At 44.9% G+C, this 257,500-nt stretch overlaps 2 protein-coding genes across 2 annotated transcripts in view; both read left to right on the top strand.

The window, feature by feature from the left end:
• The first annotated feature begins 70,543 nt into the window (after positions 1-70,543).
• On the top strand, positions 70,544-201,050 carry LOC137570393 (cytosolic phospholipase A2 gamma-like). Its single transcript, XM_068279075.1, has 17 exons — positions 70,544-70,575; positions 70,673-70,720; positions 80,879-80,901; positions 82,468-82,552; positions 85,113-85,258; positions 88,475-88,670; positions 94,944-95,034; positions 97,484-97,624; positions 100,326-100,379; positions 103,811-103,855; positions 107,335-107,418; positions 114,824-114,919; positions 123,426-123,500; positions 137,173-137,268; positions 189,241-189,392; positions 195,361-195,535; positions 200,475-201,050. Exons 2-17 carry the CDS (start codon positions 70,706-70,708, stop codon positions 200,675-200,677), a joined length of 1,677 nt encoding a protein of 558 aa, XP_068135176.1. The 5' UTR covers positions 70,544-70,575; positions 70,673-70,705; the 3' UTR covers positions 200,678-201,050.
• Positions 201,051-232,958: 31,908 nt separating this feature from the next.
• The window catches only part of LOC137504677 (cytosolic phospholipase A2 gamma-like), a 63,813-nt gene continuing 39,271 nt past the window's right edge, over positions 232,959-257,500 (top strand). The window contains exons 1-8 of the mRNA XM_068233259.1: positions 232,959-232,980; positions 239,950-239,996; positions 242,177-242,199; positions 245,131-245,215; positions 245,826-245,971; positions 251,120-251,312; positions 253,340-253,430; positions 257,159-257,299. Of these exons, the coding sequence (XP_068089360.1) occupies positions 232,959-232,980; positions 239,950-239,996; positions 242,177-242,199; positions 245,131-245,215; positions 245,826-245,971; positions 251,120-251,312; positions 253,340-253,430; positions 257,159-257,299 (748 nt within the window). The remainder of the gene's footprint in view (positions 232,981-239,949; positions 239,997-242,176; positions 242,200-245,130; positions 245,216-245,825; positions 245,972-251,119; positions 251,313-253,339; positions 253,431-257,158; positions 257,300-257,500) is intronic.

Below are 257,500 nucleotides of genomic sequence, written 5' to 3'. Positions count from 1 at the left end.
GGCTCTTTTGATGGCTACATCTGGCTCACAGACAAATCAATAGGGGTTGATTCACTAAGCTACACTGCTCAAGCAGCGCAACTTAGTGTGGCAGCGCAAGTAACATTTTCAAAGTACACAGGACAAGAGGTAAAAATTGCCATGGAGTCCGGAGAGGTAAGTCACTTATGCTTTGCTGCTGTTACTCTGCCCCTCAGGAGGGCCTGCCGTGTGCCTCCATGAGGCCCGCAGTGGAGCCCCATATCGCCGCCAGGCACACATTGGTCCCCCACTGGCTATGAGCTCCATAGCATCCGCTATGGCTACTATTGTAATCCCTCTGGCACTGGTTTTGTTAAAAGGAAGACGTATACAGGATTGGCACAGCCATTTTCAGTTCTGTAAAGTACAAAAATAAATAAAATAACATAGACTGAATACAGAGTAGGCTGAATAAACATATTCAAAAACACTAGACAACGCGTTTCGCGGGCATCCACCGGCTTCTTCGGGTCAATAAAAGTTTTTCTAGGTAAGAGGGATTTGGCTCGGAATTCCTATCTATAAACATTAGTCGAGGACCTCTGTAAAAGTGAATTGGAAATTAGGTTTTATAACCATTTACTGTTTATAAAAAATCCATCCATGATGGACTAAAGACACTTTTCCAAAAGCCTAGAAGTGATCAGAAATCGCCTCTGCTCCGGCTGGTGTTCCGACTTCCTAGCACTGTAGACATTAGGGACACTCTGTGCCCTGACAACCAGAGCACTGTGGGCAGAGATTCAGGGACGTGCAGGGGCGTAGCAATAGGGGGTGCAGAGGTAGCGACCGCATCGGGCCCTTGGGCCAGAGGGGCCCTGAAGTGTCCACCCTCTATCACAGTATTAGCTCTCTGTTGGTCCTGTGCTGGTAATAATCACTTCTATAGATGCTTTGAATAGTATTAATCATTAACAAACTGTTCCCCATTCCCTTCTTGCAACTCTGACACTGTGGTTGTCCTTAGCAGGTTTTGGTGCGCCATATCAATTGTTATGTATAGAGTGCTTGGGGGGGCCCCATGTAAAACTTGCACCAGGGCCCACAGCTCCTTAGCTACGCCATTGGGGACGTGCCCTGAATCTCTTGTCCTAATGACTCGCCTGCTTCAAGATGCAGATAATGTCATATTGATTTGAAGCAATAAACAGATATAGACTGAAAGGAAAGCCTTTGTGTGAGATTTTATGGTATACAGTATGCGTGACAATGTAACTGAAACATCATTTTTAGGCCCCATTCACAGTTGGCAATGCAAAATGTGATCACAATCGCCTATAAATTGCAATTTTGTATTGCAGTATTCCGTGATTTTTCTGTGATTGCATTCTGCAATTCTAATTCCAGTAAATGAGAATCACAATGCAATTGCCAGGACAATTCTTCATGCAGCAGTACATTTGAAATAGTCAGAACGTGCTGCAATCATTGCAATGTGAGTAATCCCAAAGGATTGCTTGCCTAGCAGCAATTTACTGACTGCCGTGGATAAGCAGCAAAGTGCGGTATGCAGGCTGAAAGTGCCCCAGTGTGTCTGAGGCCTAAAACTCGCGTATATTGAAAAAGGGCGCATGGGAAAAAAGGGCACGGGATGTAGCCGAATTTATAAGTTATAATGTAAAACATGTTTTCCCTTAGTTGCATTGTAAACGAAAATATAGTGCTGTATCGCTGTAATGAACGTATATTAAACGGCAAAATACCGTCTATAACAACAACCGTATTCTGTGGTAAAACGTCAAATCGCATGTATAACATAAACGTATTGTTGAATGAAACGTGAAATGGCGTGTACAACAACAAACGGATAGTGTATTGAAACTTCAAATAGCGTCTTTAACCTCCTTGGCGGTAACCCCGAACGTAGTTCGGGGTAAGCCGCGCAGGAGGTTTTCTCCGGCCCTGCTGGGCCGATTTGTCTAATTTTTTTTTGCTGAACGCAGCTAGCACTTTGCTAGCTGCACCAGCACACCGATCGCCGCCGCCCCGCGCTCGATCGCCGCTATCCGTCGCGCCGTGCGCCCCCCCCCAGACCCCGTGCGCTGCCTGGCCAATCAGTGCCAGGCAGCGCCGAGGGTTGGCCCGGGACTCCCAATGACGTCCCGACGTCATCCCGCCCCGTCGCCATGGCAACGGGGGAAGCCCTCCAGGAAATCCCGTTCTTTGAACGGGATTTCCTGATCGGAGATCGCCGAAGGCGATCGAAACGGGCGGGGGGATGCCGCTGAGCAGCGGCTATCATGTAGCGAGCCCTGGGCTCGCTACATGATATAATAAAAAAAAAAAAAAAAAAAAGAAACTGCTGCGCTCCCTCCTGGCGGATTTTTTCATACCGCCAGGAGGGTTAATAAAAACGATATTTACACTGCTATTAAGCATAGTAATAGAATAGTATATTTTAAAGGTATTTCATAGCAATTATACCTAACTGTAAGCTCACACAGATCTCTCCTTCTCCCTATCCCTAACACCTAGACCCCCCCCCCCTTTGTATTAATACACATAATGTAATAAATTGTATATTACACATATTGTGCTGTAACTATATCTAACCTTACTCTCATACACAGCCCTCCCTGTACCCCCCTGGTGGTGCCTAAAGGTGGCCACACACCATAACATTTTTTAAATATCTGTTCAATTTAAGAATTGCAATCAATTTTTCTGACTGATTGTAACATTTCAAAAATCTGACCAATGTACCACACACCTATGTTCAATTTTTTCCTCAATTATGATAAAAATGATTGGAAACTCAGAGAAAATTGCTAGGGTGTGTATATTAATAAATTAGCAATCCAACACACACCATACAATCTTTAGTAGAAATTGAAGAGAAATATCTGGCATTCCGGATCGATTTAAATCGAAAAAAACGGGAAATTCGGATTTTTCAGTCGAATGAAAAAAAAGCTTTCGATTTTTTCGAGAGATACGATCGTTTTTATCGAATTACTGTAAAATCAGATCATTTTATTGTATCGCGTGTGGCCACCTTAACCCTAACCACTCCCCTGGTGGTGCCTAAACCTAAGATCCTCCTGGTGGTGCCTAAACCTAAGTCCCCCCTGGTGGTGCCTAAAACTAATCCCCCCTGCTGGTGCCTAAAACTAACCCCCCCTGCTGGTGCCTAAACCTAAGATCCCCCCTGGTGGTGCCTAAACCTAACCAATCCCCTGGTGGTGCCTAAACCTAACCAACCCCCTGGTGGTGCCTAAACCTAACCAACCCCCTGGTGGTGCTTAAACCTAAGACCCCCCTGGTGGTGCCTAAACCTAACCACCCCCCTGGTGGTGCCTAAACCTAAGACCCCCCTGATGGCGCCTAACCCTAATCACCCCATAGTGCTGTATATTGCACTGTAACTATACATAACCCTCCCTATACCTATCCCTAACCCCTAGACCCCCCTGGTAGCCCCTAACCAATAATTTGTATATTTGTAATACATTAAATAGTCTTAAAATGACGTATACAATAATAATATTATAAATACATAATATTATATATCGCGTAAGCATTAAAAAAAATCTTAAAATAACAGTAATATTAGAAACGATATTTTACTAACTATAATCAACGCATTATAAGTGTAAAAAACAAAGTTAATACCAAATATGATGTATTTCTAATACAATAATGTTCAAAACTGTATTTATACATTGGTATAAGATTCAAAACGGTATTTATACATTGGTATTTAAGCATTATACGTATGTAAACGACTTTTAAATGTTAAAAGTAGTGTAAACGAACATTTACTTGTTACAGTTCTGTAAGCGCTCATATAAACGAAATTTAAAAACAGAAAAATAAGTATAAAACAACATGAAAACGAACTTGTAAACGAACTTGTAAACGATATTTCTTATGAACCTTAATCTGTTAATAGTACTGTAAACGAACATTTACTTGTAACAGTCCTGTAAGCGAAATTTAAAACCGGAAAAATAAGTTATAGCTCCTATAAGCGAGACTTAAGAACGAAAAAATAAGTATATCACACAGTCAAAACGATCTTGTAAACGATGTTTGTTATAACCCTTTTTGTATAAACGAAAACTTTTGATAAAACGTTCCTTGTAACCGCTATTTCTCGGGCGCCCTTTTTTCCGTTTCGGGCGCCCAATAGCCGATATTTTGTATTGCAGTCTATGGCGGCGCCCTTTTAATCCACTAGAGCTGTGCACCCTTTTTTCCCTGCCCCCTAAAACTCTGCTGTAATTTCAGATTAGCACAGAACTGCTAAGAAGCATACCTAAAAATCAGAAAGGACACTAGAGGGAGCTGTGTAGCCCCATATAAGGTAGCAAACGGTCTCTGTAGGAAAACTCCATCTGAATGCAGTAGGACAGGAATCACTTAACAGCAATACATGTTATGAGACTTCCACAACCAGAGTAGTATTAATATGAAATAGAGCCCTTTGGTACGTAAAGAACCATTATTGCAAAAAACTGTAAAGTTTAAAATACACGAAAACACAAAAATAGTAAAATGTGCTATAAATTACTTTCCTCCTACCGTATGTTGCTGTCACACTAGGAATTAGAAATTTGACCGAACCAACAGATTTCGGTCTAGTCCATCTCCTCATGGGGTATTCTCAGGGTTTTCTTTCTTTTCAAAAGCACTTACTGAATGGCAGTTGCTTGGACCAACTGCCAGAATAGTGTGCAAACTGTAGGGGGGATGATCTGCAGCTTTGTATAGATCCTTTCCAGGGAGTGCTTTTGTAAAGAATAAATGAAATACTGAGAATCCCCCACAAGGAGATGGACTAGTTAAAAGCCTGTCAGTTCCATCACATTTCTTCTACCTACTTGTAATTGGCAGCAATATAGGAGAAAAATAATTTATAGTGCATTTTACATTTATAATATACACTTACATTTACATTAATAATAATAATATTTGTATAGCGCTTTTCTCCTGTTTGACTCAAAGCGCTCAAGAGCTGCAGCCACTGGGACGCACTGAAGAGGCCACCCTGCAGTGTTAGGAAGTCTTACCAAATGAATTCCTACTGAATAGGTACTGACCCTAGCCAGGATTCGATCCCTGGTCTCCCAAGGCAGCGCCCTTAACCCTTTTTATTTGTATGTTTTTATATGTATTTACATTTTTTTTTTATTTTTCGCGATAGTGGTCCTTTCGGTATTACACTTTTTAAAATCATTACCAAAATCGCCAGAAAATGCTCATGAAATCGATTACAAAACGCTAGCGATTGCAATTAGCATATAGCGTTTTGTAGTGAGTTCAAGGTTTATCGACTTAGTTCTGCAGATCAACCCGTTCTTTATCACGGTAGTTGACACAGAGCGCATTACATGCTTCGCCCTTTTCCTCTCTCCGATGTTTCTCATGTATAAAAAGCTCCCGGTTTAATTACAACTGTTGGAACAATTTTTGTTCACCAATCAGGAGGTAGCAGAAAATCTTCGAGGCATTTTCTATGGTTGCTTTGTCCATCCAAGGCTGTAGGAACATTCTGAAATGTTGTTCTATATAATATTCCATTGACCTCCTTCTGCTTTTTTTCCCCACTTCCCTCTGCCAAAGCAATCTTACAGCTTTTCAGACATTATAAGTGTCTTAGTTTATTTATTAACTAAATTGAGCACGGATTTCGATCGTAATACATAATTTTGAGAAAAAAATGTAATAAAGTTTGTTTGTAACTGTAATCAGAATCCATAATTTTGCAATTAGGTTTAACTTCACGTCAAATTTAGCAGAATAGCAAAGCCCCCAATACATGCTATCATCACCAATTGCTGCATATGTTAAGGGGAATAGGGGGAACAAGTTAAACAATATATTTTTTTTTTCAAAAAGACCCTGTAGTTTTTGAGAAAATAAATTGTAAAAATTCAAAGGAAAATGGTTTTAAAAGGGGTTTGTAGGGTACTTTAAAAACAAAAACTGACACTTACATGGGGCTTCTACCGGCCCCCTGCAGCTATCCTGTCCCGCGCCATCCTCTATGATTCCCCGTTCCCCTACCGACAGTTACCATCCAATTATTTGTCTAGATAGATGAATGCAACTGCACCTGCGCGGCCGCGCATGTCCTCGCTCCGACTTGTGTCTCCGGGAGCTTCCTGCGCAGGTGCAGTACAAAGCATTCTCGTACTGCACCTCAGTTGCATTCGTCTAGTTAGTTGAATAATTGGATGGTAACCAGTGACAGGGGAACAGAGGATCATAGAGGAGACAGGACAGCTGCAGGGGGCCGGTAGAGGCCCCAGTTAAATGTCAGTTTTTGTTTTTAAAATGCGTACATCAAAAAAGGGCGTCGGTAAAAAAGGGTGTGTGGTGTAAACGATAAGCAATATTATCGTTTATAGAAATATTGTGTAGAATTTCATTTACAAATAGTGTTTTAACAATTTATAAATCATTAAATAATGTGTATGAGATCGGCAATTCTTAAAACGTTGATCTTCCCTGTTTTTAAACTGAAACTTATATTTACGTTTGTTAAAAACCCTCCCTGTACCTATCCCTAACCCCTAGACCCCCTGGTGGTGCCTAAACCTAAGACCCCCCTGTTGGTGCCTAAACCTAGGACCCCCCTGTTGGTGCCTAAACCTAAGACCCCCCTGTTGGTGCCTAAACCTAAGACCCCCCTGGTGGTGCCTAAACCTAAGACCCCCCCTGTTGGTGCCTAAACCTAAGACACCCTGTTGGTGCCTAAACCTAAGACCCCCCTGGTGGTGCCTAAACCTAAGACCCCCCTGTTGGTGCCTAAACCTAAGACCCCCCTGGTGGTGCCTAAACCTAAGACCCCCTATGGATAATAATGTTTTACAAACATTAATAAATAAAAAATGTAAATAAAAAAATGTAAATAATTTGTTTGGGTGGATACTAATGTTTTAGAAATGTTTTAGAAATAGTGATTTAGTATCTTTATAAACGTTATTCGTCACGGGCTCATTTTGTAAAGTTAAATCATCACAAGCACAGTTATAAAAACTTAAAAATCTCCGGGCGCAGTTTGTAAAACGTTAATAATCTCCGGCGCCTTTTTTCCCCTGTTCGGCGCCCATTAAACGATATTTATAATGGGAGTGAATGGGGCGCCCTTTTTGTCCACTTGTCTCATGCACCCAAATCTCCTGCTTCCTTTAAAATACCCTACAGAACCCCTTTAAATTTGTTAAAATGACATTTGGCTTAGCTGTGGTACACTTTAAAGGAAACCTAAAGTGACACTAAGGTCCCCAGTTTAATTTAAGGGAGGAGAGCCTGCTTCTGAGTTTGGGCTTTAGCGCCCGATGTAAGAAAAGCGAAGTACACCGATCGGCAGTGGGTCAGAGCGGACAGAAGATGGGACCCCAACGCCTGGAACCTGCAGTAGGTGGGTGTTTGCATGGTGCTGCCTTTATTCCACCCCGCTGTGCTCCATAACCCTGGAAGGAGGGGGGAGGGGTGAGGCTTGCAAATGGGGGAAGGTAATACATCTGGGCACCCTACTTGGGTTGGAGGGGGAGGGGCTGGCTAACCTACTGGGGAGGGGGGAGTAAATCTGGCTATTATACTGGGGTAGGGGGGAGCACATGTGGCTACCCTTCTGGGGTGGGAGGGAGGAGGAGCACATCTGGTTACCATACTGGGGGACAGCATGCTAGGGGGCACATTTGGATACTATACTGGGGAAAATCTAGCTGGGGGGCGCAGTCCCAATTCTGCATCGTGGCCCGAGGTCTGCAGCTACGCCACTGTACAAGACTTGCATAAAGTCATGCCCAGCTGGATTATCCACTAGGCTTGGTGCATGTTTAAGGGCCTTGTTATTAACTCCCTAATGCCCTTGTTTACTGAACAAGTTAGCTGGTAAGTAGAAGGAGCCTATGCTAGTGCACTGCCTAGCACCCGGTTTCCTTAATAAGTGTCTGGGGAAATGCAGCTGGAAGAGAGAGACTTACCCTTGTTACTATGAACACAGGTGTCACGATTGTGGAACTTTCCCCGTGATCAGCGCACAACGCGTGCGCTGACACGGCGGAGATCCTCCACAAGCGTATAATTTGCAGGAACCCAGCAAAAGGTGCTACGCACCTGTAGAGGGAAATTCCTGTCGGCAGATGGCGCTGGGGAGTGCAGAGGAACCAATCCTCTGTACCTCCACAAGTGCCAGACAGGAATTGTACGAAGCGCAGAACGCAATCGCAAGAGAGGCGATTGCGAATGAGATTGAGCAAAAGGGATAGGTTGTATGTGTGTGCGCCAATCCAGTCGCCACTCCGCGACCGCGCACACACAACAGCAGAAACGAAATAGGAACGCGATCGCGAGAGGTGCGATCGCGAGACGTGACACAAGGCAGAACAGAAGAGAATACGAGGGTAGCAAAGGCACAGCAAATACAATAAGGAGATACGGAAAATAACAACCGCTAGCTAACCGCGAACACCGCACTCATTCGCAACAGTGCACGCGGTTATGCGCGATCTCCACGTGATAAGCACAATAGAGACAAGCACGCCTAACTAACCATAAACAGACAAACATGAAACAGGGGACGCGAGCGCTTGCTTAACGGTTACCTCACCGAGCCTGTAGCAAGCGCAGCGGACAAGACAGACACACGAAAAACAAGAACTAGGCAGGAAGGATCCACCGCTCTTCCGCCAGAGCAAGTGTGATCCAAGCAGGAACACAGATCAGAAAGATCCACAGCCGCTAACGCTAGCGGCTAGTGCGATCTCAGCAAGACAGAACGATTCGCTATCAACCGCCGCTGGTGACAGCGCAATCGCGACCGACAAGACAGAACAGAAGGATCCCCAGCGCTCGCACAAAGTAGCTAGCACGATCCCAGGAGACAGAACAGAAGGATCCCCAGCGCTAGCACAAAGTAGCTAGCGCGATCCCAGAAGACAGAACAGAAGAGATAGCTGGTAGCAACCGCTGCACCAGCTATACTCCAAGAACATAGATCAGAACCATTTACTGTCAACCACCATAGGGACAGGACAATGGCAAACAGGCAAGACAAGACAGAACAGGCAATACAGATAATACAACCTGACTGGGCTAGAAGGGGAGCCTAAAGCAACCCCCAGGAATTAACTATACTAGATAGCAATGGCTGACACTCCAGCAGTGTCCATCAGGAACTGAGCATGGAAGGGAAATGACCAGCGAAGCATTCTGGGAAACATAAAGCTCTTATAGTGCCAGTCATCAAAGAAGGCAGGTAGGGGATTTGCATAACGAATGTATGCAAATTCCCCAGCAAGAGAACAGAACAGAAACTTGCAATGGAAAGACAGGTCTCTGTTCCAGAGACCTGCAGCCCACAGACTAGAGGAATGGACAAACAGCTGTCTGCCTGTGCAGCCAGCTGAGCGGATCATCACAGTACCCCCCCTTCTAGGGATGGATTCCAGACATCCCTCAAGACTGGTAACATCACAAAACTCTAACTGAAGACTCATGAAGGTCAGGACAGCCCGACAAGGCCCAATTCCAGAGTCAGTCCATCCGAAACCGACCTCATCAGAAGCAGAAGCCACCGAAACATGCCCATCAGCACTGCAAGTCTCAGCGTAACACCCATCAGGACTGTGGACACCAGAGAAGAAGCCATCGACACCCTCCAGACAATACCCACCACCTTCCAAGGAGCGTCCAAGAATACCAAACCTGCCGCAATACCTGTTCGAAGTGTCCCTTACAACACCAAAGCCATTGCTGATCGCATTCAGGGCACCAAGCAAAACTTTTCCCGGAATCTCCCAGAACGCCTTGAAGCTCCGCAGAGATCCCAAGAAGCCAGAACGCTCACCAGGCTCACATGGAGAACCACCAAGAACCCCTATGGAACCTATGATCATTCCAGACTCAAAATTAGCAGGACACCCATCAAGATCAGGACTTTCAGGGACCACTTCTGGGCATGCAAGCAGGCAGGCTATATCAGAACATGTCTCCACAGAGGAAGCATCTGAGTACGCTGGTAACCGAGGCACACTTGGGCTTTCTGGGTCACAGAGCACATCGGGGTACACTAGTACAGGAGAAACCTCAGGACATGTCGGGGAACTGCCAACCTCAGAGTCCGACACGACAAGACCAAAACCAGTACCGGGCAGAAAATCATCACGAGTAAAGATCACAGGTACTGGTCTTTCAAAAGAAGACTCGGACTCAAATTCAGAATTTTCTGTAACTGTAATATCATCATTGACTACACATGAATGAAGCTCCACAAGAGCTGCAAAAGTAGTCAGCAAGGCAGCAATGCCTATTGAAGTGGGCAACACCTCAGAAGGACCTGGGGGGCAGGAGACATCTCCCACAAGTTCTGCACCCCTTGGGAGGAACTCGGAGACCTTTAGATCATCAAACAAGACCTCAGGAACATCATTTTTCAAGTTGTCTAAGAAGGATTCTGTACTATCCATGTTACAGGGCAAAACTGGAACTTTATTTTGAGAACAGGGCAGATGTCCCAGGGAAGGTTCCACCATAAACTGAGACTGAATTTCATCATCATGAGTGGAACGTACAGGAATATTCACTGGACCACACACTGACTCCCTAACTTTAATCTCGCTGCACCCAGAACTCTGCGTAGTAGTCAAACTAGCTTGCAATTCCAAAACTGCAGAAAGACAGGTAAAAATAGCAGCAATACCTAGACGAGCCTCTAGGGGCAGGGCAGGAGATATTGTACAAGGCAATATTGACTCATCCAGAGTACTGGGTGGAGAGTCAATACTTTCTTCAGAATCAGACTCGCAAATGTCAATGCAAGTGGACATCATGCCTTCATTCATGGTACACGGCAGGTTCAGAGAAAGCTTCTCTGGACAAGGCAAAGAAGCTTCAGCATCAGATTCGCAAAACCGAAGCGCTGTCTCATTCTTAGATTCGGCTAACAATGTCGAATCCGAGGAGTCAGAACGCAAAATTTGCGGATCCAAGATCGCTTTAAGTTGCGAAACTGACGCTTCCATATCGCAAACTTCCGCGATCTGTGGAGCAGACTGCAAGGCATCTAGGACAGAAACACTGGAGCAACTGTCATCAGGCAACAGGCCTGCACAGGTGTGAACAGGGTGAGACAGAAACTCATTTGCAGAAGAAATGGCGACATCAACAGGATAAACTTTATTAGGCATAATAATTTTACTTTTGACGCTGCATAGTCGAGAAATTTTCCCCATAGCAGGGTCACAGACGGAAGATCTCAAAGATCTGTTTCTAAATGACAAGGGATCCCACACATCCTTGAGGAAACCGGCAGACTCACGCCAATCACAATCTGCAGGAAAATTCGAGAAACAGGCATCAGATCGCACAGATTCAAACTGCACACTGTCAGAAGCGAATCCTTCAGGATTCACACAGGAATCAACCACAGCGGCACACTCATTCATTTCAGATTGCACAAAGTCAAGACTCACATGCTTTACCCCAGAAAGGCAGGAACAATCATCCGACAACGATGTCTCTTTATTGGAATCAATTGGTTGGTGTGTGTGCAACTCATCCAAAATCGTTTGCCATACATAGATCACCAGATCCACATCATCCTCGTCACATTCATCGGAATCAATCAGAAGGTACATAGAGTCAAGACAAGCATTCAAGACATCTTCGCTTTTTGCGATGTAAAAATCGCAAAAGGCTTTCCAATCAAAATCGAATTCTTCCAGCAAGGCCCCAATATCCCAGGAAGCAAATGGGGGTTCAAACAGGCCAGTATCCACATAATCTCCATAGGGTTGGAGTTCAGGAACAAGAACAGATTTTTTAACTGCTTTAATGTAGTGTGCGATCCTACCTATAGCAGGATCCACATAAGCTTTGGATTGGGGCAAAAAAGCCGGAGACGGAACAACATCATTACAAACATCAATAGGAAGTGTTTTATTCCGATGCTTGCATTTTTTAGTTTTTCTCTTTTTAGCCACTTTGCATGTCTGCTGTTTAAAACCTGAAGTGGCAACAGACACATTGAACTGATTGTCATACTGCAAGGTTTTGCATGGAGTAGGTGGAGCAGCTGAGTCATTAGCAACTACACACTCATACAGGGCAGGTGGCAAGCAAGGCAACTCAAACCAGTAGGAAAATGTAAATGTAAGAAACTGATATAGATTATCATTCCAAGAATTGTCTTGCAAAATTTCATGAGCCCATACAAACAGATCGTCTTTCAAAAGCACATAAGCTAATTGGAGAGCAGACGTGGACGGATCAGTAATCTGAAAAGTAGGATTCAGACAAAATTTTATGCATTCAGAGAGAAAATCCTCTTTCGTCTCTGAATTTAATATTTTGAAACTCTTAAAGACCCAGGAATCATACTCGACAAAATCGTACAAATCGGAAATTCCGTCTACACTGGGGTTTTGGGTTGGGCTGGTCATTCTGTCACGATTGTGGAACTTTCCCCGTGATCAGCGCACAACGCGTGCGCTGACACGGCGGAGATCCTCCACAAGCGTATAATTTGCAGGAACCCAGCAAAAGGTGCTACGCACCTGTAGAGGGAAATTCCTGTCGGCAGATGGCGCTGGGGAGTGCAGAGGAACCAATCCTCTGTACCTCCACAAGTGCCAGACAGGAATTGTACGAAGCGCAGAACGCAATCGCAAGAGAGGCGATTGCGAATAAGATTGAGCAAAAGGGATAGGTTGTATGTGTGTGCGCCAATCCAGTCGCCACTCCGCGACCGCGCACACACAACAGCAGAAACGAAATAGGAACGCGATCGCGAGAGGTGCGATCGCGAGACGTGACACAAGGCAGAACAGAAGGGAATACGAGGGTAGCAAAGGCACAGCAAATACAATAAGGAGATACGGAAAATAACAACCGCTAGCTAACCGCGAACACCGCACTCATTCGCAACAGTGCACGCGGTTATGCGCGATCTCCACGTGATAAGCACAATAGAGACAAGCACGCCTAACTAACCATAAACAGACAAACATGAAACAGGGGACGCGAGCGCTTGCTTAACGGTTACCTCACCGAGCCTGTAGCAAGCGCAGCGGACAAGACAGACACACGAAAAACAAGAACTAGGCAGGAAGGATCCACCGCTCTTCCGCCAGAGCAAGTGTGATCCAAGCAGGAACACAGATCAGAAAGATCCACAGCCGCTAACGCTAGCGGCTAGTGCGATCTCAGCAAGACAGAACGATTCGCTATCAACCGCCGCTGGTGACAGCGCAATCGCGACCGACAAGACAGAACAGAAGGATCCCCAGCGCTCGCACAAAGTAGCTAGCACGATCCCAGGAGACAGAACAGAAGGATCCCCAGCGCTAGCACAAAGTAGCTAGCGCGATCACAGAAGACAGAACAGAAGAGATAGCTGGTAGCAACCGCTGCACCAGCTATACTCCAAGAACAGAGATCAGAACCATTTCCTGTCAACCACCATAGGGACAGGACAATGGCAAACAGGCAAGACAAGACAGAACAGGCAATACAGATAATACAACCTGACTGGGCTAGAAGGGGAGCCTAAAGCAACCCCCAGGAATTAACTATACTAGATAGCAATGGCTGACACTCCAGCAGTGTCCATCAGGAACTGAGCATGGAAGGGAAATGACCAGCGAAGCATTCTGGGAAACATAAAGCTCTTATAGTGCCAGTCATCAAAGAAGGCAGGTAGGGGATTTGCATAACGAATGTATGCAAATTCCCCAGCAAGAGAACAGAACAGAAACTTGCAATGGAAAGACAGGTCTCTGTTCCAGAGACCTGCAGCCCACAGACTAGAGGAATGGACAAACAGCTGTCTGTCTGTGCAGCCAGCTGAGCGGATCATCACAACAGGCCACACTAAAAGTGATATTTTTTCATATTCTAGAGTGATCCTATAAATGAGGGGTAGCAGCATGACAAAACACTTCCTTGTTATTAAACTCCTCTTTTGCCATTAGGTGATCAGGGCGTGAAACGTGTGACAGGTCCTCTTAATGCCAATCTCTTTGCTCGTCACTTTAAATTATGCAGCCTGTTCTATCTTTATAGCTCTATGAAAATCTCATTACCTATAGCATGTTTTATATAGAACGCCGTCCAATAGGAAACTGTATTGATTGAACAATGCAGACTGTGGTCTTGGCCTCCAGAACATCAATTATCTGTTCACCTGCCATTCAGTATAAATCTGTATGAATAATGCATTTTCCATTATCGAGCTTTGCTCGCATAGAATGCACAGATTTATAGAGTCGTAAAATAAGATTCTTTAGGCAAAGCTTGTTAACCGTCAGTGCTGTTCTTGAATAACAAAGCGAGCAGGAAGAAGGAAATAAATTGTTATCCAAGAGGTGATTACCGCTTGTTGATTTCCACCGCAAACCTTCACTATTGTCCAAATTAAACATTCCCTTATGCATGTTGACTCTCCTCTGAAAAGGTTTACTTTGTAGTCGAAGAAAAAAGTAAAGCTTGCAGATGCCTACAACTAGTTCTGAATGCCCTGCTGACAACTTTATTATAGTCCTATGGCATCATCCCGACAGCAGGACTACTGGTTGGTATTGGGTGAGGTTGTTGCTGCCTCCTTATCAATATGTCGGTATAGGTTTATCAACAGCTAACATGTGACTGTTAGCTGTTGATGAACACCGCTAGCTGGTGCAGAGCCGGATCATCACTTAGGCAGGTGACTAGGGCCTGGAGAGCGTCAAAGAGCCCCCACCAAATCCTACCAAATAATCCAGGTGGCCATCAATGGTGGACGCAAAGTTGTTGCTTGCATAGGGCCCCAGTTTACCTTAATCTGTTTCTGGGCTGATGTTTAAAGGGGAACTTCAGCCTGAACAAACATTCTGTCATTAAGTTACATTAGTTATGTTAATTAGAATAGATAGGTAATATAGTTTTTTACCCATCCTGTTTTAAAAGAACAGGCAAATGTTTGTGATTCATGGGGGCTGCCATATTTGTCATGGGGGCAGCCATCTTTTTGGTTGAAAGGAAGTGACAGGGAGCATAAGACACAGTTCCAACTGTCCTCCCAGCTGCATGTGCTAGGCTTCAAATGTCAAATTCAAAATGTAAAAAAAAAAAATTGCACCAAAACAGCAGAACGAGAACAACAATATCAGAAATCCCATCATGCTTTGCACAGCATCAGGGGAAAAATGCCCGGGCAGTTTTCTTCTGTGCAGCTAAAAATGAGGCTTGTATAAAAGAAACAAAGTTCTGATGCTGTGAAACTGTTAAAGAAACACCAGGCCTTTTCAGTGCTGCTGAGTCGATTTTTAGTCTGGAGGTTCACTTTAATGATGCAGCAAACATCAAGTTTTTGGGTCGCAAACGCAAATTTTCCGGAAATGTTTGGGAATGGGCAAACTGTCATAGACTTCAATGGCCAGGCAAATTCTAACACCTATAGGAACAGATGTAAAAGTTGTTTAAAGGGCTCTAACATCTGGACTGTTGCATCTACAAGTTGCATTGCAATATGCATCCTCCCAGTGTACCTCACTCCATATTCATTTCATCTGCTCTGCTTTGCTCACCTTACTCAGCTTTTCATGAACTGTTAGCTCTCCTGAAATCTCTCTCTCCCTCCAGCAGCTCAAAAACCTCACAAACATTTAAATCCCATTCACATTTGCTTACTCTCTCCCTCCTACTCTTACTTGCTGCTGGTGATATATCGCCTAACCCTGGGCCACAGCCTGCTGCCAGACAAGCATCCCCTGCTGACCCGCTTCACAGCCCTTTGTCCACAAACAACTTCAACACCCATCCTCGCCCCAACCTCATTTCCATCCATCCCACTCACAAGCACATGCTCCCCCTACCCTGCGGTCTCTGGAATGCCAGATCCGTCCGCAATAAACTTACAGAGGTCCACAACCTCTTCCTCTCCAAATCCCTCACCATCCTCGCACTCACTGAGACATGGCTCACCCCCTCTGACTCTGCCGCAGAGGCTGCCCTCTCATACGGGGGGCTTCACCTCAGTCACACCCCCAGACCAGACAACAGGACCGGGGGAGGGGTGGGTCTGCTCCTCTCCCCATCCTGCACATTCCGTGTCCTCACTCCACCTTCCTCCCTACAATTCACATCATTTGAGGCCCACACTATCCGCCTCTACAATCCCCTCCCAGCCATTGTTGCAGTCTTATACCGCCCTCCGGGCTCCACACGACAATTTCTCGACAACCTTGCCTCCTGGCTCCCACACATCCTCTCCTCTGACCTCCCCACCATCATCCTCGGGGATTTCAATATACCCATCAATGAACCCAAGAACTCTGTTGCGACCCGGCTACTCACCATAGCCAACTCACATGGCCTAGTACAACACACCAACGCCCCCACTCACACTGCACGTCACACTCTCGACCTTATATTCACTAAATCCACCACCATTGCAGACCTCGACATCGCACCATTTCCACCCTCAGACCATTACCTTCTCGCCTTCAACCTCCTCACGGAAGGCACCTCCAAAATACCCACCCACCCACCTGGTCGATGGCAGCGAGACCTACGCAAGCTCAACCCTGGCGTCCTTGCTGACTCCCTCCATGGCCTATCCTCCACTCTCCCCACCCTAACCTGTCCTAATCTTGCTGCAGCTCAGTATCACCAAATTCTCTCATCAGCCCTAGAGAAAGCTGCTCCACCAATATTCCGCCGCAACCGACCCCCTAACCCCCAGCCCTGGCGCACTACCCATACTCGCAACCTCCAGAGGGAAACACGCGCCACTGAACGAAAATGGCGGAAAACTCGACTAAACCAGGATTTCCTACAGTACAAGACTAACCTGCAGCAGTTCCACACTGCCCTTGCTCATGCGAAGCAGGAATACTTTACCAAGCTCATCGGAGCACAAGCTTCCAATCCCCGGCGTCTTTTTAGCACCTTCAACTCCCTGCTTAAACCCACCCCCCCACCTTCTGTTTCCTCCCTCTCTGCCACAGATTTAGCCACCCACTTCACCAACAAAATAGTCTCCATCCGTCAGGAAATATCCAATCTTCAATCTTCACCTCCCACCTGCTCACAACCTACTCCTTCTCCACCCTATCCTCCCCTCACCTCCTTCACTCCTACTACCACTGAGGAGGTCAACCACCTACTGCAGACTTCCCATACCACTACCTCCCCCCTTGACCCTATCCCTTCTGATCTACTTCAGCCTCACTTCACGGATCTGGCCCCAGTCCTCACTACCATGTTTAACCTCTCCCTATCCACAGGCACCTTCCCCTCAGACTTCAAGCAGGCCACTGTACTGCCTCTGCTCAAGAAACCCTCCCTCGACCCCTCGCTACCCTCCAACTACCGCCCGATCTCCCTCCTCCCCTTCGCCTCAAAACTCCTTGAGCGTCTGGTTCACAAATGCCTGACCCAGTACCTCAATGCCAACTCACTACTAGACCCACTGCAATCTGGATTTCGGCCTGCCCACTCAACCGAAACGGCTCTCACCAAAGTGGTCAATGACCTTGCCTTAGCTAAAGCTGAAGGTAAATACACCATTCTCCTCCTCCTTGACCTTTCAGCAGCTTTTGATACAGTAGATCATCCCCTACTCCTCCAGTCCCTCCAATCCATGGGCATTCACAATCTCGCCCTGACCTGGCTTTCATCCTACCTCTCCAACCGCTCCTTCACGACCTCCTTCAATGAGTCCTCGTCCACCCCCAACCACCTCTCAGTGGGAGTCCCCCAAGGCTCGGTCCTTGGCCCCCTACTGTTCTCCCTATACACATCCTCCATTGGCAAGGTTATCTCCTCCATGGGTTTTAACTATCATCTGTATGCAGATGACACCCAAATCTATCTCCACACCCCTGACATCTCCACCACTACCATGGACAAGGTCTCCTCCTGCCTATCTGCCATCTCCTCCTGGATGTCCGCTAGGTTCCTAAAACTAAATCTAGACAAAACGGAATTTATGATCTTCCCACCCCGGTCATCCCTGGACCTCCCAGATGTGCAGGTCACTGTTAACCACACTACTATTCACCCTACCTCTCAAGCCCGCTGTCTGGGTGTCACCCTGGACTCCGCACTCTCCTTCACTCCCCACATCCAAAGCCTCACAAAGTCCTGCAACTTCCACCTTCGTAACATCTGTAAGATTCGCCCTTTCCTGACCCCTGCCACCACCAAACTCCTCATCCATGCCCTCATAATTTCCCGCCTCGACTACTGCAATGCCCTTCTGTCTGGACTCCCTAAGACCCGAATAGCCCCACTGCAGTCCATCATGAATGCGGCTGCCAGAATTATCCACTCCTCCCATCGCTCCACCAGGGCGGCTCCCCTCCGTGAATCCCTCCACTGGCTTCCTATCCAGTCCAGAATCAGATTCAAGATATTGTGTCTGACCTACAAATCCATCCACAAAACCTGTCCAACCTACATTTCTGATCTTACTCAGAGATACACACCAAGCCGCTCACTCCGCTCCTCCAATGAACTTCGCCTGACCGTCCCCCGCATCACCCAGTCCCATGCACGCCTCCAAGACTTCTCAAGAGCCGCTCCGACACTATGGAACTCCCTACCTCCACCCATTAGGGCAGCCCCCTCCTTCAACACCTTCAAGAAGGCCCTCAAAACTCACCTTTTCACTCTTGCCTACCACCCCTCACAATTGCTCTAAACCCAGCCGAACTCTGGTCCCCTACCTCTCGTGTCCCTACCTCTCCCTCTAGATTGTAAGCCTTTGGGCAGGGTCCTCACTCCTTTTGTGTCCTACCTGATCATGCACCTCTATTACTGTGCACCCATGCTATGCATTTGAGTGAACCTAACTTGCCTAATCTCCATGCTCCCCTCCAGTGACTAACTAAGCATTACCTGGTACTCATACTGTGCTGTGTGATCTCTTGTATTCCTGTATTGTCATATTGCTGTTTGTCACCCCTAAATATTGTCTGTAACCTAAATTAATGTTCAGCGCTGCGTAATATGTTGGCGCTTTATAAATACAATAAATAAATAAATAAATAATAAATAAATGCCGGAGGGGAATTCATGGCAAAAGTTCCACGAAAAATGACGTAGTTTGTGCAGAGTCGTGTTTTAATCTCTAAAGGGCAGAAATCACGTTACATTGCTAAAATTGTGGAATAAAGTGCTCTAAAACATCCGGCGTGTGTACAGGTCGATCAGGCAGTGTAAGGGTTAGGCACGGTGCACACTGACAGACGAAAACAACCACAAAGAGCTTTAGTGATAACATCAGGTGAGCGAATAATTGTTTTTACTAGTTGATACCTCACTGGCAATCTTTGTGTAGTGGTCGCTGTGCTTGTGCGCATGTACATGGGAGTGCACAAGATCGCGGTTTTCTACCCCCCGGCATTTACATGCTTGAAAAATGATGTGTTGTTGCAGCCGCTGTAGCAAAGGCCTGTGAGTGACAGGACCAATGCCCAATAAATCCTGCCAGTATGCTAGTACGGCACTACTATTGGCGCCGGTGGTGGTTCAGGTGGGCTTACAGAAAGGACTTACATTCTTCGCCTCCTCCTGGGCTGCTCCGTTATTCTACATTCTTCTCTGGTAATATGTCCAGTGACCATGAGTTGCTGGAGTGCAATGGCAACATGAGTGCGCAGTTCAGCTTGACTGGCAGCGACTGGACATATCGAATTGGATGACCAATCGTCTGGAGAATCTTATTGCTAATGGACACTTTTATGTCTGGAACACACCACGCAATTTCCTGTAAGATAGATGTGTCGAAATGTATAAATTGACAGGCCCAATCTGACTTCTGATCGTTTTTCCAATCACTTCTATACAAAAATGATCGGAAATCAGAACGGAACCTGTCGGAAATTAACTAATTGACCTGTCTATATGATGGAAAATTGCATGGTGTGTAGCAGGCATTAGAAAGGCCCTGAATATTTACTGCTGGGGTAGGCAGAGGTCTGTGGAAGTTGCAGCTCCACTTGACATCTGTCATATGCCTGGTACACACTGCAATTTTCCTGTCAGATCGATGGGAAATTTCCCATCTTTCGATAATTTCCAGCATGTCCAAACTGCTTCTGTTTGAGAAAGGAATTGATTTTGTGCAGTACTCATGTCAAAATCAATCCCTTCCTCTCTTCGGAAGATCAGACATGCTGGAAATTATAGATTGATGGGAAATTTCCCATTAATCTGATGAAAAAATTCCATGGTGTGTACCAGCCCTGTTGATTTATTAAGTCTGGGGGCCAAGAAATCTGTTACCTGGAGCAGCCATTGTCTCTCATGTTCATAGTGTATCTTGTCTGCCCACATGTTGGAGAAGATTTGTCATTAATAGAGCAAGGCGAATCGGAAATGTAGAGCAAAGCAGGTGCAAACATGGAGGAATTGCTCAGAGCGACCAGTCTTTCGTTTCACACTAAGTCTGTTCCTCAATACTTGCATTCCATAACTCTGCCTTGTAGCTTTTCGTAATCTTGCTCATGCTACACATGGCAGTTATGGGGGGCATAATGGTAAAATTGAGCATAAGCAGAGGGGGGGCACTTCAGAATCTCTGCCTCTGTTGCTGGAGAACCTTGTCCCGGCACTGCCTACGTCATATGCGCTGTGTGGCAGGCAGTATTTTGGGACAATAAAAATGTATTAAAGCCTCTTTACATCTCGCGCTAGAAGGTAGCGACCAGTTCTTTACAAGGAGCGCGCATAACCTAGGAGCGCACGCTACGCAGCACTACTGCGCATACCACGCTGCACAATTTAAGTTGCTCTGCTTTAGCACCACAGCTTAATGAATCAACCCCTCTGTCTTCTAAGCTGTAATACAAAGAAGAAATAATGACCCTTTGAACTTTCCTATAGTAAGACCTTATCTGAAGCCGTCTCCCACTGTTTCTTGGCTGTTTAAATGCTTCAGAAAACAGGACTGTATTCAATAAAAAAAAAAAAAACAGGACATATAACTGACTTTTTTTTTTAACTCTTTCTGTACTGGAAAACAATATGAGACTCTTTTCTTTTCTACTAATGTTCAACTTCTTAGCTGTACTACACATGCAATTCATTATATCATAAGTTTATTTTCGCTTCAGGTTTGCAGGACCACAGTGCTAATCCCCTCTAAAGACCAGGCCATTTTTTACTAAAAGGGCTACTGCAGCTTTAAAGGGACACTTAAGTCAAAAAAAAAAAAAAAGAGTCTTACTCAACTGGGGCTTCCAATAGCCCCCTGCAGCTGTCCGGTGCCCTCGCCGTCTCCCTCCGATCCTCCTGGCCCCGCCGGCAGCCACTTCCTGTTTCGGTGACAGGAGCTGACAGGCTGGGGACGCGAGTGATTATTCGCATTCCCAGCCACATTAGCACCCTCTATGCTGCTATATGGTATATGATATATGCTATAGTAGCATCAGGGCCGGGACAAGGTCCACCACCAACAGAGGCTGGGCTGCCCAAGTGCGCCCCCCCCCTCAAGTGCGCCCCCCCCTCATTTAATGTAACAATAAATAATGCACAAATACAGTATTTTTCCGCCAGTCGGTAGCTCCTGCACATGTGCATTAGCAATTTTTATAAACGGCAGATATGGCAAACGCCCCCGGGAGTGCGTTGAGGAGGCCCACTGCTGGCCAGAGAGTCTTGGGCCAGCGCCGCGGGCACAGCACAGGAGGTCTCCAGGGGGCTGCAAGAAGCCCCAGGTAAGTTCAGCTCAAATTTCCTTTAAAGTAGTTATCAGGCAAATATTACATGAAAAGCTTTACTCACCTGGGGCTTTCTCCAAACCCTAGCAGCCGACTGTCCCAAGCTGTCACCTCCACTCCCCGCCGCTGTCTCCATGCTCGGTGCGGAAGGTGCAAACTGCCACTGTCAATCAAGCCCACGTTGTATGCGGCTTACTGTAAGCCGCGTACAACGTGGGCTTGATTAACAGCGGTGGTTCACGCTTGCGCAGTGCGGATGACCTCGGGGTCGGCTTCCGCACCAAGCACAGAGACCGGGAGAGCGGAGGTGACAGTGTAGAACAGTCGGCTGCTGGGGGCTGGAAAAAGCCCCAGGTGAGTAAAGCTTTCTATAAATATTTGCCTGATAACTACTTTAAGGCATGCAGCATAATTCTGGCCACATGTGTTTATAGGTGTAGAATGAATGATATACTATATCCACAAACTCATTCTGCACCTATATACACAGGTGACAGACACTATGCTGCTTGCTCGCAGGCAGATCTCTTAGCAATAGCAAACAACTAGGCAGTCAGTCAGGATACTATTCTATTCCTCACTCAGACTCAGTCACTCACTATCTATCATCTATATGACACACTGAGGCTGACTCACTGTCTCTTCATTCACAGCACTGACTAACTAACTTACTTTATTATTATGGCTGCGGCAGGTGCAGTCCATTCCCCATTACGCAGCAGCAACCAGAAGCCAGCCCAGCCAGAGAAGAGAAGACGCCTGCAAGGGGCGTTACTGACGTCCCTGTCACATGACCGTCGTCATGATGACCGAGGAAAGGGGGTGGACGCGGACTCAGCAAGCAGAAACCGTCCGTGACTGACCACATCAATCAAGTGAAGGGGCGGGCCACCACGGGCGGGACTCACGCGAGAGCCACTAAGCATCAGCTACAGTGAGCATGGATTGGGCTTACCAGTGAGCTGCACGCTGGCTACAACATCGGCTCTTGAGAGCGGGGGGGCGGTGCAGGCAGCGTTGTGGCCATGGCAACTGTACATTCTCTCAGAGAGAGAAAGTGTACACAGAGACATTCTCGCCGCTGACACCCGCGGCCGGTACATTGTAGGGCGGGCGGGCAGGCAGGCACGGATCCGATCATCTGAAGTGCGCTCATGATTTATTTGATTGACAGGCGCCCAGAGGCTGTAGCCTCGCCAGCCTATGTGTCGGCCCGGCTCTGAGTAGCATAGATGGCGCTATTGTGGCCAGGAACGTGAAGAATCACTCGCGTCCCCAGCCTGTCAGCTCCTGTCACCGAAACAGGAAGTGGCTGCCGGCGGGGCCAGGAGGATCGGAGGGAGACGGCGAGGGCACCGGACAGCTGCAGGGGGCTATTGGAAGCCCTAGGTGACTTAAGTGTCCCTTTAAGGGCTCGCTGCAGGGTCACACAACACAGCGCACAAGTGATTCACCCCCCCCCCCTCTTTTCTCCCCACCAACAATGCTTTCTGTTAGTGGGGTCTGATCGCCCTCCAGATGTTTGTTTATTTTTTTACTAATATTTATCTTTTTTTTTTTTTATAAATATGTGTATGTTTTTATTTTGATCACCCTCCCTTCCCTGGGCAGCCTATCACAGCGACTGGCTGTGATAGGCTTCAGCTTATCACTGCCAATCGCTCTGTGTCCCCCAGGGTCCCCAGTACAGCGCTGCTGCTGATCGCAGCGCTGTACTATGTTTATAGACGGTGATTTTGCCGTCTAACAGTCTCCAATTGCGGCTGGGAGACTGAAGGCAGAGCTCCGTCTACCAAGCGAAGATCCACGCGCATCCGATCTCCTCCCATATCCGGCCCCAGTACTTGACGCCAATTGCCGTTAGGCGGTCCTGGGGCTGCCGCCGAGGTCACGCCCATTGGCGTGACACGGTCTTTAGGTAGTTAAATGTGGTTTTCTCAAGTTCCCTAAATGATAATGCGATGAATCTTCACAGGGCTACTCGCTGGTTCTGAATTTTTAGTCAGCTAGTCTGTACTACTTCATAATTCGGAAATATGAAAATCATATTTAAAACTAGCATAACTTTTATGGCTTATTTACAGTTCAGTCAGAGTGCATCTCTTAGCGGGAAATCGGGTTTCTGCCTTCTTTAGAACTCTAGAAGACCATATACTTAAGAGAATGAGTACTGAAGTTCTACTTTTATAATACTGCTGCACACTTCCGCTAAGGGATTGCTTTGTAGTAAGTTAGTAGGTACAATATTTTCACTCTGGTTTTCAGCTCTGAAGGTTTCAAAGGAATTCTATGTCAGTGCTTATTTCTGTTTCCAGTGAAGTCAATGGTATGTTAAACCAGTTATAAGCAGACACTGTAGCCTGCAGTTGAGTGTGAGTCAGTAACTGTGGAACTGATTAACAAAACATTTTTCATGGTTGGTATCACCTTACTCAGGGTAAGATTACCTGCAAGGCAACAGAGGCCTTGTAGCACTATGTGTTAAGAAGAGGGCACTCTGAAGGCGTCTATCAAATAAAGGCACACAACAATTTGGGCTCCCAGTAATGCTGAAAGTAAAATATTGGTATTTATTACCAATATTTTACTATAAAGTGTAAAATGTCAGTATTAAATACCAATATTTTACTATGGCTTAACCTGACCCTACTCTCGCACAGAACTCCCCCCCCTGATGCCTAACCTCTAAAACCTCCCCACCTGCAAGAAATACCTGCCTGACACCTAACCTTAAACCCCCCTCTCTCGCACAAACTACCTACCTGTCACCTACCCCTGACATTGCCCCCCCCCCCCCCACACACACACACACACAAAGTACCTTCCTGACGCCTAACTCTTAGACCCCCCCACCAACTACCTCTCTGACACCTTACCTAACGGAAAAACACACAAATTCTTGGGCACCGCCATCGGCTTTTGGGTGCCCAGTATATAGCAGGCACCCAAATGCTGCTGCAGCCCCCAAATACTGAAAAAAATGGTGCCGCCCAATCCGATCACTTTCTGACACAGGCGCCCAAAATTACTGCTTCACTCTGAAGACCTTGTGGTGACCCGCAGCAGGCCCCCTGAACTGCAGAGTGGCAAGCAGAGTGGAGTTTACAGACGGGTAACTTACCTATCTGCATTCCAGCGGATATTCCTATCCTCCTCCTCCGGCATCTATATCGCCATGGCTGTAGCAGCAACTCTCATCACATGACTTACATTCATGTATAGTCGGGTTACTTGATGAATGAGCCATGGAGACATGGAAACAGGGACTCTGGAGGAGGAAGAAAGGTAGATTTCGTGACTGGCACACAGACAAGTTAGTTAACTCTCTGAAGACTTTTATCCTTACAACACTTTGCAAAATGGTTACATCTGGCTACCCAATACGGGAAGGCATCTCTAATACTGTGGGGGAATACATTGGACCAGTGTCTACCTAAGACAGGAGGGCGCCTCTTGCCAGTGGCTACTTAAAGGGGCACTATGGCGAAAAACTGTAAAATTTAAAATATGTGCAAACATAGACAAATAAGAAGTACATTTTTTTCAGAGTAAAATAAGCCATGAATTACTTTTCTCCTATAATGGTGTCACTTACAGTAGGTTGTAGAAATCTGGCAGAAGTGACAGGTTTTGGACTAGTCCATCTCTTCATAGGGGATTCTCAGCAAGGCTTTTATTCTTTATAAAAAAAATATTCCCTAAAAAGGATTTAAACAATGATGCTGGTCAGCTTCCCTGCTCGCTACACAGTTTTTTGGCAGTTGGACAGAGCAACTGCCATTCACTAAGTGCTTTTGGAAATAAACAAATCCCTGAGAATCCCCCCATGAAGAGATGAACTAGTCCAAAACCTGTCACTTCTGTCAGATTTCTACTGCCCACTGTAAGTGACAGCATCATAGGAGAAAAGTAATTTATGGCTCATTTTACTCTAGAAAAAATTGTACTTCTTTTTTTGTTTATGTTTGCACATATTTTAAATATTACAATTTTTCGCCATAGTGCCCCTTTTTACTGGAGGGCACCTCTAGCCAGGGCCGCCATCAGAAATTTTGGGGCCCCTCACACAACATCAAGCCTGGGCCCCCCTACAGACTGCTGTGCACGCCCAGTACAGTGCCCCAGTATAGCCAGTATAGTGCCCCAGTATAGCCAGTACAGTGCCCCAGTATAGCCAGTACAGTGCCCCAGTATAGCCAGTACAGTGCCCCAGTATAGCCAGTATAGTGCCCCAGTATAGTGCCCCAGTATAGCCAGTACAGTGCCCCAGTATAGCCAGTACAGTGCCCCAGTATAGCCAGTATAGTGCCCCAGTATAGCCAGTATAGTGTCCCAGTATAGCCAGTATAGTGCCCCAGTATAGCCAGTATAGTGTCCCAGTATAGCTAGTATAGTGCCCAGTATAGCTAGTATAGTGCCCCAGTATAGCTAGTATAGTGCCCCAGTATAGCCAGTATAGTGCCCCAGTATAGTGCCCCAGTATAGCCAGTATAGTGCCCCAGTATAGCCAGTATAGTGCCCCATTATAGTTAGTATAGTGCTCCAGTATAGTTAGTATAGTGCCCCAGTATAGCTAGTATAGTGCCCCAGTATAGCTAGTATAGTGCCCCAGTATTGCCCCAGTATAGCTAGTATAGTGCCCCAGTATAGCCAGTATAGTGCCCCAGTATAGCCAGTATAGTGCCCCAGTATAGCTAGTATAGTTGCCCCCACTATTGTGCCCCAGTATAGCTAGTATAGTGCCCCAGTATAGCCAGTACAGTGCCTCAGTATAGCCAGTACAGTGCCCCAGTACAGCCAGTACAGTGCCCCAGTATAGCCAGTACAGTGCCCCAGGATAGCTAGTATAGTTGCCCCCACTATTGTGCCCCAGTGTAGCTAGTATAGTGCCCCAGTATAGCCAGTACAGTGCCCCAGTATAGACAGTACAGTGCCCCAGTATAGCCAGTATAGTGCCCCAGTATAGCCAGTATAGTGCCCCAGTATAGCCAGTACAGTGCCCCAGTATAGCCAGTATAGTGCCCCAGTATAGCCAGTATAGTGCCCCAGTATAGCCAGTATAGTGTCCCAGTATAGCTAGTATAGTGCCCAGTATAGCTAGTATAGTGCCCCAGTATAGCTAGTATAGTGCCCCAGTATAGCTAGTATAGTGCCCCAGTATAGCCAGTATAGTGCCCCAGTATAGACAGTATAGTGCCCCAGTATAGCCAGTACAGTGCCCCAGTATAGCCAGTACAGTGCCCCAGTATAGCCAGTATAGTGCCCCAGTATAGCCAGTATAGTGCCCCAGTATAGTTAGTATAGTGCCCCAGTATAGTTAGTATAGTGCCCCAGTATAGCCAGTATAGTGCCCCAGTATAGCCAGTACAGTGCCCCAGTATAGCCAGTATAGTGCCCCAGTATAGCCAGTACAGTGCCCCAGTATAGCCAGTACAGTGCCCCAGTATAGCCAGTATAGTGCCCCAGTTTAGCCAGCATAGTGTCCCAGTATAGCTAGTATAGTGCCCCAGTATAGCTAGTATAGTGCCCCAGTATAGCTAGTATAGTGCCCCAGTATAGCCAGTATAGTGCCCCAGTATAGTGCCCCAGTATAGCCAGTACAGTGCCCCAGTATAGCCAGTACAGTGCCCCAGTATAGCCAGTACAGTGCCCCAGTATAGCCAGTATAGTGCCCCAGTATAGCCAGTATAGTGCCCCAGTATAGTTAGTATAGTGCCCCAGTATAGCTAGTATAGTGCCCCAGTATAGCTAGTATAGTGCCCCAGTATAGCCAGTATAGTGCCCCAGTATAGCCAGTATAGTGCCCCAGTATAGCCAGTATAGTGCCCCAGTATAGTTAGTATAGTGCCCCAGTATAGCCAGTATAGTGCCCCAGTATAGCTAGTATAGTTGCCCCCACTATTGTGCCCCAGTATAGCTAGTATAGTGCTCCAGTATAGCCAGTACAGTGCCCCAGTATAGCCAGTACAGTGCCCCAGTATAGCCAGTACAGTGCCCCAGTATAGCCAGTACAGTGCCCCAGTATAGCTAGTATAGTTGCCCCCACTATTGTGCCCCAGTATAGCTAGTATAGTGCCCCAGTATAGCCAGTACAGTGCCCCAGTATAGCCAGTACAGTGCCCCAGTATAGCCAGTACAGTGCCCCAGTATAGCCAGTATAGCACCCCAGTATAGCTAGTATAGTGCCCCAGTATAGGTAGGTGGTGCCCCCCACCGCTGTTGCTACCTTAGCAGCGGCCGCTCTCCCCTCTCCAGCGCCTGCACTTTCCAGCAGCATCTCTCGGCTGCTGTGTGTGACGATGCGGCAGGAAGCAGGGCAGCGGCTTCCTGTAACGGTGATGTGTATCGCCGTTACTATGGGAACCGAGCCATGCTTCCTGCCGCATCATCACACACAGCAGCCGAGAGATGCTGCTGGAAAGTACAGGCGCCGGAGAGGGGAGAGCGGCCGCTGCTAAGGTATTAACAGCGGCGGCCGCTGGGGCAGGGGAGGCCGGAAGAGACAGCAGGTTAATGCCTGGGGGGGGGCCCGAGGCTGTGGGCCCTGGGCCCGGCCCGGGCCCGTGACGGAAGTCACAGTTGTACCCCCCTGATGGCGGGCCTGCCTCTGGCTAGTGGCTACCTAATACTGGAGGGCGCCTTTGGCTAGTGGCTACCTAATACTGGAGGGCTCCTCTGGCTACCTAATGTTTGAGGTACACCTGGCAATCTAATATTGTAGGGCACATCTAGCTACCTGATACTGGAGCGCATATCTGGTTACTTAGTACTCAGAGGCACCTCTGGCACGTTCATATAATTAAGCTGATGGGAAATTTGAGAGCAGGGTAAAGCCAAAAAACAGCTCACCCTACTCCTGCAAAAGTCCCGGCGGCGTTAATTTCTACTCCCTCTCCAGGATGGACTAAAGATGTAAGATGTAATTGTGCCGCCAACAATATGCTGGTTTTAAAGTAATTTGTGTTCCGTCTTTTGACAGTGCCCAAATTTCTGTCTGAGCGCTACTTTAACTGTAATTCCTATTGTGACCTATGGTGGCACCAGATGCGCCGAAATCTCTGGCGCTGTTTTTCTTTGCTTCAATCTCTAGCTACCTACAATTGAGAACACACCTACCTACCCAATGCTGAGGGCAACATTGGCTGCCTAGTATTGGACAACACGTTTACCTGATACTGGGGGTACCTCTGGCTACCTAAAAATGTGTTGTGTCTCGCTGCCAAATACTGGAAGAACAGGTATATAAATGTAATGGTTTGGGTGTTCAGATGCTGTAACTCCCTCAGTCAGTTGCTATGTTGTGGTGAATACCTCAGACAACTATGAAGCCCAAAGATTAGCTGTGTCCATATTCCCCTCACTTGAAGCTTTCTTTTGAAAAATGTGTCGCTAGAAACAGGAACTGAACTTGAAAGCTGAGGTAATTCATACGGAGACAAGTTAGAAATACATATAATCTCCTAACAGCTCCACTTTAAGTGCCCCAGATGGTGTAAGCAATCTAGGACTCCTGGCTTTTAGTGGTGTTATGTGGCCAGCCTGCTCAGTATATCCAAGGCAATAAATGGCACAACAAGAACTGACTCCTGGATGCTGGGCAGGCAATACATCTGTGCAGTGTCCGTAATACTGTGCAGATCTGCCGCATGCAGCAGAACACATGGAATTTATTGCTGGGTGTTCTCTGCACTTTCTTCCCTGTTGCTAGGAGACAGCAGGAAGAATAAAACCTAGAGAGCTGAGCGTAGCCGCAGCATCGCTATACTTTTCAGGAATTCACTTTCTCTGGAAATTAGAGACTGACCAACACAACAATGCATATACTGCCCTGGATTTTGCATACCTTTTTTTTTGTCTCCTTATAAGGTAGAGAGCACATTTGTCTGTCAGTTTTCTAGATGCGTTTTCTGCACTGCGTGTGTTTGTATTTTTATTTTTTTTGCCTGTGTTTTTCGCAGAAGCTAATGGAATTGATAGAGAAAATGCACACTGTGCTGCATTGTTGAGAGTTTTTTTTGCAAGCAAAAAATGCATTCAAGTGTGAACTAGCCCACTGATTAACAATGGTTCTCAGTTTGGGTACATTTAAAAGAGGCGCCGCAAACAAAGGGTGCAGGGTGATGCTGATAATGGCATCTTGCTACTAAAGTTATTTAATGTTTTAGAAATGTCCTGAAACATTAAATAGCTTTAGTAATAAGATGTCATTAGCGGCATCTCTCATACACAGAGGCGTATCTAAAGGGGTGCAGGTATGGCATGTGCCATGGGCGCCACTTACTGGGGGAGCTGCTCTGAAGTATCCCTGGTGTTCTCCATACAGATTCTTGTTTTTATCTGGGGGATATTCTGCTGCCTAGTTACATCTTTTGCGGGGACAAGCTGCCTAGCGCCTGCTATTTGGGGGATATGTATAGGTTGACCTATTGCGATACTTCATTCTTACAGGCCATGCCTTACCTCAAGTTGGACACAACCAATTCAACTGAGACTAAATATATGGAGGGTTCACCCCCTTCCCTGGGGGAAGATTCCAGTGTTTGCCATAGGCGCTGTTTTCCCTAGATACGCCTCTGCTCATACATTACCTGGTCCCACCGATCCCGTCTCCTCTCCACTTACTGTTTTGTTTGCAGTAGTCTTGCCGCCAGCCACTCACCATGTGGGGACTGAAGCCGCCTGGTGATTGGCTGGCTGCAGAACAGCTGCAAACCAACAAGGAAGTGTGGAGAGGAGACGCGATTTTTATAGGCACTCGTCCTGCGCCATTTTTATCTGCTTCGTCTCAGTTTTCCTGTGCAGAAAAAGCACACGAAAACAGACAAGTGTGCGCCTAGCCTTAAAAGAAACCTAACTGAAAATGAAGAGTCAAAATAAAATCACACATCATACTTACCTCCTGTGTAGTCTGCTCATCAATCTCTTTCTCCTCTCCTGCATCCTGCTTGTCCACTGTGATCAATGGATATCTCTGTCCTCCATTTTAAAAATGGCCATTACCCCATAACAGCTTCCTGGTCAGCACACTGTTAAACTGTAATATCGTCCACTTAAAGAGACACTGTAACAAGGAAAACTTCCCCTGGGGGGTACTCACCTCGGGAGGGGGAAGCGTCAGGATCCTAATGAGGCTTCCCCCGTCCTCCTCTGTCCCACGGGGGTCTTGCTGCAGCCCTTCAAAGCTGGCCCGACAAATTTGTCAGCCTGTTCAATATTTACCTTTCCTGGCTCCAGCGGGGGCGCTGTTTCGGATCCTACCGAGGCTTCCCCCATGCTCCTGCATCCCACGGGGGGTCCCGCTGTGCCCCTCCGAACGTTGGCGATGTAAATATTTACCTTCCTAGCTCCAGCGCAGGCGCAGTAGCGGCACTGCGTTCCGAAGTAGATGGAAATGCCCGATCTCAGTGCCGCTACTGGGCCTGCGCTGGAGCCAGGAAGGTCAATATTTACATCGCCAACGTTCGGAGGGGCACAGCAGGACCCCCGTGGGATGCAGGAGGACGGGGGAAGCCTCGATAGGATCCGGAGACTTCCCCCTCCCGGGGTGAGTACCCCCCAGGGGCCGTTTTTCTTAGTACAGATTTTCATACACACGCTCAACAAAAGTCTTTTAAATGCACAATTATCAAACAGCTTGAAGAAGTTGGACAACTTTTGTCAAGACAACAAGGCGTTATCACTGATAAAAGGCGACCAGCAACCGATAAGACGCAGCTCAAGTCAATCCAACTGTTGGACTGACTTGAGCTGTGTCTTATCAGTCGTTGGTCGCCTCTTATCAGTGATAACGCCTTGACAAAAGTTGTCCAACTTCTTCAAGTTGTTTGATAATTGGCATTTAAAAGACTTTTGTTGAGCGTCTGTATGAGCCTGACAGCAACTGATATATAACTCCGTTCTAACAAAATGTTGTCAGAATTGGAAGGAATTGTTGTAAGAAGAAAATGGTGAGCTTCTGAGAGAAACTGAGGCAAGGTAAGTATGTAATGTTCATTTGCAGGTACATCATGTGTGTTTAGTTTAAATAATTTTACTTGGTTCAGGTTCCCTTTGAGACTGGTACACACCCTCAATTTTGATTGGCCAATGAAAGGCCAATTTTACCACCTCCATGTAGTATGAGGGTCAACAGATGTTTAATACTATGAACAGATTGTGTAGTTAAGCTCACATAGGCCTAGTGCACACCGAGCGGTTTCGGTAGCGTTTTTAGAACCGCTTGCGGCTGAGGAAACGCTTGGGTAATGTATTTCAATGGGCTGGTGCACACCAGAGCGGGAGGCGTTTTGCAGAAACGCATACTCCCGGGCTGCAGCATTTTTTGGATTTCAGAGGCGTTTCTGCCTCCAATGTAAAGTATAGGAAAAACGCAAAATGCTTGATAAAACGCCAGATCAGAGCGGTTTTCCAGGTGTTTTTTTTACAGTAGCTGTTCAGTAACAGCTTTACTGTAACAATATCTGTAATCTGCTACACAAAAAAACGCTACACAAAACAGCAAAACGCTAGCAAAACACTTCATAATAATAAGAAAAAAAGCTTCAAAAACCGCTAGCGTTTTGCGGATCTGCTAGCGGTTTTTGGTGTGCACCAGGCCATGCTACATGGAGGAGGTAATAATGGCCAGTGACCGGCCTGTCAAAATTGAAGTTGTGTATCAGGCTTTAGACTTCTATATTTTAACAAGTAAAAATAATTTCATAGTACAGTCCAATTTCAGGCAATTAACACCCCCCCCCCCCCCCCCGCCTTCCAAAAGAAAAATTGAAGTTGCCTGTGCAGTAGAGCAGACCCGATCAGGCTCGGCTATTTCCGCCAGAGCCGAGGGGAAGCTGGAGTGCAGATTGCTGTGTTCTGCTAGGGGGCTGCCAGCACTGAATCCCAGAGGCTGAAGAGGATGAGGGAAGCCTCAGCGGGATCCAGAGGCTTTCCCCTTCCGAGGTAAGTACCCCCCAGGGGCGTTTCTCTTCCTTACAGGTGTTCTTTAAGCCGCACATAGTGTTGTGATCAGTAGTCACTAGAGATGTCGCAAATATCGAATTTCCCATTCGAGAACTTGAACTTCCAGGAAAGTTCAAGTTCACGCGAAGCAGGCGAACATCCATAGACTTCAATGGGCAGGCGAATTTCCAAACTTTCCACCAAAAATTACATAGTTGATGCAGAGTCGGGTTTTAACCCCTAAAGGACAGATATCACAGTACATTCCTACATTTGAGGTCTAAAGGGCTGCTTCAAAATGTCCAGAGTGGTAATGTAAGGGTTATTTCTCAATATAGCATCTGGCGCAACACAGTCCTTAATCAGCAAGGAATTCACTTCCTCTGTGTTACAGTTCAAGTTATGCAATACATCTGATCATCAATTCCTCATAAGTCTAAGCATGAATCTTCTCATATGTATCACCTCCACCACACCCGATGGGAATACAACTCACCCTCTACTAAGTATAGGATACTGGGAAAAAAACACAAAGAGAACGGGAGCCCAAATAGTGTATGTCACAAGTTCATGAGTATATAAAAAAAGAGTTCTACAAAGGAATACTCACAAAGGTGGGTTGCACAAGGGCCAACCGACCATTTTAAGCAGATGTAGTGTCTTAAACCTGACTCCACTCAGGTATACCAGCAATACTGGAGGCAGTCGCTCTCTAGCAAAACATCTCATGCACTTGAAACCCTGTAAGCTGGTGGAATTCCACCCTGGGTCAGGTGTAGACTCCCCTCACTGGGAAGTGAGGCACAGAAGAAGGTGAAGAGGCGACAATGTGTGTAAATTACTTTAAAAAACAATAAAAATAAGAAAATTGAGGTGGCTTACCTCACAGACGATAACTCACTTTAGGTAGAGAAATTTAATAACAAATTAAGTACAGGCAACACGTTTCGTGGGATCTAGCCCACTTCCTCAGGCCAAATAAAATGCCGCTGCAGTCAAATAGCCGCATTTGGGGCACCTTGAATGCAGCTATTTGACTGGTGCGGCACTTTATTTGACCTGGGGAAGTGGGCCAGATCCCAAGAAATGCGTTGCTTGTGCTTAATTTGATATTAAATTTCTCTACCTAAAGTGAGTTGTCGTCTGTGAGGTAAGCCACCTCAATTTTATTTTTATTGTTTTTAAAGTATTTTATACACATTGGGCACCTCTTCACCTTCTTCTCATCCTCTACTAAGACCACCAGTCTGGTGTTAGTTACGCCTTGGGGTTTTTCCCAGGTCACCCCCGAGCCTCCTCGGTCTGGGGGCTGTATGCCGATGGGAAGTTGCTTAATCACTCCAGCTTGCTTCAATATACCTCCAAATAAAAAGACTTGAACTTTAACATTTTATTGCACTAACATATTACTTCAGTTAAAATCCAGCACAAGTTTTTTGACGTGCTCTCCCCTGTATCGGTGGGCTATGGAGGGCTCTCTCGATATGGAAATGGCTGAAGTATGGCTGCCGCACGCACAGCCGCTTGCCCCTCACAAGCAAGGATCAAAATAAGCAAGCCTAGCTGATGCTTTCCCTATCTCCAGCAAGCTCTGTCCCTTCCTCTCTCTAATCTAGCTGAAGACAGACTGGAACATGGCGGGCGCTGCAGCGTTTTTGTAGGGGGCAGGTGGGTCTGTGAGGGAGTGCAGGCTGATTGGCTGCCATGTGCCTGCTTACTGTGATGTAAGGGGTCAAAGTTTAGCCCAATGATGATGTATGGGGCGTGTCGAATAGCGCCATGTGCTCGCCGGTCGCGGCGAGTGCGAATAGCCGATCTTTGCCGAATACTGCTCGCTGGCAAAGTGTTCGGGCCATCTCTAGTAGTCACAGAGACAGGATAATTGAAACTAGTTTTAATTACAGTACTAAACAGCTCTCTACATGAAGCAGCAATTTCCTCCATGTTTCTAGCTAGCAGAAAACAGGAACCAACGACCCACAACAGTACAGATAATCTTATCAATTTTACAAGAAGCACTGTGCCATCTTCAGGCCAAATGTATGAACACCACAAATACAGTGGCTTGCAAAAGTATTCGGCCCCCTTGAAGTTTTCCACATTTTGTCACATTACTGCCACAAATATGAATCAATTTTATTGGAATTCCACGTGAAAGACCAATACAAGGTGGTGTACACGTGAGAAGTGGAACAAAAATCATACACGATTCCAAACATTTTTTTTACAAATAAATAACTGCAAAGTGGGGTGTGCGTAATTATTCAGCCCCGTTTGGTCTGAGTGCAGTCAGTTGCCCATAGACATTGCCTGATGAGTGCTAATGACTAAATAGAGTGCACCTGTGTGTAATCTAAGGTCAGTACAAATACAGCTGCTCTGTGACGGCCTCAGAGGTTGTCTAAGAAAAATATTGGGAGCAACAACACCATGAAGTCCAAAGAACACACCAGGCAGGTCAAGGATAAAGTTATTGAGAAATTTAAAGCAGGCTTAGGCTACAAAAATATTTCCAAAGCCTTGAACATCCTACGGAGCACTGTTCAAGCGATCATTCAGAAATGGAAGGAGTATGGCACAACTGTAAACATAGCAAGACAAGGCTGTCCACCTAAACTCACAGTCCAAACAAGGAGAGCGCTGATCAAAAATGCAGTCAAGAGGCCCATGGTGACTCTGGACAAGCTGCAGAGATCTACAGCTCAGGTGGGGGAATCTGTTCATAGGACAACTATTAGTCGTGCACTGCACAAAGTCGGCCTTTATGGAAGAGTTGCAAGAAGAAAGCCATTGTTAACAGAAAAGCATAAGACGTCCCGTTTGCAGTTTGCCGCAAGCCAAGTGGGGGACACAGCAAACATGTCGAAGAAGGTGCTCTGGTCAGATGAGACCAAAATGAAACTTTTTGGCCAAAATGCAAAACGCTACGTGTGGTGGAAAACTAACAATGCACATCACTCTGAACACACCATCCCCACTGTCAAATACGGTGGTGGCAGCATCATGCTCTGGGGGTTCTTCTCTTCAGCAGGGACAGGGAATGGTCAGAGTTGATGGGAAGATGGATAGAGCCAAATACAGGGCAATCTTGGAAGAAAACCTCTTGGAGTCTGCAAAAGACTTGAGACTGAGGCGGAGGTTCACCTTCCAGCAGGACAACGACCCTAAACATAAAGCCTGGGCAACAATGGAATGGTTTAAAACAAAACATATCCATGTGTTAGAGTGGCCCAGTCAAAGTCCAGATCTAAATCCAATCGAGAATCTGTGGCAAGATCTGAAAACTGCTGTTCACAAACGCTGTCCATCTAATCTGTCTGAGCTGGAGCTGTCTTGAAAAGAAGAATGGGAAAGGATTTCAGTGTCTAGATGTGCAAAGCTGGTAGAGACATGCCCTAAAAGACTGGCAGCTGTAATTGCAGCAAAAGGTGGTTCTACAAAGTATTGGCTCAGGGGGCTGAATAATTATGCACACCCCTCTTTGCAGTTATTTATTTGTAAAAAAAATGTTTGGAATCATGTATGATTTTCATTCCACTTCTCATGTGTACACCACTTTGTATTGGCCTTTCACGTGTAATTCCAATAAAATTGATTCATATTTGTGGCAGTAATGTGACAAAATGTGGAAAACTTCAAGGGGGCCGCAATACATTTGCAAGCCACTGTAGGTGTTTTTCTTTGCTACCTCTATAACTCCTCCAACATCACTTGTTAGGGAATGTAAAGGCCTTCTGCCAAAGCCACCCTTCGCTGTCCACATTGACAACTACACAGAGCAAGGAAGGTGGAAGATGCCAGCTGCAGGAATTCAGCTCCATGCAATGTTTTTATACTGTATAATAACAGACAAACACAGGTGTCAAGATTTAACCTGTTCTGTTTGTTAATGTGTAGATGTCAGCAAAAAAATCTGCTCATTACTGTGTGAATAATGTCTTCCTGTCACTGCTGAGAAAGCGCTGTGAATTCATCTTACATTATTAATGTGTCTGGAATACGCAGAGATTCAGGGAGCTGACATGGGAGGCAGCGTGGGATTCAGTATTGAACCAACACTCATTCTTTACACCACAGGGATTGTTTAAAGGACAAACGTGTTGTAATGCATGGTGATAAATCAGACCTATTCCTTTGTTATTTTAGCGTACTAAGAAGCTAATTTATAGACAGGTGACCAGTGGCCACTGACCACTTCCACCAGGGCTGGTCTTGGTCAGTTCCAGGGTGATGTTTCAGTGTCTGCTTATCTTTATTCACAATTCCCCAATGTTTGTTGAGTACTTGCAATGCTCCTCCCCTATGCCCAGTTCTGGGTGAGGCTAACACTCTTCTCTTCTAGGAATGAGCTCACAGAATCGGAACAGTTCCGATTTTGGCATCGGAATTCATCTGTACCGAGTAAAATCACAAAAATCAGAAATGACACTGTTTCGAGTACCACGTTCCGTTCTGCCGATGTGTAAAGTGGAAACAAGAATTTTCAGCAAACACAGCGTTAACACAATGGCTAGGAAAATAAAAATTGGCCCATGGTGTTGTCAACAAAGTGGCCGCTGGGGATTCCCTGGTCCCTAGAGGCCACGCTAAAGTGTCAGAACGAGCACATTTTCAAAGGAATGGGGGGTCCAGGGAATGAGGGAATTCCCCGCCCTGGTCCCATGGACCCCTCATCCATGTAGACAACCGCTTGTTCTACCACTCTAACGTGGTCTCCAGGAACCGGGAATGCCTGGTCCCTGGAGGCGAGCCCAAGCAATCCAGCTCTCTGTGCCCCCTCAGTGAGGATGTCAGCAAGGTTCCAGGGCATGCCAGAGCAGAGAATAGTGGGAGCAAGTCAAAAATTTTAAAAACGACATTTATCGTTTTTGAGAAAATTGATCTTAAAAATTCAAAGGAAAAATGTTTTTTAACCTCAGCATAATGTAAATTTCCCAGTTAAAAACAATTTTTCCTTTGAGTTTTTAAAATTTATCTTCTCTAAAATTACAAAGTATTTTTGAAAAATGTCTTTTTTGACTTGTTCCCACTATTCCCCTTGTTAGGGAAATGTTGATGATAGCATGTTTGGGGGCTTTGCTATTAACTGCTATATTACGGTCCCTGATAATGGTTACAAATAAATTACCCTATTTTTCAGCATATAAGATGCTCTGGAATATGACGCACTTAGGTGTAGAGGGCAAAAACCACGGGAAAAAAATACTAAACCTGGTGCGTCCATGATCCCGGAGCGACTTTTGGATTTTCTCCCCCAATTATTGTGTCCTCTTGTGTCCCCCATGTGTCCCCTTCTGTCCCCGTGTGTCCTCTTCTGTACCCAGTGTGTCACCTTCTGTCCCCAGCATGTCCTCCTCTGCCCCCCGTTTATCCTCTGCTCCCCCCGTTTGTCTTCCGCTGCCCCCCCCGTGTTCCAACCCCATTTGTCTTCCGCTGCCTCCCATGTGTCCTCCTTTGCCCCCATGTATAACTATCAAAATGGGCACCTTGGCTCACCTAATCAATGGCTCCAGCAGCGATCACAGACCTCTCTGCCACTGCGCCTCTTGTGCCAGCTTCTGATGATCACCTCATCCCAGCACTAGAGGTGCAGTGAAGGAGAGGAGAGGTTTGTGATCGCCGCTAGAGCCGTTGATTAGGATAGCCAAGCTGCCGCTTCTCATAGTTATACACAGGGCTGAGGAGGATCCACGGAGGGAGAAGGAAACACATGGGGGGACAATGCAGCGAGTCCCCAACATTGCGTCAGATCGGCAGATTCATATTGGCCATCTTCATAAGTCGGGGACTCCCTCTATTCGGTATATAAGACACAGGGATTTTCCCCCCCATTTTTGGGGAGAAGAGGTGAGCATCTGATTTGCTAAAAAATATAGTAATTATGATTTTTTTTTTCTTATTACGATTAGGAATTGTAATTGCAAATTACGATGGAAAGTTACGATTATGCAAAATTTGTGTTCATCACTATTTGCCATTCATGAAACAGCTTGATAAAGGTTTTGTGTAGAAGTAGTGCAGTCATTGATTGTGTACAGCCTGAGCAGGCTCCTCTCACTCCTCTCAATGCTTTTCTTTACAGATTTGTAAAATTAAGACTGATGAGAGCATCGTTTCATCGGAACCGTCTACTATTTCCAATCCTCCCCAGCTTATATTTTGCTATACTTCATTTTTATGGTGTTGAGTGAAAAGACACAACCATTACGTTAGCAGGAACTCTAGGGATGCGGTAAAGCGGAATTCAAACACCCTGAGAGGGTTTGGGGCAACCTTAGCGATAATGAAAAAGCTCCTCGTAAATGTCAGTAGACACCTTACTTAGCGGCAGCTCTCTAATAACTGGTGTTCTGCACAGCTGGAAGCCCGGCAGTAACTGCACCACAGCTACAAAGGAAGCGTCAAGCAGATCTATTACCTGTGCGCAGAGGAACATTCAACCTCTGGCTGTCGGTAAAGGGGCCAATCTGTCTCTGAGGGGCAGTGAGGGATCTGCACAGCAGTCAGGATGTGGACAACACGGGACCTTTCCCAGAGTTCCAGAGATGGGAGATGTTCAACCAGGTTATGGTGGAAGTATTGATCTATTTTCACATATCTGTTATCAAACCTATATTGTTATTAATGATTTATGTATATAATGCCAGCATTTTTTGTGTCGTTGTACAGCAGATAGCAAGGCGATGGCGCTGTACGGTAGAATACGATATAATGTTACAATATAATGTCTCTCTTCTTCGCGCCCCACGTTGTAATAATAATCTTGAAGAGAAACTCCAACCTAGAATTGAACTTTATCCCAATCAGTAGCTGATACCCACTTTTACATGAGAAATATAATGATTTTCACAAACAGACCATCAGGGGGCACTGTATGACTGATTTTGTGCTGAAACCCCTCCCACAAGAAGCTCTGAGTACCGCGGTACTCTGGGCAAACTGCCACAATGTAACAATGTTCACAGACAGAAAATGGCTGTTTACAGCTGTCTGTAACAGCCAGAACAGATAGGAGCAGCTATATAACCTGCCCACAGTAAAAATGTCACCATGTAATAAATGTCAGAATGTAAATTGGAGAGAGGAAAGATTTTACAATGAGCAAACACTGACTAAATCATTTATACATAATTATTGTAAAAATGCACTTTTTTTTTTACTACATTATTTTCACTGGAGTTCCTCTTTAACATTTGAATAGGGCTTTTCTCCTGTTGGACTCAAGGGGCTTGATTCACTAAGCTGTGCTGCTACAGGCCCTGTAGCCTGACTGTCAAGTGACAGGCAGCAGGGGCGTTGCTAGGATCCTAAGAGATCCGGGGCACCATACACCGGAATGTGGGTGTGGTCATGGGTGGAGCCAACTTTACATGAATCTAACAGCAGTCTAAGTAGGCCTGCCCAACAAAATGTGGGATGAAGTCCTCTCTCCATTAATTTAACCACTTCGCCACCAAGGTATTGTATATCTACGCCCCTTTTAACTTAATTTCCCTACCCGGGGCATAGACATACGCACCCCCACCACTACTGCCGCTGACCGCGCTCCCGCTCGCATCTTGTGCGCGCTCCTGCGCTCGTGCACGCCGCCGGCCGCTCGCCTGGAGATCAATGAACAGGAAAACTGTTCCCGTTCGTTCGATCTAACTCCCCGCAGCAATGATCGGCATGCTTCCGTGAGAAGCTGCTCGATCATTGTGAAAATGTGCCAGCATGGGTGAGGATGACAGGTGGGGGGAGGCAGGGAGGGCAGCGGGAGCCAGTGGTAATGTGCCTGTATAGACGCACTCTCAGCTATACTAAGTATAGCTGAGAGCAAAAAGCATTTTTAAATTTTGGCTCCAAAGCTCCCCATTGGTTCCTTATCGACCAATGGGGATCCTCCTGATCCCCATTGGTCTGTTAAGGAACCAATGGGGACCATTGGAGCCAAAATTTAAAGATGCTTTTTGCTCTCAGCTATACTATATTGCTGAGAGCAGTTCGGCAGGGGCAGCGTGTGTGGTGTCGGGTGCACGCGGGGATCTTCAATCAACATGTAACAGAAGGTCACAAGACAGAGGATACTGTCATGAGAAAATTGCCGTGGGAATTTTTTCATAAAGGTACAGGTAAGTATTTCTGGTTAATTAAGAACATTAAAGGACTTTTCTCGTTTTTATTTCATTTAACCCTTTGTGGAAATGGGTAAGGGGTACTTTGTACCCCTATACTCATTTCTCCTGGGAGGGGGGTGGGCATCCGGGGGTCCCCTTCTTAAAGGGGACTCCCAGATGCCACCAGGAACCCCCCCCCCGGGAGTCGTCACCCCCGCCTCCATCTGGGGCAAGGGAGGCGGGGAAGAGCCCCTTGTCCATGGATTGGACAAGGGCTACGGGGGGGGAGGGGGAGGCTTGGCCGCCCCTCCCTCCCGAAGCCCCCCCATACCATGGACCATGCGGGCTGGTATACCTCAGGGTGCGAAGCCCCAGTCGGCCGGGGCTCCGCATTCTGGCTATCCCAGCCTGCATGGGGGACAAGGGGTTACAGAGACTCGGGAGGGGGGACCCCACATAATTTTTTTTCAAAAAATTTCCCACACTTAGAACATAAAACAAAAATAAAATTTTTTAAAAAAATAAATACAATTTTTTTAATTTTTTTTTAAACATTGTTTCCCAGTATCTTTTTAACATATCCTGCAAATTAGGTGTTGCTAGGATTTAAGGGGACTTTGCTATTAACTGCTAAAGTCGGCGGGAATTGTTTCCTGCAGAAATGTCATTATACCGGATTTAAAATGTATAGTTTTTTTCTTTGAACTTTTAAAATCGATTTTCTCAAAAAGTATAAGGTCTTTTTGAAAAAAAATGTCTTATTGTTCTTACTGTTCTTCTTAACATTCCCTACACATTTGGTGTTTCTGGCATTTAAAGGGGCTTTGCTATTAACCGCTAAAGTTGGCGGGCTTTAATTTTCCCACGGTCAGAAGGAAATTATTCAAAATCGATTTTCTCAAAAACTCGAAGGTTTTTTTGAAAAAAAAATTTTTCTTCTTGTTCACAATTTTCTTCTTAACATTCCCTGCAAATTTGGTGTTTATAGCTTTTAAGCGGGCTGTGCTATTAAACGTTAAAGTTGACGGGCAGATATTTTCCAAACGGCAGCAAAGCAGGGCTTAAAACAATAAATATCGTTCAGGCAGGACAAAAAAAACCCCCAAGTTTTAAAACGATAAATTTCGTTCAAAAGATCTGCACTATTTTAACCTTTAAAACGATAAATAACGTTTTAAACAAATATCGGGCAGAAGGGGTTGCCATTATTTAACCGGTGCCGTTTTTCACTGGTTGCCTGAGGATCTAGGTAAAGGTAAAGATTTCTCGTGGGAAAGAGTGTATCAGCTACTGATTGGAATGAAATCCTTGGTTAAAGTTCGGCCATTTTACCTCATGTGAGCAGCTGCGACATCAATACTAAAAATGGATCCATATCTGAGGGATGCTATTTGCGGGAATGCTATATGTATTTTTTGAAGATTGAATTCCAATAGAAGGAGTTTCAACTTCAGATTTAGCAAGAAGTTTTAAATCAGGATGATACCATTTATTGGCTAACTACAAATTAATAAGAATAAACAAGCTTTCGGCCTTGCAGCCTTCGTCAGGTTTACATCCTGTTAGTTTGCAAGCTGGTGGTACAGACAGCTTATATACATGCAACATCAAAAGGGAAAACAGATATTTTTTTCAAGCATAAATACGTCATTAAGATGCCTTAATACAAACAGACCATCTAAATGGGGTAAGATAAGGATCCTTGTTTACTCTATTGCTCACAGACCTGGTATTAGGACGTTTTGAAACCGCCCTTCAGGGCAGTGACACGAAGATCATCCATGCTGTGTCCGTTGGACCGAAAGTGTGTAGCAACTGGGAGTCCAGATTTGGTATCATTAATAGTGTGCCTGTGTCCATTCATACGTTTGCGCAGTGTTTGTCCAGTTTCTCCCACGTACATAACATTGGGGCATTTAGCACACATGATCAGATATACCAGATTGGTGGACCCACAGGAAAATTTACCTTGTACTCTGTACTCCTGTTGTGAGCCTGGTATCATTACCCTGTCAGTGAAGTAAATGTGTCTGCAGGTCCCACATATTTTTTGTCGGCAGGGTGATGTTCCGTTTTGTTGAGGCCTATTCAAAGAGCTCCTGACAATCATCTGTTTTAGATTGTGTGGTTGCCGATATGACAAGAGTGGAGGTTTAGGGAATATCGTTCTCAGTCTGTGATCCTTGTGTAAAATGGGAAGTTCCTTAGCAATCCTCCTTAAGATTTCCAGGTGTGGGTTGTAGGTGACAACCAAAGGGACACGTTCCTCTTTCTGGTTTTGCTTATATTTCAGGAGTTCAGTCCTGGGGATGTTGCTGGCTTTCCTGATTTGGGCCTCAGCCATGGGAGGACTGTAACCTTGTTTAATGAAAGTGTTCTTAAGGTGATCCAGGTGCTTGTCTCTGTCCATCCTGTCAGAACAAATCCGGTTGTACCTTATAGCTTGGCTGTAAATTATAGAGTTCTTAATGTGCTTGGGATGAAAACTGTCATATCTTAGGTATGTGAGACGGTCTGTAGGTTTGCGATACACAGAGGTTTGTATGTTGTTACCCCTGATGTATATGGTGGTGTCCAGAAAGTTAATCTCTGTGTGAGAGTAGGTAAGTTTCAATTTGATTGTAGGATGGAAGGCATTGAAGTTCCTGTGGAACTGGAGAAGATCATCCTCACTTGCGGACCAGATGATAAAAATATCATCAATGAAGCGGAAGTAGGCCAAGGGTTTTATGCCACATGCATTGAGGTATTCCTCTTCGATTTTGGCCATGAATAGATTTGCATACTGTGGAGCGAATCGCGAACCCATTGCCATGCCCATCTGCTGTAAATAGAGGTTCTGCCCAAAAGTCAAATAATTGTGAGTGAGAATGAATTTGATCAGTCCAGTAATAGGCTTTACAGGTATGCCCTGACCCTGAAGATATTTATGGCAGGCCGCAATACCATCATCATGGGGAATGTTCGTGTACAGGGACTCCACGTCCATCGTGGCCAGTATGGTTCCCTCAGGTACTGGGCCGATGACTGTCAGTTTGTTCAGGAGGTGGGTGGTATCCTGTAAGTAGCTGGGTCTTTTACAGACAAGAGGTTTCAAGATGTTTTCCAGCCACCCTGAGATGTTCTCTGTAAGAGTTCCGCTCCCTGAGATTATGGGCCTGCCTGGGTTTCCCTCTTTGTGGATCTTGGGAAGCATGTAAAAGCAGGCTGTTCTAGGCTCTTCAGGGATAAGGGTCCTTACATGTAGTTTGATGTTTGCAGGCAATCTGTTAACCATCCTATTAAGTGCCATCCTGTAGCCTTTTGTGGGGTCCCCCTGTAATTTGGCATAGTGAGCGGTGTTGGCCGACAAAAAATATGTGGGACCTGCAGACACATTTACTCCACTGACAGGGTAACGATACCAGGCTCACAACAGGAGTACAGAGTACAAGGTAAATTTTCCTGTGGGTCCACCAATCTGGTATATCTGATCATGTGTGCTAAATGCCCCAATGTTATGTACGTGGGAGAAACTGGACAAACACTGCGCAAACGTATGAATGGACACAGGCACACTATTAATGATACCAAATCTGGACTCCCAGTTGCTACACACTTTCGGTCCAACGGACACAGCATGGATGATCTTCGTGTCACTGCCCTGAAGGGCGGCTTCAAAACGTCAAATGACCGATTAATAGCAGAAACAAAATTTATAAATTGGTTCAAAGCTGTGCAGAAGGGTTTGAATAAGGACAACAATTTTCTATATTGGTATGAGATTGATGATAAATGAACTGTCTCAGCCACTCTAGCTGAACTGGTGAACTAAGAATTTACGATACCTCTGGGTCAATCCTAATACCAGGTCTGTGAGCAATAGAGTAAACAAGGATCCTTATCTTACCCCATTTAGATGGTCTGTTTGTATTAAGGCATCTTAACCTCCTTGGCGGTTAATTTTTTTTTGCAAATAAGCAAAAAAATCGTTTTTTTTTTTTTAAAAATTTTGTTTCATGTAAAGCTACCAGTGGTAGCTACATGAAACACCACTAGAGGGCGCATGTGGCCCTCTAGTGCGATCGTCGCCGGCATCAATAGCAAACAGGGGAGCGCGTATATAACGCGTTCCCCTGTTTGGCTTCTCCTGTCGCCATGGCGACGATCGGCATGACGTCATGGACGTCAGCCGACGTCCTGACGTCATGCGCACTCGATCCAGCCCATAGCGCTGCCCGGAACTCATTGGTCCGGACAGCGCAGGGCTCTGGCGGGGGGGCCCTCTTTCGCCGCTCCGTGCGGGCGATCGCCGCAGGGCGGCGGCGATCGAGCTGTGCGCGCGGCTAGCAAAGTGCTGGCTGCGCGCACAGCACTTTGAATGGGGCGAATCGGCCCAGCAGGCCCTGAGAAATCCTCCTGCGTGGCATAGCCCGAGCTCAGCCAGGGAGGTTAATGACGTATTTATGCTTGAAAAAAATATCTGTTTTCCCTTTTGATGTTGCATGTATATAAGCTGTCTGTACCACCAGCTTGCAAACTAACAGGATGTAATCCTGACGAAGGCTGCAACGCCGAAAGCTTGTTTATTCTTATTCATTTGTAGTTAGCCAATAAATGGTATCATCCTGATTTAAAACTTCTTGCTTTTACTGATGGCTAACACGGTACAATACCCTACTGCTACTACTATGCTTGAAGATACCGCAATGTACCGCACTTTCCTGGAACTAAAGAAAGACCTGAAGAAACTTGCACAACTGGACAGCGACATCTTTTTCTTGACTACATGCAAAAAGGAAAAACTTATACCTCAAGGACTAAGGATACAGAATCCCACCCTGCATACATACAATAGCAGGTTTGCAGAAGAAATCTGCAGGAGGAGCTCGGAGAGAATACGGAATAACCTTTTAAGAGTCTGCTATAACCGTAAGAGGATTACAAAGGATGAGATACAGAGCCTGAAACTGTCTCTGAATGATGACCCCACTGGATATACATGGGATAAACTACAAACCTTCTATGGGAAACTACAGAGATTCCTAATTAACAACAAAAAGAAAAAACTTCAGAGACTTAGAATTAAGAGTGGACGCCTGGATGCACAAGCAGCAGAAAAAGAGCAACCCACAGGTGTAATGAATCTTTCCTCTTATCGGGCTACTGAAGCTGAAATGTCAGTACTCTCCAAAGGCCTGTCATTCTGCCCTGCGAGACCCATAGACAGGATTGCACTCTGTGGAGATATGGAGGAATTTTTCAGAAAGCTGCGACTCAAGGAACACTACCATGATAAGGAAGCCTGTGATACAATGGATAATGGACCAAAACGCACCAGATCTAAAAAGAAAAAAAAGAAAAAAAGATGGACCCCCAAAGAAGGAAAAAACCCGGCCCTGGATAAATACATCAACAAATTCAGACGCAGAATCTCTGACAGGATCCTGAGTAAAAGAAAGACACTGGCCCAGAACGTAACACCACAGGAGCAACAGGCCATCAGATCCCTTAAGGAGAATAAGGACATTATTATTAAACCAGCGGATAAAGGTGGTGCCATAGTCATAATGAACACCAGTGACTACATCCAGGAGGCACAAAGACAATTATCCAACACCGCTCACTATGCCAAATTACAGGGGGACCCCACAAAAGGCTACAGGATGGCACTTAATAGGATGGTTAACAGATTGCCTGCAAACATCAGACTACATGTAAGGACCCTTATCCCTGAAGAGCCTAGAACAGCCTGCTTTTACATGCTTCCCAAGATCCACAAAGAGGGAAACCCAGGCAGGCCCATAATCTCAGGGAGCGGAACTCTTACAGAGAACATCTCAGGGTGGCTGGAAAACATCTTGAAACCTCTTGTCTGTAAAAGACCCAGCTACTTACAGGATACCACCCACCTCCTGAACAAACTGACAGCCATCGGCCCAGTACCTGAGGGAACCATACTGGCCACGATGGACGTGGAGTCCCTGTACACGAACATTCCCCATGATGATGGTATTGCGGCCTGCCGTAAATATCTTCAGGGTCAGGGCATACCTGTAAAGCCTATTACTGGACTAATCAAATTCATTCTCACTCACAATTATTTCACTTTTGGACAGGACCTCTATTTACAGCAGATGGGCGTGGCAATGGGTTCGCGATTCGCTCCACAGTATGCAAATCTATTCATGGCCAAAATCGAAGAGGAATACCTCAATGCATGTGGCATAAAACCCTTGGCCTACTTCCGCTTCATTGATGATATTTTTATCATCTGGTCCGCAAGTGAGGATGATCTTCTCCAGTTCCACAGGAACTTCAATGCCTTCCATCCTACAATCAAATTAAAACTTACCTACTCTCACACAGAGATTAACTTTCTGGACACCACCATATACATCAGGGGTAACAACATACAAACCTCTGTGTATCGCAAACCTACAGACCGTCTCACATACCTAAGATATGACAGTTTTCATCCAAAGCACATTAAGAACTCTATAATTTACAGCCAAGCTATAAGGTACAACCGGATTTGTTCTGACAGGATGGACAGAGACAAGCACCTCGATCACCTTAAGAACACTTTCATTAAACAAGGTTACAGTCCTCCCATGGCTGAGGCCCAAATCAGGAAAGCCACAACATCCCCAGGACTGAACTCCTGAAATATAAGCAAAACCAGAAAGAGGAACGTGTCCCTTTGGTTGTCACCTACAACCCACACCTGGAAATCTTAAGGAGGATTGCTAAGGAACTTCATGCCATTTTACACAAGGATCACAGACTGAGAACGATATTCCCTAAACCTCCACTCTTGTCATATCGGCAACCACACAATCTAAAACAGATGATTGTCAGGAGCTCTTTGAATAGGCCTCAACAAAACGGAACATCACCCTGCCGACAAAAAATATGTGGGACCTGCAGACACATTTACTCCACTGACAGGGTAACGATACCAGGCTCACAACAGGAGTACAGAGTACAAGGTAAATTTTCCTGTGGGTCCACCAATCTGGTATATCTGATCATGTGTGCTAAATGCCCCAATGTTATGTACGTGGGAGAAACTGGACAAACACTGCGCAAACGTATGAATGGACACAGGCACACTATTAATGATACCAAATCTGGACTCCCAGTTGCTACACACTTTCGGTCCAACGGACACAGCATAGATGATCTTTGTGTCACTGCTAGAGTTGGGCCGAACCTCCGATTTTAGGTTCGCGAACCTGGTTCGCAAACTTCCGCGGAAGGTTCGGTTCGCGTTAAAGTTCGCGAACCGCAATAGACTTCAATGGGGATGCGAACTTAAAAAAAAAAAATAATTATGCTGGCCACAAAAGTGATGGAAAAGATGTTTCAAGGGGTCTAACACCTGGAGGGGGGCATGGCGGAGTGGGATACATGCCAAAAGTCCCCGGGAAAAATCTGGATTTGACGCAAAGCAGCGTTTTAAGGGCAGAAATCACATTGGATGCTAAATGACAGGCCTAAAGTGCTTTAAAACATCTTGCATGTGTATACATCAATCAGGTAGTGTAATTAAGGTACTGCTTCACACTGACACACCAAACTCACCGTGTAACGCACCGCAAACAGCTGTTTGTGTGCTGGACTGGTGCGCACCATGGCGAGAACAGGTATGCAGTGGCAGGTTTACTGAACAGAACAGGTATGCAGTGGCGGGTTCTCTGAACAGAACAGGTATACAGTGGCGGGTTCACAGAACAGGTATGCAGTGGCAGGTTCACTGAACAGGTATGCAGTGGCAGGTTCACTGAACAGGTATACAGTGGTGGGTTCACTGAACAGAACAGGTATGCAGTGGTGGGTTCACTGAACAGGTATGCAGTGGTGGGTTCACTGAACAGGTATACAGTGGCGGGTCCACTGAACAGAACAGGTATGCAGTGGCGGGTTCACTGAACAGAACAGGTATACAGTGGCGGGTTCACAGAACAGGTATGCAGTGGCAGGTTCACTGAACACAACAGGTATGCAGTGGCGGGGTCACTAAACAAGTATACAGTGGCGGATCCACTGAACAGAACAGGTATGCAGTGGCGGGTTCACTGAACACAACAGGTATGCAGTGGCGGGTTCACTGAACAGGTATACAGTGGCGGGTTCACTGAACACAACAGGTATGCAGTGGCGGGTTCACAGAACAGGTATGCAGTGGTGGGTTCACAGAACAGGTATGCAGTGGTGGGTTCACAGCACAGGTATGCAGTGGTGGGTTCACTGAACAGGTATGCAGTGGTGGGTTCACAGCACAGGTATGCAGTGGTGGGTTCACAGCACAGGTATGCAGTGGTGGGTTCACTGAACAGGTATGCAGTGGTGGGTTCACAGAACAGGTATGCAGTGGCAGGTTCACTGAACAGGTATGCAGTGGTGGGTTCACTGAACAGGTATGCAGTGGTGGGTTCACTGAACAGGTATGCAGTGGTGGGTTCACAGAACAGGTATGCAGTGACAGGTTCACTGAACAGGTATGCAGTGGTGGGTTCACAGCACAGGTATGCAGTGGTGGGTTCACTGAACAGGTATGCAGTGGTGGGTTAACAGCACAGGTATGCAGTGGTGGGTTCACAGAACAGGTATGCAGGGGTGGGTTCACAGCACAGGTATGCAGTGGTGGGTTCACAGCACAGGTATGCAGTGGTGGGTTCACAGCACAGGTATGCAGTGGTGGGTTCACAGGACAGGTATGCAGCCAGACAGGAACAAGTTAAGCCTAACTAATCTTTCCCTGAGAGACAGTCTGCAGCAGCTCGCCCTACTCTCACTAACGCAGGCAGCACACGAGTGACCGTAATGGCCGCCGCTGCCTGCCTTATATAAGGGGGGGTGGGGCTCCAGGGGCTAGTGTAGCCTAATTGGCTACACTGGGCCTGCTGACTGTGATGTAGAGGGTCAAAGTTGACCCTCCATGTGCATTATGGGGCGAACCGAACTTCCGCAAAGGTTCGCCTGCGGGACGTGAACGCGAACCACTGAAGTTCGCATGGAACCGTTCGCAGGTGAACCGTTCGGCCCAACTCTAGTCACTGCCCTGAAGGGCGGCTTCAAAACGTCAAATGACCGATTAATAGCAGAAACAAAATTTATAAATTGGTTCAAAGCTGTGCAGAAGGGTTTGAATAAGGACAACAACTTTCTATATTGGTATGAGATTGATGATAAATGAACTGTCTCAGCCACTCTAGCTGAACTGGTGAACTAAGAATTTACGATACCTCTGGGTCAATACTAATACCAGGTCTGTGAGCAATAGAGTAAACAAGGATCCTTATCTTACCCCATTTAGATGGTCTGTTTGTATTAAGGCATCTTAATGACGTATTTATGCTTGAAAGAAATATCTGTTTTCCCTTTTGATGTTGCATGTATATAAGCTGTCTGTACCACCAGCTTGCAAACTAACAGGATGTAAACCTGACGAAGGCTGCAACGCCGAAAGCTTGTTTATTCTTATTCATTTGTAGTTAGCCAATAAATGGTATCATCCTGATTTAAAACTTCTTGCTTTTACTGATGGCTAACACGGTACAATACCCTACTGCTACAACTTCAGATTTATAATTTGTAACCTATCTAATCATCTGCTCATACGAATTGTATCACACGATACAAAAGATCAGAGCAAGATTGTCACAACACAGAGTAAACATCAAAAAGATCTACCAACTCCAGTCATTTTAGGGAACCCCTTCAGACCCCAGTTGTATGAATATTACATTTATTGAGAAGCTAGAAGTAGATGCATACCAGATGAAAGTAATACTTGAATGCAGAGAAGACAATTGGATTAACACACTGCATAGCCTCTGTCCAGAAGGCCTGAATGAAAATCTTGAACTTTCATGAACCATAGTTCTGAGGAATACAATCATATTTTCACTCACTGAGGTTTACTATGACTCACTGCCACCCCCACACACCAACAAAGACACACACCTTCGTCCCATTCCTTCCCAGCCTATCCCCTACCTACTCAACTTCCTTTCTCTTGCTCTCTCTCCATCCTGTCCTGATCACAGTCATTCTTTTCACTATTCTAGTTACATTTAATTTGCTTCACCATTCTGGGAATACTAGTAATTTAAAATATCTCATTACACTTGTGTACAGCAGCTTTATGGGGAGCTGAAGGTGGTGTATTCAACAATTGTCAGCTGCTCCCGTTCACCGGCCGGGCACTTGCTAGCATTCGGCATTGGCAGTGGACAGGTGGCACCCCCATGGAGTTACAGGCATAACATGATTGGGTGTGGATACTGGTTTGTGTTACCAGCACTAAGGGTTTTTCACACTATGAGTCACACTATGAGTGTTCAATTTTTTTAAAGCACTGGCGATTTTAGAAATACATACAATTTTACGCGCATAAATTTTGCGCGCGAAAAGCTCGTTTAGACGTGCTAAGGGGGTTTTCACAGGCGTGCTAACAGTTAGCACTGCTTTGTGAATCAAGCCCAATGTATCTAGTGATGTATAGGGGTTATACTATGCTGATGGGTATTGCGTGACTTCATGTAGTAGGGCTTTTGTATGGTTGTAGTGATATTGTACTCATTGGAATAATAATTATATATTTTATGACTGATCTAATAAAATTTGATTTTCAAAATATTGTGGTGAAACCCCTCCCACAGTGTCACGTCTTTGTCATGACCCATCAGTTTTATTTAAACAATTATTGCGCACTTTCTGTAAATCCAATAAACTTCCTTTCACTTCTTAAAAAAAAAAAAGAAATATTGCATCTGTTGAAAATATCGTACCGTTAATGGCCACCTTATAAATTGTAACTTTTTAACAGTTTCTTTAGTTTAGAGTTCCGCGTCCATGTGCCCCCAAGATATCGGAAAGGAAGAAGCCATGATCACTCAGATACATGAATTCAGTAGCTGTGTGCCCCCAAGATACCAAAATTAAGTAGCCATGTATTGTGCCCTGATCCGAGAAAGAAATTGCTTTGTGTAACGATTGGTGTCAGCACGCAGAGAGAATCTGATTATTGGCGATCTGCAGTATCACCAAGAATACAGATGTATACCTGATTATTGATGATCTGCAGAATCACTGATAATACAGATATATTACTAACCTCTGGACACCTATATATATTGGTGAGTGTTTGGTGTAACAGTAACTTTGAGTAACACACCTGATGAACAGGTGATTATAGGCAGTATGGGCAATACTGCTCTTAGAGAGTACAGAAACCTTCCAGCAGCCTGAGACTCACCAAGGGGTGGAGTCAGGCTGAAAGTAGGAAGTATCAGAGAGTGAGTGACACTTGAAGGTGGATGTCACTAACTGATCTGGAGACTATCTCTTGAGGAGGGAGATAGCTCTCGAGGTCGGGCAAGCCAGGTCGGCAACACACGGACAGACTAAGTACAAAGACAGAAGACTGATTCGGTATCCAAGACAGGCAGGGTTTGGCAACAGAATATCAGATATGCAAGGTACCGAATCAGAGATCAGAGGAGTAGTCAGGAAAGCAATAAGTCATAACAGATATCAAACAATGCCTAGTCTGGGTGTGAGGTCCGTGGTCTCTACACCCTGGAACTAGTCTGATGTATAACAGAATGATAACACAAGTTCCCTAGTCTGGGTGTGAGGTCCGTGGTCTCTACACCCTGGAACTAGTCTGATGTATAACAGAATGATAACACAAGTTCCCTAGTCTGGATGTGAGGTCCGTGGTCTCTACACCCTGGAACTAGTCTAATAAATAACAGAATGATAATACAGGTAAACTGGCTCAGTGTGAATTCCCAGGTCCTCCTGGTTCAAACACACTGTTGGATCTGACTAAGGTCTGAGTGCTTCCACGTAGTGTTCGCAACGGCAGACAACTTGTGACTGGCCAGCAGTAACTATATAAGGATTAGCGCTCTCTGGCGCCACCCCTAAGTGATCAACCAATAGTTACCAACTCTGGGGTCAGCTGATCGGCTTGGTCAGCTGATCCCCCCTTGCCCATCATAAAAGTTCTGCCTCTCAGCGCGCGCGTGCGTATTCCTAAGCCTGTGTGAACTAACAGACTCAGCCACACCAGACACGCGCTGCTGCGTGCAAACCGCCGCGCTGGAAGCGGAACCAGTCGCCTTGCTGTCAATACATGCGGCGGCTTTTCCGCGTTCTGCCATGTTACCAGGCGCACGCTTCCGCGTGCAAACCGCCGCATTGGACGTGGAATCAGCCGCCTTGCTGTCAGCGCACGCGGCGGCTTTTCCGCGTTCTCTCACACTTTGTACCGCTAATATACCATATTAACAGACTCAAGCATTTACAGTTAGAGATGACCTGAACATCAAATTTTGGGTTTGCAAACAGCGAACTTCCACAAATGTTCATGAGCATGCGAACCCAGCGAACCGCCATAAACTTCAAGGAGCAGGTGAATTTTAAAGCCTACAGGGACTCTTTCTAGTTTCACAAAAGTGATGGAAAATGTGTTTCAGGGGGTCTAAGACCTGGAGGGGGATCCATGCCAGAAGTCCAGCCAAAACTTACGTAGTTGACGCAGAGTCTGGTTTTAATCCCTAAAGGGCAGAAATCACATTGCATTCAGAACACAGCTATGGGTGCACACATCTGTGCACAGAGATGGGTGTCAGTGGGCTGTGGAGTGTCACACACAGAGAAATGCAATAGTACTATCTGAATACAGTCTAAACTAATGCACTGGAGTGGTACTGTGCCTGCAACTCAATGTAGCAACAGCACTAGTGTGCATACAGCTCTGGGTGTCAGTGGGATATGGAGTGTCACACACAAAATAAAAAACAGGAGACCAATGTACTAGCCCTCAAAAGGTAGTCAGTGAGGAACAAGAACACAGGCCTAGCTAATGCTTTCCCTACCTATCTGCAGCAAGTCTGACCCTGCTCTCACTAACAGTCAGCAGCCAGTAGAGAATGAATCCAATATGGCCACTGCAACTGATTTTTAATAGGGGGGTCCAGGAGGGGGTGCTAGCTGATTGGCTGCCATGTGTCTGCTGACTGTGAGGTAAGGGGTCAAAATTTATCTCCATGATGATGTATAGGGGCGGGTCGAACACCCCAAATGTTCACCGTTCGCCGCGGACGCCAACAGTGGAAATGTGCCCCAAATATCAGAATTAGGTGGCTGTCAGCTGCGTGCACTGAGACATCAGCATTAAGTGGACCAGTGTCCAGAGGCGAGTCTGGATAATATGGTGCCTATGGCAAAAACAGAAATTGCGCCCCCCCAGTCCCAGTCCTAAGAATTGGTTTACACACCAGCTTCTCAATGCTTCTCAATCAGCAAAAGTGTCGTTTATTTTTCCATGACGTGTCAAACACTATGCATGACAATTGTTTTCGGGGACACATAGGGTCCCCTTCCTCAGATAAGTGCAGACAAACATCTCAATACAAAGTGCACACCATATTAACCACTTCGCATCCAGACCTTGTTTTGTACTTATTGACCAGAGCAGTTTTGACAGTTTAGCTATGTCCCTATTTAATCAGAAATAACTTTATCCCTACTTATGACTAGAGATGGGCCGAACGGTTCGCCGGCGAACGGTTCCAGGCGAACTTTGGGGGTTCGCGTTCGCCTGCATCAGGCGAACTTTTGCGAAAGTTCGATTCGCCCCATAATGCTGTATTGAGCAAAATTTTTACCCTCCATTTCACTGTCAGCAGACATGTTATTGTCAAATACACTGCTTTGAGTGCTAGAGAATCCACCCACCCTCCCCTCAAGCTAGGTCCTTTATACCATTTGACTCAGTTGTCTGCCTACACTAATTAGTTATGGGACAGCTGCTACACACTCTTCTAGGGAGATTTTAATTGGCCTCCTCCCTCCTCCCACCTCCCTCCTCCCACCTCCCACCTCCCTCCTCCCACCTCCCTCCCACCTCCCTCCTCCCACCTCCCTCCTCCCTCCTCCCTCCTCCCTCCTCCCACCTCCCACCTCCCTCCTCCCACCTCCCTCCTCCCTCCTCCCACCTCCCTCCTCCCACCTCCCTCCTCCCACCTCCCTCCTCCCACTTCCCTCCTCCCACCTCCCTCCTCCCTGCTCCCACCTCCCTCCTCCCACCTCCCTCCTCCCTCCTCCCGCCACTGTAGTGTGAATCACACCAGAAACAAGCATGCAGCTAATCTTGTCAGATCTTACAAAAATGTCAAACACCAGATCTGCTGCATGCTTGTTCAGGGTCTAGGGCTAAAAGTATTGGAGGCAGATGATCTGCAGGATAGCCAGGTAACTATTATTGCTTAAAAGGAAATCAATATGGTAGCCTCCATATACCTTTCACTAGAGTTCTCCTTTAAAGGGAACCTTAACTGAGAATGATATGGATGTTTTCTGTAAACAATACCAGTTGCCTGGCAGTCCAGCTGATCTTTGTGACTGCAATAGTGGCTGAATGACACCCTGAAACAAGCATGCAGCTAATCCAGTCTGACTTCAGTCAGAGCACCTGATCTGCATGCTTGTTCAGGGGCTGTGGCTAAAAGTATTAGAGACACAGGATCAGCAGGCGATTCAGGCAATTGGTATTATTTTAAAAGGAAAAATCCATATCCTTCTCCGTTTAGGTTCCCTTTAAGGATTTGTAGCATAAAAGCCAACTCACATTGGCTGGGATTTGAACCTGGGTCTCACTGTATGGTGGACAAGCACACTAACCACTATACCAACTGAAGCTGGCCTGAAATTGCTGGCCTAAAATTTACTATTTATGCTTAATACAAGAGAAAAAGTAGACAAGACAAATAACACAAAAGAGAAGGCCATGTCTGGCTAAATATCTGTAAGCAGCAGCGTCGTACTGACCCAGCGAAGTGCCGATGTTTTGGTCGGTGGGCCCCGCCTCCACATCTCCAGTGGGCCCCAGGGCCAGTGGCGTAGGGATAACTATGGGGCCCATAGACGGGGCGCCTTTTCTGGCTACATGTGTTTTAATATCTTCTTTAATGCAGCCCTGCTGGGCCTTTCAATAAGTAAATCACCCCCCAGAAGATTGTTGCAGAGACGCAGGCAGGCAAAGGGACTATTTAACCTTCCGCCTCCCTGCGCTCTCTGTCTCCAGCCGTCAATTAGTTTATAGTTCCGGCTGAACAGAGAAAACACAGCAAGTGGGCGTGGCTCCACCTCTCGGCTCTACAGCAGACAGAGATGGGAATACAGCCAGAGACGAGAGTCACTCTGGTTACTGGAAGAGGCCCTGCCCCCCACGTGCACAGCAGTGAGGAGAAAGCTGCAACAGCGCGGCTAATTTGAATCAGCCAGCACAGACATGTCTTTGGTCCAGCTGATCTGCCTCCTCCACGGAATGCCATTGCCAGCGGGTATTCTTTTATCTCACCCTCTGGCTACCTCCTGCCTGTCAGTGCTGTAGACACTACCCTTCCCCCCTCCCCTCCTTGCACACACTCTCCAGTAACCTGAGAGCTGGGCGAAGCTAGGGCGAGAAGGGGCGTGACCGGGTGGGCTCTGAGCTGGACTGTCCAGAGTCAATAGGGTCGCCAGGTGTGAAGTAAAGGTGGAGTGTCCTGGCCTGAGGCCAGGACACTATAAGACCGGGGGGCTGGCCATTCAGCCTCCCTTCTTGGATCGTGTGGATACAGCAAACTTCGCTGGAGCTCAGGCTGGGGTAAGTGCAGTTTTTCTTACTAGGCCTTAGCCAGAGCCCTCCCCAGCCATCTCCCAGCATTAGGCCCAAACAGCAGCAGCCTTTTCCCCCGGGATAGCTTCAGCCCTGTGAGTCACATCCATCCATCCCATTCATCCCGGCTGCCCCAGCCCGGCCAAACCTCATCGCATCCCAGCGGCCCAGCTCACACAGCGCGCTGCAACAGATTCAGGCAGCCGACCGGCAGTCCCGGCATCGCCTTGCAACTCACCCCAAGGCGATTCTGGGCAATCCAGGCCCCCCTCCCAGCCAGCTTCAGGCGGCCCCTTAGTGTGCCATCCAGGTTCCCCTACCATCCGGCACAGTAACCCCCCCGGCTCCCCGCACACTTCGAGTGCCTCAGTGAACGGAGGGCTGCTGCATCCCACCCCACTCCCCCCGCCTGCCCAGCTACCACATTCCAGGGCCCTCATACAGGCCAGCCACCTCAACCCACGGGTACACCGCCTCCCTCCCCATCATTGAGCCGCTGCAGGAGCACACTAGCATGGATGCCCCCATGCAGCAGCTCTGGGACCGAGTGCGGGCCCTGCCAGGGGACCAAGGGATGCTGTGGCTGCAGGCCCAGCTCACCAACCTGTCGGGGGCTCCGCGCCCGGAGAGCACCAGAAGAAGGAGGCCTCCGGTTCGTTTCAGCCCCGCGGGATCCCCGGCCAGGAGCAGGAGAAGGGGGGAGGAAGGCCCCATCACAGCGGAGGTCCGGGCGGCGAACTTAGGGGCCCAGGCAGCGGCGGCGGTTTGCGGGGATCAGGATGGCCGGGCGGAGGGTGCGGGGGAAGGCCCGGCCGAGGAGACTTGCTCGCTCGGGCAGGAGCAAGCGGCAGGTCCACGCCCCCTCCCTCCTCCTCCCCGGGGTCCGGAGCTCCCGCAAGATGGCCGCCACCCGGGGCTACGGGAAAATGGCCGCCGGGCTAGATCCTCTAGCCCACGGCAAAATGGCCGCCGCCAGGTCAGGGCGAGCAAGAGCCCCCGGCGGCGCGGCCAGCGCGGCGGCGATCGGAGCGGTGCGACCAGTGGGGGCCCGGCATTAACCCCCGCAGCGCAGCGCACATGAACCCCATCCCCAACCAGCCACCAATCGGCCACCCCCACCCATAGGCCAAACAGACATGGCCACCGAGGGGGACCCAGCCCAGCCCTGAGCCTCCAGGCACCGGGTCAAGTGAAGGGCTCGCCACAGAGCCCCAGCATGGGACCGTGGGCTTGTGGGGGGAGGCAGGAACCACAGACAGAGGGGGCCCCAGGAGGACAGAGGGTCACAGGGCAGCGCAGGGGGGGGGCCGCAAGTCTGGGGGGAAGAGAGCAGCGGGCAAGGGGGCCACAAGAAGCCAGGGTGGGGGTCAGGGGTCAGCACAGAGGCCCAGCAGGTGGGAAGGGGGCAGAGGGCGGCAGCAACCACCGGAGCACGCCACGGAGGTGAGTTCGGCGGAGGAGGGGGGGGGAGAGCGAAGGGGACCAGGAGGAGGACCAGGGCCAATACGGGGGCCAGCAGGAGGGCGGATGGGGATATCAGGAAGGCGCGGGGGAAGAGAGGGGGGACCAGGCGCAAGGCCGGGGCAGCAGCAGCGGCGAAGGACGGCAGCAGCAGGGCGCGCGGCAGCGGTATAACTGGGCGGAAGGGGTCGCCTCTTTGTTATTGCCTCCGCAGGTCGCCCATCACGGCTCCGGGGAGCAGATAGCTCAGGGGCCACATGGACGGGATGGACCGGCGACACTCCACGAGGCGGAAAACCAAGCAGGTGAGACTAACAAAACGACTGCCAATGAAATGTATGCTTCTACAACTGCTAATGGGATTGCTCAGGAGGGGGACCAGCGGTCTTTACTGCTGGAAATTCTGAAGGCCATTATGGCAAATAATACAACTCAACAGGTGGGGGCCTTGGGAGGGGGTGAGGAAACAAGGCCCGCGAACCAGGCGGAGGTGCGCGGCTCGGTTCCAGAGGTTGGGAACGATCAACTGCAGGTCGCCGCAGCCCCGGAGGTAGCAACGACCGAGAAGCCCGAACGGGCTCCCCGTCTAGCCGATTCGGCTAAGAGCAGCACCTACATCTGTTTCGCGGGCCCCTTAGGTTTCCACGTGTCAGAGGAAACAAAGAAAAAAATTTGGAAGGGTCAGTACATTGACATATTCACAGTGCTCCCCCTGGATAACTTTAACATAGACAAATGGGAAAGGGGCAAGGAACACCGCAAAGAGGAGGACGACATAAGGAGAATGTATAGACTAATACCCAGGACATTCCCCAACTGGTCCAGGGCGTTCCACATATTCGCCAGCATAGTGGGGGAGAAGACCCCAGAACAATGCGCAGCAATGTTCTGCTACCTAGACGGCATCAGGGAAGCATACCACAAATACGGGGGGAAGGCCTGGCTGCTATACGATGAGCAGTTTCGCCAAAGGATGGCAGTCAGGTCATCTTTGACGTGGGAGCACAGGGACATCATGCTATGGATGTCACTGAGTAGCCCCGCCAAACCAGAATACGGGGGCGGGTACAAAGGGGGACAGAGCACCCCTTTTCAAGCGGGTGCCGGCGGGGCGGATGCCTCGCTGGCCCAGCAAAGAAAGGGTTTATGCTGGAACTACAACAACGATACCTGCAAGCGGGGAACCACATGCAGGTATAAGCACGATTGCGCAGTCTGTGGGGCCAGTGGGCACCCAGGGGCAAAATGTTACAAAAGGAACAGAAATGCGCAGGGGGTCAAGGCAGAGCAAGGAGCTGGAAAAGGGAGTCACGCCAGTTAAAGTTGGGGCGATGGCCCCATGGCTAGACAGGTACCCCAATAGGGAACAGGCCGACCTGCTAGCATATGGTTTTCGGGAGGGGTTTAGAATACCATGCGAAACGGCCTACCCAAATGACAGGTGCAAAAATTTAAAATCCGCTTATCAATTCCCAGAGGTGGTGGCGCAAAAATTGGATAAGGAGCTAGCCATGGAAAGGATGGCAGGTCCTTATCACCACCCACCCATTCCCAATCTACACATATCACCCCTAGGCGTGGTCCCCAAGAAAGAGGCAGGTAAATACCGCCTTATCCACCACCTATCGCACCCACGGGGCACGTCAGTAAACGACGGGATCGACCCAGACTTAGCGGCGGTACACTACGCATCCTTTGACAGGGCAATAGCCCTGGTGAGAGGAAAAGGCCAAGGGGCACTAATGGGCAAGGTAGATATAGAATCGGCTTTTCGCCTACTGCCGGTGCACAAGGATAGCCTGCACCTGTTGGGATGCAAGTTTGAGGGAAGATATTATGTCGACCGATGCTTGCCCATGGGTTGCTCAATATCATGCGCATATTTCGAAGCCTTTAGCACATTCCTAGAATGGGTAGTGAAGAACGAAAGCGGCTCCAAAGGCATAGTTCATTACTTGGACGACTTCCTTTGCGTGGGCCCGGCCGGGTCGGGCGAATGCGGGCAGCTGATGCGCACGCTGGTAGACACATTTGACCTATTTGGGGTACCATTAGCAGCTGAAAAAACTGAGGGACCAACGAGGCAGATCAAGTTTCTGGGGATAGAGATAGACTCGGAGGCGATGGAATTTAGACTACCTGAGGACAAGGTCTGTGACCTCAGGCTTGAAGTGGGAAAATCCCTGGCAGACAGGAAAAGGACACTGCGCGAAATACAGTCACTACTGGGTAAACTGAACTTTGCATGCAGGGTCATGCCAATGGGCAGGATCTTCTGCAGGCGCCTAGCCTTTCTGACGAAAGGAATACAGCAGCCCCACCACTTCATCAGGCTAAACCGGGAGACAAAAGATGACTTAAGGGTCTGGGAATCGTTCCTGGCAGATTATAATGGGAGAACGCTGTGGCCCCAAGAGTGGCGCACGAACGAGGAGCTGCAGCTCTTCACCGACGCTGCGGGGTCCACAGGCTTTGGAGCCTATTTCAAAGGACGGTGGGTGAGCGGCAGGTGGCCACACCCATGGCTCCGATCACCACTGGGGAAGAACCTGGCCTTTCTAGAATTCTTCCCGCTGGTAGTAGCACTGTTGGTCTGGGGCCACGAGCTAGCCAACAGAGCAGTCCGATTTCGCACGGACAACATGGCAGTAGTCGCAGCGGTAAATAGTCTGACTTCATCATCACCCCCAGTTGTGAGTCTCATCAGGCAGTTCGTACTAAAGTGTCTGCAGCATAACATTAGCTTTAGGGCAGTACACATCCCCGGTAAGGAGAACGGGATAGCTGACGCACTGTCTCGTTTTCAGCTGGACCGTTTTCGGAAGTTGGCCCCAGAGGCGGACGAGAGGCCCACACAGATACCATCAGGCCTATGGGACACAGTCTCGACAGACTGGCGAGTTGGGTAAAACAGTCCATCTCACCAACCACTTGGAGGGCTTACAGCAGAGTATGGAATAGGTGGGCGGACTTAGAAATCAGGCACCCAACGGGGAACCCCGAAGAAAAAAGGAGCCTTATGCTCCATTTCCTCGGCAACATATGTGCCACGGCTACGTCACCCTCCGCAGTGGACAAGGCCATGGCGGCACTGGCGTTCCTATTTAAGTTAAGGGGGGAGGAAGATTTAACCAAGGTCTTCATGATTCGCCAGGTGGTCAAGGGTTTTAGACGTAGGGGTAAGGAGGAGTTGGGAGGTGATTGCCGAAGGCCCATCACGCTGGCATTGCTGATCGAACTACTGAACGCACTGGAGGTACATTGCCGCAGTGCACACGAAATTCGGCTGTTCCAGCTGGCTTTTGCGTTAGCTTTCCATGGTGCTTTAAGGGTGGGGGAGCTGGTAGGCCCCAATAGAAATAGCGGGGGGGGGATACAGCGAAAGGATATCTCGATAGCCCAAGGCAGCTTATGGGTGCACATTCCCAGGTCAAAAACGGACCAGAGGGCCAAAGGAGTAACCCTTAGGCTCAGGGAGATGGCCGGGAGCAGGGCTTGCCCGGTACAACTGTACACAAGTTTTATGCAGGGGCAGTCTGACCGAACCGGTCCGTCCTGCGGCACGAAGACGGAACTACGCTGTCCAGATTTCAGTTCGTAGCCCTGCTAAAACGCACACTCACAGGGATCGGGTGTGTCACAGCCGAATACGGGTCACACTCATTTCGCATTGGGGCAGCTACCGAGGCAACCAGATGGGGCCTCGGCGCCGAAATGATTAAAAAGATCGGCAGATGGGAATCGCACCGTTTCAGGTCTTACATTCGCCCGCACCTGGCGGAGCGATAAGTGTAGGGCGCGAAGAAGTATCAAAAAAAAAAGTTTGTACTGTAGCATGTTATAATGACTATCATCCCTCACAGGCCGACGAAAATGTATAGTGTGGATAATGGGGCATTCATACATAGTGCGGGCCGAGCGACGAGCTGCAAAGGGAGACAGAGATCGACACCTCGGGCAGGTAAGCGACAACGTGGAGGTTCAATGGCTGGGCCAGGGAGGACTGACAGTCGAGAGGCTGGCCCAAAAATTTTTTAAGTTAGTGAAAGCAAGGCGGTCCCCCGACGTGCTAATGGTCCATATTGGGGGTAACGACGTCGGGCATATGCAGCAGCATCTACTGATGCAAGAACTAATATCACTATTCACGCGGATGTGGTCACTCTGCCCCCATATGACCGTAGTGTGGTCGGAAATCATCCCCAGGCTAACGTGGCGCCCGCGCAAGCCCGAGCAGGTCCTAAATCAGTCTCGGGCAAAAATCAATACAGCCATTTCGAAATTTATGTTCAGGGCTGGGGGGTTAGCAGTACGTCACACGCTGCTCGAAAGGCCGGCGGGGCACCTGGAGAGGGACGGCGTGCACCTAAATGATCTGGGCAACACCATCTTCTTATATGGCCTGAGAGAGGCTCTCGAGGCAGCGCTCTGCGTATGGGCGGGCATTCGCCCTTGAGAGGGCAAGGACGAATGCTGTGGCGGGTCCTTGGCAATGCCGTATCTTTGGACATCGAGAAAGTATTCACCACTGAGCTGGCATAACCAATGAATGAGTCGAAAGAGGATCCCATAATGAAATATCATGATAATGGATAATGCATAATGGAGTGAGGAGTGGTGGTGTAATGTGATAATGTAAGCTGAAGGCTAGTGGCCAGCACGCAAGGGCATTGTCAAGGGACCTGCAGAGCGCTCAAGCGCCCCGCCATCGGTTAATGGAAATATGATTGTTGTTGTAATATGTGTTTTTGTCCCTCCCCCTTTATACTCATCTTTTTATTTCAATGTTTCGCTGTCACAGCTCAACTAATGTTTAATGTTAACACTGTAATAAAGCTGTGGCCTTATAACTCCAATTGGGTGTCATAGCTTATGTTACGGTAATTAAGAAGGTCGGCTCAAATAGGGCCCTACCCTGGTCAAGTAACCTGAGAGCTGGGCGAAGCTAGGGCGAGAAGGGGAGTGACCGGGTGGGCTCTGAGCTGGACTGTCCAGAGTCAATAGGGTCGCCAGGTGTGAAGTAAAGGTGGAGTGTCCTGGCCTGAGGCCAGGACACTATAAGACCGGGGGGCTGGCCATTCAGCCTTCTTTCTTGGATCGTGTGGATACAGCAAACTTCTCCCACCCACCCTCCCAGTGCCGCTTGCTCGTCGGTAGCAAGTGGCAGGATGGGTGTTGGGAACACCCCATAACAATGCAAACTTGTTGTATCCCTACAGACTTCGTCACAGCCGAGGGCGGGTCCTTGGCAATGCCGTATCTTTGGACATCGAGAAAGTATTCACCACTGAGCTGGCATAACCAATGAATGAGTCGAAAGAGGATCCCATAATGAAATATCATGATAATGGATAATGCATAATGGAGTGAGGAGTGGTGGTGTAATGTGATAATGTAAGCCGAAGGCTAGTGGCCAGCACGCAAGGGCATTGTCAAGGGACCTGCAGAGCGCTCAAGCGCCCCGCCATCGGTTAATGGAAATATGATTGTTGTTGTAATATGTGTTTTTGTCCCTCCCCCTTTATACTCATCTTTTTATTTCAATGTTTCGCTGTCACAGCTCAACTAATGTTTAATGTTAACACTGTAATAAAGCTGTGGCCTTATAACTCCAATTGGGTGTCATAGCTTATGTTACGGTAATTAAGAAGGTCGGCTCAAATAGGGCCCTACCCTGGTCAAGTAACCTGAGAGCTGGGCGAAGCTAGGGCGAGAAGGGGCGTGACCGGGTGGGCTCTGAGCTGGACTGTCCAGAGTCAATAGGGTCGCCAGGTGTGAAGTAAAGGTGGAGTGTCCTGGCCTGAGGCCAGGACACTATAAGACCGGGGGGCTGGCCATTCAGCCTCCCTTCTTGGATCGTGTGGATACAGCAAACTTCTCCCACCCACCCTCCCAGTGCCGCTTGCTCGTCGGTAGCAAGTGGCAGGATGGGTGTTGGGAACACCCCATAACAATGCAAACTTGTTGTATCCCTACAGACTTCGTCACAGCCGAGGGCGGGTCCTTGGCAATGCCGTATCTTTGGACATCGAGAAAGTATTCACCACTGAGCTGGCATAACCAATGAATGAGTCGAAAGAGGATCCCATAATGAAATATCATGATAATGGATAATGCATAATGGAGTGAGGAGTGGTGGTGTAATGTGATAATGTAAGCCGAAGGCTAGTGGCCAGCACGCAAGGGCATTGTCAAGGGACCTGCAGAGCGCTCAAGCGCCCCGCCATCGGTTAATGGAAATATGATTGTTGTTGTAATATGTGTTTTTGTCCCTCCCCCTTTATACTCATCTTTTTATTTCAATGTTTCGCTGTCACAGCTCAACTAATGTTTAATGTTAACACTGTAATAAAGCTGTGGCCTTATAACTCCAATTGGGTGTCATAGCTTATGTTACGGTAATTAAGAAGGTCGGCTCAAATAGGGCCCTACCCTGGTCATGTCCCAGCACTGAGCTGAGCCTGAAATAGCTGTGAGCTCTTCTCTCTATTGTAGTTCACACAACTCCCTATCTCCACTCTTTCCTGTCTGGAGAATTCTCACACTATTCATCCCTCTTTTTGTATTTTCTTTTACTTTACAACAATGTATTGTTTGCACTTTCAGGTTATGCAGTTTATTGTATTCCTGGTGTATGATTATAGCATTTGCACTTTTTATTGATGATTATTTTGTGCAGTTTATTGTCACTGAATTGCAGTAAGTCCTATCCATTTAACACATCTATTTGTGTGGATTACCTACCTGCATTGCATTTATTTTTCTCTCCTCTGCTAATGATCATTAGCGATACAATTCTCCAGACGATCACCTAATCTCAATATCTTTTGGAGATAATCGTTCGGTCCCACTAGCGGAATGAAAGCTTCTATGCAATTTGATCAGATTAATGGAATAGATTCATTTTCTGGATCAATTTCATTGGTCTGATCAAATTGGTTAGCATCATTACTTCTGTTAGTGATCTTGAATGATTGTTTCCGATCGATATTACGATCGAATCAGATAGTCGATCATCTGGAGAATTGTATCATTAATGGCCACCTTGACACTAACCTTCCCTCTTTACTCTGCCTAATACTAACATACTAACCTCTTTTGCCTATGTACATAAGACGTTTCAAAGTGTAAGCTCACTTATTAGATCACCCACCCTGCCTTACTAGGCTTGTGTGAGCCCACCCTCCAGGTAATTGATATTAGCCCACCCTCCAGGTAATTGATATTAGCCCACCCACCTGGTAATTGATATTAGCCCACCCACCTGGTAATTGATATTAGCCCACCCTCCAGGTAATTGATATTAGCCCACCCTCCAGGTAATTGATATTAGCCCACCCTCCAGGTAATTGATATTAGCCCACCCACCCTCCAGGTAATTAATATTAGGCCACCCACCCTCCAGGTAATTGATATTAGCCCACCCTCCAGGTAATTGATATTAGCCCACCCTCCAGGTAATTGATATTAGCCCACCCACCCTCCAGGTAATTAATATTAGGCCACCCACCCTCCAGGTAATTGATATTAGCCCACCCTCCAGGTAATTGATATTAGCCTACCCACCGGGTTATTGATATTAGCCCACCCACCGGGTTATTGATATTAGCCCACCCTCCAGGTAATTGACATTAGGCCACCCACCCTCCAGGTAATTGATATTAGCCCACCCACCCTCCGGGTAATTGACATTAGCCCACCCACCGGGTTAATTGATATTAGCCCACCCACCGGGTTAATTGATATTAGCCCACCCACCGGGTTAATTGATATTAGCCCACCCACCGGGTTAATTGATATTATCCCACCCACCGGGTTATTGATATTAGCCCACCCCCCTGGTAATTGATATTAGCCCACCCTCCAGGTAATTGATATTAGCCCACCCTCCAGGTAATTGATATTAGCCCACCCTCCAGGTAATTGATATTAGCCCACCCTCCAGGTAATTGATATTAGCCCACCCTCCAGGTAATTGATATTAGCCCACCCACCTGGTAATTGATATTAGGCCACCCACCCTCCAGGTAATTGATATTAGGCCACCCACCCTCCAGGTAATTGATATTAGGCCACCCACCTGGTAATTGATATTAGGCCACCCACCCTCCAGGTAATTGATATTAGGCCACCCACCCTCCAGGTAATTGATATTAGCCCACCCTCCAGGTAATTGATATTAGCCCACCCTCCAGGTAATTGATATTAGCCCACCCTCCAGGTAATTGATATTAGCCCACCCACCTGGTAATTGATATTAGGCCACCCACCCTCCAGGTAATTGATATTAGCCCACCCTCCAGGTAATTGATATTAGCCCACCCACCTGGTAATTGATATTAGGCCACCCACCCTCCAGGTAATTGATATTAGGCCACCCACCCTCCAGGTAATTGATATTAGGCCACCCACCAGGTAATTGATTTTAGATTGACTGAGGCCTCCTTTCCACGAACTGTTGAGCTGTTTGCTCAGCAAGCAGTTACCAGGCAGAAGTAAGCAGTTATCATGCAGCAACAAGCAGTTACCAGGCAGCAGTAAGCAGTTGAGAAAGTTTGAGAGGCATTTCACTGCCTATCAGCAGTCCGTGGAAAGGAGGCCTTAGATTCTTAGATTTATTGACTTAGATTAATTGACATAGTCGTGTCACTGACTGTCCTCAGAGGAGCTCACAATCTAATCCATGTCATATGTATGGCAACTGGGACATTATATTAAAGGGGGACTCTATGCAAAGTTTTACTGGGTAGCAGTGTTTCTTAATTACAATGCTGCTAAGTTCATGTACATTTGGCCCTGTCCATGATACATCATGACCACGCCCACCTTCCGGTGCATGGTCATGTTCCTTTTTTCACCGCAGTAATGGGATGTGTGGGCCCCAGGTTGAAATTTCTCTGGTGGGCCCCCAGGGTCCCAGTCCGACCCTGGTAAGCAGTGGCTGCATGGTGTAATGGATAAGGGCGCTGCCTCTGACAAAGGAGACCAGAGTTCAAATTTCAGCTCTGTCTGTTCAGTAAGCCAGCACCTATTCAGTAGGAGACCTTAGGCAAGTCTTCCTAACACTGCTACTGCCTATAGAGCATGCCCTAGTGGCTGCAGCTCTGGTCCTTTGAGTCCGCCAGGAGAAAAGTGTGATATAAATGTTATTTGTCTTGTCTACTTTTTCTCTTGTATTGAGCATAAATAGTAAATTTTAGGCCAGCAATTTCAGGCCAGCAATTTCAGGCCAGCTTCAGTTGGTATAGTGGTTAGTGTGCTTGTCCACCATACAGTGAGACCCAGGTTCAAATCCCAGCCAATGTGAGTTGGCTTTTATGCTACAAATCCTTAAAGGGAACCTAAACAGAGAAGGATATGGATTTTTCCTTTTAAAATAATACCAGTTGCCTGAATCGCCTGCTGATCCGGTGTCTCTAATACTTTTAGCCACAGCCCCTGAACAAGCATGCAGATCAGGTGCTCTGACTGAAGTCAGACTGGATTCGCTGCATGCTTGTTTCAGGGTGTCATTCAGCCACTATTGCAGTCACAAAGATCAGCTGGACTGCCAGGCAACTGGTATTGTTTACAGGAAACATCCATATCACTCTCAGTTAAGGTTCCCTTTAAAGGAGAACTGTAGTGAAAGGTATATGGAGGCTACCATATTGATTTCCTTTTAAGCAATACCAGTTACCTGGCTATCCTGCAGATCCTCTGCCTCCAATACTTTTAGCCCTAGACCCTGAACAAGCATGCAGCAGATCTGGTGTTTGACATTTTTGTAAGATCTGACAAGATTAGCTGCATGCTTGTTTCTGGTGTGATTCACACTACTGCAGCCAAATAGATCAGCAGGGCTGCCAGGCAACTGGTATAGCTTAAAAGGAAATCAATATGGCAGCCTCCATATACCTCTCACTACAGTTCTCCTTTAAGCAACCTAATGGTTCTATTGCATTGAGCATAAATGTTAAATTTTAGGCTAGCTTCACTTTCTTCTGTAGTGGTACAGTGCTTAGGGTGACGTGCCCACCACACGGTGAGATCTGGGTTCGATTCCCAGCTATGGTATGATGTATACTAGTTTTTAAAATAGTATAATTCCCTGGCAGAAGAGACCCTCCTCCCTCCGGTAGGAGGGAGGAGGGAATAGGTAGAAAGGTAGAAGGGTAGGAGGGTTGGAGGGAGGAGGGAGGGTGTGTATAGCAGCTGTCCCATAACGAATTAGTGTAGGTAGGCAAATGGTATAAAGGACCTTGCTTGGAGAAGGAAGGAAGGGAGGGTGGGTGGGTCCTCTAGCAGTGATGTGTATTTCACTCAATTAGGTGTGGCTCCAGGTATTAGAGCTTTTGAAACATGTTTTCTATCATTTTTCCAGTTGATAGAATTTTTTTAAACTTTAAGGTTCGCCTCCCCATTGAAGTCTATTGCGGTTTGCGAACTTTTTCGCGAACCGAACCTTTCGCGGAAGTTCGCGAACCTAAAATCGGAGGTTCGGCCCATCTCTACTTATGACACAGAAATGAAATATATATTGTTTTTTTCAAGACAAACTAGGCTTTCATTGTATGCCATTTTTTCCCTCAAACTATTTTGTTTTCTATGAATTTTAATGGGAAAACAAAGAAAAAATTTTAAAAAACATGTATTTTTCAGTTTTACCAATTCCAGTTTAAAAATAAAAAGTGCTACTGTAGATAAAAAACACAAATTTTGTTTGGCTATTCTTACTGCTTATCACAAAACTTAGATTATGTTCCGGTCACAATTTATGGTGAAGATATTTGATTCTGAAATAATGCTACAGAGTGTGTTTTTCACTATGAAATGAGAAAATACAAGTATTTTTAATAGTAAAAATCAATCTCATTAGCTCAGGAAACTTATATTCCCATTCACCAATTAGTGCTGCATCAGATAGTGCCAGAAATGTGCACAGGAGCAAGCCCAATCCTGCACAGCACTGCTTCTGCTACAAGACGTATATCTACTGACCTGTGGCTTAGATGAAGTCCCAGAGGACGTATATCTACTGACCTGTGTACGAAGTGGTTAAAGAGAATCTGTACTCTAAAATTCTTACAATAAAAAGCATACCTTTCTATTCCTTATCTTCTCCTGGGCCCGTGTGTGCTGTTTCTGCCACTCCCTGCTGCGATCCTGGCTTGTAATTGTCAGTTTTAGGCAGTGTTTACAAACAAAAGACATGGCTGCTAAGCAGAGTGTGATAGGCTGAGAGGAGCTCAGTCTGTGACTCACACAGAGCCTGCAGGGGGCGTGGAGAGGGTGTGTATAGCTTCTATCCTATCACAAGGAGAGCAGCACATTCCTGCCTGAGTGCCTGAGCCCGAAAAAGCCGTCAGAGGAAAGAAGATTAGATTATATAACAGAGATAATACAGCCACTGTGCAACTAGGAAAGGCTGCAGTAAGACAGACCACATTAGAACAGGTATAGGAACTTATAGGAAAGAAGAAATAAGGCTGAACATGTTGTTACAGAATCTCTTTAAATACACTGTGTGACAATTAGATCCACCCATTGGAACAAGGAATCCCCCCCCCCCCCGCCTCAATTATAATATAATAACACAGGCAAAAAATGTCAAACAAAACCGAAATTACATGTTCCACATATATCTACATGAAATATAGATGTAATGTGTAATGCCCACTATAGGGTCTTATAGCAACTTTTGCTTATACACATGCAATAACCATAATCGTGGCAAAGAGGTGGACTGTCACTCACCCACATGTTTGAATTGATTGGGTGCTGATTTCCGCTGTGGGAGACTGCTTACTTGATTACAGTCAAGTTGCAGTACATTTGTACAAAATGTACTGCAACTGGTTTGGGTAGAGTTAAGAGATTTACCTTCCAATATTGCTTCTATTGCAACCCGAATATCACTCCTGTGATGCAGATTGTCATTTTTTGCCTAGGGGCTTGATCCACTAAGACAAATAGCATGCCTTATCAAAGATAGCACGCCTTATCAAAGTTAGCATGCCTTATTAAAGTTAACACGCCTTATCAGAGTAGCATAGTGAGCGCTACGAAGCCGCAGGGGCTCAGGGCAGAATGAGTGGAGCTCTCATCATTGCCAATTAGCAGGCATAAGTTCATAGCTCTCCCTATGCTACTCTGATAAGGCATGTTACCTTTTCATAAGGAGTGCTATCTCTGATAAGGCGTGTTATCTCTGATAAGGAGTGATAACTTGGATAAGGCGTGTTATCTCTGTTTGTCTCAGTGAATCAAGCCCATAGTTTTTGACACGTCATGGAAAAATAAAATACACTTTTGCTCATTGATAAGCTGGTGTGCAAACCAATCCTTTGGACTGTTTGGTTTTGCATTGAATGTTGCTTTGCCTCCTTGGTTCAGCACCCTGATACTTCCGGCAAGGTGTGCCGCTCCTAACCTTACTCTTTGTCTCACACAATTACTTCAGTAGAATACTAAATCTTTTGAACTTGAGATCTCTCAGTTTACTGGCGCATAATCAGAATCAATATATTTGGCCTTTGCACTTACAAGGAATTTGACTTGGCAGACAGTATATATGTTACAAGTCAAGGACAATAGGTAAGTCGTGTAAACTAAGATTTCTGATGAAAAGGAGTGGACGGTATGATGTAACAGTCGTCTGTGGAGGTTGGGGTTATAAAAACATCAGAGACACTAGTCATTTTCACTCTCCCTGCATGATCACACTGACTTTCTTCCGCTTATCAAAGCAGTCACTGTATGTATAGTTACTTACTTCTACATTAAATATAGAAGTCTCCCTGCTCTCGTTTGTTTTTGTTTTTTTTTATCACATTTTTATCCTTGTGTTTTAGAAACGTTTAGTGATAACAATTCATTGCTTTTCGATGGAGACGGCTGAGGTGAGTGACTTTATTTACATTTTCATAACAATGATGACATACTGCATATACTTCCCATTCTGAGTGTGAATCATAAACTACTACCCGTTCTGACTATATGTGCATGCATTCTCCCCTGCAGGGCCGGGTATAGGCTGGAGAGGCTCCAGCCTCAGGGCGCAGTGTAGGAGGGGGGCGCACAACTCACTCAGCTGTCATTCCCCTATTGTGTTTGAAGCAGAGAGAAATAAGAAAAGGGGATACATGGCAGTGACTGCAAGCCAGGGAACCAGAGATTAATGTGTTGGGGGCCCTGGGGCGCCTCTTAGTCTAATAGCAATCAGTGTGTGACGGCTGGGGTGGGAGGGATGGAGGGGCGCACTTTGGTGTCTCAGCCTTGGGTGCTGGAGGACCTGGTCCCGGCTCTGCTCTCATATACCTTGCATCCTCAGTTTCTGCACCAGACAACAATATCAAAAGCCTTTGCAAAGTATAAAGGTGGCCACTAACAGTCCAATTTCTAGCGAAAAATCTTTTGAGCGATCAGAAATTCTGATCGGATTGGTTGTAAATAATATCCATTGATGGGACCAATGGATTACAAACGATGATAAAAACAGTCGTCCGATTGGATTTTCGTCAAACCACAATTTGGATTTTCTTGTTGGTTGTGATAGATAGGAAGCAAAGATTGTTTTGTTGATGGTGTAGTGAACGATTTAACTTCCGATCAGAATATCTGATCGCTCGAACGATTTTTCGCTAGAAATTGGATCATTAGTGGCCACCTTTAATGTTACCATTAACTATCCAATTTCTAGCTAAAAATTGTTCAGTCGATCAGATAATTCTGATCGGAAGTGAAATATCGTAATACATCATTCACTACTCCATCAAAGAACCAGTAATGTCAGAAACACCTGATCTGCTGCCTGCTTGTTCAGGGTCTATGGCTAAAAGTATTAGAGGCAGGGGATCAGTGGCATAGCCAGGCAACTGGTATTGTAGAAAAGGAAATTAATATGGCAGCCTCCATATCCCTCTCGTCACAGGTGCCCTTTAGCTGTCTCAACCCCCCCAAAAAATGTATTTAGACTGTGGTAGGGACTGAGGCTCCCTATGCTAGATCTTTCATTTAGTCTGGCACTTTTTATTGGCCTGAAGAAGCGGGCTCAGACCTGCGAAATGCGTTGCCTGTGCTACTAGTAAAAACCTTTGTTAACACAAAGAGTTTTTCGTCATTGAGGTAAGCTACCTCAAAATCATTTTCTCATTGAAATTGTTTTTAGATGCTTTTATATTACACCAGGGCGCCTCTAATATCTGTATTGTGCAATCAAACCCCTATACCTCACCCGTTTGAGGGGTGGAGACAGAACACACGTGGCCTAGACCACGGTGGTTATCTGTCCTCTTTCTTTCACCAAGGAGAGCCAGGTCCCCAGTGACCACCCCAAGTGTAGTCGGGTATATTGTCTCCACCTGCTTCCTGTGGTCGGTTGCCCCCCTGCAACCCACCTTTGTCAGTAGTATTTCACTTTTACCATTGCCAATTGTTTTCACATACTACACCATTGGGTTCCCACTTTTGTCTCCTGTGCCTTTTTCTAGAGGGTGCCCCCACACCCACATCCCACAACAGCATGCAGTCAGAGTAGGAGGAGAAGTGAGAGGAGAGCGAGCAAAGAGGTCATCATTGGGGAAAAGCAACAGTGTACTCCCCTACTCAGGACCATTTCTATCCTTTTTGTCACCTCAGACAAGAAGTCCTGCGTCACATCCCCCTAGTGTTGGGCGAACAGTGTTCGCCACTGTTCGGGTTCTGCAGAACATCACCCTGTTCGGGTGATGTTCGAGTTCGGCCGAACACCTGACGGTGCTCGGCCAAACCGTTCGGCCACATGGCCGAACTAAGAGCGCATGGCCGAACGTTCCCCGAACGTTCGGCTAGCGCTGTGATTGGCCGAACGGGTCACGTGGTTCGGGCCCGAACGCGCTCTGATTGGCCGAACGGTCACGTGGTTCGGGTAAATAAATACCCGAACCACGTCATATCTCCGCCATTTGTCTGTGGGTTTAGCTTTGGGTAGGCAGGCAGGGTAGTTCGCTCTCCAGCCACGCTAGCCAGGGTCCCCCCCAGTCATTGTGTGTCGCTGCTGGGAACAGTAGTACACCGCTCGCTCAGCCACACTATATATAGCATTGTTTACTGCCACTGTGTACCTCGCTCAGCCACGCTATATATAGCATTGTGTTTTCTGACACTCTGTGTACACGGCTCAGCCTGACTATATAGCATTGTGTGTACTGCCACTGTGCACCTCGCTCAGCCACGCTATATATAGCATTGTGTTTACTGCCACTCTGTGTACACGGCTCAGCCAGACTATATAGCATTGTGTGTACTGCCACTGTGTACCTCGCTCAGCCACGCTATATATAGCATTGTGTTTACTGCCACTCTGTGTACACGGCTCAGCCAGACTATATAGCATTGTGTGTACTGCCACTGTGCACCTCGCTCAGCCACGCTATATATAGCATTGTGTTTACTGCCACTCTGTGTACACGGCTCAGCCAGACTATATAGCATTGTGTGTACTGCCACTCTGTGTACACGGCTCAGCCAGACTGTATAGCATTGTGTGTACTGCCACTCTGTGTACACCGCTCAGCCAGACTATATAGCATTGTGTGTACTGCCACTCTGTGTACACGGCTCAGCCTGACTATATAGCATTGTGTGTACTGCCACTGTGCACCTCGCTCAGCCACGCTATATATAGCATTGTGTTTACTGCCACTCTGTGTACACCGCTCAGCCAGACTATATAGCATTGTGTGTACTGCCACTCTGTGTACACGGCTCAGCCAGACTATATAGCATTGTGTGTACTGCCACTCTGTGTACACCGCTCAGCCAGACTATATAGCATTGTGTGTACTGCCACTCTGTGTACACGGCTCAGCCTGACTATATAGCATTGTGTGTACTGCCACTGTGCACCTCGCTCAGCCACGCTATATATAGCATTGTGTTTACTGCCACTCTGTGTACACCGCTCAGCCAGACTATATACCATTGTTTACTGACACTCTGTGTACACCGCTCAGCCAGACTATATACCATTGTTTACTGACACTCTGTGTACACGGCTCAGCCTGACTATATAGCATTGTGTGTACTGCCACTGTGCACCTCGCTCAGCCACGCTATATATAGCATTGTGTTTTCTGACACTCTGTGTACACGGCTTAGCCTGACTATATAGCATTGTGTGTACTGCCACTGTGCACCTCGCTCAGCCACGCTATATATAGCATTGTGTTTACTGCCACTCTGTGTACACGGCTCAGCCTGACTATATAGCATTGTGTGTACTGCCACTCTGTGTACACCGCTCAGCCAGACTATATAGCATTGTGTGTACTGCCACTCTGTGTACACGGCTCAGCCAGACTATATAGCATTGTGTTTACTTCCACTCTGTGTCTGCTGGGCCTGGGAACAGTAGTACACCGCTCACCCGCCACTGTATAGTATTGTGCTCTGTGTCGCTGCTGGGAATAGTGGTACACCGCTCACCCGCCACTGTATAGCATTGTGCTCTGTGTCGCTGCTGGGAATAGTGGTACTGTATAGCATTTCTGTACTGCCACTGTACTGCTGCCAGTCAGCGTGTACTGTAAGGATAAGTGAAATGAGGAAGAAATCCGGTGAAAGAGGAAGGGGCAAGGGAAGAGGTGTTTCCCCTGACGGTTCACGTACAGGCCACAGGGGAGCACCCAAGAAAACCCACTCAATACCGCCCATGTTGTCCAGGACAACAACCCTCACAGATCCAAAAGAACAGGACCAGATAATTACTTGGATGACCTCTCAAGCGTCCAGCAGTGGGTTAAGCAGCACCAGCACATCACGCACGAGGTCCGAGTCCTCAGCCAGTTACAAGGAGCCAGTGGGCACAAAGCTGACACAACCGGCAGCGACACCACGCACACAACTGCCAGATAACCAGTCCGATGAATTACCTCAGGACACAATGGGGTATTCGCAGGAGCTATTCCCAGCCCAACAAACTTCCACCTTTCAAAGGTCAATGGAGGAACAGCCAGAAATGTTGTGCCCGGATTCACAACCATTAACTGTGAGAAATGCACCGCGCACTGAAATACAAGGCGAGTCCGAGGAGGACTCGGAAACCCAAATCCCAGAGCAAGTTGGGCAGGAGGGGTTGCAATTGCAGGAGGTCGGCCGACAAGATCTGGAAGACGACGTTGGAGTGAGCTGCGCAGAGGTTGTTCTGGGGAGCTCTACTCCACGGCGGCGGCCCCCCACAATGACATATGACGAGTTTGAGGAGATGGAAGAGGAGGGTATGGACAATGTGGACAGAGACCCAGATTTTGTTTGTGAACGAGAACATCGCCGTCGTAGCAGCAGCACAGATGAGTCTGTTGAAGAACCCACTGCTGCACGAGTTCGCCTTGTACCACAAGGTAGGCGGCGCGCAATTTCAGGCACCACAAGCGTGGAAGTTCAAGTGAGAGGCAAAAGAGGAGCAAACAGAAATCGCCAGCAAGGCAGGTGCTCCAAAGTCTGGGCTTTCTTTGAAGACTGCACTGAGGATGTTACCATGGCGATTTGCAAGGTGTGCAAGACCCGCCTGAGCAGGGGGAAAAGTATTAACAACCTCTCCACCACCAGCATGAGCCGCCACATGCTATCCAAACATCCTACTCTGTGGGCAAACTCGGCAGGACAGGGTACCAGCAACACTGCCTCCCTTGGGTTCACCAGACTCACCACCAGACCCGCTTCAGCAGCAGCGGTAGCCCAGCCATTGCGTGGTTCACAACATTCACAAACATCAGACGACGCTGACACTGTCACTTTCCGGAGTAGTGCTCTTGAGGTCTCCCAGTGTTCATCAAACACAACAACCAACAGCCCTTCCGTGTGCAGCGCTACGGTTCAGTTGTCTGTGTCGGAGATGTTTGAGCGCAAGAGGAAATTGCCAGCAAATGACCCCCGGGCCGTGGCAGTAACAGCCAGCATAGCCAAGCTTCTGGCCTGCGAAATGCTGCCATATCGAGTGGTGGAGACAAACAGCTTCAAGGGCATGATGTCAGTGGCCATCCCATGTTACGTGCTTCCCAGCCGCTACCACTTTGCGCGCTCTGCAGTGCCTGAGTTGCATGAGCACGTGGTCAGCAAAATAACCCGAAGCTTGAAGAATGCCGTTGCCTGCAAGGTTCACCTCACCACTGACACCTGGACAAGTGCATTCAGCCAGGGTCGATACATCTCCCTTACCGCGCACTGGGTGAACCTTGTGGAGCCTGGCAGCGATTCCTCACCTGCTACGGCGCGGGTGTTGCCCACGCCGCAAACAGCTGCACCGCCATCCCTCCCACTGGATAACAACAGCAGCACCTACCTCTCTGACTCCTTCTCCTCCAACGCATCTCAAAGCTGTACCTCATCCGGAAACGCTAACCCAGCAGCAGTAGGATCGTGGAAGCAGTGCAGCACAGCTGTTGGCATGCGTCAGCAAGCGTTGCTGAAGCTGATCTGCCTTGGGGATAAGCAGCACACAGGGGAGGAAATTTGGAAGGGAATAAAGGAACAGACGGATTTGTGGCTGGCACCGCTGGACCTGAAACCGGGCATGGTTGTGTGTGATAATGGGAGTAATCTCATTCGCGCTTTAAAGAGACTCTGTAACAAATTGTTTATCTTTATTTCTTCTATGCTATAAGTTCCTATGCCTTTTCTAATGTGGTCTGGCTTACTGCAGCTTTTCCTAATTGCACAGTAGCTGTGTTATCTCTGTTATATGATCTAATCTTCTCTCTATAGTCGGCACAGTCAGGCTGAGGCAGTCAGACTGGAATGTGCAGGGCTGCTTGTGATTAGCTAGAAGCTGTACACACCCCCTGCAGGCTCTGTGTGACTAACACACTCTGCTTAGCTGAGCCTATTAGAAGCTGGTTAGTTTGTTTGTAAACACTGCCTAAAACTGGCAATTACAAGCCAGGTTTGCAGCAGAGAATGGCAGAAACAGCACAGAGGGGACCAGGAGCACATAATGAATAGAATGGTATGCTTTTTATTGTAAGAATTTCAGAGTACAGATTCTCTTTAAGGTTGGCTAAGCTGACACACATCCCTTGCCTGGCGCACGTGATGAACCTAGTAGTTCAGCGCTTCCTGAGGACATACCCAGGCGTGGCCGATCTTCTGTTGAAGGTGCGTCGAGTGGCCAAACATTGTAGAAATTCCAGTACTGCTTCGGGGGCACTCGCCAAGATGCAGGAGCGCTTCAATCTCCCCCACCATCGCTTGCTGTGTGATGTCCCTACGCGCTGGAATTCTACGCTGCACATGCTAGCACGCTTTTGCGAGCAGAAGAGTGCAGTGGTCCAGTACATGACGGCGCAGTACCGAGGCGCATCCGGACAGCTGCCAAGCTTCTGTGGATCCGATTGTGCCAACATGTTGGACCTCTGCCAAGTCCTCCAAAATTTTGAGCAATCCACGTTGCTTGTGAGCAGTGACAACTCTTCAGTCAGCATTACCATACCACTGCTGTGTTTACTGAAGAGGTCAATGTTGAAAATCAAGGAAACAGCTGTCATGATGCAACTGGGGGAATCTAAAGGAGAAAACGATCAGCGTGATGGTACCAACATCAGGCCATCCGCCTCAGGGAACGCTGGCCCCAGCAGCTATGACGAAGAAGAGGAGGAGGAACAGCTGGAGTTGGAGCAGGAATTTCCTGCCACCACTGACGAGGGCCAGAGCGGTGCACGTTGGACTTCCACAATTCAGCGCGAATGGTCAGCAGAAGCAGACCAGGAGGAAGGTGACGACTATGATGCATCACAACAACTATCACAACGCTCACAAGAGGATGATGAGGATTCTGGTAGGACTCTGGCACACATGGCTCAATTCATGCTAGACTGCATTGAACGCGACCCACGCATTGTGCGCATTCTGGACAACACCAATTACTGGGTTTATACCCTTCTGGATCCACGGTACAAACACAATGTTCCAAAACTGCTTGAAGAAAGAGTCAGACAGGTCAAAATGGAAGAATACCAGCAGGCCCTTGTGGAGACTTTAGAGAGGAGATTTACATCCTCCCCCTCCTCTAGCCAGTTGTACGCCGACAGACTGACTTCTGCAAACCCAGGACGACCAGGAGGGCAGCAAACAACGCAAGCCGCAGCTAGTGCCCAAAAGGGAATGGTATCGGCAGTGTCCTTGGAGTGGGAAAATTTTCTGACACCCATGCAGCAGCAGCCCACTGAACAGGAAGCGTGCAGATCCACCTCCAACACCGATCGCCTGGAGAAGATGGTCAAGGACTACATGTCAGATGACGTAGCTGTGTCGAACAATCCATCTGCACCCTTCAACTATTGGGTATCGAAGCTAGACACCTGGCACGAACTGGCAATGTACGCAATAGAGGTGCTGGCTTGCCCGGCAGCCAGCGTTATGTCGGAACGCTGTTTCAGTGCTGCCGGAGGCATCGTCACAGATCGGCGTATCCGCCTCTCCACAGAAAATGCAGACCGTCTGACTCAAATTAAAATGAATCAATCCTGGATTGGAAATGACTACGCAACACTCCAGGACCCCAACCAAGTAACATGACCAATGAACATCTGGGATGGTGTAGCGTTTCCGGTCCCTGTTTATTGAACCTCTCATCTGTATTACATTTATGACTGCATGGCGGCAAAAAGCATTGCTGCTATATCCGCACGCTTTTTGTCCTCATGCAAGGCCTGGGTTGTTGTGTCTCAAAAAGCATGGCCTTCTCCTCCTGCGCCTGCTCCTGTTTCATCACGTGTGCTGCTGCTGCTGCTGGGTTAGCGTTGCCGGTCCCTCCCTGTTTATGGAACCTCTTATCTTTATTACATTTATGACTGCATGGCGGTACAAAGCATGCTATCCGCATGCTTCTTGTCCTCATGCAAGGCCTGGGTTGTTGTGTCTCACAAAGCGTGGCCTTCTCCTCCTGCGCCTCCTCCTGTTCCATCACGTCTGCTGCTGCTGGGTTAGCGTTGCCGCGTGGTCCCTGTTTATTGAACCACTTATCTTTATTACATTTATGACTGCATGGCGGTACAAAGCATGCTATCCGCACGCTTCTTGTCCTCATGCAAGGCCTGGGTTGTTGTGTCTCACAAAGCGTGGCCTTCTCCTCCTGCGCCTCCTCCTGTTCCATCACGTCTGCTGCTGCTGGGTTAGCGTTGCCGCGTGGTCCCTGTTTATTGAACCACTTATCTTTATTACATTTATGACTGCATGGCGGTACAAAGCATGCTATCCGCACGCTTCTTGTCCTCATGCAAGGCCTGGGTTGTTGTGTCTCACAAAGCGTGGCCTTCTCCTCCTGCGCCTCCTCCTGTTCCATCACGTCTGCTGCTGCTGGGTTAGCGTTGCCGCGTGGTCCCTGTTTATTGAACCACTTATCTTTATTACATTTATGACTGCATGGCGGTACAAAGCATGCTATCCGCACGCTTCTTGTCCTCATGCAAGGCCTGGGTTGTTGTGTCTCACAAAGCGTGGCCTTCTCCTCCTACGCCTCCTCCTGTTCCATCACGTCTGCTGCTGCTGGGTTAGCGTTGCCGCGTGGTCCCTGTTTATTGAACCACTTATCTTTATTACATTTATGACTGCATGGCGGTACAAAGCATGCTATCCGCACGCTTCTTGTCCTCATGCAAGGCCTGGGTTGTTGTGTCTCACAAAGCGTGGCCTTCTCCTCCTGCGCCTCCTCCTGTTCCATCATGTCTGCTGCTGCTGGGTTAGCGTTGCCGCGTGGTCCCTGTTTATTGAACCACTTATCTTTATTACATTTATGACTGCATGGCGGTACAAAGCATGCTATCCGCACGCTTCTTGTCCTCATGCAAGGCCTGGGTTGTTGTGTCTCACAAAGCGTGGCCTTCTCCTCCTGCGCCTCCTCCTGTTCCATCACGTGTGCTGCTGCTGGTGCTGGGTTAGCGTTACCGGTCCCTTTTCGTGGAACCTCTTCTCTGTATTACATTTATGACTGCATGGCGAAAAAAAGCATGTTACCTGTGCAAAGAAACATGACATTTTCCACATTTAAAAGACAGTTTTTCCTTTGAAACTTTAGAATCAATTTTCTCAAAAACTATAAGCTCTTTTTCAAATATTTTTTTTTCCTCTTGTACCCACTCCCAAGGTGCACATACCCTGTTAATTTGGGGTATGTAGCATGTAAGGAAGCTTTACAAAGCACGAAAGTTCGGGTCCCCATTGACTTCCATTATGTTCGGAGTTCGGCGCGAACACCCGAACATCGCGGCGATGTTCGGCGAACGTTCTCGAACCCGAACATCTAGGTGTTCGCCCAACCCCCCTAAAAAAAAAAACCCACCAAAATCCACACACACACTAGAGAATATAATCCATGTGCCATATAAAGTGGATGCATAATACAGGGAGCCTCCGAGACACAAACCGATGCTGTTGCATTTCATTGCACACCCCCTTCCTGGACTCCCCCAGCCCAGTATGCAAATGCAGCAGAAGCTGTGCTCTCACTTCTCCACTGGAGTCCAGTGTTGTGCTTCCACTTGTTCCCAAGCAGGAAGCAGTAGACAGACAGTAGGGTTAGACAGGTACAGTGATGGACTACAGCGGGGAGCTGAGCGCACAGCTTCTGCTGCGCTATTCTCTGCATTTACACACTGAGCTGGGGGAGAGCAGGATGGGGACCGGGACAAATAGTGGCACAAGTAGACAGAAGGAGGCACAGGGGGACACACAAAGGGAGACAGAAGGGGGACAGAAGGAGGCACACACAGAGGGATGTGCAGGAGGGTAGAGGTAGCACAAGGTAACAGAAGGTGGCACATGGACACAGGAGGCACAGGGGGCCTGTTGGAGTTTAAGGGGGACAGAAGAAGGCACAGGGGGAGGCACAGAGGGACATGCAGGGGGCAGAGATGGCAAAGGGGGACTGAGGCACAAAAATGGGCAAAACCGCCTCTAGCCTCCTATAACAGAATTTTGAACCCTATATGCATGTCTGACCACAGCAATATTCTGTGAATGAAATGCAAACTATACCTTTTACCATCTGTATATGCATAAACAGTAAATTTGTCTTTTTCCTACAGAGTAAGGAGTACATTGTGAGTCGGTAAGTAACAGCCATTTCTATTTACTTAACATTAGATTGTACAACACACTCTAACACATGCGTTAAAATATTAAAGGGCAGTCAATATTACAAATGTGATCAGTCTTTGTAACATAGCCCTGTGGTTTGCCATTTTATGTAATGTGACCATGTAGCTTCCTCACCAAAATAGTAATCTCTTGTCTGGTATAATATAATAACAATAAGAGTCTACTTGCCCTAAATTTAACATAGCTACTCCCACCCTTGTTGAATTATACAACCCCCCCCCTGCCCTGGGCTGGATTTGTACTCTTTATCGCCCAAGGCCACTGTCACCAGCCGCCCCCCTTTAGTAAAGGTAGCAAGATGACCCCTCTCCCCTTCCCTCCAGTATAGGTAGCTAGATGTACCCCCCTCCCTTCCCTTTAGTATAGGTAGCCTGATGACCCTCCCCAGTATTGGTAGCCAGATGACCCGTCCCCCTTTCCCTCCAATATAGGTAGCCAGATGACTCCTCCCCCTTTCCCTCCAATATAGGTAGCCAGATGACTCCCCCCTTTCCCTCCAATATAGGTAGCCAGATGACTCCCTTAATCCCTCCTTTTCCCACCCACTTTCAGTATAGGTAGCCAGCTCGCCTTCACAATGCAGCAGCCATCAGTGTCACTAATTTCTCCACTCATCTCCAGTGCAGAAGCCCCTCTTCATTCTGTCTTCAATGCTGCCCAAGTCCATAGCCAAAGGTACTATGCAAATGTGCACAGAGAGCAAGGTTGCTGCTGCACAGGTGACTAGCAGCAGAGTACCGCTGTCAAGCGCTAGCCTGATCTCCCTGCATTGCAGCATTTGCAAGCTTACAAATGCTGCACCAGTTTAGCCTGCTGCTTTGGTGTCCTTGCTCCTGTTTTGTCCTAGGCCATGCCGTAAGAGGCCTTGGCCTAAATCCGGCCCTGCCTCCGCCCCAAGGTTCTCATACACTATCCTAGTGTATGTGGCTAACTGATTCTCATCACATTAGTAATATTATTTTGCATTTATATAGCACTGACATCTTCCGCAGCGCATTACCAAGTACATAGTCATGTCACTGACTGTCCTCAGAGGAGCTCACAATATAATCCCTACCACTGTCACAGTCTACTGTCTCTACCATAATTGACAGCCAACATTTCTGAAGGTGGGGGCAGGGGTGGGTTAGGGGAAGTGGAAGGCAGTTAGCATAGAAATATATTAAAATAGGGGAGGAGACTAGGGAGCACATAGGAAACCCATACAAACGCAGGGAGAACATATACTGTAAATGTTTTACCACACAAGAACATACAACAAGCCTCCAAAGTGGTGGAAACATAAATGTTAATCCTTTTGATTCCCATGAGTTGGCTATTATTGGTTTAGTGGCCATAAAGATGTGAGCTGAGATTTATGATCTTTGACTCACGTAATTATAAATAAATAAATGAATAAATAACTGCAATCAAGGTTTTAAAAAAAACACAAAAAAAACATAACTTAATGTCTTATGTACTTTAACATCTTTCAGCTGTTTTTTTTTTCTTACATCTGTTTTTCCTTTCCTAACAGGTCAGAAGGGGAAGAATTATCTATCAAGGCGAGGCATAAGAAAGTAACAGCGGCTCTTATAAAACAAGGCTACAATGTAGAAGAGGTAACCAAACTTCCATCACTAGCTTACTGTCCATGGAGAGCATGTGTGTGTGTTTGTGTGTGAAAAAAGATCTTATACTCACCTGGGGCTTCCTACAGCCCCATGAGTGGTGATGTATCCCTTGCCCCACCCCCGAGTGCCTCCATTCTCTGCCTATCGGTGCCGGTAATCTGGCTCAGTCGTGCCAGTCAGCAAGGAGGGCCACCCATGCGCATAAGAGCTGAATGGTGCGGCTGAGCCAGATTACCGACACTGATACGAGGAGAACGGCGGCACTCGGGAGCATGGCGAGGGGCACATTGCTGCTCATGGGACTGGCGCAGGTGAGTATTACATTTTTTTATTGCGACCTTTCTGGTATACTTTAGCCAGTTCAGGACTATAGGCTTACACTTACACTTAATAGTTACCAGGCTATGTTTTACAATTTAGTGCTCTGCAGCTTTAACCACCCTGGCGTTCTATTAGAACGGCCAGGGCGGCGGCGCAGCACATTTTTTAATTTATTTTTTTTTAATCATGTAGCTAGCCTAGCGCTAGCTACATGATAGCCGCTGTGCAGCAGCATCCCCCCACCCCTTCCGATCGCCTCCGCCGATCAGAGCAAACAGGTAATCCCGTTCAGAATCGGGATGACGTCATCGACATCATCCATGTCATGGTGTCGGAGGGAGTCCCGATCCACCCCTTAGCGCAGTCTGGCGCTGATAGGCCAGGCTGCGCAAAGGGGTCTCATGGGGGCCCTATTACGCGGTGGGTAGCAGCGCATTGGAGGCGAGTGGCGGCAATCGGTATAAACACGCAGCTAGCACTTTAGTTTAAGAAAAACAATTATGAAAATCGGCATACCAGGGCCAGAGCAATCCAGCGTGGCAGTCATGGACGTCCATACCGCTAAGCTGGTTATAGCTTGCTGCAGAGCCACACAACTTAGCACGCAGGTGAATCCCGCCCCCTTTTCTTTCTGTTGGTTGGCTCTGATCCATGGTGTAATGTTTATTTATTTTTTGATTTATCTATTGTATTATTATTTTTTTGTATTTTTTTAAATACATTTCTCTATTTTTTTTAACTCCTCTCCCTCCCTTCCCCCGACAGCCAATCAGGGTGATCCCCTCTCATAGGCCCCTCTCATAGGCATCAGCCTATGAGAGGGGAGAGCGATCTGAGCCTCTCTACGGGACAGTCAAGTGACCCCAGTACAGCACTACAATAGATTGCAACGCTGTACAATGTAAATAGCAGCCACTGGTAGACTGATGTCTGCTAGATCGCTGACGGTAGACTGATGATGGAGCGGAGCTCCGTCACTCAAGCGGGGATGCACGTGCATTGATCCCCTGTAAGACCTTGCCCCAGGACTTGATGCCTTTTGGCGTTAGGCAATCCTGGGGCTGCCACCTTCCCGACGCCTTTCGGCATTAGGTGGTTGGGAAGGGGTTAATGACGAATTTGTAGGAAGACAAAAGGGAAAATCAAGAGCTTGCGATAGTGTAGTATGTTAGGATTATGTAACGGAGTATTTTGTATGAAATTATACTCATAAATGAGGGTTGCCAGTAAGGCAACCACTGATTAGGCAGGTGGGGAGGGTAGAGCTGACCCCACTCAGGTTAAGAAGTCGCTCTCTGTAGATCAGAAGAAAAAGGGGGGACTACACCCTTCCAACCAAGGGTGGATGAAACGTGCAGATAATTGTAGAAAAGAGGCACCAAAACAGGATAATATACACTCAAATCAGTTTCAAATGAAGGTAGATTAAAAAAAAAAAAACTTAAAAACTTTATTAGATACTCCACAGTGCAATGCATTTTGCAGGCATGAGCCGCTTCATCAGGCAAAATAAGGAGTACCTTGCTGGTACAAGCTCAGATCAAACCAAGCGCATACTGTATATATATATATATATATATATATATATATACAATATTAAAACTGCAAAAAAGACTTGTGCAGCCGCCATTTATATTTATGACAATGTTATAATTAAACTGGGATTTACTGATATCCGCCTTTCATTATGACAAGTTTTGAAAATATCACCTAGGACTAGGAGAAAACTCAGGAGAAAAAGTGAATTGCATATGCGCCCTTGTCCCATATGCAATTCACCTTTTAACCTAAGTTTTCTGCTAGGAAATAATTTTTAACCTTTAAGTTAAAATAACTTTTCAGCACTTTACAATTGAAAACATTCCAAAAGTTGGTGGGAATGTACTGTCAAAATTATTCAGTGTATCTTCTTGCTTCCTGGTGGCTTAAAAAGCATTTTATTGACAAGGTGTAAAAATATCAACTTAGAAAAAACTAAGGATTACTGCCTTTTTACATACATTTTTTGATGCATTTTTTTATTACATAAATATGATACTGTATTTTATGCCACACCCAAAAATGTAGAAATGCAAAATGTAGCAAAAACATAGTTTTCTGCACTACCTAGTGTGCTACTAGCCTTAATATTTCTGCTAAGCCTCTGCTAACTGTGGCAAGTATTGTCAGTGTTGAACATGTGACCTTTGTCAACTGAGTTACTTTTCATTATACTCCCTTCCTGTAGCACTTTGTCCCTCCTGTAATTGCCATCTTGGGATCTGGTGGTGGACTCCGGGCCATGGTGGCATTTCTGGGCACCCTTTCCAAACTGGCTGAAAATAACTTTTTACACCTGGTTACCTATGTTGGCGGGACATCTGGCTCCACCTGGTACGTACATTCATCAGAACTTCTGAGCAGAGTGCTCATACAAAAAACTAGAGTTACATAGTTATTTGGATTGAAAAAAGACATGTCCATCGAGTTCAACCTGAAAATAAAGTACAACACCACCCTGCACCCCCACATATTCCTGTTGATCCAGAGGAAGGCAGGGTTAAAGTTACAAGGCAGGGTCCAGTTAGCCCCAAAAGGGGAAAAAAATCCTTCCCTACTCCAGATGGCAATAAGATAAAATCCATGGATCAACACGACTGAATGACTTAGTAATTATAGCCATGGATGTCTTTCAATGCAAGGAACGCATCTAAGTCCCCCCTTAAATGCAGATATAGGATTTGCCTCAAAGGAGTGATCCATGGTCCTAAAAAAAAAAGATCCATTTACCTGGCGCTTCCTCCAGCCCGTGGCAGCCGTCCTGTGCCCTCGCCGGAGCTCCGGTGGCTCCCGGCCTTCTACGCTGGCGCAGCGAGGTCGGGTTCCGGGTCGGGTTCTTCTGCTCTCCATCATGCGGGTCACGTGGTCTCTCCGACGAGGTCGGGATGGTACTGCGCAGTGCTTGGATGTATCCTTTAACCACTTAACCACTGCAGGTGCTTATATCTCCATCCCTTTGCACAACCTTTAACCACCAGGGACAGAAATATACGCACCTCCCGCTACGCGCGCTCCCGCTCTCTCGTGCGCGCGCTCCCGCGCTCGTGCACGCCGCCACCCGCTCGCCCGGAGATCAATGAACTTTGATCTAAGCCCCTTAGCAATGATCGGCTGCTTCTATGAGAAGCAGCGCGATCATTGTGAAAAAAAAAGTTTCCCAGCCTCCCTGAACTTCCTGCAAGCGTAGTTCCTACGCTTGCAGGACGCATTCACAAAAAGTTGCTGTGGCCATCTTTTGGACAAATAGTAAAACTACACCCAAAACATTTTTCATATACATATACATAGTTTTACATTATAAATTAACTCATTACTTCCCACACTCCCCAAATTTTTTTTTGGGGGGTAATAATAAAAAAAAAAAATTACAAAAAAACCCCCAAAAACATAAATAGTTACCTTAGGGACTGAACTCTTTACATATTTATGTAAAGAGGGTATAACACTGTTATTTTATAAACTATGGGCTTGTAATTAGGGATGAACGCAAAACTGAAAAAAATTCACCTTTATTTCCAAATAAAATATTGGCGCCAAACATTGTGATAGGGACTTAATTTAAATGGTGTAATAACCGGGACAAATGGGCAAATACATTTTATGGGTTTTAATTACAGTAGCATGCATTATTTAAAAACTATAGTGGCCGAAACCTGAAAAATAATGATTTTCTTCCCAAATTTTTACCTATTTTCCCATTAAAACACATTTAGAATAAAATAATTCTTGGCATAATGTCCCACCTAAAGAAAGCCTAATTGGTGGCGAAAAAAACAAGATATAGTTCATTTCATTACGATAAGTAATGATAAAGTTATAGACAAATGAATGGAAGGAGCGCTGAAAGGTGAAAATTGCTCTGGTGCTCCAGGGGAAAAACCCTCAGTGGTCAAGTGGTTAACTACTTCCTGTGGCCATACAGTCCACATTTTAATCACTCTTATGGTAAAGATTAGAACCCTTTCCTAATTAAATGGCTAAAACTTTTTTCCTCCATGCACAGATTACGTCCCCTAGTCCTTTGCAAAAAACCTAGGGGCAAATCGCTCATCTGCCAAGCTTTTATATTGCCCTCTGATGTATTTATACATGTTAATTAGATCTCCTTTAAGGCATTCTTTCTCCAGACTAAATAAACCCAGTTTATCTAACCTCTGCTCAGGGCCGAATTTACCATAAGGCACTATAGGCACGTGCCTACAGGCGCCTGATGATAGAATGTCGGCTCACTCCCCTCCCCGAGCGCCTCTCTCTTTCCCTATGCAGAGTCCTGATGAGAGTGTAAATGAGAGGTTACTCACCCTGCTCTCTGCATTCCTCTAACGAGATCTCCCTTCAGTCAGGGGGCACCTCTAGCTACTTAATACTGAGGTTCCTCTACCTACCTTATACTTGGTGGCACCTCTAGCTACTTAATGTTAGGTAGCCAGAGGTACCCTCAGTATTAAGGGACTCCTGTAGCTATGACAGGTAAGGGATAAGTGACAACAAGCACATTTGGGGTGCAGTTAGCAGAGGTTTGTAGGTTCATGGTGGGTGAACTCTAAAGTGCCAGGACATCTGTGCCTGAGGTAAATCCAGGCCTGCCTCTCCTGGTAAGTGAGACCTTCCATCCCTCTAATTAATTTTGTTGCTCAACTCTGCACCTGCTCTAAAACTGCAATATCTTTCCTGTAATGCGGTGCCCAGAACTAAATTCCATATTCCAGATGTAGCCTTATTAGAGAGATTAACAATCCTGAGTTTTTATTTCCCTTTTAATTCATTCCAAAATGTTATTTGCTTTAGCTGCAGCAGCTTGGCATTGAATCACTAGTGGTTTTTGGCATTGCATGCCGCACTGTCAGTGTGTTCCTACGGTCCGTTTGCAATTCAGCCATTTTTTGCATTTTCATTTTTGTGTTTGCTTTGTTGAAGTTGAAAGTAGTGTCTGCTATGCAAATTGCAGCTACAAATAGCAGGCTAAGGTTCATGCACCAGACGGGAGGGCTCTGTGTAGGGAGAGGTTAGGTCATAGTAAAATATTGGTAAATATTTCTGATATTTTACTGTAAGAATGTAGTAGAATATTGGAACATTTACTGATATTCTGCTACTGCTATCCTTTGCCATTTTAAATAGGCATCTTTTTCAAATGTACTCCACCTTATCCTCACATACAAAAAGTCAAGATTGGTGACAAGGCATTGTCGGCAATCATATCAAGGCCTCCTCTTCCATCAGCATGGCTCGTGCATGAGCGGCTCCATGCTACTGCACATACGTGGCTATGCTCACATGGCTACTGCACGGCAGTGCTTGTAACATGAGAGTAGCGCGGTTGGAGGCTACACCGAGTATGGGGGGACAGCAGAGCATTGAGGGAAGCTTCGATAGAATCCTGAGGATCCTGTCTTTAGGTAAGTATCTCTTTTTGAACCTGAGCTTCGGCTCGGGTTCCCTTTAACTCTAGTTGTGTCTCTGGGACAGGAAGGTATATGAAATCTCCCAGGTGAGGACAAATGATAACCTGTCAAACTAACTTTTTCCTCCTCGGTACAACTCTTCCAGGTGCATGTCATATTTGTATAATAATGAAAAAAACTGGACAGAAGCTGAATTTCTCAAAGAGAAGGAGAAACAGATATTGAAATCTAAATGTTCAAAGCAAAAAGCATGGGAGAAGATAAAAGCCGCGTATTTAAAAGAGCAATACTCGCTGACTGATTTTTGGGCTTATGCAGCTGTTTACTTTATGACTGGAGAAGTAAGTGTAAATCCACTTTTCTGTCTTGGAGTCTACTGTTTGGCTTCTAAGCCATTGATGTTTTTCTGTATAAGAATATTTTGTGGTTTTTTTGTCTTTTTCTTTCACTTTTTCAAGCATCCTCTGTCCTAAGAAAGGTTGGCTTAACCACTTCCCATCCACACCAGAGCAGTTTTGACATTTTAGCTATGTCCTTATTTAATCAGAAATAACTTTATCCCTACTTATGACATCTAAATGAAATATGTATCGTTTTCAAGACAATCTAAACTTTCATTGTATGGCATTTTTTCCCTCTGACAATTTTGTTTTCTATGCATTTTCATGGGAAAAAGAGGAAAAAAAAAATAGAAAAAACACATGATTTCTCAGTTTTACCAATTCCAGTTTAAATATAAAAAGCGCTACTGTAGATAAAAAACAAACATTTTATTTGGCTACTTCTACCATTTATCACAAAGCCTAGATTATGTTCCTGTCACAATCTATGGTGAGGATATTTGATTTTGAAATTCAGTGAGTATTTTTCACTATGAACTGAGAAAAAAAAAGTATTTTAAATTGTAAAAATCAATCTTATTGGCTCAGAGAACATATATTCCTTTTCACCAATTAAAGCTGCAGCATATAGTGCAAGAAGTTTGCACAGGAGAAAACTTGTAAACAAATGAAGTCTCATAGGATGTAGATATACTGTAGTGGTTGATAAAGTGGTTAAAGTACACCCTGCACCAGAAAAACATTTGCAGTCAAAAACTTGATACATAGAAGTCAAAAATTAGTGAAGATCCCGAGTAAAAGCGAATAGCCAAGGATTATTATTTTTTTATGGCCACTTGTTAATTTCTCTGATACTAGTAACTGCTTCCGTATTAGAGTTATTGCTTTCAATTATATCCCAATAATGATACCATTTTTATAAATGATTCTTAATTTCGATCAGACAATTTCAATTGAATCATTAAAAAAGCCCCAGCAGTTGGTACCGATCGATTTAAAAAAAATTCTTTAAAACACTCGTGAAGTTAGAGGGATATGGAGGCTGACATCTTTGTTTCCTTTTAAACAATGCAAATTGCTTGGCTGTCCCCCTGATTTTCTGCCTCTAATACATTTAGCCATAGACTCTGAACAAGCAGGCCAAGAGATCAATAGGACTGAAAGGCAACTAGTATTGTTTAAAAGGAAATAAATATGGCAGCCCCGGTATCCCTCTCACTTCAGGTGTACTATATAGACAATTGTAAATTTCTTTTTTGTTGAACTGCCCAGTGGGTCTTTCAGATCGTATACGATTGTACCTGAAACAGAGCTGTACCATTGATGGGTAGAACCTATTGAAAGTGTTTTTTCTTGAAAGATATATTTTAACAAAGCATCATTGATTAATCTAAAATATTAACAAGAACATAAGTTTTCTTTTTACACTTTTTTTTTTCTTCAGACAATTTCTTTATCTTTACTCAGTTCAGCTCAAACAAAGATATACAGTAATCATTTGTTGCCTTTTTGAACTACTCATGTGAATGGTAAGGAAAAAAAGTGATTCTTTACCTCACAGAAATTCTCCTCACAGATTCCTTTATTTACAGAAACTTTATGTCACTTACTATGGTTGATTTTATTTTTTTTCCAATTGATTGTATATAACCGTTTTCTTTAGAAAATGGGAAAAACCCTTCATTGTTGGATACAACCAATCATTTCCAATTGATTGTCTCCAATTTGCAAAAAAAATTGAAATTAAGAATCATTTGTAAAAGTTGTATCGTTAATAGGCATCAGCATGGTTGTGGAGTCGGTACAAAAATCATCCAACTCCGACTCTGATTCCACTGACTTTGATTCCTCAACTCTGATCTTGTTGATTAAAAGTATCTAACATAAAAGGCATTTCATCACTGCTAAAGCTTAGGAATTTTAAAGCTTTATGAAGATGGCATTTGGTTTTGGGAACAAAAAGCTCCTGGCCAGGAAGCTGATACTCTACCCATTTCAGCTATCTCAACTTGTCATTGCCAACATGAATGTCCCAGCAATTTATCTGTATGAGTTTCACCGAAGCCCCATATTAGTCGGGTTCCAGCAGGGAGTCCTGTACCCTTGCAGAAAAAGGCCTTTGCCTATTCTATATCCGATATAGAAAAATGCCCAGGGAAGGGTGCAGGAGCCGCATTTGCGATTGGAAAGAAAGCTCTTCGCTCATGAGAGAACCCTCACATAGAGCAACATTGCATGAGCACTTTTAAAGCGATTTTTTTTAAATTAACAGCATTAAAAAAACAAACAAAATTGCTCATAGTGTGAACAAGTCCTTAAATAGAATTTAAAAAAAAGTTTTTGGTAAGAGTACTTGTTGTAGTGAAGACAGGAATACAGAACATCGATCAGGCCCCTGGCAATGTAACTGTGGATACAGGTAAGAGTGATGTGCAAGTACTCTGCAGGAGAATGAGGGGGTTTTCCTCTATTACACATCCTCCATGCACGATCTGAACCAGGTTTAGGGGTGTTGGACTACAGCTCTGCGGGGAGTTGCATATGTAGAGTATAGTACTGCTGTATAACTCCAAATTTACCAACATATCAAATTCATTGATTTTATGAGCAAAAACAATACATTTGGAAACAAAATTTGCATCAATATAGAATTATTTGCATTTAATTCACAATCCCTACTAGTGACAGCTACACATCAGGCTTTATTCTTACATCAGAGATGGTATTTATTATATATAAAAGATTCCTGTAAACACATCAGATATACAATCACAATCAGATATCTATATCTGATTTTAAAAATACAGTGACTGCTTTATTGCTGCAGCACAAATATATTTTTGAGTTGTTTTTTTGTGTGTGTTTTTTTTCATTTTTTGTGAACTAAGCAGTGCTATTACTGTATACAGGTGAAACTAGTATAATAAGAACATAGTGCAAAAGTCAATTTATTTCAGTAATTCAAATGAAAAGGTGAAACTAATATGGTATATGAAACAGACTCATTACATGCAAAGCAAGATATTTTAAGCCTTTATTTGTTATAAGTTTGATGATTACGGCTTACAGCTTTTGAAAATCCCAAACTCAAAATCTCAGATCATTAGAATACTGTGGAAATGTTTAATATTCTAGGCTCCAAGTGTCACTCTAATCCGCTAATTAATCCAAAACATCCGCAAAGGGTTCCTACCTCATATATTAGTTTCACCTTTTAAGTTGAATTACTGAAATAAATTAACTTTTTCACAATATTCACATTTTTCAAGTTTCACCTGTATATACAAGTTATTTATGATAAAGATTAGCTGAGAAATAGAACATTTTATCATATGTTCTCTTTTACTTACATGGCAAGGAAATTAACAGCGCTACTTAAAAACAGATAAGTGCCTACCTGCAAGAGAGTGCAAGCCCCACTTGTGGGATAAAATACACACCTAGCATACATATAACCTGTCTACCACTGGAGGATGTTAGTTTCCTGTAATAGCTTGCATGCAACTTGTTAAGTACTCGTCCCTCCCACTGCGAAGAAGTCATCCTCGATGGGAGGGGACCTAAGACTAACTAAATCCTAAGCTATGCATATGCATAGCCTGGGTGCGCCACCAAGTAAAACTGAAAATTGAAAATTGTGCAAAAGGTGGATCAGCGCATCACCAGGCCGCCTCCGAATGGCCTCCAATCAGAGGTGCGCTGAGCCCCCCCAAAAACTGCAAACGCACCTTGAACCCAAACAGAAGCTCTGCATATACACCAAAAGCAAGGCTGCTAAGTGGGAGCAACTGACTAAAAATGAATTAAATTAGTAGATGGCAAGGAAATGAACAGCGCTACTTAAAAACAGATAAGTGCCTACCTGCAAGAGAGTGCAAGCCCCACTTATGGGATAAAATACACACCTAGCATACACATAACCTGTCTACCACTGAAGGATGTTGGTTTCCTGTAACAGCTTGCATGCAACTTGTTAAGTACTCGTCCCTCCCACTGCGGAGAAGTCATCCCCCTATGGGAGGGGACCTAACACTAACTAAATCCTAAGCTATGCATATGCATAGCCTGGGTGCGCCACCAAGTAAAAATGAAAATTGAAAATTGTGCAAAAGGTCGCCTCCGAATGGCCTCCAATCAGAGGTGCGCTGAGCCCCCCCAGGAACTACAAACGCACCTTGAACCCAAACAGAAGCTCTGTATATATGTTACGGCCAGAACCCGAAGTTTGGCCACTTCTAGTTCTGGCCGGGCACTTCGGGTTCTGGCCGGCCAATGCGCGAAGTGGCCGCTGCGCTGCGGCCAATGTTAGAAATGGAATGATTCCTCTGAGGTTAATGTATCTTCTGGCCGCAGCGCAGCGGCCAAACGTATAACAACGTAGTGAATTTATTGCAATTCAGCCGGCGGCAATGTAACAATTCAAGCCGCCGGCTTTTTCTCTGCCTCTCTCTCCTCCCCCCCCCCCCCCCCCCGCCTCTCTCGCTCTCCTATGGGCCGCCGGCGCCCGGAGTCGTTCGTCGCGGCAGGGGGATCCTGCTGTTCTTGCAGAGCGGGTGCTGGCAGAAGCAATGTCTGCAGCCTCCCCGCTCTGCTGCCCTGGCGCCACGAACGACTCCCGGGGACACGCATGTCCCCGCCGGCTGCCCATAAGAGGAGAGAGAGAGGCAGAAAAAAAAAAGCCGGCGGCTTGAATTGTTACATTGCCGCCAGCTGAATTGCAATAAATTCACTAAGTTGTTATACGTTTGGCCGCTGCGCTGCGGCCAGAAGATACATTAACCTCAGAGGAATCATTCCATTTCTAACATTGGCCGCAGCGCAGCGGCCACTTCGCGCATTGGCCGGCCAGAACCCGAAGTGGCCGGCCAGAACTAGAAGTGGCCAAACTTCGGGTTCTGGCCGTAACATATACACCAAAAGCAAGGCTGCTAAGTGGGAGCAGCTGACCAAAAATGAATTAAATTAGTACATGGAAAGGAAATGAACAGCGCTACTTAAAAACAGATAAGTGCCTACCTGCAAGAGAGTGCAAGCCCCACTTGTGGGATAATTACAGTTTAAATTTTTTAGGAGTCAGTGCATGTTGTTCCCGTCTCCGACTCCAGACACCCACAATTGCTCTGACTCCTCTACTCCACAGCCCTGGGCCCAGGTGTAACTACAGGGGACTCAGAGCTGTAAGGGGGCTCCAATTACCACCACTTCACTCCCTCTGATAAGGGGGTTCATCCTTCAGATCAGGTGTCTCTGTGACTACACTTGTTATGGGTGTGAAGGTCATGATGGCCACGCTTGTTTTACGACCCTTGTGAGATGGGCCCCAAGGCTGTGAGGGTCACCAGGGGTTGGCATGGGATAGGATGTGAACATTGGGAGGCCTATCAAAATGTTGCTGGGGAGCCCAATGATTTGTAGTTACACCCCTGATAGGCACCATTGAATGCTTCCCGGTCTATGCATAATGCTGACATTACCACTAGCAAGATGGCAGCATCCATGCATGTAGTAACAGTGAAGCCATACTGTAGTAAACAATCATGTTTGTTGCTTCAAACTGCAGATTATTTTGCATGTATTTGACATATGCCTTGAGCAAAGGTTTGACCAAAACAATTTTGGAACCTCAGCACTGTGTCAGTAAATACTTAAAGCAGGAGGATTAGCCATACTATGCCAGGGGAAAACACATATATAAGTAGATAAATACTTAATCTACTTACATAACACGTGTATTGTACTGTCCACGTTTTGATTTCAGTGAATATTATATAGTAAATGAAGAGAATTCTGTTCCTGGTGGGAACCATGTCTTTTGCTCACAGTTTGAGGCTAAATACTGATGTCATTTCTGCCCTTTACTTTTTTCTTTTCTCCTCCAATCGCTGAGTCGCCTCAGCCTTGCTTGTAAACACAAGTGAGCAGAGGATCATGTTTCATTTAGGCAGCTAGGCAGGGAAATAAATGGAAGAGGAGGAATATATTATAGATAAAAAGAACCCCCAGCATGCAACTGTTTGTCACTGACTATTAAAGGGCCAGTGCTCCTTAAGTATGTGATAACTCCAAACCATAACAACAGAAAAAGTTTTGAATGCAGGATGAGCATCTTTATCACTTATAACACTCAGACCAGTTGCTGTTGAAATTTGATTTTTATGGTGACAATCCTGCTTTAATGAAGATGAAATCTGTCCCTGATCAGGAACTTCCAATCTATTGGATGTATTTCCTCACCTGATCCATATTAGTATTTTTGTTTCTCTTCTTTTCCAGATGCCTGAAGAGAGATTATCTGATCACAAGAATAGGTGTGAGGGCGGGAACCTTCCGTATCCAGTCTACTCTGCTGTGGAAAAGAGCACAGGTTATTTGGACAATTATTAAATATTGATACTCGTATCTGGAAAGACAGGGGAAAACCCCTCTAATAATTCAGTGCAAAAACAAACAAAATAAAAATTGAGGGTTTCTCGGCTTAGTATTCTTATGCATAAAACATAACTTTCAACAGAAATGCCAATAAATAGTCATACAAGTGATACAGCATAAAGAAGTCCTTAATACACATTGGCCATAATGTCAATAGCCTACACATGTTTCGCAACTTATGACTAGGTCGCTTCTTCAAAGACAACCTTTTGTCTGAGTTCATGGCTTTTGAATATAGGGAAGATTATAAAAGCATCTATCTGCAGCATGACAGAACTGATATATATATATATATATATATATATATATATATATATATATATATATATATATATATATATATATATATATATATATATATAATATCAATCAAATATTCGAAACCAGCAAGTATCAAGTATCACTTGTATGACTATTGGCATTACTATTAAAAGGTATGTTTTATATATAAGAATACTAGGCAGAGAAACCCTCAATTTGTATTTTTGTTTGTTTTTGTACTGAATTATTGGGACAAAGCCATTTATTAACATATAAGGGGCGCCACTGAATTCTTTCCATCTCTCTTTCCAACACAGGCTGCCCCTTCAAAACAAGTGTGGAGGGTGGGTGGGGGGTCAATGTGTCCACATGCCCCATACTCCATCACTCAAAGCCACAACGATTCCCAAAAAATAAGCTTAACCGCTAAACCTCAGTGATTTTAGGCATGTATGACTCATAAATGTAGACCTTCACTTACTAAGCAAATATTCTAGCCAGTAGCATAGCTAGGGTATTTGACACTCAGTGCTGAATATGTACAGACAACCTGCCGCTACAAACCAATCACATTTTCTTGAGAGGGGGTTCCTTGAGTGGGCGGTGCACTAAGCACACCACGGCAAATGGGCATTGCCATGACAGTAGGTGGGCGTAGCAAACTGTATTGTAACAGAATAACCCAAAAACTCGAGTTTCCTCCCAAAACACAGTTAGGCTAAGTGACCCTAAAAGTAACCAGACAACTTCCCCCCCCCCACACAAAAAACCCCCACACACAATAAGGAGGTGTCGCCCCCCCCCCCCAAAAAAAAAAAAAAAAAAAAAACACACACACATAAGAAAGCAGCATGATAAATGTGCAGAGACTGTGTGATACTATCATGCCATCTTTAATCACTTTTTCCACCCATACAATGTAGCTAAATCATCTGTGACTTCATCCAAGCCACGAGGACGTAGATATACGATTCTCTGCTTGCAGCACTGCTGTGCATGATCGGCATGGAGCACGCCCCGTCACATTCAGCTGCAGCACTAATTGGTGAAAGGGAACATGTCCCTTACAGCCGATTAATGAACCCTTCCACGGATGAACGATCACTGCTTTAGCCAACTGCAGTGATCGTTCACCTCTCCCCTCCATGCCCACATCGCCTAACAAAAGCAGCTGCAAGAAGCCGGTCTCACCTCTCCTGGTTCCAGCGACCATCCTGCAGCCAGAGTCTCTGTTTTCTGCTGTTCACTCAGCCTGGTTCTGCCGAATATCCGGGACCCAGGTATTCGGCAGTGCGGGATGAGTACAGAGCTGTGCACAGAGGCTCTGGCTGCAGGATGGTCGCTGGAACCCGGAGAGGTGAGACAGGCTTCTTGCAGCTGCAGTTTTTTTAGGCGATCTGGGCATGGAGGGGGCTGCCTGGTTGGGGGGGGGGGGCACATAATTTCATCAACTGGGGGGTTGTCTAATAGTGGGGGCACATCTGGTGATCCTGGAGGGGAGAACCTAGTGCTGGGGGCACATCTAACTACAATGGGGGCGCATCTGGCTATAATAAAGGGCACTAATTCTGGGGGCACATCTCTCTATCGATATCGGGGGGTGCCAATTTCAGGGGACACATCTGCCTATACGGGGGGGGGGGTGTCTGATACTCAGGGACACTTTTGGCTATACTGAGGATTGCTGATACCGGGGACACACCTGGCTAGCTATACTTGGGGGACACAATACTGGTGGCGTGGTTTTTATCTACAGTAGCACTTTAATTTTAAACAGAGATTGGTAAAAACTGAACAATAATGCATTTTTTCCTCTTTTTCCCATTAAAAGGCATAAAAAAACAAATTTTTTCCTGGGGCAAAATACCCCCCAATGAAAGTCTAGTTTGTCTTGAAAAAAAAACGATATATAGATCATTTAGGTGTCGTGAATAGGCATAATTCTGGCTGCACCAACTTGAAATTATTTGCATCTCATTGACCCACCCCTATTTGAAACCTCTGGTGTGATATTTTCATTGCAGATAACCTCACATTATCTAATCGTTCGCCTTATCCTTTACTGAGCAGGATAAACAATGTATTTCTGAAGGTACAATAACTGGAAATGATTCTCTTTTCAGGAACCTGGTGTGATTTCACTCCGCATGTGTGTGGATTTCCAAAGTACAAGTCGTTTGTGGACACTGAGCTTCTGGGCAGTAAATTTGAAGGCGGGAGTTTATCTAAGAAGCAGCCTGAATGGGATTTGTGTTATCTTCGGGGTGAGTTAAATAAAATGTTGGATGAAGCATCTACAGCAATGTCCCCAGTATCCGGCATCGGTGAGGATTGCCTGATCCCGGATACATGTGGTTGCCGGTTGCTTAAAGGATATCTGAGGCAAGCAATGAAATCTATCTTTACCTACCTGGGGCTTCTTTTAGCCCTTAGAAGTCATTTGTGTCCCTTGCCGCAGCTCATTTATTCTTTAGAGTCTCGCTGGCATCTTCCAAGGGTCGCTGACCCCCAATAGGTCAGCATCTTCAGTGCATGCACCTGCCCTGTGTGAGAGCACACTCACATCATCAGGAGCGTACTGAACTGCACAGAAGCAGTATGCTCCTGATGACGTGGGCGCTTTTGGTTAGTCCACCCATGAGCAGAAGACAGCAAACCATCAAGGGTTGGTGATCCTTATGGTGCCCATACATGGTACAATAAAAACATTCAATTTTGCTGATTATTCAACCAAAATGATTGAATCAAATGACAAGTCAAAAATAATCTTTTTTTTTCGGGTAAGAAAAATGAATGATTATCCCGTTTTTTCAACAAAAATCCGATCGGAAAAATCTTTATATTCGATCTAACGGAATAATCGAATGATATTATCTAATTGAAAAAAATAAAAAATCGTACCATTTATGGGCACCTTTAGAGGCTGCCAGCAGGACCCCAGAAAAGACCGGAGCTGCGGCAAGGGACACAAATGACTTCAAAGAGGCTGGAAGAAGCCCTAGGTAAGTGAAGATAGATTTAATTGCTCGCCTTGCATATCCAGAGAAACTGTAACATCAAAAAGTTCCCCTGGGGGGCACTCACCTCGGGAGGGGCTTCCCACGCCGTCCTCTGTCCCACAGGGGTCTTGCTGCAGCCCTCCGAACAGCGGCCCGACAGAACCGACAGCCTGTTCAATATTTTGCTTTCCAAAGCTCCAGCAGGGGCGCTGTGGCGGCTTTCGGCTCCGAAGTAGACGGAAATACTCGATCTCAGTCGGGTCCGCTGTACTGCGCAGGCGCCGGAGACTTGTACCTGCGCAGTAGAGCAGACCCGACGGCGAACGGGTATTTCTGCCTATTTCAGAGCCGAGACCCGCCACAGCGCCTGCGCAGGAGCCGGGAAGGTAAATATTTACATCGCTGCTGTTCGGAGGGCTGCAGCAAAACCCCCGAGGGATGGATGGCGTGGGAAGCCTCATTGGGACCCTAAGGCTTCCCCCTCCCGAGGTGAGTACCCCCAGGGGAACTTTCTGATGTTACAGGTTTTCTTTAAAGGAATACGGTAGGGGGTGAGGTGAAAATGAGTAGAACTTACCCGGGGCTTCTAATGATCCCCCGCAGACATCCTGTGCCCGCGCTGCCACTCACCGGTGCTCCGGCCCCGCCTCCGGTTCACTTCTGGAATTTCAGACTTTAAAGTCTGAAAACCACTGCACCTGCGTTGCCGTGTCCTCGCTCCCACTGATGTCACCAGGAGCGTACTGCGCAGGCACAGACCATAGGATGTCTGCAGGGGACCATTAGAAGCCCTGGGTAAGTTATACTAATTTTCCCCCGACCCCCTACAGTATTCCTTTAAGCAACCGGACGAAAAAGCACAAACTTCCCCGTGCAGCATAAAATACTCACCAACTGTCCAGTGCCCTCTAATCTTCCTGTAGCTCCTAGTGACTTCCCACCATCCCGTTATCCACCTCAGGCATGCCAGTTCATTGACGTTTCCGGTTGCCAGAGTTCCGGATAACAGAGACTTTGCTGTAATCACTCTGCACGCAACATTTTCTGGACGCAAAAAAAAAAGCGTCATCCTCCCTTATAAGGAAAAACACTGTCAAAATTATTCTGAATATTTCTTTGTTTGCTGATGGCCTAAAAGGCATTTTATTTATAAGATGTGAAAATATCAAGGAGAAAAAGTGACTTGGATCAGGCCCTATGCCCTTTAATAGGTGTGATATCTCTCTGGCCCTTATTTTAGCTTTTCTTTTAGTAGATAAATATTCTTCTTTGTATTAAATAACGTTTTAGCATTAAAGGATACCAGAGCCCAACTGAATTTATGAAATAAAACCATATTGCGCTGGTGGGAGGGTGTGAGTGGTCACTTACCGCTACCTCTGTTTCCCCCTGCGTGCCGCCATTTAATCAGTTCCCGGCCCCGTTCTGGCTCCCATCCACTCCGACCAATATGGAAATACTGTGCCACGTAAGCGCAGTATTATGCAGGAGAACAGAGGCGCCAAAAGGATAAAAGGAAGCTAAATGAGCTTAAAAACCAAATTATTGGTAAATAGAGGAGGTAGTGGTGGACTTACCTCCTCCAAGTAGACACACAACGACTGTAGTAAACACAGTCAATATATTTTATTTATGAACTCCAAATATGCAATGCGTTTCGCAGGTTTGATCCCGCTTCATCAGGCAATAACAACGGAGCAATAGCATATGTGGTCAGTAGAAGAGCTAGGCACCTCTGTCAAGCGCAGTGTTCCCTTTCTGCTCCCCTGTGACCACGCCCTTGTTACTTCCGCTAGCATCCTCGCTCTCGTCTTGCTGGCGTCCAAACGTGCGCACTCCTCAGCCCTCTGCAGTTCAGAAGGCTAAAAAAAAACTTTTTAGCACGTAGCGAAAAAGTAGGTAAAAAAAAAAAGTAATAAACTTATTTTGCCTAATTTTCTCATTTCTTTCTCTTGTTTTAAACAAGGACTTTGGGGCAGCGCGCTTGCAAGTGATCATATCCTTAGTAATTTTATGAAAGGTAAGAATGCTCAACATTACATTCTTAATTGCTTAAAATAGCATGTTCGGTAAATAACATGACACATAAACTATACTTTTCAATTTTATGTATTATTGTTTTTTATAGACATATTTAAAGGACAACTGAAGAGAGAGATATATGGAGGCAGCTATGTTTATTTCCTTTTAAGCAATACCAGTTGCCTGGTGGCCCTGCTGACCCTCTGCTTCTAATACTTTCAGCCATAGACCCTGAACAAGCATGCAGCAGATCAGGTGTTTCTGACATTATTGTCAGATCTGACAGATTAGCCGCATGCTTGTTTCTGGTGTTATTTAGACACTTCTGCAGCCAAATAGTTCAGCAGGGCTGCCAGGCAACTGGTATTGTTTAAAAGGAAATAAACACGGCAGCCTCCATAGTCTCCTCACTTCAGTTGCCCTTTAACCCTTTTGGGACCGTCCGCCTAACCCCCCTTAAGGACCAGGAGTTTTTGCTGAAAGGTGGGGGGGGGGCACGTTTGGGGGGTTAGGGCAGACGGATCCCTGCAGGGTCTTGCTGGGCAGTGTCCTCCCATGGTGGCCAGGTGTCCCCCTTCATGCAGACCCCATCACTCACCTTCCAGGCTCCAGCGACGAGCCGCAGCGGACCCCCCTGCTCCGGCTGGCATCTCTGCTCCTACTGCCGCTCAGTTCCAGGTCGCGGCTTGATGACGTCATCAAGCCGGGACCCGGCGCTGACGTCAGAAAGAGCAGAGATGCCGGCAAGAGCGGTGGGGAGCGCCGATTGTCGCAGGAACGGCAGGGAGGTGAGTGGATCCTCTTCTTTCCCCCCTACCACCGCAGCTGTCAAATTGATCACTACGATCCGCCGGCGATCGTAGTGATCACGTGATCAGCAGCCATACGCGATGGCTGCTGATCACTGAAGGGAGATGTCAGCTGTCATATGACAGCTTAATCTTCCCTCTCCGGTGTGCACAATCGCGTCGGGACGATTTGTTAGCACGGATGTTGAATCAACGTCCAGTCAGGGTGGCAGCACCACCTGCTGGACGTAAATTCAACTTACGTCGGTCCCAAAAAGGTTAATGATAAGATTTTGGTAATTTTTTTGTGATTGCATGTATAAAGTCTGCAGACCCTCGGAGGCTACTCTGACTTCTTGGACCAGAAGCAGAATTCAGACCTGCCCCACCCTGGGGTAAAGTAGGTGGTGAGCAGTAGAGTGAGTGCACAGATTTTAAATCATTCCGAATTTTGCATTGTGATTTTGCAATTTCAAGTTCTAAATCGGAATTCATAGAATTCTGACAAGTAACTTCAGAAAGTTATGTGAAAGTACATTCAAATGTTTATTTGCATGCAGAAAAAGTGAAACATTAAAGTGAAGATTTGCAATAAATTCAAATTATTTCACGATGTTGTGGTTTCACAATACAAACTTGGACTTGTTACAAATTAGAGAATGCAAAATTACGATTATGCAACATTTTTGCTCATCGCTATCTGTTACAGAATTCTATATTCTTACTTTTAAGTGTAAAAAAAATGTAAAATGAACAAAATACCAAAGAGTTGTAACAGAGGAATTCTAGTGAAGTGTACTGGTTATGGTTCGCCAGCGGACAGTTCCCGGCAAACATCAGCTGTTCGAGTCCATGGCGAGTAGCAAACAGATAGGGCGGTTCGATCCGACCCCTATACCTAGTTATTGGGCTAAACTTTGACCCCCTACATCACAGTCAGCAGACAGATGGCAGCCAATCAGGCTGCACTCACCCACAGACCCCCGCCCCCCCCCCCCCCCATAAAAACGCAGCAGCGCCAGCCATGTTCTCAGTCTGTTACTGCTGCTGTAGTGAGTGGAAGGGAGAGACAGGTACAGTTAGCTAGGAGCTTCTGTTTGTTGCTGAAAGCACACCAAAACAAAAGCCCTTTTGAGGGTTCATATAGGTGTGTGTGTGTGTGTGTGTGTGTGTGTGTGTGTGTGTGTGTGTGTGTGTGTGTGTGTGTGTGTGTGTGTGTGTGTGTGTGTGTGTGTGTGTGTGTGTGTGTGTGTGTGTGTGTGTGTGTGTGTGTGTGTGTGTGTGTGTGTGTGAGAGAGAGACATTGGTCACACTGCATACAGGTCACAGTCATTGCTGGGCCGTGTGGTTCTACTATACTCTTCTATCTATATTGCAAGCAAGCCAGCACACTGTCTATCATAAGCTGTGCTTAGCTTGCTACTGTATCTGTTATTGATATCTGTTTGTGTGTGTTACACACTGCATACAGCCCACAGACAGTCATTGCTGGGCTGTGTAGTTCTACTGTACTCTTCTAACTATTGCAAGCAAGCCAGCACACTGTCTATCATAAGCTGTGCTTAGCTTCCAACTGTATCAGTTATTGTGTCTGTGTGGGTTACACACTAACACTGCATACAGGCCACAGTCGCTGGGCTTTGTAGTTTTACTATACTCTTTCTCTTTCTGTTTTACTTACTCTCTCTGTTTTAAAGCACTTTATGCCTCCAATTTAGTAATGCAATGTGATTTCTGCCCTTTAGAGATTGTAACCCTACTCTGCGTCAAATACGTAATTTTCCCATGGACTTTTGGCTTGTATCCCACTCCGTCATGCCCCCTCCAGGTGTTAAATCCCTTGAAACAACTTTTCCATCACTTTTGTGGCCAGAAATAGTCCCTGTATGTTTTAAAATTCGCCTGCCCATTGAAGTCTATGGTGGTTCGCCCAGTTCATACAAACAAGAACTTTTGAGGACGTTCGCTTTCGCACTCTGCGAACCCAAAATCTGAAGTTCGTGCCATTTCTAATGGCAGCATCCATGTTCTTCTCACTACAGTTGTCCTTTAAGGGCTAATTCACACTACAAAAGCTTTACAAAAGCTTTTCTAAGTGCTTTGTGATTTTAAAAGCTCTTGCTAATGTCATCCTATGTGTGTGTTCTCACTGGAGCTATGTGATTTTGTAAAAATCCCCCATAGCATTGCATTAGCAAGAGCTTTTCAAAATCAATAGCGCTTTAAAAGCTCTTGTAGTGTGAACAATCTCTAACAGTTTGGGTAACCCATCTGCAATTGTTGAAGAGTTGCTTATGATTTGTGTGCTGTGAGCATTTGTGGAGATCTCTATCAGGATCGGCAGAGGGTGCAGGAGGTCACAGCAGACATGGACCAATGAAGATAAGCTTCATATGCAGCATGTGCACATCTTCTTGCTTGTGATCATGTTTCGTATGAGAAAAATCAATAGTGTAGTATATTTTCCTTACTTCTATTCACTACCCTGCTCTGAAGAAAGTTTGAAGTATTGTGTATTTTTAGAAGTTACTATTACTGTTATTATGTCTACTATTGTTACTCATTAAATGATCTTGATATTCTGTATAATTGCATTTGTTTTTAATGAAAGATCAAATGAAAAAGATATTTTATTTTACAGAATTGCTAAAATGGCTAGTACCCTGGAGATGTCAAAAAGCCAAAGGTGAGACCTAAAACTCCTTAACTAATCCTAAATTACTGTACAGTGATCACTACAGACAGTGGCTTAGCAATAGGGGGTGCAGAGGTTGCAACCGCATCGGGGCCCTTGAGCCGGAGGGGCCCTGTAGGGCCCATACTCAACAACAGTATTAGCTCTTGATATGTCCTGTGCTGGTAATATTGACTTCTATAGATGCTTTGAATAGTGGTAGCCGTTAACAAACTGCTCCCCTTCCCCTGCTTGCACCTATGACACTGTGGTTGTCCTTGGCAGGTTTTGGTGCGCCGTATCAAGTGTTATGTACAGAATGCTTGGGGGGGGTGGAGGGGCAATGTAAAACTTGCACTAGGGCCCACAGCTTCTTAGCTACGCCACTGACTACAGGGATGTTTAATAATGCACACTAATGTAAAAAGGAACTCCAGTGAAAATAATGTAATAAAAAAGTGCTTCATTTTCATTTTTACAATTCACAATAATTATGTATAAATGATTTAGTCAGTGTTTGCCCATTGTAAAAACTTTCCCCACCCTCATTTATGTTTTGACATTTATAACATGGTGACATTTTTACTGCTGACAGGTGATATCACTGGAAGTAGCTGCTGCTTGCTTTTTTGGCAGTTGGAAATAGCTGTAAACAGTTATTTCCCACAATGCAACAAGGTTCACAGACAGGAAACTGCCAGGACCATGGTCCTCACTGTCTCCTGTGGGAGGGGTCTCACCACAATATCAGCCATACAGAGCCCCCTGATGATCCGTTTGTGAAAAGGATTAGATTTCTCATGGGAAAGGAGGTATCAGCTACTGATTGGGATGATGTTCAATTCTTAGTTACAGTCCTCTTTAACCACTTTGCCGCCAGGGTACAGTATATCTACGCTCCTTTGGACTTCACTTCCCCGCCCGGAGCGTAGATATACGCACCCCCCGCCGCTACCGCCGCTGTCCGCGCTCCCACTCGCACTCTCGCGATCGTGCACGCCGCTGCCCGCTCGCCCGGAGATCAATGAACGGGAAAATCCATTCCTGTTCGTTGATCTCTGCCCCTGCAATGATCGGCATGCTTCTACGAGAAGCAGCTGATCATTGTGAAAAAACTCAGTTTCCCAGCCTCCCTTCCTGCAAGCGTCCTTCCGACACTTGCAGGACGCCTAAAAAAAAAAATGTGGCCATCTTGTGGCCAAAAAGTAATACTACACCCAAACATTTTTTTCACATACAAATAAATTATTTTTACTATTAATTTTAACTCATTAACTCCCACACTCCCCAATTGTTATCAATATTTTTTTTTTGAAATATTAAAATAAATTAAAAAAAATTACAATAAAAAAAAAACTTAAATAGTTACCTTAGGGATTGAAATCTTTAAATATTTATATCAAGAGGGTATAACACTGTTACTTTATAAATTATGGGCTTGTAATTAGGGATAGATGCAAAACTGAAAAAAATGCACTTTTATTTGCAAATAAAATATTGGCGCCAAACATTGTGATACGGACATAATTTAAATGGTGTAATAACTGGGACAAATGGGCATATAAGTTATATGGATTTTAATTATAGTAGCATGCATTATTTAAAAGCTATAATGGCGGAAAACTGAAAAATAATGTTTTTTCTTCCAAATGTTTTCCTATTTTCCCATTAAAACACATTTAGAATAAAATAATTATTGGCATAATGTCCCACCTAAAGAAAGCCTAATTGGTGGTGAAAAAAACAAGATATAGTTCATTTCATTGTGATAAGTAATGATAAAGTTATAGGCGAATGAATGGATGGAGCGCTGAAAGGAGAAAATTGCTCTGGTGGTCAGGTGGTAAAACCCCTCAGTTGTGAAGTGGTTAGAGACACTGAAGCGAAAAAAAAATATATGATATAATGAATTGGTTGTGTACTATGAATAATTACTAGAAGATTAGCAGCAAAGAAAATATTCTCATATTTTTATTTTCAGGTATATAGTGTTTTTTCTAACATTGCATCACTCTATAATATGTGCAGATTACACAACACTCAGAATTCAAAATGAGTCTTTCAGAGCAGTCTGTGAAGTAATGAACTCTCCTCTAGCAGAGGAAAAGTAAACAGTTTAATTACAGTTGAGATAATAAAAGTCAGATAACAGCCCTCTCCATGACTAAGTTAGTTGGAGAGCTTAATAGCTTTTTTGCATAGAGATAACAACTGGAGTTTCTCAACTCTTCCTGCACTGGAAACAATTAGACTGATGTATCTGATCTTAATGTTTTTTTTCTTAGCTGTACTACACATACAAATCATAATCTCATCATTTTTTTTTCGCTTCAGTGTCTCTTTAAGTGAACCTAAGGGGAGAGTGATATGGAGACTGCCATAATTATTTCTTTTTAAACTACCCAGGGCTGGACCGCCCGTGACGTTGCCTGACCTGCATGGGTGAGGTAGCGTCTTGCAAGGGGTGGCATCCCACCCCCTTTCCTCAATCCCCCAGCCACTGCTCCTTCCCCTGCTCCGGCTAAGAGTCCGGATCCCCTCTGGCCTCGCTTGCTCAGCGGCAGTACTTCTGTCCTCAGATCTTAGATCAGCGGTCCCCCCAAGTGAAGTAAGACGTCACTTCTTGTGTACACGTGCTAGCAGGGACACTGCTGTGTCTTCACTGCGGGTCACTGCTGATCTGAAGTTTGAAGATGGAAGTGCTGCTGCCGCACCAGCTAAGCCTGAGGGGATCCGGACTCCGTGGGTCATGGCCGAAACAGATAAGAGCGGGGGGTTGGGGAAAAGGGGGGACAGGCTGGCTATCTATACTGGGGGCACCTATGTCTGGCTACCTATACAAGGGGCACCTATAAATGGCTACCTATATTGGAGGCACTTATGCCTAGCTACCTATACTGGAGGCACTTATGCCTGGCTACCTATACTGGGGGCACCTATACCTGGCTATAGTGAGAGCATCTATACCACGCTATCTATACTGCATGCTTGCTACCTATACAAGGGGCAACTATGCCTGGCTACGTATACTGGGGGAACCTATACCTGACTACCTATACTGGGGGCACCTATATCTGGCTACCTATACTGGGGGTACCTATATTATGCTAGGCTACCTATACTGGGGGAACCTATACTTGGCTAGGTATACTAGGGGCACCCATACTTGGCTACCTATACTGGGGACACCTATACTTGGCTTCCTATACAAGTGCCTATTGGCTACCTACCTATACTGAGGGTGTTTTTTTTCTTTTTTGTTGCACTGCGACTATAATGCATGGTGCAAATTGTTGAGTGCTGTGTGAACATTTCAAATGGAGGCAGTGCAAGCGCACAAATTTGCCTCAGGCAGCAAAAAAGTGGTTAGTTATGCCAAAATTGGGGTATGTAAAATGTGTGCATATTTGCTATTGAAATTTATAATGATTATGTTCTTACTTTGCTTTTTTTGTTCTGTATTATTATTCTTTTGTAATTCTCTTACCTAGAAATATCAATGAACTGTACAGTTGAAATAGAGGAAACAGAGGTTTACTTTTCTGCAAAGGAGGGCACAGAACTGCCTGAAGAAGGTGGGTATAAATTATCAGAATGGGTGGAAATGTTTCTGTTCATTTATGATGGAATTTCCATATTTGTATGCGTGGTTTACATTTGATGGCAGCACAGTTACCTAAAAATCTCCACGTTCATGGTCATCATAAAAGCAGCATGTTTGTGATCCCGTCCAATTCTTGTTTGGGCTGGAGTCTAAATAAGGCTGAAGAGCACAAACACAATATTAGCACTGGTGTACCCTTCTCATGTTCACCATGATGATGATCATAGTCTGCAAATTATGAATATGCAAGTTTTTGCACACATTTTCTCAATTACAGCCATAGGTAACTACAATTTGGACAGTCAATTGATAGTGTAATCCAGTCGTAATTTCTCATAATTTTGTGCAGAAGTTTGTGGTTGATAGAAAAGCCCCCATAGACGCTATTGTCACCAAAATTGCTAAGTATGTTAGATATGTAAAATAAAAAAAGTTTCACTTACCTGGGGTTTCTGCCAGCCCACTGCAGCCGTCAATTGCCCACGCCCTTTCCAAATGATCCTCTGTTCCCCCGCCATGGCTCACTTTCTCTTCTGGCAGTCGCCGTCCACTGCGCCTGGGCGGCCCTGGCCACGTGCGTCCTCATTCACGCTCCTGTCGCCGGGAGCGTTCTGTGCAGACGCAGTAGAGACTTTCTTTAACCACTTCAGCTCTCAATCGTTTTCACTTTATGCATCCGAGCAATTATCACCTTCCATTCATTTGTCTATAACTTTATCACTACTTATCACAATAAACTGATCTATATCTTGTTTTTTTTCTGCACCAATTAGGCTTTCTTTGGGTGGTACATTTTGCTAAGAGCGACCTCACTGTAAATGCATTTTAACAGTAAGAATAAGAAAAAAACAGAAACAAATTCACTATTTCTCAGTTTTCGGCCATTATAGTTTTAAAATAATACATGCCTCCATAATTAAAACCCATTTATTGCATTTGCCCATTTGTCCCGGTTATTACACCATTTAAATTATGTCCCTATCACAATGTATGGCGACAATATTTTATTTGGAAATAAAGGTGCATCCATCACTATTTACATGCTTATAAAAAAAAAAAGGAATATTTCATCTTTACATAGATATTTAAAAAGTTTAGACCCCTAGGTAAATATTTATGTTTTTTTTTATTGTAATGTTTTTTTTTTAATATTAAACATTTTATTTGGGTATTTTTGGGAGGGAGGGATGTAAATAGTAATTTTTGTAATGTAAATATATGCTTATTTTATTTAATTTTTTTAATGTAGATGTAGTTTTACTTTTTGGCCACAAGATGGCAACCTTAGGTTTGTTTACATGACGTCACTCTAAGCGTAACATGTACACTTAGAGGGACGTAGGGGGGACGTAGGAGGCAGAAAAAGCTAGGCTTCCGAGAGAAGCTGCCGCTTTTTCTGCGGGGGAGAGGAATCAGTGATCGGGCACCATGGCCTGATTCACTGATTCCCTAGCTAACGAAGCGCACGTGCATGCGTGTGATCGCCCATGGGAGCGCGCGGGAGTGTACATGGCCTCCTGGACGTAGCTTCTACGTCCAGGAGGCGAAAGTAGTTAAGGAGAATAGTGGAAACAAGTTAAATAAAAAAAAAAAAAACTTGTGGTTTTTTGAGAAAATCTATTTTAAAAATGAAAAGTAAATATAGTTTTAAATTTCAGAAAAATTACAGTTTAAAAAAAAAATGTTCCTTTGTAATTTTAAAACTGACTTTCTCAAATTAAAGATCAATTAAAAAAAGACTACAAGGTCTTTTTGAAAAAAAAGTTTTACTTGTTTCCACTATTCCCCTTAACATACAAAGCAATTTTAGTGATGATATCATGTATGGGGGGCTTTGTTATTAACTGCTAAAGTCAGCATAAAATGATGCAAAAATGCTAAATTACATTTTCTGATTATAGTTATAAACAAAATTAATTAGGATTTGTCCAGAAAGTTCACATTACAATTTTACATCGTAAGTGAGAATTACAATGCAAAATTACAATTTTGTGAGATCCGTGCTCATTACCGGGCCTATCTAGCCAGTCCAAAGTCACATGATCATGTATCTTGTACCGTTTGCCTTGTATAACTTTGTCCTATGTTGTATAACCTTGTTACATTACATCTGTTATCCTATGTATTTATTGTCCAGTGCTACATAATATGTTGGCGCTTTATAAATACAATAAATAACAATAATAATCACTATTATACATCCCTGATCTAAAGAAATGTTGAAAGCTTTATTCTGGGAACACTTTAGGACTTCTCTTGGTTCCCACATGAAAGCAGAAATGTTGGGCATCCCCATCGGACAGAGGCGGACACATGGGGGACACAGGAGGACACAAGGGGGACAGAGGAGGACACAGGGAGACACAAGAGATAGAAGAGGGCATGAGATACAAAGGGGGCATAATCCACAAGATGCCCCTTCACCATGGATGCACCAGGTTTAGTATATATTTTTTCCCCTAGTTTCTGTCCTCTAAACCTAGGTGCATCTTATGGTCAGGAGCATCTTATAGTCCAAATAATACAGTATTTTTAATGTAATTTTCACTTGAAAATCATAACAGTATTTCCGTGAAAAATAATGTGAAAAGAATATTGGCATTTTCGCTCATCACTGATGAGTAACTATGTTTTTGTGACATTTTGTGTGGATGTTCACAATTATGATTCTGACCTTAACTAAGATTTCAAGGGTAATCTTGATTTCAAGTAATTTTGCGTCATTTTGGTTCACCTGCATTCATATTTTTGAGGCATAAGAAAACTAATTTTCACATATGAGAAAACATACAGTATTTCAGAAAAGACTGGAAGGTAAAAGCGGGTTCTGCACAATGCCTTTCCTAAAATGCAAAACGCCTTGATTAAGTCAAGTAAAAAACACACAGCCAGGTTACTGACCTGTTTCTGACTCACAACTATGATTAAGGACCATTGTGAGTTTGAAACATGTCAGTAACCTGGCTGTGTGTTTTTTTTACTTGACTTAATAAAGGCGTTTTGCATTTTTGGAATGGCATTGTGCGGAATCCACGTTTTCCCTCCAGTCTTTTGGGTCTGAGTCGCCTGGTCTCCGCACTGCTAGAGATGGCCCAAACCTCTGATTTTAGGTTTGTGAACCGGGTTCGCGAACTTCCGCAAAAGGTTTGGTTCGCGCGAACTTTGGCGAACCGCAATAGACTTCAATGGGGATGCGAACTTTGAAAATGAGAAACATTTATGCTGTCCACAAAAGTGATGGAAAAGATGTTTCAAGGGGTCTAACACCTGGAGGGGGCATGGATGAGTGGGATAGACGCCAAAAGTCCCGGGGAAAAATCTGGATTTGACGCAAAGCAGCGTTTTAAGGGCAGAAATCACATTGAATGCTAAATTGCAGGCCTAAAGTGCTTTCAAACATCTTGCATGTGTATACATCAATCAGGGAGTGTAATTAGAGTACTGCTTCACACTGACACACCAAACTCACTGTGTAACGCACCGCAAACAGCTGTTTGTGTAGTGACGGCCGTGCTGGACTACTGCGCACCATGACGAGAGTGCAGGCTGTGGCGGTGTTCAAGCCCATATGGTCACCGGGCTGTGGTAGCTCAATGATAGAACAACAGTGACTGTCCAGCTGATCAAATTTGGTCGGTTCACAATGAAGCAACGACCTTATTATCTTCTTGTATGTAGGTAGGCATAGGTAGGTGCCCCAGTATAGGTAGGTAGGCATAGGTAGGTGTCCCAGTATAGGTAGATAGGCATAGGTAGGTGCCCCAGTAGTTAGGTAGGCATAGGTAGGAGTCCCGGTATATGTAGGTAGGCATAGGTAGGTGCCCCAGTATAGGTAGGTAGGCATAGGTAGGTGTCCCAGTATAGGTAGATAGGCATAGGTAGGTGCCTCAGTAGTTAGCTAGGCATAGGTAGGAGTCCCAGTATAGGTAGGTAGGCATAGGTAGGTGCCGCAGTACTTAGCTAGGCATAGGTAGGAGTCCCAGTATAGGTAGGTAGGCATAGGTAGGTGTCCCAGTATAGGTAGGTGGCCCAGTAGTTAGCTAGGCATAGGTAGGTGTCCCAGTATAGGTAGGTAGGCATAGGTAGGTGCCCCAGTAGTTAGCTAGGCATAGGTAGGAGTCCCAGTATAGGTAGGTAGGTGTCCGAGTATAGGTAGGTAGGCATAGGTAGGTGCTGTATAATGCAGTCAGTGGGCAACACACACACACAAAAAAAAAAACACATCAGGAGAACATTAACTCTCAAAAGAGCTGTTGAGGGGTGCTATTTTAGCAATAACAATCAGCCAGGAGCAAGCTAACAAGCCTACAAGAGCCTAACTAATCTTTCCCTATGAGAGTCTGCCAGCAGCTGTCCCTTCACTAATTAATGCAGGTACACGAGAGAGTGTAATAGCCAGCGCTGCCTGCCTTTTATAAGGGGGGGGAGTGGCTCCAGGAGAGATTGTAGCCTAATTGGCTACAATGTGCCTGCTGACTGATGTAGAGGGTCAAAGTTGACCCTAATGGTGCACTTTGGGAGCAAACTGAACTTCCGCAAAAGTTCGCCTTCGCTGGCGAACGCGAACCACCGGAAGTTCGCAGGCGAACCGTTCGGGCTATCTCTACGCACTGCCCGAGTTGCAGAGGTGGAGCAGATTTCACCTGCATTATTTCAGAAAAGACATGCAAGAATACAGTATTTCAGACACGTTACACATTACATACACAATACATTACATGCACAATACATTGAAGAATAAGAAGATACATTTTTGCATAGGAGAAAAACATTTTCCCATAAATACAATGGCCTTAATTCACTAAGCTTATCTCCTCCTGTCTTTAAAGGGACTCAGAGCTCAGGGTCCTAAACAGATTTATACATACCTGCGGCTTCCTCCAGCCCCATAAGCCCTGATCGCTACTACACCGCTGTCCTCATTCTTCTGCAGCACCTGTACCGGGTCCCCTCACTTCCATCAGTTGGCTCCAGTCTACGCAGCTGCTGGAGAGATACGTAGAGGGCGCACTTCTCTTACGCCAGACTGGAGCCAACTGACAGAGCTGTGGACAGCGGAGGACGGCGGCGTGGGAGCGATCAGAGCATATGGGTCTGGAGGAAGCCCCAGGTATGTATAAATCTTTTTATATGCCTGAGCTCTGGTACACTTTAATTACATTTCTAGAGTTATCACCATGGTAATAAGGCATGTAGTATTCAGGAAACAATTTACTTCAGGCAAACCTAAATTTAACTCTTATGTCTTTAAAGGAATCGTAAAGCAAAAAAAAAATTAGTGCAGGCCGTGGCGGTGTTCAAGCCCATATGGTCGTCGGGCTGTGGTAGCTCAATGATAGAACAACAGTGACTGTCGAGCTGATCAAATTTGGTCTGTCCACAATGAAGCAACAACCTTATTATCTTCTTGTATGTAGGTAGGCATAGGTAGGTGCCCCAGTATAGGTAGGTAGGCATAGGTAGGTGCCCCAAGAGTTCGCTAGGCATAGGTAGGAGTCCCAGTATAGGTAGGTAGGCATAGGTAGGTGCCCCAGTAGTTAGCTAGGCATAGGTAGGTGTCCCAGTATAGGTAGATAGGCATAAGTAAGTGCCCCAGTAGTTAGCTAGGCATAGGTAGAAGTCCCAGTACAGGTAGGTAGGCATAGGTAGGAGTCCCAGTATAGGTAGGTAGGCGTAGGTCGGTGCCCTAGTATAGGTAGGTAGACAAAGGTAGGTGCCCCAGTAGTTAGCTAGGAGTCCCAGTACAGGTAGGTAGGCATAGGTAGGAGTCCCAGTGTAGGTAGGTAGGTAGGCATAGGTAGGAGTCCCAGTATAGATAGGAAGGTATAGGTAGGTGCCCCAGTAGTTAGCTAGGCATAGGTAGGAGTCCCAGTATAGGTAGGTAGGCATAGGTAGAAGTCCCAGTATAGGTAGGTAGGCATAGATAGGTGTCCCAGTATAGGTAGATAGGCATAGGTAGGTGCCCCCGTAGTTAGCTAGGCATAGGTAGAAGTCCCAGTATTGGTAGGTAGGCATAGGTAGGTGTCCCAGTATAGGTAGATAGGCATAGGTAGGTGCCACAGTAGTTAGCTAGGCATAGGTAGGAGTCCCAGTATAGGTAGGTAGGCATAAGTAGAAGTCCCAGTATAGGTAGATAGGCATAGGTAGGTGCCCCAGTAGTTAGCTAGGCATAGGTAGGAGTCCCAGTATATGTAGGAAGGCATAGGTAGGTGCCCTAGTATACGTAGGTAGGCATAGGTAGGTGCCCTAGTATAGGTAGGTAGGTAGGCATAGGTAGGTGTCCCCGTATAGGTAAGTAGATGCCCCAGTAGTCAGGTAGGCATAGGTAGGTGTCCCCGTATAGGTAAGTAGGTGCCCCAGTAGTTAGGTAGGCATAGGTAGGTGTCCCAGTATAGATAATTAGGCAGGGCCTGGCTGGCACAGTAATAGCAATTACCAAGGTCCAGCTGCAACAGATAGGGCTGTATAATGCACTGTCAGTGGGCACACAAAAAAAACACATCAGGAGAACATTAGCTCTCAAAAGAGCTGTTGTGGGGTGCTATTTTAGCAATAACAATCAGCCAGGAGCAAGCTAACTAGCCTACAAGAGCCTAACTAATCTTTCCCTATGAGAGTCTGCCAGCTGTCCCTTCACTAAGTAATGCAGGCACATGAATGAGTGTAAATAGGGGGGCTGCCTGCCTTTTATAAGGGGGGGAGTGGCTCCAGGAGAGAGTGTAGCCTAATTGGCTACAATGTGCCTGCTGACTGTGATGTAGAGGGTCAAAGTTGACCCTAATGGCGCACTATGGGGGCGAATCGAACTTCCGCAAAAGGTCGCCCTCGCTGGCGAACACGAACCACCGAACGTTTGCCTGGAACCGTTCGGGCCATCTCTAGTGTTATGTATGTATATTAAGTATTTATCTACTTATATATGTGTTTTTTCCCTGGCATAGCATGGTTAATCCTCCTGCTTCAATAAGGCAAGCTTCTTTAGTGAATTAACAGTAATCACTGTGTTGTGGTAAGTTTTCTCTTGCCTTATTATCACCAGCATGACCTCCGTGAATTGAGGCCATTGTACTCAACAGGGCATAAGAAGATATTTGCAGATGAGAAAACACATTTTTACATTTTTCTATAAATACATTAAAGTCTGTGGACAAGAGAAAGTTATAGTGTCACGAAATGACACGCCATTGAAATGATTACGTATCATTATTACTTTTACATACAATTTTTTTTCCAATAGTCTAAAATTTTGCATTATTAATACCAAATTATTCCTGCGTGAATTTTGAGCTCAATGCTAGTCTTGATCCTTACTCTGATTTTGTCAAGGTGTATTATCTCATTCAGTTTGCCATTAATCTGTGATCTCTCCCCAGCAGAGTTCTGCACATGCAATGGATGTGAACTCATAGAAAAAATCATTTTGCACGATTCAACTGAGATGACAATTGAAGAAAGATTGACGATTTGGGAAGGTAATGCTCAAAAATGATATATCATGCATCTTGCTTGTATCAGATGGTTGGGGGGAGGGGGGTGAAGGGGAACAAAGGGATAAGTCTTTCCGCAATTGTGAGGAGCATTGTTTGCATTTTTAGACAGCTTTAGGGTTAGTGTGCATAGACATTCGTATTCTGTATTTGATCGTCATTCCTTGGACAGATCTTACAGAGTCTGAATTTTGAATGGAATCTTCTGGAGCAGTTCAACCTCACATAGCTGATTTCATGCACAGCACAGTCTGATATTCTGTATGTAGGTCAAAAGGCACACTGTCAGGTCCAGCTGGTATTATACTCTGATACACAATGTATGCGGATGCGGCCGACTAGCTAACACTTTCAAAGAGTGACCTAACCAGACACACAACTCTTTGTAAGCAGATTCCGCATACGAAGTGAAGCGCAGAGACTATACCAGCAGACTACTGCAAACAATGGGCAGGGAACAAGAAGTAACTAAGAACTGTTAATAGTCACCTGTGTTTCAGAGGCAGCGGTAATCCAGGTGAATGAGCAGAATGCACTATTAGCAGCGAAGTCCACAAATAACACCTTATGGATATGCAGGTTCCAGGGCCAGGAGTCCACAAGGTAATTGGTCCTTATGAAGATGAACTTATGGATATGCAGATTCCAGGGTGAGATGAGACGAGAAATCCAGGAGGCATATAAGTCACGGATGGTGTGCTTATGGGTATGCCGGTTCCTGTGCAGGAGAGTTTAACGAAGTCCAGTACAAGCCGAGTCATACACAAGAGACAAGTTCCAATCGTAATGCATATACGGATTAACTAGTGATGTAGTAGGTTAGCAAGCCAGGGTCATACACATAAATCCAGCAGGGTCAAAACGAGGTACAGATAAGGATGAGACAGAGCCGTGATTTTGAAAAGCCAAAATCAGCAGGAGCGGTCTAGCAGGATTCCAAGGCAAGGTACAGGAGAGGGCAAGGCAAAGCTTAGTTATTAGACAAGCAAATTCAGCAACAATGGTCATCCAAAACTTAGTCAAACAGATAGCGATAATGACGGAAACCCAGTAACAAGGTAACAGTTACTATTAAGGGCACAGACAGCAGGAGTAACTCACATTTAAACTGAAGATAGCCAATCAATGTGCAGCGCTGATCTCCGCTGCAGGGAACGGCTGTCAGTGCTTTCTCTTGCACAGGACGTACTGAGAGCGTGTCCTCCCTCCGGCCAATCCGCTCTCAGTCGCCTCCTGCGCTCCAGTGACGTCATTGGATTGCCGAGATGCGGAAGTCGGAACTTCAGCCCGCATCTCGGCAGCCCCCGAGTAGTGTTGGGCGAACAGTGTTCGCCACTGTTCGGGTTCTGCAGAACATCACCCTGTTCGGGTGATGTTCGCGTTCGGCCGAACACCTGATGGTGTTCGGCCTTTTAAGTTCGGGTTCGCCCCGAACTTCTAATGGCCGCCGAACAGGGCCGAACAGGGCCCCTGTTCGGCCGAACAGGGCCCTGTTCGGCCGAATACTGCCCCCCTATGGGGTCGCAGGCATAAGGGGGGAGCATGTCCCGATCGCGGGGGGGGTCGGAAATTCCCCCCACCCCCTCCGCTAGCGCTCCCCCCTCTGCCCGCTTCCCCATTCAAAAGTTTAAGCAAAGTACCTGTAGTGGATGGCCTGGCAGTGGGCGGCACTGTGGAGTGAGGAGGAGGAGTCCGGAGAGTGACGAGTTGAGGGAGGCCGGGCAGCGGGCGGTTCAGCGGAAGTACCCTTGTGGTACTTCCGCCCTTTCTCTGACCTCACGCCCGCTGCCCGGCCTCCCTCAACTCGTCACTCTCCGGACTCCTCCTCTTCACTCCACAGTGCCGCCCACTGCCAGGCCATCCACTACAGGTACTTTGCTTAAACTTTTGAATGGGGAAGCGGGCAGAGGGGGGAGCGCTAGCGGAGGGGGTGGGGGGAATTTCCGACCCCCCCCCGCGATCGGGGCATGCTCCCCCCTTATGCCTGCGACCCCATATGGCCCCCAAAAGCTGGATGTTCGGAAAGTTCGGGGTTCGGCCCGAACATGCCGAACATCTCGGCCATGTTCGGCGAACTTTCCCGAACCCGAACATCCAGGTGTTCGCCCATCACTACCCCCGAGCCCGCAGCCCTCACACATATATACTCGAGTATAAGTCTAGAAATGTAGGTCTGATTCATTTCATAAAAGTATAGGGGTCAACTTATACATGAGTCACCGGCAACACTGAGCACACTGAGCAATGTGTGTACTAATAGGGACATTCCTATTTTCAGCAATTTACCCAGTGGTAATTAATACTTTGAGGAAAGGAAATGCCAAGAAAACACAGGTCTGAAAGTCCTGGCCACAACAATTAACAAGGAAAGGGGCAGGGGGGAAATACTGTGCTGCATAAAAGGGAGTGAATAATTGCAGCACTTGGGGGCATGGAGGAGTTATTGGCTGCACTTAAGGGACAGGAGAGGTTAATGGCTGCAATACTGTATGCAGTGCAGTCAATAACCCCTCCTGGTCCCCAAGTGCAGCGATTAACTTTGCTGGGTAGCCTTATACTTGATGTGGCGCACACCGCCCCCCCCCCCTGGACTGAAATGTACGCCCGCATCCAAACAATGCAATACTGGTCTATGGAGAAATTTTAGCTTCCATCATAGTTTTGCATGCAAAAATATAGATATACTGGACATCTGCACCAACGTTGAGGTAAATCTCCAAGGCAGATGTCCTAACACTAAACTGACCTAAGTTAAAAGCAAATGTCTTTGCCCTGGCAGCAGCTAACGCTAAAATGTGTAACTTACATTCAATACAGACAGCAGAAAACAAAGCAAGCGCTCACCAACACGGGCCGCATCTGAATGACTCATCACCTCATATGCACCGCTTAAATAGCTCAAATACACACTCAGCAATCAGACAGATGCAAAACATATGCAAAACTAAATACTTACCATGCAAAACAGGATAGCACAATGGGTGCTGCTAGCCTGGTAGTTACAGAACTGTGGAAACAAAATATAGGTAAAAGGCTGCGCATCCCTGACCCAATACTGTACAATTGAATGGTTAATCGATGTGGCGCACACCGCCCCCCCTGGACTGAAATGTACGCCCGCATCCAAACAATGCAATACTGGTCTATGGAGAAATTTTAGCTTCCATCATAGTTTTGCATGCAAAAATATAGATATACTGGACATCTGCACCAACGTTGAGGTAAATCTCCAAGGCAGATGTCCTAACACTAAACTGACCTAAGTTAAAAGCAAATGTCTTTGCCCTGGCAGCAGCTAACGCTAAAATGTGTAACTTACATTCAATACAGACAGCAGAAAACAAAGCAAGCGCTCACCAACACGGGCCGCATCTGAATGACTCATCACCTCATATGCACCGCTTAAATAGCTCAAATACACACTCAGCAATCAGACAGATGCAAAACATATGCAAAACTAAATACTTACCATGCAAAACAGGATAGTTACAGTTCTGTAACTACCAGGCTAGCAGCACCCATTGTGCTATCCTGTTTTGCATGGTAAGTATTTAGTTTTGCATATGTTTTGCATCTGTCTGATTGCTGAGTGTGTATTTGAGCTATTTAAGCGGTGCATATGAGGTGATGAGTCATTCAGATGCGGCCCGTGTTGGTGAGCGCTTGCTTTGTTTTCTGCTGTCTGTATTGAATGTAAGTTACACATTTTAGCGTTAGCTGCTGCCAGGGCAAAGACATTTGCTTTTAACTTAGGTCAGTTTAGTGTTAGGACATCTGCCTTGGAGATTTACCTCAACGTTGGTGCAGATGTCCAGTATATCTATATTTTTGCATGCAAAACTATGATGGAAGCTAACATTTCTCCATAGACCAGTATTGCATTGTTTGGATGCGGGCGTACATTTCAGTCCAGGGGGGGCGGTGTGCGCCACATCGATTAACCATTCAATTGTACAGTATTGGGTCAGGGATGCGCAGCCTTTTACCTATATTTTGTTTCCACAGTTCTGTAACTACCAGGCTAGCAGCACCCATTGTGCTATCCTGTTTTGCATGGTAAGTATTTAGTTTTGCATATGTTTTGCATCTGTCTGATTGCTGAGTGTGTATTTGAGCTATTTAAGCGGTGCATATGAGGTGATGAGTCATTCAGATGCGGCCCGTGTTGGTGAGCGCTTGCTTTGTTTTCTGCTGTCTGTATTGAATGTAAGTTACACATTTTAGCGTTAGCTGCTGCCAGGGCAAAGACATTTGCTTTTAACTTAGGTCAGTTTAGTGTTAGGACATCTGCCTTGGAGATTTACCTCAACGTTGGTGCAGATGTCCAGTATATCTATATTTTTGCATGCAAAACTATGATGGAAGCTAAAATTTCTCCATAGACCAGTATTGCATTGTTTGGATGCGGGCGTACATTTCAGTCCAGGGGGGGCGGTGTGCGCCACATCGATTAACCATTCAATTGTACAGTATTGGGTCAGGGATGCGCAGCCTTTTACCTATATTTTGTTTCCACAGTTCTGTAACTACCAGGCTAGCAGCACCCATTGTGCTATCCTGTTTTGCATGGTAAGTATTTAGTTTTGCATATGTTTTGCATCTGTCTGATTGCTGAGTGTGTATTTGAGCTATTTAAGCGGTGCATATGAGGTGATGAGTCATTCAGATGCGGCCCGTGTTGGTGAGCGCTTGCTTTGTTTTCTGCTGTCTGTATTGAATGTAAGTTACACATTTTAGCGTTAGCTGCTGCCAGGGCAAAGACATTTGCTTTTAACTTAGGTCAGTTTAGTGTTAGGACATCTGCCTTGGAGATTTACCTCAACGTTGGTGCAGATGTCCAGTATATCTATATTTTTGCATGCAAAACTATGATGGAAGCTAAAATTTCTCCATAGACCAGTATTGCATTGTTTGGATGCGGGCGTACATTTCAGTCCAGGGGGGGCGGTGTGCGCCACATCGATTAACCATTCAATTGTACAGTATTGGGTCAGGGATGCGCAGCCTTTTACCTATATTTTGTTTCCACAGTTCTGTAACTACCAGGCTAGCAGCACCCATTGTGCTATCCTGTTTTGCATGGTAAGTATTTAGTTTTGCATATGTTTTGCATCTGTCTGATTGCTGAGTGTGTATTTGAGCTATTTAAGCGGTGCATATGAGGTGATGAGTCATTCAGATGCGGCCCGTGTTGGTGAGCGCTTGCTTTGTTTTCTGCAGCCTTATACTTGAGTCAATAAAAAATATTTCAGCTTAAGAGGGTCAAATATTGGAGTCAACTTATACATGGGGTCGACTTGTATTCGAGAATATATGGTATTTCCCTCATGGCTTTAAGGAGGTGTATGCTGCCTTTAGGTGCTATTAGGGGGTACATGTTGCCTAATTATGTTATTTGGGGAACATGCTGACTTAATTACTTTATGTGGAGGTACATGTTAGCTTATTGTGCTTGTAGGCACATGCTATCTCATGTTATTTGTTTTTATGGATACACCTTAATAAAATGGGAATGGTTGGTGATATTAACTTAGTGTTTGTGGCACATCAGTATATGTGAGGGGGGAAACTTTTCAAGATGGGTGGTGACCATGTTGGCCATTTTGAAGTCAACTTTTGTTTTTTCAATAGGAAGAGGGCCATGTGACACATCAAACTTATTGGGAATTTCACAAGAAAAACAATGTGCTTGGTTTTAATGTAACTATATTCTTTCATGAGTTATTTACAAGTTTCTGACCACTTATAAAATGTGTTCAATGTGCTGCCCATTGTGTTGGATTGTCAATGCAACCCTCTTCTCACACTCTTCACACACGGATAGCAACACCACAGGAGAAATGCTAGCACAGGCTTCCAGTATCCGTAGTTTCAGGTGCTGCACATCTCGTATGTTCACAGCATAGACAATTGTCTTCAGATGACCCCAAAGATAAAAGTCTAAGGGGGTCAGATCGGGAGACCTTGGGGGCCATTCAACTGGCCCACGACGATCCAATCCACTTTCCAGGAAACTGTTCAACTAGGAATGCTCGAACCTGACACCCATAATGTGGTGGTGCACCATCTTGCTGGGAAAACTCAGGGAACGTGCCAGCTTCAGTGCATAAAGAGGGAAAAATATCATCATATAGCAATTTAGCATATCCAGTGGCCTTGAGGTTTCCATTGATGAAGAATGGACCCACTATCTTTGTACCCCATATACCACACCATTGTTTTTTCAACAGGAATAGGGTACGAGATTTGCAGCACCTGAAACTACGGATACTGGAAGCCTGTGCTAGCATTTCTCCTGCGGTGTTGCTATCCGTGTGTGAAGAGTGGGAGAAAAGGGTTGCATTGACAATCCATCACAATGGGCAGCACATTGAACACATTTTATAAGTGGCCAGAAACTTGTAAATAATTCATGAAAGAATAAAGTTACGTTAAAACCAAGCACACCATTGTTTTCTTGTGAAATTCCCAATAAGTTTGATATGTCACATGGCCCTCTTCCTATTGAAAAGACAAAAGTTGGATTCAAAATGGCTGACTTAAAAATGGCAGCCATGGTCACCACCCATCTTGAAGTTTCCCCCCTTACATATACTAATGTGCCACAAACAGGAAGTTAATATCACCAACCATTCCCATTTTATTAAGGTGTATCCATATTAATGGCCCACCCTGTATTATGACATTGAAAGTAAAGTAAACCCTCTGCACTACACCATGTTATTGCTGACATACTGAAGCTTATCACTGCATAGAAACAGGGACAAAACGGGGACTATAAGACATGGACTGTCTACTCACTTCTACTCAAAAACAGGAACTAAATATTCCCAGTATAAGCTGAAGAGCTAACATCGGCACTGAAACAGAAAATCTGTACATAAATCAGAGACTGTAACACTTCTGCTACAAAAACCGGGATTTTAGTTGGAATTAGTACATAAGATCACCAACGTCAACAACCTATCCCTGGTTTGGTGAGTCCTACTCTACCGGGCACTATGCCGATGTAACTTTACAATGTAGTTTGCCCAGAGAGGATTGTCAATTCAGCAGGGGTCTGTCCAGATGTAGCTGCAAACTCAGGTCTGGTCACTGGACCTGCATGTTACAAACTGGAGACAAGATAGCCTGTGTTCACACCATTCAGCAACTATATACTGCACGTGCCAGTAAGTGCAAGTAGGGAGTGTGACCATATAATTCAGATAATGTTGATTGATTAAAATCAACTCTCCGCACTCCACCATGGGGTAAGCACAGATGGTCGGAAATGTGATTTTCGACTCTGTGGAAATTCCAATTTCCGCAAATGGCGATTTCTGTTACCGCAGAATACCGATAGTAATGCGTTTTTTGATTTTACGCATTTTCACAGAAAATTCGAAATGCTATAGTATTGGACCAACCGAATGCAGTTGATTTTCCGTTTTCCCGCAAACATTGGAAAATCAGAAATTGTAGTATTGGATCAAGCAGAGAATGTGGTGATTTACCATGAAAATTTAGTATTTCCAATTTTTTATTTCACCGCAAAAATTTTGAAAAATCTGAAATATTCGGTAGTATTGGACCAATCAGAGAATGCTGTAATTTACTGCAGAAATTGGAAACACGAAAATTTTAGGCCAATCATAAGACTCGGCAGTATCTGAGTCTTTTGATTGGCCTATAATTACCACAGCAATCCGATATCCATATTAAAAATTCTGCATTCCCCGATTGGTTGAATGTTTCTGAGGGCTGTAAATTGGCCTAAAATTATCGAGTTGCGGTAAATTGGATTTCTGCGGATATCTGATTTCCGATTTAGTATTCCAATTTTTTTTCGATCGGAAAGCTGATTTCCATTTGTTTTTTTTTAACCTTGTCTGTGCAATGCATTAAAGAGACTCTGTAACAAAATTTTAATCCTTATTTCTTCTATGCTATAAGTTCCTATGCCTGTTCTAATGTGGTCTGGCTTACTGCAGCCTTTCCTACTTGCACAGTGTCTGTATCATCTCTGTTATATGATCTAATCTTCTCTCCTCTGTCGGCTCTTGTCGGGCTGAGGCACTGAGACTGGAAAGGGCAGGGCTGCTTGTGATTGGATAGTAGCTATACACACCCCCTCCAGGCCCCCTGCAGGCTCTGTATGACTCACACACTCTGCTTATGTGAGCCTATCACAAGCTGGTTAGTTTGTTTGTAAACACTGCCTAAAACTGGCAATTACAAGCCAGGTTTACAGCAGAGAGTGGCAGAAACAGCACAGAGGGGCCCAGGAGAACATAATTAATAGAATGGTATGCCTTTTGTTGTAAGAATTTAAGAGTACAGATTCTCTTTAAGAATAAGATATAAATAAATCATTGAGAAAATCACTCAGTGAAATCATGATTTTTTTTCTACAGCCCAGCTTTAGCTATGCTTTGAAAGGCATGTATGAAAGTTTTATAGATTTATATGTGTGGCAGGTGTCACTCTTAATCTGTTTTATTTCATCTAGGATCTATGGAGAATGTGCCCCATGACAAACACTTTGAAATGAAGATAACCGAGTTCACTCTTTCAGACACACGAGGTATGCTGAACAATCTACGCTATGCAGACTCATAATCTTTCTGTGGTCGGTGGCAGAAACCAAGCAAAACTATGAGATATTTGGTTTTCCTTAGTGTGGGTCAGCTGGATGGTGTACTGGTTAGTCTTGTTCACATTATAAATAGAGTTGGTCCGAACGGTTCGCCTGCAAACGGTTCCATGCGAACTTCCGTGGTTCGCGTTCGCGTCCCGCAGGCGAACGTTTTCGGAAGTTCGGTTCGCCCCATAATGCACCATGGAGGGTCAACTTTGACCCTCTACATCACAGTCAGCAGGCCCAGTGTAGCCAATTAGGCTACACTAGCCCCTGGAGCCCCACCCCCCTTATATAAGGCAGGCAGCAGCGGCCATTACGGTCACTCGTGTGCCTGCCTGCATTAGTGAGAGTAGGGCGAGCTGCTGCACTGTCTCTCATAGGGAAAGATTAGTTAGGTTTAGCTTGTTCCTGGCTGCATACCTGTTCTGTGAATCCACCACTGCATACCTGTACTGTGTCTGTGAACCCACCACTGCATTCCTGTTCAGTGAACCCACCACTGCATACCTGTTCAGTGAACCCACCACTGCATACCTGTTCTGTGAACCCACCACTGCATACCTGTTCAGTGAACCCACCACTGCATACCTGTTCAGTGAACCTGCCACTGCATACCTGTACTGTGAACCCACCACTGCATACCTGTTCTGTGAACCCACCACTGCATACCTGTTCAGTGAACCCACCACTGCATACCTGTTCTGTGAACCCGCCACTGCATACCTGTTCTGTTCTGTGAACCCACCACTGCATACCTGTTCTGTGTACCCACCACTGCATACCTGTTCTGTTCAGTGAACCCACCACTGCATACCTGATCTGTTCAGTGAACCCACCACTGCATACCTGTTCTGTTCTGTGAACCCACCACTGCATACCTGTTCTGTTCAGTGAACCCGCCACTGCATACCTGTTCTGTGAACCCACCACTGCATACCTGTTCTGTTCAGTGAACCCGCCACTGCATACCTGTTCTGTTCAGTGAACAGTTTGGTGTGTCAGTGTGAAGCAGTACCTTAATTACACTACCTGATTGATGTATACACATGCAAGATGTTTTAAATCACTTTAGGCCTGTCATTTAGCATTCAATGTGATTTCTGCCCTTAAAACGCTGCTTTGCGTCAAATCCAGATTTTTCCCGGGGACTTTTGGCGTGTATCCCACTCCGCCATGCCCCCCTCCAGGTGTTAGACCCCTTGAAACATCTTTTCCATCACTTTTGTGGCCAGCATAATTTTTTTTTTCCAAAGTTCGCCTCCCCATTGAAGTCTATTGCGGTTCGCGAACTTTAACGCGAACCGAACCTTCCGCGAAAGTTTGCGAACCCGGTTCGCGAACCTAAAATCGGAGGTTCGGCCTAGTGTTGGGCGAACACCTAGATGTTCGGGTTCGCGAACGTTCGCCGAACATCGCCGCGATGTTCGGATGTTCGACCCGAACTCCGAACATAATGGAAGTCAATAAGGACCCGAACTTTCGTGCTTTGTAAAGCTTCCTTACATGCTACATACCCCAAATTTGCAGGGTATGTGCACCTTGGGAGTGGGTACAAGAGGAAAAAATTTTTAGCAAAAAGAGCTTATAGTTTTTGAGAAAATCGATTTTAAAGTTTCAAAGGGAAAACTGTCTTTTAAATGCGGTAAATGTCTGTTTTCTTTGCACAGGTAACATGCTTTTTGTCGGCATGCAGTCATAAATGTAATACATATAAGAGGTTCCAGGAAATTGACCGGTAACGCTAACCCAGCAGCAGCACACGTGATGGAACAGGAGGAGGGTGGCGCAGGAGGAGAAGGCCACGCTTTGAGACACAACAACCCAGGCCTTGCATGAGGACAAGAAGCGTGCGGATAGCAATTTGCATTTTGTCGCCATGCAGTCATAAATGTAATACAGATGAGAGGTTCAATAAACAGGGACCGGAAACGCTAACCCATCACAGATGTTCATTGTTCATGTTACTTGGTTGGGGTCCGGGAGTGTTGCGTAGTCGTTTCCAATCCAGGATTGATTCATTTTAATTTGAGTCAGACGGTCTGCATTTTCTGTGGAGAGGCGGATACGCCGATCTGTGACGATGCCTCCGGCAGCACTGAAACAGCGTTCCGACATAACGCTGGCTGCCGGGCAAGCCAGCACCTCTATTGCGTACATTGCCAGTTTGTGCCAGGTGTCTAGCTTCGATACCCAATAGTTGAAGGGTGCAGATGGATTGTTCAACACAGCTATGCCATCTGACATGTAGTCCTTGACCATCTTCTCCAGGCGATCGGTGTTGGAGGTGGATCTGCACGCTTGCTGTTCTGTGTGCTGCTGCATGGGTGTCAGAAAATTTTCCCACTCCAAGGACACTGCCGATACCATTCCCTTTTGGGCACTAGCTGCGGCTTGTGTTGTTTGCTGCCCTCCTGGTCGTCCTGGGTTTGCGGAAGTCAGTCTGTCGGCGTACAACTGGCTAGAGGAGGGGGAGGATGTCAATCTCCTCTCTAAAGTCTCCACAAGGGCCTGCTGGTATTCTTCCATTTTGACCTGTCTGACTCTTTCTTCAAGCAGTTTTGGAACATTGTGTTTGTACCGTGGATCCAGAAGGGTATAAACCCAGTAATTGGTGTTGTCCAGAATGCGCACAATGCGTGGGTCGCGTTCAATGCAGTCCTAGGCCGAAGAGGTCATAGCCTAGGGTCACAAAAACCTGTTTATTTGGGCAATTTCAATGGTGGCGAGTCTGACGTACATAAATCGCAGCAATGGCTGTTAGCAACGTCTGAATCTCACGAAATGTCTCATGCAGGTAGAAGACATATTGTTAGACTTGGGCTCCAAAGATGGGTTCCCTACATCTCTGCAAACCAGAGTTACAGGGCTCCAAATTTGGTAAAATCCCCCATAGGCTTTCATTGGGCCTCCTATTTACAGTTCCAAAATCTCACATCTTTTCAAAGGGCAATTGCTCAGCAGTAAAATAAAAAACAAGTGTCAGCGCCAAGGCAGAAGGCGACCGCAGCCGAGAAGGACAATGTCCAAAAGTCCACACAAGCAATGAATATATAAAGTCAGCGCAGGTCTATAGTAATACAGCTTTCATCATTTTTTGGTATACAGGATCTTCGAACAAAAGGGTAAAGAAGCAAGGCTTAACAGGTTCCAACAACCCACATTATAAGGTTGTAAACTAATTTGATAGGTGGTCCGCAGAACTTTCAAATGGTGTCGTTTCACCAGCGATGTTGCACACTACAGATTCCTCCGGAATATAGTAGATATCCTGAGATCGCAGAGACTCACCAAAGGGGAGTCCAGTAGGATAGTGACATGAAAGAGATATACGGCACATCTAAGTGTAAACCGTCTTTATTACATAACAAGTAAAACAATTAAAAACAAGGATAAAGGAAAACTCACATACGGGGCCCGTGCACTGGGAACCCCGAAAAAGTAGCGCGCATAAAATGGTCAATAGAAGACCTCAAATAAAATGGTGCCGCCTGTCGCCTTCCCAGGAAGGGGTCCCTACATCTCTGCAAACCAGAGTTACAGGGGTCCAAAATTGGTAAAATCCCCCATAGGCTTTCATTGCCTCCCTATTTCACTTTCCAAAATCTCACATCTTTTCAAAGGGCAATGGCTCAGCAGTGGCAAATTTTCTAGCATTGTAGGGACCCTTAGGGGGAACATGACTGGTGAGTTTCGGGCCCCTAGGCCGAAGAGGTCATAGCCTAGGGTCACAAAAACCTGTTTATTTGGGCTATTTCAATGGTATTGATGGTGACGTACATAAATCTCAGCCATGGCCGTTAGCAACGTCTGAATTTCACGAAATGTCTCATGCAGGTAGAAGACATATTGTTAGACTTGGATTCCAAAGATGGGGTCCCTACATCTCTGCAAACCAGAGTTACAGGGGTCCAAAATTGGTAAAATCCCTCATAGGCTTTCATTGCCTCCCTATTTCACTTTCCAAAATCTCACATCTTTTCAAAGGGCAATTGCTCAGCAGTGGCAAATTTTCTAGCATTGTAGGGACCCTTAGGGGGATCATGACTGGTGAGTTTTGCCACTGCTGAGCCATTGCCCTTTGAAATGGTGTGAGATTTTGGAACGGTAAATAGTAGGCCCAATGAAAGCCTATGGGGGATTTTACCAATTTTGGAGCCCTGTAACTCTGGTTTGCAGAGATGTAGGGACCCCATCTTTGGAATCCAAGTCTAACAATATGTCTTCTACCTGCATGAGACATTTCGTGAAATTCAGACGTTGCTAACGGCCATGGCTGAGATTTATGTACGTCACCATCACTACCATTGAAATAGCCCAAATAAACAGGTTTTTGTGACCCTAGGCTATGACCTCTTCGGCCTAGGGGCCAGAAACTCACCAGTCATGTTCCCCCTAAGGGTCCCTACAATGCTAGAAAATTTGCCACTGCTGAGCCATTGCCCTTTGAAAAGATGTGAGATTTTGGAAAGTGAAATAGGGAGGCAATGAAAGCCTATGGGGGATTTTACCAATTTTGGACCCCTGTAACTCTGGTTTGCAGAGATGTAGGGACCCCATCTTTGGAATCCAAGTCTAACAATATATCTTCTACCTGCATGAGACATTTCGTGAAATTCTGACGTTGCTAACGGCCATGGCTGAGATTTATGTACGTCGCCATCACTACCATTGAAATAGCCCAAATAAACAGGTTTTTGTGACCCTAGGCTATGACCTCTTCGGCCTAGGGGCCCGAAACTCACCAGTCATGTTCCCCCTAAGGGTCCCTACAATGCTAGAAAATTTGCCACTGCTGAGCAATTGCCCTTTGAAAAGATGTGAGATTTTGGAAAGTGAAATAGGGAGGCAAGGAAAGCCTATGGGGGATTTTACCAATTTTGGACCCCTGTAACTCTGGTTTGCAGAGATGTAGGGACCCCATCTTTGGAATCCAAGTCTAACAATATGTCTTCTACCGGCATGAGACATTTCGTGAGATTCAGACGTTGCTAACGGCCATGGCTGAGATTTATGTACGTCACCATCAATACCATTGAAATAGCCCAAATAAACAGGTTTTTGTGACCCTAGGCTATGACCTCTTCGGCCTAGGGGCCCGAAACTCACCAGTCATGTTCCCCCTAAGGGTCCCTACAATGATAGAAAATTTGCCACTGCTGAGCAATTGCCCTTTGAAAAGATGTGAGATTTTGGAACTGTAAATAGGAGGCCCAATGAAAGCCTATGGGGGATTTTACCAAATTTGGAGCCCTGTAACTCTGGTTTGCAGAGATGTAGGGAACCCATCTTTGGAGCCCAAGTCTAACAATATGTCTTCTACCTGCATGAGACATTTCGTGAGATTCAGACGTTGCTAACAGCCATTTCTGCGATTTATGTACGTCAGACTCGCCACCATTGAAATTGCCCAAATAAACAGGTTTTTGTGACCCTAGGCTATGACCTCTTCGGCCTAGGACTGCATTGAACGCGACCCACGCATTGTGCGCATTCTGGACAACACCAATTACTGGGTTTATACCCTTCTGGATCCACGGTACAAACACAATGTTCCAAAACTGCTTGAAGAAAGAGTCAGACAGGTCAAAATGGAAGAATACCAGCATCCTCCCCCTCCTCTAGCCAGTTGTACGCCGACAGACTGACTTCCGCAAACCCAGGACGACCAGGAGGGCAGCAAACAACACAAGCCGCAGCTAGTGCCCAAAAGGGAATGGTATCGGCAGTGTCCTTGGAGTGGGAAAATTTTCTGACACCCATGCAGCAGCACACAGAACAGCAAGCGTGCAGATCCACCTCCAACACCGATCGCCTGGAGAAGATGGTCAAGGACTACATGTCAGATGGCATAGCTGTGTTGAACAATCCATCTGCACCCTTCAACTATTGGGTATCGAAGCTAGACACCTGGCACAAACTGGCAATGTACGCAATAGAGGTGCTGGCTTGCCCGGCAGCCAGCGTTATGTCGGAATGCTGTTTCAGTGCTGCCGGAGGCATCGTCACAGATCGGCGTATCCGCCTCTCCACAGAAAATGCAGACCGTCTGACTCAAATTAAAATGAATCAATCCTGGATTGGAAACGACTACGCAACACTCCCGGACCCCAACCAAGTAACATGAACAATGAACATCTGTGATGGGTTAGCGTTTCCGGTCCCTGTTTATTGAACCTCTCATCTGTATTACATTTATGACTGCATGGCGACAAAATGCAAATTGCTATCCGCACGCTTCTTGTCCTCATGCAAGGCCTGGGTTGTTGTGTCTCAAAGCGTGGCCTTCTCCTCCTGCGCTACCCTCCTCCTGTTCCATCACGTGTGCTGCTGCTGAGTTAGCGTTACCGGTCCCTTTTCCTGGAACCTCTTATATGTATTACATTTATGACTGCATGCCGACAAAAAGCATGTTACCTGTGCAAAGAAAACAGACATTTCCCGCATTTAAAAGACAGTTTCCCTTTGAAACTTTAAAATCGATTTTCTCAAAAACTATAAGCTCTTTATGCTAAATTTTTTTTTCCTCTTGTACCCACTCCCAAGGTGCACATACCCTGTAAATTTGGGGTATGTAGCATATAAGGAGGCTTTACAAAGCACGAAAGTTCGGGTCCCCATTGACTTCCATTATGTTCGGAGTTCGGCTCGAACACCCGAACATCGCGGCCATGTTCGGCCCGAACCCGAACATCTAGATTTTCGCCCAACACTACACGTGACCCGTTCGGCCAATCACAGCGCTAGCCGAACGTTCGGGTAACGTTCGGCCATGCGCTCTTAGTTTGGCCATATGGCCGAACTCGAACATCACCCGAACAGGGTGATGTTCTGCAGAACCTGAACAGTGGCGAACACTGTTCGCCCAACACTAGTTCGGCCCAACTCTAATTATAAATTGCCAGCGCAATCGCTGAGCGCTTGTGTGAGCGCTTTTGAAAAGCACTTTTCCCTGCGCTTTCAGAGCGATTTGCACTTTGTTAAAGAGAACCCGAGGTGGGTTTGAAGAATATTATCTGCATACAGAGGCTGGATCTGCTTATACAGCCCAGCCTCTGTTGCTATCCCAAACTCCCCTAAGGTCCCCCTGCACTCTGCAATCCCTCATATATCACAGCCACGCTGCTGACAAACAGCTTGTCAGAGCTGGCTGTGTTTATCTCTATAGTGTCAGTCTGCTGCTCTCCCCGCCTCCTGCAGAACTCCAGTCCCGGCCTGCATCCCTTCCCTCCCTGCTGATTGGAGGGAAGGGACAGGGGCAGTGACCGGAGCTATGCAGGAGGCGGGGGAGCAGCTGAGACTGACACTACAGATGTAAACACAGCCTCATAGCACGGCTGTGGTTTATGAGGGATTGCAGAGTGCAGGGGGACCTTAGTGGGGTTTGGGATAGCAACAGAGGCTGGGCTGTATAGACAGATCCAGCCTCTGTATGCAGATAACATTCTTTAAACACACCTCGGGTTCTCTTTAAGCGTTTTTTTAAAACGCTTTTGTCTGGCGATTTGATTTTTTCCTCCTGAAGACAATCAGGAAGTTAACTCTTTGACCTGGAACAGAATAAATACAATGGGCTTGATTCACAAAACAGTGAAAACTGAGTTATCACGCCTAAAAGCTTTGCACGTGCAAATGTGCGTGCAAGCCATTTTTCGCACATGCCGCACGTGCAAAGTTTTAGCGCTCGCGTGTGCACTCTTTTGTGAATCAAGCCCCATGTATTTATTCTTAAAAGCGCTGGGGAAATCGCTTTTTTAAGCACTTTCCCTATACTTTGTATTGAAGCGCAAACGTTCAGGAAATGGTGCAGTGTGCTCACAGTGTGAACAAGCCCTAAGGCTGCTGCCTTTGATGTAGAATCTGTTACATAAAACAGTAAGGAGTCTTTGGGCAAGGCTCCCTAATGATCCTGATTGCCCACGGAGCACGCCCTAAGTGGTTGCAGCCCTGAAGCGTTTTGAGCCCGCCAGTCGAAAAGCACAATATAAATGTCACGTGTCTTGTCTTGTGAAGCAAAGCCTAATTTATGTGCTGTAATGCAATCCCATGAGGACATTACACACAGGCATACATGTAATCCCATGAGGACATTACACACAGGCATACATGCAATCCCATGAGGACATTACACACAGGCATACATGTAATCCCATGAGGACATTACACACAGGCATACATGTAATCCCATGAGGACATTACACACAGGCATACATGTAATTAAGGAACTGGAAAAACGGCTAACCCTTCTCCTGCAAAAGTCTCGGCGGCATTAACCATTTCAGCCCGCGGGGATTTTTCACCTTATAGAGAACCCGAGGTGGGTTTGAAGAATATTATCTGCATACAGATAATAGGATCTGCCTATACAGTCCAGCCTCTGTTGCTATCTCAAACCCCCCTAAGGTCCCCCTGCACTCTGCAATCCCTCATAAATCACAGCCACGCTGCTGACAAACAGCTTGTCAGAGCTGGCTGTGTTTATCTCTATAGTGCCAGTCTGCTGCTCTCCCCGCCTGCATCCCTTCCCTCCCTGCTGATTGGAGGGAAGGGACGGGGGCAGGGACCGGAGCTATGCAGGAGGCGGGGGAGCAGCTGAGACTGACATTACAGATGTAAATACAGCCTCACAGCACGGCTGTGATTTATGAGGGATTGCAGAGTGCAGGGGGACCTTAGTGGGTTATGGGATAGCAACAGAAGCTGGGCTGTATAGGCAGATCTAGCCTCTGTATGCAGATAACATTCTTTAAACACACCTCGGGTTCTCTTTAAGCATCAGAGCAATTTTCACCACCCATTCATTCGCTAATAACTTTATCACTACTTATCACAATTTATTGATCTATATCTTGTTTTTTCCGCCACTAATTAGGCTTTCTTTGGGTGGTACATTTTGCTAAGAATTATTTTTTTATAAATGCATTTTAACAGGATTAATAGGAAAAAAATTGAAAAAATTAATTATCTCTCAGTTTTCGGCCATCATAGCTTTAAAATAATCCACGCTACCATAATTAAAACCTATGTATTTTATTTGCCCGTTTTTCTCGGTTATGACACCATTTAAATTTTGTCCCTATCACAATGTATGGCGCCAATATTTTATTTGGAAATAAAGGTGCATTTTTTTCCATTTTGCATCCATCACTATTTACAAGCTTATAATTTAAAAAATGTTCATAGTATACCCCCTTCATAAGCATATTTAAAAAGTTCAGACCCATAGGTAACTTTTTTTTTTATTGTAATTTTTTCTCCATTAAAAATTATATTTGGGTAATATTTGGTGTGGGAAATAAACAGTTAATTTTTAATGTTATTATATGTGTAAATTGTAATTTAAAAAATATGTAGATGTAGTTTTACTATTTGGCCACAAGATGGCCACCTTGAGGTTTTTTTTTCTACTTGTGCTTCTCATTAACCGGAAGCACGAGGAGGACGCGGAAAATTTTATGTGCAGAAAGACTGAAGCCTCTTGTAAGAGCGCTTCGGTTTTTCTGCTGGGGACACGGATCGGTGATCGGGAACCATGTTCCCATTCACTGATCCCAGGGCTACCGGGGACAGCATGGGGGCACAGGGGCGCGCCCGCAATCATGCGCGGCACCGCGCCGAAGCGCGGCACCGCACCGAAGCACGGCACCGCAGTAGAGCAGCCGCCCGGACGTGAGCATCACGTCCGGGCGGCAGAAATGGTTAATTACTATTCCCCCTCCAGGCCTCCATGGACTCTGGGGAAATACATAATTACACTTCCAGCTATTGCTGGCAGCCGAATGAGCCATTTTTAAACACAATCTGAGCTCTGTCTTTTGGCGGCCATAGCTGTAAATCACATTATGGATTAATGGCAGATTATAGATTGCGGATTGTGTCCAGTTGCAAGAGTATGCAAACTGCATGACCTGGGAGCAACATCACCAGAGGAAGAGGAGGAAGTGCAGACAGCCTCCCCAGCTACTGCCACCAACTGGGGGGATCCACCCCCCCCTCCCCCCCCAAGAAGGAAGAAATCATTGAACTGTTGTATGGGGGGAAAAAGAGGTATGTGCTCAAACCAGGCAGCACCTGTTGTATAATGTATGCAGAAATGTCTCTCCACTAATTTGAAAGCACAGCACGTGCAAATTGCATCTGCTTGCAAGGATTTGGGGCTGCCTGAAGCTTCCCCCCCTTTTCTTGGTGTTGGTGCTCCCAAGCATGCATTATGCATGTTTGGGGGTGGGTGGATAATGTGGATAGTCCCCCCAGGCATTGACTACACCTGGAGTCGGGCTATCTGCATTCCTCTGTTCCCCAGGGTGCACTCGCTGCTCTCCTGAGCAGTGAGAATGCTTGGGGTGCTGTCAGCGCTGCTCCCCATTTGTTGGGGTCATAGGAGACCTACATGTTGCACCCCTGTTGAGATACAAGTATTTTGTATGGGCCAACTCCTGCAGGGCATAGCAGTGAGTTATTTTAAGACCCTTTCCAATCTGGCAAGCAGATGCATATTCTGTGCCCTTTAAATTGTCAATAGACATTTCGGCAGCTAGAATATAAATCAAGTGATGCCTGGTATGAGTAGATCTCTCTCTCTCTCTCTCTTTTTTTTTTTTTTTTTTTGCTGCATAACACTGGTAATGTTACCAATATTCAACAATTGCCTATTTTATGCTATCCTCCTCACACTAACCTCCTCATCTACAACTAACACTAATCTACCCTCTGTGGTATATACAACTATTGTAATATTATGTAACAGTGGATATAGTTGTCATGGTATATAAAACCGTTATAGTGGTATATTTAATATAAATGTGTATATTGTTACGGTATACATCACCAATTATGATATATAACCTTTAAATTATATTGGTGCACCCTAATTATTCAGGAGGCATCTACCATAATGTTTAACTGGTAGTAAGTTAACATTAAAAATAGAGCTGTGCCCAAATTTCCTTGTGCTATGATCTGCTTCATTGAAGAGCATATGGGAGTACAGAAAGTGGCTAAGTGTAGTGTATAGTGAATATAAGAAAAAAAAAAAAGACCTTTCTGACTCTGTTAACTGTTTAGCCTCCTTGGTGGTATTTCCAACCCAGGCTTGGCCCAAGCCGCTTGGGGTGAAAAAAACGATGCTGCTTGCAGTAATCCCAAGCTTGGGTTGGGGTAGCCACCCAGGAGGTATCTGCAGAAAGCGCAGCAGTCAGGGGTGTATCAATAGGGGCTGCAGCTCCTGCACCTGCAGGCGGGGGGGGGGGGGGTGTCCCTCTGGGGACCGCTCAGGGTCCTTTTGGGGGAAGGAGGGGCCGCAGCATGAGAGGAGAGCATGGCCATACAGTGGTGTGAAAAACTATTTGCCCCCTCTTATTCTTTTGCATGTTTGTCACACTTAAATGTTTCTGCTCATCAAAAACCGTTAACTATTAGTCAAAGATAACATAATTGAACAAAATGCAGTTTTAAATGATGGTTTTTATTATTTAGTGAGAAAAAAAACTCAAAACCTACATGGCCCTGTGTGAAAAAGTGATTGCCCCCCTTGTTAAAAAATAACTTAACTGTGGTTTATCGCACCTGAGTTCAATTTCTGTAGTCAGCCCTAGGCCTAATTACTGCCACACCTGTTTCAATCAAGAAATCACTTAAATAGGAGATATCTGACACAGAGAAGTAGACCAAAAGCACCTCAAAAGCTAGACATCATGCCAAGATCCAAAGAAATTCAGGAACAAATGAAAACAAAAGTACTGTAATTGAGATCTATCAGTCTGGTAAAGGTTATAAAGCCATTTCTAAAGCTTTGGGACTCCAGCGAACCACAGTGAGAGCCATTATCCACAAATGGCAAAAACATGGAACAGTGAAGAACCTTCCCAGGAGTGGCCAGCCGACCAAAATTACCCCAAGAGCGCGGAGAAAACTCATCCGGGAGGCCGCAAAAGACCCCAGGACAACATCTAAAGAGCTGCAGGCCTCACTTGCCTCAATTAAGGTCAGTGTTCATGACTCCACCATAAGAAAGAGACTGGGCAAAAACGGCCTGCATGGCAGATATCCAAGGCGCAAACCACTTTTAAGCAAAAAGAACATTAAGACTCGTCTCAATTTTGCTAAAAAAACATCTCAATGATTGCCAAGACTTTTTGGAAAATACCTTGTGGACCGACGAGACAAAAGTTGAACTTTTTGGAAGGTGCGTGTCCCATTACATCTGGTGTAGAAGTAACACAGCATTTCAGCAAAAGAACATCATACCAACAGTAAAACATGGTGGTGGTAGTGTGATGGTCTGGGGTTGTTTTGCTGCTTCAGGACCTGGAAGGCTTGCTGTGATAGATGGAACCATGAATTCTACTGTCTACCAAAAAATCCTGAAGGAGAATGTCCAGCCATCTGTTCGTCAACTCAAGCTGAAGCGATCTTGGGTGCTGCAGCAGGACAATGACCCAAAACACACCAGCAAATCCGCCTCTGAATGGCTGAAGAAAAACAAAATGAAGACTTTGGAGTGGCCTAGTCAAAGTCCTGACCTGAATCCTATTGAGATGTTGTGGCATGACCTTAAAAAGGCAGTTCATGCTAGAAAACCCTCAAATAGAGCTGAATTACAACAATTCTGCAAAGATGAGTGGGCCAAAATTCCTCCAGAGCGCTGTAAAAGACTTGTTGCAAGTTAACGCAAACGTTTGATTGCAGTTATTGCTGCTAAGGGTGGCCCAACCAGTTATTAGGTTTAGGGGGCAATTTCTTTTTCACACAGGGCCATGTAGGTTTTGAGGTTTTTTTTCTCACTAAATAATAAAAACCATCATTTAAAACTGCATTTTGTGTTCAATTATGTTATCTTTGACTAATAGTTAACGGTTTTTGATGAGCAGAAACATTTAAGATGACAAACATGCAAAAGAATAAGAAATCAGGAAGGGGGCAAATAGTTTTTCACACCACTGTACATTGGCGGGGAGGGGAAACGGTTCCCCCCTCTCTCCCTCACCTCGGGCTCTCCCGTCAGCGCTCCCTTCCAGCATCAATCAGTGTCTGCAGGCAGCAGGCAGGAACACATACTTTCCTGCGTTCCACCGCCGGAGCTTCCTGTAAGTGTCTGAAGCTACTTCCTGTTTACACAGGAAGTAGCGTGAGGCAATTAGAGATCGGACCTCCACGGTGGATGCAGGTATGTGTTGCTGCCCACTCTGCTGCCACTGATTGGTGCTGGAGGGGGCCCCATCCAAATATTTGCAAGGGGACCCTGCGATTTCTAGTTATGCCCCTGGCAGCAGTGTTTAGAGCTCACCTCCCCCAGGATCTGGACTCGCAACCCGTCTCCTTCGGGTCCTCTGAAGATTTCCATTTCTCTGGTGAGATTGCCATTTGTCAGTTGTCACATAACGACGGACGGCAATCTCCCCGTAAATATAGAGCGCCATCCAGGAAGAAGAATCCCGGGGAGGTGAGTTCTTTTCAGGTGCTGGAAAATCTCTCTGGGGTATGATCTGTTTCTGGATTTCAAAAGTATAAAAAAAAAATTGCACCGCTTTCAGACCCTAAAATCCAGAAAGAATCATACTGCCAAAGAGGTTAAGAAGGGTTAAGCTCCAGTAATTTATTTCTCCATTTTTTTGTGTAGGCTTCTGTGACGACACTAAAGTGTTATGGCATATCCTAGTTTGTCTCGCCAAAAAGAAATGGGGAACCACAAATGACTTCCTCTACAAGTGGAAAGGTATGTGCATTTATAAAAATCTACAGTTGTCTATAGACATTAGGATTTTTTTTAAACATATTGGGTGTGCAAAATGAAGTTGAAGTTCCGGTCTGATTACTTTGCACTGGCAGTCTTTTTAGATTACTATGTAGTCTTAACCACTTCACTACCCTGAGACATTTGAACAGAGCACACATTCAACTTTTTTACGTACTACAAAAACAATAAAAATGGTTTTGGGGGAGTGGGGGGAGCCTCAGATCACTCACTGCTGGCATGGTGGGGGTGCAGGCTGTGGAGTCAGCGGCAGAGCTCATCGCTGCCGCCGGCAAACTTTTCTCTCCAGCCTAAAATCCTCCTCTCCGTTATCTAAATCTTGGCAGAGAGGAGATGAGAAGTTCATGGCGAAGAGCAGAGTGAATCTTGATGGCTGGCTGCTGCGCTACTGCTGTGGTTGTGGTGGATTTGAATCATTGTTCTCCAAAATATTAAAAAAATGTGGAGTCCAAAGCCACCAGTAAGGTCACCCCATCATATTCACTTGCACCTTATAGATTGACTGTAAATTATAGAATGTTTGTGTATTTTTTATATGGAAACCGTCATACCAGAGGTGGGAGACAGCATGTACGTTTGTAGTATACAGAGGTAGGTTGGTTCCTCTGATGTATATGGTGATATCTAAAAAGTTAATCTCTGTTTTAAAGTGGCTTAATTTAAAGCAAACCTGTGTGAAAATAAACTTATGAGATGATTAAATGAATGCTTTTTACTAAAGTTAAATAAAACATAGGACTATCTTTTTCTGTTCGGTTTAAGCACTCCATTTTAAGACTGGATTCTAAACAGCAGCAGCTACGAATCTGCCTTGCTAAGCTGAAAAACAAACAGAAGTAATGACCATTTTAACTTTCCAGACTTAAACCTTATCAGAAGCCTTCTCTCACTCATATCACTCTTTTGGCTTCTATTTACTTTTCAGGAAATTAACTGAAATTGACAAGTTGTTAGACAGGTGCATTTGCATAGATACCATAATATTTTCAACACTTGCTGTACAAAGGTCATCTCTGCCACCAGATAACTTTCCTTTCCATCCTTTACACCTTGGCAAAGAGAAGTTGAAAAGTCGATTTGTGCTACTGCTGTGGTTGGGTAGGAGGATGTGAATCATGGATCGCAAAGATAGAAACAATTTTTTCAACTGGCTGCCTGTGTCATAAGCACATATTTTTGCAAAAAAAAGCTGGTTGCTGCTTTGCCTACAGGTGTGCAAAGCTTCTTGGAAATCTATTTTTTTTCTCAAAAAGTTCCTTATATTTTTAGATATGTAATTATTATGATATTTCAATAAAGATATTTGTCCTAGTAAAGGCAAACTTGAGTTTTAGGCTACTGCTTGAGTTTTAGGGCCCCAAAGCTCATAAACGTGGTCATTGAGTGACTGCGGAGCCAAAAACAACTCACTTTTTACATGGGAAAATATAAACTGCAGCCATTCTTACACTGTTCTTACAGGGTTCTCAAACTTGACACAGTTGATCACTGGGTGTCTAGGATTAATATTCAGAATAGTGGGTGGAGCCTACAACAGCCAATCAAAATTCACCTATTGATTTTCAAGGGGAATATTGAAACTTCTGCCATCCTTACACTGTTAATGGCAGAGGCCTCAAACCTTCTACAGTCGATCATTAAGTGACTGGGGTTCAAATTCACTAGGGGGCCGAGCCACAAACAGCCAATCAGATTTCTTTGCTGGATAAACTGTTTCCATTCACACAATTTTGATGCTAGGAACCCAAAAGCTCACAAACTTGGTCATTGAGTGACTGTGTGTAACGGTTACAAAAAGTGGGTGGAGTCAAAACCAGATTTCCCTGGGAAAATGTAAACTGCTGCCCTTCTTCACTGTTAATGGCAGGGTTCTCAAACCTTGCACAGTTGGTTACTGGGTGACTGGGATTAATATTCAGAAGTGGACAGACCCTAAAAAAAATTTTCCCAACATTTTGCAACCTTGACACACAATCACTCTATGACCAAGTTTGTTAGCTTTCAGGTTCATGGCATCAAAAATGTGTGAATGCAAGCAGTTTATCCACCAATGAAATCTGATTGGCTGTTTGTGGCCCCGCCCCTTTAGTGAATTTGGGGCCCAGTCGCAGAAAGACCGACTGTAGCAAGGAAGCATGTGGCCGGCTAGCTTTAGGGGGTTGGTGTTGCTTACTGGAGTGTCATGGAAGGACGGCATGGATAAATGGATGATTGCAGGGGACTGTTTTTTTTTAATTTTATTTCAGTTAAGATTTCCTTTAATCAGTTACATACTAAAAAGCAATGCTTTGAGCAATCTGACTGTATGTATTGTGTGTGTATTATTCTAGAGGAAGTCTGCCCCGAACTTGTCAATGAACAGGAGATCTCTTTAGTGGATGCCGGCTTATTTATTAATACTCCTTACCCATTGATGTTGCCTCCTCATCGCAAAGTAGATCTCATACTGTCATTTGACTTCAGTGAAGGAGATCCATTCGAGGTAAGTCTGCTTCTTCTTCTTCTTCATTGAATTCCAACTCAAATATGAAAGAAGAAAAAAGTTAAAGGCCAGGTTCACAGTGGGATGTTGCGTTGTGATGCAACGTTAAAATCACAACGTAGCATTACAACGCAACGCAAAAAAAGGTGGTAATGCACATTAATGCTGCATTACCGTTGCATATAGTAGGTACAGAAAAGCATACAGGCAGTGAAAAGGATGCTTTCCGGTACCTGGTAACGTGTACGTTTAGTGGTAACACAATGCAGCAGTGCGTTACCATGACACTAGATGTTACAATGCGATTCTAACGTCGCACTGTGAACATTCCATAGGCTTATCATTGCACTGCAGTAAGCTGCGTTATCAGTGGCGTAGCTAAGAAGCTATGGGCCCCAGTGCAAGTTTTACATGGGGCCCCCACCAAGCACTCTGTACATTGCAATTGATACGGCGTACCAAAACCTGCCAAGCACAAACACAGAGTCAGAGGTGCAAGAAGGGGATGGGGAACAGTGTGTTAAGGATTTCTACTATTCAAAGCATCTATAGAAGTGTTTATTACCAGCACAGGACCAATAGAGAGCGAATACTGTGATAGAGGGTGGACCTTTCGGGGCCCCTCTGGCCCAAGGGCCCCGATGCGGTCGCTACCTCTGCACCCCCTATTGCTACGCCACTGTGCGTTATAAGACTTTATAATGCAGCTCCGCAAACAGCCCCGTTTCTAAGAGAGGGCAGGGCGGGGCTCTGCCTAGGGTGCTATGATGGGGGGGGGGCACAATGATGGAGGGGGGAACCGCAGCCTCACTGGGACTCAGCCGCGGGGAGGGGGACCCGACTTCCCCCTCCCTCTCCCTGTGCCCCCCCTGCCCCCTCCGTGCCCTTCCCTCTTGGCAGAGTAAGTGCAGCGGAAGACCGTAAGAACAGTTCACCTTACTCCTCGTTCCAAGCGCTGATCACTTTCCGCTGGTCTCCTCTGTTTGCATAGCAGCTTATACTCTCACTACTTCCTGATTAGCAGGAAGTAGAGAGAGTAAGCGGCTATGCAGACAGAGGAGACCAGCGGCAAGTGATCTGCGGTTGGAGCGGGAAGGGAGGTGAGTTGCTCATACAAGTCTTCCGCTGGGCTTACTCTGCCGGGGGGGGCATGGAGGGGGGCCCTGGAAAGAGAGAGGGAGGGAGAATTCGGGCCCCCTCCCTGTGGCTGAGTGCCAGTGTGGCCGCGGGTCCCACTTCCATCACCTACGGGGGGCACCTATTCCTAGCTAACCAATACTGGCTGCACCTATACCTAGCTACCTATACTGATGGCACCTATACCTAGCTACCTATACTGAAGGCACCTATACCTAACTGCCAATACTGAAGTCACCTATACCAAGCTACCTATACTGAACGCACCTATACCTAGCTAACCTATACTGGGGGCACCTATACCTAGCTAACCTATAGCTATATATTTATACTGGGGACACCTACCTATACTGGGGGCACCTATACCTAGCTAACATATACTGGCTGCACCTATACCCAGCTAACCTATACTGGGAGCACCTATAGCTAGCTGAAGCACTTATGCCTGGCTAACCTATACTGGGGGTACCTATAACTAACTACCTATACTGGGGACACCTAAAGCTGGCTACCTATACTCTGGACATCTATGTCTGGCTACCTATTCTGGGGACTCCCATACCTGACTACCTATACTGGGGGCATTGTATGGGTTCACAAGTCCAGGGGAGGAGACTGATGATTTTTACACCCTCACCCTGGGTGCAATTTAACTTAAAAACTGCCCTGTCTGCAATATCCCACTGTGAACCTAGCCAAAGACAAAAGCAACACAATACGGTGTTCTACTTCTAACATAAGAGAGACAGGGCAGCTTCTAGGCTATAGAGCTCCCAGGGTCTAGGATCTATAAATTGCACCCGCAACTTCCTGTAGATGCAGGCACACTATTGCAATGCTGTAGGCAGAGGTGCCCCGGGTATAAGCTAACCCCCAATATAGTTAGCCAGAGGTTTCCCCCATTATTAGCCAGGTGCAGCCCCTCAAAGCATAAGTAGCCACAGGAGTCCACAATATTAGGTTATCATATGCAGCCCTCCCCCAGTATAGGTAGCCACAACAGCTCCCAGTATTAGCTAGCCTGCAGTATTAGCTAGCCTGATGCAGCCTTCCAAGTATAAGATGCCCCCCCCTCCCCCCAGTATAGGTAGGGAGCACCTCCCATGTAGGCCCCCTGTGTAGGTAGCCAGAGAGCCTTCTCCTTATGGACCCTTAGAGACCCCCATTTAGGCAGCCAGAGAGTCAGGGAGCCCCCCAGTTTAGGTTGCCAGAGAGCCACCCCTCCCCAAAGGTAGCCTCATAGACCCCCTATTTAGGTAGTCAGAGAGGCCCCCCACCCCCTACAGGGAGCATTAGAGAGCCCCATTTAGGGGAGCATTAGAGAGCCTCCTCATTTGAGGTAGCCACTAGCCAGAGAGCACCTCTCCTATAAGTATCCCTATAGACTCCTATTTAGGTAGCCAGAGGGACTCTGTCTAACTAGCCATATAGCCTCAATGTTTAGGTAGTCAGTGTGCTGAGATGGACATTGATATTAAAATCCTCCTGGAGACATGCACCTGGGCAGAGGATAAATCACTCACACCTGGAAGGGAGCCTTAGAGATTCCTGTTTAACTCGCCAGAGAGCCAGAGTGCCCCCCTGTTTAGGTAGCCAGAGTGCCCACCTGTTTAGGTAGCCAGAGTGCCCCCCATTTAGGTAGCCAGAGTACCCCCCTGTTTAGGTAGCCAGAGTGCCCCCCTGTTTAGGTAGCCAGAGTGCCCCCCTGTTTATGTAGCCAGAGTGCCCCCCATTTAGGTAGCCAGAGTGTTCCCTGTTTAGGTAGCCAGAGTGCCCCCCTGTTTAGGTAGCTAGAGTGCCCCCCTGTTTAGGTAGCCAGAGTGCCCACCTATTTAGGTAGCCAGAGAGCCCCCTTGTTTAGGTAGCCAGAGTGCCCCCGATTTAGGTAGCCAGAGTGCCCTCCTGTTTAGGTAGCCAGAGTGCCCCCCCCTGTTTAGGTAGCCAGAGTGCCCCCCCCCCTGTTTAGGTAGCCAGAGTGCCCCCCCTGTTTAGGTAGCCAGAGTGCCCCCCCCCCCCTGTTTAGGTAGCCAGAGAGCCCCCCCTGTTTAGGTAGCCAGAGTGCCCCCCCTGTTTAGGTAGCCAGAATGCCCCCCCCTGTTTAGGTAGCCAGAGTGCCCCCCCTGTTTAGGTAGCCAGAGTGCCCCCCCTGTTTAGGTAGCCAGAGTGCCCCCCCCCCTGTTTAGGTAGCCAGAGTGCCCCGCTGTTTAGGTAGCCATTTTAAAAATCTGACCATTGTACCACACACACATGTTAAAGTTTTCCTGAATTATGAAAAAAAAACAATAATTGAAAACTAAGCAATAAATAGGTTGGGTCTGTACATTAAGAAATTGAAAATCTACCCTACACCATTCAATTTTCATAAAAATTGATCAGAAACATCCAACACTCCCGATCTTCTTTTATAGACGAACAACAGGAAATTTCAGGTTTGTTGAAGAAATTAAAAAAAGCTTTTCATTTTTCTTTACAACTGATCGTTTTTTATCAAATTGCCATAACATTGGATCATTTTATTGTATTGTCTGTGGCCACCTTAGGACTATTAGGGATAGGGAAGAATTGGCAGTGCAGTCCTAAACCAGGCCGCATCTATATATATAAAATCGTGTGTGTGTGTGTGTGTGTGTGCGCGTGCGTGCGTGTGTGTTGCGATCGTTTGATAACGGCTTGACCGATTTGAACGAAACTTGGTATACAGATCCCTTACTTCCTGGGATGATATGTTCTGGGGGTCTCACGTCCCCCCTGCACACCTGGACGGAGCTATAAACAGCTAATCAGATTTCACCCATTCATGTCAATGGAAAAAATGGAAAAGGGGTCCCCACACTTGGCACAGTTGGTCACTTGGTGACAGAGGTTACAAATCCAGGAAAAGTGGGCGGAGCATTAAACAGCCAATCAAATTTCAGCCATTAACTTTAAATGGGAAAATGTAAACTGCAGCCATTCTTAGCCATGTTAATCTCAGGGTTTTTAAACTTGGCGCACTTGGTCACTGGGTGAATGAGATTAGGATTCAGGAAAGTGGGTGGAGTCTACAACAGCCAATCAAAATTCACCTATTGATTTTCAAAGGGAATATTTAAACTTCTGCCATTCTAACACTGTTATTGGCAGAGGCTTCAAACTTGCTACAGTCGGTCTTTCTGCGACTGGGCCCCAAATTCACTAAAGGGACGGTGCCACAAACAGCCGATCAGATTTCATTGGTGGATAAACTGCTTCCATTCACACATTTTTGATGCCAGGAACCTGAAAGCGCACAAACTTGGTCATATAGTGACTGCATGTCAAGGTTGCAAAATGTGGGCGGAGCCAAAACAGATTTCACTGGGAAAATATAAACTGCAGCCATTCTTGCACTGTTAATGGCACAAGCCTCAAACCTGGTACAGTTAGTCACTGGGTGACTGAGGTTCATTTTAAGAAAGGGGGCGGAGCCACAAACAGCCAATCAGATTTGTTTATTTCAATGCCAATATACAAATTATTGATACCAAGGACCCCAAAGCTCATAAACTTGGTAACTGAGTGACTGTATGTCAAGGTTAGAAAAAATGGGCAGCACCAACAACAACATTTTTTACATGGGAAAATATAAACTACAACCGTTCTTACAATGTTAATGGCAGGGTTCCAAACTTGACACAGATGGCCACTGGGTGACTGGTATTAATATTCAGAAATGTGGGTGGAGTCTACAACAGCTAATCAAAATTAATTTATTGATTGTCAAGGGGAATATTTACATTGTTACTATTCCTACACTATTAATGGCAGAGGCCTCAAACCTGCTACAGTCAGTCATTGGGTGACTGGGGTCCAAATTCACTAAAGGGGGTGGAGCCACAGACAGCCAATCAGATTTGTTAGATTGATTTCTGCCTTTCTGTTATTGGCAGGGTTCTCAAACTTGACATAGTTGGTCACTGTATGGCTGGGATTTATATTCAGGAAAGTGGGTGGAGCCTATAACAGCCAATCAAAAATCACCTAGGGGAATATTTACATTGCTGCCATTTTTCCAGAATCAGAATCAGAATCAGAATAATTTATTTCGCCCAGTACAACGTGAGTTGTACCCGGAATTGGTTTTGGCTCTTAATGGCAGAGGCCTCAAATCTGGTACAGTCAGTGACTGGGAGACAGAGGTTTGAATTCTGAAAAGGGGGCGGAACACAAACAGCCAATCAGATTTGTTTAATTTCAATGGGAAAATGCAATTATCAATGCCAAGCACCCCAAAGCTCATAAACTTGGTAATTAAATGACTGTATGTCAAGGCTAGAAATAGTGGGTGGTGCCAAAAACAACTCACTTTTTACATGGGAAAATATAAACTGCAGCCATTCTTACACTGTTAATGGCAGGGTTCTCAAACTTGACACAGTTGGTCACTGGGTGACTGGGATTAATATTCAGAATAGTGGGTGGAGCCTACAACAGCCAATTAAAATTCACCTATTGATTTTCAAGGGGAATATTGAAACTTCTGCCATCCTTACACTGTTAATGGCAGAGACCTCAAACCTGCTCTAGTCGGTCATTAAGTGACTGGGTTAAACAGACAAACCGAGAGCCCGATATAGTGTAGTAAGTATTGGACAAGGAGGAACAAATGACAAGTAAGTATTATACTTACAAACATGGGTTACCGCTCAGGCAACCACTGTATAGGCAGGTGGGGAGATTAGACCTGTCCCCACTCAGGATTAAGATGTCGCTCTCTGTGAAAGAAGAAAGGAGGGTGTATCACCCTTCCACCAAGGGTGGAACACTGGATATATCAATGTACAGAGGCGCCAACAGGATAAAATATACTAAAAAGTTTAAAATATTCAGGTGGTGGTGGTGCACCAACCAACCTAAAACAGACTCGATGAAACAACTTTCTGATATGGTCTTATCTCTGTCATTTGTAGTGTGGTATTCCTGTTGTTTAATGCCTGAAGAAGCGGGATTTTGCCCGTGAAACGCGTCACAGTTTGTCTCGGAGTATGTGAATAAATTATTTTTGACTTCAATCGACAGCATCGAGTCTGTTTTAGGTTGGTTGGTCCACCACCACCACCTGAATATTTTAAACTTTTTAGTATGTTTTATCCTGTTGGAGCCTCTGTACATCGATATATTAAGTGACTGGGGTTCAAATTCACTAAAGGGGCCGAGCCACAAACAGCCAATCAGATTTCTTTGCTGGATAAACTGCTTCTATTCACACAATTTTGATGCCAAAAACCCAAAAGCTCACAAACTTGGTAATTGAGTGACTGTGTGTAAAGGTTACAAAAAGTGGGTGGAGTCAAAAACAGATTTCCCGGGGAAAATGTAAACTGCAGCCCTTCTTCACTGTTAATGGCAGGGTTCTCAAACCTTGCACAGTTGGTTACTGGGTGACTGGGATTAATATTCAGAAAAGTGGACAAACCCTAAAAAAGGCAATCAAAATTCACCTATTGATTTTCAAGGGGAATATTAAAATTTCTGCCATTCTTGCACTGTTAATGGCACAAGCCTCAAACCTGGTATAGTTGGTCATTGGGTGACTGGGGTTCAAATTCATAAAAGGGGATGGGGCCACAAACAGCCAATCAGATTTGTTTCATTTCACTGGGAAAATACAAATTATAGATGCCAAGGGCCCCAAAGATCACAAACTTGGTCATTGAGTGATTGTGTGTCAAGGTTACAAAAAGTGGGCGGAGCCAAAAGCAAATTTCACTGGGAAAATATAAACTGCAGCCATTCTTAAATATTTAATGACAGGGTTTTCAAACTTTGCCCAGATGGTTACTGGGTGACTGAGATTATTTAGGGAAGTGGGTGGAGCCTATAATAGCCAATCAAAATTCACCAGTTGATTTTCAAGGAGAATATTTAAATTGCTGCCTCAAACCTGCTACAGTTGATCATTGGGTGACCAGGGCTCAAATGCTGGAGAAGGGCAGATCCACAAACAGCCATTCTGATTTGTTTAATTTCTATGGGAATATACAAATTATTGATGCCAAAGACCCCAAAGCTCACAAACTTGGTCACTGAGTGTTTTTATGTTGGGGTTAGAAAAAGTGGGCAGAGCCAACACCAGTGAAATAAATACCCAGGCAACACCGGGTTATCAGCTAGTCTGAAATAACTACCAACAGTGGCGTGCAGACCCCCCTAGAGGCAAATACACACCTTGTATTCAAAACAGATGCTGAACTATGCACTAAACCCCTAAACTCAGAATAAAAGCAGAACACGAACATGAAAAAACAAATGGGAGCAGGGCAGTGCTTCCCAAGACAGGCTGCCTCTGAATGACTAACATGACAAATGTGCAGAGCCTGAATGTAGGCAGGATACACGTCTTGCATTGAAAACAGTTGCACCAATTAAAGAGACACTGAAACTAAAAATAAATTATGATATAATGATTTGTATGTGTAGTACAGCTAAGAAATAAAACATTAGCAGCAGAGATATGAGTCTATGATGGTTTCCAGTACTGGAAGAGTTAAGAAACTCCAGTTATGTATGCAAAAAAGCCATTGAGCTCCATGACTTTCAAAGTCGCAGAGACCTCTGTCTCCTGAAGCTTGTTATCTCAACTGTCAGTCAATATTTTCTTTTTCTCTGCTGAGAAGGGATTCAAAAGTTCACTTGCCTGCTCTGAAAAATCATTTAGAATGCTGAGTAGTGTGTAAGCGGCAAATATTAGAGAATTATGCAATGTTATAAAAAAAAACAACAACTATATAACTTAAAATAAAAATATGAGAATATTTTCTTTGTTACTAATATTCTAGTAATTATCCGTACTACACAATTCATTATATCATTTTTTTTTCGCTTCAGTGTTTCTTTAACACTAATGAAAGATGATAAGACTTTTTGAAGACTTTTAGAAGCTTGCAACGTTATAGTTTTTGTCATATTATGTCGTTTGTATGTACAGATTTTATGTTATCAAAGATATTATCGTTTCTATGTGGAAAAGGGTGTTTCTGCAGAGAGAATGGTTAGTGTTAGGCAACACCCGGGGGGGGGGGGGGGTGGTTAGAGTTAGGCACCACCAGGAGGGTGGTTAGGGTAAGGGTGCATACAGACATGCGACTATAGTCGTTTAAAATGATCGTTACCGACGGCATTGCCCGACGATCGTTCGTAAAAAGTGCACGAACGATCATTAAAACGACCGACCAACGAGATATGTCGTTGGTAAAGAACGATCCATTCTGCCAGATCTTTTCCAACGACCATCGTTCAAAAAGTAATGTCTGTACAACGATCGGTCGTTCTCAAAGCTTTGCACATGCTCAAACAGTTTTTTTTTATACTTGTGTTTGAAATCAGTTTATACATCATGTTGCGCACGCAACGCTCGTTCCAAGATCGTTCGTACATGAACAATGTTCAAAGTAGCCTTTCTTCAAACGATCATTGGCCGATACCTCATTTAACATCGTTCGTCGTTCAGAACGAACAATCCTTATCATATGTCTGTACGTACCCTTAGGCTCCACCAGGGCGGTGGTTAGGGTTTGGCACCACCGGGGAGGTGGTGGTTAGGGTTAGGTGCCACCAGGGAAGTGGTTAGTTTTAGGCACCACCAGGGGAGGGTTCTGTGAGAGAGTAGGGTTGGGTTAAGCTGTATTGTTGAATTACGTAATAATTTTTAATGTTAATATCTTTTCGTTATTATTTCCCATCTGTTTTTACAATGGCATTTATCGCTAACTAAGTTTGACAACAATGTTTATCATTATCAGATTTCGTTATCCACTGGCACCATTTAGTTATCCAGCCGGGCCCTTTTATCACAGCACCCTTTTTTCATACACGCTATTTTTGTATTGAAAAATGTGTTTAATTGACTCCAAACTTTATTCCCATCCTTTAAATTTATATATTTGTTATCTCCAAATGTTAATAGGAAGAAAAAAACAGTGGCGATAGAAAGGACCAATGTGGTTTGAATTCTAAAATTACTCCTTTTGCTTATGAATTTTTAGTGTTATTCATGGCTGGGGGTGTGTGGTGGGGGCGTGGTTAAAGATGTGGCAGGGGTGTGTCTTAAAGTGTCCTTTTTTCTCATCTCAAAAAGTTGGGTGGTATGCTATATAAAGACACAATCATAATAAAAATAATGCTAATGATTCATTTGCCAATCAGACACTGAAAGAAACAGCCAAATACTGCAAAGAAAATCATATTTCCTTTCCAAATGTGGAGACCAAGGAAACCAGTGAGGACATCCCATCACAATGCTGCTACGTATTTGAAGGGGATGGTAAAGAGACCCCTGATGTGATGCACTTTCCTCTTTTCAACAACCAGACCTGTGAAGGTTAGTATCCTGCTAAGAAAGTTCTAAGATACAGTATATACTTAAAGAGACTCAGAGATGAGTCTTCATGCCTTTTTTTTTACTTACCCAGGGCCTCCTCCAGCCCCATAAGCATGGATGCCTCCCTCGCCATCCTCCTACGATCTCCCATTTAGCCGCAGTGAGCCATGGTAAGCGGCTCAGTGACGTCATCGGTGGACCTTCTGCGCAAGCGGAGAAGGCCCCGGTTGATGTCACTCAGTCAGACTGAGTCCGACTGAGCCGCTTACTGGGAGTTGACTGCGGCTGAACGGTGGCACTGAGGAGGATGGCGAGAGACACATCCATGTTAATAGGGCTGGAGGAAGCCCTGGGTGGTAAAAATACAGCAATTATCTCTTCTCTGGGTCTCTTTAAAGAGGAAATCCAGTGAAAATAATGTAATAAAAAAGTGCTTCATTTTTACAAAAATCTCTATATGTAATTTGCAAGTGTCCCTGCGTCCTGCTTTGTCCGTGTGTCAGTGCCTGTTTGCACTGGACCGGCAACATTGCACTCCACAGGTCAATGTTACCGGCCTGTACTGTACCTAGTAACACTTGTTGGGCCAATAGCGTTACCATAGCAACACGCGTAAACTGTGTACGCACGGTACGTATGTAGCATAGCATGTGCTACAGTACTGCCATACCGTGTGTACATTGTTTACACACGTTGCTATTGTAGCGCTCTTACGTTATTGGCACAACAACCTTTACTAGGTTCAGTACATAGGGGTAACATTGCCGTGAGGTGTGCAATGTTACCGACCTTTTCTGCATCACCTCCTATGTGTTTATAATCCTGAGGTTTTCCTCAGATTCACTTTGACAAGAGTACAAGATTTTGTCCCTAAAAAGTAATACTGCACAATAAACATGGTTAGTAGCCATTATCGAGACCTTGGGATTTCAGTTACTGAAAAAGAGCAATGTAGAAGAAACTGGTCACCCCAGACAGTAAATCTGCCACTCTGCAGGGTCCTGTAGTCCAATAGGTGAGCACAACAAAAAAGAGGGATTCACAACTCAGATGGGAGTAAATAAAATCCAATACTCTTTCTTGAATAACTCATAAGGTAAGCCAGGTAAAAGCAGGTATCATGTATACAGATGGAGTGGAGATGGAAAGGAGACAGATTATCTTTTGTGTTTCAGAGGATGCGGTCAGAAAACTGTTCTGCAGAAATCCGGACCCCGAAAATAGTTGCCAGTTGAATATTGTTAAAATGACAGACATTCTACTCTTGGGCAATGGTTATTCCGATAGTAAAATACCAATAAAATGTATGGATATTTTACTATCACTAAACCTAACCCTAAGAGCCCTCCCTCTACGGATGCCTAATTCTAACTGATTCCCCACCATAGATGGCTAAAATGGCTCAAAGGGAACCTGAACAGAGTAAAATTATTTAAAAAAAACAACATATGAGGTACCTGCAAATTAATATTACATACTTACTTCCCTGTCAGCACCTTTCAGACCCTGACCATTTTCCTCTTGCAATGATGCTTTCCAGTTCTGACAAGATTTTGGCAGAACTGAAATAAATCCGTTGCTATCAGTTATATATCAGTTGCTGTCAGTTAGAACTGAAAGGACAACTGATGTGCAAGGTAATGATCATGTTTACCTATGGGTCACATGGGTGATATTACAGTTTAGGTGTACTGACCAAGAAGCTGTCATTGCCATTTTTAAAATGGAGGATGGAGAATTCCAAATCTTCACAATGGACAAGCAGGACGCAAGAGAGGAGAAAGATATTGATGAGCAGACTACTTGGGAGGTAAGTATGACGTGTGTATGTCTATTTTGACTTTTATTTTTCAGTTCAGGTTTGCCGGAAGTCATGCAAGTCTATGGTAACGCGCATACTTTTAAAAAACCCGCTGCAATTATCTGCACAGCGCATGTGCGGAACCATATTTTAGAAATACGCTTCCGCGCACATCACCGATTGCTGAACAGGAAGTGAGCATCATGCCAAGCGGGGAATACCGCACAGTAACGCTGTTACCCCCCTTTTCCCCCATATAGCCATGTTTCCCACCAAAGTAGTTATTGCCTCCCAGTGTTACCTTGTGCCCTTAAAGTGAACCTAAAGTCTGCCCCAAAAAATGAGATGAACTCACCTGGGGCTTCCCTCAGACCCCTGCAGCCGATCGGTGCCCTCGCAGCTCCGCTCCGATGGTCCAGGACCCGCCGGCGAACACTTCCGGTTTGGCCATCACCGGCCGACAGGCATGGGAACGCGAAGCCGCAATAGCAGCATAGGGGGCGATATACAGGCTGGGAACGCGAAGAATCACTCGCGTTCCCATGCCTGTCGGCCGGTGACGGCCAAACCGGAAGTGTTCGCCGGCGAGTTCTGGACCATCGGAACGGAGCTGCGAGGGCACCGATCGGCTGCAGGGGGCTGAGGGAAGCCCCAGGTGAGTTCATCTCATTTTTTTGGGCAGACTTTAGGTTCACTTTAAGTAGTGTTGTGCTTCCCTCAGCATAGGATTGTCCTTCACCAGTTCAGCCACGTTCTCCATCTCATCATGACCCATGGCCTGTCCAGTGCTGCTGTGATGTCACAGCATGTCAGAGCAGCATTTATACCAACTGGAACATGGCTGGTTGGATACAAGGAGAGAAAAGTCAAGGCAGGCAGGGACAGAAGCGCAGTGTGCTATGATAGGTACATGTAAAACTGGTGCCAGTGCTTTTCTGCCTACTTTGCAATGGAAGCTTCCCGTGGAGTGCCAGAGGGGAAGTCCAAATAAGAACTGAGGTGTCCTTTGGCTGGCAGTTGCAGGGTTGGCACCCCTGGTAGTTAATCCTTAGCGGTAACCCCGAGTCAGGCTCGGGACTGAAATCTGTAGTCCAGAGCAGTAATCCCGAGTTGGATCCATTGGAGGTGTAGAATATGCAGGGCTGCCACAGCGCTATCAAGTGGTATGATTTTTGTGGTCTGAAAGCTTGTGAAAACATTGCACCACTTTTGTGAGAAAAATCTGGAAATAATCATACCGCCAGGGAGGTTAAAGGGAGGTTAAAGTAAATCTGAAGTGAAATTAAAAACAAAAAACAGACACTCACCTAAGGAGAGGGAAGGCTCTGGGTCCTATAGAGCCTTCCCATTATCCACACGGGCCCCTTGTTTCCCCGCATGCTTCTCCGTTTAAATTACCAACCCTGGAAGCCCGAGTCCTCCCGAATATGGGGGGCTCTGTACTGCGCACATGTGAGCGAGGGCACTCGCACATGCTCAGTACGGAGCAGCCCATCTTCGGGAGCTCGAGCGCTTCTGTAAACTTCTGAAGAGCACCCCAAGTGGAAGAGAGCAGTCTCTGAGCAATCGGTCAGAGACTGCTAATAGGTGCGTCTGCGGGGAAATGTGGGGACCATGAGGAGAACAAGAAAGCTCTATTGGACCCAGAGGCTTCCCTCTCCTTAGGTATGTTTTTTTTTTTTTGTATTCTGCTTCACACTCCCTTTAAAGAGGAACTCCACTGAAAATAATGTAATAAAAAAGTGCTTTATTTTTACAATATATATGTATAAATGATTTAGACAGTGTTTGCCCATTGAAAAAGCTTCCCTCTCCCTGATTTACATTTTGATATTTATCACATGGTGACATTTTTTACTGCTGGCAGGTGATGTCACTGGTAGTAGCTTTTTTGGCAGTTGGAAACAGCTGTAAACAGCTATTTCCCACAAGGCAACAAGGTTCACAGACAGGAAACTACCAGGACCGTAGTCCTCACAGCTTCCTGTGGGAGGGGTTTCACCACAATATCAGCCATGCAGAGGCCCCTGATGGTCCATTTGTGAAAAGGAATAGATTTCTCCTGTAAAAGAGGATATGAGCTACTGATTGGGATAAAGTTATATTCTTGGTCACGGTTTCTCTTTAAGTAACTGATATACATGCATGTTTTGAGACAAATATTTGTAATAAAGATGTTTCTTTAAAAAAAATACTTGCTTGCAGGTAAAGTAAAAAAAATGAGGTCTAAGTATCGCACTTTAAAAAGTTTCTATGGGGAATCTGATGTGGAAGAGATCCTGCAAGTGGCTAAGAAGAATGTGGAGGAGAGCTACAAGACGATTGAAAAGAAATTAAAGCAGTTTATTGAACCGCATAACAAAATGGAGGCATAAGTGGCAGCTGCCAGCGGTGTCAACAGCCTGTGCCGTTATTGTCTTTTAGCATGATCCCGAACTCGGTAAAGGAACCAGCCTTTAAAGCATTGCTATCATAAATCGGGCATAGTGGGATCTGAACCCTCTATAATCTTGATTACAGATTGACATCATACCTTGAAGTGTATCACAGCACTCAGTATATGGATTTTATGTAAAATAAAAATGTATTTGTTTATCATACAGCATACAGTATATACAATAAAAATGAACAGTTCCTTTTTTTATTTTGTTTATTTATTTAGTCTGCAATATTACAAAAACCCCAATATAATCTATTCACAAAGACAAGCAATTTTCTAAATACAATGGCTTAGCCTGGCTTGTTTATGTATGAATTTCACCTGTCTAATCAGCCCGTAGTATATTACCCTATACTGCACATTGGGTAAACCTGCTGACCACTGTAGCAAGCCTCCACTGCGTGGCTCTGCATTGGAGTTGGTGACACCACCACCACGAATGGCAGGCCTGCTGTAATTTTGCTATTGTTACTTAAAAAAATTGTTTTTAAATTCAAATAACTTTGAAATTTTTTTTTTTTTTTTTTTAAATAACTTTGTATTTGTGTTGTTTTTATTAATAATTTTTTTCAAAAATAACTTTAAGAGTAGCAGTTTGAACACAGGCGCGCGATCCAAGGACACCATGGTGGTGTGTCAGGTAGCCTGCATTTTATTTTGTCATTTGTGTTGTTTATATAAATAAATATAATAACTTTAGAAATATTTTTTTATAAATTTGACAAATATGCTTTAAGAAAAAAAATAGGTTATAGACTGAGCCTGTCTGCTTCAGAGCACGCATGCAGCACCCGCACATCTAGGGCCTTACAGACCTGGCTTTTTCCGCCTAATCTGGCGTGTCTGCATGGTCGCGTAACTAGTTAGCATGGAGGAGTTCATCAATAGGCTTAAAAAAGATAGGTTGTACACTGAGCCAGTCTGCTTGCTACCATCATAAAGTTCTATAATTAACTTTCCATCCAGGCCTCTGCTACACATGACGCCACACTGGTCCGTTCACTTGAGCAGCACGCACTAAATTAATAAAACAAAATTGTAAATGACATTAACATTTTTTTTCTAAAAAAACAATTTTTAAAAAATAAATAACAACCAAGCTGGCCTGTTCAGTTGAGCACGCATGCAGCACCCGCACACCTAAGGGCCTTACAGACCTGTTACCGCCCAATCTCGCGTGGCTGCATGGTCACGTAACTAGTTAGCATGGTGGAGTTCACAAATAGGCTAAAAAAAAATAAAAAAATAGGCTGTACACTGAGCCTGTCTGTCTGGTGAAACTTGTAGCAACACTAGTCCTTTAAGTTGAGCGCACATGCAGCACCTCACACACACCTAAGGGCCTTACAGACCAGTTAGCGCTCAATCTCGTTAAATGCAGCGTTTGGTCTGTCAGTGTGAAGCGGGCATAACCCTTACATTACCACTCTGGTCATTTAAAAGCAGCCCTTTATTCCTCAAATGTAGGAATGTACTGTGATTTCTGCCCTTTAGGGTTTAAAACCCGACTCTACGTCAACTCCGTGATTTTTGGTGGGAATTTTGGCATGGATCCCCCTCCGGCATGCCCCTGTCCAGGTGTTAGACCCCTTGAGACAAGTTTTCAATCCGTTTTGTGGCCAGAAACAGTCTTTGTAGGTTTCTAAATTCGCCTGCCCATTGAAGTCTATGGCGGGTCACCCAGGTCGCGCAAACTCAAACTTTTCCAGAAGTTTCGAGTTCGGCGAACGAGAAATTTGAGGTTTGCAACATCTCCAGTTGGGACCCTATCTGCCTGGATTAACATAAGCTGACCAAGTGGGCTTTATACCTGGAAGGGACGCTAGGGACAATTCTATAAGAATTTTGAACCTAGTCCTCTCTGTCGAGGCCAAAAAACAGAAAATTATGTTGCTGTTGCTAGTCGCTGAAAAAGCCTTCGACAGAGTGGACTGGGTATACAGTGGTGTGAAAAACTATTTGCCCCCTTCCTAATTTCTTATTCTTTTGCATGTTTTTCACACTTAAATGTTTCTGCTCATCAAAAACCGTTAACTATTAGTCAAAGATAACTGTGAGAATCTGCTCAGCTGCCTGTGCAGACAGGCAGCGTTTTGATCACTGTTCACGTCTGCATTCTGCAGGTCTCTTTAAGAGAGACCTTTTGTCAGTTCTGCAGCTTGCTGCTGAGGAATTTACATACATTCGTTATGCAAATCCCCTACCTGCCTCCTGTGATGACTGGCAGTATAAAGGTTGGGATTACCCACAGTCCTTTGCTGGTCATTCCTTCAGGGTTTGTAGTTTACACTCCTTGTGAGTGTCAGCCATGCTACTTCTCGTTGAAGATTAGTTTAGAGTAATTCGTGGGACTGCGCTAGGCAGATTCCCTAGTTTAGTTAGGATTGTATTATTTGTATTGCCTGTTCTGTCTGTGGGGTGCTAACCAGAGCAGCGGTTGCTACTGGCAGGCCCTTCTGTTCTGTTATTATCTTCTCTGGATCGCACTAGCCACTTTTCGCTAGCGCTGTGGATCCTTCTGTTCTGCTACTCTGTCTTCCTGAATCGCACTAACCGCTAGCGGTAGCGGCTGTGGATCTTTCTGATCTTTGTTTCTGCTTGGATCACACTTGCTCTGACGGAAGAGCGGTGGATCCTTTCTGCCCAGTTCCTGTTTCACGTGTGTCTGTCTTGTCTGATTCGAACGCTTGCTGTAGGCTCGGTGAGGTAACCGTTAAGCAAGCGCTCGCGTTCTCTGTTTCGTGTTTGTCTGTCTTTGGTTAGTTAGGCGTGCTTGTCTCTGTTGTGCGTAACACGCGGAGACCGCGCACGAACGCGTGCACTGTTGCGAATGAGTGCGGTGTTCGCGTTCAGCTAGCGTTGTTATTTTCTTTATCTTTCTCTTTGTATGATTTGCTGTGCCTTTGCTACCCTTGTGCTCTGTCCTGCTCAGTCTTGTGTCGCTATTGGCATTTGCCATTCTTGCGATTGCGTTTCCTACTTCGTTTCCACCGTTGTGTGTTCGCCGTCGCTGGGTGGCGATTAATTTGGTGGGCACACATTGGTTCTGTCCCTTTGCTCTGTTCCCTGTGGGCTATCCAGCCCTGCCTGATTGTACCTTGTCCCGGATCTGTACAATTCCCATTTGGCATCTGTGGCTGTACAGCGGCTGTGTTCGCCTGCACTCCACAGCGCCATCTGCCGGTGGGAATTGCCCTCTGCGGGTGCATAGCACCTAGCCTGGGTGTCCGCAATATTACGCTTGTGGAGGGAATCCGCCGCGTCAGCGCACGTCTGGTGCGCTGACCATGGAGATGATTCCACAATCGTTACAATAACATAATTGAACACAAAATGCAGTTTTAAATGATGGTTTTTATTATTTAGTGAGAAAAAAAACTCAAAACCTACATGGCCCTGTGTGAAAAAGAAATTGCCCCCTGAACCTAATAACTGGTTGGGCCACCCTTAGCAGCAATAACTGCAATCAAGCGTTTGCGATAACTTGCAACGAGTCTTTTACAGTGCTCTGGAGGAATTTTGGCTCGCTCATCTTTGCAGAATTGTTGTAATTCAGCTTTATTTGAGGGTTTTCTAGCATGAACCGCCTTTTAAGGTCATGCCACAACATTTCAATAGGATTCATGTCAGGACTTTGACTAGGCCACTCCAAAGTCTTCATTTTGTTTTTCTTCAGCCATTCAGAGGTGGATTTGCTGGTGTATTTTGGGTCATTGTCCTGCTGCAGCACCCAAGATCACTTCAGCTTGAGTTGACAAACAGATGGCCGGACATTCTCCTTCAGGATTTTTTGGTAGACAGTAGAATTCATGGTTCCATCTATCACAGCAAGCCTTCCAGGTCCTGAAGCAGCAAAACAACTCCAGACCATCACACTACCACCACCATATTTTACTGTTGGTATGCTGTTCTTTTGCTGAAATGCTGTGTTACTTCTACGCCAGATGTAACGGGACACGCACCTTCCAAGAAGTTCAACTTTTGTCTCGTCGGTCCACAAGGTATTTTCCCAAAAGTCTTGGCAATCATTGAGATGTTTTTTTAGCAAAATTGAGACGAGCCTTAATGTTCTTTTTGCTTAAAAGTGGTTTGCGCCTTGGATATCTGCCATGCAGGCCGTTTTTGCCCAGCTCTTTCTTATGGTGGAGTCGTGAACACTGACCTTATTTGAGGCAAGTGAGGCCTGCAGTTCTTTAGATGTTGTCCTGGGGTCTTTTGTGGTCTCTCGGATGAGTTTTCTCTGCGCTCTTGGGGTAATTTTGGTCGGCCGGCCACTCCTGGGAAGGTTCATCACTGGTCCATGTTTTTGCCATTTGTGGATAATGGCTCTCACTGTGGTTCGCTGGAGTCCCAAAGCTTTAGAAATAGCTTTATAACCTTTACCAGACTGATAGATCTCAATTACTTTTGTTTTCTCATTTGTTCCTGAATTTCTTTGGATCTTGGCATGATGTCTAGCTTTTGAGGTGCTTTTGGTCTACTTCTCTGTGTCAGATAGCTCCTATTTAAGTGATTTCTTGATTGAAACAGGTGTGGCAGTAATTAGGCCTGGGGGTGACTACAGAAATTGAACTCAGGTGTGAAAAACCACAGTTAAGTTATTTTTTAACAAGGGGGGCAATCACTTTTTCACACAGGGCCATGTAGATTTGGAGTTTTTTTTCTCACTAAATAATAAAAACCGTCATTCAAAACTGCATTTTGTGTTCAATTATGTTATCTTTGACTAATAGTTAACAGTTTTTGATGAGCAGACACATTTAAGTGTGAAAAACATGCAAAAGAATAAGAAATCAGGAAGGGGGCAAATAGTTTTTCACACCACTGTATATGGAGATGGCCCTGGAAAAATGGGGAATAGGACCTGGTTTCCTTTCTAAAATAATGGTACTGTATGCCAAACCATCAACGAGAATAAGGATAAATGGGAGTCTTTCAGCCCCGGTGAGGATTGGAAATGGAACCAGACAGGGTTGCCCCCTCTCCCCTATAATTTTTGTCCCGAACTTGGAACCCCCATTATAGAAAATGAGAGCAGATACAAATATATCTGGATTAAGACTGAGCAATAAGCCGGAAGTAAAAATAGGTGCATAGGCAGATGATATGATACTTTTTATAGATCCTTTACAACCATCCCATATATTCTTATGGAACTAGACCTGTTTGGTTCCGTTTCTAACCTTAAAAGAAATATACATGCACTGATAGTACCTCGCCATTTCTCTCGCTTCCCCAAATGCCATATTTTTCTCCTTGTTTAGATGGGAAGAAGAAGATTAAATCAAGTAGAGCAGGGTCACTCACTTGTCTCCTTAGATATTTTATGTCATGAAAGGGGAGAATACTCCATGGATTTTTGGAGATGGAGGCAGCTGGGTCACTTTGTAACTTCTGTAACTAAACGAATAACAATGATGAATCAAAGTCATACATTTAAAATGTTAAGTAATAGTAAAATCAAAATTAAACACAGCATTTCTGTGTTATACAGAATGCTGATAAATTCTGCGTACCCAGACATCCCTAAATATATGGCAGATTGGGAGATAGAAATGGGGGTTCCAGTTACAGATGCTCAAAAGATAGCAGCCCTGGGCTTAGCCCATACCTCATCTTTTGGATCTCCTATCCAGGAAACCAACTTTAAATTGTTGACTCTTTGGTATATCAGAATCAGAATCAATCTATTTTCACCAAGTAAGTTTGCACCTACAAGGAATTTGTCTTGGCAGTTGCTTAACAAACACAAACAAAAACAATACAAGGACAGACAGTGTGTATATTACAAGTCAAGGACATTATACGTATAGTGGCAGTAAGCAATGTGAGAATTTGTCCATTTTCAGTTCTGTGCCGATTACTTTCCAGTCCTAGCAGCTCTAGCGTGGTTCTGCATTAAGTATGGCTACCGCTTGAGGAAAAAAGCTGTTCCTGTGTCTAAGAATATGACTCCTGATAAGATAAATACAATTCTAAGTAAAGAAATTGGATGGAGTTCCAGAAAGCGGGAAAATATGCAGAATTTCTCACTATAGGTTAATCTCTGCACACCACCTCGGGGAAGACCAGGGAAAGAGTAGGAAATATAAGGGAAGATAGGAGACAATAGTTGATATTTTGATGTGGAAGAATGTATAGCTTAAAGAGTACCTAAATTATAAATTACAGTTTGCTTTAAACTTAGTAAGTTGCCAAGGTATATAAAATCACACATGGTAAAGTGTGATTTTCTCACCCCTAGGGTCCCTATTCCAATATGGTCTTGAAATCCCTGCCCCCAGTGTGAAATTGGGCCCAGGGCATTTCTTTTCTTTCCAAACCATAGGTGCAAAGGATGCTGGGGGATTGATTTCATAACTCCACCCCTCATGTCCATGGGATGTAATCTAGGCAGACAGACAGACATCAGAAATAAGAATTATAGCAAACTAAAGCTGTTCTCCTGTGTCTCCTCCCTGTTACACACTGTGAAAAGAGAAGTAATTTGATCCAGGCAGGCAAAGAGCAGGGGAGGGAGGGGCAGGAGGGGGACCAGGCTGGAGGGGGAGACACAAACTTCAGCATTAGGAGAAATAAGGAAATGCTGCCACAGATATAAATGTGTGTTTGTTCTATCCACTATGATGTACCAGATGTAAACTTTATATGTTCATATAACGTACATGCCCTGACCATGCTTTGCAGATCAGGTATCAGTGACTGGTTAGATGGACCCTTGCCCCAACACTGTGTGCCAGAGATGCGGTGACTTGGCTCTGCAGTCTGCACATGATGGCGCAGGTTTACACATACACATTTATTTTGAGAAAAAAAATGTAAATGTTATTTATGGGAACATTTAATAGTTATTTTGAAAAAAATGCTATTGGTGCACTGGGGTGTGGGGTGTGGAATAGACCCTGAGGAGCTGAGGGTGATATACCTGCCCTGACAGTGTTTTGCAGACCAGGTATCAGTGGTCATATGGACCCTTGCCCCAACACTGTGCGCCAGAGATGCCACAACTTGTCTTTCCACTTGACGGTACAGGTTGGGGATTGCCTTTTTGGAAAATAAGTTTCTGGCCGGTACCTTTCACTGAGGTGTCCCAATGGCGACAATTTTTTTGAAGACCTCAAACTCCACCATCTTGTACAGTAAAAGCTGGAGGGCCAGCAGTTCCAACAAGCCAGCTTTCAGACGCCGGGCAAGGGGGTGACTTGGAGACATTGGCTTCTTCTGCTCCAAAACATCCTTCACAGAAACCTGACTGCTGTGGGCAGATGAGCAGGAACTGCTCAAGGTGAGAGGCAGCTGTGTGCAGGGTGCTTGAGAGGGGGCAAGGACAGCAGAGGTTGATGTGGCTGAAGATGCTGCTGGACCAGGAGAAGGAGGGTGGCTTTGCATTTGTGTGCTGCTTTTCCTCACGTGTTCATCACATTGGTGTTTGTGTTTTGCGATCAGGTGCCTTCGCAAAGCAGTTGTCCCTAGGTGGGTGTTGGACTTCCCACTACTCAGTTTCTTTTGGCAGAGGTTGCAGATGGCATTGCTGGTATCAGAGGCACACAGACAAAAAAAATGCCACACTGGTGAGCTTTGGAATGTCGGCATTCTGGTAGTCGCAACAGCAGGCGTTGAAAGGCGTGTTGGCTGGCTGACCCCAGGTGCCGACACATGCTGTCTGACTCCTCCGTCTTCTCCTCCTCCGCCTCTCCGCCTCCCCATCTGAACTGTCCCCCTGTTCTTCATGTACTCTTGCGGGCACCCATGTGACATCCATGGACACATCATCATCATCATCAATGATCATCATCATAAGCTGCTTCACTTGTCTCAGACACTTCCAAATAGGCACCAGGATGTAGGTAGTACATAATCATCATCCTCCTCCTCACACCTTACGTACACGTGTGTACTGACGCCTGACTGAGACATATCACGTGGTGTGACATCCTGATCACATTCATCTCCTGCCATTAAAGGTTGTGCATCACTAAATGCATCACACGGATGTGTGAATATCTCCTCTGACATATCGAGTGGAGCAGCTGTGGTGCTAGTAGTGGTGGTGGTAACTTGTTGTGGGGTGCTCAAAGCAGAGCAGGAGGACGGTGTGTCAAGGAGGTTCCGTGCGGAAGCTGTAGAAGATGGGGTGCACTGTGTAAGCCAGTCAAGTATGTCCTCAGAATTTTGAGGGTTGAGGGTACGTGCCCTTTAAACACTGTGCATTCTTCCAGGGCCTCAGAAAATCACAGCAGCACGACCTTGAGGACACTTGTGGAGTGGCCTGCCTCTGTCTCTGTCTGTTTTTTTTTTTTTTTAATTGGGTACTGTGCCTGCAACAAGTGAAAAGTAAGGCAATGGAGGAACTACTATGTCTGCAACTGAATATGGCAACAACAATAGCAGTAGTGTACACAGCTCTTTTTCCGAAGACATAACAACAAAAGTTGTTTAGGTGATATCTTTAATGACTAACTGTACAAAACTTCTTTGGCTGCAGTAGTGTCTGAATAACACCAGAAGCAAGCATGCAGCTAGTCTTGTCAGATCTGACAATAATGTCAGAAACACCAGATCTGCAGCATGCTTGTTCAGGGGCTATGGCTAAAAGTATTAGAGGCAGAGGATCAGCAGGACAGCCAGGCAACTAGTATTGCTTTGAAGGAAATAAAAATGGCAGCCTCCATATACTTCTCTCTTCCGTTGTCCTTTAAATTAATTAACTTGATATGTGTAAGAAAGTGTCTGCACTAATACTGTAAAAAAAAATTCGCCATTTTTGAAGATGGCTGTATTGAGATATTATTTTTGAAATAGCCAGCGTTCAGGAATTATATTTTTGGTGTGGTGATCACCAAGGAACAAACCAATACTCCCCCGTTTTCTGAATAACCTCCAACAACATCACAGAATACAAATCTGTAATTATTCAAGTGAAAACAGTTACCACATCTCATGGGTTGAGTCATAAAGCTTCAATTGGTCAGCATATAGTTCATATACTGACAAACAGTGGCGTAGCTAAAGAGCTTGGGGCTCCAGTGCAAGTTTTACATTGGGCCCCCGAAGCACTCTATATATAACAATTGATGTCGCGCACCAAAACCTGCCAAGGACAACCAAAGTGTCCGAGGTGCAAGAAGGGAGTGGGGAACAGTTTGTTAAAGGACCACTATCGTGAAAAAAGTATGCAGTTAAAATCTGACAGAACCGTTTTGGGCCAGCCCATTTCCTCATGGGGGGTTATCAGGGTTTTCTTTGTTTTCAACAGCATTTCCTGAACAGCAGTTTAACTGCCAAAATAGCAAGATACCAGCCGGCCTCCCTAATCACTTGCACACTATTTTGTCAGTTAAACTGTTAGCAGTTCAGACTGTTCAGGAAATGCTGTTGAAAACAAAGAAAACCCTGAATCCCCCATGTAGTCATGGAATGGCCCAAAACCTGTCGGTTCTGTCAGATTTCAACTGTCTACTTTTTTGTGATAGTGGTCCTTTAGGCCTTGTTCACATTGCGTTCCGTTCGCATGGCCGTCCGCGTTTGGCGTTTTTTGACACAATTTTTCTGTCTGATTTCCGGCGATTACCTGCGCACTGTTTTTTTTGTAAAATCGCTTTTCTAATCGCTTTTGCAGAGCGATTTCGTTTTTACACTTGCTGACGTCAGTCAGGAAGTGAACTCTTTGATCCGGAAAAGAATAAATACAATGTATTTATTCTTAAAAATGTTCACGCAATCGCTGCACAAAGCAATCTTCCATTGAGGCGAAATCGCCTCAAAAATGGCCCATGCACTTGTTTTCTGAGCGGATCGGAAATGCTCAGATGTGAACTGTCTCATAGAGAATAATGGTGTAAGCGCTTTCAGGGCGATTTTTAAAAATCGCCAGTGCTTAAAAAATGACTAAAACATCTCTAGTGTGAACGAGCCCTTAATGGTTACTACTATTCAAAGCATCTAAGTGATTATTACCAGCACAGGACCAATAAAGAGATAATAGGGTTGTTGAGGGTGGGCCTGGTGTGGTCGCAACCTCTGCAACCCCTATTGCTACACATATGCTACACATATGCTGACATATTTCTATTAAAGTTTCCTGACTCATTTTTACTTTTCTTATCATAGAGGCTAGGCGGTTCCTTTCGTAATAACATATGCAATTACAGATAAGTGTTTTAACGCGTACGTACGAAAAGGGCGTCGGGAAAAAAGGGCGCGTGGTATAAACGATAAATGGAAATATCGTTTATAGAAATTATTGTGTAGAATTTCGTTTATAAATAGTGATTTAAAAATGTATAAATCACTAAATAATGTGTATGAGATCGGCAATTCTTAAAACGTTAATCTTCCCTGTTTGTAAAGTGAAACTTATATTTTCGTTTATTAAAAACCCTCCCTGTACCTATCCCTAACCCCTAGACCCCCTGTTGGTGCCTAAACCTAAGACCCCCCTGTTGGTGCCTAACCCTAAGACCCCCCTGTTGGTGCCTAACCCTAAGACCCCCCTGTTGGTGCCTAACCCTAAGACCCCCCTGTTAGTGCCTAAACCTAAGACCCCCCTGTTAGTGCCTAAACCTAAGACCCCCCTGTAGGTGCCTAACCCTAAGACCCCCCTGTAGGTGCCTAACCCTAAGACCCCCCTGTTGGTGCCTAAACCTAAGACCCCCCTGTAGGTGCCTAAACCTAAGACCCCCCTGTTGGTGCCTAAACCTAAAACCCCCTATGGATAATAATGTTTTACAGACATGAATAAATAAAGAATGTAAAGAAAAAAAATGTAAATTATTTTTTTGGGTGGATAATAATGTGTTAGAAATGTTTTAGAAATAGTGATTTATTATCTTCATAAACGTTATTCGTCACGGGCTCATTTTGTAAACTTAAATCATCACAAACATAGTTATAAATCCTTAAAAATCTCCGGGCGCCGTTATAAATCCTTAAAAATCTCCGGCGCCTTATTTTCCCCGTTCAGCGCCCATTAAACGATATTTATAATGAAAGTGAATGGGGCGCCCTTTTTGTCCACTTGTCTCATGCGCCCAAATCTACTGCTTCCGTTTTAACAATAAGGAAACCGCTCATAGTATAATCAGCACAAATTAATCAGTCCACTTCAGTAGCACACCACCACACCTCTTGCAAAAATGCACTCACCGACTCCAGTGATTATATAAACTTGACATATGTCCTTGCTTTAACCCTCTGGGCGATACAATTGCATCGCCCAGGAGGGGGCGCAGCACTTTTTTTTTAATTTTTAATTTTTTGAAATCATGTAGCGAGCCCCGGGCTCGCAACATGATAGCCGCTGCGCAGCGGCATCCAGAGTAAGCAGGAAATCCCGTTCAGAACGGGATTTCCTGCTGGGCTTCCCCGTCGCCATGGCGACGGGTCGGGATGACGTCTCCGACGTCATGGACATCGTGACGTCAGAAGGAGTTTCGATCCACCCCTCAGCGCTGCCTGGCACTGATTGGCCAGGCTGCGCAAGGAGTCTGGGGGGGGGAGCTGCGCGGCACGGCGGGTAGCAGCGGATCGGCGGCGATCGGAAGTTACACGCAGCTAGCAAAGTGCTAGCTGCGTGTAACAAAATAAAAATTATGCAAATCGGCAAACCAGGGCCTGAGAAATCCTCCTGCGTGATATACCCCGAGCTCAGCTCGGGATTATCGCCCAGGAGGGTAAAGGATTACGAGGCCAATTTTAGGAAAAAAAATAAAAAAAGTTAGATACCTGCATCAGTTTGTAAGGCACGGAGGACGCCGTCCGCGCCCTCCGTGCCGTTCCGCCGGGTCCCCGCTGCTCAATAGCCCCCCGAACGGCCTCCGACTGCACGGCCTGGGTTGGGCTCTCCAGCCTGCACAAAGATGGCCGCCGGAGCTGGCCGCGGCTGCGCAGTCCGCATAGCCGTGAGTGCGGCTTCGCAGCTCTAAGGCCAACCCCCCGATCCACGCTACAGGAGGGGGGTTGGCCCTAGAGCTGCGCAGCCGCACTCGCGGCTATGCGGACTGCGCAGCCGCGGCCAGCTCCGGCGGCCATCCTTGTGCAGGCTGGAGAGCCCGACCCGGGCCACGCGGTCGGCGGCCGTTCGGGGGGCTATTGAGCGGTGGGGACCCGGCGGAACGGCACAGAGGGCGCGGACGGCGTCCTCCGTGCCTTACAAACTGATGCAGGTATCTAACTTTTTAATTTTTTTTTCTAAAATTGGCCTCGTAAGTCCTTTAAAGAGAAACTGTAGTGAAAATAACATAATTAATAAAATTGCTTTTTGTTTACAATATTCACTTATAAATTATTTAGTCAGAGTTGTTTGCCCATTGTAAAATCTTTCCTCTCCCTTATTTACAGTTTGAAATATATCACTGGTGATCACGTCTTTGGTCCTGCCAGGTGATCTGTATGGAATGTTTGTCGAACCCTATGGCACGCGTGCCCACAGAGGCGGTACATGGAGCCGTCTCTGTGGGCACGCATGCTGTGTCCGCCACCATCATTAATCTTTATTACCCCCGCCGAGAACTCCGCATGCCGCCGTGTGTCTAGAGGGGGCGGAGCAGGACTAACATCCATGCACGGAGATGCTTTTGAAAGATCCGCCCCCACCCCCTCCACGCTCTGCTCGTCAGACCTTTTCGCAGGGGTGCCTGGTCCAACGTCAACGCGTCCTGTCAGCGCGGGACTTTCAGCTGGCAGCAGGCAGATCATCGGGGAGCTGCACGCCGCCGGGAGAGGAGACTTCTGCCAGGTGAGTTAATGTTTGTTTTTTTTTACAGGTTACAATATTTTCTGGTGAAACGCTGCCCACATTACGATTATTTTCTGGTGAAACACTGCCCACTTTACGATTTTTTTCTAGTAAAACTGCCACATTACGATTATTTTCTGGTGAAACATTGCTGCGTTACAATTATTTTCTGGTGAAAGATTGACGCATTACGATTATTTTATGGTGAAACATTGCTGCGTTATGAATGATTATTTTCTGGTGAAACATTGCCGCATTATGATTATTTTATGGTGAAACATTTCCGCAGTATGATTATTTTCTAGTGAAACATTGCCGCATTATGATTATTTTCTGATAAAAGATTGCTGCATTACAATTATTTTCTAGTGAAAGTCTATTGCTTCATTATGATTATTTTCTGGTGAAATATTGCCATATTACGATTATTTTATGTTGGAACATTGCCGCATTACGATTATTTTATGGTGAAACATTGCGGCATTACGATTATTTTATGGTGAAACATTTCCATATGACGATTATTTTCTGGTGAAACATTGCTGCGTTACAATTATTTTCTGGTGAAAGATTTCCACATTACGATTATTTTATGGTAAAATATTGCTGCGTTATGATTATTTTTTGGTGAAACATTGCTGCGTTGCCTCACTGCAATTATTTTCATCGGGGAACACAACAGGTTCTCTCACCTGGAATGACAAAATGTCTAGAGGCGCCCCTGCCTTTGCTCCCAGCCTGGCCAGGGATCACATGGGCCTGGGCAGCTAGTAGTCAATATAAATTGCCATTTTGGCACTCGGTGATAAATAAGTCTATTTCAGGTCGCAGTTTGGGCACTAGGCCTCTGAAAGGTTCGCCATCACTGTGCTATACACAGAGGGAGATACTGCTTGCTTGGCACTTGGAAAATGTCATTATTTCCCACAATGCAACAAGGTTCACAGACAGCAAACTGTCAGGACCATGGTCATAACATCACTGTGGGAGGGGTTTCACCACAATATCAGCCATACAAAACTGTCAGGACCATAATCATGACATCACACTGTGTGAGGGGTTTCACCACAATAGCAGCCATGCACCTCCCCCCTCCCCCCCCCCCATCCCCACCAGGTATAGGTAAAGAAAGATTTCTTGTGGCAAAGGGGGTATCAGCTACTGATTGGAATGAAGTTCGATTCTTGGTCAAACTTCGCAAGATAGAGGGTATTGGCGTTAGACCTTTTTAAGGATATTGGCATGGCAACTTTTTTTTAAAGGTACAGGTAAGTATTTCTGGAATATTAAAATACTTTACTCGTGGTTGTATTTTTATTTCATTTAACCCTTTGTGGAAATGGGTAAGGGGTACTTTGTACCCCTATACTCATTTCTCCTGGGAGGGGGGCAGGTATCTGGGGGTCCCCTTCTTAAAGGAGACTCCCAGATGCCACCATGAACCCCCCAGGAAGTTGATGCCCCCCCACCTCCTCCTGGGGCACCGGAGGTGGGGAAGAGCCCTTTGTCCATGGATTGGACAAGGGCTCAGGGGGGGGGGCACCCCTTTCCCCCGGATCCCCCGCATACCGTGGACCATTGTGGCTATCCCAGCTAGCATGGGGACAAAAGAAATAAAGAGGCTCGGGAGGGGGGACCCCACGTCATTTTTTTTTCCACACTCTGAACATTTAACAAAAAAAAAAAAAAGTTTCCCAAATTAGGTAAAGTTGCCAGGGATCTTCATACAGCCATATTGTGGCTGTATAGCGACCCCTGGCCAAAGTGTTGCGGCTCCAGAGGGGTTTCCAAGTTTCTTTTGATATATGTAAATTTACACTACCGTTAGGTTTGCTACATTATCTGTCATTTACCGCATTTAAATGTATACTTTTTTCCTATGAAACTTTAAAATCTTTTCTCCCCCCCTCTTGTTCCTGCTGTTCTACAGTACTTAACATACCCTGCACAGTTGGTGTTTCTAGCATGTAAGGGGGCTTTGCTATTAACCGTTAAAGTTGGCGGGCGGATTCCGACTCGTGATTATGGCTGTAAGCCGTAATTACAGGTCGGATGCAGATGAAATTACGGATTCATTTGAAATCACCATATGTGATCGCGGCTGATCACAAATTACGATTTCGAGCACGTGATCACTCAAATTGGTCGAGGTCGTGATGAGCTTCCCTGATTATGGGCTCTGTTGTCCTCCTCTCCATCACTCGAACAGCATCCAGAATGTAAAAGATATAGGCCAGCTTACAATAGTGTGATACCGTCTTTGTGATTTTATTCCACAATAAAAGCTTATCATTTAAAACTCACACAATTTTAATGTACAGTATGCAGATGACAGGCACTAAGTAAAAGTGCAGGTTTGTGGGGATAACAGAAGACCGCCTCCCAGTCATTCCATGTGGTACCGCTATTCGGTGTAGGTCTGCTGAATCCTTTACTCCACTGCTCGCTCTCTAGCTCCTCCTCAAGGGGTTTCATCCATGCGACTTTCTCAAGGGTCTAAAAAGGAAAACTTAAGGTGTATATGCCCATTTGACTTATGTCACCCCTCGGGGATCGGGAGCAAATTCCCTTGGGTGACATTACTGGGCTGGCTAGGGCTGGCTATGTGTGGCAATGTGTTCTGTTCCTATGTGTGTGTGTGTGTGTGTGGGGGGGGGGGGGGGGGGGCAGAAGCACGACAGAACAGCACATGTGCTGTCATGCACCAGATGGGGAGTGGCGTGCACAAAGAAGTTGGTCGTCGCTCTGCCAAGTTAATTCACCAGGAGGATTGCTTGTGAAACTTCGGCCAGGCCAGGCCATGGTACACACACTTGACTATCGGCTGAGACATTCGTTATTGCCGTGTGTACAAGGCTTTACAACCAGTGTATGGTTACTATAGTTAAGCTGGCCATACATCTAGTGATTTGGTGGCCCAATTGACCAGAGAGAGAATCGAGTGTGTTCCAGTAAACGCAATCGACAGTAATTGACTGATATTTTGAGTGAATTGGATCCATTTTTTGATCGAGCAAGATGGAAAATATTGGTCGATCACAGAGGAATCGGCTACTGTTCACATGTTTTTGAACAGAAATATTGTCCGATTAGAGAGGAACAGAGGTGTGGGAGGGGAAAACAGGAGCGAAAGAGGCTTCAGCCAATTAGGCTGCATTAGTTAAGTCTGAGGGGAAAGTAAAGAAGAAAAGAAGAAAACCCAGCATGCCCTGCAACTTCCTTTGTGCTGCAATGTACTAAATAAGAGCCAGGGAAACAGGGGAATGATGTTTTATGGAGAAGAAAAATTAAGATTTTTAACTTTTGGATTACCTGTTTAGCATTCTCATTACTTGTTTACCAGATAAAAATAAAGCATTGATTTTTTATTTTATGCCTGACAGTTACACATTAGGTTGAATTACTGAAATAAATGGAGTTTTGCACGTTATTCACATTTTTCGAGTTTCACCTGTATTTGAGTATATATGGTAATTAGCACTTGTTTTACATGCAAATGGTGTGCATTACCTCACACTTTCTCCATTATTATACTTCAGGAAATGAAATAAAATAAAGGTTGTACTACTACTGTACACATATGTTAAGATATACTGTAATCTATCATGATATACTGACTATAATCGGTAACAAAGGCTCTTAGTACTGTGTAGAGAAGGTAAGCCTCACCTTGAACAAAATACACAGTGCAAGGCAGAGAGATGTACTGATAGACTTGTATGGGTCAGGAAAGGAGAGATTAGTTATCAGCTTCTAAACAATGTTATATTAATTTGAAACGTTGTATGGCGGATTCTCTACTATAGGAATTATTTTGTTTAGATAAGGACCACTATCACGAAAATCATAAAAAATAAGATACATGTAAAGGCATACAAATAAGAAGTGCGTGTCTTCCAAAGTAAAATGAGCTATAAAATACCTTTCTCCTATGTTGCTGTCACTTACAGTAGGTAGTAGAAATCTGACAAAACCGACAGGTTTTTCGACTAGCCCATCTGCTTATAGGGGATTTTCAGAGTTTTGTTTATTTTCAAAAGCACTTAGTGAGTGGCAGTTGCTCTGTACAGCTGCCCAAAAATGTGTGCAGCGAGCAGGGAAGCTGGCCGGAATCATTGTATAAATCCTTTTCAGGGAATGTCTTTATAAAGAATAAAAGCCTTGCTGAGAATCCCCCATGAAGAGATGGACTAGTCCAAAACCTGTCGCTTCTGTCAGATTTCTACTACCTACTGTAAGTGAAAGCAACATAGGAGAAAAGTAATGTATGGCTCATTTTACTCTGCGATAAAAAATACTTCTTATTTGCATGTTTACATGCATTTTAAAATATACAATTTTTCATGATAGTGGTCCTTTAAAGGATATGTTAGCCCAGACAAAAATTTAATGGTAGCAGGCATGTGTAGTGGGCTCTGCTCATGCCCTACGTTCCCCCCGTTCTCCTCCAAAGTTACTTCTAGGTCAGGAGGGTTGGTGAAGTCTGCGCAAGTGCTGCCTGGCGACTCGCGTCCTGGATCGCCTACCCGTGGCCTAGGAGCAATCTGCGCATGTGCACTACATTACAACTACATAGTGTGCATGCACAGAGTGCTCCCAGCCGTGGTCACGTGATCAAGGAAACGTGTTACCAGGAAGAGCCTGTGCAGTCTTCACCAACCCTCCTGACCAGGAAGTAGCTTTGAAGGGTCGGTGCACAGTAACGGAGGGGACGGAGCAGAACGGGAGGAGTGGTGGGCTTTAGGAGAGCCCACTACACATGCCTGCTCCCCAAGTTTTTTCATTTTTGTCTGGGTATTCTTTAAAAGGAACCACAAAGTTATTAGAAGGTTATAAATCCTTTACTAGTAATGTTCATAAGGTGTAGTTGCTTAGTGGAGGTATTAGAAATAGTAGAAGGATCAGATGTGAAAGATTTTTTTTTTAACATGAAAAGTTTATTGAAAAAAACGGGGAGGAAGTGAAGTTGGTAAAACCAGATGCATATAAATGTCATAATTTTAAGGATATAAGCGGTACACACAGTTATTCCATTGTACAGGACGAATGGTAAGTAAACAACAGAAAAACAAACAAAATATATTAGTCATCTGGTAATCCAGGATTTAATCGTAAACCTATGCTCAACAATCGCCACGGGTGACTGCTAATCTTACAAGTAATACAGGAAAGTGCAGATTAAAGGAGCAACATCTAATAGTTTGGCAGTAATGCTACCACCTCAGGAGGTAGACCTGGGATTTAGAAGAATAGAGGGAAAGAAGAAAAAAAGAAGAAAGGAGGGGGGGGGGGGTACAACGTTCACACGGTATCTTCCCCTAGTACGCTGTCACAAATGTCCAGGACCATCCAGTGCACACCTTAAGGGCCCGTTTCCAACTAGCATTGTGGATGCGAAGCAATCACCGCCTTGCCTCGCTGACTCCCCCCCCCCCCCCCCCCCCGCAGGTACTTCTTCTGGTTGTCGTCTGTACAACCGGATGCGGCGTCATGTGGCTTCCCATCGGCAGCTATGGGGAACTGAATGAATCCTGCGGAAAACTGCAGCATGCTATTCATAAATGTCCCCGCGTCGCATCGTGCCGGATTGCGTACGTTAATTCGCGTCAAAGGGAACTACTACATTGACGTGAATTGGTTGCAGTTTCTTTGTGTTGCAATGCGGTGTGGTTTCCGCATAGCAACCCGTGTAGTGAAAATAGGCCCTTAGACTTACTCCACCAAAAATCACGTGGAAAGCTCAGGGGCAAAAATGTCACCCATTCACTCCAAATCTTCAGAAATTTGGCTACACAGTTTCTGTTACGATAGCTTATTTGGTAAAAGGGAAGAGCCATATTAACTATTTGTATCCATGGGGCTTGATTTACAAAGCGGTGCTAACTGTTAGCACGCCTGTGAAAACCCCCTTAGCACGTCTAAACAAGCTTTTCGCGCATAAAACTTCACGCGCGTAAAACTTTACGCGCGTACTGCACAGAGGGCAGGGCACACCGCGCGAAGTGCCCATTAAAGCCTATGGGACTTAGCGCGCGTAAAACTTTGCGCGCGCAAACTTAGTGCGCGATCTCATTGAGAAATCCAGTGCTAACCTACTTAGCACCCTGGTTAGCGCGTCTAAAGACTTTAGACGTGCTAAGTAGGTTAGCACCGCTTTGTGAATCAAGCCCAGTGTCTTAGAAGGGGAAGAGGACTGTTCCATTTTTGCGTTATCACCTTCTTTGCATAGTGACATAAAACTCTGATAAGGGATTTTTGGTGTTTCCAAAGATGTTCCAACTCGGTCAGACCAAAGAATACCAACCTGGGAAAGAGTGGGCCCAGAAAGTCCGGCACCATCTGGACAGTTTCTCCGACTTTACTCCAAAAGGAAGCTAGGGCAGGGCATATCCAGAACATGTGGCCAAACGTTCCATCCTCCTCCATCCCACACCTAGTACACAGTGGTGACATTAGTGTTGAGCCGAAATTTGCGTAATTTCGTTCTTCCGTAATTACGGACACAAATTTTGCCACTACCTCGCAAATTCATAATTTCGTAATTGCCATACAAACAGTAATTTAGAATTCTGTTAGCGAAATTTCCATCACATAATTTTGCGTTTTGGTGAAAATGTGTGTTTAGCGTGACATTTTGTAATTTTCTGTTATCTACTAAAACAGTTATTTTAATTACGAAAATGGACATAATTCTATTTCTAATAGTAATTATGCAAATTTCAGTAATTACTAAACTCAGGAAAGTCACTCATTGATTGCAATTACTGATAATGCAGTTACCCTGCATGTGCTGTCGCTTTAAATGTATAAGGAGACTGTACCTGCAGCCACTTCTAAGACAGGTGCTCTTCGCCAAGGTGCACTTAGCGGTCATGCATGCTGAGACACTTGGTTTTGGGCCTTGCAATATCTGATAATGCAAAGGTCCCTGCACATGTTGTCATTTTAAATGTATGAGGAAGCTCTGGACTGGAACACAATTTCGAGAACGGCTGAATTTCCACGTTAAACACAAAATTCTGATTCATTTCTGTTACGAAAACGATTGCTATTACGAAAAACAATCTTAATTACGAAATTCTGCATAAACGCAGAATTTTGCTTAATTTCGGGAAATTATGAATTTTCTATTATGGCCATAATCGTAATTTTGCGAATTCGGCAAATTTTGTGTACTCGTAACTAGGTCATTACGCTTATCACTAAGTGACATAGATAGCAGCAGAGAAAGATGGCAGCAGTGGTGACATAGATAGCAGCAGCATAGCAGCATCAGAGAAAAAGTATGCAGTAGTGGAGCGAGAATGTTTAGCCATTAAGTGGGCCTTGGTCTTGCTTTGCTACTATTTGCTAGGTAGAGAATTCCAGTTGGTGCCAGATCATACTCCTCTCACATGGATGACACAGTACAAAGGATCCAATGTAAGTGTGACCCGATGGTTTCATGCACTACAACAATTTAAATAAGTAGGTAGACCTGGGAGTCTGCATTAGAATGCTGATGCCCTCTTCTGAGTCCATTGTTTGGTGGTCTAGTGTCTCCACCTCCTAGGGGTTGAGACAAAGGGGTGTTTGGGGGGGGGGGGGAGTAATTTATGGGACTGCTGATATATTACAGATGGCTGATATATTCCTTCTTATTTTAAGGTTGCTATGTTTTAATTAGGTTGTTACAGGGGCCGGAGCTCTGGAAAAGGAAAGGGAGGTAAGTGGGTGGGCCACCCTGTTCAACCCTAGTCCATGCCTGGTTTTGAAAGCAGCCAAACAGCAGTTATCTGGAGGTCTGAGCAGGTGTGCTGTGAGGTGATTGTGTGTTTGGCTCCTGAACTTTGATTACAGAGTGGATCGCTTATTGGATGTAACTCATTTTTGCCAAGACTTGACTGTTTTCTGGACTTCTGGAGATTTCTCAAACAGCAAGGACGGTGACTTCTACTAAGCTGAAGTAAGTTGCTTTGATTTTACCTGTTTTTACATGTGTTGCTACCTTTTGCTGAAGAAAAGCACGTTTCTGTTTGTCTTGGCTTAAATGCAGACATTAAACCAACAAACGTTGATTCTGGTAATACCTTTGAGGACTGACTGTACACGGTTAATGCAAGCTTTCAAACAGTAAGTTTCTTATGGACGAATGATGAATTGAAGACTAAAAAGCTCGGTGGTAGGTTTAGAAAAAAATACAGTGATTAGTTCAGAGTAACAGAGAAAAACTTGCAGAAGGCACCCAGGATATAACTTAAACTTTAAATCATAGAGTATAGCAGTAAATGGATCTTACCTCCATCAATGAGCAAACCATATGGGTTGAAATAAATGTAATGATGCACAAAAATTTGTGTGCAGCATCAACCACTACCCGCCCACGCTATCTTTTAAAACGTCCTGTTGGTCCCTCTTAACGGACCACAGAACGTTTAAAAAAATCCTTTCCCGCCACTACCGTTAACAATTACGCCCCCTGCACTCACCGTCGGAACCCGCAGAGCCGTAATTGGTGACAGGGATGAAGTCTTCCGTAAACCAATCAAAGTGCCCATAAGGCAAATAGCATGGCTTCAACGAGAAGCCAATGAGATTTGCTGTAACAGCACTGACAGCGTGCTTGTTTTAAGTGAGTGTGAGGGTATCTAGTGGTTAAAAAAAAATACATACAAAAAAAATACACTTTACACTACATTATACATTAAATAAAAATAAATTAACCTCTTCCCCCCCTCCCCTCCCCCCCCCCTAGTTACGAAAATACAACTGTAAGGGGAAAAAAAGACAGCATTTAAAAAAATACATAAATAGTTACGTTAGGGACTCCGCTCTTTTCCTATGTATGGGGTATATTACTGTTATACAGAGTTTGCATATATGGGCGAGCAATTATTGACGGACGCAAAACTGAAAAAACTGAAAAAAATGCACCTTTATTTCCAAATAAAATATTGTCACCATATATTGTACTAGGGACATAATTTAAATGTTGAAATAACTGGGACAAATAAAACATGTGGGTTTTATTCCCAGTAGCACGTTTTACTTTAAAACTATAATGGCCGAAAACTGAGAAATAATGACATTTTTCCATTTTTTTAATTATTCCTGTTAAAATGCGTTTGGAATAAAATAATTCTTGGCCTAATGTAGCACCTAAAGAAAGCCTAATTGGTGAAAAAAATATAGATAATTTCTTTGTGACAAGTAGTGATAAAGTTATTGGCGAATGAAAGGAAGGAGCACTGACAGGTGAAAATTGCTCTGGTCTGTTAACCACCCTGGCGTTCTATTAAGATCGCCAGGGCGGCTGCGGGAGGGTTTTTTTTTAATTAAAAAAAAACTATTCCATGCAGCCAACTGAAAGTTGGCTGCATGAAAGCCCACTAGAGGGCGCTCCGGACGCGTCATTCTGATCGCCTCCGGCGATCAGAATTAACAAGGAAGACCGCAAAATGAGCGGCCTTCCTTGTTATGCTTACCTCGTTGCCATGGCGACGAGCGGAGTGACGTCATGGACGTCAGCCTCCTCCGATCCAGCCCTTAGCGCTGGCCGGAACTGTTTGTTCCGGCTACGCTGGGCTCGGGTGGCTGGGGGGACCCTCTTTCGCCGCTGCACGCGGTGGATCGCCGCGCTGCAGCGGAGATCAGGTAGCACATGCGGCTGGCAAAGTGCCGGCTGCGTGTGCTGCTTTTTATTTCATAAAAATCGGCCCAGCAGGGCCTGAGCGGCAGCCTCCGGCAGTGATGGACGAGCTGAGCTCGTCCATACCGCCCGGCTGGTTAAGGTAAAAACCCTTGTTGGCGATGTGGTTAAATTTATTTCAACCTATATGGATTGTTGATTGATGGAGGTAAGATCGATTTACTTCTATACTCTGATTTAAAGTTTAACCATTTTAGCCTTTTGGATGTGACTGTCTTATCACTCCCTCGCGCTCCCGTGCCGCCCCCCCATTAACACGGAAATCAATGAATGGGAACATAGTTCCCAACTTCCCATTCATTGATCTAAGTGCCCGGTACAGCATCTTCTTGTATAAAGTGCGCCTAATGGTTGAACGATGCACAGTGACTCCATCTGCAGCAAGATGATGTTGTAGGTCTTTGGCGCTGGTCTGTGGGTTGACTCTGACTGTTCTCACCATTTGTCGCTTCTGTCTATCTGAGATTTTTCCTGGTCTGCCACTTCGAACCTTAACTTGAACTGAGCCTGTGGTCTTCCATTTGTTAAATATGTTCCTAACTGTGGAAACAGACAGCTGAAATCTCTGAGACAGCTTTCTGTATCCTTCCCCTAACCATGATGGAGAACAATATTTGTCTTCAGGTCATTTGAGAGTTGTTTGAGACCCCATGTTGCTACTCTTCAGAGAAAATTAAAAGAGGAGGGAAACTTGCAATTGACCCCTTTAAATACTCTTTCTCATAATTGGATTCACCTGTGTATGTAGGTCAGGGGTCACTGAGCTTACCAAGCCAATCTGAGTTCCAATAATTCGTTTTGGAATCAATAAAATGACAACAGTGCCCAAATGTATGCATCTGCCTAATTTTATTTAAACAATTATTGCGCACTTTCTGTAAATCCAATAAACTTAAGTTCACTTCTCAAATATCACTGTGTGTGTCTCCTACATGATATATTTAACTGACATTTTTTATTGTAACAACCAACGATTTAGACAGGAAAATCATGACGATTAACAAGGTTGCCCAAACTTTGGCATCCCACTGTACATAGACATATGACTATGGTAGGGATTAGATTGTGAGCCCCTCTGAGGGACAGTTAGTGGCAAGACAATAAATATATACTCTGTACAGCACTGCGGAAGATGTCAGCACTATATAAATACTAAATAATAATAATAACAATTTCCACTCTCCCTGCATGCTCACGCTGACATTCATCAGCTTATCAGTGCAGTCTATTGTCACTGTATGTATAGTTAGGCTATACATCTACATTAAGTATAGAAGTCTCTCTGCACAGGTTTGTTTTTTATCACAATTAACGTCTTTTATCTCTCTTGTGTTTTAGAAACATTTATTGATCACCTTTAATGGAGATGGCTGAGGTGAGTGACTTCATTTACACTTTATTTACATTATTATAACAATTATTACATACTGTACTACATATTGGGCCTGATTCATCAAGCTGCGATGCTTTGGGAACATATGTTCCCATTCACTGATTACTGACTGGTGGGATGGCAACGAGAATGCGCACGGGTACACGTATGATCAGATATGCATCTCCGTTTTCCTCACTGCGCACAATTGTGCACACGTGTGCATCATCAGTGTATGGAAATGTGTTCTAAAGCTGATCAAAGTGTCTGTTATGAATGATCACCAGCATCAGCGAGATACCTGTGATCATTCATAAAATAAAAGTAAAAACACCCATACACAACACTTCCTGTGTACTGTTCACAGCTAGTGGACAAAAGTAATAATACTTCTACTATATATATATATATATATATATATATATATATATATATATATATATATATATATATATATATATAAATCCCCAATAGTTATTAACCCCTTCTACTCCCCTCCCCCATAGTTACTAAAATAGAACACTTGTTAAAAAAAAAGGAAAGAAAGTGATAGCATAGTTATGTTAGGGACTCAGCTTTTTAATATGTATGTAATGAGGTTATATCACTATTATTTTTGAAAAAAAAGACCTTGTAATTATTTATATAGTATAAAGAAACACAAAACGCAAAAAATACACTTTTATTTCCAAATACAATATTGTCACCATACATTGTACAAGGGACATAATTTAAATGTTGTTATAACCGGCACAAATGGGCAAATAAAATGTGTAGGTTTTATCTACAGTAGCACTTTTTTAATGGCTAAAAACTGAGAAATAATAACTTTTTACAATTTTTCTTATTCTATTTACAATGCATAAGGAATAAAATAATTATTAGCAAAAAGTACCACCCACAGTAAGCCTAGTTTGTCTCACCCCTCAAAAATATAAATACTCTTGGTGTGATAAGTAGGAATAAAATTATTAGTGGATGAATGAGAGGTGTAAAATGTAAGTTGGAAGCAAACGGAACATACTTAAAATGGGAAACTGTTAGCAGTGGTGTAATGCAAGGTTCAATACTTAGTTAAATTAATTTCATTTAACCGTGTTTACTTACGATTTAGTAGACAGAATACAGTGAAATGTACCCATATTTGCAGATGATACAACATTATGTAGAATGTCTAAGACGTTCTAATTATAGAATGTTAGAATGTCTAACTCTAGGACAGATAGTGAAATATTGCAACAGGATCTTGACAACATGGCCATATGGGCAAGCACATGGCAGATGAAATTTAATATTGAGAAATGTAAAGTCCTGCATCTTGGATGTACCAATGGTAGAGCATGATATAAAATAAATGGCATATAGCTGGGAACATAAGACTTGGAAAAGGACTTGGGGATACTCGTTGATAACAAGTTAAGTATTTGAATAAAATACCAAGCAGCAGTAGCTATAGCAAATACAATTCTTGGGTCCATAAAATGGAAAATAAAATCTTGAGATGCAAATATACTACTCCCTCTGTATAAATCAATTGTGAAGCCACATCTGAAGTATGGAATACAGATTTGGGCACCTCACTATAAAATAGACATTGATATTCTAGAACAGGTACAAAGATGGGCAACTACATGAATCAGAGGGATGAAAGATCTCACTAAGGGCCCTTTTCCACTAGCTGCGATCCACTTCGGTAAATGAATCCCAGCCGTTTTGCTGATCACAATGAGCACCGCTATAACATAAACGTAAATAGCGGTGCTCTTTTCCCATTTGTGTGTGTTGTTGTTTCCTGAATCGCAATCGTAGGGCTGCGCGATTCTCGCTGGGATCGCTGTCCATTCCCAGAGGCTTATTACAAAATCGTGGGTAGTGAAAATTGGGTTGTGTGGGTTGCGCGGTTACACTCAGTGTGATTTTGGTTGCGATTGCGCTTCCCAGTGGAAAAGGGCCCTTACCACGAAAGGTTGAACAAACTGGGCTTATTTAGCTTGGAAAAAAGGCAACAAGAGGTGAGCAGATTAACCTACTGTATATAAATACATCAATGGGCAATCCAAAAGCTTGGCAGATGATCTTGCTGTCCCTAGGCTAGTACAACAAAGGAGTAGAGATGGCCAGGAATTTCCGATGTTCGCATCTGCGGTGAACAGCGAACATTTGGCATGTTCGACCTGCCCCCTATACATCATCATGGAGCTAAACTTTGACTCTTTACCTCACAGTCAGCAGACATATGGCAGCCAATCAGCTAGCACCCACTCCTGGACCTACCATCCTCCTATCAAAAAGCAGTTGTGGTGGCCATATTGGATTCATTCTCTGCTGGCTGCTGTTAGTGAGAGCAGGTTTAGACTTGCTGCAGATAGGTAGAAAAAAGCATTAGCTAGGCCGGTGTTCTAGTTCCTCACTAACTACTTGCTGAAAGCACCCCAAGTAGCCCTTTTGAGGGCTAGCACATCGGTCTCCTGTTTTTTATTTTGTGTGTGACACTCCACAGCCCACTGACACCCAGAGCTAAGTGTACACTACTGCTGTTGCCACAGTTGCAGGCACAGTACCACTCCAGTAATTTTTTTCCCCACTGTATTCTGATAGAACTATTGCATATCTCTGTATGTGAAACTCCACAGCCCACTGATACCCACTTAGAGCTGTTCACCATAGCTCCCAATTGTCCCTTTTTCGGAGGGACAGTCCCTTTTTGGGAGCCCTGTCCCTCTGTCCTTCTTTCATCCTCATTTGTCCCTCTTTCAGGACTGTGTCCCTCTTTCTATGCAAATATATATATTTCTATACTAAAAATGTGTTTGATTGACTCTAAACTTTATTCCCATCCTTTAAATTGATATATTACTAATTTTAAAATGTTACTATGAAGAAAAATGAACCAGGATAGAAAGGACCAGTGTGGTTTGAATTAAAAAACAACATATGTTTCTTATGAAATCTTTATGGTATGCGTGACTAGAGGCATGGTGAGGGTGTGGCTAGGGGTGTGCAGGGGCGTGGCTTAAGTGTCCCTTTTTCTCATCTCAAAAAGTTGGGAGGTATGCTGTTCACAGTACTACTGTTATAGTTGGCCACATTAGTAACAAACACAGTACTTTAGGATTTCACAGGTCAATTTTACTTTTCCCCCCCCCAGACTACTCCGCACGGTTTAGGGCCCCTAAAATGCCAGGGCAGTATAGGAACCCTACAAGTGAACCCATTCTAGAAAGACGACACCCAAGGGTATTCCATGAGGGGTATGATGAGTTCATAGAAGATTTTATTTTTTTTCACAAGTCAGTGGAAAATGACACTTTTTGAGAAAAAACTAAAAACAATCTCCACTAATTTGTGACAAAAAATAAAATATTTTATGAACTTACCATACCCCTCACAGAATACCTTGGGGTGTCTTCTTTCCAAAATGGGGTCACTTATGGAGTTCCTATACTGCCCTGGCATTTTAGGGGCCCTAAACCGTGTGGAGTAGTCTAAAAACCAAATGAGTAAAATTGACCTGTGAAATCCTGAAGGTACGCATTGGACTTTGGGCCCCTTTGCACAGCTGGGCTGCAAAAAAGGGTCACACGTGTGGTGTTGCCGTGCACAGGAGAAGTATTACTATGTGTTTTGGGGTGTATTTTTACACATAGCCATGCGAGGTGGGAGAAATATCTCTGTAAATTGACAATTTAGTGTAAAGAAATGGAAAAAGTTGTCCTTTACAGAGATCTTTCTCCCACCCAGCATGGGTATGTGTAGAAAGACACCATAACATATATTATATTACTTCTCCTGAGTACAGTGATACCACATGTGTGACACTTTTTTTGCAGCCTAGCTGTGCAAAGGGGCCCAAAGTCCAATGAGTACCTTTAGGATTTCACAGGTCAATTTTACTCATTTGGTTTCCAGACTACTCCTCACTGTTTAGGGCCCCTAAAATGCCAAGGCAGTATAGGAACCCCACAAGTGACCCCATTTTGGAAAGAAGACACCCCAAGGTATTCCGTGAGGGGTATGGTGAGTTCATAGAAGATTTTATTTTTTGTCACAAGTTAGTGGAAAATGACACTTTGTGAGAAAAAACTAAAAAAAAAAACATTTCCACTAACTTGTGTCAAAAAATAAAATCTTCCATAAACTCATCATACCCCTCATGGAATACCTTGGGGTGTCTTCTTTCCAAAATGGGGTCACTTGTGGGGTTCCTATACTTCCCTGGCATTTTAGGGGCCCTAAACTGTGAGGAGAAGTCTGGAAAACAAATGAGTAAAATTGACCTGTGAAATCCTAAAGGTACTCATTAGACTGTGGACCCCTTTGCACAGCTAGGCTGCAAAAAAGTGTCACACATGTGGTATCGCCGTACTCAGGAGAAGTAGTATAATGTGTTTTGGGGTGTCTTTCCACACATACCCATGCTGGGTGGGAGAAATCTCTCTGTAAATTGACAATTTAGAGTAAAAAAATGGAAAAAGTTGTCATTTACAGAGATATTTCTCCCACCCAGCATGGGTATGTGTGACAAGTCACCCCAAAACACATTATCCTACTTCTCCTGAGTATGGTGAAACCACATGTGTGACACTTTTTTTGCAGCCTAGCTGCGCAAAGGGGCCCAAAGTCCAATGAGCACCTTTAGGCTTTACAGGGGTTATCACAACTTAGCCCCCCCCCCCCAAATGCCAGGGCAGTATAAATACCCCTCAAGTGACCCCATTTTGGAAAGAAGACACCCCAAGGTATTCACTGAGGGCCATGGTGAGTCTGTGGAAGATTTAATTTTTTTTTGTCAGAAGTTAGCAGAAATGGAAACACTTTTTAAAAAACAAAATTTGTCACAAAGTGTCATTTTCTGCTAACTAGTGACAAAAAAAATAAAATCTGTTATGAACTCACCATGCCCCATAGCAAATACCTTGGGGTGTCTTCTTTCCAAAATGGGGCCATTTGGGGGGTATTTATACTATCCTGGAATTTTAGCACCTCATGAAACCTGACAGATGTTCAGAAAAGTCAGAGATGCTTCGAAATGGGAAAATTCACTTTTGGCACCATAGTTTGTAAACGCTATAACTTTTACCCAAACCAATAAATATACACTTATTGGATTTTTTTTTTTATCAAAGACATGTAGCACAATAAATTTGGACAAAATGTATATAGAAATTTTACTTTATTTGAAAAATGTCAGCACAGAAAGTTAAAAAAATCTTTTTTTTTGACAAAATTCATGTCTTTTTTGATGAATATAATAAAAACTAAAAATCGCAGCAGCAATCAAATAGCACCAAAAGAAAGCTGTGTTAGTGAGAAGAAAAGGAGGTAAAATTTGTTTTGGTGGTAATTTGTATGACTGAACAATGAACAGTTATAACTGCAGTGGTCTGAATTGTAAAAAATGGCCTGGTATTTAGGGGGGTTTAGCACTGCAGTCTTCAAGCGGTTAATCATTTTAGCCCACATTAAAAATTTGTACAAACATCCAATGTTGGCCAACTTTACCACTCCATGTAGTACAAGAGCTTACCTGAACAATATGCCCATAGTATTATCTATAAATCTGTTGGACCTCATACTACATGGAGGTGATACAATTGGCCAATCAAAATTGGATGTGTGCAGGCACCTTTACCACTTATTCCGTCTGAGGCAGTAAACCTACACCCGCAGGACTTCAGTTCCCACACAGGGACATAGATATACGCCTCCCCCAAGATCACCACTGTGCTCGCTCCCGCTTGCTTTCCATACACCGATTTAAGTGCCTGTAATCAATGATTATGGCATCAATGAGATGCTGTGGTCATTGACTAAAGAGAAAGAAAAGCATTCACACATAACTTCCCCTGTGTACTGTTCAGTTCATTACACCAACATACATTAATTTAATAAAAAAAATACATACATTCCCCATTAAAATGTATCCCATACTTCCCCCATAGTTGCCAAAATAAAAAATGTACATATCTTAAAAATATACCATTAAAAAAAATACATAAATAGTTACCTTAGTGACTGAACTTTTTGTAGCCACTTCTTAGTAAAAGGCTCATGTCAGCCCACCTGAAGTTTGCCAAAAAGCACCTGAAGGACTCTCAGACCATGAGAAACAAAAGTCTTTGGTCTAATGAGACAAAGATTGAAGTCTTTGGTGTAAATACCAGGTGTCACTTGAGGCGTTGCTCATCAACAGACCAATACCATCCCTACTGTGAAGCATGGTGGTAGCAGCATCATGCTGTGGGGATGTTTTTCAGCTGCAGGAACTGGGAGAATAGTCAGGATAAAGGGAAAGACAACTGTAGAAATTTACAGATACATCCTGGATGAAAACCTGATCCAGGCAGGGCTAGAACTCAGACAGGGGCGATGGTTCATCTTTCAGCAGGACAACAACCCTAAGCACACAGCCAAGATATCAAAGGTGTGGCTTCAGGACAAATTTGTGAATGTCCTTGTGTGGCCCAGCCAGAGCCCAGACTTGAATCCGATTAAACATCTCTGAAGAGATCTTAAAATGGCTGTGCACCAATGCTTCCCATCCAACCTGATGGAGCATCAGAGGTGCTGCAAAGTTTAATGGGGGAAACTGACAAATGGTAGGTGTGTCAAGCTTGAGGCATCATATTCAAAAATACTTGTAATTGCTGCCAAAGGTGCATCGACAACGTATTGAGCAAAAGTTGTGGATACTTGTATGTACATGTGTACAGTTTTTTATTTCTAATTGTGAGAGATCGCGGAAGCGTGTGTCTGGTAGCAGGGCAGAACGCGGAAAAGCCGCCGCATGTGCTACTGAGCAGGCTGCTGATTCCGCGTCCAGTGCGGCAGTTTACACGCGGAAGCGTGTGTTTGGTAGCAGGGCAGAACGCGGAAAAGCCGCCGCATGCAGCAACAGTAAGGCGGCTGGTTCCGCGTCCAGTGCGGCGGTTTGCATGCGGCAGCGTGTGTCTGGTGTGGCTGAGTCTGTTAGTGCACATAGGCTTAGGAATACACGGGCGCGCGCTGAGAGGCAGAATTCTTATACTAGGCAGGAAGAGTCAGCTGACCACGCCGATCAGCTGACTCCAGAGCAGGATACTATTGGTTGAGCAATTAGGGGTGGTGCTGGAGAGCACTACTCCATATATAGTTCCTGCTGGTCACTTGCAAGTTGTCTGCCGTTGCGATCACTACGTGGAAGCACTCAGACCTAGTCAGATCCTTCAGTGTGTTTGAACCAGGTGGACCTGGGAATTCACACTTAGCCAGATTATTTGAATTGTATTTTGTTTATGCTTAAGCTAGTTCCAGGGTGTAGAGACCAAGGACCTCACACCCAGCTTAGGGAACTGTGTTATCATCTGTGTTATACCTCAAGCTAGTTCCAGGGTGTAGAGACCAAGGACCTCACACCCAGCTTAGGGAACTGTACTATCATCTGTGTATACTTCAGACTAGTTCCGGGGTGCTGAGACCAAGGACCTCGCACCCAGCATAGGCATTGTTTGATATATGTTATGACTTATAGCTTTTCTGACTACTCCTCTGTCTTCTGATTCGGTACCTCGCATATCTGATATTCCGTTGCCAGACCCTGCTTGACTTGGATACCGAATCAGCCTTCTGTCTTTGTACGTTATCTGTCAGTGTGTTGCTGACCCGGCGTGCCCGACCTCGAGAGCTATCTCTCCCCTTAAGAGATAGTCTCCAGATCAGATAGTGACATCCACCTTTAGGTGTCACTCACTCTCTGGCCCTTCCTGTCTCCAGCCTGACTCCTCCCCTTGGAGAGCCTCAGGCTGATGGAAGGTTCCTGTGCTCCCAGAGCAGTGTCTCTTTACTGTTATATCGCCTGCTCAGCAGGTGCATCACTCAAAGTATTACTGTTACCCCAAACACTCACATACCTATAGGTGTCCAGAGGTTAGCAATATATCTGTATTATCGGTGATTCTGCAGATCATCAATAATCAGGTATATATCTGCATTCTTGGTGATGCTGCAGATCACCAATAATCAGATTCTGTCTGCGTGCTGACACCAATCGTTACACGAATACATTTACCAAAACCTCAAGTTAATTTTCTTTACGTTGTCATTTTGAGGAAAAAACATAACATAACAATATATAACAAAATGTGGAAAAAAGTGATGCACTGTGAATACTTTCCGCATGCACTGTATTTGGTGGATTGTGGTATTTATATTTGCTGAACCTCATGGCCCAGATAGAAATGTCCATCTAGTTTAAGTTTTTGAGCCTTATTACACCTCAATGTAGTGAATAAAGTCTAAAACTCTATGACTGAATCAAGGTATCATCTTTCCACAACTAGCAATCGTACCTGCCCTTTAAGGCAAGGGACGTACCCAGGACCCTTTTGAATGCAAATACTGTATACATTTGTGAAAACTGCTACCTATAGAGAGATATTCCACATCTTAACCACCGTTATTGTGACGAACCCCTTTCTAAATGGATGGTCAAATTATTTTCCGTCATGCGTAGATCATGTACTCTTGACCTCTGTTCAGACTTACAGACGAAAACTCATTGGCCAAGCTTTTACATTGCATATCTTTTCCAAGCTAAGTAACCCTCGTTTGTCTAACCTTTCTTGGCAAGTGAGACCTTCCATCTGTTCGATTATTTTTTTTGCCCATCTTTGTACCTGTTCTAAAACTTTAATGTCTTCCTGTAGGGTGGTGCCCACAACTGTATTTCTTACTCTAGATATGGCCTTAAAAGTGGAGTTATATGCATCATGTGATTTCTCAACGTATCATCATCAGTATTCCTAAGTCTTCCCTCAAGTCTGTTGTTCCCAGCCATATGTCATTTATTTTATATGGTGCTTTGCCATTAGCATGTCCAAGGTGCATGATGTTGAATTTATGAACCTTAAATGGGAGGCACAGAGGGACATACAGGGGCAGAGGTGACACAAGGGGACTGAGGCACGAAAATGGTCAAAAAACGCCCCTAGCCTCGTATAACAGCATTTTGAAAACTATAGTCATGTCTGACCACAGCAACATTTTGTGAAATGCAAACTGTAACTTTTACCATCTGTTTATGTGTAAACAACAGTAAATTTGTCTTTTTCCTATAGAGTAAGGTGGACATTTTGAGCAGGTAAGTAACAGTCATTTCTATATACTTAAAGGAAACCAGAGACAATATTGACTAAAAGTTTTATACATACCTGGGGCTTCCTCCAGCCCCATGTGCATGGATAGCTCCCACGCCGCTGTCCTCAGCCTTCTGTATCACCGGTACCGGGTCCCGTAACTTTAGCCAGTCGTGGCCAGTCTGCGCAAGAGAAATATGCTCTGGAAGCTGCTGGAGAGATACGTAGAGGGCGCACTTCTCTTGCGCAGACTGACCACGGCTGGTCAAAGTTACGGGATCTGGTACCGGCAATACAGTAGGCTGAGGATGGCGGTGTGGGAGCGATCTGTTCGCATGGGGCTGGAGGAAGCCTAAGGTATGTATGAAACTTTTAGTTAATCTCATGAATTAAAATATAAAAGGTTAGTCAATATTACAAATGTGATCAGTCTTTGTAACATAGCCCCGTGGATTGACATTTTATGTAACATGACCATGTAGTTACCTCACCAAATTAGTAGTCTCTTGTCTGGTATTATATAATCCGAACATTTATATAGCGCTTTTCTCCTGTCAGACTCAAAGCGCTCAAGAGCTGCAGCCACTGGGACACACTCAGGAGGCCACCCTGCAGTGTTAGAGAGTAGCTTCTACTAGCCAATGGAGCACCCTGTGCAGTACTTGGGAGACCTCATACTGTGCAGAATGCTCCCAGCAACATGCACAGCCAGGGCCATACAGACTCAGTATATATCAACCAGTTGGTGTAAACCGAAAATTAGCCGGCCCAGGCCAGGTGACCGGAGGATAGTTCCAGGATGGCACAGGCTGTAAGCAAGAGGCTGGTAGAAGCCCCTAGTAAGTATCTATCGAAACCCAATCAAACATGTTGGAAATTTAATCGATCGAGCAGGAAATCGCAACGTGTACCCAGCATAAGGTTCTTGCTGATCATTATTCCAAGGTATTGTTTGTAGTGTGCCAGCTTAGATTATCTGCCTAGTTGTGGGGAGCAAACAAGAATCCAGGAACACTTTCAAAAGAGAAGCTAGTCACATCTTCACCTATAGACTTGGGACTAATGATGTAGCGATCATCAATTTTAATTTTTTTTTTTTTTTTCCCTTATAGGGACAGTTTGTTGCCACAAGTGATGGAAAAGTTGTTTCAAGGGGCCTAATGCCTGGACCATGGTATGCCGGAGGGGTATCCATGGCAAAAGTACCACCAGAAATTATAGTTGGCACAGTCATGTATTTTAATCTCCCTAAAGGGCAGACATCACATTTCAAAATTTGTGGAGTTAAATACTTTAAAACATCCGACATGCATACAGTGATAAGGTAGTGTAAGTCCAGTTCACACTGATGAAACGTTGCAACAGCAATCTTTGCATAGTGACCACTGTGCGCACGTTTCCAGGAGCACAGGCAGACCTTATTGTCAGGCTAAGGTAGTTCAATGACAGCTAAGTGACCAAAAAACACTGATTCTGCTCTGAGGCCTTATACAGGGGGCAGTAGTGGATACTAGATGCCAGTAGTGGTTGTGAAGGATTTGTTTATGGTCAGTGCACAAAGACAAGCAGACCTGTTTCAACAGCTAATGGCTGCACTGGACACAGAATTGCAATAGAACAATAGCAAGAAAAAGACAGCCCTTAGAAGCATGAACTACTGTAGCACCCAGCACTGACTGCACCTGTCTGCAACAGCTAAAGTGCACTGTGTGGACATGCTGAGCAATATCTCAATATCAAAATACAGCCTTCAGAAGGGCTCTGGGGGTTATGTTGATGCTGAATTGGTACTGTAGCAGCAAACTCCATTAGGGACACCGAACAAAGGCCTAACACTATTCCTGTCAGCGGCACTCTCCCTGATGTGCCTTGCACAGAAGCATACAGACCGCAAAATGGCTGCTGTGCTGGCTGATGGGTGTGGGAGGGATAGCTGGCTGCCATCTCTCTCTGGGGTGAGGATTTTTTTTTGGGGCTCAATTAGGTATAGGGGAGAATTAAACTTGCCATATGTTCACATCAAATGTGTTAATGTCTGTTTGCCAACTATATGCTGGGCCATCTCTACTTAAGCTTCCTAAATTTCCCTATTTACATAAATCTTTAAAGGGACACCAAGCAGAGCAGAAACTATGGAAAGATGCATATCATTTTAAAGCTTTCTCCTCTTTCCAATGATATATAAACCGCCACCCTACGCCTTTTAGTTTTCACTATTTTCGCAATTGAAATTGCCGTGATTTTGATCGCAAAAATAAAGAACTAAAAGGCGTAGGGCGGGGGTTTAGGTGTCGCCAGAGAGTAAGAGCTTTAAAATGATATCCATCTTTGCATAGTTACATTGTATTACACAGGGCGACTTTTTTTTCTCAGTCAGCAGCTCCATTCAGCAGAAAGTCGTCCTGCGTAATACAATGTAACTATGGAAAGTTGGATATCATTTTAAAGCTTTCTCCTTTCTGGCGACACCTAAACCGCCACCCTACACCTTTTAGTTGTCTCTATTTTCACGATCGAAGCCGCGGCAATTTCAATCACGAAAATAGTGAAAACTAAAAGGCGTAGGGCGGTGGTTTATATATCATTGGAAAGAGGAGAAAGGGCTTTAAAATATGCATCTTTCCATAGTTTCTGCACTGCTCGGTGTCCCTGTAACGAAACGTCCTAATTACATGCTTGACCTTATGCAGCCAGATATGTTCACATGTGTAAGGCTGTTGTCTGGCATGGGTGAGGTCCCATCTTGTTTAGCTTTCATTCAAAGCAGAACTTTAAACTGATTAAAAGTATGAGGCTTACATAAATGTATATTGTTATATATTCTAGAAGACCTCTGCCCCAAACTCATCAATGAACAGGAGATGTGTTTAGTGGATGCCGGCTTATTTATCAATACTCCTTACCCATTAATGCTGCGTCCTCATCGCAAAGTAGATCTCATCCTCTCATTTGACTTCAGTTCTGGAGATCCATTCCTGGTAAGCATGCATTTTTTTTTTTCTATATTAAAAACAGGTACTAGTAACTTATTAGAGATAAGGGCTTAAAGTGTACCAGAGTTGAGCCTATGTGTTATGCATACCTGGGGCTTCCTCTGCCCCATCTGCACTGATCGCTCCCAAGCTGCCGTCCTCTGCTTTCTCCTGAGCCAGAACCTGGTTCCAGAACTTCCTCCAGTCTTAGCTAGTCTGACGCAAGGGAAGTGCGTTCTTTACAGATTACTGCTGGAAAAGATATGTAGAGGGCACTCTTCTCTTGTGCAGACGGGCGGAAGTTACGGGACCCAGTACCAGTGCAGGAGAAGGCTGAGGACTGCTGTGGGAGATCCATACAGATGGGGCTAGAGGAAGCCCCATGTATGTATAATGCTATAAGTTCACAGCTTGCTTTTTGAGCCATTAAGATGGCTTAATTTCCAACATGTTCTTTTTCCCACACCATCCTTTTGCCGCTCTATTCTGGATTTAAGTGAATGGAAAAATAAGAAAATGAGCAGAAGATAAGCGATTTAACTGCAGTGCAGAATCTGGCTGTTAGTTCTCCCTAATCTCACTCAAAGCCCTCCTTGGTGGTACCTAACCCTAGGGTGCCCTTTTGTAGCAAACTCAAATTCTGGTGCCCTTTTTCACCATCTTGTATCTGAGATTTGCAAAATAACATTGTGGTTAAAAAGCCATTTTTCCTTTTCAGCTGGTATAGTATGAAAATGATGAATGTAGTAGGTATTAAACACTCATGCCGCTGTTAGAGCTTCTTAACTGCTCCAGGATATTTTAATGCATTGCTTCCACCACTGCTGTGCACATGCACCTTCCCCAATGCTGTTTTCCACTGGGACATGGCAATCGTAATGCCTGGAATGAACATGACACCGATCAGGGGCCATGTCTATTCAAAAAACAGGAAGTTAACCCCCTTGCCGGTCCAATTCCCGCAGCAAGGGGGCAGCACAGAACTTAACTTTTTTTTTTTTTTTTTTTTTTCCATGTAGCGAGCCCAGGGCTCGCTACATGATAGCTGCTGAGCAGCAGCATCCCCCCGCCCACTCCGATCGCCTCCGGCGATCAGAGTAAGCAGGAAATCCCGTTCAGAACGGGATTTCCTGCTGGGCTACCCTGGTCGCCATGGTGATGGGGTGGGATGACGTCACAGACGTCGGAGGGAATCCCGATCCACCCCTCAGCGCTGCCTGGCACTGATTGGCCAGGCTGCGCAAGGGGTCTGGAGGGGGGGGTGGCGCAGCAGGTAGCAGCGATTGTAGTATGCATGCAGCTAGCAAAGTGCTAGCTGCGTGCAATCAATTATTCAAATCGGCCCAGCGGGGCCTGATAAATCCTCCTGCGCAGGTTACCCCGAGCTAAGCTCGGAATAACCGGCAAGGTTAAAGCTAGTAAAATGTAAAGCACTTCCTGTAAAACTAACGCATACAAATTACACTTACACATAAAATTAGAAATTAAATTCATCCTTAATTTCCAAAGACCCCAAACAGTTTTTTTTAAATGGCTAAATGCCTTAATCTGTATTTTGAGGGTATATTTTACTATATAGGGGCTTGTAATTATGGACTGAAAGTACACCTATATTTACAAATAGTCACCATACATTAAGATAAGGACATAAATTAAGTGGTTTAAATGTGGTTTTTAGCCAGTGTCATTTTAAAACTATAGTGGCCGAAAACATCCCCCCCCCCCCCATTAAAGCAGAATATAACCCTGCATTTCAACTTTGCTCTAAAACATTATTTACAGTATATTATATGCAACCAGCATTTTTTTTTACTAGACCAGCATTGGAAGGGTTACACAGGGCTTTAAAGTTCCTGGAGATTTCTGCAGACGCATCCGCATCCGAAGCTGAAATAGATAAATGTATCAAGTGTTGAATGTGACTCATCTCTCTCTCACTGAGAAGGAGCTTGGAGGACAGCCAAAGTGTGTAACATTTATCAATAGATACATTCAACTAAATAGAATGTATCTATCTGAACTTCTGCATATCTCTCCACGGACCTTTAAACCTGTTTAACCCTTCCAATGCTGGTCTAGTAAAAAAAAATGCTTTTTGCATATAATATGCTGTAAATAATATTTTAGAGCAAAGTTGAAATGCAGGGTTATATTCCGCTTTAAAATGCATTTAGAATAAAATGATTCTTATGGTGTACACACTTGAAGGATACATGAAAGATATCAGACCAATTTTACCACCTTCCATGTAGTAGGAGAGCCATACGCTAGTCTTTTATTTTATTTATTTATTTATTTTTTGAGCTGAACTCCCCATCAGGTAAATCTTTGGAAGATGCTGCTTACAAAGACGCTGTACACATTCAACAGATCAGTGTCTGCAAAAGATCTGTTCTTGCAAAAGATCCATCCCTGCAAAATGCATTCATAGTCTATATCTGCAGATCCTTATACACACCTTGTTTAACAGAAAATCATCTGCAGATCTGAAAATCCATCCTGGTGGATCTGATCTGCAGATGAATGTCTGTTAAAAGTGTGTATGAGGATCTGCAGATATCATAGACTATGAATGCATTTTGCAAGGACTGATCTGCAGGAACAGATCTTTTGCAGATACTGATCTGTTGAATGTGTACAGCATCTGTGTGCAGCATCTTGCAAACTTTACCTGATCAGGAGTTCAGCTCCATAGAATAGACTGTGTAGAGTATGGCTTTATGGCTCTCCTACTACATGGAAGGTGGTAAAATTGGTCTGATATCTTATCTTTCAAGTGTGTACACACCAGTAGTAAACTGCACTATGCACAGAAAGCCTAATTGGTGGCAAACCAGGTATAGATCATTTTGTAGTGATTAGTAAAGTTAGTGGCAAAAGGGAGCACTAAGTGAAGATTGCTCTTGTCAGGGTAAACTGCTTTGGGGTGAAATGGTTGAGGTACACTGACCACAAGGGGACAAGTGAACAGCCATTGGCTGCTCTTGTGTCCCTTTGCATGGTCCATGTAATTGGCTGTTCGCATGTTTCGAACAGCCAATCCCCCCCCCCCATGAGACAAGTGTAATGGTCACTGACCACATAGGGGCATACAAGAACCAGTGTACTTAAGGCAATGTGGACAGCACTGATGCTTTGCAGTGCTTAAGTTCTAGGTTTGAATTTGAACTAGAACCAGGGCTGGATTTACCATAAGGCACAGTAGGCTCATGCCTACAGGCACCTTGTGTAGGAGGTGGCTCCCCTCACCAAATTCTCCCTACCTATCGGAGGGGTACTGTCACGGAACAGCCGTGAGAAACGAGAACGCAATCGGTTTATTGCGCCGATTGCCCGTGAGTGTAGTCAGGCCAGCGATTTAGAGACTGACATTCCTGGTTTTTTAAATAGGCAGTTTTTTTCCCCTGTTAGCAGCTGGCAGGAAGACTGGCCCTGTGACTGCTGATTAAGCCACAGGTGTAAACTCAGTTTGTCTAAGCTGATCTCACATTCAGATGTTAATTGAAGGAGCCAACAGGGCCTTTCATAGAGGGAGATCCCAAGAAGCCGACACTGCTGGACTCCAGTCAGCCTGGCTCCAGCCTTAGCAGGAAGAAATGAATGTACTATATAATCTTTTGCCCATTTACAGAATACAATAGGGTGGTTATGAGAGGCGATATCATTGGATCCGTAGGGTCATGCTGGATCTCTTGATACCAGTCGAGAGGGGCCCGGGGCCCCTACAACCCAGGTATGAATCTACCCAGGACCCTGATCTGCTGCACTAGCCATGTCGGATATCATATTAATCTGTTTTTTCCACCAAGTATGAAGCTGTTAACCCCCCCCCCCCCCTAAATATAACGTGTATGGTTCAGGAGTTGCAGCACTTCATAAGTTTAGCCCTAAAATCTCTCAGAGGGAATGGACTGGCATTGGTTGGTGACTTAGAGGGGACGGCATTGCCACACCCCCAAACCAGCTTCATCAAAAGCACCTGGCCAGCAGGCGGGCTGCGAGTCCTCCCATTCCATCCAGATGAGAACATCCTGCTGCCAGCCAGAGGACATAGGGCTGGTGGCCATTTTGCTGACCCATCTGAAACAAAGGACACATGTGCTAGCGGCCATCTTGATTGGCATCTTCTGTAACCTGGAACATAGAATTCTGCTGAACTTTGATTGAAACCAAGAACTTTAAGAACTTGAAACCGTTTTGCTTGGACTTGATGATTTTCCCACAAAAGGACATATTTCCACAAATCATAAGTATATTCTCCCTTTTTATTTCATACTGGCTATTACTGTCTTAATAATTGTGATTTTAATAATTGTCTGTATATATTTTATATTGCTGTGAATAAATGACTTTATCCAAGTCATTCACTGTCCGCTACCCTGCTTATCAGCACACACAGAACTGATCCCGGGTCTCTGAAGATACGCTACTGTTTGTTTGTTGTTGGCTAGACAGAATAGCGTGTGTTTAACCGTTTTATTCGCAGGATTAGTCAGTCAGTAAATCGGGTCCACTGGCCCATACCAGTGGTGGTGGCAGATACCGTGGAATTGTGTGTACGTTGTAATTACCCGTATCTCACAGGCTCCCTTCTGGTTTGTCTGCGGCTAATTCTTAACGGTTCCTGCGCATTGACTGCGACCAGAGTTCGCACGATCTGTGCGCTGGCACCGTTTAGAAGGCTAAGTGCGGTCAGACCACTAGGGCTCTTGTGACAGGTACATACTAGTGTGGGAGCACATATTGCTTCCAATATTGGGGGTAAATTACTACAATTGGGGTCTTCCAATATGGGGAAGATTTGGCTACCTAGTCTGGGGAGGGAAGCCTACCTAATATGGGCTGGTGCTTGTGTGGGGCAGAGTTTAAGGCACCAGAACTCCTGAGCCCACAGGCTCCTAAAATCTGGCTGACACAGGGGTCGGCAACCCGCGGCTCCGGAGCCGCAAGTGGCTTTTACACCTTTGCCGCGGCTCCTAGGCCGCGGCTCAGTCGCGGCTCCGGTGCTGCAGGGCTGCCCATTCTGACACTACACCGGTAGTGAGTGTCAGTGGCTGCGGCGCGCTTGTTACATGTGCGCGTGTGACGTGTGCTGCCAGCTGGCCGGCAGCCTATCAGAGAGGCCGCCGGACCAGTGCAGGGCTTCGGGCGGCCATTTTCCCATAGCCCTGCAGTGTAGTGCAGGCAGGACGTGACGTCAGGAAGGAAGAGGAGCCGAGGGAGTTGCGCGCCACAAGGAGGTCGGGACAGGAGATCGTGACAGTTCTTCTGACTAGGTGAGTAAATGGGTTTTTCTTTTCAGATCTGCTGAAGGATTTGTGCATATTGGGGTCATTTCTGCTGTAGGATTGTGCATATTGGGGACATATCTGCATATTGGTCATATCTGCTAACGATTTGTGCATATTGGGGTCATATCTGCATATTGGGGTCATATCTGCTAACTATTTGTGCATATTGGGGACATATCTGCTAACAATTTGTGCATATTAGGGTCATATCTGTTTTATAATGGTTTTTGCGGCTCCCAGTTTTTTTTCTCTTTTCGGAAACTGGTCCAAGTGGCTCTTTAATTAAAGGTTGCAGACCCCTGGGCTGACAGAACACAAGTTACATGGAGACTGTATGCTCTTCCTGTATTTGCATGGATTCCTCCTGACAACCTAATTTCAAGCCACATCCAAAAACCTGACAGGTTAACTAGATCCCTCCAAAAATGTGTTAAGGACACTAGAGTAGGCCTATGGATTTAAATTAGGAGTTAATCTGAGGGATTTTTTTTTTCAGACATGCATCTTGCAAGATGCATGCTGGTACCTGCTGTGATGTGAGTGCAAGGCAACTGACTTGTCTTTGTATATCAGGGGGGGGATTGATTATCTTATATGGGTAAGATAATATACAGTCTGCTATGAACAGGGATGCGTGGGTGGCACTGTACTAATGCTATGTAACCATTTCTCTGATAAATCAGACACTGAAGCTGGCAGCCAAATACTGCAAGGAACACCAGATTCCCTTTCCAAATGTGGATACCAAGGAAACCAGTGAGGACATCCCATCACAATGCTGCTACATATTTGAAGGGGATGACAAAGGGGCCCCTACAGTGATGCACTTTCCACTTTTCAACAACCAGACCTGTGAAGGTTAGTATACTGCTAAAGCCTGGATAATGCAAATGCCAGATGTAAGTGCATTAGACACATCAGGTCTAGAATTCTCCCACACCAGAGCCATGAGGTCCCGAGGAAGTTGGGATTGATTCTTCATAAAGGCCTCTAATCTGGCCAATCAGTGTGTGTGTGTGTGTGTGTGTGTAAAAATGACTTGTGTTCACTGAACCACTGTTTCATACTGAATAGGCATGATCAATGATGTGCAAGTGAAAAGGGTGTAGGCAGCGCTTCCAAATACAGAAGGCTGCACCTGAATTGATTAAGCTGCAGAGAAGTGCAGAGCTCCAATGGACCATATTACACAACATGCATTCAAACAGGTACAGCAATGGAGGGCGTTAGCTTCAGCAAATATGTGCACAAATCATTTCCTACTAGACTTCCCCCCCCCCCCCCCCCCGGCGGTGACGTGCCCCCTCGAGGGACCTACCACTAACCTGACATTAAAAGCATAACTTACCTGGTGCGACTTATCATACAATGGTATACACATCTCTTCAAGACAAACAAAAATGACAGCGCTCACAGGCTGCAACTGGCTTATAAACCATCAAGGGGCGTGTACAGACCCCCAGGGGCTAAATACACGCCTTGAATCCAAATCAGATGCAAAATTATGCAAATGTAAGTGCTAATTTATGTGCTAGTCCCTAATCTAAAATTTGAATGCAGATTGGATGCAGGCTACCAGTGGTAGGTCTTCCCCGAGGGGGCACGTCAACGCCGGGGGGGGGGGAAGTCTAGTAGGAAATGATTTGTGCACATATTATTTGCTGAAGCTAACGCCCTCCATTGCTGTACCTGTTTGAATGCATGTTGTGTAATATGGTCCATTGGAGCTCTGCACTTCTCTGCAGCTTAATCAATTCAGGTGCAGCCTTCTGTATTTGGAAGCGCTGCCTACACTCTCTTCTCTATGTAAATTGTTCTAAGTATACTTGTGGTAGTCTGCATTCAAATTTTAGATTAGGGACTAGCACATAAATTAGCACTTACATTTGCATAATTTTTGCATCTGATTTGGATTCAAGGCATGTATTTAGCCCCTGGGGGTCTGTACACGCCCCTTGATGGTTTATAAGCCAGTTGCAGCCTGTGAGCGCTGTCATTTTTTTTTCTGTAATGATGTGCAAGTGTTTGCATCATTTACATACATTTGCAAAACTCATATGCAGCTTGGAAATGGACTAAGTCCTACCCAGGCTTAAATTGATCAATTTTCAAGCTGCAAATGTATGCAAACTCAAATTTTGATCTAATCATCCCTAATACTGAACCACAAAATGTTAATAGTATTGAGGATATCCAGTTAGCAAACACTGGTGCACATGACAGGTGCAGGCCCCAAGCTCTGCCCCCACTTGGAACTTCCAAACCCACATGCACCACAAGGGTGGGAGCACAGGTGAGTCCAGGAGCTGCCACTGCCAGGGACTCGCCCACACTACCCCACAAATTGATTGTCAAACACAAGGAACAAATGCTCACTCCCAGGCAGCACTCTGTCATTTAACTTGCACTTAGTCTGCAATAGCTAATCAAGCAGGTGCTGTAAGTCAGCCATAGACATAAAAGTTTCGTTGCAGTCAGACTACATGATCAGCAGGGAGCACCTTGTGCAGAAACTTCCCTCTCAACGCCCCTCCCTAACTAAACTGCATGTTAAAACCTGACCTGTTGCCTATTTGTTTTTTTGTTTTAAATCCTGAGCCCAGGCTGGGCCCTTTCAAAATGTCCAGTTGCTTCAACCCCTGAGCCCCCTCCATTGCAGAGAGGCTGGCAGGTGGAATGCGACTATTGTTACATCCACTGTCTCTCTGCCCATTTCCCGACACTTACTCTATAGTTCCGGCCTGGCCCAGAAGCCGGAACACAAAGCAGCGGTGTTTATGGCTCCGCCCCTCCACTCAGCGTTGTGTGAGGCTCCACTCTCTTGTGCATAGCTCTGCCCCCTTCCTGCCTGTGTTCCCGGTCACTGAATCAGAACAGGCAGTGGGGCACACAATGCAGCATGAAGGGAGAGGAGCTGCACACCAGAAGAGTAGTCTCCTACAGGAGAGTGTGTGTGTGTGTGTGCTATGGGGCCCAGTCATTTCTAGCTACGCCCCTGAGACTAGGTGCAAGTTATTTGCACTATTAGCCGCCTTTAAAATCTGTGTCTGGGAGTGAACATTTGTTCCTCTTGTGTTTTTGATGCTGAAACCAGGTTATTTAACCTAATTGTGAGTATCAAACGCTTCCTATATATTTTACTGTATACTGGTCTAACTCCTCTCCAGTGATTTTAGGCTTAGGCTGTCAAAACATTGCTCCCCAGAGGACACTGGCAGACCAGGTGTAATTAAACCAGCTCCAAACCTCCTAACACAAATTGGCGTCAAGTGCGGTGGGTGGGATTAGCAGGGAAAAGTGTGCACAGAGCAAGGATCCATCAGTCTGCCAGCCATGATCAGAGCTGGTAGGCTGAAATATTAAGACAAACCTTTTTGTACAGGGCTGCGATCTAGCGCAGCACTGTATAGGGGTAAGCCTTGTCACTTTAAGGGGCACTACAGCGAAACTGTAAAATTGAAAAAAAGTACTTATTTGTAGGTTTGCACATATTTTAAGAGTAAAATGAGCCATACATTTTCCCCTATGTTGCAGTCACTTACAGTAGGTAGTAAATCTGGCACAAGTGACAGGTTTTGGACCAGTCCGTCTCTTTATAGGGGCTTCTCAGGGATATATTTTCAAAAGCACTTGGTGAATGGAAGTTGCTCTGCCAAACTGGTGAGCAGGGAAGCTGGACAGCATTTAAATCCTTTTTTTGGGAGTCTTTATAAATAAAAGCCTTGCTGAGAATCTCCTATGAAGAGATGGACTAGTCCAAAGCCTGTCACTTCTGTCAGATTTCTACTGCCTACTGTAAGTGTTAGCATTATAGGAGTAAAGTAATTTATGGCTCATTTTACTCTGGGGAAAATGTACTTGTTTGCACATTTTTTTAATTAGTTTTTGCTGTAGTGCCCCTTTTTACTGTCACTCACAACCTGATCCCATACATGGGCATTGTATGGGCATTGTATAGATCGCTGTCTAGGGCTAATTTAGAGTGGGGGAGGGTTAATTAAAAGATCGGGAGTTTTATTTTAAAAAAAAAAAAAAAATTCCAGCAGTCAGACCACCGAAAGAGCTTAGTGGCAAAAGGTGGTAAAATTCATTTGGGTGGCAAGTTGTATGACCGAGCAATAAATCATTAAAGCGGCAAAGTGCTGAAATTTAAAAAAAATCACCTGATCACTAGGGGTATAAACCTCTGGTCCTCAAGAGGTGAATAACAATTGCACAGTGATGCGCCTTCCCAGCAGTAAAGATGTGACCACCTGTGAAATTTTAATGTAAATCAGTGAGGAAAGTGTTTATAAATGATTTAGTTGGTTGCTTAATTTTACATTACTTGCAACTTGGCAACTTCTTTGTGGTGATAGATATCATCTGGTGCCAGGACCAGTCTTCTGCATGACCCCCATGGTTTTAAACAGCATGACAAATGATCCTCTTGCTCACCAACATTCATTAGCAAGCACTGCCACCATTAATGGCCATTTCCACTGCAAATGAGTCAACCATATAATCGCACTAGGTTTCCTGTGGGGCTTTCACATGGAGTGCAGCATGTTCTGATGCCGGTATGTAGAGCATGTCAGGACTGAACCCGGTAATGTGTGCATTTAGTGGCAGTGATTATGTTCTTGGCACTGATCACAATGCAGCATGCTTGGCGCAAAAAGGCTTTTTACCCACAAAGGGCAGCCCTGGATTTACATCACAGGAGCCTATAGGCATGGATGTCCTGGCACCCTAAACTTCACCATCCATGAACCCACAAACCTTCACTGAACTGCACCACTAGTGTGCTGGCTGTCACTCCTCACTTACCTGTCATACGAAGCTACAGGTGTCCTTAGCATTAGGTAGCAAGAGGTACCCTCGGTATTAAGTAGCTAGTGGTGCCCCAACTGAAGGGAGATCTTGTTAGTGGAATACCAAGAGCTGAGTAAGTAAACTCTCATTTATGCTCTGACTCCTAGGGAAGGAGGAAGGCACTACAGGAAGGGAAAGGGCCGACCCTCCATCAGGTGCCTGTAGGCACATGACTACAGTGCCTTATGGTAAATCCAGCCCTGGGAATGGGCAACACTCCTCCTCCCAGTGCAGTGGTTACCCTCATAGCCATGATTCGCCTCCTAAACCCCTTCCCACCCAGTATTGCAAAGCTTCTTACCAATGTAGGTATTAAACTCCCAGTACCAGTGGTGGTATGTTTAAGCACATAATGTGCATATAATTGCCTCCTCCATACAGCTCCTCACTAATCTCCAAGATATGTCCCTCCCACAACCTTTGCTCCTCCCAAGAAATTCTCCTGGCCTCTAAGCTGATCACCTCTCATGCTCTCATCCAGGACTCTACACGAGCATCATCCCTTATCTGGAACTCTCTTCCACAGCCTGTGAAGATGCCCAGGTTTGGAGCATGACGTAAACGCACTCTTAAAACACACCTTTTCAGACAAGCTTTTAACATTCTAGAGCCCTTATTTACTTATCTGTCACACTGTAATCCAAGGCAAAGGGTCACTGCCTCATCCATCCTCCACCCCCTTACCTAGTGTGTCCCCCACTACCCATTAGAGTGTAAGTTTGCAAGGGCAGGGTCATCCTCCTAATGTTTACTGTTTTGTAACAATATTTGTGCTGCTTGGAACTCTGCTGTACATTTTGTTATCTATGTTCCCCTTGTCGTCTTATTGTGCTTTGTAAAGTGCTGTGGAATATGTTGGCGCATAACAATATAAATGTCTTAATACTACTTGACCATTAGTGGCAAAGATGTAGTAGTTTAACTTTCTTTTTCCTGCTTACAGGTAAAGTAAATGAACTGAGGGATGAATATTCCACTTTCAAAATCAACTATTCAGACTCTGAAGTGACAAAGCTGCTGGAAGTGGCTAAGAAGAATGTGGAGGGGAGCTACGAGAAGATAAAGGAGTATTGTAACCGTTCAGTGGAATGGAGTAACAAGATGGGAGCAGAAACTGAAGAGGCAGCTGCTAGTGGTGTGAATTAGACAGACCCTGATAATGTGACTAACGGGCATCTCGCTTTCAGTGACTTGTGCGCTCCAGAATTGGTAAATTATCCCCAGCATAAGGGAACACCAATTATCATGAACGCCATGAGTCCCCACATAACTTTTTGACAGGTAGCACGCCATCCAGGTCCGGTTGTTGGCCCTTTGTAGTTGTGCAACTAAATATTTATGGTGTAATACACTAACTGCTTGAAGGGATTCATGGAACCTGAAATGGACTGGCATGGTCGTTGACTTGTTGCTGCACATTGTGCAGGTTGACATGACAAGTGTATCAGATCTATTGCTGAAGTTGGTTAAAAATGTTTGGTAAATCTTCCAAAACTAGTCAACATTGAGGGGCTAATGTATGCACTTTAATAGGATGTAATGGCATTCCTGCACTTCTAATAAAATATTTTTGCATATTCAGAAACTGGGAGCTTTCTTGTAAATCTTCATCTTTAGAAGTAACTTCCCTCTGACAGCCATTCAGACCAATTTGAGGCAGTGTGGTGTATAGTATGAGCATTGACTGGTGCCCCCCCCCCCCCCCCCCCCCCAATCAATCTCTGCAGCAATGCTGCAGCACATCCAGAGGTTCTTTTACAAAATGTATAAGATGCTAAGCACATGCCCTAAACTCCATTGGGTGACCATGCCAAGCGTGTTCTGAGAAACTAGTCCTGTTAAACCATTGTATGGTCTTACACACCATGCTGTAGTACAGTATTGGGTTGTAGGCAATCTTCCACAGCCTAGTTTATCTTCGAGAATCTTTAACTATTACTCTACTCTGCAGATTATACAGTTCAGAATTCTTTCCATTGACTCTCCTGAATGCACTGTTGTCCTGTGACATTATACATAATGTGGAAGCAAAGAATAAGATCCATACTAAAAATGAATGGATTTTGCAACAGAGGACTCATGACACACAACAGCTGGGTCCTAAAGGACCTCATGTTCTTTAGGACCCAGGAGGCAACAGTTAACTAACGACCGCATCACACCAATTGGTGTCAAGTCCCAGAGCTGTTTCCCAGGGAATGGCCGTGCACATGCACAATCGTTCCCTGCCAGTTCACAAAGCTCCATGATCAGCCTGCTAGCTGCTGAGCACAGCTAACAGGCTGTTAACAAAAGAAGAAAGTAATCCCCTTTGTTTACATCCATACAGTGCTGCAGTCTCCGGCAGCGCTGTAAGCGATTAGATTGGCGATCGCCGTCCTCTCATAGGCTGCCTTAGAGGCGGAGAACAGGACAGATCGTCGTCCTGTTCAATCCTGCAGGGGAGGAAGGAGAGGGAGGGGGATGATTAAGAGCCTCTGAGGCCTTAAAATGCAGCAGCGATCGGACCACTTCATCGGCTTGGCCCCTTAAGGACAAATGGGGGAGTCCGCTTGCCATGCTCGTTAGCTGGGCTGTGCAGGAGGCTGAAAATCCTGCACACCCCAGTGCAGCAAAAAAGGGCCTGGTCTTTAGGGGGATTTAAGGCCTAGGTCCTTAAGTGGTTAAAGGGACTCAGAGCTCTAAAAATAAAGGAAATTGGTACTTGGGGCTTTCTGCAGCCCACCATAAGTCAAGAAGTCCCCCGGCATGGTCCTGGCTCCTCTCCTGATCCCTCCGCCACTTACTGCACCGCCGGGCTCCCACTTCCTGAACCGGGACGCTCTTCAAGTCAGCCGCTGCGCGTCATGGCGGCTGGTGTGACAGTACTGCGCATGCACGATTTAACTACGCATGGGCAGTACTGTCACGCTGGCTGCCGTGATGACACACAGTGGCTGACATCACTAAGAGCATCCCCAGTTCAGTAAGTGGAAGCCTGACACCCGGCCCAGGTGTCAGCGGTGTGGTATGCGGAGGGACTGGGAGAGGAGCCAGGACCACAACGGGGGACCTTCCAACCTATGGTTGGCTGCAGTAAGCCCCAGGTAAGTACAATTTTTGTTTGTTCTTTTTTTTTTTTTTTTTTTTTTTAAGAGGTCAGGGTCCCTTTAAAGGACTCCAGTAACTGGAGTGTAGCATAGTAATGCAACTGAAGGATAGGTGGCTATTAGTGGTGTGCACTACACACATGTAGATGTAATTTACATGTATATTTTGAAATTTTAAACTATTTTCTCAAAGGAAATATACATGTAAATGTGGTATTAACTGACATTTACTACATTTCAATGTGTACTTTTCCTTTGAAACTTTAAAATCAATTTTCTCAAACTAGTCTGAAAAAAAATTCCCTTGTTCCCACTGCTCTACTTTACATGCTAATAACACCAAATTTGCAGGATATTCAGTAGAACCGTGGGAACAAGGGGAATTTGAGAACTTTTTTTCAGACAAACTGATCTTAAAATTTCAGTCTGTATAGTTTGACAAACTTTAAAATCAAACTATACAGACCAGGGGTGTAACAATAGCCCCTGCAAGGGAGCCCTTAAGAGAAGCCTAAGGGGGGGGGGGCTGGCTCTGGGGCCCTCCAGGGCCATGTTTAGGTGCAGGAGGTGACAGCACAACAGTGACTTGTGTAGGTGCTATGCACAGCTGTAGCCACTTGGATTAGAGGTGTCACTAGGGGAGCTCTAGACTAAAGTGCACTGAAGGCTCTGCAGAGGGGGGGGGGGGGGGGGGGGGGGGGGGTTCGGGTGGAGAAGCACGCTGTGGATGATGGCTGGAACTGCCAGAGTGAAGACTTGGCAATTGGGACTGATCCTCTCCCTCAGACTCTGTAGGATGGGGAGTATAGTCTTTTTGACTTGAAAGGTATGTAGATTAGATCTGCACAGGAGGGGAGCTGTATATGGAGCACAGACTCTGCAGGCAGCGTCTGTTCAGATGCACAATGAGGCATGTGTAGTGACAGGCTGCCCTGCAATGTGAGCCTCACTGTCTGTTATTGCTGTGACCCCCTGTCTGTTGCTGTGACACCCTGTCATTTCTGTCTTTTGGCTGCACTCTGACTTCCACAGGGGATTTCACACTCTGTAAAGTGCTGCAGAAGACGTTAGTGTCAGGAACCCGGCCCTGCGGCACACCGGCATGATTCGGTTCCCGACTGCATGTTTGACTAAATCGAGAGGGGAGCAGCCCTATTCAGCCTACAAGGCTGTCACCCCCCCCCCCCCCCCCCTCAAAACACTTCTCACTGCCACCACTAGCTGCTGCTAGACACTTCGATTCCCACTCTGCTGTTGAGTGATCTGCACGCAGTCAGCGTTTTCGTATTTGGGTGGGCCAGCCAAGGTTTTGCAAGGGGCCCCGTGATTTCTAGTTACGCCCTGAAATAATAAAATCCGTGTTTAGTCAGGTTTGTTTTTTCTCAAATTCCCCTTGTTCCCACGGTTCTACTTAAAATATCCTGCAAATTTGGTGTTACTAGCATGTAAAGTGGGAACAAGGGTAATTTTTGTCTGTATAGTTTGAGAACCTTTTATTTTAAAGTTTCAATGGAAAAATGAATTTAAATGCGGTAAATCGGGGGTCCTCAACAGTTTCAGCCCGGGGACCACTTTCTGACCCAATTTTCTATGGGAACTACTTTCTTGCCTCTTGCTCACTACACTGACATGAGGGGATTTGCTCACTACACTGACATGAGGGGAATCTCGATTAAGCAGCCACCGGCTAAAGTAATAGCGGGGGGGGGGGGGGGGGGTGTAAAGAGGACTGTCCTGCGGCCCAACTGCGAACGTCCTGTGGACCACAGGTTGGGGACCCCTGCAGTAAATGACAGTTAATATACAAGTTTCAAAGGAAATAAGTATACATGTAACTGCGGTATATTTGTCTAAATGTGTACTTTTTTTTTTTTTTTTTCCTTTGCAGAAACTTTTTTTTTTCTCAATTTTAAATGCGGTAAATGAAAATATACTGCATTTACATGTATACTTATGTCCTTTTGAAACTTTAAAAATCTATTTTCTCAAAGTATACATGTAAATGCAGTATGTTAACTGTCATTTACCACATTTTAAATGTGTACTTTTTTCCTAAAGTTTCAAACTATACAGTCTTTGAAAAAAAATCTCCCCTTGTTCCCACTGTTCTACTTAAAATATCCTGCAAATTTGGTGTTTCTAGCATGTAAAGGGACTTTGCTTTTTTAAGTCGGCGGGTTTTGGCAGTTTTTAATTACAAATACTCTTTTCATTAACTTAAAAAACAATTTTTCTCAAATGAAGTTCTCTTTGAATTTTTGTACACTGTAGCCACTGATCACCTTTATAATCCATGCAATATTTGTGATTGTAGCATGTATGGGAGCTTTGTTATTAGCGTTGAAGTCAAATCCGTTATCATGGATTCTACATGTAATCACGGCTAAAATCCAGGACTAATTTGGAACTCCAATTCAAATCTAGATCACAGCCGATCTGGATTTCTATTCTATGGCTGGATTAACTCAAATTTTTGATCGGGGGTATCAGAGCATCACTGGTGAGAGCCTGAGAGGAAGGAGACATTGTTAAGGTTGGCTTTAAGTTCTTGCAACAGAGGACTTGTTGGTTCACTATGATCAATGCCTCTTTTTTTTATGGTGACATTACCTTGCACATCAGTTGTCCTTTAATTGATATAGTGGAAAAGGAACCTAAGGCTTCCAGTTCTGACTAAATCTAGTTGGGAACTAGTCACATGCTATGCTGGCATAGGACTAATGGTATCTTTTACAATAACGTTTAACTCTTCTTAACCAAAAAAACCTTTCTGTTGCCTTAAAATCACATGATAAATTATTTCAACTGAAATGAGGAATCAGGTACTTGGTCCCTTGATTAGACCTATAGTAAGGGGTATATCTCACTCTAACCAGAATGCCATCATACATCCCCACCAAAACACAAACCTCACTTTCCTTGCACCACAATTGTCCTTTCAGTTATAACTGACAGTAACTGGTATAAACAAAAATAAAGGTGGCCACACAGCATACAATTAAAAGATCCAATTTTACACCAATTTGATGATTGATCTGAAAAATTGAAAGCTCTTGTGTTCAACAGAAATTTGACATGACAGCCAATCAGCTAGCACTACCTTCCTTCTCTTTAAAACTGCAGCTGTTTAGTCTGCCTGTAGCAGCTGTGAAGTAGACTAGGAACAGAGCTCTACTGCTATTAGGGGAAGCGTTAGTTAGGCCTCTGTTCTGTCTGAGTTTCTTGCTATTAGTACAGCATCCTGAGCACCCAAAGAGTCTGGCAGTCAGACACACAGAACTGCAATATTTCAATAGCATGAAAAACCCTATGCACTAGCCCTCAAACAGTGCATGGGCTGAAGTAAATGCTAGAGCAGTCACTCGCAGCGCTCACAGCCTGGTCCGCCGGTGCTCAGTCCTTCAGTGGGTCACCGCTTCCACTATAACAGAATCCAATGCAAGTAGGAGGCACTCATAAGGCATGTAAATGTAGTTTATTCCACAGGTAGCTAACACATGTTTTGGGGTTTCCCCCTTTCTCAAGTGTACAAGCAACCACAACAGTACTAACACTTATGAAGCCTAGTGCACCACACCCTCAATAGAGCCCCACCCATTTGGTCAGCTGACCAGTGATCGTGAGGTACAACATTAACCCCTCAGGGAATCATCTTACTGGGCACTACATACAAATATGTCTACCCAATAACAGTAAACACCTAAGAAACATAAGCGTCAGCAACATTTGCATTCAATTTCCCATATATAATGTATAAGCAATAGAAAATGCATGGACAATAATAAATGTATAGCAATCGATCAACAAACTGATCACTCTAACTCAAACAGGGACTCACTGCCCAGGCATACAGAGGTTCCCTCTCCACCACTGCAAAGGTTGCTGACGCTCATGTTTGGTGTTTACTGTCATTGGGTAGACATCTTTGTATGTAGTGCCCAGTAAGATGATTCCTGAGGGGTTAATGTTGTACCTCACGATCACTGGTCAGCTGACCAAATGGGTGGGGTTCTATTGAGGGTGTGGTGCACTAGGCTTCATAAGTGTTTGTAGAAAGGGGGAAACCCCGAAATATGTTTTGTTAGCTACCTGTGGAATAAACAATGTTTTTGTTCTCTAAAGATTTTGAAATTTTCTCTGTCCATTGCACACATTAGCGGTTGGAGACCGGTCTGCTGGTGGTCATGGTAGTGCACTGACTACATAACCCAATAATCCTTCACCACTACTACTGGCATAATCTAGTATCAGACCACTACTGCTCCCTGCATTGGGCCTACAGTGTTAGGCCTAGTGCACACCAAAGCGGTTCGGCTGCGTTTTGCGATCCGCTTGCGGATGTGGAAACGTTAGGGTAATGTATTTCAATGGGCTGGTGCACACCAGAGCGGGAGGCGTTTTGCAGAAACGCATACTCCCGGGCTGCTGCTGATTTTGGATTGCGGAGGCGTTTCTGCCTCCAATGTAAATTATAGGAAAAACGCAAAGCGCTCTGAAAAAATGGCAGTTCAGAGTAGGTTTGCAGGCGTTTTTGTTACAGAAGCTGTTCAGTAACAGCTTTACTGTAACAATATATGAAATCTACTACACCAAAAACGCTTCACAAAACCGCAAAATGCTAGGTGAAACGCTACAGAAAAAGCGTTTCAAAATCTGCTAGCATTTTGCGGATCTGCTAGCGGTTTTTGGTGTGCACCAGGCCTAAGTGATTGTTGCAGATAGTGTTATATAAATCAGTCACCTGACCTGTGTGAAGTGACTAGTTCCCCATTACTAGCAGGGTATTTTATGTATTTATTTTTTTTAGGGGGGGGGGGGAATTTTAATATTGTGAAATAAAACAGGCAGAGGTAGGTCACACCATAGGGGTTGATGTGATTTCCTGTGGCCCAAGAATAAAGCCCAGTATTCAGGGGGCTCATACTCCGAACTCACAATATGCTGATGACTTGTTTTGACTGGCTTACGAAGCACACCTTGCCGCACCACCCTCCTTCTCTGTTTCAGGCACCCCACAACTTCCCTTCCCCCCCCCCCAACACTAGCACCACAGCTGCTTCACTTCATGTGTCAGTTACACATCAGTTTGTGGAAATGAGTGAGGCGCAAGCATTATTGCTAAAGTATGGAGATGAGGATGTTGCACCTGATTTGTCTCAGTAAGGCAACATTACACAGATGGACGTAAGGTGTGGTGATGTACTTGTTGCTTCTGCTTTTTGTGATACAAGTGAAGCAGCTGATGGTGAAGCTGTGTCCTGCAAGAAGAGATCAGTTCAAATGGGGAGAAGGAGACGAGTTGGAAGCAGTGGGAGTTTGCAAGTGGCAACCAGCTGGTGACACCGGCAAACAGCATGTATTGGCACCTGGGATTCAGCCAGACAACACACCCACCAACTTCTGCTGCTACAACCACCAGAATGCTTCATCACAAGGCTCAGCAGTGTGGCAATTTGTTTTTTTTTTGCACCTCTAACAGCAATGCCATTTGCAACTTGTGCCATAAGAAACTGTTGTGGGAAGTCCAACACCCACCTCAATACAGCTGCTTTGCAAAGGCACATGATCTCTCATCAATAATTACAATGAGAGCAACACATGATGAGCAGCACACAGTCAAAGCCACCCTCCTGGCCCAGCTTCTTTAGTGACACCAACCTCTGCTGTCTTAGTCCCTTCTCAACCACCCTCAGATCCGCCTTTCGCCATGACCAGTTCTTTCTCATCTACCAACGTCAAGTTTCGCTAAAGGACATTTTTGAGCGTAAGAAGCAGATGTCTCCGAGTCACCCCCTTGCCCGGCGTCTGACAGCTGGCTTGTCGGAAATCTTAGCCCGCCAGCTGTTACCATACAAGCTGATGGACTCTGAGGCAGGCTCTGTAGAGCTGGGGATTTTTTTTGCCACGTTACTGGGCGCTCATGCGTCCGTTTGAGGAAGTGACAAACCTGGTCAGTCGCACCGAAGGCACTATCAGCGCGTACGAGAGAGAACGGCGCCGGAGACTTGGGCGCAGGACACAGCCAGTATATGGCTGATCCTGCTGCCGCACAAGTCCGGGCCGTGTTAATTACTATTCCCCCTCCAGGCCGACATGGATAGTGGGGGAATGAAATAATTCGGCTTCCAGCAATCGCTGGAATCCGAATTATTGTTTTAAAAGCAACTTCAGGTCCGTCTTCTGACGGCGCTGAAGTTACTCCCTGTGCCTGCGATAGCCGTAGTTCCTATTACGGCCTATGGTGGCGCCGGCTGCGCCCAAGTCTCCTGCGCTGCTGCGCCCAAGTCTCCAGCGCTGGATTTACCGTGTTCGCTATCAGCGACCTCATACCTTACGCTATCTTCCTGGACTGTGCCAGCTAAGAGTGCTGGATCAGGCCTTAGATCAGCGTGACAAGGAAGCGTTGTGGTCACTATTGACACTAGAAGAAGCCTTGTTGTCACCTGCTGTACCTGTGGCAACGCAGAGGAGTCTGAAGTCGGAGGAAGGTGGCTTTGTGGAGGTGGAAGACTAACTGGAGCAGGCATCCCAGGGGCTTGGTGTCACCTTTCCGGGACCCTTGGTATTGTATGTAACTGGGGGAGGAGGAGGAGACCTTGGATGACATCGGTGAGGATGAGGAACGGGAGCTGGCCAACTCAGCATCCAACCTTGTCCAAATGGGGTCTTTAACCTTCCTGGCGGTAAGCCCGAGCTGAGCTCGGGCTATGCCGCACAGTAGGATTTCTCAGGCCCTGCTGGGCCGATTGGCATAATTTTTTTTTTTTTGTACAAGCAGCTAGCACTTTTTCAGAACGGGATCTCCGGACGGGCTTGATCACCGGAGGCGATTGAAGAGGGTGGGAGGATGCCGATGCACAGCTGTCATGTAGCTAGTGCTAGGCTAGCTACATGATAAAAAAAATTAATAGTGCTGCGCTGCCCCCTGGCGGTTTTAATTAACCGCCAGGAGGGTTAAAGTGAACCATAGACAAAGCACCCTCATGTACGGTATTTTACCATATACATCAGTGGGAACATGACAGTAAAAACTTACCTTGCTCTCTGTTTCATCCTTCTCTGCTAAATCTGCCTATCAGTCCTGATAAGAAGTTTTTTAAAGGAAGAAACTGTGCCTGCCACAGTTATTATAGCGTAAACAGTCATTCTTTTGAATGAGTATTTGCTACTACAAATCCTTGTATACTAATCCACGTTGTTGTGACAGCGCTCCTCTTGAGTTCTGAAAACTAAAACAAAGAGCCGCACATAGTGCATTACTGTAGTCTCAAGTTACACATTACATACACGCCACCCAAAACGTGCAGAAGTGATATCAGTGTGTCCCACTCTCAGTGATAATCCCCTCCAACCTAGCAGCTCACCAGATGGACACCACCTCAAAGTCCAGGTGGGTCTAGCGTATAGCCTTGGAGCGGCCAACTTTGAATCACAGCCTTCACACTTGCTTTTTCAAACAGCCGAGTATATCCAAATTTATTGCACAATTCCACATGTAAAAAAATATATAAAAACAAACATAGCGTGATACAGTCTTAAGTAGTCACAAAGGCCTGCGCAATCCAGCGCACTCACGTAAGTAGATGAATAAAGGGCATCTCGGGCATCACAGCCCACCAGTATCGTTCACCCTCTAGCGGCACCGGCGTCCCGATTTTCGGCTTTCCGTTCCTCTGTGTGCGCGTATTACCCACTACCCAGTGACGTCAGCGCTCCTGGCTCCGCCCTACGCGTTTGGTCCAATGGACTCATCAGGGGCTGACGTCTCATAGTATGGGCTCCTCCCCGCGTGGGCGCAAAAAAACGACGCTTCCAATCTCCATAGCGTGCGCTCCTCTCCGCCCACGTCATCGACATCGGTCTGGAACGCACCCAAGTGGGCTTCCCCATAGTGGCGCTCTCTGCTTACAGATAGTGATACTGAGCGCCATCTACTGATGAAATTACTAAATACTCATTTTTATTTTTCATGGACCTACTAAGATTGCTAATAAATGTGAATAAAACATTTTTTATTCACATTTATTAGCAATCTTAGTAGGTCCATGAAAAATAAAAACGAGTGGAGCGCACGCTATGGAGATTGGAAGCGTCGTTTTTTTGCGCCCGCACAGAGAGGAGCCCATACTATGAGACGTCGGCGCCCTTGTGACGTCAGCTAATGGCTCCGCCCTACACGCTTCGTCCAATGGACTCATCAGGGGCTGACGTCACAAGGGCACTGACGTCTCTTATAGTATGGGCTCCTCTCCGCGCGAGCGCAAAAAAAGACGCTTCCAATCTCCATAGCATGCGCTCCACTCGTTTTTATTTTTCATGGACCTACTAAGATTGCTAATAAATGTGAATAAAAAATGTTTTATTCACATTTATTAGCAATCTTAGTAGGTCCATGAAAAATAAAAATGAGTATTTAGTAATTTCATCAGTAGATGGCACTCAGTATCACTATCTGTAAGTAGGGAGCGCCACTATGGGGAAGTCCACTTGGGTGCGTTCCAGACTGATGTCGATGACGTGGGCGGAGAGGAGCGCACGCTATGAAGATTGGAAGCGTAGTTTTTTTGCACCCACGCGGAGAGGACAGTGTTGCCAACCTTGGAAATACATTTTTACTGACAAAGCACAAAAAATTTACTGACAGAGCGCTTTTTTTACTGACATCTAATATTACTGAAATTAAATGAAAGATATCACACAACCCCCCCGCGTGCAATACACCGGCAACCACGTGGAGCATGATTGAGGATGAAGAGTGCAGTGGCGGACTGCATTCATGCACGGCATCTGGGAGGGGGGACACTTTGGTACATTTACATTTGGAGGATGCGACCGGGGGTTTCCGTCACGTTCTCGATTATCGCAGCCCTTGCCGCTGCACACCCGATTGAGCATGCCAACCTGAGATTTTCCAGCATGTCCAATTGATGCATGCGATCGATACATGCAACCAATTTCGGCCCAAAATTGGTTTGATTGTCAACTAGGCATGCTCTTGGTGGCACCGATTTTTATAATATCAATAATAATTGGCTTATCTGATGGTTGATTGGCCGCCAAGTCTACAGATGTATGGCCACCTTTAGCTACAGCAGTGTACATTCCAGAGTGATACGTGAACTGATAAGCAGTAAGCGCTGTGATCTTCTGGGAAAGAAAGAGGGTTTTTTACTGACACCACAAAGTTTTTCATGGACTTTACTGACAGCCCACATTTGTTGACTTTTTTTTACTGAATGTCAGTAAATTTACTGACGGTTGGCAACACTGGGGGAGGAGCCCATACTATAAGAGACGTCGGCGCCCTTGTGACATCAGCCCCTGATGAGTCCATTGGGCGAAACACGTAGGGCGGAGCCAGGAGCGCTGACGTCACTGGGTAGCATGTAATACGCGCACACAGAGGAACGGAAAGCGGAGAATCGGGACGCCGGTGCCGCTAGAGGGTGAACAATACTGGTGGGCTGTGATGCCTGAGATGCCCTTTATTCATCTACTTACGTGAGTGCGCTGGATTGCGCAGGCCTTTGTGACTACTTAAGACTGTATCACGCTATGTTTGTTTTTATATATTTTTTTACATGTGGAATTGTGCAATAAATTTGAATTAGAATATGTACTAATTCAGAGGACAGAGACAGACAACTTATGTCACTACGCAAAATATTCATAGATCAGGGATATCATCCACAAATCGTTGATGATCAAATACACAGAGCAACTTTAAAATCAAGAGAGGAACTGTTGAAGTACACCCCAAAGACTGAAAACAACAGAATCCCAATTGTGGTAACCTACAACCCAAAATTAAAGACACTGAGGAAGATATCGAAAGCCCTACAACCGATACTCCATAAAGACAAACGCCTGAAGGATGTTTTTCCTGATTTACCACTGCTTGCTTTCAGACAACCTCCCAATTTGAGACAAATGATTATCAGAAGTGCATTATCTACACCAGAGACTCCAGGCACATTACCCTGCAATAACACAAGGTGTGAGACCTGCCCTTATATCTTGAGCACAAGCCAAATACAAATACCAAACTCACAGAAATATCATCAAATACAAGATCAATTTTCCTGTGAGTCATCCAATGTTGTATACATGATACGCTGCATGAAATGCCCCTCAAGAGGAATCTATATAGGAGAAACAGGACAAAAACTGCGCACAAGAATGAACCATCACCGCTTTAAAGTCAATGAAGGTAAAATGGACACACCAGTGAGCCAACACTTCTGTGAACCAGGACACAGCATGCAAGATCTAAAAGTACTTGTTCTTAAGGGTAACTTCAAAAATGATCAATCAAGAAAACTTTCTGAGTACAAATTTATGAAAATGTTCAAGACATTAACAGAAGGTTTAAATTGTGGAACAGGATTCATGACACCTTATGTAACATGATTGATTTGGCTTCATGATCTTCAGAAACTTGCTGGATTTCATGTATGGTTGCACTAACTCACTGGCTGATCACCTGACACCTAACGGATCACCTGACACCTAACGGATAAACAGTAACCAGCACAACTGTCATCTTTGTGTTTACCATTTATCTGCATCAGTGTTTTACTTCACCTAACATCTGAAAATATGCCTGAAGAAGGGGACTAGATCCCAGAAAGCTTGCATCATTTAACTCTATTAGTTAGCCATTAAAAGGTATTATTTTTTACAAAACATTGTTTTTTTCAACCTATGCAATAAATTTGGATATACTCGGCTGTTTGAAAAAGCAAGTGTGAAGGCTGTGATTCAAAGTTGGCCGCTCCAAGGCTATACGCTAGACCCACCTGGACTTTGAGGTGGTGTCCATCTGGTGAGCTGCTAGGTTGGAGGGGATTATCACAGAGAGTGGGACACACTGATATCACTTCTGCATGTTTTGGGTGGCGTGTATGTAATGTGTAACTTGAGACTACAGTAATGCACTATGTGCGGCTCTTTGTTTTAGTTTTCAGATCTCAAGAGGAGCGCTGTCACAACAACGTGGATTATTCCTGATAAGAAGCCCCGACTACAAATTCAGTCTAGCTTTGCCCAGAATGATTATAGCTGAGTCTGCCTTCTGTGATGTCTTTTCAAGCCTAAGCCTGCCCCCTTGTGGCTCTGCTTTGCTGCTTCGAGGATAAATAGCAGGAAAGCAGAGCCACAAGACACTCTAAAGCTACGTACACACATACGACAACAATTGTTCGTTGTGAACGACGAACAAACTTTTAATTGACGAAAGAACGACCTAAGTAAAGCAAGTTTTTAAAGGTGTGTAACGATCTGATCGTTAGAACGAACATTACATCACATAAAGCAACTATTGCGCTTGCGCATAAAAATGAAACGTTCCATGGAGAAATAGCGAAATGCGCATGTCAAGCATAGTACGAACAACCGTTTTTCAACGATGTACTACTTTTGCAAACGATCGTCGTTGGAAAAAGTCCGCCAAGCTAGATTGTTCATTTTTAACGATCTAGCTGGTCCGTCGTTAGACTTAATGGTCGTTGCCTGCTTTTTTTTAAAGGATCGTCGTTTGAAATGATCGTTGAACAATTGTTTCAAACGACTATAGTCGCATGTGTGTGCGCACCATAAGGAGTGATGAACCCCTGGACTACTGGTTGTGCAGGCTTGACCTGTTGTCAGAGTTGTTACAATTTGTTACAATTTGCCATCGAACGTTTGGCTTGCCCCACCTCAAACGTCCTGTCAGAAAGGACCTTCAGCACAGCAGGAGGGATTGTCACTGACAGAAGTCACCTAGGTCACCAAAGTGTTGATTACCTGACCTTTATTAAGATGAATGACACATGGATTCTGGAGTGTTACTTCACCCTGGAAGACTTGTTACTCAGTCCCCACACAACTGTCTATTCTCTCTGCTCGCCGCATGACTACCCACACAGCTTTCCTCTCCGCCACCATCAACCAAACCTTTTTTTTTTTGTGGAAGCATTTTGTACAGGTAAATCCTGAATTTTATGCTCACCTCAGGTGATCAATAAAGCCTACTAGGCCAACATTGGGCCCACACTGCAGAATAAGTCTTGTGTTATGTTCTTTGGCCTAGTGCACACCAAAAACCGCTAGCAGATCCGCAAAACGGTAGTGGTTTTTAAAGCGTTTTTTCTTACTATGAAGCGTTTTGCTAGCGTTTTGTGTAGCGTTTTTCACTTTAAGTGAAGCGTCTTTGGTAGCAGATTACAGATATTGTTACAGTAAAGCTGTTACTGAACAGCTACTGTAACAAAAATGCCTGGAAAACCTCACTGATCTGGCGTTTTACCAAGCATTTTGCGGTTTTCCTATACTTTACATTGGAGGCAGAAACGCCTCCGAAATCCAAAAAATGCAGCAGCCCGGGATTTTGCGTTTCAGCTAAAACCGACCCGCTCTGGTGTGCACCAGCCCATTGAAATACATTATATATTACATTGTACAGCACTGTGATCGATGGCAGTGCTGTACTGCGGACAGCCATGTCACTCGGCTGTACCCTGGAGAGGCTCATAGAGCGAGCGTCTCTCATAGGCCAATGCCTATGAGAGCTGATCGCTGTGATTGATTGGCGGGTGGGGAGGGAGGGTAGGAAATAAATAAATAAAAATAGGGTATTTTATGAAAAAGCACAAAAAAATAAAATAAACATCCAAGCAGCGATCAGATCAGAAAAGGAGAGAGGGGGGTGGTTAATTTGTGTGCTCATCTCTGTAACGAGTTTTTAAAGCTGCAGAGCCCTGAATTGTAAAAAATAGCCTGGTCACTAGGGGGTGTAAGCCTACGGTCCTCAAAAGGTTAAAGCACAACTCTGCATCAACTATGTAATTATTCATGGAACTTTTGCCATGGATCCTACTCCGGCATGCCACCGTCCAGGACCAGGTGTTAGGCCCCTTGAAATATCTTTTCCATCACTTATGTGGCCCGAAACCATCCCTATAGGTTTTAGCATTCGCCTGTCCATCGAAGTCTATGGCGGTTCGTCCAGTTTGTTGGTTCACAAACGCTTGTGGCAAGTTGGAGTGCGCAAGCCGAAAATTTCATGTTTGAGACGTCACTAGTTACCCCACTAGCCTTAAATAAGAATATTGCAAATATAAAAACTGCAAATGACAAATTGACAATGCAATAAAAATTTGATAAAACCGCAGTATCCTGTTGTAAAAAGTGCTTTTAAAAAATCTTTATGCGGTACATACTGCATACTGCGTGTATTATCGTTAATGATGTTTGATCTCCTAAAAGTATCTAGTGCTGTTTTCACATCACCTTTGATCAGATAGAGTATGGAGTCTTTTGAGCTGTATTTGCTGGAATTTGGAATTTCCTATAAAAAACGGCCTTTTACACACTTAGGGCTCATTCACACTTGCGTTTTCAAAATGCCAGCAATTTTTGCTGGCGTCTTGCAGGAGTGGTTTTTCTGCGATTTCACGTGGAAAAATCATTGAACACTGCCGTGATTTTTCCGCGATCATGTTTAGCGCTTGTATAGCACTAAAACACGATTGCCTGGAAATCGCCTGAAAATAGGGTTGCCAGGTCGGCTGATGGAGAAAACCGGACAGGGGGTGGAGTTAGGGGCGGAGTCAGAAGCGCACTTTTATGTAGAGTGGGGCTAAGCAATGGGCTTTTTAAAAAATGTTTTTTACAGTATTTATATCGCACTGACATCTTCTGCAGCACATTACAGAGTACATAGCCATGTCACTAACTGTCCTCACCAGTACATGCACATAAGAGACCACTTTTCACCAGTACATGCACATAATAAGAGACCGCTTTTCACCAGTAAATGCACATAATAAGAGACAGCTTTTCACCAGTAAATGCACATAAGAGACAGCTTTTCACCACTAAATGCACATAAGAGACATCTTTTCACCACTAAATGCACATAAGAGACATCTTTTCACCACTAAATGCACATAAGAGACATCTTTTCACCACTAAATGCACATAAGAGACATCTTTTCACCACTAAATGCACATAAGAGACAGCTTTTCACCAGTAAATGCACATAAGAGACAGCTTTTCACCAGTAAATGCACATAAGAGACAGCTTTTCACCAGTAAATGCACATAATAAGAGACAGCTTTTCACCAGTAACTGCACATAATGACAAACAGCCAGTTGTCCCCAGTATATGTAGCCAGGGATATATGTGCCCAGTATATGTAGCCAGAGGTATATGTCCCCAGTATATGTAGGCAGGGGAATATGTCCCCAGTATATATAGCCAGCGGTATATGGGCCCAGTATATGTAGCCAGGGTGTATATGGGCCCAGTATATGTAGCCAGGGTGTATATGGGCCCAGTATATGTAGCCAGGGTGTATATGGGCCCAGTATATGTAGCCAGGGTGTATATGGGCCCAGTATATGTAGCCAGGGTGTATATGGGCCCAGTATATGTAGCCAGGGTGTATATGGGCCCATTATATGTAGCCAGGGTGTATATGGGCCCAGTATATGTAGCCAGGGTGTATATGGGCCCAGTATATGTAGCCAGGGTGTATATGGGCCCAGTATATGTAGCCAGGGTGTATATGGGCCCAGTATATGTAGTCAGGGGGTATATATGCCCAGTATATGTAGCCAGGGTGTATATGGGCCCAGTATATGTAGCCAGGGTGTATATGGGCCCAGTATATTTAGCCAGGGTGTATATGGGCCCAGTATATGTAGCCAGGGTGTATATGGGCCCAGTATATGTAGCCAGGGTGTATATGGGCCCAGTATATGTAGCCAGGGTGTATATGGGCCCAGTATATGTAGCCAGGGTGTATATGGGCCCAGTATATGTAGCCAGGGTGTATATGGGCCCAGTATATGTAGGCAGGTGTGTCCCCCCCCCCCCCCCCCCAGGAGGGAAGCAGTCAGCGCAGAGAAGAGGGAGAGCGCGGTGAAGAAGGGGGCCATCTCCCCCCCTTCGCTCACCTTAGGGTCCTCTCCCTCCCTCGCTGTCTCCTCCGATCGGTGTGTGCGGTGGCTGGCAGAGGGGCGGAACTTACCTTCCGTGTCTCCTCCGTCTGGTGACTGGTCTCATCGCAGGCGCCGCGCGGGATGAGTTGCCACTACTCTGGTCTGATGCAGACCAGAGCAGCGGCTGCGGCACCAGAACTTCCGGCCGGCGCATGGAGCGACATGGAAGGTAAGTCCCGCCCGCTGCCAAGCGCCACCGCCAGTCAGCCACACACAGATCGGAGGAGACAGCGAGGGACGGAAAGCATCTAAGGTGAGAGAAGGGGGGGAGATGGCCCCCTTCTCCGCCGCTGCCCACCGCTTTCCCTCCACTGCGCTGCTCTCCTCCTGCTACAGGCGGCTGTCAATACTGACAGCCGCCGGAAAAGGCATAAAACCGGACATCTTAATTGTCCGGTTTAGCATGCCTTTTTGCACCGGACACAGCGGCCAAAAACCGGACTGTCCGGTCTAAAACCGGACACCTGGCAACACTACCTGAAAATGGTGCAGGCGACGCGTTTGCGTTTCGCGATTTTGGGCGCTTCTGGGTGATTTGCGGCGATTAGCGCAAATCGCCCAAGTAAGAACGGGCCCATAGGGTTTCATTACACTAGTGCTTTTAAAAAGTGCTAGCGTTTGAGCGTTTTGCCGAAATCGCGGCTAAACGTTTTAGTGTGAATGGGCCCTAAGGCTGGAAATATACCAGAGAAACACCAGCTTTTTTTTTTCAGGTCATTTTTGTTTTTTAAAAAAACATTCCCATGACTTGCATTAAAATCACAGCAAAATTGCCACAATTTTACATTTTTTGAAAAATCTTGATTTTAATGCAAGTCAAAGGAAGTAATAAAAAAAAAAAAAACCACGAAAAACACTCTTGCAATTAAGTGGCAAACGGATCCGTGAAAACTAATCTGATCACAGGTCGGATCCGTTTCAGTTCAACTGCTTCTGCTCCGTTTCCGCACATCACCCCCAGACTCCCTCCCACCCCTGAAGTGGATTTTTCTATCTAGAATGGTCTGTTTCCAATGCAGCGCTTCAGCTTTCATTTCCATGAGCGGTCCAGAACAATCACTGCAGCACTAAACTTGCGGTCTGTTCAGCAGCTCGTGCGGTACAGTTCCGTTCCAACGGACTGATGTGATCAGATCCATAGGTTAACATTGGATCCATTTGCATCCGCTAGGATCTGTTCCGTTCCGTGAACTGACTGTTTGTTTTTTTACGCTAGTGTGAACCAGGTCTTACTTATTGTAAATAGAGCCCATTGTGTAGATGAACTCTGAGCATTTTTGGCAGCGGTTTCCCAAAACATTTCACATTCATTGTAAGTGGGTGGAGCAGATCCCACCAGAGCAACTGTGATTAGGGAAATTGCATTTGCAGGACATGCAGCATTTTGGGTGCATTTCCATTCTAATGTATTGATTATATATAGGAGCAGGGAAATTGCTTTGAAAATCGCTTACTAAGCGCTACCACAAATCGTTAGCAATTGCGATAGTGCTTTGCGCTTTGTATAGGATCCCAGGCCTCAGTGCATATTCCTCACCCTTCTCCTCTCCTTCCCTAATTTACCCCACATTCAGTGTCTTCTGATCATGCCTTCCCTTTCCCTGCCTTAGCTTCAGTTAACTATTTTTTTTCAATTTTAATTTTATTTTAATTTCAATATTCCAGGGATATTCCCATTACACCTAAGCACAATATAATGGGCTCGATTCACAATCACACATATGGTAAGAGATTTTTAACCTCTATATTACCGCCAGTCCGCATTTTTTCCACATTCACTAAAAATTTTCTGCATGTTTTCCGCATGCTGGAACAATGCGTAAAAAAAATTGGGGAAACGTGTAATTACATAGTAAACATGCGGAAACCATGCAGAAAAAAAGTGGTATAAAAAAACTTGTCAAAAAAGTCCAGCAAATACAGCGCTCAAGGCTCTAGACTCTATTTAAGTCAATAGGAAGTGAAATATATCACCAAGTACTAGTAGGTGATATAACATCGGTAGTTAGGGCTGGTGCACACCAGAGCGGTTCAGAGAGTTTTTTAAAACGCAGTGAGAAAACCGCTTGGCTAATGAAAGTGAATGGGCTGGTGCACACAAGAACGGTTCGTTTTTTCCACAAACGCAAACTCGGGGGGCTGCAGCATTTTTTAGATTTCTGAGGCGTTTGTGCCTCAATCAGTGCTGGGCGTAATGGAAAAAGCTACGCTTACGGATCATTACGCGTAATTTTACGCTATTACGCATTACGGAATTATGCTTACGGCGTAGACATTCAATTACGGTACATGTCTGTAATTACGCATAGCCCTTACGCAATTACGCGTAAGAATACCGCAATTCAGGTTGTTACGTTATAGGCTTACGCGTAAAATCCTACTAGCAATTAATGCGTAAGGTCATGCTGCCAAGCGGAAAAGTTGACGCATGGATCAATGTTAGGTAGCCGCCGACTTTAAGTGTTAATAGCAAAGCCCCCTTAATTGCTAAGAGCCTCAAATTTGGAGAATATTTTAAGGAGATCAGAAGGAATAAGAGGAAAAATGTTTTTTTCAAAAAGACCTTATAGTTTTTGAGAAAATCGATGTTAAAGTTTCAAAGGAAAATATATACATTTAAAAACCCGCCGACTTTAACGGTTAATAGCAAAGCCTGCTTAAAATTTAGGAACACCAAATTCACAGGATATATTAAGGGGATCAGTGGGAATAAGAGGAAATTTTTTTTTTTCAAAAAGACCTTATAGTTTTTGAGAAAATCGATTTTTAAGTTTCAAGGGCAAAAATGTCTTTTAAATGCGGAAAATGTCCGTTTTTTTTGCACAGGTAACAATAGTGTTTTATTTTCATAGATTCCCCCAAGTGGGAAGAGTTTTACTTACTTCGTTCTGAGTGTGGGAAATATTAAAAAAAAACGACGTGGGGTCCCCCCTCCCAGACCTCTTTAACCCCTTGTCCCCCATGCAGACTGGGATAGCCAGAATGCGGAGCACCGGCCGCGTGGGGCTCCGCACCCTGACTATACCAGCCCGCATGGTCCATGGATTGGGGGGTCTCGGAAGGGGAGGGGCAGCCAAGCTTTCCCCTCCCCCTCCGAGCCCTTGTCCAATCCAAGGACAAGGGGCTCTTCTCCACCTCCGATGGGCGGTGGAGGTGGAGGCCGTGATTTCCTGGGGGGGGGGGGGGTTCATGGTGGCATCTGGGAGTCCCCTTTAAAAATCAGAAGGAACCCCATTGGTCTGCTAAGGACCAATGGGGCTCCTTGGAGCCCAAATACAAAGATGCTTTAGAGAGCTCTGAGCTATATAGCTCAGAGCTCTGTCGGGTTTAGGACGCTAAGTCCCCGCCGGCTCCGCTGCCCTCCCCGCCTCTCCCACATGTCACCTATATACATGCTGGCACCCATGGGTGCCAGCATGTATATGGGTGACAGGTGTGGGCAGAGTGGACGGCGAGAGCTGGCGGGGACTTAGAGTGTATGCGGCGGACGGCGGGTGAGCGGCGAGTGACGTCGGGTGCGGTGGTGTTACAAAGTAACAAAGTTGTTACATTGTAACAACTTTGTAACATTGTAACTGATTAGTATATTTCCGAGGATATTGCGTGGGAACTGGCTTTTAAAGGGACAGGTAAGTATTAATGGTTAATTAAGAATATTAAAGGACTTTTTTCGTGGTTATGTTTTTTGTTCAATTAAAATACTTTTTCTATGTGTTTGTGTGTTTATTTACTTTTAACTCTTAAAGGAAATGGGTAAGGGGTACAAGTACCTCTATACTCATTTCTCCTGGGAGGGGGGGTGGGCATCTGGGGGACCCCTTTTTAAAGGGGACTCCCAGATGCCACCATGAACCCCCCCCCCCAGGAAATCGCGGCCTCCACCTCCACTGCCCATCGGAGGTGAAGAAGAGCCCCTTGTCCTTGGATTGGACAAGGGCTCGGAGGGGGAGGGGAAAGCTTGGCTGCCCCTCCCCTTCCGAGACCCCCCAATCCATGGACCATGCGGGCTGGTATAGTCAGGGTGCGGAGCCCCACGCGGCCGGTGCTCCGCATTCTGGCTATCCCAGTCTGCATGGGGGACAAGGGGTTAAAGAGGTCTGGGAGGGGGGACCCCATGACGTTTTTTTTTAATATTTCCCACACTCAGAACGAAGTAAGTAAAACTCTTCCCACTTGGGGGAATCTATGAAAATAAAACACTATTGTTACCTGTGCAAAAAAAACGGACATTTTCCGCATTTAAAAGACATTTTTGCCCTTGAAACTTAAAAATCGATTTTCTCAAAAACTATAAGGTCTTTTTGAAAAAAATGTTTTTCCTCTTATTCCCACTGATCCCCTTAATATACCCTGTGAATTTGGTGTTCCTACATTTTAAGCAGGCTTTGCTATTAACCGTTAAAGTCGGCGGGTTTTTAAATGTATATATTTTTCCTTTGAAACTTTAACATCGATTTTCTCAAAAACTATAAGGTCTTTTTGAAAAAAAAAAATTTCCTCTTATTCCTTCTGATCTCCTTAATATATTCTCCAAATTTGAAGCTCTTAGCACTTAAGGGGGCTTTGCTATTAACCCTTAAAGTCGGCGGCTTTTTTATATTATACGGGAGCGTAATATTACGCGATTACGGCAGACTGTGTAATTTCAATGGGAGTTTACTGTCTTACACGTAATTTGTTACGTGTAATAACGTAACCTACGGTCTACGCGTAATTAATTACGTGTAATACCGTAACCTTACACGTAACGCTTACGGTGCATTTGTAGTGAATTACGATGCGTAATTACGCTAATGCGTAAATTCGGCCCAGCACTGGCCTCAATGTTAAAGTATAGGAAAGTGGAAAACAGCTCTGAAAAACATTAGATCCGAGCTGTTTTCCAGGCGTTTTGGTTACAGAAGCTGTTCAGTAACAGCTTTTACTGTAACAATATTTGTAACTTGCTACACAAAAACGCTCCAAAAAACACTAGGCATGTTTAGAAAACGTCTCTAAACATGCCTAGAGTCGCTCTGAAATCTGCTTCAAAAACCTCTAGCGTTTTGCAGATCTGCTAGAGGTTTTTGGTGTGCACTGGCCCTTAATTCAGAAATAATGTGCCCCTTTTTGTGTGTGAATTTCTTTTTTTTTTTTGCGGGAATTATCGACTTTACCGCACTTTTTACGCATGCGGGTGAACAATGTGTACAATTTTACACATGTGGTAAATACACATGCGTAAAATTTTGTGAATGTCAAGATGGTCTTTTTTCAGTCGGGAATTTACTACAAGTGTATTTCCGCATGCGATAAAATGACAATCACAAAATTTTCCGCATGGTTGTAAAATTGTACGCATTGCTTTTCATGCGTTAAAAGTGCGGTTAGAGTCGACACAAGTCGGTAAATCCTGCAAAAAAAATTCACAGACAAAAAGGGGCGCCTTATTTCTGACTTAACTACTGATTTTATATCACCTACAAGTACTTGGTGATATAATTTGCTTCCCATTGACTTAAATGGAGTCTGGAGCCTTGAGCCCTGTGTTTGCTGGACTTCAATTTTGTTTTGACAAGTTTTTTTATGCCACTTTTCCGCACGGTTTCCGCATTTTTTTCTGCATGCGGAAAATTTTAAGTGAATGTGGAAAAAATGCGGAAATTATTACTGGCGATAAATAGGGATGATCGGAAAGAGCAAATTCCGTTCCGCCGCCATTACATTTCCACAGAAATTTACAAATTTCCGCGGAATTCCGCATTCTGGCGGAAAAACACAACAATCTCTCCTCCTCCTCCTTCAGGGATTTGTAGTATGTCAAAAGCAAGCTCACATACATTGGCCAGGAATCGAACCCAGGTCAACTGCTTGGAAGGCAGCTATGCTCACCACTATACCACCAACCCTACATGCCAAATTTGAAGTCTGGAAGATACCATGGCAAGGGTGGGAAGGATGAAAAGCTAGGTGGCCATGCAACCATTCCTGCTAACCTTAGGGCCCATTTCCACTATCGCGAATCTGCATGCATTTCCTGCATGCAGATTCGCACAGCCAATACAAGTGGATGGGCCTGTTTCCACTTGTCAGTTTTCCTGAGCGTTTTTCTGTGCAGGATTTTCTGCACGGCAGAGCCCTCAGAATTCGCCTGCGTGTGGAATGCATGCGATTGCCGCTAATAGGGAAATCGCCTGCGGCTTTGGTATGCGAATTTTCATGCAAATTTTCATGCAAATTCGCATGGAAATCAATGGAAAAGCACACCAGCACTGCCATGGTTAAATTCGCATACAGCGTCATCCATGCGAATTTTCATGCGAATTCGCACGGAAATTCACATACAACCGCATGTGAAATTCGCATCCGCATGCAAATTTTTACCGCGGCGATTCGCACCGCACAAGTGGAAACGGGCCCTGAGGGCTAGTTTCCACTATTGCGGTGCGGAATCACCTGGATTCCACTGCTGATGAAATCGCATGCGGATGCAATTCCCCATGCGTTTTTTGCTGCGAATTCGCATAGGTGAGGGTATATGCGATTTTAACCATGTCACTGCCTGTGTGAATCACTGCCAATGTAAGTTGGTACCTATGCGAATTCGCGGCAAAAAACGCATGGGTAAACCGCATGCGATTTCCCTATTAAATACATTGCATGAGATTCGCATGAGATTCGCATGCATTCCACTCGCAGGCGAATTCTGCGGCTCTTTTGTGCACCTCAACAACGCTGCAGTGGAAACAGGCCCATCCACTTGCATTACATGTGCGAATCCGCATGCATTGGACGCATGCGGATTCGCGATAGTGGAAACGAGCCCTAAAGCTTACTTGTGTCTTACAACACATTGGCTTAATACTTTACCAAATCCAATGCTCCAATATGGGGAAGCTTCTCTGTTTGCTGTTTTTTTTTTTTTTTTTAGGGTGGTGTCACAGTTCACTCATCTCTTCAACCACAAGAAAGGCCCAGGAGTAGTCTTAGCTACTGTAATATCTATGTTACGGCAGGGCCATTATTACACTTTCTCTTACAGGGCTATGGAAACCGGTTTGCCCATGCGATAAAGCAAGTAGGGATAATTTGAAAGAGCAAATTCCGTTCCGCCGGAAATCGCGTATTCCGTCAGCGTTAAATTCCGTCGCTATGAAAATTCCGCCGGATTTTTACGAAATTCCACGAAATTCCGGATTCCGCCGGAAAAATTAAAATAATCGCAAAAGCAACCTTATTTATACTATATGGTAGCCCATAGACCCTATTAACTGTTCCCTTAGTCCTTTTTCTCCCTCCTCCCTGAGGGAGGAGGGTCTCTTCTTCCAGGGAATTGTAGTATTTCAAAAGCCAGCTCATATACCTTGGCCGGGAATTAAACCCAGGTCTGAGTGCGTGGTAGGTAGCTCTCTTCACCACTATACCACCACTAACACTGGCAAATCAAATCGAATCGAATCGAATCCTGATCAGACATGCCGGATTTAATCAGTTGTAAATAGAATCGTAATCGAATCATACAAAGAATCGTATCGTGTAGATTGGGCTTTAGACCACTTTAAGATAAGATATATTTGGACGCATGCGGATTCGCGATAGTGGAAACGAGCCCTAAGAGATTTTTTACCGCTATATTACCACCAGTGATAATTTCCACATTTTTTCGGCATTCACTAAAAATGTTCTGCATGTTTCCCGTATGCGGGAACAATGTGTAAAAAAAAATTGGGAAACATGCGTAATTACATAGTAAACATGCGGAAACTATGAGGGAAAAAAAAGTTGCATAAAAAAACTCGTCCCAAAAAAAAAAAAATTAAAGTCCAGCAAACACAGCACTCAAGGCTCCAGACTCCATTTAAGTCAATGGGAAGCGAAATATATCACCAAGTACTAGTAGTAGGTGATAAAAATTTCGGTAGTTAAGTCAGAAATAAGGCGCCTCTTTTTTTTTTGTGAATTTTGATTTTTTGCGGAAACTACCAACTTTTGCGGACTTTTACCGCATTTTTTACGTATGCGGTAAATGTTTATGCGTAAACATTTGTGAATGTCAAGATGGTTTTTTTTCAGTCAGGAATTTACCGCAAGTGCATTGATAATAGAGCCCTTTTACCTCACTTTTACTACATGAGGAAATTTAGGGAGAAAAAATTTGTAAATTTCAAAATGGAGATATTTTGGTCGGTATTTATCACTACCTAATTTAACGCATGCGGTAACTCATTGAGAATAGAGCCCATTGGGCTCTATTCACAATCATTTTTCGCATGCGGTAAACTACTTGCAGGAAATTTGCGACCAAAATAAGACCTTGTTGTCATTCACAAAACTTTCCGCATGTTTTTTTTCACATGCGGAAAATGTGCGGTAAAAAATGTGCAAAGGATGCGGAAAATTACCGCAAAAGTCAGTAATTTCCGCAAAAGATCTAAATTCACAATGAAAATTAGGCGCATTATTTCTGCCTTAAGTACCGATTTTTTTTTTATCACCTACAAGTAGCAGGTGATATATTTTGCTTCCCATTGACTTAAATGGACTCTGGAGACTTAAGTGCTGTGTTTGCTGGACTTTTGGGGGGACAATTTTTTAATGCTACTTTTTTTCCGCATGTTTATCACAAGCTTAATGCCAGTTTACACCTGTTACCGCACTTTTTTTTCCCGCAAAATACCCGCGTGCGGAAAATATGCAGAAAATTTTAGTGAATGTGGAAAAAATGTGGAGATTACCGCTGGCAGTAATTTAGCGATAAAAAATCCTTTACCGCATGCCTGATTGTGAATAGAGCCCTTTGAAAGGCGGGTCTCTTTGGTTACACCCTCTCACAGTACATGCATTCCAGTTCCCATCTAGGATTGGCTGCATACACTTCCAGGGGGAGGGACAAGAGGGTACGCCTCTTCTCAGTCCAGCATAAATAGCAGCACACAGTTAGAGAGGGAAGTTTATTAGAAGTGCTCCCCACTCTTGTTTATATTTGATTTGGGTAAGTATTCATTTATTTTAGACTGTTATTTGGCATTGCTTTAGTAGTGGCTGGATAGTACACTGGTTAAAGAGGCACTTAAATCAAAACAAAAAAATGAGTTTTACTCACCTGGGGCTTCCCTCAGCCCCCTGCAGCTGATCGGTGTCCACGCCGTGTCTCTCCGATCCTCCCGTCCCCACCGGCGGCTACTTCCGGTTTCGCCGTCAGGACCCGACAGGCTGGGAACGCGAGTGATTCTTCATGTTCCCAGCCACAAAATTGCCCCCTATACTGCTATTGCGGCCTTCCTTGCTGCAATAGCAGTATAGGGGACGATATTGTGGCTGGCCTGGGAACATGAAGAATCACTTGCGTTCCCAGCCTGTCGGGTCCTGACGGCGAAACCGGAAGTAGCCGCCGGCTGAGACGGGAGGATCGGAGAGACACGTCGAGGGCACCGATCAGATGCAGGGGGCTGAGGGAAGCCCCAGGTGAGTAAAACTCATTTTTTTGTTGTGACTTAAGGTTCACTTTAAGGGCTCTGCCTTGATGTAGAAAACAAGGTTCAGTACTCTGGCTAGGGTCAGTACCTATTCAGTAAGAACTCCTTGGGCCAGCTTTTTTAACACTGCAGGGTGGCCCCTCGAGTGTGCCCTTAGTAGCTGTAGCTCTTGAGCACTTTGGGCTCTATTCACAAAGCATTACCAAACTCGGTAATGTTGAAAACAGCTGAATTTACTGATTCCCTTCCCACCATCCAATTCACTAAACCCATCACCGCACGGAAAGTAAACATTACTGAATAGTGAGGTAAATTACTGACTTGTGTGGTTATTGCCTCACATAATGTCAAACTGCAATTCACAAAGATTTCCACATTAAGATTACCGGTCAATAGGCGTACGTTAAAAAGGGGCGCTGGGAAAAAAGGGCGCCGGGTTTTTAACGATAAGCATGGATAACGTTTAAAAATGTATTATTATTATTATTTAGTATTTATATAGCGCCGACATATTACGCAGCGCTGTACAGTATATATATATCTTGTCACTAACTGTCCCTCAAAGGAGCGCACAATCTAATCCCTACCATTGCCATATGTCTACATTATGTAGTGTAAGTACTGTAGTCTAGGGCCAATTTTAGGTGGAGCCAATTAACTTATCTGTATATTTTTGGAATGTGGGAGGAAACCGGAGTGCCCGGAGGAAACCCACGCAGACACGGAGAGAACATACAAACTCTTTGCAGATAGTGCCCTGGCTGGGATTCGAACCAGGGACCCAGCACTGCAAGGCGAGAGAGCTAACCACTACGCCACCGTGCTGCCCAAAAATGTATTGTACTATATTTCGTTTAAAATTAATGTTTTTTAAAGTTATAAATCATTAAATAATGTGCATTAAATCGGCAATTGTAAAAACGTTAATCTTTCGTTTAAATACTGAAACGTTTAATAACGTTAAAAAAAAAAAAATTACTAAGTAACCCTCCCTGTACCTACCCCTAACCCCCCCTGTTGATGCCTAAACCTAAGACCCCCCCTGTTGATGCCTAAACCTAAGACCCCCCTGTTGGTGCCTAAACCTAAGACCCCCCTGTTGGTGCCTAAACCTAAGACCCCCCTGTTGGTGCCTAAACCTAAGACCCCCCTGTTGGTGCCTAAACCTAAGACCCCCCTGTTGGTGCCTAAACCTAAGACCCCCCTGTTGGTGCCTAAACCTAAGACCCCCCCTGTTGGTGCCTAAACCTAAGACCCCCCCTGTTGGTGCCTAAACCTAAGACCCCCCTGTTGGTGCCTAAACCTAAGACCCCCCCTGTTGGTGCCTAAACCTAAGACCCCCCCTGTTGGTGCCTAAACCTAAGACCCCCCTGTTGGTGCCTAAACCTAAGACCCCCCCTGTTGGTGCCTAAACCTAAGACCCCCCCTGTTGGTGCCTAAACCTAAGACCCCCCCTGTTGGTGCCTAAACCTAAGACCCCCCCTGTTGGTGCCTAAACCTAAGACCCCCCCTGTTGGTGCCTAAACCTAAGACCCCCCCTGTTGGTGCCTAAACCTAAGACCCCCCCTGTTGGTGCCTAAACCTAAGACCCCCCCTGTTGGTGCCTAAACCTAAGACCCCCCTGTTGGTTTTTTCGTTTAAAAATAATGTAAAAAAAAAAAAAAGAAAAATGTACTGTTTTTCGTTTAAAAATAATGTTTGAAAAAAAAATTGTACTGTTTTTCGTTTAAAAATAATATTTAAAAATGTATAAATCATTAAATAATGTGTAATCATGAGAAGCAGTAATAAAACATTAAATCTCCGGGCGCCGCTTTTAAAACGTTATTTTTCACCGGCGCCCTTTTTTCCTATCGGGCGCCCATTAAACGATATTTATTATAGGAGTGAATGGCGGCGCCCGATTTGTCCACTAGCCTCAGGCACCCGAATTTACTGTTTCCGGTCAATAGTGTTTGGTAATTTTCTTCAGCTCACAGCAGCCGACAAGTTGCTCTCCCCATGCTGTCTCTGTGGTATATTTGACACAGTCTTTGAGAAGAGCCAGGCAGCCAATTGGGAGAGCCACACAGCCCTGCTTCTCACACTGATTTCAAGTGAAGGATAATTGGGTGGGACTTTCGGTGTAGCAAAGCAGAGGAGGGACATTTTTTCAAAAGGCATAACTTTTTTTTTTTTTTTTTTTTTTTTTTTTTTTTTTTAAATGTGCTTATTTGTATTGTAGCATACAGAAGAGCTCCTTCTGGTGGCTGCAGCACATCTAAAGGGATAACAGGCTTGCACTGTAGGGAAAACCTCCAGTCCTACACACAGCTTGCCTGCCTGCTGACCTGCTACATGCTGGTAAGTGACTCTTACCAAGCAGGGATTAGTAAATTGAGGTTTGTTTGGTAAATTACCAAACTTCTGCCTCAGGAGGGAAAACTTTAGTGAGTTTTGAAAACCAGTGTAAAATGCTGAATGCAGTATCTTACTGAAGACAATCATTTTACTGACCAGCCCTTTGTGAATAGAGCCCTTTGAGTCCAACAGGAGAAGTGCTAATATATATCTATATTTATCTTGCCTTTTGCAAAGCTAGTTGTCCCCGGTGGTCTAACTGGTATCCTTATATCTGTGAATCCAATATAGCTGTTAGTGTCAAGATTTGTGATGTATATTAATATATCTTGCTTGAACTGTGTATTAATAATCCCATGTTACTTTTTGTGTGTGTGTGTGTGTGTGTCCCTATAAATGGTTACAAATGTGCATATGTTAACATAATTACCATTGGCAGTGCTGGTCTAGTTTAGGGTATCCAGCAGGTAAATGCATAACCAGTGAATAGTTCTCCAATCACAGCACCCTCTACAGCATGAAGTGTTGTGATTGGCTCTAATTTACTACAACCCATCTGCAACCCTTGTAGTTTGAGAATGCCATTCACCCAATCACATTAGCAGAATTTCCTTATGAGGTTTCCTGCTGGGTCCCCTAAACTAGACTAGTGCTATAGCTTGTATAAAACTGCATTCATTTTTATTGTAAAAGGTAGTATTCAAAACTCTGTATTGCTACTGTTGTACAGGTTAATATTGTGCACTATTGTTAATGGAATCCCTAATATGCACATTTACACGACTGCCGTGCATGTAATTTTATAAAATCTTGGTATGTGGTAATAGAGTATTGATGGCTATACCAATATGCTACTATCCCTGACTGTAACCCTGTTTTTTCACACTAGGCCTCCTTATCTATGCCTAACCCCACACATACTGCTTGGACTATCTCTCTGTAGCATCTATCAATAATTGGCTACTAATCCCCCTCCCCCCCCCAAGTATAGTTTTGTAGCCCCTGAGTATGGGCCATTACAGGCTGCTCTAACGGCCCATACTCACGGGCAACATTTCTGGCCTGTCGCTAGCACACGGAGCGTGTGCACGACAGGCCGGCGACAGCTCGTCGCCAGGTCCTTCCGCATACACACGGCGGAGGGACCTGGCAACTGATGCGGCGGAAGCTGTCGCTGTTCCTCCTCCCCCGCCAGAAGCTCAATGTATTCCCTGCTTGTTGCTGTCGCTAGTCCGCAAACCCACACGAACTAGCGACAGTTGCGGCGGCAACTGTTTCCAGGCGATTGACTGCGCCAATCGCCTGGCGACATCAGCGACGGTTCGGGGTGCGCGCCCGTGCAACACCTCATACTCACGGGTGACCTGTCGCAACACCCGCGCGCCGGGTGTTGCGGCGACAATTGTAGCCCGTAGTATGGGCCATAACGTGCGCCTGTAACGTCCCACTGTGAAAGCAGCCTAAGGCAACTAAAATGCTTGCAAGCTGCATACATTATTTGATTAGGGATTGCCTTACTGCTGGTGAAAGTAGTTATGTGTGATATACATGCCAAAGGCTCATACAGACATCAGACCATAGTCTTTTGAAAATGAAAGATCACAGACCAATTTTACTACCCTTCATGTAGTATGAGAGCCATACCTACACAGTCTATTCTATGGAGCTGAACTCCCCATCAGACAGAAATCTTTGCAAGATGCTGCACACAAAGATGCTGTAGACATTCAAAAGATCAGTATCTGCAAAAGATCTGTTCCTGCAAAATGCATTCATAGTCTATGATATCTGCAGATCATCATACACACCTTGTTTAACAGACATTCATCTGCAATCAGATCCACCAGGATGTATTTTCAGATCTGCAGATGATTGTCTGATCTGCAGATGAATGTCAGTTAAACAAGGTGTGTATGATGATCTGCAGATATCATAGACTATGAATGCATTTTGCAGGAACAGATCTTTTGCAGGAACAGATCTTTTGCAGGAACAGATCTTTTGCAGGAACAGATCTTTTGCATGTGCACAGCATCTTGCAAAGATTTCTATCTGATGGGGAGTTCAGCTCCATAGAATAGACTGTGTAGGTATGGCTCTCATACTACATGGAAGGGGGTAACATTGGTCTGTGATCTTTCATTTTCAAAAGACTATGGTCTGATGTGTGTATGTGGCCCAAGATCCATCTGGTCACTTGGTTATTCCTTGAAAAGCAAATGGGCAGCATGATGGCGTAGTGGTTTGCGCTCTTGCCCTGCAGCGCTGGGTCCCTGGTTCGTAACCCAGCCAGGTCAACATCTGCAAGGAGTTTGTATGTTCTCACAGTGTCTGCATCCTCCAGGCACTCTGGTTTCCTCCCACATCATAAAAACATACAGATGAGTTAATTTGCTTCCCCCTAAAATTGGCCCAAGACTACAATAAAATACACTTCATGATATAGACATAGGCCTCTGGTAGGGCTTAGATTGTGAGCACCTTTGCATAGTTAGCGACGACTATATGACTACTAATCAAGACAACGAATAGTCAGTTTGGTGTGGCTATCAGGGATAAAGGAAATGCAAATATTTGAATTTAGAGTTCATGCAAGATTATGTAAATTTTATATGCAGCTTGAAAATGGACCAATCCACCTGCGTGGTACTTGATTGGTCCATTTTAAAAAATGCCTACAGTTGCATCTAAATTTACATAATTCTGCATGAATTTGGGAAATTTGCATCTCATTGAACTTCCCTAGTGGATACTGGTTTGGGTGTAGCACTTACCATATTTTACAACTATAAAATGCTGCTGCCCTAAGACTCGCCTAATTTTAAAGGACAACTGGGGGAGGAGAAGAATATTGGCTCATGTTGCATTACCCTCTTATTGCAAGGCGCTGCTAGGAAGTCTGTGGCACCTTACCCACTCCATGTTATGCAATGGAGGTAGTTAATTGGTACATGGCAGCTGCAAAAGTCTGCAGTGCACCACAGACTATGCAGCAATGATCAATGGCAATGTGGTTTGTGAATTGTAAATTGCAGAGTGACAATAATTCAGTGACTGACTTCTTGTCCAGCAGGGTCACCCATGGGAGGAGGGGGGGTGGGGGGCATATGCATTTATCTTTATCTTCTGGGTTTTCACCTAGGTTATAATTTTGTATTTATATTTGCATCTTGTCCATAAAATGCCTTTTTAAACCACCAGAATAAAAATCAAATTTTGATATTGCCTTTTCACTCCCCCCCCAATTGCAAAATGCTGAAAAGGTATTTTTATAGGAAACCAGAGACTGAAATTAAACCATACATGAAGCTTCCTCTAGGCCCATACGCTCCAATCACTCCCATGCCACCGTCCTCTGCTGCCCGCAGCTTCGGGAACTGGGTCTCGTCACTGACCTCATCAGAGCCAGTCTATGAAGAAGTGTGACCTCTATCTCTCCAGCGGCTGCTGGAGAGATATGCAAACAGCACACTTCTACAGTAGGCTGGCTCCGACTGACGGCAGTGCGGGGTCCTGGTTCTCGTAGCGGAGGGCGTGGGAGCGATCAGCGCGTATGGGACTGGAGGAAGCCCCAGGTATGTATGAAATCTTTTTGTTTTCAGTCTCTTGTTTACTATAAAGATAAAAATATTCTCCTTAGGGAACTTGGGATCGATTGATTGAGTAGGTGCCAATGTGTGAAACTGGCCTAAATCCTTGGAGTACAATTTACAGGTTTATTTTGTGGTGTGTGTAAAAAAAAAATTTTTTTTTTTTTTGTTTAAATTTTATCCTGTGGAAGTACAAACATTGGCTATCATTCATAAACTTGCTGGTGGTAAGGAGAACCCGTGCGGGAGAATACCGCCGTCGGTAGTTTAGCCTTCTGGGTGGTCATTCATAAACATTGTGCCTGGTGCTATAGCAGTGCGGAGGTTTTCTGGAGAATGGTGTCAGTAGGCGGGCGGTAGGCATGCGGAAACCGAAAAGCTGCCCGATTCCCTCCGTGCGCTGATCTCTTCTGCTGCTTGGGAGGTCCGTCCCATTCACTTACAAGTACTCCGCGAGCTTCCCGGGGATCGGTAATCCCCGTCCGCATACCGCTATGCGGTAATGTCTATTAATGGACATTTTGCTACTTTTTTCTGGATAACTGCGTATCAACACCGCACAAGGCGGTAAGTTATCACTCTACACGGAATGTCAGCTCCGCATGCGGAAAGAGCCTTTATGAATGAACATTTTTCAATGTGGTCGGTAAAGTCAGCAGTTTTAAGCATTTCCGCATGCGGGAATGCTTTATGAATGATGGCCTTTGTAATGCGTGTTCAGGTGAAAAGTGGACAAGTGGTGATTGTTTTTGTAAAACATCAGAAATCCCACTTTTTTTAATTTTTTTTTTTTTCCACTCTTCCTACATGATCATGCTGTCATTCTTCCACTTATGAATGCAGCCTGATTTCACTATTCTACTGTGTATGGCCCAGTGCACACCAAAAACCTCTAGCAGATCTGCAAAACACTAGAGGTTTTTGAAGCAGATTTCAGAGCGGTTATAGGCATGTTTTCATGTCTAGCGTATTTATTTAACATTTTTGTGTATCAGATTACAAATATTGTTATTGAACAGCTTTTGTAACAAAAACTGCTCTGATATAGCGTTTTTCACAGCGGTTTCCACTTTCCTATACTTTAACCACTTCCCGACCGCCTAACGCACAGAGGTGGCCGGGAAGTGGACGCCGCAAGGACCGCCGTATAGACAAATGGCGGCGGTCCTTGTAGGGGCATGGGCGGAGCGATTGCATCATCCGTGACGCGATCCTCCGCCTCCACCTGGCGCCGCTCACCCGCCGCAACATCCCGCCGGCCATACGGAAGCGCCGGCGGGATGTTAACCCGACGATCGCCGCATACAAAGTGTATAATACACTTTGTAATGTTTACAAAGTGTATTATACAAGCTGCCTCCTACCCTGGTGGTCCCAGTGTCCGAGGGACCACCAGGGCAGGCTGCAGCCACCCTAGTCTGCACCAAGCACACTGATTTCCCCCCCCCCTGCCCCAGATCGCCCACAGCACCCATCAGACCCCCCCTGCCCACCCCCCAGACCCCTGTTTGCACCCAATCACCCCCCTAATCACCCATCAATTACTCCCTGTCACTATCTGTCAACGCAATTTTTTTTTATCCCCCCCCCCCTGCCCCCTGCTTCCTCCTGATCACCCCCCACCCCTCAGATTCTCCCCAGACCCCCCCTCAGACCCCCCCCATGTACTGTATGCATCTATCCCCCCTGATCACCTGTCAATCACCCCCTGTCACTGCCACCCATCAATCAGCCCCTAACCTGCCCCTTGCAGGCAATCTGATCACCCCCCCCCCCCCCCCACACCAATAGATTGCCCGCAGATCTGACATCAGATCACCTCCCAAATCCATTGTTTACATCTATTCTCTCCTCTAAACACCCACTAATTACCCATCAATCACCCCCCTATCACCACCTGTCACTTTTACCTATCAGATCAGACCCTAATCTGCCCCTTGCGGGCACCCAATGACCCGCCCACACGCTCAGATTGCCCTCTGACCCCCCCCCTTATCAATTCACCAGTGCATTAATTACATCTGTCCTTCCCTGTAATAACCCACTGATCACCTGCCAATCACCCCCTGTCACTGCCACCCATCAATCAGCCCCTAACCTGCCCCTTGCGGGCAAACTGATCACCCACCCACACCAATAGATCGCCCGCAGATCCGACATCAGATCACCACCCAAGCGCAGTGTTTCCATCTCTTCTCGCCTCTAAACACCCACTAATTACCCATCAATCACCCATCAATCACCCCCTATCACCACCTGTCACTGTTACCCATCACATCAGACCCTAATCTGCCCCTTGCGGGCACCCAATCACCCGCCTACACGCTCAGATTGCCCTCAGACCCCCCCTTATCAATTCGCCAGTGCAATATTTACATCTGTTCTCCCCTGTAATAACCCACTGATTACCTGTCAATCACCTATCAATCACCCCGTCACTGCCACCCATCAATCAGCCCCTAACCTGCCCCTTGCGGGCAATCTGATCACCCACCCACACCAATAGATCGCCCGCAGATCCGACGTCCGATCACCTCCCAAGTGCAGTGTTTACATCTGTTCTCTACCCTAAACACCCACTAATTACCCATCAATCACCCCCTTTCACTGCTACCTATCAGATTAGACCCCTATCTGCCCCTAGGGCACTCAATCACCCGCCCACACCCTCAGAATGCCCTCAGACCCCAGCCCTGATCACCTCGCCAGTGCATTGCTTGCATCTATTCCCCCCTCTAATCACACCTTGAGACACGCATCAATCACCTCCTGTCACCCCCTAGCACACCTACCCATCAGATCAGGCCCTAATTTGCCCCGTGTGGGCTCCTGATCACTCGGCCAAACCCTCAGATCCCCCTCAGACCCCCTTCCGATCACCTCCCCAGTGCATTGATTGCATCTATTTTCCCATCTAACCACCCCCTGAGACACCCATCAATCACCTCCTGTCACCCCCCCCCCCCCTAGCACTCCTATCCATCAGATCAGGCCCAATACAACCTGTCATCTAAAAGGCCACCCTGCTTATGACCGGTTCCACAAAATTCGCCCCCTCATAGACCACCTGTCATAAAAATTTGCAGATGCTTATACCCCTGAACAGTCATTTTGAGACATTTGGTTTCCAGACTACTCACGGTTTTGGGCCCGTAAAATGCCAGGGCGGTATAGGAACCCCACAAACTGACCCCATTTTAGAAAGACACCCCAAGGTATTCTGTTAGGTGTATGACGAGTTCATAGAAGATTTTATTTTTTGTCAAAAGTTAGCGGAAATTGATTTTTATTGGTTTTTTTTTTCACAAAGTGTCATTTTTCACTAACTTGTGACAAAAAATAAAATCTTCTATGAACTCGCCATACACCTAACGGAATACCTTGGGGTGTCTTCTTTCTAAAATGGGTTCACTTGTGGGGTTCCTATACTGCCCTGGCATTTTAGGGGCCCTAAACCGCGAGGAGTAGTCTAGAAAACAAATGCCTCAAAATGACCTGTGAATAGGACGTTGGGCCCCTTAGCGCACCTAGGCTGCAAAAAAGTGTCACATGTGGTACCGCCGTACTCAGGAAAAGTAGTATAATGTGTTTTGGGGTGTATTTTTACACATACAGATGCTAGGTGGGAGAAATTTCTATGTAAATGGACAATTGTGTGTAAAAAAATCAAACCATTGTCATTTACAGAGATATTTCTCCCACTTAGCATGGGTATGTGTAAAAATACACCCCAAAACGCATTATACTACTTCTCCTGAGTACGGCGGTACCACATGTGTGGCACTTTTTTACACCTTAAGTACGCTAAGGGGCCCAAAGTCCAATGAGTACCTTTAGGATTTCACAGGTCATTTTGCGACATTTGGTTTCAAGACTACTCCTCACGGTTTAGGGCCCCTAAAATGCCAGGGCAGTATAGGAACCCCACAAATGACCCCATTCTAGAAAGAAGACACCCAAAGGTATTCCGTACGGAGTATTGTGAGTTCATAGAAGATTTTATTTTTTGTCACAAGTTAGCGGAAAATGACACTTTGTGAAAAAAAACAATTAAAATCAATTTCCGCTAACTTGTGACAAAAAAAATAAAATCTTCTATGAACTCGCTATACTACTAACGGAATACCTTGGGGTGTCTTCTTTCTAAAATGGGGTCATTAGTGGGGTTCCTATACTGCCCTGGCATTTTAGGGGCCCTAAACTGTGAGGAGTAGTCTTGAAACGAAATTTCTCAATGACCTGTGAAATCCTAAAGGTACTCATTGGACTTTGGGCCCTTTAGTGCAGTTAGGCTGCAAAAAAGTGCCACACATGTGGTATTGCCATACTCAGAAGTAGTATAATGTGTTTTGGGGTGTATTTTTACACATACCCATGCTGGGTGGGAGAAATACCTCTGTAAATGTGTGTGTGTGTGTGTGTGTATAAAAATAAATAAAAAAATTAAAAATTGTCATTTACAGAGATATTTCTCCCACCCAGCATGGGTATGTGTAAAAATACACCCCAAAACACATTATACTACTTCTCCTGAGTATGGCAATACCACATGTGTGGCACTTTTTTGCAGCCTAACTGCGCTAAGGGGTCCAAAGTTCAATGAGCACCTTTAGGCTTTACAGGGGTGCTTACAATTTAGCACCCCCAAAATGTCAGGACAGTAAACACACCCCACAAATGACCTATTTTGGAAAGTAGACCCTTCAAGGTATTCAGAGAGGGGCATGGTTAGTCCATGGCAGATTTCATTTTTTTTTTTTTTTGTCGCAAGTTAGAAGAAATGGAAACTTTGTTTTTTTTTTTTCTTTTTTTTTTTTTTTGTTTTTTTTGGTCAGTGTCATTTTCCGCTTACTTGTGACAAAAAATATCTTCTATGAACTCATTATGCCTCTCAGTGAATACTTTGGGATGTCTTCTTTCCAAAATGGGGTTATTTGGGGGGTATTTATACTATCCTGGAATTCTAGCCCCTCATGAAACATGACAGGTGGTCAGAAAAGTCAGAGATGCTTGAAAATGGGAAAATTCACTTTTTGCACCATAGTTTGTAAACGCTATAACTTTTACCCAAACCAATAAATATACACTGAATGGGTTTTTTTTTTATCCAAAACATGTTTGTCCACATTTTTTCGCGCTGCATGTATACAGAAATTTTACTTTATTTGAAAAATGTCAGCACAGAAAGTTAAAAAAAATCATTTTTTTGCCAAAATTCATGTCTTTTTTGATGAATATAATAAGTAAAAATCGCAGGAGCAATCAAATAGCACCAAAAGAAAGCTTTATTAGTGACAAGAAAAACGAGCCAAAATTCATTTAGGTGGTAGGTTGTATGAGCGAGCAATAAACCGTGAAAGCTGCAGTGGTCTGAATGGAAAAAAAGTGGCCGGTCCTTAAGGGGTAGAAAGCCCTAGGTCCTCAAGTGGTTAACATTGAGGCAGAAACGCCGCAAAGCTGAAAAATGCTGCAGCCCCTGGGTTTGTTTGTGGAAAAATGAGCCGTTCTGGTGTGCACCATCCCATTCACTTCACTTTCATTAGCCAAGCGGTTTTCCCCTGCAAGCATTTAAAAAAAACTTCAGAACCGCTCTGGTGTGCATCAGCCCTATCATTTGGTTATATACCTAAATATTGGTGCTGTGGATCTCTGGGTACTGTAGATGATATTGGCTGCAAGTACAAAATCTATAAAATTACTGGTATTCTACTGATGGGCAGTGGTCATTCTGATACAATATCAGAATGACCACTGCCATAGGGTTTGTTGTAACCCTATGTAGAGCAGGCAACCCCAGCAGCCAAATCCCCTATATCATAGCTGCTAATCTTGACTATTAACATGCCTGATGCATTGGAGGGGGGTTGGTTGGGTAAGGACAACTGTAATGAGCAGTACATGGGAGGCTGCCATATTTCCTCTTAAACAATACCAGTTGCCTGGCTATCCTGGTAATTCTCCACTTCTAATATTAGCAATAGACCCTGAACAGAGCATGCAGCAGACAGGTTTTTCTGACACTATTGTCAAATCTGACAAGATTAGCTGCATGCTTGTTTCTGGTGTGATTCAGACACTACTGCAGCCAAATGGATCAGCAGGGCTGCCAGGCAACTGGTCTGTTTAAAAGGAAATAAATATGGCAGCCTACATATGCCTCTCACTGCAGTTGTCCTTTAAAGGGATACTGTAGGGGGGTCGGGGGAAAATGAGCTGAACTTACCCGGGGCTTCTAATGGTCCCCCGCAGACATCCTGTGTTGGCGCAGCCACTCCCCAATGCTCCGGCCCCGCCTCCGGTTCACTTCTGGAATTTCTGACTTTAAAGTCAGAAAACCACTGCGCCTGCGTTGCCGTGTCCTCGCTCACGCTGATGTCACCAGGAGTGTACTGCGCAGACACAGACCATACTGGGCCTGCGCTGTGCGCTCTTGATGACATCAGCGGGATCGAGGACACGGCAACGCAGGCACAGTGGTTTTCTGACTTAAAAGTCAGAAATTCCAGAAGTGAACCGGAGGCAGGGCCAGAGCATCGGTGAGTGGCTGCGCGGGCGCAGGATGTCTGCGGGGGACCATTAGAAGCCCCGGGTAAGTTCAGCTCATTATCCCCCGACCCCCTACAGTATCCCTTTAAGCATCAGCGGGGGATGTTTAGGTGTTGGGCATCAGTAGGAGGGCTAGGCTTGGGAGAAGAAAATATTGGTAACCTTCCTTACTGCTGCCTGGTAACAGACGATCTGAAATGCTAGTGCCACCAAAATAGCAATTGCAATCGTTAGTGCTTAGCTATTTATTTTTTTAACACGCAAGGTTACAGTAGCCCTGCGGTTTCCAAAGCGCTGGCGATTTGACAAGCACTCTTGGTGTGCACCAGCCCTCACTTTACCAGCACCTGAATTCTCCTGCTTCAAAATACAGTACATAATTTCCTTTCTATCCCTCTTGTGTTTTAGAAACTTTTAGCGCTCACATTCATCATTTTTCAATGGACGGCGGTGAGGTAAGTGCAATATGTAAACAGTTTTGAAACTGTGAATAAGTCATATAAATGCAGCACAAGTGACAGTATTCACAATCCATGTTGTATTAGTTGAGCCAATGAAAGCGGCTCCTGAGTCCTGACTGGCACACAGCACTCTGACGTCATAGTGACGGCAGAGAGGTGCCTGTAGCAGGACTGCACGAGGATTAATCTGTAAGCGTCTTCCACCGCTTCACTGTAACAGCAGTCTCTTAAAGAAAACCTGAACTGAAAATGAAAAGTCAAAATAAGCATACACAAGTCATACTTGCCTTCCATGTAGTCTACTCCTCAGTGTCTTTCTCCTGTCCCGCGTCCTGTTTGTTCACTGTGATAAAGGGAATTTTCCGTCCTCCATTTTGAAAATGGCCATTACCCATAACAGCTTTCTGGTCAGCACACAGCTAAACTGTAACATCGCCCACTTGAGCCATAGGGAAACAGACATAACATTTTTGGGGTGGTACATTATGGTAAGAATTCTAAATGCATTTTAATTGAAATGATAAAAAAATGGGGAGAATTATTAGTTTTTGGCTATTCTGGTTTTAAAATCGTCCTGTGAATAAAGCCCACTTTATTTGCCAATCTGCCCCAGTTATTGCGATGTTTTTAAAATTTCCCTAGTACAATGTATGGTGCCAATTTGTTTTATTGGAAATAAAGGTGCATTTTTTTCAGTTTTATGTATTTTATTACAGGGATCAGTGAATAATGGCGCACAGCGCCTATGAATAAAAATGGCGCCACATTAAAAAGATACGCTTATCACTATTTATCGTTAGTACTGCATAATGGCGCACAGGGAAAAAAGAAGAAAAACTGCACACAGTAGCGTTATTTATCAATAGTGGCACACTGTTTTTTTTTTTGTTTTTTTTTTCTTTATATCAATAGCGCCCTACATAAGCCGAACTGCAGAAGTTATTTAACTGCAAAACGGTGAATGGATTTAACCTTCCTGGCAGGAGGTTTTCTCCGGCCCTGCTGGGCCGATTTTTTTTTTTTTTTATTTATTTTTTTTTTTCTGGTCGCAGCTAGCACTTTGCTAGCTGCGCCAGCACACTGATCGCCACCGGCCTGCGCCCGATCGCCGCTATCCGTTGCGGCGCACAGGCCCCCCCCAGACCCCGTGCGCTGCCTGGCCAATCAGTGCCAGGCAGCGCCGAGGGGTGGATCGGGACTCCCAATGACGTCGTGACGTCATCCCGCCCCGTCGCCATGGCGACGGGGGAAGCCCTCCAGGAAATCCCGCCAGGAGGGTTAATGTAACACTGAGGGGGGGGGGGGGGTTAGGCACCACCGGGGGGGGGGGTGGTTAGGGTTAGGCACCACCGGGGGGTGGTTAGTGTTAGGGATAGGTACAGAGAGGGTTCTGTGTGTTAATGCTAAATAACAATAAGGCTTTAACGTTAAATAGCGATAAGCGGCAAATGGGATTAGCGGCAACACCGTGCGCCATTTTCAGATGGATCCTTTATTACAAGCCCATATATGCAAATATAACATTAATATACACTCTTGACAAACATATTAAAGTCCCTAAGGTAACAATATATTTATATATTTATATATATATATATTTTTTTAAGTTTGGCCACAAGATGTTCCTATTAGCATACTAGAAGTGTGTGAATAAGTAATGCATGGTGGTGTTACTTCCTAGTTAAAAGAAACGCAGGCATCTCATTGTTGCTGGCAATCATTGACACGGGGCCCTAGATCAATGAATGGGAGCTGCGTTCCCAGTTGCTGAACTCCCCTCTAACAGGTGGCAATGGGTACATGCATGGGAGCAAGCAGCAGCCATCCACTACAACAGGCAAATGTCTGTCCCTGGAACTTTAGCTGAAGTTTCCCAAGGTGTAGATATACTGCAAAAGGAGCAGAAAGTTGGTAAATTTCCCCAGGAGAAAGGACTAGTCTAAAAACATGTCAGATCTATCATTTACAACCTGTTGTAAGTAACATATTGTAGCACTTTACTGCAGGCTAAATGTACTCCTCTTCTCCTCAAACCATTGAGGCTTGAGACCAAATGACTAATTGGGTTGGCATAACAGAATGTTAAACTATAGGCATGTTTGACCACAGCAACAATTTGTATGTGTAAACTTTTTTTTTTTTTTTTTTTTTTTTTTTTTTTTTTTCTCTAACAGACTAAAGACTGCATTGTTAGTAGGTAAGTAATGGTCGTTTCTGTTCAATTTCATTGTGTGTGTGTGTGTGTGTGTGTGTGTGTGTGTGTGTGTGTGTGTTGTACTGGTTAAAGGAAATCCGAAGTGACATGAGATAGACATGTATGTACAGTGCCTTGCTAGCACACAAATAACTATTCTGTCTCTGTCTGTTGAATATCAGGTATGTGAGTGGCTGACTCAGGCCCAGTGCACACCAAAACCGCTAGCAGATCGTCAAAACGCTAGCGGTTTTGGGAGCAGAGAGCCGACATTTGCTGGGTGCACACCGAGCGGATTTTGTATGAGATCCGCCGGCCGCATCCGCGTGGCTAATGTATCTCTATGGGCTGGTGCACACCGGCGGTTTGAGGTTTTTAGCAAACGTGCAGCCATAGGCACGTTTGCGGCTTGGTAAAAACCTCAAACCGCCGGTGTGCACCAGCCCATAGAGCTACATTAGCCACGCAGATTTTCAGGTGGATTCGGCCGGCGGATCCACCCGGTGTGCACTGGGCCTCAGTCCTGACTACAGTGACCGTCACTGATGAGAAATTCCAACTAAACACTTTCCTAGCAGAAAATGGCTTCTGAGAGCAAGAAAGAGGTAAAAAGGGAAGATCAGTGAGGGTCACACTAGTCACTTCCTGACTGTCGGCCACTTACATGCCTGATATTTAACTTTCAGGCAGAGAAAGGAGAAAAAAAACAGCATAGTTATTTGTGCTAGGCACTGTACATACACATCTATCTCATCATGTCACTTCAGGGTTTTTTTTTGTTTGTTTTTTTTGACACAGGAGACCCAGGTTTAAATCTCTGCTTTTCTGTAAGCCAGCAAATGTTTAGTAGACCTTGGGCAAAACTCCTCCCTAACTGCTTCTGCTTATAGAGGGCATCCTAATGGCTGCAGCTCTAGCGCTGAGTCCACCAGGAGAAAAGCACAATATAATTAAGGGCTGTGAATATAATACAAACATTATCTCTTTATAACCAAGCCCTGTGACCTGCCGCTCCATGACCTTGTAGTGGCCTCACCACAGTCTGAGGTTTATTTGTGTTTCCATAGATTTAGCTTAACCACTTCCTGCCCTGCTGAATAACACAGGTAAAAATGGGACAGCCATAGTCTAGGTGCGTCACAACAATATTCTAAAGGCAGCTTGTATTATGGATGTTTATGCAAGTCAGTATGACTGTAGGGTTTACTTCCTGTCTCCAGTAATTACTGTTGTGTTACTGGTCTTTCTGCTGGTGCTTACATATTAGCCCAACTGGAAAGTTTGGCAGCTTTTTGTTAAAGTTTGTTTGATCCCCTAGCCAGATCAATTTTTGGAAAGATTAAAGTCCCGGCTTTCCTTTGCACTGGATCCCGAGTCAATGCAATGCCCCATTCCCAAGTTAGGGGTGGTTTGGGGGACAGATGTCCCCTGCACTTTGCTGCAGAGAGCACAGTGAAATTGAGTCTCATGCCCATGCCAGTAAGACAGACAAGGATGCATAGCTGTGCTGCTCCATCTGTAATGAAACCCAGAGCACCTGATGTAAGCTTTGAAGACTGTTATGCTGTGATGGAAGAAGAGGACCTACCGAGTTTGATGCTTATCATGTTGGGTTTGTCCCGTACTTCTGTAACTGCACTTTCTGCAGCCAAGTTCAGGGGACACCCCTCCTTCAAAACCCCATAACTTGGGAACTGGGGACCATACTGACTCAGAACCCAGTGCAACAGAGCTGAGAATTTAAGCTTTCCAAAAATGGTCAGATCTTCCTGGGAGAGCAAACAGAACTTTAATAAAAAGCTGCCAAACTTTCCAGACGGGATAATATGTAAGTACCATTCTACTAATAACATGGCTCCTGCGCAGTAGTAATTTGTGCTGTCTTATTTACACCACATGAAACAACTTGGGCTCACAAAACACACTTGGCAACATGTCATAATGGATTGCAATTTTGCAGCAACCCGACAGTGGCTTACCCTCTTAAGGTACATGCAAAGGCCTGTTTTTAAAGGGAATATGGAGGCCAACAATTAAAACTATACAAACTGTCTGGCAGTCCTGCCTCCTAGTTCTTTGAACTTCATGCTTGTTCAGGGTGTCACACAGTACTGTTGCAAAAGAGATCAGCAGGACTTAAGTAAACCAGTATTGGTTTAAAGGAAACTAATATGTCAGCCGCCATATACCTCTCACGTCAGGTTTTCTAGTGTAAAATTTGGAGAAGGCTTGGTAGAAAGGGCTGTGCTGAGATGCCAAAATAGGCCTCTAGCAGCCATGTTTTGAGTTTTACTCTGTAGTTTTCTTCCTCCAAACGCCTCCTCGGTCAAACATGGAACAGGAAACCGGTTTGTCCTGCAGCTGTCTTTTTGTCATAGGGTTCAGGACCCTGACTGCATTGAGGGTCCAATGCATCTTAAACTTTTGGATTAGAACCTCCTTACTGCAGGTGATGTAGAACACTGAAGATGGGTCTTCCAGTAAGGCAATGAACAAACCTACAGCACCTCAAAGCAAAATGACTTAAGCGTATTAAGGTCATGGCCTGGCCAGTCTCCAAATTCTCAGTTCTATAGAAAATGTAAAGGGAGCTGAAGCATCTCAATGCCTAGCAGCAGCCAAGAATCCCAAAGGCTGTATTGGACAAAAATGCCTCCTGTGCAGACCTGGTGACCAGCTACAAGAAATGGTGTACTGTTGTACTTGCCAACAGGTCTCTTTTTTTCTTCTTCTGGTTCTTCAATCAAAATTAAAAAAAAAAAAATAGCTGGGGGGGGCCCTAGGCTTTACAATCTAAGGGATGGGGGGAGGGTGACAGAATCTACTTCTTCTTCTTTCAATTCTAATGTGTTAGAACTTTGCTTCACAATCAAAATTTATAAATTTGGGGTATGTCTTTTTTTTTTTTTTTTTTTCTGTTCTTGCAATTAACAGCTCAGAAGGGGAAGAAGCCTCTATCAAGGCACGAAAGAATAATGTAACACAGACCCTTATGAAACAAGGCTACAACGTGAAAGTGGTAAAACTGAAATTTTTTTTTTTATTTTTTTCCTTTTTCATGCAAGACAAAATTGTTGCAGCTCTAGGTTTTTCCTAGAAGTCCTGCTGATCCTCTGCCTCTAATACTTTTAGCCATAGACCCTGAACAAGCATGCAGCAGATCAGGTGTTTGTGACATTGTCTGATCTGACAACCTTATCTGCATGCTTGTTTCTGGGGTGATTCTGCAGACAGCTCAGCAGGGCTGCCAGGTAACTGGTATTGCTTAAAAGGAAATCAATATGGCAGCCTCCACATACCTCATTACAATTCTCGTTTAAGTAGCAGCTCCCCACTAAAGTTAAGCTATGGTTAAGTACTAACATGCCAGCTAGAGATATGATGGTGTGTTAATTTTGTATATGTCCAGACAATAGAGAATTTGTGGTAAATTGCTGCCGACCTTCCTTGTGCTCAAACGTCCCCAATAAAGTTAGTATTCAAATTTTTTTTTTTTTTTTTTTTTTTTGTTTTAATACCAGTACTAGCTTCTAGTCTTATTTGATCTTGCATTTCTGACTGTAGCAAGCATTGAGTGATGGGACATCTAACCATTATAAATTGAGCTACTCAATTTTTTCTTGCTGTAGAATGTTGGCCCTCCAGTAATAGCAGTCTTGGGATCTGGTGGTGGAAGCCGCGCCATGACAGCATTTCTTGGCACCCTTTCCAAACTGGCTGAACTGAAGCTATTAGACCTGGTTACCTATATTGGCGGGACATCTGGCTCCACCTGGTATGTACATTCATCAAAACTTCAGAGCAGTGTCCATACAAACATTACCACTCTGTGGTGCTTCTGCAGCCATCAATCCTGCCCCAGTGTAACTGCACTTTTCTATAGTTTATCAGTATTGCACTCTTCCAGATCTTCCTCTGAAACCATCTTAACCTGCCTAGCTTTATTGAGTTATATACACACAATATAAATCCTGCTGTGAACAGTATTTATTTATGTGCATACACAATACTCTCCTGCACTGTACACTAGACCCTTGTTTGAAACATTCTGGCAAGTTACAGGCACAGTTATGAAAATTATTTGGATCACCTAACACCTTCTGCATAGAAATCCTGAGGAAATTGAATGCCAGGGAGGTTAAGATAAGGCCAATGCTTTTTGTATCTGTTCCCCACACCCACTACCCAATATGTGCTTTCTGTTCTATTTAAGGAGCAGTTGATAAAAAGTTGTGGCCAAAAAAAGAAATGGGTGTAATTGTTTGTCATAATATTGATAGCTGTTACGCTATTTAGCAGGCTGCTGTGATTAAATTGTTTTGTTGGTTGGGGTTGGGCACCACCAGGGGAGGGTTTTGTGACAGTAGGGTGAGGTTAGGTTAGTCCGGTTGTAGATTATCTGTAAACTTACTGATAATGTAATACTTCAATTGTTTATCCGTATGGTTAAGGCTGGTTTCACAGTGGGACGTTACAGGCGCACGTTAGAGCAGCCTGTAACGCAGCCCACCGCACAGTACTGAAAAATCAATGGGGCTGTTCACAGTGCCCACGTTGCGTTACGTTGTAACGCTGCGTCACAAGACAACGTACTGCATGCAGTACTTTAGACGCGGCTGGGCCGCGTTAGACTGCTTGCACATGCTCAGTAATGTTGGGGAGGAGCGGAGAGCGGCCAGGCACATGGCTAATTAATATGCACTGCACGTTATGACGTGCAGTGTTTACTTCCTGGAGCAGCCGCTCTGTGCGGCGATTGGCCGGCGGGACCACGTGATGCCGCATGCGCACAAGAGTGCGCATCACGGCATCACTGACGCCAGAGTGAGCTGCACAACGCGGCTCACTCTGATGTCCAGATCCAGCACCACCAGGCGTTGAGTTAGGGGGACGTTATGCGACCTTAACGCCCCCTCTAACGCAACGTCCTGGTGTGAAATTACCCTTAAATTGCACTTTGTTTACTATTTAATGTTGCACCTAAATTGGCACACAACTTTTTTAAATGTATGCTCTATTCATGTGGCGCCACCCTTAGGCCCCGTTCACACTTGCGGTTTTGTCAAAACCGCACCGGATGTCCGGACCGCACCGTATCCGGACCGGACCTGATCCGTACGGTTCCTATCCGGATCCGGTCCGGATCCGGTCCGTTTGCATCCGGTTTCCGTGCGGTGTGAACACGGTTGCGGTCCGGATCCGGTTTCTTAAGGAGATAACAACCTGTTATTACCTGGGGTCTGGGAGGTCAGCAGAAGGGTCTGGGGTCATTGTTGGAGACAGGTGGACGTGTGGAGACCATCCGTGGATACAGAGACTGCAGTTGGGACCATGGATCCAGGCATTTTTTACTCGTATACCTGGGAATTCTCTGTTGTTCGCCTCCTCGTTATCAGACTTATATCAGACATGTTGCTGCCTAGAGCTCCAGCATGAAATCGCTGCTGCCCCACCTGAACGCTGGGCCCATGTGGTCCCCATCCAAAATGCATAGGAAGTGGGGTAGAACGTCCGGTTTTTGTAGCCAGTGTGTTGTGCGCTCTCCGGTTCTCATTGGTTTCCATTGGCCGGATGGTGCAGTCCGGCTCCGCCCCGGATACGGCTGCCGGAGGAGCCGGACCAAAAAATAGCGCATGTTGGAACGGACGCCGGAGTCCGGATCCGGTCCGGCTCCGGTCCGGCTGAACGGACGCATAGGCTTTCATTGCTATTGCCGTGCGTCCGTTCCGTCCGTTCTGCAAGCGGTCCGGCTCCGGCACGGCGATTCCGGACGGCCACCGCTAATGTGAACCGGGCCTTACTAAGGCAAGTGACTTAACTTGTTCCTACAGCTGCCTTTTTAAGCACCTTGTAGCCATTCTGATGTGCCTTCTACATGTATATATTGTATTGTGAACTGCAAATTCTGTTCATACACAACTGGTTTCAGTTGAAAATCTGTCTGTTCCATATGAGGACAAGAAATACAAACCTCACAGAGATTCCTTATACTATCCTTGGTCCAACAAAGTAAAACCGTATAGTAGAAAAATGCAACGCGCACAATTTAGTTAACACGTAAAATACATGCATACATGTTTGGTGTGAAGGAGCTTTTCAAAATGCTGTTCCATCTGCATTTAGACAAGACAGACTAGGGTGTCTCAAGCCTCACACTAGTGTGTGTGTGTGTGTGTGTGTGTGTGTGTGTGTGTTTCCCAGCCTTGCTTAAAGAGACACTGAAGCGAAGATATTATGATTTGTATGTATAGTACAGCTAAGAAATAAACAGTAAGATCAGATACATCAGTCTAAAGGTGGCCACACACCATACAATTATTTTTTTTTAAAATATCTGTGCAATTTAAGAATTGCAATCATTTTTTCTGATTGGTCATATTTTTGAAATGTTACAATGTACCACACACCTATGTTACATTTTTCCACAATTATGATAAAACTGGAAACTCTAGAAAGAAAAAAAAATGGCTAGGGTGTGTGTATATTAATTGACAATCTAACACACCATACAATCTTTAAAAAAATTGAAGAGAAATATCTGGCATTCCAGATCACTATAAATCGAAAAACCGGGAAATCAGACTTTTAAGTCGCATAAAAAAAACTTTCAATTTTTCGGGAGATGCGATCGTTTTTATTGAATTGCTGTAAAAGCAGATAATTTTATTGTAGTGTGTGGCCACCTTTAATTGTTTCCAGTACAGGAAGAGTTAAGGGGCTCATACACTCAGCCGATTTTCTGGCCGACCGATCGATTGATCGTTTGCTAATCGGTTGGCCAATCGACCGGTCGATGGCCGATTTCGATGGATTTCCATCGAACTGGCTGGGTGGAAAATTTAGGTCGATCTGATGAGATTGCTTATCAGTTTGCATTGGCCTTAATGGAAATCTGATGGCAAAAAAATGCCATCAGATCGAATTTCAATAGATTTCAAACTGAAATCTATTGGAATTCTGGTAAAAAAAATGTTCTAAAACGCATCAGATGCATTTCTTATCTATCTGCTGCCAATCTGACGAGTGTATGGGCACCTTTTTAAACTCCAGTTATCTCTATGCAAAAAAGCCGTTAAGCTCTTCAACTTTCAAAGTTGTGGAGAGGGCTGTCTTCCGACATTTATTATCTCAACTGTTAAGCCTCGTACTCATGAGGCACAAATGTTGCCAGTCGCCGAGGGACAGAGATGCGGCGGAAGCGGTCGCCGAAGGTTCCTCTAATCTTCTAGTAATTATTCATAGTACACAACCAATTTTTTTATTTTTTTTTTTTATTTTTTTTTTCCTGGTTTTGAAGTTAGTACATCTCCTCATCACTTCTGTTGGTGACAGCTGCCACAGGCGACATTTCCTATTCCTCTGGGGAGACTTCCTAATTCTTGTCTCTAGGACAGACCTACAGTCCAAATGAGGACAAAGGCGAATAAAAACATGCCAGACTTTTTACGAACTTGAGAAAATGAAGTTTAGCTAGATGCTACTGACAAGTATAAACTTCAGTTTTATCAGTGGAAAGCATCTGCTTGCCTCTGCCACCTATAGACCTCCTCCATTCTGCTAGAATGAAAACAAGTGCCACTAGAATCTCCCAAGACCCCTCCCACCCAGGTAGCTGCTTCAGGCTCCACCATCAGATCACTGTTGCAGAACTATTCACTCAAGAACCTCCAGGTGGCGGAGCACCTTCTTTCCCAAGTGGTCCTCCTGCTAAACTCCAGTCCCTCACATGCACACCAGTCTGATGGCAGCTCAACATTCTAGCTGCCAACTTTACACACCAGCTTGTAGCACCATGGTCCCTTGGACAGCTAACTCAAGCAGCCCCTCTGTGCTTCCTAGCACCACAATGGCTTAGCCTGCCCTATGCTCTAATGTATGCTCGTATAGTTTTCCTTGTATGTATCTCCCATGCTGTCAATGTTGTCTGTCCCTTTCTTTGTCATGTCTGTCTCTGCTCTACAGCCATTGCCATGTGAACCACAAATCTGGGTACAACACCCATCATACTTGGCAAATGTGATTCTGATGCTCTACATTACATTAACTATGGGCATGCATTCCCTGTAACAGCTGGGAAAGTGGGGCCACATGTTATATACAGGAATGGGCTTCCGAGGAGTGATCTACTCAAATTAGGAATTACCCTACCTGTGACTGTGTGGGGTAGCTGTAACACAACCTATGGGATGCATTACACCACTTACTCAGGCCCATCACCACTCACTCAGGCGGAGAGCAGGCACATTCCCCAGAATTGAGCAGAGTGGCAGCGGCTGGCTGGGGAACATGCTACTTCCCAGAACGCGAGGGAACCTCTGCATGCCGCTGGTGCGGTCTAGTCAGTGACATCACTGCTGTGTGCCCACTCCCTCTTCCGGGTTACCTAAACTGGGGGCACATTTAGACTTGGCTACTTATACTGTACAATATTGTACTGCCATCTTCAGCAGTACTTCAGAGTACGTAGTCATGTCACTGACTGTCCTCTGGGGAGCTCACAATCTATTCCTGCCATAGTCTAATGTCCTACCATATTATGTGTTAGTATAGCACTGGCATCTTCTGCAGCACTTTGCAAAGAACATGGTCATGTTACTGACTTTTCTCAGAGGAGCTCCCAATCTAATGCCTAACACTCTTGTGCAAGAGAACACTGGCTGTTTCGTTCGTCTGGTAACTATCGTTCCTTGCAAACGATAGTTATCGCAAGTGTGTACATAGCATTAGCCTGGTTGTATATATGCAAGTTGCTCTGCATGATTCCCTTTTTTTGCGTGTGCAAACTATGCATTACCACATTCCAACACGATGGCTGCACTGCAAGCATTGCATAGGCGATGCATTGCAGTTGCAACACACCACTGTGAACATGGCTATAGTTTAACCTGGGCAACAATATAAATGTAACATACTGTTCTCTTAGGTGCATGTCCTCTTTGTATACTACTGAAAATTGGACAAACGTTGAAGTCATGAAAAACAAGGAAGAACAATTATTTAAGAAGCCTTTTTCCCTCGCAACATCATGGAAGAAGACCAAGGCTGCATTTTTGCAAGCAGAATACTCCCTGACTGACTTGTGGGCATTTGCAGTGGTCTATTACATGACTAAGGAAGTAAGTGGAACCCACCTTTGCATAGTTTTAGGTCTAGAAACACTTGTCTGGTCACCAGTGTCTCTCCCTATTAAAAAAAATGTTGGGCTTCAAAGGGAACCTACACTGAGGCTTTTCATTTTAAAATACCAGTTGCCAGACTCTCCTGCTGATCCTGTGTCTCAACTTTCAGCCACAACCCCTCAACAAGCATGCAGATCAGGTGCTCTGACTGGAGTCAGACTGGATGAGCTGAATGCTTGTTTCAGGTGTGATTCAGCCTCTAATGCCGGAGCAGTGCTTTTCAGCACTGCTAGATTTGGGTGCAGCCGGCACCTCCATAGACTACAATAGGAATCATCCCTATTGCAGCGGTCAGTAACGTCGGCTTTGTCAGAAGACGGAGCCGAGGTTGCTTAAAAACATAATAATTCGGCCTCCAGCAATCGCTGGAAGCCGAATTATTTCATTCCCCCCACTATCCATGGCGGCCTGGAGGAGGAATAGTAATTAAATCGGCCCGGACTTGTGCAGAAGCAGGATCAGCCATATACCGCTGTATCCTGCGCCCAAGTCTACTGGCGCCGATTTCAAATGTACTCACTAATGCAGCTAAAGAGATCAGCAGGACCACCAGGCAACTAGTACTGTTTAAAAGGAAACCTCCATATCCCTCAGTTAAAGGACTTCCGAGGCCAAACCAAACAAAGTTAATACCTGCATCATATTTGAAGGCACTCAGTCTTGGTGACGGTGGGCCTTAGGTGGTAAATCCAAATCCACCCCTGGTAGCCCTGCAAGACAGCAGGACATTTTGGCGCATCACATGCTGCCATAGGCAGTAATGTGAATTGGCTATGGTGGTATTCACAGTAATTTGGGCATGTCAAAAGGCTGAGCCCAAATTACTCTAAAAACAGGGGAAAAACAATTGCTGGCAGCCAAATTATGCTGAGTCCATGGTGGCCTAGAGGGGTAATAGTAATTCTATTACAGATCTTTATTACAATCGGGACCTTTTTTATAGGAAGGAGCAGGGTGAGCTGTCTTTCTGCTTCACACTACACCCAAATTTCCCAGCACCATTTTTGTATGTAGGCATAGCCCCCCATTGATGCGGTTTACCCTTGCTAACTGCCCACTCTTATGAACCTCTTATGGGCAGTTAATTTTATGTATTCTCCTATAAAGGTGCTGAGTTGTCTTAAGAGCCATCACAAACTACAGAATGTACTAAACCATTCTGGATACCTAATTTTGCATTAATTATCCTAGTTAAGCATCACCCTTCCTATCTGTATATTGCTATGTAGTCCTGCCCTCTGAGTGATGTATAGGCCTAGGCTATGAGGTCACACAGCCTTCTGCCCTAGTGCACTCTGGGAGGCCAGGTGTTTCTGCTCACTTCTGAACATGGTGCACAAACATTCTCCCCCCCCCCCCCCCACCCCACCCACCTGTGACTGCATAATGTAAATGTGGGTGAGAAAGGAATTTACAATAGACATTGACTATCTGCTAAGTATTTAGATTAAAACATTCTAAAATGTGAAATATTCAGAGTCTTGGTCTCTGCCTGTAAATACTTAGAAATCTGCCTAGCTGTGAGATCAGGTTTACCCTTTTACTGCAGCCCAACTTCCTCCTTTGATGACATTGGCCTCAATTCACGAAGCTTATCTCCTGTCTTTAATAACTCTTCTAGAGTTGTTACCATGGTGATAAGGCATGTAGTATTCAGGAAACCTTTTACCTCAGGCAAACCTAAAGTTAACTCTTCTGTCTTTAAGTTAACTCTTCAATCCTTAAAATAACTCCAGAGTTAAAGACAGGCTGTTAACTGCGTGTGTAAATAACTACAGAAGAGGTAACATAAGGAAGGAAGAGATAAGATAACTCTCTCACTGTGTGGAGGTAAGTTTTCTCTTGCCTTATTATCTCCAGCATGATCTTAGTGAATTGAGGCCATTGCCTTTTGATGGCTATCTGGCTCTATTTGGATTCAAATTCTCATTTGGTGCATATTCTCTTTACCTCACCAACTCCAGATGATTGAAGAGAAGCTGTCTGGCTTGAAGAATACTTGTGGGAATGGAAGCATCCCATATCCAGTCTTCTCTGCTGTGGAAAAGTACACAGGTAATGTGGCCAAAACCATTGTCCGAGAACATGATTTGTACTATGTAGCCAGCATACTATTCAGTACCTGTAGAAAGAATATTCTCTGTATATAATCATATTGCTGGGATTTGTAGTTTTATGAACTTCAGCTCTGAAGCAGGAAATTTGGGTGCATGAGACAAGTGGACAAAAAGGGCACCGCCATTCGCTCCCATATTAAAGGATACCTGAGGTGACGTGTGAGATGTACAGTGCCAAGCACACTTATAACTATGCTGTGTTCAATGAATGTGTCATTGAGCCAAAACAATAAAATAGTTAAAACTTAAAAAGGAAATTTAAACACAAACTGGAATATCTTGAAGTCATTTTTAGGAGAAGGAAGATAAATGCAATAGTTTGTTTCATTAGTTTATTTTTGCTTTGGGTGTCCTTTAAATATTGATTGACCCCCCAACCAGGAAAAAAGGGCACCTGGTGATTAACGTTTTCAAACTGCACTTCTGATAATTTTACGTTTACAAAATGCGCCCGACAAATATACTAAACATATCGATCGTATTTAACTAAACCATTTAAAATTTTATCACTTAATGTTTGTAAAACCTTATTAAACACATAATAAAGCAATCGGTGAGTAAATCTTAATATAGTCATGATTTGTAAACCTTATCCAGACAAAGCGATCACTAAGGAGGGTCTTGGGGTTAGGCACCACCGGGGGAGGGGTCTCATGGTTAAGCACCACCTGGGGGGGGGTGTCATGTGGTTAAGCACCACCTGGCGGGGGGGTTGTTCGGAATAGGTGGAGGGTTCTGTGTGAGTAGGTTTAGTTGTAGTAAAATGTTAGTAATAATTACTAATGTGTATTTTTTTTTTTTTTACTAGTTGTTACGAACGTACTTACCGTATATTTTTCATTCTTATAAACAATATTTGCAGATTTTTACATGAAGAAACTATAAATAAGGTTATCCACAATATTATATATAATTGTGTACCTTGTTTTGTTTATTTTTTTTTTTTCTTTACAAACCTAATTTTCACATTTAGGGTAGATAATCTTATTCACAGATTTCAAAACTTTTTTTTTTTTTTTTTTTTTTTTTTTTTTTGTGCTCTGCTGTTCCACTTGTTAGCCCTGCAAAGGTGGCAATGTGAATAAGTTTTAGGATCCACATCTAAAATATTTTTATTTATAGCTCATTGAGGCTGCTTTCACAGTAAGACATTACAGGCGCACATTAGAGCAGCCTGTAACGCTCCCCAACGCACAGTAATGTAACTGCAATGGGCTGTTCACAGTGCCCACGTTGCGTTACATTGTAACGCTGCACGTCAATCTTAGAGTGCAACATGCTATAGCGTTAGAGCGGCCTTGCCACGTTGGCCTGCTTGCACAGGCGCAGTGATAAGCCACATGGCTAATATTCACTGCACTGTGCGGACGTCACTGGCTGGACCACGTGATGCGGAGTGTTCCGCTCACGTGGTCTCCACCAGCGCATGCATACTATAGTACGCATCAAAGAGCCTCTTAACGCGGCTCTTTGCTAACGTCCTCTGCCACCATGCGTTGCGTTAGGTGCACGTTATGCGACCTTAACGTAGCACCTAACGCAACGTCTTAGCGTGTAAGTAGCCTAAAAGATCACCACGGCAATGAAATTGTGTGCATTACACCGCCATATGGAGGTGTGATGCGCACAATTTTATTGCCTTGGGTGATCATCACACCTCCATATGGCGGTGTAATGCACATAATTTTGTTGCCGTGGTGATCTTTTAATGCGCTATAAATAAAAAAATATATTGGTGTGGATCCTGAAATTATTTGCTGGGTGATCACTGCACATCATTATCCATTGGTGCTGTCCCAATTGAAGACACCATTATTCATAGCTAGGTGGCAAATGTGGACATGTTTCTCTGGGAGGAAATCAGGAGTGCCCAAAGAAAATCCAAACAATGGATTTCACCAATTTACCCATTTCTATATCCTAAACGTTTTTTATAATCTAAACCAAAGACAAATTCTGGAAACTGGTGCAACCCCAACATGCAATAATTTGACATCTTATAAAACAAGAACAGGCAGGCTATGTCCAGAAACAATCCATTCGTTTGTATGAATTGAAAAGCTGGTGTAAGCTGCATAGTACAATGTAAGGAACAAATCTGGGCCCCTGTCTGTCCTGCTCTGAAGTAATAGCATTTTTCCAAAACTCCTTGATTAAAGTCCTGGAACCCACTAGGATCTCTTCTGAGTGCTTTGTGACTTAAAAAAAAAGCTCTTGCTAATTTAACCGGTTCAGCCCCAGTGTCAAACCTTATGCATCCGAGCAACGTTCACCTCCCATTCATTCGCCAATAACTTTATCACTAATCACAATATGTCCTAGCACAATTTATGGTGTCGATATTTTACTTAGAAATGTGCATTTTTGAATTTGCGTCCATCACGATTTACAAGCTTATAATTTAAAAAAATGTATATATTCTCTCGACATGCATATTTAAAAAGTTCAGACCCTTGGGTAACTTTTTTATGTATTTGTAATTTTTGGTGTGGGAGGGAAACTGCTAATATTAAATGTAAAATAATGTAATGTATGTGGGTGTAGTTTACCATTTTGTCACAGCCTAAGTCCTGGGTGCAACCGATCTTCTTCCCCCTTTTTTTTTTTTCAGAAAGACCATCTCTGATAAGATAGTCGGGTTTTTCTGGGGGGACTTAGATCGGTGAATGGGAACTATATATTCCCATTCACTGATCGGGGGGGCTAACGGCAGGAGCATGCAGCACCACACCCTATCTGGACGAACATGCTCATCCAGATAGGCTGAACTGGTTAATGCCAGTGGCGTAGCTAAGGAGCTGTGGGCCCCGATGCAAGTTTTACATGGGCCCCCCAAGCACACTATACATAACAATTGATGCGTCACACCAAAATCTTCCAATGGCAACTACAGTGTCAGAGGTGCAAGAAGGGGATGGAGAACAGCTTGTTAATGATTACCAGTATTCAACGTATCTATAGAAGTGATTATTATGAGCACAGGACCAATAGAGAGCTAATACTGTAGTTGAGGAAGGGCCTTTCAGGGCCCCTCTGGCCCAAGGGCCCCGATGCGGTCGCTACCTCTGCACCCCCTATTGCTACGCCCCTGGTTAATGCTATGGGTGTGATACCACTAGAGGGATGTGATTTTATAAAAATCACCCCCCCCCCTCCCCCAACTTAGAAAAGGCTGCTAGTGGGTTTGAGCTCAAGCACTCTGTAGGAGTAGGATTCCTGCAAATGGAAGTAAAATCAGAGCCCCAGAGCTTCCTCAGTTTGGCAATGCCACTCCTGGCTAGGAATCCATGTAATGCAAAATTTTTTTTGAGTTGATGCAACTTTATGTGAAATGTTTATGCAAATATATGCTGCTTGAAGAAAAAAATCTATTTTAAACCTGGGCTTAACTTGACTGGTCCATTTTTTTTTTTTTTTTTTTTTTTTTTTTTTCAAACTGCATTTATTTGCATTCCATTGATCATCCCTACTTCTGAGGTATGCTTGCAAAATGGATGGAAAAGGGATAACTTCAACCCCCCCCCCCCCCCCCCCCAATTACACAGGGCATGTTTTTGGAATATATGGTGTGATCATTTTGTTGCAGATCTTTTGTGAATGAGCTTCTCCAGGCTGATCTGGGTAAACCATGTTTCTGAAGATGCAATAACTGAATTTTCTTTCCAGGGACCTGGTGTGAGTTCAACCCACATCTGTGTGGATTTCCAATCTACAAATCCTTTGTAGACACTGAGCTTCTGGGCAGTAAATTTGAAGCAGGGACTTTATCTGCAAAGCAGCCTGAATGGGAGTTATGCTATCTTAGGGGTGAGTACACTAAAATTACCCAGATGTACTTTAACTGGGGGGGAGGGGGGGGGGTTGGGGAGAGCATATTTCCAAAAATGTTAGACATTGGCAAGACTTTGATCAAAGTTCTGAGTGACTGATCCATGAGCATCTTGGCATAATTACAGCCTATTTTCCCACCTGAACAACCACTATTGGGGGGTTGCTCCTGCAGTGTTG

Source organism: Hyperolius riggenbachi, chromosome 4, assembly GCF_040937935.1.
Source record: "Hyperolius riggenbachi isolate aHypRig1 chromosome 4, aHypRig1.pri, whole genome shotgun sequence".
Taxonomy (NCBI): Eukaryota; Metazoa; Chordata; class Amphibia; order Anura; family Hyperoliidae; genus Hyperolius; species Hyperolius riggenbachi.
This window is presented reverse-complemented; position numbering and strand designations above follow the sequence as displayed.

What these genes read in the sequence shown, in the direction of transcription:
- LOC137570393 (XM_068279075.1), top strand. An exon ending in TTTACTTTATGACTGGAGAA is followed by an intron (nt 88,671 to 94,943) that starts GTAAGTGTAAAT and finishes CTTCTTTTCCAG; the next exon opens with ATGCCTGAAGAGAGATTATC. An exon ending in CACTCTTTCAGACACACGAG is followed by an intron (nt 123,501 to 137,172) that starts GTATGCTGAACA and finishes TTTTTTGTGTAG; the next exon opens with GCTTCTGTGACGACACTAAA.